The sequence below is a fragment of the Adiantum capillus-veneris genome, chromosome 7 (genome assembly GCF_014529385.1).
Source record: "Adiantum capillus-veneris isolate H3 chromosome 7, ASM1452938v2, whole genome shotgun sequence".
Taxonomy (NCBI): Eukaryota; Viridiplantae; Streptophyta; class Polypodiopsida; order Polypodiales; family Pteridaceae; genus Adiantum; species Adiantum capillus-veneris.
Genome location: NC_140937.1, coordinates 83,043,559 through 83,321,786, shown reverse-complemented (window position 1 = coordinate 83,321,786; position 278,228 = coordinate 83,043,559). Strand labels below are relative to the sequence as shown.

General features: G+C 44.7%; 2 protein-coding genes and 1 pseudogene across 8 annotated transcripts; 2 read left to right on the top strand and 1 right to left on the bottom strand.

The window, feature by feature from the left end:
- Window positions 1–51,927: 51,927 nt before the first annotated feature.
- Window positions 51,928–244,586, bottom strand: LOC147454132 (protein GFS12-like). Of its 7 annotated transcripts, none has more exons than XM_086516148.1 (18): window positions 244,381–244,519; window positions 243,392–243,524; window positions 222,267–222,292; window positions 222,131–222,193; window positions 219,758–222,016; window positions 219,346–219,673; window positions 193,594–193,809; window positions 193,418–193,490; window positions 193,145–193,350; window positions 143,312–143,374; window positions 142,921–143,237; window positions 142,718–142,829; window positions 141,560–142,069; window positions 114,162–114,475; window positions 113,847–114,087; window positions 113,692–113,765; window positions 113,116–113,251; window positions 51,928–52,360 (listed from the first exon to the last, which is right to left on the bottom strand). In XM_086516148.1, exons 3-18 carry the CDS (start codon window positions 222,272–222,274, stop codon window positions 52,208–52,210), a joined length of 5,073 nt encoding a protein of 1,690 aa, XP_086372274.1. In that variant the 5' UTR covers window positions 222,275–222,292; window positions 243,392–243,524; window positions 244,381–244,519; the 3' UTR covers window positions 51,928–52,207. The 7 variants fall into 7 exon arrangements, 4 of the variants coding, with proteins under 4 accessions (XP_086372274.1, XP_086372271.1, XP_086372272.1 ...); XR_015188596.1 differs by lacking the exon at window positions 243,392–243,524 and adding an exon at window positions 112,482–112,620 and having other exon boundaries at window positions 52,249–52,360; window positions 244,381–244,586; XM_086516145.1 differs by lacking the exon at window positions 243,392–243,524 and having other exon boundaries at window positions 244,381–244,586.
- On the top strand, window positions 232,699–234,912 carry LOC147454133 (uncharacterized; annotated as a pseudogene).
- Window positions 244,587–269,698: 25,112 nt separating the features above from the next.
- On the top strand, window positions 269,699–272,078 carry LOC147454131 (butanoate--CoA ligase AAE1-like). Its single transcript, XM_086516144.1, has 2 exons — window positions 269,699–270,000; window positions 270,376–272,078. The coding sequence occupies exons 1-2, from the start codon at window positions 269,803–269,805 to the stop codon at window positions 271,831–271,833; spliced, it is 1,656 nt and encodes a 551-aa protein (XP_086372270.1). The 5' UTR covers window positions 269,699–269,802; the 3' UTR covers window positions 271,834–272,078.
- The last annotated feature ends 6,150 nt before the right edge of the window (window positions 272,079–278,228 follow it).

Genomic DNA, 278,228 nt, shown 5'->3' with positions numbered 1-278,228 from the left:
CATGGCCCATGCCCAGTGGCGAGGAAACATCAATAACCATATGAGTCTTTGTAGTTAACTAGGTTGGCAGCCTCTATTGATCCTCCATTATCACTCCCTGCATATGGGAGTGTGCAACCAGCCATGAATTGGTAACCAGTCAAACATACCATGCAAAGTGCATTACCAGCAACCAGTCACCACATGGCACTCATGCTGCAAACCAAAAGGAGATCAACTAAAAAATAGTGTTGTATCTTGCCTTGCCAAACATCGATATTCAATGTCAAACAAGCATTGAGCGCAAGTTTGGGCTCGAAGTGCGGGAGATCCATGGAGTCAATGAGCGGGAGATCCTTGGCTTCCTCAAGGGATAGTGCCTCATACATTGGTGTATCTCCAACACCAAAGGAGGAGCCAATGATGTTTGACTCATTATTGTTAGACTCATCTTCCTTCATCGTGGACCCTTCTCCCACATTGAATCCTATGTCATCCACTCCTCTTTTTGGATATGTTTGTCTTCTTGATCATCTAAGCTTCTCTCCTCTTCAAGGATCTCCAAATAATGTTGCACTCCATCCCAAAACACTCCCCCATACCTCTACTCCTTCAAGCTCTACAAATCCCCTGCTTGGACTATGCAGATTTGAGTTCCTTGCCTAGCCATCTCAACAAGGTAACCAGATGCCTTATCAAGAAGATCCTACATTGCACCTAAAGAAGACAATGCAGTATTTGATCAACAAGAGTCAGTGATTTTGAAACCTAAGCAGCTTAAGCTAAACGCCACCATAAGCCAAGCTCTTGAAGATTCTACTTTTCTTTCTAAGGTGAAGAAGCAAATTGCTAAGGACTCACTTGCCCATAATTTTAGACAACAACTACAAGGAAAAGGTGTAATGAGAACTTTTAAGAAATTGATGGACTTATTTACTATAAGGGTCATCTCTATGTTCTGCCAGGACCAACATGCTTGGAGGTACTTCAACAAAGGCATGCCATTCCATCAACAGGGCATTTTGAGGTTAATAAGACAATTGAGCTTCTATCCCATGACTTTTGGTGGCCTCAAATGTGGAAGCTTGTCAAGGAGTATGTAGGCACTTCTGAAACTTGCAATAGATCAAAGGCCCCTCGTCGTCGACCTCACGGGTTACTCCATCCCTTGCCCATTCCAAGCAAGCCATGATCATCCATCTCCATGGATTTCATTGTAGAGCTACCCTTGTCACACGGATTTGACTCCATTTTAGTGGTCGTGGATCGGTTTACAAAGATGGCACTCTTCATTCCAACCACCCAAATCATCACCGGAGAAGGTACGGCCAAACTCTTTCTACAGCATATGCATCGTTATCACAGATTATTGGATGACATAGTTTTTTTATCAAGGCCCACAATTCATCTCTAGCTTCTAGAAAAGCTCATTGAAGCTACTCGGAGTACAAATCAACCTCTCCTCAGCCAATCACCCACAAAGTGATGGACAAACAGAGAGAGGGAATCAAGTTTTGGAATAGTATCTTCATTGTACAATCAATTATCACCAAGAGAATTGGATCGAGCTCCTATTGCTAGCAGAATTCTTCTACAATAACAATTTTCATGCCTCCATCCATCACACTCCATTCTTTTCTAATTACGATCAACATCCCAAAAAGAATATCCACACGCACCAACAGGTCAAGAATCTAGCTTCTATTAATCTTGCACAACAGTTGTCTGCAATTCACAAAGAACTTACAATTCATATTGTAACATTTAATGGTCTAGTAACTTGTGTGTAGTGGAAAATAGCATGAACATAGTGAGCATTTCATTAGGATAGCTTCCTAATGAGAATAACAAGAGTGCTTGGGTGGAGAGAGCAACAAAAATCATAACACCTAGTTAGATAGCATGAACAATACTTCAAAAGAGAGAGAAATTAAGCAATTGACAACATTTGAGGACCGGATTTGCATGGAGCCTGTCCCCTCTCCAAAAGGCTTTGTATTATGGTTTCTCCCATCAAGAGAGACATTTTACAATACAATTGTTTGTGTTCCTTCAAAAATAGCTAGTGCAATGAAGATGGAGACTTCATGCAGTAAGCAAAACACTTATCAAACACAAGATCAATTCCCTCACAGTCTCAGACCCAAGACCTCACACACCTTCGAAGATGGTGAGAGCTAGCAGGGTATGAGAGTAGATTGAGAGGAAGAAGGAGTATTCTTAGGAGAAAGATGTACATCTCCTCACATAATCACTCATATTAGCATAGCTTAGCTTAGTAATTAGCATGGTAGAGGAGATGAGCATGCATTGAAGCTTGGCTCTTGGTTGGATTTGCATCACAAAGCCAAGAGTTGGTGGTGTAGGCCTCCCTTCTCACAAGCTTGGAGTAGGTGGTAAGCGTTCCATTAAAGCTTGAGAAGGAGAGAGAGAGAGTCTTCTTGCTTCACACGTTGATTGTGTGAGTGTGTGAGTGAATAATGCCTTTCCAAAATCAGCCCCTTCTCTCTCTTGGTCGACCCCCCTTGCTAAATGCTCATGCTATAGTCCTATTGGACCTCCCCAGGCCTAGCCAATGGAAATTAAGCAGCATAAGTGATAGCCTGTTGACATGTGTCCCCCTTTCCCCTTTTGTGAGAGCTTTAAGTGATTAATGAATGCAACTAAACTCTCATTGGACCCCTTTGCCTCCTGGCCAATAGGAATCAGGCAAGCCATTGGCCTGCTAAATGCTCATTGGTTCCCTTGGGAGACTGTCCAATAGTCTTCTAGAGAGCTTAATTCTTATTGGTTCTTTTATTAAGTGTTTTTAAATTAATTAAACTAGATTACTCTAGCCTAATTCTCATTGTTCCACCTCCATGGCCATCCAATAGGATTTGAGTACACCTTGTGGGCATCTGGCCTAGGGAGCTGACATGTGTCCCTCTTTCCCCTTGTGTACAAATGAAGCTTGTGAGTGTGTGTGGGTGTTTCTCTCTCATCCCCTACTTCTTGGGCTCGCCCCCTCCTATGTAGGGCTTGACAAAGGCTTTTGGGGCACACAGAAAGCATCCAATTTCCCTAATGTTTGACCTTTGGACACAACCTTTGAATTTTGGAACCTTAGCATTTTGGAAGTCTTGATGGGTTGAACCTTAGGGTCTTTTAAGCCCATTGGTTCACATAGCTCTTTTGCAGATGGCCCCTCCTTTGGATCCCTATTTTTCCTCCTTTGGATCCTACTGTGGGCCGGTCTGCTAACTGAACCAATATTCTAGCTTTTTCTCCCCTGGCACTTCCCCATATTAAATGATCGGTTTAACATGAGAAAATCATTTAGGAGAATTAGATATTGATTATTATGACATTACCTCTCTCTTGAAATCATAGTCGTCCTCAACTATGGGGTAGAGAAGATAAAGCATATTCATTAGTCCTTTTTCCTAGCGGGTAGAGGATCCCTATGTTACCCTACGACATCGTTCCACAATGGATGACTAGTCCATTTGGCGCTTGAGAGCCCGAGGCTACCGCAAGCATGTTTGCACATTAGTCCTATCATCTTCCATAGTAGAGTGACAAGCTCTACTTGGTGTTCGGGAGACGTCGTCTCCGCAAACTTGATCTAAGCATGCATACTACTTCATTTTTGTGCACAATAAAGAAAAAGAGAGTCTTATAAGACAAAAACTATGTTCATTTTTAACATTTGTACATTTGCTTACATTAGGGAAGCATTGTAAGCATTGACAAGGTTTAGGTTATCCTTAAATTGTATGCCTTGCATCCATCTAGCATCTTCAAAAGGATAATTCTTAAACTTAATAAGATATCGTCGGATAGTCTTACCGCCTCTTAGTACCTTGTCTTCATGTCGGAGAATGGACTCGGGTTGCAGCACCTCTTCTTGGTCCTCAATCTCCGGTGGGTCTTCAGTAATAGGTTCTTGAGGTGGCTCTCCTTTCTAAGGCTTTAATAGGCTCACATGGAAAGCATTGTGTATGAGCCAGTGATTAGGAAACTTAAGTTGATAGGCCATCTCATTGATTGGCCTAAGAATCTGGAAGGGACCATAGTACCTTTTTGCTAACTTAGCATAGTACTTTTGGTGTCCCGTAGGATTCTTGCCTGTCGTGTGCCTTAATCAAGCTTTGGGAAATTTGAGTAAGACCCAATCATTTTCTTTAAAGGTTTGGGCTCTTCTGTGCTTGTCAGCAACAGCCTTTTGCCTTTGCTGTGAGATAGAGATAGCATCCTTAATCTTTTGAAAAGATTCTTGTAGGTCTCGGCTATACTCATCTGCAACGAAGATCTTCCCGTGTACCTTAAGTAGCCAGGGACTTTTTGATCTTCCCTCAATTACCTCAAAAGGTAATTTTCCCGTGGAAGTATGTACAGTGTTATTGTAGGCATACTCCACTAAGGGTAAGTACTTCTCCCATTGGGATCTTTGATCTACTTCCGTTACATAGGCTTTTAGTAGATCGAGGATTGTTAGGTTAGCTATTTCACTTTGGCCATCCGTTTGCGGGTGATAGGCCGAAGAGAAGTTTAGCCTTGTTCCTAAATTCTCAAAGAGCCCCTTCCAGAAATTACTGGTCATTCTAGGATCTCTATCTGACACTATGGACATTGGCAAGCCATGGTACTCTAAGATTTGTGAAATGAAGAGGGTTGCCATTTGATAGGCTTTGATAGTCTTTTTGACAGGTATAAAATGAGCTTGTTTACTGAACCTGTCTACTATCGTCCATATTCCCGTATTCCCATGGATAGACTTAGGCAATCCAAAGATTAAATCCATGGATATGCTCTCCCATGGTGAATTAGGGATTGGCAAAGGTTGAAGCAATCCAAGTTGCTTCCCTCTATCAAACTTTGTCTTTTGGCATACCACACATTTAGAAACATACTCTTGTATGCTTGTTTTCATGGTAGGCCAATAGAAATATGTTTCAATCCCCTTTAGGGTAGACTGAATACCTCCTGCATAAGGATGAGCATGAGATTCATACATTACTTTCTCACGTAGTGAGCTAGTAACGCATAGTCTATTGCCATAGAGAAGATAACCATCTTGTAAAGTAAATGGTTCCTCTTTCTTCCCTAGTGCAAGGGATGAAATCACATCTCTAAAATCAGGATCAATAGAATACTCATCTATCATAGAAGATAGATCATTATGAGTTGCTATGGAACCACATTCACTCTCGGCCGTCTTGAGAGTGCATCGGCTACTCGATTATGCTTGCCAGCAATGTGAGCAATATGAAAATGAAATTGCGAAAGGAAATTTTCCCACCTCATTTGTTTGTCGGAGAGCTTGGTCTACGTCATGAAGTACTTAAGACTTTGGTGATCCGTTCGCAGAATGAAAGGAGTCCCCAATAAATAGTGCTTCCATGAGTCTAAGGCATGTAGAACTGCAAGGAGTTCCTTTTCATATATGCCTAGAGCTTGCTCAACAGGGTCGAGCCTTCGACTTTCATAGCCTATGGCATGCCCTTCTTGAAGCAAAACAGCTCCAAGGCAATCACCACAAGCATCACATTGGACCTCAAATGGCTTTGAGAGATCCGGTAGTGTAATCACAGGTTGAGAGATAAGCTTTTCTTTAAGATTTTCGAAAGCATTGTTCTCCTTGGTAGACCATGTGTACCTAGCATTTTTCTTTGTTAGGTCATGTAATGGTCCTGCTATTAGTGAGAACTTTTGTATGAAGCGTCTATAGTATGCACACATACCTATAAAGCTTCTTAATTCATGAAGATTCCTTGGTTTGGGCCATCCTTTTATTACCTCTAACTTTGATGGATCCATTTGGATGCCTTCTTGAGAGATAATGTGACCTAAATACTGAATCTCTTGTAAGAAAAAGTTCACTTTTCTTTCGATTAACATAAAGTTTATTCTCTCTTAGAACTTGAAATATTACCTGGAGGTGTTGCTTGTGTTCATCAAATGAATTAGAATAGATGATGATATCATCAAAGAACACTCCAGCAAAGGTTTGGTGAGGCCTGAATAGCTTCTCCATCAAGCGGTTGAATGTGGCTGGTGCATTGGTCAAGCCAAAAGGCATGACAATGTATTCGTAAAGAGCAAATGTAGTGCGAAATGCGGTCTTTACAATGTCTTGATCAACTATCCTTATTTGATGATAGCCACTTTTTAGGTCAATCCTACTGAAGTAGGTAGACCCTTGTAGCTTATCAAATAGGTCTTCTACCCGTGGAACAGGAAACCTATTCTTGATAGTGATCTTATTTAGTGCTCTATAGTCGACACACATATGATATGTGCTGTCTTTCTTTTGCACTAGTAGCACTAGTGGCACAGGAGAACAAAATGGAGATGAGCTAGGCCTAACCATGCCCTTCTCAACTAACTCATGCACTTGCCGCATAATCTCCTCTTGTTGAGCTTGAGAAACTCTATAAGGAGGTTTGTTAGGTGGTGAACTTCCTGGAAGAAGTTTAATTGCATGGTCATCATTGCCTCGTTTAGGAGGTAGCTCACAAGGGATGTCGTCAATAAAGACATCTTGAAACCCCTTGAGAAAATTGGATAACTCTAATTCCTTATGATTGTGTATATTTTCTTTTGCTAAAACATTAGGTTCATTTTGAAAATCTTTAACAAAAATCATATACATGAAATAGAGCTCTTTATTGACTTGTTGAAAGCTTGTGTATGTACAATGGGTATAGTGTTACCCATTTCCTTAGCAGCTATATACATATCTTTTTCCCTGAACTTAAAGGAGATTCTTCTTTCAAGGGATTTAACGTTGGCAGCCATGCGATCAAACCATGGTGCCCCTAGGATTACATCCTCATGCTTGAGAGGAGAGATAAAGAAGTCCTCTTTGTCCACATAGCTTTGGACATGGAGCCTCAGTTTCCCGTTTAAGGGAGTGACTGAAGCTTCTTGCCCCTTGAAAGCACCGTCTGCGGGTAGGACATCTCCCATCTCGTAGGCTTGTATGCCTAGCTTGGTGGCCAACTCTATAGATATAAAATTGTGAGTAGAACCAGGGTCAAAGAGAATAAAAGCATCATGTTCTCTTACCTTTCCCCAAGCATGGCATAGAGGAGATCCTTTGTGGTGAGTTTCCTCCTCTTGGATTTCAACCAAGGTAGCTCTAGGAGGTTCATGGCGGGTGTTCTTTTGGGGACAAGCGCGGTACGAATGCCCTAGCTCGACGGTACTTGAAACAGCGGTTATCCTTGCGATAACGCTCAAGCTCTTTAGGAGAGAGTTTTATTTTGCCTTTATAAACTCCCTTCTCTTTAGTTTTGTTGGAGTTTCCCTTATGAGACTTTTGGACATTGTCCTTCCCCTTAGGCTCATTGGAACCCTTGTTTTCTGTGGGCTTAGAATTTCTTTTAGCCCCCGTTTGGAAATTGATTTGAGAGGCCACCATAGTATGGTGTATAACTGTCGATATGGTGCGTGGCCTTTGGGAGTTGACATACTCCACCATTTCTTCAGTTAAGTCCGCACAAAATTGCTGCTTTTGCTCTCCAAAATCCAACTTCTTGAAGACAGTGGCCTTGAGTTGTAAATCCCAAAACTTGTCTACATATTTGTGAATGGATTCGTAGGGAGAGAGCTTCAAGCTTCGCCATTCGGTGAGTACTTTGTCTTTGGCATCGGTGGCCAAAAAGTGCTTCATAATGGAAGCTCTTAAAGCTTTCCATGTTCGTGGAGCTTCACCATTGGCCCGTAGGCTAGACCACCATTGACTAGCGGACTTTTGAAAGTGCATAGCTACATGGCGTAGCTTAGAGGACTCCGTGAAGCCCTCATCTCCAAACGCCACATCGAATTATTGGATAAAGGCCAAGACATTCCCTAGCACCAAAAGTGCCATCATAGGTAAGGAAAGAAATGCTCTTCCCTCCCTCTTTGAATTTCTTGAGCTTGCACAACCTCTTCCACGTGGCATAGGATTTCCTATGGCCTCTTCTTTTTTATGGTTCAAAGGTTGCACCATCACTTTCTTCAGAAGATGGAGAAGAGGGTGACCTCTTTCTCACCTTTTTATTTCCTTGATCTTATTTGTCTTCACCATCACTTCATAAGAGGAAGAGGATGAATAAGATGGAGAAGAGGGTGTCCTCTTTCTCGCCTTTATCTTCTCTTGCTTTTTGTCATTCCTCTTTGAAGTATGGTGTGGAGAAGTATGTGATGGTCTTCTCCGGTTTGGAGGCGATGGAGAGCGTTTAGCCCGCCATCTTCGTAGAGCCATCTCTACGGAGGTGGCTCACTTCTTTCTCGTTCCTTCGGTGGAGGCTCTTGAATTCTCCTATGAGAAGGAGATGCATCATCAAGGAGAAAATTTCTGAGCCCTTCATAGGGATCCTCTTCTTCTTCCCGAATTGGAGAGAGACCTCTTTTGGAAGTCTCGCAAGGAGGCTTCCTAGGTGCTCTCTCATCATGGTGGGGAGCTTGGAGAATCCCATGAGCACGAAGCTACCGTTGTAGTTCACTTTGGAGGGATGGATTTCCCATGGTTTGTTGAAGCCTAGAAACAAGATAGTTAACAAGCATCATCATTAGTAGCTTGCTCATTAGCAAAATCAAAGTTATCAACATTAATTTCACCCTCTTTACTATTGTCAGCCATTCTAACAACTTTTAGGTGTAAACTTTTTAGGTGTACTTTGGCACTTCAAGCCCTAGTTGCTACTCCTCTTTACCCCTTTAGAAAAAGCACTCAAGCTACTGTACGCGTGGCTCGAATACCATTAATTGCAAGGAATAGAAGAGAGGGTCGTTCAACACCAAACAACACCGGATCCTGTCAAGCTTCTAATAGCTCAATAGTGGTTAAGTCGTAGGCAAGCCCCGTAGGACTCCACTATTAAGACCATAGCTCTCGACGGTGATGCCCCATTAACTGCACAAAGGCAGGCGCACTGCAAGGATGAAAAATCCCTATTCTACTTACTCACATGCAATTAATAGTACCAACCATTTATAGCTAGCTTGAAGACCTCCCTTCTTGATCAAGAAAAGTGAAACTTGTGCTCTAATACCAATGTAACATTTAATGGTCTAGTAACTTGTGTGTAGCGGAAAATAGCATGAACATAGTGAGCATTTCATTAGAATAGCTTCCTAATGAGAATAACAAGAGTGCTTGGGTGGAGAGAGCAACAAAAAGCATAACACCTAGTTAGATAGCATGAACAATACTTCAAAAAAGAGAGAAATTAAGCAATTGACAACAGTTGAGGACCGGATTTTCATGGAGCCGGTCCCCTCTCCAAAAGGCTTTGTATTATGGTTTCTTCCATCAAGAGAGACATTTTACAATACAATTCTTTGTGTTCCTTCAATACTAGCTAGTGCAATGAAGATGGAGACTTCATGCACTAAGCAAAACACTTATCAAACACAACATCAATTCCCTCATGGTCTCAGACCCAAGACCTCACACACCTTCGAAGATGGTGAGAGCTAGCGGGGTATGAGAGTAGATTGAGAGGAAGAAGGAGTATTCTTAGGAGAAAGATGTACATCTCCTCACATAATCACTCATATTAGCATAGATTAGCTTAGTAATTAGCATGGTAGAGGAGATGAGCATGCATTGAAGCTTGGCTCTTGGTTGGATTTGCACCAAAGCCAAGAGTTGTTGGTGTAGGCCTCCCTTCTCACAAGCTTGGAGTAGGTGGTAAGCTTTCCATTAAAGCTTGAGAAGGAGAGAGAGAGTCTTCTTGCTTCACACATTGATTGTGTGAGTGTGTGAGTGAATAATGCCTTTCAAAAATTAGCCCCCTCTCTCTCTTGGCCGACCCCCCTTGCTAAATGCTCATGCTATAGTCCTATTGGACCTCCCCAGGCCTAGCCAATGGAAATTAAGCAGCATAAGTGATAGCCTTCTAGCATGTGTCCCCCTTTCCCCTTTTGTGAGACCTTTAAGTAATTAATAAATGCAAATAGACTCTCATTGGACCCCTTTGCCTCCTGGCCAATAGGAATCAAGCAATCCATTGGGCTGCTGAATGCTCATTGGTCCCCTTGGGAGACTATCCAATAGTCGTCTAGAGAGCTTAATTCTTATTGGTTCTTTTATTAAGTGTTTTTAAATTAATTAAACTAAATTTACTCTAGCCTAATTCTTATTGGTCCACCTCCATGGCCATCCAATAGGATTTGAGTACACCTTGTGAGCATCTGGCCTAGGGAGCTGGGAGCTGACATGTGTCCCTCTTTCCCCTTGTATACAAATGAAGCTTGTGAGTGTGTGTGGGTGTTTCTCTCTCATCCCCTACTTCTTGGGCTCGCCCCCTCCTATATAGGGCTTGACAAAGGCTTTTGGGGCACACACAAAGCATCCAATTTCCCTAATGTTTGACCTTTGGACACAACCTTTGAATTTTGAAACCTTAGCATTTTGGAAGTCTTAATGGGTTGAACTTTAGGGTCTTTTAAGCCCATTGGTGCACATAGCTCTTTTGCAGATGGCTCCCCCTTTGGATCCCTATTTTCCCTCCTTTGGATCCCTACTGTGGCCGGTCTGCTAACTTAACCAATATTCTAGCTTTTTCTCCCCTGGCACTTCCCCATATTAAATGATCACTTTAACATGAGAAAATCATTTAGGAGAATTAGATATTGATTATTATGACACATATCAAAGAAACTCAATCCAAGTATAAGAAAAGTGGGGATAAAGTGTGGCTCCTTCGGCGTGATCTGCGTTCATCTTGCCCTTGTCAAAAGCTAGATTATCGAAGGCTTGGCCTGTTTAAGATTATCCGTCAAGTCAATCCAGTCACCTATCGACTCCAGTTGACCTCATCTATGAAAATCCATCCGGTCTTTCATATCTCAGTCCTAGAATCTTGTCACACGTCTAGCATCCCAAGAAGAGCCCTACAACCACCTCCTCTGGTTGAGATTCAAGGACATGACAAATATGAGGTCAAGAAAGTCCTAGATTCTCAAGTTTCACGTGGTAGGTTACAATACTTGGTGAATTGGAAAGGATATGATGTCAGAGAACGAACCTGGAACTAGAATGCAATCTTCAACATGCACCTCTCAAAGTCCAGAGTTCCATCACCAGCATCCATGGAAGCCCAAGTCAAGGAATACCAACCGCTCCTCCTGGAGCTCGTCGCTTGAGGACGGGGTAATGTCATGGATGCTTGAGAGTCGGTCTTCTCAAGTCTCCTACAAGAAAGCACTAGAAGCTTCTAGACCTTCTAGAAGAATGGTGTGGTAGATTCTAGAAGATTGAGAAAAGTGCTAGAAGGTTCTAAAAGATGGCTTGCATCATCACTTATGTCATTGCATACATCATCGCTTATGTCATCGCCCATATCATCACTTATGTCATCGCCTACATCATCGCCTATGTCATCGTCTGCATCATGACTAGAAGGCTCTAGAAGAACCCAGAAGGATCCAAAAGATTCTAGAAGGTTATAAAAGTATCATGAAGATTCTTGAAGTAGCTAGAACGACCAAGAGGGTTCTAGAAGATTCTAACCTCCTCAAGAGGAACCTAGAAAGTTCCAACCTCCTCAAGCACTAGTATAAATAGGGGTCTTGTGCTACAAGCCCCTCAGTCTTGCCAACACCAGTTGTGAAGCTCCTATGAGGAAAGCCCTCTTCTAGTTCTTGTCTTATGTTCAAGTCTTGTCCTTGCAATCAAGCCTTGTCTTGTACTCGGGTCATGTAATCCAAGTCTTGTATCAAGTTCTCTTAATAAAGTCTTTAGTCTTGTAATCCAAATTAAGTTTCTATATCAAGTATCAATTAGTCTTGTAATCTTTATAATCAAATCCCAAGCTCTTGTACATTGCAAGCACATCTTTCCTCGCTCCCTTCTAGCTCAAGACACGCTCATAACATAGTCCAAACGCAACTGCAAACAAGGAATCTTAGTGTCCCTTCTCCCAAAGAGGATTCTCCTATGAAGACTCATGAAGAGACTTCAGAAAGAGAAAATTCTATCGAGCAAAAGAAGCACTCATCTGCTACAAGAAGAGGAAGAAGCCCTCAACATGAGGCAAAGGGAGAGAAGAAATACAAAGACACAAGAGAGAAATCTCTTGTGAATGAAGAAGATAGTCCTGTGTCATCTGATGCAGACGTTTCTCTTACTCAGACAACAATTCTTCCAAGGCACACAAGAGGAGAGGCCATCAATGCTCTCATGCTATCTAGAACAGAGCATCTTTCCTAAGAAAGTTCAAGGAAGGAGGTAAAAGCATAAGCTTCCTCTCCTTCGATGGAACTTTGGGCAATGTGGTAGAGTTTTAAGCTTTATCCAACAATTTGATGTGGCCTTTGGGGATGAATTTTTTTTTTGAAGAAATCCAAACTCCGAGGTGTTGTCATGCATCTCCATAAATTGGCATGTCAATGGTGGGCAAGCCTATGCTCCAATGGAGAACTTCGAAGACTTGGAAAACATGCCAGGATGCTATCATGAAATAATTCTTATCCAGTGGGTTTTCCAACCAAGTGCTTACGTCATGGAAAATCCTAAAGGTTGATGATGGAGAGAACATGCAAAAATATGTGGATAAGTTTTGGGATCTACATCTCAAAGCTACGGTATACAAGTGCATTAACTTCTTAGAGCAAAAGTAGCAATTTTGTGATGGGCTCCCTTAAGATTGGAGAAACCATATCAATACACAAAGACCTTGAACCATTTTAGAAGTTATCCACCACGCAATGGTAGCGTCCAACATCAAATTCCAAGATTTTGGACAAGGTTTCAAAGCCAAATAATGGGAGAGACAAACCACAAGAGAAAGAGAAAAATTCAAATCAAAATGTTCTTACCAAAACTGGGAATCCTAAAGGCAAATTTTTCTACCAAGGTAATAATCAATTGAGAAGGAAGCCCCTAGAACTGCAATGGTATTTGTTCATGAAGTGGGCAAACTTCTACCTGAAAGCCCCTTATGTTATGCATGGGGAAAAGTGAGAGAACATGATTCTCTTATCCTCTTTGATTCTAGTTCCACACACAATGATATATATGTGGGAATAGCATTAAAGCTAGGGATACATGCTCATGAGATGGGACAAACACATGCTATTTAAAAACTCTTTGAAGGCCAAGAGACTCCAGTCACACCTTTCATTGGAAAGTTAAGGATTCATGTTCAAGGGTATGTGGAAAAAGAGGATTTTCTCATCTCTCCACTCAAGAATGAGGATGTGTCACCTTGGAGCACCATGGTTCGATCGTATGGCTACTTCCATCAAATTTCTAGAGGGATTGGTAGCGTTTCATCACAAGGGTAGAGACATCACTTTGCGAGTCAATGAGAAGGGGTGCACCATTCCTATTGTATCTCATGACTCCTTTGACAAATCAATAAAGAGTTCTATTTTTTCTTACATGATATTTGTTAAGGTTGTTCCTACAAATAATGTTGACTCTTCTAATGGTTTATAAAAGTGGAAAGTGATTTTCATTGATTTCTAAATGAACAAGCTGATCTTTTTATCGATGGCAACCCAGGAGAGTTACTTCTTAGAAGGGAGGATGATGACCATAGGATTGAGCTCATACTAGGAGCTCTCCTCCTAGCAAGCCTCCTTATTAAGTCTCACTAGCTCAACAAGACGAGATTATGCCACAATTTAATGAACTTGTGCAAAAAGGAATGGAAAGGATTGATGATTTTTTTGATAAGCTACAAGGATCTACTTACTTTAGTAGAATAGACCTTAAAGTGGCTATCATCAAATATAAATAAATATTCACAAGATAGCCTTCAAGACCACCTTTGGCTTGTACGAATATCTTTTCATGCCTTCTGGGTTGACAAATACCAACCACATTCAATTGAATGATGGAAATAAATTTTTCAGTACAAAGGGCTTACATTGGAGTCTTCTTTGATGATATCATAGTCTACTCTAAGTCCTTAAAAGAACATAGAGAGCATCTCAAAGCAATGTTTCAAGCATTGCAAGAGAATAAGTTATTCATTAATCACAAAAATAGTGAATTCTCCTTAGAGGAGATTCAATATTTAGGTTATATTATCTCAAATGATGGTATCCGTATGGATCCACAAAAGATTGAGGTGATAAATGAATGGCATGAACCAAGGAACCTACATGAGATACAAAGTTTTAATGGAATGTGCTCATACTATAGAAGGTTCATTGCAAAATTCTTGGCCATAGCATGACCATTACATGATTTGACTAAGAAGAACGTCAAGTATGTATGGACTAAAAAGGAGAGAAAAACCTTCACTAAGCTTAAATAGAGACTCATGTCTCAATTTGTCTTACTGCTAACAAACCTCTCAAAGCCATTTGAGGTCCATTGTGATGCAAGTGGTGATTGCCTTGGAGTGATACTACTTCAAGAAGGGCATGCCATAGCCCATCAAAGTCGTTGATTGCACTCTAATGAAATGATTCTTTGCGTCTATGAAAAAGAGCTTCTAGTTGTCTTACATGCTTTGAATACGTGGAAGCATTACTTACTTGGGATGCACTTCATTATTCGAACATATCACTAGAGTCTCGAGTACTTCATGGCACAAACAAGCTTTTGACAAACAAATGAAGTGGGAAAATTTCCTTTCGCAATTTCATTTTCACATTGCTCACATTCCTAGCAAGCACAATCAAGTAGCCCATGCACTCTCATGTAGACCTCAATGCAATGTTGTGTTGATAGCCTCTCACAATGATCTTACCTCTATTGTAGATGAGTATGCTCTTGAACCAAAATTTTGAGATGTTATGTCTTCCATAGCACTAGGGAAGACTCAAGAACCATACATGGTTCAAGATGGCTATCTTCTCTATGGCTCTTGTCTATGTGTTACTAAAAGTTTAAGAGATAAGGTCGTGAATTGCATGTCCCACCATATGTTGGTCATAGAGGGATTCAAGCAACAATGAATGCAATTAAGACATATTTCTTTTGGACTACAATGAAAAAGGACATACAAGAATATGTAACTTGATGCGTTACTTGCCAAAAGATCAAGTATGACCGTGGGAAGCAACCTAGTTTGCTCCAGCCACTCCCAATTCCTAATTCTACATGGGAGATTATTGCTATGGAAATTATCTTTGGCTTACCAAAGTCTATCCATGGGAATACAAGGATATAAATAATAGTAGACAAGTTTAGTTAGCAAGCTCAATTTATACATGTCAAAAAGACTACTAAGGCTCTACATATGACACAACTATTCATCGCAAATATTTAAGTATCATGGTTTGCCAACAAGTATTGTTTTTGATAGAGATCCGAAAATGACCAAACTTTTTTGGAAGTAACTCTTTGAGAATCTTGTAACAAAGGTCAATTTCTCTTCACCCTATCATCCTCAAATGGATGGGCAAATTGAAATTGTGAACTCCATTATGCTTGATCTACTCAAAGCCTATGTAATGGAAGTAGACCAATGTAACCAATGGGAGAAGTATCTACCTTTAGTGGAATATGCATACAACAATACTGTGAATTCTTCTATAGGTAAAGCACCTTTTGAGGTTATCAAAGGGAGGTCCAAAGTTCCCCCATTTAAAAAATGCATGGGAAGATATTCGTTGCTAATGAGTATAGTCATGACTTATGCGATGCTTTTGCTAAGATCAAAGAAGCTATCTCTATTGGAGAACAAAAGCACAAGGCTAGTGTTGACAAGCATAGAAGACTCTTCAATTCAAAGAGAATGACTATGTTGCCTTAAAGTTTCCCAAAGCTTTCTTAAGGCACACTATGGGCAAAAGTTGCTATGGGGGACTCACAGGTCATCAAAAGTACTATGCAAAATTAGCATGCATGTATTATGGACCATTTTAGATTCTATGGCCAACCAATGAAACGGCTTATCAACTTAAGCTACCCTCCCATTGGCCCATGATGTATTCCATGTAAGTCTACTAAAGGGCTACAAGGGTGATCTACCACAAGAGTTAGTAGCAGAAGCTCCTCCAAAAGGGGCTGAAAAGATATTACAACCCGAGCATATCATTGCCACAAAGACAAGGTGCTACACAATGGTAAGCTACTATGCATCTCATCAAATTAAAAAACTACCCTTTTGAAGATGCTAAATGGATGCAAGATCCACAATTGAAGGAATGTCACTTGTGTCTACCTACGATGAATCGCATGCAAAAGCCTAATGTTTTTACATCAATGTATTCAGTGAAAATGCAATGAAGAAAAACATGATTCTCACTTTTGAACTCTGTTTTCTCAAGTTCTTCAATAATGTTTAAATGTAATGTGTATGCATACCAAATGTTGCACACTCATGGCGGCAGAGTTTCTCCCAGGTACCGAGTAGACTTGTAATCTACTTCGGGAAGGTGTTAGGGCTAAAAGGGTAGCGGAAAATTTTCTCTTGAGTGCCAAGTAGATTGGTCATCTACTTTGGAACAATGTCAAATGCGCTACAAGTGGATCCTGAGCAGAAGGCCAAATGACCAAAGATACCTCTCTTGAATAGAAGCATAGTTGAGGACAACTTGATTTGAAGGGTGGGGTAATGTCACCAAATTTCATTTTTGTTTTTGTGTAGGGCTACGCTAGAGAGAGCAGAGAAAATTTTGTCTTCCTATTTCATGAAGCTCCATGCAATCCTTAGCCAAAAAGAAGCTCTCCATGCTCTTCTAAAGGCTCATCATCTTCTCTCTCTCTCTCTCTCTCTCTCTCTCTCTCTCTCTCTCTCTCTCCCAACAAGTCTCTATAGCTATGGCTGCTCAAGCTTATACATAATTAACTATGTAGGTTACTACTTCTTAATGCTTACATATATTCTTTCGAACCTGATTCTTACTTAATCCCTGTAGATCCTATCACCCGCGAGGTGTTTAGGGCCTTGGTGAAAAGTCTAATTGCAAACTTTGCCAAATTTTAGAGCTTTTATCTCTTCAACTTGTGCAGTTGAAAGTGTGATTAGCCAATTGTATTGATTAGAAGCCCTTCTGAAGAAGAAAAACCAATTTAATACAAAGTCCTTTCTAAGGGGGGGGTGGGCTCCAAAAAGTTCAACCCTCAATTGGTGCCAATTTCTTCTCTCTCTCTCTCTCTCTCTCTCTCTCTCTCTCTCTCTCTCTCTCTCTCTCTCTCTCTCTCTCTCGCAATTTTGGTACATGTGTGTGATGTGCGATTGAATCTAAGTTAATGCGTGCTATGCAATTGTCATGCTTGAATATGCTCAATGTTACACAATTGATTGATTTCTCTAGTCAATTTCCTTTGCACTTTAATTTCGATTCTCTGACACAATCACTTGTCGACAATGTCTACTGGCACTCGCAAGGGGATTTCTTCATTAACAAGATCTGCAAACATGGTGTAATCTGAATCCAAATCCCCAAAAGAATTTAATGCCAACACAAACACATCATTAACAACAACAAAAGCCATGATTATGGATGACTTGGGCTCATTGCAAGAGACGTTAACAAGCAAGGTAAAAAGTTGTGTGCACTAGCAATGGAAAATGGTAGACCACTTTGATGTCACTCTCTATTAGCAGGTTGTTGGTTGCTTGATTTATGTCTGCATTGAGGCTAGATGTTTAATAAGACAGTCTCACAGGTGAGAAAATTTATGCATAGCCCATGCTCTATGCATTGGAAGGTATTTAAGCGAATCTTGCTACTTGAGTATCACTATATAGCTTGGGTTGTTTTATCCCAAGGGGTGATCATAGCCACCAAATTTACGTGCTAATTCAATCATTGATTGGGTTGGTTGTCATGACACGCGTGTCCACTTGTGGTTTTTTTTTCATTCTTGGTAGCTCATGCATATCGTTGTTGAGCAAGGAGTAGTCGACAATGGTCGCTTATAATTGTGAGGCTGAGTTCAAGGAAGCCTTTGCAAGGGTTTTTCGGGTAGCCATGTTCCCTCTTCTAAAAATTGTAAGGATACAAGAACCTAGCAATTATTTATGTAATAATAAATACACCATAATAGACGACATTCACATCACCTAGTATTGGAGATTTCTATGCTATTACCTCATTATATCGAACAATAATGATAAGTAAAATAAATAGGGAAATAAAAATATGGGCTATAGATATAAATCACATGTATATTTGAAGGCAACAAATGATATTGTGGTGGTTATTAGTATAAAAGGCTCTAACCAAATAAAATAAAGAGAGCACAAAAGAATCCTTGCGTTTTTATATTGAAGCATTTCCAATATTTACAACTAAACTTGGAACTTTTACCAATTTTCTTCAGTGCAAGCTCAAATCTAGTCAGGATTTTGAATTTTTAGTCGATTAAAATTACTCTAAACCTCAATAATTTTGCAAACATTGCCCTCAACCCCTACACCCTCCTAGCCACCCTTGCTTGGAAAACCTAGATATAAAAAACATAAGGGGCAAATTGACTGTATTTAAAGGCTATAACATTAATTTTCCCAAAAAATTCAGGTTTTCTCAACTTCAAATTTAAAATTTAGAGGCAAATATCAAAATTTATATGTGATTTCACACTAAACCTAGGTTTATTTTGAGCACTATTTCACCCCTACCACACCTTAAAAACAAAAACCTATCAATCCCTTCTTAAAAATGTTGAGCTCCACCCTTAGCCTACCTATGCTTGAAAAAGGGAACACATTTAAAATTCTCACAATTTTTTTGGATAAACTTGGATGTCTTCTTTGGCAATTTGGATGTGTTCTTTGGCATTTACATGAAAATAGATAAAATTTTATTGGTTTTCTTCAAAGGAAGCTCGAAATCTAGTAGGAATTTTGTGATTGGCTATTAGTTTTTAAACAAAAAGAAGAAGAAACTAAACCCCATCATGACGGCAAATCACAAGCATCTATCGTTCAATCCCAAACAATTGTCATCGCGGGCAACTAGGCCCACTCATAGCTAAGACTCTATTCAAGAGGCTAGTTTCTAACTATAGATTTTTATTGAATATCTATTTACACTTACTAAGTTGTAGGAAACTTTCTCATTTAGGAAGTTTGCTTGTTATTGCTGCATAATTCTTACTTTATTGTATTTAGACCTTTTAACATGTGAAGGTTTCATTTAATTTTTTGTTTACATAAATATACATGTTTACTAAACAATTATGGGTAACAACCCTTAGGAAAGCATTAAATATTCTAAACTGTGAAACCTACAAACTTATTTGGCCACAAATCTAATTTTATTATCTAGGCTGAATCAAATAGCCCTTTGATGTGAATTGTTGAAATTGGCCTTGTTGCTTATTTAGATAGCTACAATTTATTGTTTTCTTGTTGATATCTTTATAATTTTTAGACTCACCCACGTTTATTCTTTTAACTCAACTTGTTGGAAGCTCACTTTATGTGTGGCTATTAGCATAAAACTAACCAAAAATATTATGAATGTGATCTTGTTTGTGCTCTTAAGATTATTTCATTCCAGATTCCAAGAATCAATTCTTAGCTCCTAGGATTCTAATTGAGAAGTCTTGGCATCTGAGTTGAGTTTCTCTCCTCAATTATAGCTCTCTCCACACTCACACACAAGTACTTTTTTAGATGGATGAGATCTTTCGGGTATATTTATCTAATAAGGCATTCCTATTTTTATGTTTCTTTACTTACATTGTCTTATGAGTTTGTGACACAAACCAACTCTTAAGACGTGGCTTTCACTCAAGTTGAATAGGATCACTACAGAGGTGATTTGTTATTAAGCTAAAAACCTAATCACATGAGCTAAGGTGATTTGGAATAGTTGGCAATAGTCTTGTAAGTATTTCATTCTCCAACCTACTCAAATTTGTGTCAAACAAGTAGTAAATGCATTATACCTTATGCCTTGCCTAGTCTATGGGTCACAAGTACATATATTTTTTATTTAGCCAGTATACAAATTTCATGATGGCGTTGATTCGCCAGTTTAAGCTACACCAATTTGTTTAGTGTAGATCTGTTGGTTTATGGAGCACCAATGTAGATTGACCACTTTAGATAGTAGATATGTTGGTTTAGGCAACATAAGTGTAGATTTGCTAGTTTAGACAGTACATCCAATTAGTGTTGATTTGTCGGTTAAGCAACACCGATCACAAAAACATACTAAAGTGACTAGCCACCACTGCTATAAGTGTGATTTTGTCGACCTCGGCATATAATGGAAATGTTTTGGAATATACTAATATGGAACTCAAATTGGTTTATGATAACGATGATGAAATTGGACTTGGTATTGATAGATATTAGATATTGAATGATGCATGTGACCAATGACATCCTGATACACCAGGATATGACACTATTCTAGTGGTAGGGACACTAGAAAATGCAATATGTGTATGACTAAAGGTACAAGGCAAATTCAATCGTTTAAGTTCGTTAAGATTTTGATTTTGATGTTTTTGACACGTCATTTTAACCAAATATTTTTGACAAGTATGACTTGAAAATTACTAATATAGCAACTAAGGACAATTGCTTCATTAATAGTGTTGGAATTAGGGTTGTATAGATGCGCACACAACTTGCAGAAGATGAAGAAGCTCAAGGCACACAACAAAGAGTGTATTGCTTAGTGCACAAATTGAAAGATAAGTTAGACCTAGAATGATGGACATACATACAATGCCCTAGGGAAAAAAACCTCCTAGTGATAGGCTCGACGGTCCTAAGTCTATTCACACACATCACTACCACATATGTGGTAACAAATTTCCCTTGGGAGTGACGCAATGAATGAGAGTTGGCATATCGTGTATAGGGAATTGCCATGCCCTAAGGACATGGTCAATCCAAAAAGGGAAGCAATCCCAAATATTTGCGGAAAGCTTAGAACTTCTCACAAGGCAATACCTTTTTGAATAGATTTGCAAGGTCGACACATAGGCCAAGTTGATGTCTTTTGCTGAGAGTCTCTCCCTAACATAGTGATAATGCACCTCAATGTGCTTTGTGCAAGCATGAAAATTTGAGTTTCTTGCAACTACTAGTGCGCTTTGACTATTAGTGTAGATAATGTTGGCATTGTCTTGTCCAACACCCAAATCAAGTATAAGGCATCTAAGCCGTACACACTCAATCATAGCTGTGAAGATTGCCCTGTAGTCCGCTTCTCAACTGGAAGCGGCCATAGTAAGTTGCTTCTTGCTCAACCAAGATATGGATGAATTGCTGAGCATGAAACAAAAACCACTTGTGGACACTCGTGTCATAACAACCAACCCAATCCGATCCAAAAAAGCATGAAAATTTAGCGAGAATGATCTTCCATCGAGATTAAACAACCAAAGGTTCTTTTAACATCGTGCCAATGCTTAGACCTTGGGCTATGCATATATATGTTGACCTATGAGACCACAAATTGAATATATGGCTTCGTATTGCGTACATAAATAAGGTATCCAATAGTAGTTTAATAAAGAATTATATCAACCAGATCTCCAACATCATCAGGAAGGCTCAATTTCAATTTTATTTCCAGTGGAATAGCAATAGTTTTGCAATCTTCAAGTCCAAACTTACATAGTAATATCTCTATGTATCTTGCTTGACACAAAGCAATACCTCCATTACACTGCTTGAATTGTATCGCCAAGTAATGATGCAAAAACCCCAAGTCTTTTATCAATTTAAAAGACTTGAAAGTAGCATTCAATTTAGCCTTGAATTCAACAATGTGCGTCTCATTTAGACTAATAATCAGCAAATCGTTTACATACAAAACAACAATGAGATACCATTCCCGTCACATTTGACATACAAAGTGCTTTTAGTTGGACTGTTACAAAAACCTTGTTTAACCGAATGAGTGTCAACTTTCTCATACCAAGAATGAGGAGACCGCTTCAACCCATACAAAGCTTTCTTGAATTTGAACACTTTTGTTTCTTGTTCTTTCTTGACAAAACCATGAAGTTGTGTTGGATATACGTCCTCAAATATATCATCATTCAAGAAAGCGACAACAATGTCTTATCGATGTACATCCCATCCAAAATGAGCTACTAATGCACATAAAAAATGAACAGTAGTCACACGACAAGTGGGGGCAAAAGTCTCTTTTCTATTGTGCATAACCTTTTGTAACAAATCTGGCCTTGTAGAAATCAATCTCACCATCTGGCTTACGTGTCAGCTTGTAAATGCACTTTTTTGAATTATGTGCTTCATAAAAAGAAAGAGGTTCTTCTTCATCACATAAACTAGAAACAACCAAAGCATAACAATATGGCACATGTGATGCATGTCAAGAACCTGAACGAGTATGAATAGGCATGGGTGCATCCAATTTAATGTCATGCAAAGTATGCACCGGCCATTTTGGCATACCCTAGCCTCTTCATTCTCAGCCCTTTCCACATCAAGTACATCTACATCAATGTTAGGCTGATCCACAATATTATAAAAAACCCCCATTGTGTCTCATTTGAACTTACATTGAAGTTTCCACCATTAAAAAGAGGCACTAAAGTGTCATAAATGTCCTATGAAGCTTACATCTTTGTCTTTGGTACATGATAACAAAGGTTGAACAAAATCTTCCACAAATACAACATCTCGTGAAACTAAGATATGTTTTTTTAATGAATGATATAACCTATAACCTTTTCTTTTAGGGCTGTAACCAGCAAAAATGTATTTGATAGCCTTATCATCCAATTTTCTGCGCTGCGTTTGTGGCACCAAAGCATAAGCTTAACAAAAATAAAATTTGCATGATATAGATGGCTTCTTATCATGCCATGATTCATAAAGAGTCATAGACTACAAGGCTTTGGTAGGACACCTGCTAAGTACATAAGTAGCACACATGATAGTCTCAAGCCAAAACGAAGTAGTAAAGCTTGACTCTTGATCATACATCATGACATCTCTATAAGAAATCTATTTTTTTCTTTCAACAACATCATTTTGTTGAGGTGTATATGGCCCTGTACATTGGTGTTTTATCCCACGACTAGCCAATGAGGATGGATTGGAGAGCCCACACACATAGAGCAAGCATGAAGAAGGAGATCAGACCGTGCATAGCAGAGAGGTACTCACACTACAATGTGCAGTCGCGAGTATGATTGTTATGAATGGATAAAGAATAGGTTGTACACATGGGCGGTTGGACACGGGCAACCAGGCACACTGGTCTTTAACCCAACAATCCAACAATCTCCCACTTAAAGGTAGTGTGCCTCTAAAGTGGCCAAAGTACTTCCTCCAACCTGGGAAAAATCTTATCACAATCATTTATGTGGTTTGTTACAAACTTATGCACCCTTTTAAATCCAATGTTTCATCTTTCTCACCTTTTTCACATCCTTTGATAGGCAAACAATCAATGAAAGGCATTGTGATTTGAGGAATAAGTTCTTATAAGACCTTGTTCATCGCATGTGAAACCACGTTGGTTGCTCCTTGAGGTAAGGTACACATCTTTACCAAGTCGAAAGGTGTCCTCATGGTTGCTAAGTCCTTGCTTTCAATAGTTAGTTGGAATTGATCACACCTTGAGTAGAGATCCTTCATTGAATACATGGCCTTTTCTGCAAATGCTTCTGTAAACTCATCCACAATTGGTCCTATACGCATATTCTTAATTGTGACCTTGTTTGTAGGTTGGATTTCTTGGATGAAGCGTAAAGCACCATTTTCTGTGGGACTGTGAACCACCTATTTGAATATGGAGCACAAGAAAGCTCCAGAATCCCCATTTTAATTTTCTCATTTAGCAATTCTACTAGCTTTGGTGAATGAGCCTTTGGAGCTGGAATAGGTCGTAGGTTCCAAGGTACATCAGGTATTGTGAAAATCACCATAGGAGCAACAACAAAAGGATAAACACATCCTATCTCATGTGGATCAAATGCAAAATCCTTACCATATTTTGAAAGCATTTCTTCAAAACACTTCTTCTCCTATTTTATTAGAAAATTTTCAAAGACAACCTACAACTCTCCGAAAGATTCCTTCTGAAGTTGTGCCCAATTATTTTAGGATTTCTTAAACTTGGTTGCAAAGAAGCATGTTCTATCTTGTCTCTGTTGTTCAGAGGTAAGGGTGAAACCACCGGTTTCACCTTCTTTGCAGAGCTTTTGTATTTATAGTTTCCACATGCACTTCGAGTCTAATCACTTTCTTTAGGTATTTCTCCTCTTCAAATGCTTCTATCACCTGATACATATTGTGAGAGCATACTTCCACAACCTCACTCCCATATTGCAAACTAGATCTCATTATTTTATCTAGTGCACCCATAGTGTCTACAAAAGAAACTTGCTCAAAGACACCAAAAACATTTTCATTGTGTTGAAGCAAACCATTTTTTGCTAATTCTTTTTGTACATTATGTACATATTTCCTCTCACATATCTTCAACATATTGATCCATGTTTTGTTACTTGTGAATTTGTAGAAAACACTATTCCTATTTTTGGATCAAATAAGAACCCTCCCTATTTTGTACCACTATAGTTTGTCACTCTCCCAAAACCCATCGTCTCTCTGTGGTCATGAAACTCTTTACTCAATTTTTGCAAAGGGTGCTCTTTGTTCGGAAATAGGACATAGCTAAGTAGATATTAGAGTAGTTTACTGAATGGAGAGAGATAATTTTCACACATGAGAGATTGTAGAGAGAGAGAGAGCACATGATATACGTGGCTCACCCAATGTGGGATACATCCACGGGAAAGCACCCACTCAATGGCTTTAGTACTTCAAACAAGAGTAGGTTACAAAGGGATCATACCCTTAATAGAGCTCCCGCCTGGTCTTGATACCAAATGAAATATCGCCTGCCCATGGGTCTATGAAAACAATATACAATTCACACCTTTCATCAATATAACACTTTCAATATACATTAGATTGTAGAAGCAATACATAGGGGAGGGAATTATCATGTCCAACCTAGCATGGAGTTTAAGCCATGGTCCATACTGTACCCAAAGGCACCTTGCGACTAGTGCTACCCATGAATGTATATGAATGAAGCATACTCAATAATGACCAAGAAGAAGGTGAACATATGTGTACATTGCGAGAGAGAGAGAGAGAGAGAGAGAGAGAGAGAGAGAGAGAGAGAGAGAGAGAGAGAGAGAGAATAGTGGAGGAAATAGAGTGCATAAATGGACAGAGAAGAATATTTAAGAGAACTTTCAATGCCTTAACTGAAATGAAACACGTAAACCATGAGTTTATGTTATAAAAAATGAGTACAACTGTTAACCCTCACGGACACCCTATCACCTTCAACGGACGCCTTATTATTTATTTGATTGAGTCATGGACTGGGCTTGTCGGTCCAATATGTGTGTAGGTGATCACCGATGAGAGGTGCACCACTTATCTTATTTTTACAGTAGTTTTGCAACGACTGACCACTGTGGGCGGCCATGTGTGAATGGGTCAAACTCTTATAAAAGGTCCATTTGACCTAAAAATCCTCATTCTTTGTGGTGCAAGCTAAGAGGTGCTCTTGCTCCATCTCCGTCTCTTTCTCCTTCGTGTGCTCACGAGTGTGTGTGTATGTGTATGCTTGAGAGAGAGAGAGAGAGAGAGAGAGAGAGAGAGAGAGAGAGAGAGAGAGAGAGAGAGAGAGAGAGAGAGAGAGAGAGAGAGAGAGAGAGAGAGAGAGAGAGAGAGAGAGAGCATTGCGGCGGCATCGGCGACGGTGAGGCGGTTGAGCGCGGCATCGGCATTGGCTCCTTCTTCTTTGCAGCACAGGATCCTTCACACAACTGAAGCAATGAGCGGTGAGTGACACACCATTGTTTGTTTGAGCTTGCTAGGGCTGTCTAGTTGTGTGCTTGCAGCCTTTTGAGGCATGCACACAGTGCACAGGCAAGTTCCTAACCTTCGACACGTGCATCAAAGCACACATTTTTTGGCGCCATTGCCGGGGACTGCCTTGCATTAAGCTTGAAGAGCACTCAATGCTACCTCTGGAAGCCTTTCTTCCATGTGTTTTCAGCTTTTGTCTGAGTTTGTGTAGATTTGCTAAGTGGTTGTAATGCGCAGGTTTAACAGGTTTGTTAGAATCTGTTAGTGTTGAAACGTGTAACTTTTTTGTTAGATTTGCTAAGATCTGTAATGTGCAGGTGTTAGTAGATTTGTTAGTTAGTGTAGTAGTGAGCAGTAGAGTAGACAGTGAGAAGGTTAGGTCTATTAGTTAGTGTAGACAATGAGCAGTAGAGTAGACAGTGGGAAGGTTGACTGTAATGTGAGTGTGTAGTGTACTGTGTTAGATAGTGTGTGAGCAGAGGCAATTAGTGTTAATCAGCTGTGTTAGTTACAAGGAGGTTAGACAGAGCCACATAGAGCTGCCGTGTGCGCGTGTGAGCTCGATGCCCACACCCAATATTATCCCTTGAAAAAAAGATTTTTTTAAATAAAAAAAAACTCAAAATATCTGAGACAAAAAAGAAAATTTGAAAACAAAAAGAAAATTAAAAATATCTTATCTTAAAAGGAATGATCAAGATCATTCCCCCGAGCCGGCGCCTGAGCTCGTGCCCCGGCTCAGGCCTCAGTCCTCAGTCTTATGATATACTATACACACTACTTTATATATAAAAAATAGGACCTCAAGTGAAGGGAGGGCATGTGGGACAAGTTCCTCAAGTCCTCCACCATCCCCTTCACACTCACCCTTTGGACTTACTAATTCTTGCCCTCTTCCCACCTAAGAAAATACTATTTTTAGGATTCCTAGGACTTTACCTAACCAAATCAGGGGCCGTAAAGCACGGCACACCCGTCTAACCAAGATGTTTGTTTTGAGCTATCACACGCCATATTCTATGGCTTGACTAGAAAAAAAGACCAAAAATAACAAAAAAAATTGTGAAACACTTTAAAAAACTAGGTGAGCGGCCTTCATGGGCACTCACCAACACTTCTAGTGTGTTGAGGTCACATGCACCTATGCTCTGGTCGTGTGCTAGAGGATGAGCACATAGAGAGTGTCTCCGTTTACGTGGGCACTCATTATTCCTCCATGTTAGGCTCTAGGCCCTCAGCGGGAACCCGAGGTAGTACCATTTAGGACCCACATATTACGTCTAGTGACTCTTCCTTTCACTACGATGTCATGGAAGGTTGCTCGATGCCTAATCCCGATAATTCAAGACAAGACATGCATGCCATGGGTCCACAGTCCGGGGCGAGCATGCTTAGCAACTTGAAGGAGACTTTTAGTAGAGCCACTCGCTCCGAACATGGAGCTAACAATGTGGGGAAGTAAATTCACCATTCGTGACTAACATAGACCCCATGATCCTGGAGAGTGTGGATGTGAATACTCCATTCACTTCACCCCCTGACTCTTCAGAGCTATTCCCCTCCGAGGTTATATTACCGGATGGTAGAAGCCTTGCCGAAGTGTGCAAGAGGTTGAACGATATATCATTGCGGCTAGGGAAAAGGAAATTGAGAGCCTACGCAAGGCAAAGCAACACAGAGAGCTTAAGGCAAAGGCCCCTCCTATGTCAACATCCATGCTAGTCGAGCAATCAAGTACTCCTAGATTAGCAATCACTAAGGGTCAACCCATAGAGAGCCACATTGCATCTAGTTCAAAGGACACCCCAAACACCTCAATCCTAGATGAGAAATGGGAGTAAGAACTACAAATGAAAACTCTAACCGACCTATACAGAGGTCGTACCTATCACGTGGGTTGGATAGATGTCCTACAATCCACAACGGGTGCTACTAGCATAGAGGATCAACAACAAAGAGTTTGTGATGTTATCCATAGGGTTATTGAGCTGGAGAGGCAGAACAAAGGGATCCACATGTCTTCAACGGGTCTCATGAGATTCTTGGATACAGGGAAGGATAAGAAACCAACCTTATCGCAAATAGAGACTCCCTCGGTAAGTCCGATGGATCCTCCATATGTTGTTTCTCCAGGGTCTCTGTACAATCTGAGCCCACAAGTGATAGCTTTACCTTTCCAAGTGTAGCTCATCTCTCTCTTGATGACACCACAGCTACCATGCCTACCCCAGTGATGGGCATGACAAAAAATACGCCATGGACCTCATTTATTAGTAAAGCACCACTACATGGTAGCCCAATTCTTGCAACAGTACCTACAAGTGTGTAGCAATCATATGCACCTATGGGTCCTCATGCTCATGTAGCTCCTACCCCTCCCATTGTTATACTCCACAACCACAACATCCAAGCTCCTATTTCAATGGGACCATACCGGTTAGCATTAGCATATCACATCCCACGTCTGCTATGCCTAGGGCCACACATATGAACTTTGGGCCACCACATGGCACAACACTGTACCAAACTTGGAACCCAAGGGCTTCTTATACACTAAGCCCAATGCCAACCCCATTCCACATGCAGTCTCGAGAGCGCCTGTCCCCACTATACCTACTCACTTAGGTGACTTGGCAACCTTTGCTCAAGCTATTGGTCGATCCATTGCTAAAAAAATGCATAACACACCGGATAGAGAGCCTAGAAGTAAGGCAGTGCAAATAGCCAAGCTCACACAAAAATTTAGTGGAGACGGGGATGTGAGAAAGCTATCGAAGTATTGAACAAATATGCGATTACCTAAGAGAACACAATGACCTGCATAAGAGTAATGCTTTAAGCCTAACTTTGAGTGGGAAGGCTGTGGATTGGTATAGAACCCTAAGGGCGGAAGAGAAAACGATTTCCCCTACTCTTAGGAGACTATTCTTGAAAGAGTACATATGAGAGGGAGTACTTTGGGTGTAGCATCTCAACTCCAGAAAGCCCAATGAGAGGAAGGAGAGTCGGTGAGGGATTTTATTAGTTGCTTGAAGCATTTGAATTCTCATTGTAATCCAAATGAGTGCTTCAATAATAACTAATTGCTTGATAGATTCATTAGGGGACTACGACATGAGGATATCTACAATGGTCTAGTCATTAGAGGTATCACCACTTGGGAAGCAGTCACCACCAATGCGATCCAATTGGAGGATAATTTAATGATATAAGGAGAAAGAGTGTTTGTTGAGCCTAAATCTACTAGCTCGCAAGCATCGGGGCATCAATCAATGACCCTAAAGCCTATTGCTAAGGAGCAAAGGATATCTGAGATGACTTTAGCAAATCTCACCAAGGCCATTCAAGAAAGTCTTAGAGACAATCGTGCTCTGCAAAACAATCATATGTATCCAAGAAGGGAGCAACAATGCCTGTGGGAGGTATGGTCATCAAGCTAAGGATTGCATAGTATTTAAACCAATAGAGACCAACCTTAGCATGGACGGATACACCTCGAGTGCCAGCATTGATGCCGGCTCCATCTCTTGAACAAACGTCACAACACATGGTTGTAGGGCCCAAAATGTTGTTCAAACAACACCCTTACCACCTCCAGTGCTAGGACCGCAACCACCACATCCGAGAATCACTTATGTGAATCAAGTGGGTTGTGAGTCATCTATTGCTTGTTTGGAAGGCTGTGAGGAAGATATAGATCCTAATATCGCCTATGGGATTGATGCACTCTAAGAAAGTCCACAATATTACATGGAGGACTATTGCGGACAAGTCAAATCTGTCTATCAAGGAGCTGCTCTTGCGGCAAGAGGCCAAAATATCAATTACACTGCCAAGAGACCACCTCTTCAATGCTATGAGTGTGGAGGTCCACATCATGTAGACAAATTTCCTATTAGATTACGAAAGAATGCCACATTGATGCAAACCAATCCAGCGAGCACATCTGCAATGCCGATACTCATGTGTAATCGATGTGGCTTAGATCATTTGATTGCCCAATGTCTTAATAATTCAAATGCGCCAAAGATAAAGCCATTGAATTTAATTGAGATTATTGAGGAGCCAACACAAAGCATGCCTGTGGTACCAATAAATGTACTCACACAATCGATGCTCCAAAACCAAAATTATATTTTTGAAGAAAGAGACACAACGTCAATTGCCCAATCCCAGAAGAAGAAGAAAACACAAAGGAAGAGATCGCAAAAAGCAACGAAGTCAAATCCTAGTTCAAAAACCAACATAGAGACTGGTGATGACCCTGTATATATGAATGACGCTGAAGAGGATTCCGAGTCAGTTGAAACCATGGAGACTAAAACGACCACTAAGAAATAAACAAACAAGGAATATCATCATGAGCCATAATGGCCAGGACCCAAGAAGAAGATAGGAACTTACCCAAACCCTACAGAGAAGATCGAGCGAGTCAAGCAATTAATATGTTTGGTAGAAGAGACCAAAAGGGATCTAGAGCCAGCACTTAGGCAGATCCAGATTACCGACACAGTGTTCCCTACACAAAAGCAATCCCACAAAGTCCATAGACCAGTAGCCATACCTAGTGTCTCCAAGAAGAAAGTGACTTTAAGTCACGGGAAACTGGATGTACTCCCTTCTTGTTGGAGAGAATGTTTACAGAGGGATTACTTGACCCTATCGAAAAAATGGAGATCCCATCTTCTTTACGTCAAGGGACTGAAACCCAAAAGGTGCCATTAAATATTGGATTTTATGGCTTCAAAAGTTAGAACCACCATCATGTCCAAACTATATGGAGACCCCGAGCTCCCAACCTAGTTGAGAACTCTGTTGTGGAAATACCTATTAACAAGTTGGGACAATACTTTGAAGGTGATGAATCCAATGCAACCATACCAATCGCTACCAAGGGATTAACTATGAAAGGAATCCTTGATGGTGGAGCTGGGATTAGCATTGTGACTAAAAATTGCTAGGAAACTATGGGAAGACCTCACCTTGGAACTACAAACATAGTGGTAAAGATGGCCAATCGGACAATTGTTAAAACTATTGGGATGCTAGAAGATCTCAAGATCAAGGTCTTTGGACACAAAATAAGGCATACCTTTATTGTTATGGATTTTTTCACGCACACTATGTCATCTAAGATGATCTTAGGACGTCCTTTCATGAGGGAAGCAAAAATGGTGCATGACTGGTCTAAAAACCATGTCTACTTGCAGTTCCAAGACTCTGTCATTCGAGTGGATCTTGTAACTAGTCGCACATCCTCTAGAAAACAGATTTATAATTGATCATATATTTGACACCGCAGTTCACTCGGCCCCATTGCAGTATTGTTACATGTGTAAAATAGACACTGATGTTGGGGAAGATTCTCCTTATGTGGATGTTCTACCTGAGATGATTTGAATCTGACAATGTGGATTGGGTCCACCTAGGAGAAACCATAGACACTTGTTGGGAAAATAGGGGGACGACCTGGGTAACACCTGAGGGGGATGAAATGCCACCACTCGTACCTTTAAATATGATAGAAGCAATGCATATATCTTCTGATGACCTACCAGATGAAGGCTTGACTGACATTGAGACCAATAGAGTCTCAAAAGACTATAACCTACACAATTCGAAGTCAGAATCATCAATTGAAATTGACTCCGAGGACAAAGAATCTGAGTTAAATCTTGGTGCAAATGTGGGAACAAACCATTCAAGGCCCAATGGTACCCTAGATAACAATCTATCCGGAAGAGAAGAAGACCGAGTAGCGATTCATCTAGTGACTCTTCACTGGAGATCGGCCCTAATAAAAAATTAGACAAGATGAGTAAGAGATATAAGAGGCAACAATATCGATCAAATGTGCGTGCTAGAATAAATGAAAAGAAATCTACCACCACAGAATGGCTTAATTATATAGGGCCATGTGATGCTCATCGATAGCTGGTAGATAACTGGGGTGAATACCTTCAAAGCGTTATGTGGTAGTCCACAACCCATTGACTTCGCACAGCTCGAGGCTACAAAGAAGAAAAAGTTGAGCCGTACCGTTAAGGAGACAACAAAATTAAGAGTTAGCTCAACAACAAAAGGAAGCGGAAGACAAATCATAGTCCACAGAGCAACAAGACCCCACAGACTTACACCCTGTACCTGATCATTTCAAATCCTACACCACAGAGGAACGTAAGGTGTGTATACAAAGGCCCAAAGAACACCTATTGATGGAAGCAATGGAGTCTATGATGGTCCTACGATAGTTAAGGAAATAGAGTTAGCAGACCCTGGTGAGGAGTCCAAACCTGTTTTCATTGCCCAATATCTGACAGAGACTGAGGAGTATGTACTTAAAGAACTTCTCAAGGAATTCAAGGATATATATTGCTTGGACATATCATGATATGAAGGGTGTTCCACCTTCCGTGGTGCAACACACAATTCCTATGAATAACATGGCTAAACCAGTCCAGCAACACCCCTACCCAATGAATCCTAAGTATGCAAAGATTGTTCAAGAAGAGATTGAAAAGCTTGTCAAATGCGGATTCATATACCCTATAGGGCACTCATAATGGGTGTCTCCAACAGTTATTGTGCTGAAAAAGAACGGGAATTCAGAGCGTGCATAGATCTCAAGAAGGTCAATGCTACCACTAGAAGAGATCATTACCCCTTGCCATATTCAGAACATGTGCTTGAAAGAGTTGCAGGGAAGGAATCTTATAGCTTTTTAGATGGGTACTCTGGATACAATCAAATCACAATTGCACACTAGAGGACCAAGATAAAACAACTTATTAATTGAATTTGGAGTATTTTCATTTTGTGTTATGGCTTTTGGCTTAACCAATGTCCCTGCACCTTCCAAAGATTAATAAACACTGCTTTTAGAGAATATTTGAGAGAGTTTTGTGAAGCTTTCTTAGATAATCTTTGTGGTTATTCCTCTTGGAAGGAACATCTATCATTTTTACGAAAAGTGTTTGAGAAGTGCAGATTGTATCACATCTCCTTAAATCCTTTTAAATGCCAATTTTGGGTTAAACATGGAGTCATTTTAGGGATATAGTGTCCAAAAATGGGATTTCACAGATGAGAACAAAATTAAAGCCATTTCCAATTTGCCACCACCTACAAACTATAAAGGAGGTCAAAGGTTCATGGGCCATGTTGGTTATTGTAGTCAGTTTATTTTAAACTTTGCCAAGATAGCTTATCCTTTGTACAAGCTTCTTATTGAGTTCCACTGGACTGTAGAGTGTGACCATGCTTATGAGTCATTAAAAAAGACCTTAACCAGTGCTCCCATTCTACAAGTGCCCGATTGGAATGTAATTTTTCATGTGCATATTGATGCATCGAACTTTGCTATTGGGTGTGTTCTAGCTCAGCGAGGAGAACATAAATTGGACTACCCCATTAGCTTTGCAAGTCGTCAATTAAATGATGTAGAGAGGAACTACACCACTATAGAGCGGGAAGGTTTAGCTATGATTTACGTAGTGAAGAAATTTTGCTACTACCTTCTTGCCAACAAGTTTGTTTTATATGTTGATCATTAAGCATTGTTGTATCTACTAAATAAACCTTGTTCCACGGGAAGAATTACACGATGGTTGTTAATTCTTCTTGAGTTTGATGTTATTGTTGTGATGAGACCCGATAAAAGACATGTCATGGAGGATCATTTGTCTCACAAGTGAAGCCCCTATTGGAATTGATGATGAATTGCTCGATACTTCCCTATTCCTAGTCGAGACCATGCCTGAATGGAGTGAGAAGATTGTGAACTTTTTAGTTAACGATTTTCCACCCAAAGAGCTTCGTAAGGATATAGCTCGAAAACTGTTAAAGGAATGTGAACCTTATTCTCTAATTGCAGGAACTCTCTACAAGCTAGGGAAGGATGATATTTTTAGACGTTGTGCTCGTATTTATACATACTGCAAGAAGCCCACATGGGTATAGTCGGAGGACATTTCTCAGGGGAGCTAACTACTAGAAAGGTGTTGCAATCAGGCTATTGGTGGCCTACCTTATTCACGAATGCATAACTTTTTGCAAAAGGGTGTGATGAATTCCAACGTTACAAGATCACACAACGAAAGGATAAGATGCCCTTACATCCTATTGAAGTGACTCAACCATTTGAAAAATGGGGTTTAGACTTTGTAGGCCCAATTAGTCCGGTAGCTCGTAACACTCTATCTCGATAACCATAAGAAGTGGCTATATTGCTGTTACCACCCTTTCTTTGAGCATCAATAAAAGCTTGTTCAACTACACGCTGTCTAGTCCTGTTTTTTCTGGAAAGTGACTCTTGCAACAACAATGTGCACAATGCATCACACTTGACAACTTCAGGATTTCCTTGGATCATAAGTCTCCAAGTACTAGCAAAAGTCTGGTAAGAGTCTGGCAAGGCATCAAGAACAATCTACACTAGGGAACTGTTTGAAATGACTTCACCTGCAGAAATAAGTTGCTCATTGATATCCTTGACACCAGCAAGGAAAGTGTCCATATCATCTTCCTCATGCATCATATTTGACTCCAGCTCTTTACGCAGCAATGCAATTTTTGCCTCATTGCAGCTTGCATAAAGACCAGCAAGAATATCCCAAGCCTGTTTGGCAGATTTTGTTGAACAAATGTGAGGAGTAACAATGCACTTCACAGACAATGCAATCAACACATAAGCCTACGCATCCTTTACATCCCAACGAGCTTGTTTTGTCGTAAGCAAAACAATCCTAACAACAGAAATCCTTGCAACAAGAGCTGCAACATCCTCAACATCGCCTACATCCTCAGAACCAGGACGTACATCAATGCCCTGCACAATATTCCAGACGCCCTTTGACACAAGAACATGTTGCATCATGTAAGCCCACATAAAGTAATTGTCCCCATCCAATATGTCCTCAACAACAAACATCTTGAACACCTTTGTGTTGTTGTCAGCCATGGTAAATGCTGCACCTGATGTGAAAACTGCCCGAAAAGAGGAGAAACTAAGTGGGAACAACATGTGCTATATAGCACAAACCGTAGAAGACTGTAAGGGACTTGTTATGCAGAAAACAACATTGACAAAAATTCTACACAAAATGACGAAATAGCCTGTGCAGTACTGCTTGTAGTGGAAACGGAGGCCAAAATGAGCCCGAATAAAAAATTTGAGCAGACAAAGCTCTATGAGCGTTCCCAAAATTTTTGCTGACCTATGAATGCTCGCCAAATCTCATTTAAATTAAAGAAAGTGAGCAGACGTGTGCTGAAGGTGCTGGAGACTAAGCCCGAGAGGAGCAACCTGCTCTGATACCAATTGTTGGAATTAGGGTTGCAAGAAAATACACACAGCTTGGAGAAGACGAAAGAAGCTCAAGGCACACAACAGAGAGTGTATTATTTAGTGTGCAATGGAAAGATAGATAACCCTAGAATGAATGGGCGTATATATAATGCATGGGGGAAAAAACCTCCTAAAGAGGGAAAAAATGCCCCGACGGTCCTAAGTGTGTTCACACACATCACTACCACATGTATATGGTAACATACAAGCTATAGAGTGTGAGCAATCAATAAGCGGTTGAGTTTGGGCATGAATCTCTTAAAGGCAATGAGGAGATACCATTGAGCCCCAAGGAAACAAGTCACAACAAACAATGAATGGAGTTGGAGCAAGGATCGAACATTGCTTAAGGATTTAGGAGAAAATACCTAACGTATTTAAAGGGTTCATTGGATCCAAGGATGCCCCATGTCTTATTGGCATGGCATTGAGTTGTGAATCTGGACCTCTGCATGGCTTCACATGAGAGACGAACACTTTCTATGTATACTTCTTTCACTCTTTGTGCCACCCACTGCCCATCTCTCCAGATACATCGTGCACGTTGAAGGAACATATATGCCAAGAATATCTCAAACCGCATCTTGGCCCCTCTACCCTTGCACAAACTCCTAGGTCATGTCGTCCTTCCCTTTGTTGCGATAGCATTCACAAACATACCTTCCTCTTCCTTCCTCTGTGAGAGCCCCATCTCACTAAATTGGCTCTCTCCTCTTCCTTTTCTCAAAGGGACTCACCTCACAAAAGTCCCTCCAACTTGCACACGCTTCTTGTGGCACATGTTGACTGGAGTGAGTGCTCTCAAGATGAGAGAGAGAGAGAGAGAGAGAGAGAGAGAGAGAGAGAGAGAGAGAGAGAAGGTGAACACTGATGGTGATACTGGGGGGGGGGGGGGGGGGGGGGGGTTGTGTTTGCTAGCATGCTAGCTCCTCTTAAGTATGCAACAACGAAAGGTACAACAAAAGAAAGTGAATATTTCATAGGAGCAAGAAAATTAAGGGATATTGAATGATGGGTTGGTGCATTTTGCCTTGCATGATGACGAGCAAAGTGTATGATGGCCCTTCCTCTCCGAAGGCCAATTAAGGGAATTTTTCTTCCCTAGGAAGGACAAGCAATTTCTAGGCATGATCTGATCCATGTACCTCATCTGAAATTTTGGCTGAAAATTGAACAATGAGTAGTCGAGACATATAGAAACGTTTTTCCCAAAGATACATTTGCAAAAAGAGTTGGAAAAAGTGACCAAAAGGGCCTAAATTAAAAGGTAGCCAAAAATCGCTAAAACAGACCTAGGATTTCACTTTTGAGTGACATTTTCTTGTCCAAATCCAAAAAGATTTGTGGGCATAGCTTAGCAATACCTTCATATGTAAGTGATTTACCTTTGGGGTCAAAAGCTCTCCAAATATGTCGCGATCCATGTACCTTTCCCAAAATTTTGAGCCAAAACCTAGCTGCATTAATCTACATGTTGTTTATAGCCTAATCCCAAAGTTTCATCTCATTTGGACATCAAAAGCAACGTCAAAATCCCAAAATTGTCCAAGTACTATGAGAAAGTGCAAAAATTGACCTGATTTTCAATCCAAAGTTCCAAAGTGAAAAAGTTTGATACCATAGCATCTAGTAATCATGTTGATCATAATGGTACTAAGAAAACTCAATTTGGCCTCCAAACATGGATCATGATCCATGTCCCATGTTGATAGCTTGACTTCAAAATTTTATAGACTGCAATGCATACTTAAGGAAACATGTCTCCACGTCCAATTTTGGGAAAAAATGAGCAAATTTGGGTCAAAGGGTATCAAAATAGAACATAGAGTCAAAATCGTAGATCAAGCCTAGGGTTGGACATTTGACCAATCAAAACAATTCCAAATTCAAAAAGATTTGAGATAAAGCTTGTAAACATAGAGTGTAACAAGGTCTCCAGATATCAAGTCCATTTGTGGTGGTAAATGGATCGTGATCCATGTCCCCCAACCTCAAAAATTGGTGAAAATTGGTACAGAGCCTATAGACGACCTTGTCTACCTACTGTTAGAATTGAAATTAAAATTTGAGAGGGGTCATGGATCGCGATCCACGTACCTCTTCATAGTGGGGTAATTGGCTTGATAAGCATGTAGATTTACTTGAGTACATCTTATATCTCAAGTTTGAGCTAAAATTATCCTCTAGAGGCCAAGATATAAGAAAAAGTTCCTGTGTCCTGGTCTTAACACTAGTTCTGTAATAATCGGACACTCAAATGTCCTGAGACACTAAAGTGTCCCGTTTTTCTAAAAACTTGTCATAATTATCTAGAAAAAAATTCATAGGTCACGTTCATATCTTAGGTCAGCTATGAAGTGAAGAACATAGCCAAATTTTACTTTTACCAAAATTCATACCAAATTAAGATTATAATGATAAGTTTTAAGATGAAAAAAGCATAGAAATTTAGTGCAGTTTTAACAAAGTTTTCATAAATTGAATATAACTTCTCATCAGAATAAGATGTTGCATAGATTTCAAGGCATATGGATAGAAAAAAACTTATTATAGCAAGAAATTGAGCTTCATAACCTAGTTATGGGACTAGATTTTTGTTATAATCAAAAGACCAAAATCTTGAAAATGCTGACAAAGAGGAAAAGTTTGGTCTTTCAAGGCCTCTTTCATTAACATGATGAGGTTATGGGACAAAACCTAAGGTCTATAATGTATCTATAGGTCAATACCCATCAACTAAGCATTTTTCAAGGGTTCAAACTCATAGGCATCTTGTAATTCAACCTCATTTAAAAAAGATTGTAGTGCGTAATTTCTTGCAAAAAAAACATTTGCTATGAAAAACTAATAAAAGTGTGTATATAAATATCCCAATTGTGTCCATATGAGGTATTTGTATACAAATAAGTGAGATGAACGAAAAAAATTAAAAGTGGACTTTATTTTAAGGCTTATCTTTGATAGATAAAAAATCATAATTACAACATGCACAGTTTTTTGGATATGCCATAAATCACCAAATGTGGCTTGCATAACCATTAAAAATTAACACCTTATGTAATGGAGTCATAGATCTAATATATATGCATCATAAGACATTGTAAATTTAGATGAACTAAATGTTTTTTGTGATCGCTAATTGATTTTGTGAACGTTGCATATTTGACCCACAGGACTTTCTATATTTAATTCTATTCACAAAGGATTTTTTTCTCAGATGACAATTGCAAAAATATCAAACACATATATAAGTAGTTACCACGGATTATTGCATGCACCCTACTCATTTTTTTCTTAGGTTAGAGTACGAGTTTTAATGAAACATTGAATGCTGTTTTGCGTAGGTTCTTTTCATGAGTGTAATTATTATTGAGGTTATGATCAAAAGTGAGGTATTATAATTTCTATGAGTACTTTGAATAAAATTTATAAGTTTGCAAAAGCATTTCTTGGGATATATTCTTAGATTTCATGTACCATTTTATTTAAATTCACAAAAAAGGACACTAAAGTGTCCTTTTTGGTACCAAACTAGTGTTAAAGACTATTTTGAGTAGTGTTTTAAGTGCAATTTACCAAAATTGCTCTAACTTTTGTTACAGAACTCCAAATCAAGTCAAGTAAAGCTAGGATAAAAGCTTGTAAGCAATAGGACACACCAACAATTTATATTTATTTTAGAGTCCAAATTAAATAGGTTTCTTAATTCCAAACTTTTAGGGTACCCAAAACCAGTTTCCATAGACCAAAGGGTCACAAAGACTTGACTTTTGAGAGACCTAACCAAGGACAAAAAGGGATAAGTTTCACCAAGCCAAGGTGGGCTTGTCTACATCCCTCCCCTTATCTATGAATACATACATACATAAATACATGTGTTATATATATATATATATGTCAATACTTAGGAAAGTGACTCAGATGGGGCACAAAGATTCTTCGAGGTTGTCAGTCTTGAAGAAGTGAACCTAACAAGCAAACACATCAACTCAATAAGCAAATCACCAACTCCCTAATCAACTGCCTATGTCCTTTCTTGCCACTTTGAGTCATCACGTCATTTGACAAAAAAAAAGACTCAAATAGCCACGAAACTTTAAGGGAAGCTATATTAGGTCTAAGGAGGCATGTGTACAAAGTTTGCTCATAATCCGATAAGGTACCAAAATCATGATCCATCATATACCAAGTCACAAAAAAATGCAACAAAACAACCCAAAGAGGTCGCCCTAAGGTCTAACAACACTCTTCGATGGTCAAAATGTCAAAAAATAGTGATTTAAGCACTCAAAATTGAAAACTAGGCTCACAAACACGAAGTCACAAACCACGACAGAACTTGAAATGCTTACACTTGCTTGAAAGAGCAAGAGAAGAGGAACACAATGCAAGTTTTGGAATCGAAATTGGATTAGCCAAGCATGATAAAAAATGATTACAAATCTGAACTGCTTGGTTGCTTGAGCGTATGTACATAGAGCTCTTTTCTTCTCCAAAAGATAAGCCTCTCTTTCATACTAACATTATTATCTTTTATACCTAGGGCATTGTAAATGGCCAGTGGCTAGCTCACATGGGCCTTTACGGATATCATGACAGAATTATACCTCAAAGAATAGATCTACTACTCGGAATCAAGATTTACATAGAGTATAGCTACAAAATAACAAAGTACAAATCTATTATAAATGCGATGTCCGGCTAGGTGGACGCCCGTATGCTGAAATGGTCAAACAACTTCAAACCTCTTTGCATTGATCAACAGTTGGGATTCCAAGCCCATTTTTTGCAATTTTTTGGGCCTTGGAGTCATAAGTTGGCTTTTGTTATGTTTTTTAATTTTTCCACTAAGAAGAAATCATGAGTTTGCATGCAAATATCCTCTATATCAAGATTATGTGGTCAGATCGAACTTTGGAGGTGGAATATGGATCGCGATCCAGGGATGGGACTCATGCACTTACTTCTAGATGCTATCCTAAGCCTATTGGTGCAGTCTAATACAAGTTTGGACTTGAAAAGTACAAGTTGGTCGCCTTTTAGTGTTTTGGACCGAGCTCTTGATTTTTTTGCACTAACTCTATTTTTTTGACTGCCTTTTGCCAATGATTGGATCACTTTCCACTTTCACTCTATTAGTAGTGTTGATTTTGATGATGTAGCTTCAAAGAGGATATTGAGTTGAGCCTTTGCTGCCAAATTTTTTCAAATTTGAGCCTTTGACCTTGTGATTTGTGAAAATAGTTGTTGAAATCTTGTAGGGAGTCTACATTGCCTAGAGGTCTGTGAAATGTACTCTTTGGCCTTATAGTTCACACTAGTTGTTTCTTCATCCGTTTCCCATTCTCTTTGATGGAGAATTGTTGCTGACTTTGAAAACGATAGCTACTCTTGGCAAAGCATGGATTAAACCTTAGATGTCCCAAAATAATATCAAAATTGTTGTCCAAAATCTGCTATGGCAAATGTGTGCTATTACTCTACTCCACAGGAATCGACTAATTCTTTCTCGAATACCTATGGGTTTTTCAATGTAGTCATTTTCCGATTGTAACTTCATGCAGGTCTATTTGAGGGCTGGTTTACCCCATTTTTTCTAAATTTCTTTTGCGGCTATGGCTATACTTGCTCCATTGTTTCTAAAATAGTTGTCTTTTTGATGTTATTATATTCTATCAGTATGGTGGTGTTTCCTTCTTCTCCTTTGCAATATTCATCCACTTTATTTATAAGCACTGGCTCAATGCTTGTTGGTTTCACACATTTTGTTTCCTTGGGTTCTGCTTGGATGGTTTTGAATGGAAAATGCATGCCCATTTTTCCAAGTTCTTTCCTAATTCGGCCCACACATGTGGTCTAATCTTTAGTAGTTTTGCTAGAGTTAATGTGCACTGGATAGGAGTTGACAACAGTTCTTATATGATATAAACTTCTTGAATCGATCATTCTCACCAACATCTTCCATTGTGAGGATACGACTCTCACTTCCAATTTGGTTTCATGCTCTCCCATATATGATGGTAGACCCTTCAATGAGTACGTTTTACTCTCTCCGAATGCTATAGATCCAACGTCATCATAAAGTGACTGGATATTGAGATTTAGATGCTCATGGTCCATATTGATCTTAGGGATGAGGGTGGATTGATAGGTCATGTTCCCCTCTTTTGCATTTCTTATCGCTTCCCATAATTCATTTTTCCATGGTTCTGGAATTTCTAGGATGGGTGCTATTTGGTGTGATTTAGCATCATAGGTGGTATTTGCAACTACGCGTTCATCAATTTGAGCTTTTGGTTCGATCTCTTATGTTTTGTGCATTGATCTTTTCTTTTGGTTCATTAGTCCAAAGTTGAGTTTCTATCTCCATGTTTTGGTTCTTTTTCTATTCCATTTGAGGCTTCTTTCCTTAGTCTTTTCCCTTGGCACCTCGAAGTCAACTCTTCGTCTTTTATGTTTATTTTGTTGTGAGGGCTGGGATGACGACATTGTTGCCTATGCAATTCCGATCAACTTTTTATGCATTTCCCACCTTTATTCCTCAACTTTTGCATATGGATAAATTATCCATCTTTGCTCTTGTGTTTGGTTGGGTTTTAGTTTCGTATCATAAGCCTCTAGGATAACATTTAATGGTTGAAGGACCTTGTCCATAAGCACTGATCCTCTTGAGTTGATTGGAGGACTTTGCTTTGTTGCATTATGGAAGCTTCTTTTTTCACATGTTGTTCAGTTACTCTCAAGCTTGAGAAATCTCTAATGTCCTGATTTCTTGTTCGCACTTTTGTTTGGATTTCAACTTGTTTCGTTTAACTTTCCAAGACTTATGTTGAGTTTTAATGGATTTTGCATCAATTTTTGTTGGGTTTAACACAATTTGTCTCTCTTCTTCACTCTTTTTATTCATAGTTTCTCAAGGGTGAGCTCTTATCACCATGTTGACAAGAGAAATTTCCTCAGCATTTGACCCACTTGACTTCTCTGTCAAATTTTTTTGGGCAATCTTGAGTGAGATGCATCATGGCACCCTCTGGACAAAATTCTAACATTATCATTGTTTCCCCTTTCTACGGACAATTTATAGGCCAACGATTACCTCCACACGCATAGCATGTTCCTTGTTGCTGAGATTGTTGCAATGGTGGTTGATTCATTAGAGGTGGATTATATGGCCACTCTTTGATGTAGTTACAATTGTTGTAACACTCATTTTTCTCATGGTTCGTCCACTTTTGTTCAATTGTGCACTGTCTTGGTTATTGTGACACATTTGCATCTAATGGTTGTGGTTGAGTGTATCTACAACACCTATGTTGTCGAAAGTGGTGGTTGTTGTCTTAGCAGAGGCTACGGTCTCTCAATCCCTAGCACAACAATTTTTGTCCAATTGAATATGTTGGTGGTATTGGTTGGTTCGTTGGTTGAGGATTGTATGGCCGCTCTCTCACCAAATATTGATTGTAACACTCATTGGTTTCATGATTGGTTCACTTTTGTTCAATGGCATGCCATTTTGGTTATTGTGCACATTTGGGACTATGGATTTTGGTTATGTGTAGCACTGAGCGGTAGCATGATTTCCTCCACAAATGTCACACTTCCTATTTCAAGTTTGTCTGAATTTTGTGCTTGTTTGAAGGTTCGGTTCATCGCTTGTTTGAAGGTTTAATTCATCCTTCCGACTATCTCTTCAACTAGTCATTCGACGTTGGCTAGTGGTTGGGCTATGTGTGAAGTACGTGCTTGCGGCGAAGGGGAAGAAGCAAGAGCACATATTTTGAGTGAAGCGCACAATGAGGATAACATTGCCTCACAACTCCTTATTCAATTGTATATTAAAGAATAAGGTTAATGTTAGATGATTGGTTAGTAATGGGTTAAGTTAGTTGGTTTGAACCTCAACAATCTCCCACGTGAAGGCTAACGTGGCCTATGTATATACATGATGTACAATCGTGAAGCATTAGTGGGTTCACCCTAATGCTAGGCTCTTCGTGAGAGCATCTGGATGGTTGTCATTTGTATGAACCTCGACTATCTCGATGCGCTTGCTAGCCAAGATGTCCAGTAACACATGATACCTGACCTCTATTTGTTTTGATTTGGAGAGAAACATAGCGTCCTTCGCTAACGCAATAGCGCTCTAACTATCACAATGCAACACTAGAGTATGACAAATGCCAAGGTCTCCCACTAGACGAGTTAACCATAAAGCTTCCTTGCTAGCACTAGAAACTACAATATACTCTGCCTCTGTGGTGGAAGGCGAAGTGCAATCCTGGAGACATGATCTCCATGACATGACTGCTCCAATGAATAAGAATACATAGCCAGACGTGGACCTTTGACTACCCACACAACCTGCATAGTCCGCATTTGTATAACCGTAGATGCGCTGAAGGGGATCGGGGAGCACCACATACGGAGAGTGAGAGAGAGAGAGAAGGAGAGACACACACGATGTGGGTGGGGAGACTCAAAGAGTGAGCAGCCCCCTATACACTTATGCTATGTATAAGGTATACAAGTCAGTGGGCGCCCAGACTCTGGGCGGCCGGGCAAGGCACAGACGCCTATACCCCAACAATCTCCCACTTAAAGGCGACTGTGCCTTTAAGCAAGGGAACCTAGTCTAAAGACTACAAAAGGCGAGAGAAAACCGCTCTCAACCGATGCCCACTGGCTGGCTGTGATCGTGTGCATCCGGCTGTCCTCCTCCCGTGTAAGTCCATACACCACCAGACGTACCGCACATGTACTGCAAGTATGTATGCAATACCTGCAGATCTCCCTCGGTCACTATGCCATCATCAGTCAACAAACGACTGACAACCCCAACTGCAAATGCTCCCACTGCAGCTGCGATATCCGGTCTCAAGATCAACATCTCATACATGAGACCACCGAATGCCGATGCAATGCTAGCGGGCCCTGCTAGCTCTACGGAGCATGCATCAACATATATATCCCTGGCAATAGGCATCTCTGACTGACAAGGCGTGTCAGCCACATGCATCTCCTTACTATCCACAAAAGACGCATCAACCTGTTGTGCAACCTCAGAGCAAACCAGCTGCTCTAGGTGTCTGCTGGAAGACATATCCTGCACAACTATATCCCCATGCTCACTGTCGAGCATAGAAAGGAATGACTGCATAATCGCTGACATCTCAGCCTCCTCTGCAATCATCCACTGCAAACATGACCACTCAATCTGCTGTGACTCACTAGAGCTCTCATGCTCTAACTCCGTATGCATAGACTCTTGCACAACGTCCTCCTGTCGTGACTCACTAGAGCAAGACCGCTCTACCTGTCTATCCTGCATAGAAGTATCTCGCACAACTGACTCTCTGCTTTGCTCAGTCACTAGCAAAGCATGCATGTTTGACTCTGTCACCTCTCTGTGTGACTGCTCAAGTCGTGCCCCAACTGTGTGCACAACGAGCTCACTACTCTGCACTCCATGCAAAGCATCCTGCAACCCATAAGCAAAAGAGACTCGCCTGCTCTCTCGCTCTCTACCTGGCTGTGTGATCACAGAGACAACAACGTCTCTCGCGTGATCCACATGCAATGGGTAACCTGTACCACTCTTGGCACCTCTCGCAATCACTAGCGAACCCAAATGCATCACAAAATCTCGCTCTCGTAGCAAAATCTGACATCCACAATCTCTAAGCTGACCAATCGAGATCAAACTCACTGTCAAATCTGGTACATAGCGCACATGTCGTAACAAGTAAGATGCACCACTCGGTAATGACAGTCTCACATCTCCTGCACCTGCTATCGCATGCACCGATCCATCGATCAAACGTACACTGCCAAGCATCCCGCTAGAATAGCTACAAAATCATGCACGATGCGGCGTGACATGAAACATAGCATCTGCATCTAGCAACCACTGCGAAGGGAGTGCAATATCCACATGTATAGCATCTCGTGCATAGCTCGAGGTAAAAGTGACATCCCCGTCACTAGTATACTCCGACACTACATGTGCCTCAACTGTCAAAGCAACTGAGTCCATGGCATCACTACATACATCTCTGAGACTGCCATGTCTTCTACGATGTCGCATACGACGAAAACAACGCCGTCTAACGTGTCGAGAATGACCACAATACCAACATGTCACTTGTCGGCGTGCTCGTGAATGTACATGTCTCACACGAGTCCGTGATGACTCAAATCTATCATACATATCATGTAATCTGCGCCAAAGTGCTCTCGAAGTAGTCTCATACATAACAAGAGCATATATAGATTGTGCAAGGTGCAAAGAGAGCGTAGATAGTGCCATCTCCTCTAGCTCCTGCCACTGATCGTCAGACATGTTTGAAGGTCTACCTGCATCACCACTCAATGGTCGATGCAACCCTCGCTGTGTCAATGCATCAAGCATACACTCTCTCCATGCTGCAAAGTCTGACCCATCAAACATGCACATTTCAGAGAGATCATAATCTGAGCGATCACCTGTCTCTGCCATGAGCACAATGTAGCAAACTAAAAAGCAAAACCACCTCACCAACAACACCTGGAAACTGTCTACAAATATGGCCAGAAACACAATGTAAAACCTGTGAGACACACTCCAAAATAGAGCTCCCGCAATGTCAATACAAGCCTCGCATGCTCTAGTATCACACTGCAATCTGTGAGCTAATCACCAAGCCCACACTGTGCGGTATCGATGCATACACACGCACAAATCTCCTACCTGCAAAGAACACTGCACGCAAATGTTGAGTGCAACCTGCAATCTCTACCTAGATCGCATAAATGATACACATAAAACTCCTGGGAAAATTTCGCCAGAGTTTCGACGCACAATGGCTATCAACACAAAATAACCATTGTCCTGCAAGCTCAATACAATGAGCAATCAATGCGCATCAAACTACACTCAACATACATGCATAAGCTCTGCAAAACTATGGCAAACAATGCTTGAGATCACAAGACTCTCCCACCCGAGAGCAAACCACTGTCTCAAGCAAAGAAAGATACACAACTCCTCACTCTTGCGAGAGTGGATACAAAAACACAAAACTGTGTACAAACTGACAAAACCTGTCAAAGTGAGAGTAAACACTCGATCACAAACTATGGCGAGAATCTGGGAAAAATCCGACAGAATTTTCCCTCAAAACTGAGCAAAAAACCAAGTACAATCTCTACCATAAACCATAACACTACTCAATGCCAATGAGTAGAAATGCCAAAATGACTCCACATTTTCACATACAATGGCAATCCGCACTCAACGTACATCAACGGAGTGACCGCGCATAAGCAAGCGCCAAAATATTTGCAATCCAAAAACTTGATCAATGCGAAAACAATGGTCTCAAGAGAGCTCACTGGCACTTGAAAGTGCTCGCCAAAATGCATGTATAATGGGCATCAACCATGCGCCATAACCATATACAAACCATCCGCAAAGACCATGAATCCAAGCACAAAATCACTGCCAAAGTATCCTGTGAAAACCAGTGAAAGAAGCTCCACCTGTGTGCTCCAAAAAACTGTGTCTCTCAAGAGACCGCCTCGGTGGTGTGTAAACGTCTCCGTACTTCGTTGCCCAAGTCTACCAAAAACCCTCAAACCACAAGCTTAACACAAGCTGCAATTACATCTTCAGCTCAGAATTTATGCACTCAACTTCAAGCATCTCCCGTGCTTCCAAAAGTGCATCAAACTCGCACATAATGCGACAACAGAAAATCTGGAATTTCTGTATACAGTCAGTCTGAGCTGAATATCAGCAAAACAGAGAGGAATTTGCAAAAAGTTTATTCTACAAAGTTGTAGACCACGTCGAAACGGATGGGCTACCCAGACAGAATTCTCAGATCTGCATTCTATAAGGAGAAAAACGAATCTGAAAATTGTGCTGCTGCGCACACAGTTTTAGGGCAGCACCTTCACTTACACACAATCTTCCACACTCCTTTCTGAGCTTCCACAAGAGCATACATCACTCTCAACTGAGCTCACAAGCTCCCATTGCATTCTCACAAAGCTTCCAAGCTTTCTTAATCTCTCTACCGTCGAGAACGAGCGAGCTATCGCCTCGAAGCTCTCAAAGCCGTCGTGCTCTCCGCTGTCACCATAGCTCTGATACCAATTGAAGGGGATCGGGGAGCACCACAGACGGAGAGTGAGAGAGAGAGAAGGAGAGACACACACGATGTGGGTGGGGAGACTCAAAGAGTGAGCAGCCCCCTATACACTTATGCTATATATAAGGTATACAAGTCAGTGGGCGCCCAGACTCTGGGCGGCCGGGCAAGGCACAGACGCCTATACCCCAACATGCGCCACTATTTCCAAAGCGTAAGAACTTGCTTGTTGTACCCTTAAGGTATCTCAGAATGTGCTTCATTGCTTCCTTGTGCTTCTTGCCAAGATTTTCAAAAATCTACTAACCACTCTCACTGCAAATGCAATGTTTGGTTTGGTGGCTACCATGACATACATAAGACTTGCCTACTGCAAAAACATATGGCACCTTTACCATTTTCGCTTTCTCAACATCAGATTTGGGAGCATTATTCTTGCTAAGTTTTGTATACGCTTGCATTGGGGTACTCAATGTAGCCTTCCCCCTCGGCATATTTAAATGCTGCAAGACCTTGTTGATATACGTTTTCTAAGATACCTCCAATATTCCACGTTTCCTTTCCTTCTTGATACACATCCCAAGAGAGTGACTTGCATCTCCCAAATCCTTCATAGCAAATTGTGTGCTAAGTGATTGCTTCAAGATGGCAATCTTGTCTTTAGAATTCCCGAAAATGAGCATATCAACGACACAGTATCAAGAAAATTAGTGAACCATCATTCAACTTTTGAGTATACAAACATTGATCTTCTTCGCTCCGTACGTAGCCTTGGGACTGCATGTACTTGTCAAATTTCTGGTACCACTGCCTTCAACCATGGATGCATATACTTGGGAGACGACTTTGGTTGGGACATAGTTGGTGAAGGAGATATACATCCAAGACTTTTTGATGGTTCTCTATTTTCTCCCAATAATTCAAGTCACATGCCAACTCTCACAAAAAGTTTTATATTTCCTAACTAGCTTGATGATTGTGACTATCGTACATGCTTTTGTAGTTACACATGGAAGATTTAGAAAGGATCTTTAGTCTTGGTAGGACGAGATAAATGTAGTATACTTTTTTACATGTTTTTGCAACTGAAGATCATGTTGTAAATATAAATGAGCAACCAAATACCTCTTTGTGGCATAGATGGTTGGGCCATTGAGCCAAAATGGAGTAAAAGCTCATCTTATTTGAGTTGTATCTACCTTTAATTTGTATTGTGTGAAAACTACATTTATGGTAAGCATGCTAGATCAACTATACTAGTTTGTTAAGGAAGAAAAACTTAAGAAGTTAGAACTAGTGTATTTGGATGTGTGTATACCTATCCCTACCAAATTAATAACTCGTATTGCTTAATTCATAGATGATGCAACTCATAGCATATCCATGAAAACATAAGGATGATACATTGTGTATCATTAATAACTGGAATTCACAATTTCAAAATGAGGAGAGTAAGAAGCTTAAGTGCTTGAGGACTACTAGTGGTGGAAAACATGTCTCCACCATGAGGACTAGTGGTGGAGAACATATCACTCATTAATTCCAACATTTTGAGCATATGAGAAAGCGCTTACTATTATTCATGCACCTACCCACAAAGGAATTGCTAATAAAATAATTGTATAATTCAACTAAAATTTTGCTGTATAATATCTCATACTAAGTTATTAGATGAGTTCTGGGCTAAAGCTATGAAATCATTGTTCATGCTTTTAATAGGTCACCAATGAAGAACGCTAATAGTGGTGTTCTAGAAGAATCATTGAGTGATTATAAACCTTCATATGATCATTTTAGATTCTTGGTTGTAAGGGCTTTGTGCATTTATCAAAGGAGCTTTGGAAAGGGCTTGAACCAATCCCCAACCAGTCACAATAGTGCCTTTTTCTTGGCTATGGAGAAGATGGCGAGATAAATTTTAATTTGGTATTCAGTGTCTTATAACATTATTTGTATTAATGTCACGTTCCATGAAAAGAAAATAGACAAAATCCCTCCCAAAGAGGTTGAAATGATTGAAGGTCACTTTCTAGGATATTGCGCAAGTTGCTCATGAGCAAAGCCAATAGGCTATTTATGCGCCACATGGTGAAGCGAGTTTGCACTTTTGACCGCGCACAATGTACTGACAATTCATTGATAGTGCTGAAATATGAGTGAGAGCCAATTTCTAATGAAAAATCTTTTACAGTGAGGTCAGCTAGAGTTCCTTAATGACTTGTGCCAAGCATAGGCTACACTATGCAAACTGAATACGCAGAGCCTTCCTACTATTATGAGGTTATGTTGCGAGATGACAAGGAGAGTGCTATGAAATCAGAGATGAATTCTTCACAAAAGAATCATGCTTAAGTCTATTGGAAGCAGAGTTAAGGTGGGAAGACAATAGAACCATTCATTAATAGAGAAAATAACTAAGCTTGCATAGAGTCATCGTGAAAGAGGTACATCCATTTACAGGCTAACTGCCTTAGAAAGTGGGAGCGATTGTACACTTGATTGGCACGGCTTCAACCATGGCTAGTATAGAAGTCCTAATCAATTCACAAGGTGACATACATGTCCTCCCCCTCAACAAAGGGAGAACAAAGGAAGAACAATGACAAAACTTCTTTACAAACAACAAGAGGTATGAAAAGCCATTCTACACATATACATACTTCATTGAAAATACCTAACAACTCCAACTCAAGGCATCTAACTAATATACTTAGAGATTGGCCCCTAAAACAATAGTAAATACAATGAAGTGGCTCCAACATAAGTGAGAGTGCTTGCGAAATATGTAAGTAAGAATCTCCCATGACATCTGAAGTAGTACCTGCTTCTTCTTCAATATGGTTTGCTTTGCTTTTGTCTTTGGATTGATTTATAGCTTTTCTTGTCTTTGTAGAAGCATCTATAAAGTGGATGATTTAGCTTGACAAAATGTGGACATGGCTTCACTTGAAAGCAATCTTTACTTTGATGGTTTGTTCTTCCACAACGTGTGCAACCTCTTTTTCTTTTAAATCTTGATGAAATGAGGAGCTTGGCTACTTTGGGACTAACCATTCCTTTTGTGAATCTTTTCTTCTTTTTCATGTAGAGAGTTGGCGACTTCTTCCAAGCTTGGGCTTGGATCTTTCTCCTTGAGCACAATGACTATCTTGTTATACTCTTGTGGAAACACATTGCATAGAATAGCAACCTCGCCTTCATTCTCAACTTGGCCTTGGTTGGAGAAAATCTCAGTGCATAGACTCTTAAGCTATTTATGAGGCTTGAAAGGTCTTCTCCATCTTCCATGTCGATTTTGTAGGGGTCCATCTTCAAAGAGACCTTTAAGTTCTTGCCTTTGGCTGCAAAACTCATCTCAATTATGATCCAAGCATCACATGCCGAAGAGGCCTCATCAAGAAAGTGCACAAAATTTTAGTGAAGACAGGTAACTAGGATGCCTAAAGCTTTCTTGTACTTGGCTTGGAATTGTGCTTAGTTGTCTTTGGTCTCTCGACTCCATCATCACTCCAAGCGTGGGATTTCTTGTGAACAAAGTTGTGTATCGGCTCTGAATGGTGTCATATGCTGAGTATCTGCAAACATAGTGCTCCTCATCCTCCACACCATTTCCACAAACTTTGCAAGTCTTCTAATCATGGTAGAGGGGGGCTGCCCAACTCCAGCTCTAGTTTGTGAGATGTCCATGTACTGTGGCCTCAAGATGAAGCCATTTTCCAAGATAGCGGAAGTGATTTATGCAATATAGCATCTATGGTAGAAGAGGCTGTTTGGAGGCGAATATATGGTGAGTGAGGTGCTCTATAACCAAACCATGTGTGTTGAACCATTGTCACTTGTGCATGCCATGATCTATTCTCTCTCTGCTAGTTGTCTGGATGTCTTGAGGCCCTTTTTATGAGAGTCTGTCTTGTGGTAGCTCCCTCACTCTCTAAATGAAGTACACTATTTGGACTAACACTTCTACTAGTAGAGGTAGTGTGGCCAGCTTTGCTATGACAATATGATGCGGAACTAAGGGTTGCTACAGCCTGATATCATCACGATCCGTAGGCTCTCGATCTCTGTCCATCAAAAGACTCTTAGTCCAAGTGCCCGAATTGTTGTTGCATACATCATGGCAAGAATGTATATAGTGTCAAAAAGCCACCCCCTTGTGCAAGGCTTGTGCAGGGCTCCTGGAAGTGTCAGTTGTGATAGCGTTGCTTTGGCATCGCCAATGGAGCCTACCTTCTAGTGAACCTATCTCTGGCCGCGCTCGCCATGGAGAAGCGGCCTATGGTGATTGTAAAAGTAATCCAAGGTATACATATGAGTCGACCACCTCCACTCGCCCTCCAGCTAATGTGAATAAGGGCTCTACTCGTGATCTGCCTGGATGTATGAAATATTAGAACCATGGTTTTCCCAAGGTTCAGTGTCAAGTCTCTTTGCATATGCAAAACTCATCCAAGGCATCTAGATGGAGCTGTAGCCCCTCCTATGACTCATGCCCATGAGGCACTTCTCACCCCATTGCTAGCATGGCAAGTACTACCAAGCTAAGGGCTATATCATACTTAAAAGGGAACCCATTTACGATCGGCATATTTAACTATGAAGTAATGATCCATGAACCGCCCACTGTTTGTCATGTAAGAGGAGAGATTTCTTTTACAACAAAAAAAAAAGTTCAAACTTTATATCTTCTACGTACATGTGAATGCCATGTTTTATAAGAAACATGTTAAAATGCGTGAGAACAATAGAAATAAACTACCTCATAATAAAAAGATGAAAGCATACATGTACAAAACCTGAAGCCGAAACCTTTTTTTCAACAAAGGAGCTGCAATTAATCATATTGTGGACTCCTTACAACATGCAATTCCCTCTTTCTGTGCTAGTCTCCAGCTCCTTGCCAAACTTGGATTATATATTATGATGATAATTCCTTGCATCCAACTTCCAAGTGAGACAAAAAAAAAACTTGTGCCCTTAATATTCTCATTGACAGATTGCAAAGCTGGGTTAAACAAGTTCATTTGTCATTTGCACACTCTAAGATGTCCATCATCAGTTCCAATAAGGAGAAACCTTGAAAAGGGAAGAACACTGGTTGCTGTGATATTTGACGAGCCTAAATTTGTCAAGTCAGAAGAGAAGAGCTTTTGGCACCTTACATTGTGTGACTGCTGGGCCTGCAAAGCCAGAAAATAATAGAATGAATCAAGTGCTCTGTAAACAGCTCAAAAGCTGACAAATAAATTGCTCACATTATCGTTTTGCTTACTTCAAATAAAAAAGGAAGGTGGGTTGAAGGGAAGCATACATTCAACAGTGCAGCCACAAAGATGTGAAGGTTCTTAACGTCTTTATTCTTTCCGAGTGACAGGTGATTCATGAGGGATTACAAACTTCACTTTGGCAGATGATATAGAATTAATTCGGAAGGTCATGGTCATGGCCAGGATGTTGATGGAACGGGGAAAGCGCTTTGAGAGATTCAAAATGACTCATATTGGGATAAGGAATGCAACTCTGTGTTGAGGGGGGATGGATATGGTTGGGACAGGCTGAGATTGTGCTTATAACAAGAGTTTTTTGTTGCTATTCTGACTACAAAATATCAGTCTCTCACTACAGGAGATGGGAGTGCCCATTGAACTGATTTGGGGATCATGGCTCTATACAGATCAGTGGTGGGACATGTACGCACTCGAGAGGGGATATCTGATTTAGTTCACTCCACTATTGGAGTGAAACAAGGTAGTCCATTGTCTCCTACTCTATTTGGTATGTATATAGATGAGGTTTCTGATTACGTTGACAGAGAGGGTGACAGAGGTGCCCAGCTGGCAGGGACATGGATTCCATTGTTGTTATATACTGATGATATTGTGCTGATCTCTGACTCACCGCAGGGTATGCAGCAACAGTTGGATGCATTACATAGCTTTGCGGAGGATAGTGGATTGTCTGTAAACCTTGGTAAAACCAAAGTTTTGGTGTTTAGCACCACACCGCAGTGGATCAGGAGATCAGTACCTACATTCACTTATGGTCAGGATACTGTGGAGTACACAGATGCATACACTTATCTTGGGGTAGTCTTCAATGGGCCAAAATTTTCTTTCAAGAGAGCAGCAGAATATGGAAAACTGTCGCTGGAAAATGGAGCCGCATGCACGCAAATTCGTGGCGAAGAAAATCTCTAGTAATGCAACAATCCCACAACAAATGACAAACATTCTCTTCTGCAATCGAGCAATTGACACAAGAAGAAGGGTGGATATGATGTGTCCTAAGAACAGTGCCCACCGGGAGCACACCAAGCAAACAATGCCAAAGAAACAACCCCTCCTTCAAAGGCAAATGGTTTTTCCACAAGGCAGACAAAAGCTTCTTCCACCAGATATCACACACACTTTTTTTTTAGTAATGTCAGATTGAAATACTAATGGGAAACCTCAAAACGAGGAATACCCATAGGAAATATTACAAGCGGTAAATCAGAAACGGTCAAAGTAGAGCTTGTAATGACTGAAGGGGAGCTCATCTAAGTCATAGGCCAACTGAAGAGGCTGACGAAGAAATGTTTTGAAGAAGGATAAATACTGCACTTGAATCTGCTGAAACGTGAGGAAATTATGTGCTCTCCACACTGTCCATAGCACCCAGAATTTAGCCCAGCCAAAAAAGTATGCATACGACCGAAGCAAAACGGAAGAACTCCAAAGAGCTAGAAAAAATCTACCAAAATGTATTCCAGGGAAACGCGTGCGAAGAGCTGTAGAGATGCAATGCACAAACTGTTGCGTACGAGAACGATACCACAATAAATGTGGAATATTCTCAACGCCTACACCACAACGAGCACATCGCAAGGAGGCAAATCTTCTGGAGCGCAGAAATTTGCCAGCTGGGAGCACCCCTCTCCACATAAATAACCGCTCCTTTAAAGATAGCTTTGCATGCCACACTTTCATGACTTTAGTTTGCCACCATGTAGCATCCTTATTCATATTCCAAACCTTGTTACAATGTTCTTGTATCCAGAAGGATGACTGCAAATGACAATACACCTTCTTTGCAGATATAGAGTGGAATGAAGAACCAACGTAATGCCAATCAAGGATTCAATCCTCTGCAAATGGGAGATATAAAATCAACCAGATCCTTAATGGTGTTCCACATGTGCCTGTAGTGCATCCCAAGTCCAAAATTAATGGTAGCTTGTTTGAATGAGAGCACCTCTCCATCCACGTCAAGCACATCTGATATCCTTCCGATACCTTTCTGGGAGAGAAAGTAATCTTGTCTAGGAGACCGCTGAACAAGAGTCTGATGAAAAACCCGACTCCAATGTAGACTCTCTAATCGAAGCGAATTGCCACTCACACCATCTCTACCATGCCACAGCAAGTCCTGTGTAACTATTTTCCAATTAGCCACAAGACTGGACGCAAGGGGGCATCCAGGTATTTTGGCTTCACATTTACCAAAGACCACATCCCAGTATGAAGGCTGCCAATGGCCAAAAGCTGGTGTAGAAACCGTAGTAAAACACAGAAATGCCATCATTTGTGTCCAGGGCTGTTTTTGCTCTATCACTACCAATAGCAAAGTGGCCTTCCTTGCTGTAACATGAGAACATTGAGACCACCACAACACTTGGGAGTACACAACTTATCCATCGCGAGCAATTGTAGGCCTTTTTTCTGAGAGCAAGTAGACCAAAAGTGCTCTAAAATCCGCCGATGCAACAACGTCAGGAAAAATTGCATATATGCCACCAACATAGACTCCACTATTTTGAGTCTTACATGCAACGGCCAAGTAGACAATTTCCAGTAGTGCAATTTAGACTGAAGTTTATTCTCAACCCAATCTAAGAACTTGGCATTGTTCACCGACCAAGCCAGTGGATATCCAAGGTGTCTCATAATCTGATCAAGCTTCACTATCTCACCTGGCCACAAAACAAAGTGCCAATCCATTTGATGCAACGGCAACAATTTAGATTTTCGAAAGTTTACATGTAAATCTGCACCCAATCCATAAACATGTAGAGCTTCCATGATACATCGAACATCCTCGAGTTGATTTCTAGGCCAAAACATGGAGTCATCGGCATACGCTTGCGCCAAAAAATGAGTACGAGACGGGGCCAGATGCTGTCAAGGAGTCCAAATACACTAACAGATGTGTAGCAATAGCAAAGAACATAGCACTATAAAGACATCCTTGTCTGACCGGTCGACCAAGATCCCATGATTGAGTCAGCTCACCGTCAAATATTCCGATAGATTGACTATGCTCATAAAGAAAATAGACCACATGACGTATTCTGGACCCAAAGCCCAATGCTGCCATTATTTGTGCAATGAAGTCCCAATGAACAGTGTCAAATGCTTTCTCTATATCAACCTGCATAACAAGTGCATCTTATCCTGTATATTTTACGTACTCAATTCCAATGAAAGCGTTGGTAATATTATCCATAATTTGTCAGCAAGGAATGAATGCATACTGAGCCGGATGTATACTAGAGAACAAGCAATTCTTCATACGTGTAGCTATCATTTTTCACAACAATTTGTAAATGACCGACATAAACGTAATGGGACGCCAATGCGAGAAGGATTCACACAGTGCTTGCTTGGGTAACAATTTCACTGGTCCTTTCCACGATTGCGGCAAAGATTGTGTAGTCCATGCATGATTTATCATGAAAAGTAGAGGTTACTTAAGGGACTCCCAAAAGCGAAGAAAAAACTCAACCGTAAGACCATCCCATCCAAGTGATTTCCAATGACCAAGATGTGACAAACTATTTGCAATTCGGCTTAAGTAAAGCTGGCCTCAAGAGTAGCTACATCACCTATTGTTAACATAGGATGCACTATGACAACAACAATTGTCTACCTTGCAAAATCTCACTTGAGGGAGCGTCAGGAGCGGCAAAAACCCGTTGAAAATGATTCACCATGAAATTTACCAACTGAAATTTATTGGCCGTTCATTGCCCAATATCGTCCTTAACCCTTAAAATAGTCACAGATTGCCACGAATGATGCAAATGTTTAAAGGACTCTTTTGACGAACAACCTTTATCCATGAAAGCATATTGTCTCGATCTAACCTTCCATTTTTCAAGTTTCCTCTTGTTATTATGCATCAATGAAGCTTTAGCCGCACATAACTCCTCTTGTTCTGAATCAGTAAGCGGTCTAGTATCTGCAAGACTTTCCAAGGCTTGACAAGTCACCTTATCTTCATGCAGTTTATCTCTTAGCTGATACATATACCACGAGCCATAATCCTTGATGACTGCGAGGATCCGCATGACAAAACGATACCAAGCCACATCCACATCAATAAACATATGAGAGACAAGAGGAGGTATTACCACTTCAATCAAACTTTGAAATGCTTTGTGTGAGAGAGATGCATTATTGATATGCAACAATCGCTTATAGGGAAGTGGGGAATCTGCAACCAAAGCCTCAAAATGGACCAAGAGCCAAAGAGGAAAATGATTAGATAAGGTAAAGGAACGATCAAAACTCATATCACATGCAAACATATCATATTGCGGAGTGCCCAACACATACCAACGATCCAATCGAGCCCTATATCCAGAGTGAGCATCATGAGTGAAAGTATATCCCCGCTCCGCAGAGTGGATAAAGGCCCACAAATGCAAAGCACCGGTATTACTGACCATAGCATCCCAAGAAGAACGCTCATCACTCAACATATGTGAATGACCAGATGTATTGTCCGTGTTTGCAGGTGCATTATTAAAATCTCCAAACCAAAAAGCATGTGAATGCCATGGATATTTGGCTAACTCTTGCCAAATGTTTCCCTGTTTCCCTGTACCAGACATTGAACAACCATCCAACGTCCCACCGGGTCATTCTCGGCTAAAACCGGCTGCGCGCGCGCACACACACACACACACACACACACACACACACACACACACATGTGTGTGTATGTTTGTATAACATTGCTTGGTTAATATTGATTTCCTACCATTGACAGGTATTTTTGAATCCTTTCAATGCTTGGGCTCATGGAGGGAGGCAAAGCTGCCCCGTTTGTAGCGTGGTACGGGACATAGGTGATCACACTCGTTCCCAGTGAAGTGAGATTCTCTTCGTCCGTAGTGGGAGCCGTTGGATGGGTGGACCGAACGGTCCCATGTAGGGTCTGGTGCTCTCATGATATCATCTTTGGTCTCAAGTTATGATGTACTTATTCTTTAAAGCATAACTCATGGCTCATGCTTGTTCTCATTTTAGTCAGGTCATTAAAATTTTCTCGTGCCCACCTGCGTACCCTATCCACCTTGCCCACCTCTTACATGGCTTACTAACGACCATGGCTACACACACACATACACACTTTTTTTTGTTGTAAAAAGCATCTTGATTAATTACAAGTGGGAAACCTCAAAGCGAGGAAAACCCACAAAATAAATCCGATACATAAAGAGGAACACCAATGTGTTCAAGAGTGAAACGGGATCAGAAACAAAGATAAGAAAGCTGATGAAGTTCACGAGATAAGTCCCCAGCATCCAGAGCAAATCGCAAGGATTGTCGAAGCGAGAACTTTAAGAAGGGAAAAGGATCTATATCAACTCGATCAAACATGCGGGTATTGCGTTGATGCCAAATGCTACAATAGACCCAATATCTGACCATGTGAAAAAAGGAGCAAAGGGTCGTGTCGCAGGTGTCAGAATCCCAAAAAGCCAGAACATCTTGCCAAACTTGTAGAAGTTGGCTTTGAGACCCGCAGCTAGACCATACAAGTCTAAGGCTTGCATAATTTCGTGCACATCATCCTGATTATTCCTTGGGCTAAACAAGGAGTCATTAGCATATGCCTGCCCAATAAAATCCTGGCCAAAAGGTAACTGCAATCCATGAAGACGGCCAATGGAAATCAAGTAATCCGGGTGTAAAAGCAAAGGGTGAGTGGCAACCCTGGCGTATAGAACATCCAAGAAACCAGGAATGAGTTATTTCTCTTGCAAGGATTCCCGAGGACGTGCTATGAGCATATAAAAAATATACAATACGTGCTATCTTAGGACCAAATCCAAGGCAGCTCATAACATCCGCAATGTAATCCCAAAGGACAGTGTCGAAGGCCTTATCAATGTTCACTTGCATCAGAAGCACATCCTGCTCAGTATATTTAGCAAATTCCATGCCCACCAAGACATTGCCCAATTATCCATAATTTGGCGACGAGGAATGAATCCTTATTGTGCTTGATGTAGACTTGTGAAAAGGTAATCCTTGATTCTGTGGACTATCACCTTGGCCAAAATCTTATAAATGACAAGCATGAGTGATAAGCCGCAAATCAGAAAAGTGCTCACAGAGTTTTCGCTTAGGGAGCAACACTAGAAGACCTTCTTTCCAAGACGCTAGCAAATTTTGCATATCCCATGTCGCATTAATCATGAAAAGTAAAGGTTCCTTAAGAGAATCCCCAAAAGAAACAAAAAATTCAGCTGTGATTCCATCCCAGCCAGGAGATCTCCCTCGACCAAGAGCAAGCAAGGCTGAATGCAACTCTTCCTCAAAGAATAATGCTTCAAGTTTATGAGCATCCTCTGGTGAAAGAATTGGATGCACGCGAGATAAGAGCAACTGCCGACCCGACGAACCTCAATAGATGCAGAAGGAGCAGCAGCAAAGATGTCGCTGTAATGAGAAACCATGGCATCAGCGAATTTTTCGTAGATGTCCAAGTGCCAGAAGGGAGCATAACCCGCTTTATACCTTGAGATTGTTGAGCATGATGCAAATGTTTAAAAAACTGTTTAGAAGCACAGCCTTTATCCATGAATGCCCATTTACGAGCACGAGTTTGCCATTTTTCAATTTTGCGTTGATCATTTTGACGTAAACACACACGCCTGACAAAGCGCATCATCTTCCGAGGCAGATAAGGGCCTTCTGTCTGCCAACTCTTGTAAATTTTGACAAACCAACTTTGCATTATAAACATCCTCACGTAGCTGGTGCATATAATGTCTGCCATAATCTTGAATAATATATTGGATACACATGACGAAACGATACCAAGCAATATCTGGATCATGATACATTTGATCATATAACAGAGGAATAACCTCAAGGACCATATCACGGATGCGATCATGAGTAAGACAAGCATTATTTATATGCAAAAGACGCTTCTGAGAAAGGGGCTGAACACATGGTGGCTGACCAAAATGTAAAGTCAAGATAATCGGGGCATGATCAAATAGCATCAGAGTATGATCTATTCGCATTTCACAAACAAAATCATCATACTGTTGCAAATTGAGTAAGTACCAGCGATCCAATCGTGCACGGTGAAAAGAATGCGCATTATGGCAAAAAGTCAATCCCGAAACATTGGGATGTAAACAAGTCCACATGTCTAGCATGTGCATAGAAATCGTAAGATTATCCCAGGCTTGCTTTTCAGCTTGTAGCATATGAGAATGACCAGAAGTGTTGTCAAGCATGTCTGGCGCATGATTAAAATCTCCACAAAGCATTGCATTCAAAGTTCATGAATAAGAGCTGATATCTCGCCATAATGTAGCCCTATGGCCAAACGCTGTGTGCGCATAAACACCACCCACTTCATAGACTTGGCCTTGTAGCATACATTGTACTACCATCCAACGGCTGTTGGGATCATTATAAGCAAGGATCGGCTGAAGTTCATGACAAACCAACATCAGAACACCTGAAAAACTTGTCAAACCAGCATAGGCTATCCAATAACCCGCAAAATAAGAGCACTGACCAGCAAATTCATGCTGATTGTGCTCTTGTAAAACCACCACATCTGCCTTACATGTATGTACAAAGTGCCAGATAAGCCGCCATTTATCTGGATTGCATAACCCATGCACATTATATGAGATGCATACTATATTGCTATTCATCCTATCACATATGTACATGAGAGAGCAAAGAAATTGGTAACTAAGTCGATGTGCCCATGGACACATCTTCATCCATTATGTAAAAAGGAGAATTTATTGGTTGACTTGACCCAGGAGAAGAATCAAAACCAAAGTCCTCACCTGAGCCTGTAATCACATCCTTGTACGAATGAACCACTTTATCCCATGCAGCTGTCATTACAAGGAAGTTTGCGTTGACCAATTATTTTGGGCGGAGGCACGTAATTCCAACAAGATGCCGGAGCTCTAGGTTTAACAGTCTTTTTAGCAACCACCCTTGCATCCATATTTGTGACCTTTTCTTTACCTTTCTCTTTTGACAATGAAGCATTAGTCGAAGCTTGCTTCCCCTTCGTTTTGTCCGTCGATAAAGGTGATGCACAAGTCACTGTCCCTACATTTTTGTGTTCAGGCAACGATTTTGCACGTGAAGAAGATTGAAGCGGCGGAACAGCCGAAGGAGGGGGTTGTAAGTTTGGCTCAAGGTATTCCGAGTACATATGCCCGAATTTACCACAGTGGAAGCAAGAATTAGCAAATTTACCCCATTTCAACTTGAAAGGTCGTTTGCCCACCAGTGGATCACCAGAATTCACATAAATACCAGAAGGCTTGGGGATATCTGTATCCCACAAGATGCAGAAACGATTTGTATTTGCATCCAACTTAGGGGGACAAATAACCTTCCCCAGCTGAGATGCTAACATCGGAAGAAAATGATGCCAGGTTCGAGGAAAATCCTCCACTTCAACCCACACGGACATTTATGACGAATCAAAATCTGATAATCCTTGGTGAGGGCCCAAGGCAGAACATGAGTCCTCTGGGTATTGAAATATAAAGGGGACATTTCAAGAAGTGCATCCCTGGCCTTTGTGTTGACCAAGAGGACTTCATAAAAACCACGTGCCCCAAAATAAACACCTTTGACTACTTCATGCTTGAGAAGGAAATCTACCCATTGTCCCACATCCTGAGTAGAAGGCATTTTACTAGAAAAGAAGAGGATTACTGCATTGAGAGCATACTGAGCTACCGGATCCATTAACCCCTGCACAGGAATCAGCACTTCTTTATCTGGAGTCTGACCATCCCAAGCTCTGCGAGCATATTCAAAATCCTCTCTCAAGCATTCTTTAATAATAGACAACTCCATCTCTTTCCGACGCTTGTAGGTGCACGTATCTTCCATGACGAAGGATGTCAGATTTACTACCATACTATCTTCTGATGATACTGGCCAACCCTGAATCGGCTCTGAAATTGCTGCTCACCAATCAGGAAATCTGAAGGGACTTCGTCTCTCTCTAGATGACACACACATGCACACACCTGTACCTACACACACACCTAGGGACACCAGAACACACACACAAAAGACGAGCAGGGAAAACCCTGAATGGAGACTGTACAGGCTGAAGGTTGAGCAAACGTTGGCAAGAAATTCGCAGAGGCTGAGGGCAGCAAACTGATCGCGCGCAGGCAGAGAGTACTCGCACAGAGACTGAGGGCTGGCTGAGAGCTAACCACACCTCGCTGTTTGGGGTGCAGGTTTGGGGACCTTCTGTAGGCCAGGATGGTTGGAGACGTATGGAGAGGCCCTTGATATCTATGATCTCTCGGCTGATTAGAGCCAAGGCGTCCGTACCACATGATATCATTCTAGCAGTTAGCTGCCCCCCCTATGGAGATTGAGGCGCTTACCAGATTAGTCTCCTTTGTACACAGCCTATGGGATACTACCAGAGACAGATATGCCAGGCTGGCCCTAGAGTCCTCCAGACAGCTAGCTCTACAGGGGGATACATCATGCTGGTATGCATAGATGACATCATGGTTGCAAACACATGGCTTCACCATGGACAGGCTGCCTCCTTTTCAGTACTCTCTACAGGCACCCTTGATGTCTTTGACACGGGTGGAGATTACTAGAGTCATTCGTCAGGATCTGATTCTTCTAGACACGAGGAGGACATGGATAGAGCCGGTACAGAAGTTGGGCACGAAGATGGCTTTCCATAGAGAGCATCTTCTCCACCTCACAGAGGATGGGTTTGTGATTCCACCTAGCTATATGGACACACATCTTTCTCATGGCTTGCATTGTGCCATTGGCCAGATATGGACATCCTCACATCAGCTCGAGATTGAGACTAGCAGATTCAGAGGGATACTAGCAGATAGCAGGATATGCCGCTTATGTCATCTAGAGCCAAAGACAGAGTTACATTACATATGTCATTGCATAGTGTACTATGAGATACGAGGCCATTTTCATTGTCTATTCAGAGAGGGTTTTGGGCCTCTATCTAGGGTCATGAGCTATGAGGATCAGAGATGTCTTGGACTGTTTCTACTTGAGTTACACAGGCACAAAGACACTTTACTGAGGAGAGCTGGAGAGAGACGGTCCCAGAGACAGATTATAGATTTCTTTACACTAGATATTGGACCCCCAGAGGAGCAGCCAGAGGAGCAGACACCATTGCAGAGCTCTGCCCGCACTCATACTACCGCTACTGGCATTCTCATAGACCGAGCATTGGAGCTAGGGAGATCTAGACGCCCGCGATTGAGGAGAGGAGCTACACAACATCGACGGAGACTACAACAGAGGATTCGAGCCATACTCTCTCGACGTCCAGAGTGCAGATGAGGATGGATCTCCACCATATCTTCCCCCCTTCTTTCATTGTACTACACATTGTATCTGGTTTTAGTTCTTTTTGATTCTGGACATGGTATCAGATTCACTATGTTGTAATGGCTTGGTCTCATAGGTCATTTTGGCCTTTTGAAAACGTTAATATATCATTTCATTTCATTTCTCTCTCACACACACGCGTGCGCGCACACACGCACACCTCTCGCACATTTTTTTTTTTTGTAAATCGATTTGATTAATTTACTAGTGGGAAACCTCAAAGCGAGGAAAACCCACTGAAAGAGTCATATACAAGGGGAAGAACACATAACTACTCAACTGTATAGAGTAGCTAAAAACATTCATAGGAAAGCTGATGTATCTCTGAGGTGATATCACCAACTTCCAAAGCAAACCGTAACGATTGCCTAAGAGAAAGCTTGAAGAGAGGGAATGGGTCTGCATGAGTACGATGAAACATGTAAGCATTACGCTGACTGCACAAAGTCAAGTAAGCCCTGTAACATTTAATGGTCTAGTAGCTTGTGTGCAGCGGAAAATAGCATGAACATAGTGAGCATTTCATTAGAATAGATTCCTAATGAGATTAACAAGAGTGCTTGGGTGGAGAAAGCAACAAAAAGCATAACACCTAGTTAGATAGCATGAACAATACTTCAAAAGAGAGAGAAATCAAGCAATTGACAACAGTTGAGGACCGGATTTGCATGGAGCCGGTCCCCCCTCCAAAAGGCTTTGTATTATGGTTTCTCCCGTCAAGAGAGACATGTTACAATACAATTTCTTGTGTTCCTTCAATACTAGCTAGTGCAATGAAGATGGAAACTTCATGCACTAAGCAAAACTTATCAAACACAACATCAATTCCCTCACTATCTCAAACCCAAGACCTCACACACCTTCAAAGATGGTAAGAGCTAGCGGGGTATGAGAGTAGATTGAGAGGAAGAAGGAGTATTCTTACGAGAAAGATGTACATCTCCTCACATAATCACTCATATTAGCATAGCTTAGCTTAGTAATTAGCATGGTAGAGGAGATGAGCATGCATTGAAGCTTGGCTCTTGGTTGGATTTGCATCACAAAGCCAAGAGTTGTTGGTGTAGGCCTCCCTTCTCACAAGCTTGGAGTAGGTGATAAGATTTCCATTAAAGCTTGAGAAGGAGAGAGAGTCTTCTTTACTTCACACATGAGCTAGTGTGAGTGTAGGTGATAATGCCTTTGAAAAATCAGCCCCCTCTCTCTCTTGGTCGACCCCTCTTGCTATTTGCTCTTGCTAGCATCCTATTGGACCTCCCCAGGCTTAGCCAATGATAATTAAGCAGCATAGGTGATAGCCTTCTGACATGTGTCCCCCTTTCCCCTTTTGTGAGAGCTTTAGGTAATTATTTAATTCAACTAAACTCTCATTGGACCCCTTTGCCTCCTGGCCAATAGGAATCAGGCAAGCCATTGGGCTGCTGAATGCTCATTGGCCCCCTTGCGAGACTGTCCAATAGTCTTCTAGAGAGCTTAATTCTTATTGGTTCTTTTATTAAGTGTTTTTAAATTAACTAAACTAGATTTACTCTAGCCTAATTCATTGGTCGACCTCCAAGGCCATCCAATAGGAATTGGGTACACCTTGTGGGCATATGGGCTAGGGAGCTGACATGTGTCCCTCATTCCCTTTGTGTAAAGGGAGCTTGTGTGTGTGTGTGTGAGTTTCTCTCTCATCCCCTACTTGCAAGGCTCGCCCCCTCCTATGTAGGGATTGAAAAAGACTTTTTGTGACACACACTAAGCATCCAATTTCCCTAGTGTTTGGCCTTTGGACACAACCTTTGAATTTTGGAACCTGAGCATTTTGGAAGTCTTAATGGGCTGAACCTTAGGGTCTTTTAAGCCCATTGTTGCACATTGCTCTTTTGTAGATGGCCCCCCCCTTTGGATCCCTATTTTCCCTCCTTTGGATCCCTACTGTGGCCCGGTCTGCTAGCTTAACCAATATTCTAGCTTTTTCTCCCCTAGCACTTCCCCATATTAAATGATCAGTTTAACATGAGAAAATCATTTAGGAAAATTAGATATTGATTATTATGACAAGCCCAGTATTTGACCCACATAAAGAAGACCGCAAAACGCTGCAGTGACGGTGAAAAAATGCCAAATGCCCAGAACCTTTTTGTGAAAGACAACCCCAGGAAAACAGAGCCGCATACAGGCCGGCACACGACGAAGGAAGTCACTAGTAACGCCGCAATCCCACAACAAGTGACAAATGTCCTCTTCTACAGTTGAGCAACGAACGCAAGAAGAAGGATGATATGACGCGTCCGAAGAAAAGTGCCGATCGGAAGCACTCCAAGCAAACAACGCCAAAGGAATAGGCGTTCTTTCAAAGGCAAATGGCTTTTCCACAAGGCAGATAGGCGCCAGATAGGCGCCTCCTCCACCAGAGATCAAATTTGTGCATGCGCCAAAGGGCATTACAATGACCATCAAGCCATGGTTGAGGTAGAAGAAGAGCGTAAATTCGACCTGCATAAATATCTCAAAAAGGCATTTCCCGAAGGGCCCAATCAAACATGCGGTCACCATCAAGCAAAGATGAAACAGGCAAAAAGCCGAGCAGCATACTCTGAAGCTCTCTCCAACATTGACGGTAATGCATGCCCAATCCAAAACGACGAGCAGCAAAGGGAAACTCAAAAGGGGATTCCTCCTCATCTACCACATCCTCAACCACACGAATACCACGTCTAGAGAGAAAGTAAGCCTGACGAGGGGAGTGGTCGACCAAAGTAAGAGAGAATGTCTGGCTCCAGTGGAGACTTTCCAAACGAATCGAATCACCTTCCTGCCGAGGATTCCACGATAAATGCATTGTAACCTCTTTCCAGGCAGATATAAAGTGGAAGCAAGAGGACATCCAAGAATGTGCCCTTCCATCTTGCAAAAAACCACCTCCCAGATAGAGGGTTGCCAATGACCAAAAGCAGAAGTAACAACATGCTGACCGAGGAATGCAAACATCAGAGTCCAAGGCTGAATCTGTTGCACAAGAGTAGGCAACAACATAGCTTTCCTCGCAAGAACATGCCCGCGCAAATCCAAGATATTAAGTCCACCAAGACGTTTCGGAGTGCAAAGCTTCTCCATCGACATCAAGAACAGAAGTAACAAAAGCAGAAGTAACAACATGCTGACCGAGGAATGCAAACATCAGAGTCCAAGGCTGAATTTGTTGCACAAGAGTAGGCAACAACATAGCTTTCCTCGCAAGAACATGCCGGCGCAAATCCAAGATATTAAGTCCACCAAGACGTTTCGGAGTGGAAAGCTTCTCCATCGACATCAAGCGTAAGCCTTTTTTCAGAGCATGAGTCCGCCACAAATGGGACATAATGTCCGACATAAGAGAATCAAGACAACGGTGAGGCCAGTGCATCAGTGGCAAAAAGAACTTGTCAACAAAATACTCTGAACAATTCGCAGATAAACATGCAAGGGCCAAGTAGATAACTTCCAGTAATGCAATTTAACAGTCAAACGTTGCATGACCCAATTGACTTTTTAAGAATGAGTAACATTCCATCCAATAGGATAACCCAAATGCCTAGTGATCGCATTTGACGACACAATCACTTTGACATTCGCCTGCTGATTACGCGGCATAAATAATGAATCATCAGCGTAAGCCTGGCCAATGAATGTACGGCCCGAAGGTAACCGCAGACCCTGAAGACGCTCAATAGAGGTCAAGTGATCAAGATAAGTCAACAGCGGGTGAGTAGCAATAGCATACAACAGAGCACTAAGGGGGCAGCCCTGCCTAACCGAACAACCAAGAGGCCAAGATTCAATTAATTCACCTTCCAAGATCCCCGAGACGTGCTACAGGCATACAAAAAATAAACCACATTGGCGAATTTAGGACCAAACCCTAGGCATCTCATCGTGGCGGCAATGAAATCCCACTGCACAGTGTCAAATGCCTTTTCAATGTCAACTTGCATAGCCAGCACATCCTGTTGAGTGTACTTAGCATGCTCCATGCCAATCATAACATTAGCCACATTATCCATAATCTGGCGACATGGAATGAAACCATATTGAGCCTGATGGAGTCCTGCAAGAAGTTGGTCCTTAATGCGATGCACCAACATCTTAGCCAGTACTTATAAACCAATGGGCTCAAAGTAATCGGGCGCCAATGAGAAAATCGCTCACAGAGCGCTTGCTTAGGCAGCAGTTTAAGTAAACCTTCTTTCCAAGATAGAGGCAAATCTTGTTTCTCCCACGCCGCATTTATCATGAAAAGTAGTGGATGTTGAAGAGCCTCCCAGAAGGAGAGGAAAAATTCCCCTATAAGCCCATCCCAGCTAGGAGAGTGCCAACGGCCCAAAGCAAGCAACGCACTATGCAATTCTGAAGCAGTGAACAGATCCTCAAGGCCACATGCATCTTGCGGAGATATGATCGGAGCAACAAAGGAAAGCATCAATTGACGCGCATGGAAAGCAGCTGAAGATGCCTGAGAGGGAGCAGCAAACACTTGTCTATAATGCAAAACCATGGCATCTGCAAGTTCTTGCTTTGAAGAAGTCCAAACACTTGAAGAAAGCATAACCCGCTTCATGGCCTGTGAGAGTCTCGAATGATGCAAACGCTTAAAGAATTGCTTCGAAGCATAGCCTTTATCCATGAAAGCCTGTTGACAGGCACGCGTCTGCCATTTAGCAAGCTTTCGCTCGTCATTACGCTGAATACACACAGAAGCTTCACATAACTCTGACATCTCAGAATTAGACAGAGGCCGCAAATCAGCCAACGCTTGCAGACGTTGACAAGTATGCTTCGCATCTTTGACATCCCCTCGAGTGCATTGCATGAAGTGCGTTCCATAGTCACACATAACACTTTGTACCCTCATGACAAAACGATACCAGGCAACATCAAGATCAAGATGCATATGAGCAAGCAGAGGGGGAATAACCTCCGAAATCATGTCACGAAAAACCTCATGTGTGAGATAAGCATTATTAACCATTAGCAGGCGTTTCCTAGGAAGAGCCCGATCACAACGAGTCTGCCCAAAACTCACATCCAACAAAACAGGGTAATAGTCCGATAGCTGCAAGGTGTAATCGATGTTGACCTCACATACAAACTCCTCATATTATTGCAAATTAAGCAGATACCATCTATCCAACCGTGCTTGATAAGAAGAGTGGGCAACATGCTGAAAAGAAAAACCAAAGGCATTTGGATGCAAATGCCGCCATAAATCAATCATTTGAATGGGAGCAAAAAGATTATCCCATTCTTGCTTTTTCGCAAACAACATATGTGAATTGCCAGTAGTACTATCGGCCATCTCAGGTGTATTATTAAAATCCCCGCAAAGGAATGCATTCGAGGTCCATGGGAGAGAAAAGACGTCTCGCCATAGAGCAGCCCTTTGTCCAGATGATGTATACGCATAAATGCCTCCAAATTCATACACCTGACCGTTCAACAAGCATTGAATCACCATCCAACGGCCGTGCGGATCATTAAACAAGAGAACTGGCTGAAGCTCATGCCGAACCAGCATCAATAAACCTTAGTAATCTGCAAACCAGCATAAGCAATCCAGTAACCTGCAAAATAAGAGCACTAACTAGCAAAGTCATGCTGGTTGTGTTCTAGCAAAACCACGATATCTGCCTTACATGTATGTACATAGTGCCAGGTCAATCGCCATTTATCAAGGTTACATAACCCATGCATATTATATGAAATGCATTTAATGCGACTATGCATTGAAAACCATATTTACAACGGCAAGAAAGACAGGATCGAGTAGAGATGCCCATATGGACATCTCCATCCGCCACATCCATGCCAGAACCCGTCCGCTGAGTCAAAGCAGGAAATTTGTCCATAGAAATTGCTTGAGGAGTGGAAGCCTCACCCAAAAGTACATCCTTATAAGAGTGCATCGCTTTTTCCCAAGCGTCAATCAACGTGCGATTGTCATTGCAAGGAAACTGCTTAAATGATACATTCCTGTTGGCGTTAACCAAAGGAACATAATTACGAGAGGAAGGTGGAGTACAAATTTTCATTGTCTTTTTAGGTACCACCCAGGAGCCAACATCACTTGATGCAACATTTTTGCCTTTCCCTGCATTTACATTCCCAACCTCCGTAGACGACAGATTTTTGCTTTTCCCTTTATCTGCATTGGAAGTCACCTTGATGGCAGGGACTCCATTCGATTTAGCTTCTCCAACAGATTTGCCTACAGGGGTAGGGGAAAAGGAAGTCACAACCGAAAGAGGGGGCTGTAAAACAGGTTCAGGACATTCAGATTGCATGTGACCGAATTTACCGCATCGAAAACAAGAGTTAGCAAATTTGCCCCATTTGAGTTTAAAAGGGCGCTTGCCCACCCAAGGATCCCCTAAATCCACCATAATTCCATCAAGGGTATGCTTATCCGTATCCCACAGAATGCAAAACCTGTTGGTGTTCGCATCCAATTTCGGAGGGCAAATCACCTTGCCAAGTTGAGCAGCCAACAAAGGAAGAAAATGCCTCCATGTGCGAGAAAAATCAACAATTTCCACCTACACAGGACATTTGTGACGAATAAGACTTTGATAGTCCTTTGTCAGTGCCCAAGGCAGAACATGAGTCATCTGCGTGCCAAAAAAGAGGGAAGACATCTCCAGCAGAAGGTTTCTAGCCTCAGTGTCTGCCAATAGTACCTCATAGAAACCCTGTGCACCAAAATAAACTCCTCGGACAGCCTGGCGTTTGAGAAGGAAATTAACCCACTGTCCGACATCCTGCGCAACAGGCATTTTGCCAGGGGAAAACAAAATGACCGCATTCATTGCATATTGCGCTACGGGATCCATAAGATCTTGTATGGGAATTCACACCTCAAGGGCAGGTGTCTGACCATTCCAGTCTTTACGGGCCTCTTTGAAGTCTTTATATAGACAGCTTTTGATTTCTGAAGCACTTTCCGAAACACTGTCCATGGCTTTACAACGCTTGAAGACACACGGGAACTCTAACATGCATCAACCAGAGCACAACCAAAAACTAAAGCAAATTTTTTTTTTTTTGTATTTTGTAATTAGCTATTTACAGAATCCTCAAAGATATATACATCCCCACAAAACGCATACATCTGCAAAATGAATGTGCCGGAAAAATTGTACTCTGTAAGCAGCTGTAGATTCTTGATAATGCTACTGCAGCCAGTCGTACCCACTGTAGAGAATCACACAAATTAACTGCACGCAGGCTGTTCTTTGTACAGAGTGTCTTCGCACAAAACTGTTGACAGTGCAGACTGTTCTTTGTACAGAGTGTCTTCGCACAAAACTGTTGACTGTGCAGGCTGTCAATGCACAGATGTGCAGAGTCGCGCAGAGACACAGAGCAACACACGCACGCGCGCACACACACACACACACACACGCTCTGAAGCAAACCAACAGCAGCAGACGGAACACGACAGGCAGGTGCTGATTGCTGCACGTAAGGGGACTGCTGTGGAAAGGAGCGCAAGGCGCGCGGAACACCCAGTTCGCAGAGGTAAAGCCGGCGCACACACACATACACACACACTCACACCCCCCCGCTGATGCAGGCTCAGAGAGCGCAGCAGCGCACAAGAGTACTTTACGACAGTGCAGAAGGTTTCATGCGCAGGCACACCAGCACGCACGCACACACTCACCTCAAAAACCCTCACACACACACACACACACACACACACACACACACTCACACACTCCTTAGGTAGATATAATATTAAAATCTCTCACACACACACACACACACACACACAGACAAGAGCATACATCTGACAACCCCTTCATGAGATCCATCAGCAGATGTCTTTCCCACACACTTTTTTTTGTAAATCAATTTGATTTAACTAACTGTGGGAAACCTCAAAGAGAGGAAAACCCACCAAAAAGATGTACAAGGAAAGGAACACAGGAGTGTTCGGCTGTGTAAAATATCTAAAAGCATTCATAAGAAAGCTCATGCATCTTTGACGTGATATCACCAACTTCCAAGGCAAACCGCAAAGACTGCCGAAGGGAAATCTCGAAGAAAGGTAGTGGATCCGTATGAATGTGATGGAACATATAGCCATTACGCTGTCGCCACAGGCTCCAGTATGCCCAAAACCTGACCCACATGAAGAAGGCTGCAAAGCACTGCAACGCCGGCGAGAAGATACCAAAAATCCAAAACCGCTTATGGAAGACCGTCGTGGGAAAACGTAGCCGTAGACAAGCAGAAACCCGATGAAGGAATTCTCGAGTGACACAGCAATCCCAGAAGAGGTGACAAACATCCTCGTCTTTCCCACACACCCACCCCCACCCCCACACATGCACAAATCAAACAAGTAGAAACAAGGACACTTGACAAGTTTTTCTAGCATGGGTTCACCGTTCCATGACGTGTAGTTTTGACAAAGACAAAAAGAAAACCACAAGGATTTGGAGCCCACCAGGCCTCTTTGAAGTCTTTATATAGACAGCTTTTGATTTCTGAAGCACTTTCCGAAACACTGTCCATGGCTTTACAACGCTTGGAGACACACGGGAACTCTAACATGCATCAACCAGAGCACAACCGAAAACTAAAGCAAAAAACTTTTTTGTATTTTGTAAATTAGCTATTTACAGAATCCTCAGAGATATATACATCCCCACAAAACGCATGCATCTGCAAAATGAATGTGCCGGAAAAATTGTACTCTGTAAGCAGCTGTAGATTCCTGATAATGCTACTGCAGCCAGTCATACCCACTGTAGAGAATCACACAAATTAACTGCACGCAGGCTGTTCTTTGTACAGAGTGTCTTCGCACAGAGATATATACATCCCCACAAAACGCATACATCTGCAAAATGAATGTGCCGGAAAAATTGTACTCTGTAAGCAGCTGTAGATTCCTGATAATGCTACTGCAGCCAGTCGTACCCACTGTAGAGAATCATACAAATTAACTGCACGCAGGCTGTTCTTTGTACAGAGTGTCTTCGCACAAAACTGTTGACTGTGCAGGCTGTCAGCGCACAGATGTGCAGAGTCGCGCAGAGACACAGAGCAACACGTGTGTGCGCGCACACACACACACACACACGCTCTGAAGCAAACCAACAGCAGCAGACGGAACACGACAGGCAGGTGCTGATTGCTGCGCGTAAGGGGACTGCTGTGGAAAGGAGCGCAGGGCGCGTGGAACACCCAGTTCGCAGAGGTAAAGTCGGCGCACACACACATACACACACACACTCACACACCCCCGCTGATGCAGGCTCAGAGAGCGCAGCAGCGCACAAGAGTACTTTACGACAGTGCAGAAGGTTTCATGCGCAGGCACACCAGCACACACACACACTCACCTCAAAAAACCCTCACCCACACACACACACACTCACACACTCCTTAGGTAGATATAATATTAAAATCTCTCTCATACACACACACACACACACACACACAGAGACAAGAGCATACATCTGACAACCCCTTCATGAGATCCATCAGCAGATGTCTTTCCCACACACACACACACACACACCCACCCCCACCCCCACACATGCACAAATCAAACAAGTAGAAACAAGGACACTTGACAAGTTTTTCTAGCATGGGTTCACCGTTCCATGACGTGTAGTTTTGACAAAGACAAAAGGAAAACCACAAGGATTTGGAGCCCACCAACCACCTCTTTGAATCCCCCAGTGAGCATACAATTGTAAACAAAGTCACTCAATTTCTCTCTCCATTCTTGTTTAATGGAAGCAATATTATTATTGGCATGAAATACTCTATGGAAACAAGCATTAGCGCTTGTTGATAGGCACTAAGCACCTTGCATTTGGCTCAAGCAAGTATTAGGCAAGACTTACGGAATTGCATTCACCACTAGCATGCTAGCAGCAGCATAATGCAAAAGCATCTTGCAAACATAAGGCTTCTTACTTCTTGCTTTTTTTATGTTTTCTTCAAACCAATCCCCTCCTTTTATAGGTGTTGGAGTGCTTAGTATGTATGCCTACACACACACACACTTTTTTTTTTTGTAAATCTGCTTTGATTAATTTAGAAGTGGGAAACCTCAAAGCGAGGAAAACCCACGAAAAGAAAGGGATACAAAAGACGGAGCACTATGAGGCTCCGAAGGCTAGAAACAGTCAAAGTAAATCCTGTAGGCATCAAGAGTGATGTCTCCAACTTCATAGGCAAAATGCAGCGCTTGACCAAGAGATAATTTGAAATAGGGAAAGGGGTCAACAAAAGTGCCCTGGAACATTAAGCAATTCCTATGATGCCAGATAGCCCACATAGTCCAAAATCTGACCTAGGTGAAGAAGACCGCAAACTGAGATTGTGGTGACCGAAGCACCCCAAAAAGCCAAAATCATCTGTGAAAAGAGCCGGAAGGAAAACGTAGTCAAAGAGCAATCGACACTTACCAAATGAAGGCTCTGGAGTGACAACAACACCATAGTAAGTGTGGTACAGTCTCCTCAGCTTCAAGGCATCTGGGGCAGCGGGAAGGCGCAATATGCCGAGCATGCAACACACTGCCAACAGGTAGAGCTCCCACCGAGCACTGCCACAAGAAAACACGTTCCTTCATAGGCAGATGACTCTGCCAAATGCGAGACAATGCGTATTGCCACCACAAGGATGACTCGGAAAGCGACCACAACTGATTACCCCGATGCACAATCCATACATCAGACTGAAGGATGGCATAGACCTGGCAGCTGAGATGCAGGCCAATCTGGTAGTAGCCAGATTCCAATCAGAGAAGCGAGAGTCCACATCCAGAGGAGGAATAGGTGAATGAGCAGCAAGCATCCTTTGAATCTCCCGCCAGAGAGGAGAATAGTGAAGGCCCAACCGAAAGCGGGAGACGGCATCAGCGAAAGAAAGAACATAGCCCGAGTCATCAACCACCTGATGCACCTGGCAGATTCCTTTTTGGGAAAGAAAATACGCTTGGCGAGGAGACCGTTGAACCAAAGTCGAAGCAAAAACCCTGCTCCAATGCAAACTCTCCAGGCGAAGAGAGTTTACCCCAGAGGATTGTCGACCATCCCAAGCCAAATGCGCAGTGACAACCTTCCAATCAACAATTAGAGAAGAAGTGAATGGACATCCAGGAATGTGGCCTTCAAGCTTCCCAAAAACAACATCCCAATAAGTCGGTTTCCAACGACCAAAAGAAGGGGTGACAATGTGCGCACACAAATGTGTGACCGTGAGAGCCCAAGGTTGCTGCTGCTCCACCAAAACTGGCAACAACATAGCTTTCCGAGCCAGAAGTTGACGGGTCAAGTCCAAAATATTCAACCCTCGTAGCCGCTTGGGAGAACACAGCTTGTCCAAAGATAGAAGCCGAAGGCCCTCTTGCTAGACGAGGTCCACCAAAAATGCTCTAAAATATTGGACATGAGGGATTGCAAGCGCAACCGAGGCCAGGATAACAAAGGCAAGTAAAACTGCACATAAGCCACAAGGATGCATTGGACAATCCTGAGACGCACATGAAGTGGCCACGTGGACAATTTCCAATAATTCAACTTGGAACGCAGACGTTGGATCACCCAATCCAGTTTCTGCATAGCCGATACATTCCAACCCAGTGGATAACCCAAATGGCGAACTAGAACATGTGGAGGAACAATCTCCCCAGGACACAATATCTTATGCCAGTCACACTCTTTCAGAGGCAATAGCTTGGATTTGCAAAAGTTAACTTTGAGACCTGCTGCCAATCCAAACAAGTGAAGAGTATGCATAATCTGCTGTACATCACATAGTTATTACGAGGCATAAAGAAAGAGTCATCCGCATAAGCCTGACCAGCAAACTGTCGACCAGAATAAAAGTCAGGCCATGTAGCCTACCAGTGGAGGTTAAGGAATCCAAATACATAAACAAGGGATAAGTAGCGATCGCATAAAGCAAAGCACTCAGAGGGCAGCCCTGCCTTACCGACCATCCCAAAATCCAAGATTCTGTGAGAAAACCATCCAGCAAGCCTGCAGAAGTACTGTATGCATACAAGAAAAACACGACACGGGATAGCCTAGGCCCAAAGCCCAAACGTCTCATGGTATCCGCAATGTAATCCCAAAGAACAATATCAAATGCCTTTTCAATGTCGATCTGCATGATTAAAACATCTTGTCGAGTATATTTTGCATACTCCATACCAATGATGACATTCGCGAGATTATCAGTAATTTGATGTCGCGGATAAAGCCGTATTGAGATTGATGCAAGCCTTCATACAGAAAGCACTTGAGTCGGTTAGCAAGCATTTTTGCCATTAACTTATATACCACAGGCATAAGCGTAATAGGCCGCCAATGTGAGAATTCTTCACACAATGCATGCTTCGGTATCAGCTTGAGCAAACCTTCTTTCCAAGAGAAGAGCAATTCCTGTTGTTCCTAGGCTGTATTCATCATGAGCAATAGAGGCACCTTCAAATAATCCCAGAAAGACAAGAAAAATTCCACAGAGAAACCATGCTAACCAGGAGCTCTCCATCGACCCAAATCAAGCAAGCTGGCATACCATTCCAACTCCGTGAAACAACTTCCAAATCTTGAGCCTGCCGCATCGAACGAATGGAAGTAACATGCGATAGAAACATGTGACGTGCTTGGCGAGCTTCTCTCGTGGGAGAAGAAGGGGCCTCAAAAATCTTGCCATAATGAGAGTGTAGGGCTAGTGCTAGCTCTCGGAAAGTAGAGATCCACTTTCCTGACGGTAATTTAATTCTCCGTATAGCTTGAGACTGCCTCGAGTGATGCAAATGCTGAAAGAATTGTTTAGAAGCACATCCTTTATCTGCAAAAGCCTGTTGACGAGCTCGAGTCTGCCATTTGGCCAATTTCCTCTCATCATTGTGCCTTAATATAGCACGGGTAGAAAACAACTCAGTCATTTGAGCGTGAGTAAGAGAAGTATGATTAGCCAAGTGCATTAATCGGCTACACGCATCCTTTGCCTTGTTAACCTGTTCCCTTAATTGTGGCAAATAATCTCTGCCATAAACCTGTATAACTGATTCAACACACATAACAAAACGGAACCAAGCTATGTCCATGTCAGCATACATCTGGAGAGCAAAGGCGGGATGATATTCACAATCATAGTGCGAAAAGGCTCATGCTTGAGATAAGCATTATTAATATGCAAAAGTCTCTTCTTGGGTAGGCGATCATTTACATCAAAAGAGCCAAAACGAAGTTTCAAGCATACAGGAAAATGATCTGAGAGACACATAGCATATTCAATCCTCATCTCGCGTACAAAGTCATCATACTGTTGCATGTGAAAAAGATACCAGTGATACAACTGACCGCAATACATAGATTGAGCATTGTGCTGAAAAGTGAATCCTGGATCAATTGGATGCAAAAAGAGCCACAAATCAAGCCCATTACAGGTCGACATAAATTGGTCCCATGATTGTCGTTCCATATGAAGCATGTGAGAATGGCAAGTAGTATTATCTGCAAGGTTTGGTGCATTATTAAAATCCTCGCAAAGAAAGGCATTGGAACGCCAATAATAAGAAGAGATAGCACTCCACAACCGTGCCCTATCTGCAGAAGCTGTGTATGTATATAATCCTCCAAATTCGAAAATTTCCCCATTAACAATACATTGGATGACCATCCATCTCCCGGCCGGGTCATTAAAAACCAAGGTCGGGAAGAGTTCATGTCCAACAAGCATAAGCACTCTAGAATGGCCAGCTGATCCTGTATAAGCTATCTAGTAGCCCGCAAAGTAAGAAGTTTGTCTTGCAAATTGATGTTGGTTATGCTCTTGAAGAACCACAATGTCTGCTTTACATGTATGTACATCGTGCCAGGTAAGCCGCTACTTGTCGTGATAACATAACCCACGCACATTATAGGAGATGCAATTCAAAGAACTATGCATTCTATATGGTATATACAGTGGACGAGGAAACAGGAAAAGAAAGGGTGGAGAAAACTCAAGTACCAATGCCCATCGACACATCCTCCCCAACTGTAGGTGCTTGAGAAGGTGGGTCAAGACTTGGACCTGGATAATTGAAAGTAAATGCACCTTGCGATGAAGAAGCTTCTCCGGTAACAACTTCCTTGTAAGAGCGAACCACCTTGTCCCAGGCTTCAGCCAAAGAAGTGTTGTCATTACAAGGAAGTTTTTTCTGAGCAACATTCTTCAAAGGAGGCACATAATTACGAGAAGATGCCGGAACACGAGCTGTAAGAGCTTTGGCGGGTTTCTTGGGCACTAGCCAAGTTTGAGAGGTCGAAACCTGTTCTTTTCCTTTGTCTTTAATATTTGGAGAAGCAGAAAGTGCAAACAATTGTACTTGTTTCCCCTTGCCTTTAATCGCCCCAGCTGTGGGGGAGGAGGGTGAAACTCCTTTAGTTTGAACCTCAGTACAAGATTTCAGAGGCGAGCAAGGTTGAGGAGCAGGGACGATTGAAGGAGGTGGTTGCAGATTTGGTTCCGGACATTCGGACTGCATATGACCAAATTTGCCACATCGGAAGCAGGAATTTGCAAACTTGCCTTATTTAAGCTTAAATGGGCGCTTTCCAACCACTATATCCCCGGAATCGATTGAAATACCTGTTGGAGTGGGGATATCCGTGTCCCACAGAATACAAAAACGGTTTGTGTTTGCGTCCAGCTTAGGAGGACAAATGACTTTACCTAGTTGAGCATCCAACAAAGGAAGAAAATGACGCCAAGTGCGAGGAAAATCGACCACCTCAACCCAGACGGGCACTTGTGACGAATGAGACTCTGATAGTCTTTGGTAAGAGCCCAGGGTAGCACATGAGTCATCTGCGTATTGAAGAAAAGAGGAGACATTTCCAGCAGAGCATCCCGAGCATCCATGTCAGCCAGCAAGACTTCGTAGAACCCTCGCGCGCCAAAGTAAACCCCTTGGACTGCTTGCCGTTTGAGTAGGAAATCAACCCATTGGCCTACATCCTGAGCCGTAGGGATTCTACCTGGGAAAAAAAGAATCACCGCGTTAAGTGCATATTGAGCAACAGGATCCATAAGCTCCTGTATAGGGATGCGCACTTCCATGACAGGAGCGGATCCTTCCCAGGCTTGACGTGCATCTTCGAAATCCTCATGCAAACATTCTTTGATAAGACTCAAAGTATCCGTCTCCGAAGTTTCCATGGCTTTCCGACGCTTATATATACACTGATCCGTTGAATCCATGTGAAGCTCACACACACACACACTTTTTTTTTTTGGGAGGTTTTGATATATGATTGCTGTAGACACAGACAGACACACACTCCGGCTAACTGTACAGAAACACTCACACCTCTCTCTCTCTCACACAAGACGATGGAAGGACCACGTGCAGGCGAAATCAAACTTCAAACCCCGGTGCGCTGTGAAGGGCTTGCACAGGGTAGATGTTGTGCAAAACAGAATCGCGCGACAAATGAGTGGTCGAAGGATTCACCACACACCCAAATCCTCCACAAGCGTACACACACACGCACACGACATAGACAGACCCACACACGCAGGCTGACAGAGTTGCTGTTGGTCTCTCTCACACTCACACTCACTACGCACACCCCACACACACACACACACTCACACCCACACACACAGAATGGGGAGCGAAAGCTGTACAAGAGTTGCCGAGGGCTCACAACGCTGGGGGCATTTGCAGCGTTTCTTCCTCTGCTACAGTCACAAGACAGCCGCAGCACAAGTCACACTGCTCGTGGGAAGGTGCACGTCATAGACCCATGAGTTGGGGCTGCCTGCAGGTGCTGAAGAGAGCGCGTTGAGCAGTTCGCTAGGGTTCACGTACCTTGATCTTCTGCAATGGCTGCGTGATGCCGTGTACTGTCCCCCTCAACACACACACACACACACACACACACACACAAATAAAATAACAAAAACGTACATGAAAATTTGTTTTTTCAAACCCATCTCAGCCTGGAGGAACACAACATTTCGTGGCTGGAGGGTCTAAGCACTCCAACACCTATAAAAGGAGGGGATTGCTTTGAAGAAGTTAGAATTCTAGCTCTGGCAGCCCTGAGACTATAAACCACGCTAGGCTGAGGCACCTCTAACTGCTTTTGTCGTTCGTCTCTTGACCCTCTGCTCCTCTATGTGCTGTCTCACTGCACTACGCTGCATGTCAAGCAAAGCAATGTCTAGGAAGCCCATAAAGAACACCCTCTGCCAAGTCTCTCCCTCCATGTATAGTTGGGGGAGAGAGAACGAGGAGGGAGAGACTTGGCCCTCCCTCACAAGGGAGGGGTGAAGGATGACTCTAATGGTAGGAGGTTTGCCGGCGGGGCCTTACCCACTTGAAAGCACACCAAGACTCCTCCCCATCTCTGAAAGATGTGGGTATAACTCTAGGAAGAGGCGAGGTAAACGCACTATAATGGTAAAACCCACATACAAACCAGGTGGCACCATGCCCTATCTCCGTCTATAAAGTAGGCAGAAAGCTCCACTCTAATCCAAAGGGCTCTGTGCTACGATCTCCTATGGGCTGGTCCGATGTCTGAAACTGAGCTCTCGAACAACCTCTCCCCATTGAAAATAGACCCACAGTGCTGATATGAGTCTTGCTCACAAATGCAGCCGTACCATAGTCTATAAGCGTCTAGTTGACAACCTATAGCAAACCAACTTACAAACCAAACAGCAAGCCTCCAATGAAGTCACCGAATCTGGATATTGAGAATAGCGTTTGAAGAGAATCTGATAGCGGCAGCAGAGCTACTGGACTCGATAAAGCTGCCAAAAAGACATAACATTGCAAGTTACTGGATGACCCTGGCCCTCCTATGCTCCACAATTGTCGCCAATTGAACACCTAAATCTTCTCAACAGAAGATCTTTGACAGACCCAAACACTCTATGTAACAATGTCAGTCTTTGTAAATAATTAATTTATTAGTTGTGTGCACATCAGAATAGAACTAGTAGTTCTAGGGCCTCAGGTGTGCTTAAATGCGGGTTAGAACACCTAAGGGTGACCCTATCAGAAAATACCCTGAAGCCTTAGTGATTGGGAAATTGGGCCTTCAAAAAGGGGTAGACAACAACCTCAAATTTTAAGCTCAGAAAAATTACGCGCGTTAGTGCGATCACAGGAATGAGATGGGGTCCTTAGAACAGTGATCCTAAGGCCTTCATTATTTTCATTAAGGCCTTAGGATAAGCAAGTTAAATTAGTTTTTAATATTTGTGCCCGCCCAAATGGCCGGACAAGTGTGAGCAAGTAATACAGGAGCAGTGCCAGTGCGGCATTGCGTTGGGAGCCTTTAATGTTCCCATGGGTAGAATTAATGTTAACTTTTGTGAGTTAGTTGCACATTTTCTTTTAAGTGACTTGTGAACTTTTAAAACTTAAAAGTTGAAGGGTTTTTAAGTTTTTAAGTAAGTGTGCCAAGTGGAACACTAGACCCATGCAAGCTCTCTCTCGCACCCTCCCTTATCTCCTAGCACCCCCTCCTCTTGCTCCTGTCTATTTAAGTGCAACACTCCTCCCTCTTGGGAGGTTGGTAGTGCTCCTAACTGTAGCCTGCTACAGTGTCACTTCACAGGACAGGCAGTTGGACAGTTAGCTACAGTTGGTCTGGTTCACACTGGACGGACCCTTTGGCTGGGAGTGACACGTGGCAGGGTACCTACGGTGGTCTAGTGGACGTCGTGGCCAGGTCACCACCACCACTCAGTTTGGAGATAGACTTAGCTGGCTGGACATTTATGGGCCGTTGGTGGCTCTTATGGTTGTACATATCAGTAGTCGTTTTGGGAGAGTTGGGGTTTTATCTTGCACGTAGTCGTCTAGAGAGTCTTACACAGAGCACTGCTTCTCCATCCCTGCACATCTGAGCCTCGACACCCCATTTGTACCTGTGAGTCCTAGGCTGGAGCGGAGTGTGCTGCCACGCCAGAGTCTGTACATGGTCCTTTGAGCTAGTCGAGTCCATATGTTCTGGTCTACTGCTGTGTCTCTGTTGTTATCCATTGTTTCTGTGTTTCATTCTGTTTGAGAGAGTTTCTATTTGTTGAGTGAGATTGTCTCGCACATTGCACTGAGTGACACCCACATTGTAGAGAGCACGACACATTATCCGCGCTACAGGTGCTCTCATTTTGGCGACCACGATGGGATCTCAACTGAAGTCTCACTCTGTTGAGTAGCTAGTTTCTTCGCTTCGCCTGTGCAGTCTAAGTCTCGCCTTGCTGGTCTGGTCCCCTCTCGCCCCGGTCCAACTTGCCCTCGTCTCTGGTCTAGACCCCCTCGACCCTGGTCTAGCTGGTCTAGTCACTTGTCTGGTCTAGACCCTGGTCTAGTCCTCCTCGTCCCTGGTCCAGCTGGTCTAGACACTCGTCTGGTCTAGTATGGTCTAGTAGAGTCTAGACCAGTCTTTAGCCAGTTCAAGGTTTTCTTGCCCAAAGCTTGGTTGGTTTGGAGGTCACTGTATGACACATACAAGGAGGTCAGTTGAGCGTCAAAGCCCACTACTGAGCCCTCTGAAGTACTATCACAGAAGACGACCTTTGACACCTTGTAGAAATCCTTCAACCTCATCACCTATACCTCCACATATCACATCACCCATTCCTTCATCAGGTTCCCCATCTTCCCGATCACCTTCTCCAGAAAAGCTCTCTCCTATTCTTCTACAACAAGCTATTGTGCAACAGACTCAGCAAGGAATCATGGAGCCACTAGCTAGTGTTTTGGCCAAGGTGAACATCAAGTTCCCTACATTCAAAGGGCTGTCTTCAGAAGATGCTGACGACCATGCAAGAAGATTTGTATCTCTCTCTAGGGGACGTGGGCTGAACAGAGAAGATGCTTACTTGGTACTATTTCCATCCACCCTGGATGGCCTAGCAGATAAATGGTACAGCCAATTTGCAGAGAACCATTTTGCAACTTGGGCAGCCTTAAGACAGTAGTTCTGTGCAGCTTTCAGGCCAGGTGACTACCAGGAGAAGGTGTTGGATGAGTTGGCCAACATGGTGCTCAAACCTGAGGAGACTTTTGCGGAGCTTATGACGAAAACTAAGTCGCTGGTGGCCAAGCTTCCCCAACAACCCGGTGAATTCATGGTTAAAAAGTGGGTGGAGAAGGCGCTTCCCAAAACTTCTCAGCAAAAACTCCGAGAGAGTCTCCGACCCGACGCCACTCTCGACGAGTTCATCGCAGCTGCTACTAGAATAGAGGGAGCTAGGAAGCTCTTCAACAACTCTCTTCAAATAGATACTCCCTCTGTGTTCTCGGAAGGTAGTCCTACTGATCCTTTAACTTCTTTACGTAGGGAACTGGAAGCCCTAAAGCTACAACGAGCTCTTCAAGAGGAGAGGTCCTTCTCTCTTAGACAAGAGAAGCCTACACATAATGAGGCATTGGAACACATTAAGCGCGAGTTAGAAGAGCTCAAGTGTCAGCAAGAGACTAAGGCTATGGTTTGGTGTAGCTCATGCCGCTCTCCAGGGCACCCACCACAGGAATGCCCCCTTCGGTTTTACTGCCACTTCTGTGAAAAAGCTGGACATGAGGATAAGGATTGTTACTACCTCAAGGGATTGCGTCAAATACAACAAAATCTTGGTGGTCCTCTCCAACAAGGGCTAGCACCTGCATCCAACATGGTCTCACCCTACGGCCATCAAAACCAGTTGCCTCCTCTGCTGACAACACCCCCTATGCAGCAAGGTATGCACAACAACTTTGCACCCCACAGTTTTTATCATACCACTCCCTCAGTTCCCCAAAGTTTCTACACCTCAGCCTCAAATTCCATGCAGCAACCACCTCGTCCCCCGTTTCGTCCTTCCAATCGGCCCATACTCTGCTACAGATGCGGAGAATATGGGCATTATCAGAGCAAGTGTCCTTTACCCGAGGGGTCCCCTCCTTGTCGTCATTGCCCTGATTCGAAGGATCACTACAGTAAAGATTGTCCCAAGCAAAGGGCATCCACGTCTTCAGGCTCGACTCAGAACCAGCCCGAATTCACCTTTCTGAAGATAAATTTGATTACTGTGAACACCGTGCCTCAACCTTCACCTGCTACTCATGTGGTTAAGCCTCTGCAAGTGGAGGAGTCTGCTGGTGTCCTTACTCGGGCACAAGTGGAGGAGCCTGCTGGTGTCCTTACTCGGGCACAAAGAGCAGCTCTTGGTCTCAATCTACCCACAGGTCCACCTCGCCAGTCTCTACTTCCTCACTCCGGTCTACCTGACCCAAAGGACAAGTCCTTCCCAATTGCTCAGAGCAAACCAACTTCCTTGTTATCTGACATTGATGGAGCCTTCTTCGAAGCAGTGGCTGACTTGGAACAGATTAAGGTCACAAAAGGAGCCCAGTTCGAAGGCGCCAAGCCCATAGCAGAAGCCATCTTGAAAAATACTTTTCAGCAGGTGTCACTATACGACATGCTAAGGCTTGATGCAACACTTAGAAGTGACACCCTGTTAGTCATTCAGTCTCTGTACCCGGGGGCTGGGCCTAGTGGCGGGCACCTCCCTGTACAGCCCTCAGAGTCCTATTTGATTTCCTATCCATCTACTCCCCTCACCGATTATAAAAGTCCTCACCTCACTGTATCTATTCTTGGGCACCAGCTATCCGGCGTCATCGTTGATGGAGGATCTGGAATCAATTTGATGCCCGAATTCACTATGATGGCCTTAGGTCTAAAGCCTACCCGACCTGCTCCTTTCACTCTTACATTGGCTGATCAGAGAACAGTCTACCCAGTGGGCATAGTCGACAAGGTGCCTCTGAAGGTACAAGATTTCACTTTTAACTTGGATTTTGTGGTAGTTAATCTTCCCCTGGTAGAGGGAGGTTATCCCTTGCTGATTGGTAGGCCATGGCTACGACATACGAAAGCACTTCACGACTGGGGAACCGACGCCATGTGGATACATACTCCTGGCTCTCCAATGCAACAAATTCGTCTCGAAGGAGGTATGGATCTGGTCGTTCAGCATAGCTCTTTGTCAGTAGAGTCCAACCCTGACTTGGAGCAGTCGGTCCCTCGCGATGGGTCAGATGAAGACTTACTGCAGTGGTTAGAAGCCACCTCTTCGATGCAATGCTATGTAGTCTCTCTTCAACCTTTGCCAACAGATTCACCCTATCCCCCTGATCCTACATCTGAAGCTACACCTGAGACCAAGAATCCCAGTCAGCCAAGTGAGCCAGAACCAAGTGGACCAGTCTCAAGTGAGTCAGAACCAAGTGGACCAGTCTCTGGTGCCCATCCTTCAGAGGGTCCCTTGATGGAAACCGTCGGCCTGGGTGAGCCTATAACCCACCATAGAAGGGGAAAAAAGTCTCCCTTGCAAGAATTGGCCAACACCCGAGCTCCCTCCTTAGCCTCTACTCCATCTGACTCTCCACCCATGCCGGAGCACTTTGAGGTATCTGAGGATTTACCATTTGCAGAGCTTCCATCAGGTTGGTTGCAGGAAGAGTATGCTGATTTCAACATTGATCAGACGCCAGCTCATAATGTCCAAAGGCTAACAGAGGCGGCACAATCTTCTCCACCTGACGCAGCCTCGACCATTGCACCGCCTGACCCCGTCGGAGAGGTCAACCTAGGAGGCCCTGACAGCCATCAGCCCATCTTATTAGCCACTTGGTTATGGGATCACCCCGCTCTACTCGACCTGGTAATCTCCTTCGTGCGCTCTTTCAAAGATGTGTTTGCCTGGTCTTACCACGATTTAGAAGGAAACCAAGCAGAGCTAGGAGTCCACACAATTCCTCTGGTTGAGGGGGCTAAGCCGGTCAAAGGACGTGCTTACAAACTGAATCCCAAGTATGCAGAAGCAGTCAAAATCGAGTTGGAAAAAATGCAAGAAGCAGGTATTATTGTACCAGTAGAGCACTCAGAATGGTTGTCTCCTATGGTTATTGCCCCAAAGAAGCAATCCAACAAAATTCGAGTTTGTGTCGACTATCGGGCTCTGAATAAGGTCACAATCCCGGATGGATTTTCGACACCTTTTACTGAGAGAGTCCTCGAAGATGTCGCTGGCCATGTACTGTATAGTTTTATGGACGGGTTCAGCGGCTACAATCAGTTAGAAATACATCCTGACGACCAAATCAAAACAGCTTTTGTGACTCCCTGGGAAAATCTAAAGGAGCATCTTGCTCAGCTCTCTGCAGTCTTCCTCAGGTGCAGAGAGGCACGTTTGAAGCTCAATCCGAACAAATGTCATTTTTTGGTCACAGAGGGCACACTGTTGGGCCATGTGGTGTCTGCTCAAGGTTTGGCACCGGACCCAGAGAAGATAGTGGCCATCTTGAAGTTACCTCCTCCCATAAATCCCAAAGGTGTTCAGAGCTTTGTGGGCCACACCGGCTATCATCGCAGGTTTATACGTATGTATGCACAGGTGGCTCAACCATTGACCCGGCTCACCAGTGCTGCTGTTCCCTTCCGGTGGTCAACACCTGAGGCCGAAGCATTTGCATACCTCAAAAAACGTCTCACTGAAGCGCCTATTCTAGTCGCCCCGGATTGGGCCCTACCTTTTCATGTGCATACAGATGCCAGTCTGCTGGCTGTGGGTGCTGTGCTGACTCACCCTAGCAAAGAGTTCAACTTGGATCGCCCTGTACATTATGCAAGTCGCCTGCTAACCAAAGCAGAGTGAAACTATAGCACCACAGAGAGGGAAGGATTGGCTATAGTGTATGCTCTACACAAATTTCGTCACTATTTGCTACGGGTCCACTTCACAGTTATCACTGATCACCATGCCTTGCGCTATCTGCTTAATAAGCCACAGGTTGCAGGTCGAGTATGGCGATGGCTCCTCCTATTCCAGGAGTTTGATTTTGAAGTGGTACTCCGTCCTGGTAAGCATCATGTAATGGCTGACCACCTCTCTCGCATTTACACAGGCGAAGAAGCTACTGGGATTGCGGATGACTTTCCAGATAGCAATCTTTTTAAAATAGATACAACACCGGAATGGTACGGCGAGGTCCTACATTTTCTATCTACTGGGTTGTACCCCGAGAGGGCATCCCCACTGCAAAAGAGGAGATTGCTGTTGAAGTCCATGCCTTTCACTCTGATCGGGGGCCAGCTCTACAAAGCGGGACCAGATGGTGTTCTGAAGCGTTGTGTCTCGCCTCATGAGGTGGAGCATATTCTGGAGGATGCCCACAATGGTCCCACTGGTGGCCATTACCCTGGTCACATCACTGCTCAGAAGATATTACAGAGTGGTCTGTGGTGGCCCTACATTTTTAAGGATGCAATAGCATATTCTAAGGTTTGTGATGTGTGCCAGAGATGTGGGCCGAAGCCGAGTAAGCAATCCAACCGTCCTTTGCAGGTCTCGATGGCGTGGCTACCTTTTGAGAGATGGGGTTTGGACTTTGTGGGACCAATATATCCCCCGGCTCAACCAGATAATCGCAAATATTTGCTAGTGGCTACAGACTATGCAACAAAGTGGGCAGAGGTACTAGCGACAGTAGATTGCACCGGCAATACAATGGCCAAATTTTTATATGAAAATATTTTATGCAGATTTGGATGTCCCTTAGAGATCACCAGTGATAGAGGCAGTCATTTTGTCAATGACATGATCTCAAATTTGCTGGCCAATTACAAGATTTTTCATCGCAAGTCGTGCTCTTATTACCCTAGAGCCAATGGACAGGCCGAGAGCACCAACAAGGTTCTGATCGCTCTACTGAGGAAAGCATGTCATCTCCATCCAGCATCGTGGGCTCAGGCTGTGCACGACACTCTTTGGGCATACCGCACATCTTTCAAAGCAACAACGAATCAAACGCCTTTTCAACTCGCTTTCGGTTTGGAAGCCATAGCTCCATTTGAGTTCAACTCCGGTTCCCCTAGGGTGGGCAGTCTGCGTGCAAGTCAGGGCATGGAATCTGCCTCTATCTCCCGTATCCCCTTATTGGATGAAAGCCGCCTTTTAGCTTCTCGTGCTCTGCAAGCGGAACAACTTCGTCGCAAAGCGTGGCATGATCGCCACCTCAGAAAGCCAAAAATAACGCAAGGCACATTGGTGCTACTCTATCAGGCAAAATATTTGAAAAAAGCAAAGAAGCTGCTTCCAGCTTGGCAAGGGCCCTTTAGAGTACAGGAGGTTTTGCCACAGGGGGCTGTCCAGTTAGTCACTTTGGAAGACGTCCCTTTGCCACTGGTAAATGGCTCCAGAATCAAGTGCTATTACTCCTTTGAGTAAAGGGTATGCAACTTTCCGCCATCTGTAGGTTCTATGGCCCATCTCTCTCCTCCCCTCGAGCTTTCCACCAGAATAGATGTTCTGTTACTGTCTCAGTTTTTGCTATGTTTGTAAGTTTCCGCCTTTCCTCTAAGATATCTTTTCTCCACTAAGTCCTCTTGGTAATTGGGTATTATAAGGAACTTCTGCAAGAGTCCCTCCTCCTCACTGGACGACTCCTATAATCAGTCCCTCTTCTAATTCCTCTAATGGTTTCTATCCTCAGTGTTATTTGCAGTTAAGTATTAAGATCCTTCCAAACTGCTTTCAGTCAAGCTTCTTGCGTGACTTTGTTCAGTCTTGTTCAATCTGACAACTGGAATCTGCTTGGGGACTAGTGGGGACTCTGCTTAGATGGCAATTGGGATAATGAGCAAGGTGTAATCAAGGACCTGGCTTGATGGGACTCCCAATGCCATACTGTCTATGGGAAGAATATACGCTTTACTGCAGGAACCTTAGTCTCCCAATGAGTCAAAATTACCCTCCCTTTTATCTTCTCGAAAATTGTAGCTGCTAAAAAAAAATAAAAAAAAATTAGCACTTTGTCCCTTCTATTTGCTTCTGCTATCACTTTGTACCGAGTACCGAGTGTGACCATCGGCCCTACCTTCTCCCACAGCCCCTCTCGCCCCTACCGTCTCCCGCACCCCCTCTCGCCCCTCCCCACCCCCTCTCGCCCCTACCCTCTCCCGCACCCCCTCTTGTCCCTATCCTCCCCTCTCGCCCCTACCCTCTCCCGCACCCCCTCTCGCCCCTACCCTCTCCCCTCTCGCCCCTCGCCCCTATCCTCCCCTCTCGCCCCTACCCTCTCCCGCACCCCCTCTTGTCCCTATCCTCCCCTCTCGCCCCTATCCCCCCCTCTCGCCCCTACCCTCTCCCCACCCCCTCTCGCCCCTACCCTCTCCCCTCTCGCCCCTCGCCCCTATCCTCCCCTCTCGCCCCTACCCTGTTCCGCACCCCCTCTCGCCCCTACCCTCTCGCACCCCCTCTCGCCTACCCTCTCATAGCAACCCTCGCCCCTAACCGTCCCCTCTCGCGCTAACCTCCCACTCTCGCCCCTACTCTCTCTCAGCACCCCTCTCGCCCTGCCCTCTACTTGCCCTACTGGTTCGAATTTGCTGCTCCAACACCTATAAAAGGAGGGGATTGCTTTGAAGAAGTTAGAATTCTAGCTCTGGCAGCCCTGAGACTATAAACCACCCTAGGCTGAGGCACCTCTAACTGCTTTTGTCGTTCGTCTCTTGTCCCTCTGCTCCTCTATGTGCTGTCTCACTGCACTACGCTGCATGTCAAGCAAAGCAATGTCTAGGAAGCCCATAAAGAACACCCTCTGCCAAGTCTCTCCCTCCATGTATAGTTGGGGGAGAGAGAACGAGGAGGGAGAGACTTGGCCCTCCCTCACAAGGGAGGGGTGAAGGATGACTCTAATGGTAAGAGGTTTGCCGGCGGGGCCTTACCCACTTGAAAGCACACAAAGACTCTTCCCCATCTCTGAAAGATGTGGGTATAACTCTAGGAAGAGGCGAGGTAAACGCACTATAATGGTAAAACCCACATACAAACCAGGTGGCACCATGCCCTATCTCCGTCTATAAAGTAGGCAGAAAGCTCCACTCTAATCCAAAGGGCTCTGTGCTACGATCTCCTATGGGCTGGTCCGATGTCTGAAACTGAGCTCTCGAACAACCTCTCCCCATTGAAAATAGACCCGAAGTGCTGATATGAGTCTTGCTCACAAATGCAGCCGTACCATAGTCTATAAGCGTCTAGTTGACAACCTATAGCAAACCAACTTACAAACCAAACAGCAAGCCTCCAATGAAGTCACCGAATCTGGATATTGAGAATAGCGTTTGAAGAGAATCTGATAGCGGCAGCAGAGCTACTGGACTCGATAAAGCTGCCAAAAAGACATAACATTGCAAGTTACTGGATGACCCTGGCCCTCCTATGCTCCACAATTGTCGCCAATTGAACACCTAAATCTTCTCAACAGAAGATCTTTGACAGACCCAAACACTCTATGTAACAATGTCAGTCTTTGTAAATAATTAATTTATTAGTTGTGTGCACATCAGAATAGAACTAGTAGTTCTAGGGCCTCAGGTGTGCTTAAATGCGGGTTAGAACACCTAAGGGTGACCCTATCAGAAAATACCCTGAAGCCTTAGTGATTGGGAAATTGGGCCTTCAAAAAGGGGTAGACAACAACCTCAAATTTTAAGCTCAGAAAAATTACGCGCGTTAGTGCGATCACAGGAATGAGATGGGGTCCTTAGAACAGTGATCCTAAGGCCTTCATTATTTTTATTAAGGCCTTAGGATAAGCAAGTTAAATTAGTTTTTAATATTTGTGCCCGCCCAAATGGCCGGACAAGTGTGAGCAAGTAATACAGGAGCAGTGCCAGTGCGGCATTGCGTTGGGAGCCTTTAATGTTCCCATGGGTAGAATTAATGTTAACTTTTGTGAGTTAGTTGCACATTTTCTTTTAAGTGACTTGTGAACTTTTAAAACTTAAAAGTTGAAGGGTTTTTAAGTTTTTAAGTAAGTGTGCCAAGTGGAACACTAGACCCATGCAAGCTCTCTCTCGCACCCTCCCTTATCTCCTAGCGCCCCCTCCTCTTGCTCCTGTCTATTTAAGTGCAACACTCCTCCCTCTTGGGAGGTTGGTAGTGCTCCTAACTGTAGCCTGCTACAGTGTCACTTCACAGGACAGGCAGTTGGACAGTTAGCTACAGTTGGTCTGGTTCACACTGGACAGACCCTTTGGCTGGGAGTGACACGTGGCAAGGTACCTACGGTGGTCTAGTGGACGTCGTGGCCAGGTCACCACCACCACTCAGTTTGGAGATAGACTTAGCTGGCTGGACATTTATGGGCCGTTGGTGGCTCTTATGGTTGTACATATCAGTAGTCGTTTTGGGAGAGTTGGGGTTTTATCTTGCACGTAGTCGTCTAGAGAGTCTTACACAGAGCACTGCTTCTCCATCCCTGCACATCTGAGCCTCGACACCCCATTTGTACCTGTGAGTCCTGGGCTGGAGCGGAGTGTTCTGCCACGCCAGAGTCTGTACATGGTCCTTTGAGCTAGTCGAGTCCATATGTTCTGGTCTACTGCTGTGTCTCTGTTGTTATCCATTGTTTTTGTGTTTCATTCTGTTTGAGAGAGTTTCTATTTGTTGAGTGAGAGTGTCTCGCACATTGCACTGAGTGACACCCACACTGTAGAGAGCACGACACATTATCCGCGCTACACTAACCCCCCCTATTGTGAGCATGCTCTACATGGAGCTCTCCATTAGAGCTTGAGAGAAGCCTCTTGTGACATATGTGGTGGCTCTGAGCTCCCATTGTCTAGAACAAGGACTTTCACATCGATAGCCACATTCTTGAGAAGTTTTGTCGCGAGAAGTTGCAACAATTACTCTGTTCCTAGAGCGTAGCGGCTGTAAGTTCTCTATTTTCATCCCCTAATCATATGATTTTCGGCGGAGCACTCACAGAATCTCAGTGTCCTCTGCTTATCCTACACATGCAAAGTTTGGTGCAATTCCATCACGAAAAAGGCCTCCGTTTCTGCATTGGAACGTGCGCATGTAAGAATTCTAGGTTATGTGCAGAAAATTACAGCAAATGTATGTGTGTGCGTTTTGCGTGCAGGAATGATTAGGTATGAAGGAGTCCAGTTAGCGTAAGATAGACTCTCTTCTTTGAGAGCTTCCGAGGAGGTTTGTGGAAGATACTCTCATTTAAGAGAGTTTCAAAAATCCCACAGAAGTGGGGAATATCCTCTTAGCAGTTAGAGAGTAGTTTTCTCTCTCTTAATCAGAAGCAGAAAAAGAATAAGAAAGAATTGAGCACGGGCACTTGCCCCGTTCCTGTGCTTGTAAAGATTCTCCAATAGTAATAAAGATATTCTCTTTATGGGGGGGGACTAGCCCATGTTCTGTCCCCAATGATGTGTCAAGCTTTTCTCTCACTTCCCAGTTCTCTTGAGTATATGAATTTCATTTAAAAGTTAGTTTATGCTTCTGTCTTTTGTGACAGTGGTAGCAGAGGAAGGTCATCTCTCTCTTTCTTAAGAGATTGACTCTTGGCAGATTGCAGAAATGGAAGGACATGAGATAGATTTCACTCTCCTCTCGTGGCAAGTGACAGAGTTGCAGAAAGCTCTCTCCCATCCAAAAGTTCAGAAGATTCTCTATACGCTTGAAAAAGGGAAGGAGAAAGTGCAGTTGGAGTTGGGAGAAATCCCTCAAAACTAAAAAACACAAGAACCTCAGAAAGATCCTCTAGTCGTAATCTTCCACACGCATGAAAGTCAAAAGAATGCTCAAGAACGTCATGAGCAGTCTAATCCAAAGATTCAAGAATAGAATCCTCCTGAATCTCCTCAGTTCTCTGCCATGAAGGATTTGAAGACACAGTCCCTCCAGAGGACATGTTTATTGAAGATCAGTAGCCGCAGGAGGTGCAGTCAAAGGAGAGGCCCTCTGTCAACAGGGAGTCTAAAGATAGAAAGGAGCATCACAAGAAGCACCACACAAGCAGAAGTTTTTCAAGGCAAGGGATAAGGATGTAAAATTTGATTCCTACAATGGACGGCGGGATAATGACAAAGCTTTAGCTTTCATCCGCCAGTGTTAAGTAGCATTTGCAGAAGGGGATTTTACAGAAAGGTCTAAGCTTCGCCATGTCAATATGTACCTGAAAGGCACAACCAATAGTTGGTGGCTGACTCTAATCTTGGAAAAATGCGAGCCTCAAGATTGGACTGCCTTCAAGAAGGAATTCTTTGCTCAATTCCTTCTTCTAGATTATGAGTAAGAAGTAAAGAAAGAATGGGATTGACTTTCTCAGTTAGAGAACAAAACTGTTCCACAATATGGAGATAGGTTTTTGGGACGTTCTCTTGAAAGTTACTCCATTCAAGAAGATTGAAGATTCAGAGAAGATGCGAAAGTTTGAAGGTGGGTTGCATAAAGGATTACAAAAGGCTATGAAGCTTGATCCATGAAGCAATTTACAAATACTTATGGAATCATCTCGCATAGCTGATGATATACACCAGAAAGGTACTCCTAGGAAGCTGGAACTTCTGCTATACACCAGAAAGGTACTCCCAGAACGCTAGAACAAAGCACTTATCTTGCTAAGCAGAAAACTCTCAACAATCAGCCCACTTCTACTTCTTCTCAAAAGAAGAAAAGAACTGCCTTAGATGCACAAGCAAAACCTAATCAGCCCAAGAGAGGGAAATACCTCTCCCCGATAGAATTGAGAATCTATATGAGTGAAGGGAGATGCTTCGAGTGTAGAGAAATTGGACACATGAAGGGTGATTGCCCCACTAAAACCTCACAGCCCCTTCTTCTAATGCAGAAACTAATGTACAGGGTAATACAACAAAGGATGGTAAAGAAAGATCTCTTCTAAAAGCATGGGGTAGCATTAACAACCAGCCGGCACTTATATTGTTTAATCCAGGCAGTACGGATAACTTCATCTGTATGAAGCTTGTTGAAGACCTCAATTTACAGCTCCAACTGCTTTGGTGTCTCCATTCAATCATCATATGCTTTTGAAGGACAAAACTCTAGTTCTATTCCTATCATAGGGAAGCTGAATTTAAAGATATACAACTACAAAGATCAAGAATTTTTCTTCTTAGCTTCACTTGAGGGATGTGATGTAATCTTGGGAATGCCTTGGCACTACAAGGAGCATCCTATGCTTGATTATGTACCTTGTCCTTTGATCATAAAGGAACGCATTATGTTGTAACTACTGATGCAGGTGATTGGCGTATTCTGTCACCAGGAGGTGTATTTTTCCTATTGCCTTCTTTAAATATGTACTGCATATTTTTCTTTATTTTATTTTTACTTCTTTTCCTCGAAACCCTTGAAAAGGTGCAAGTGGACATTGCATGGCCAGTGTGAAACGGCTGCGACCGCATAGGTTTTTCACATCGGGAGTCTAGGTCGGTCAGTCAGGGACTGGCCGAGCTAGTAATCACTGAATTCAGATGAGTATGGAAGCCTATGTGCGCCATAAGAGAATTTGGGCCACTCGGCAAGTCACTTGCAACTTTATAAATTGGTGGGAACTAGGGAATTAAACCAAAGGGACAAACTGAACACTTGGTAGTAGGAGGTGAACCTCCAAGTCAACACTCAGTCCATCCCAGCTTGGGGCGCCCAAAAGTGAGCGAGGAGGCTGATTTTATTCATCGTGCATTTACACAGTGTGTGTGAGTAGTGGGTGCAGATTCATTGGTTTAATGGAAAGCTTGCCTTCTCCTTTGTCTCATGTAGCACGATGATTCGCTCTCACGCATCTCTCTCCCCCCTTTGCACATATGGTAATGCCCCACTAGTTGGGCTTCTCAGTTGACTATGTACAGTTTTGGGGGTTTTATGCGCGTTTGGCAAGGCAAGAGCCTTTTGAACAGGAACCGGATTAGCTAATTGCTAATCCCCCACAGGTACGCACAATTCCATCGCGAAAGATTGCCAATTTGAAGAGCTTTCTCGCGTGCAAACTCGTCCAAATCATACGGGGACTGTCCCATTGCATACGGGAGCCTTGGGACACGCGAGGACATGTTCACTCCGCTAAAAACGATCCAAAACAGAGGATTACAGCCTGCTGTGTTTTTCTACAGGTTTGGGGTTTCGCACCTGAACTACAAGAGAACCCGCCTGCACCTGTCGCCTAAGAGCCTGACGCTCTTTTATCACTTGTAGGAGCCAACGGCTAGGGTGGATGATATCGCAGCTTGGCCATGGTGGAGTTGAGCGTGCATAGAAGGTGAAGGAGATGAGAGGGTGTAAAAAGCGAGAGAGACTTCGACAAGCTAAAAGAAAAAAAACAACGCTATGTGTGTTTTTTATTAAAAAACCTTTTACATATATAAAGGGCAAAGTTTCCATGCACACTTCACTTTTAACTGAGGTTACCTACATGCTACATACGAGCATGTTCCCACGAGCTAATAGGGCTTGAAAACCCAACAAAAACGTACTCCATAACAAGGAAAGCCAGACTCAACGATCTACGCTATAGAACCTAACCGTATGCTGCAGCTGTCACTGATCAACCGCATGCCCAACCACGGGATGTTGTCCTATCAGTAGGTACGATTCTCCAAGACAAGAAAAAGCTAGACTAAATAGTCAAATCTAGGATCATCCTCCATGAGAAGGGAAAGACAAACTATACAGTCTGAGCTGAGATTATCCTTCTTGGAAAGGGAAAGCAAGGCGAGTGTAGCAAGCTACAGTGTCACTTTCACAAGACACTCAATTAGTACAGTTGGTCTGGTGTGAACCGTCGGGTCTGGTTCACACTGGACGGACTCTCTTGGGCTGGGTTGGGACACGTGGCAAGATACGGACGGTGGTCTAGTGGACATCGTGGCCAGGTCACCACCACCACTCACTTTGGAGATTGGCTTAGGTGGCTGACATTTATGGGCCGTTGGGTCATTATCATCATCGGCTTCACAGGATGATCTGGTACGTAGTCGTCTAGAGAGTCTTACACAGAGCACCGCTTCACCATCCCTGCACATCTGAGCCTCGACACCCCCATTTGTACCTGTGAGTCCTGGGCTGGAGCTAAGTGTGCTGCCATGCCAGAGTCTGTACATGGTTCTTTGAGCTAATCGAGTCCACATGTTCTGGTCCACTGTTGTGTCTCTGTTGTTTTCCATTATTTCTGTGTTTCATTCTGTTTGAGAGAGTTTCATTTGTTTGAGTGAGATTGTCACGCACATTGCACTGAGGGGCACCCACACTGTAGAGAGCATGACACATTATCCGCGCTACAGCGAGCATTGTGAAGAGCTTCGTAGAAGAGCAATGGCTAGACCAATGAAGAGGTAAAGCAAGACAAAGCAGTCTTCTCTCTAAAGAGCCTCGGAAAATAGGGCCACGTGGCAAAACCAATTTGTCTGAGTCGTCCTGCATCTATCTCCGGCCTCCAATCCTTCGATGTCAGCCAAGGCATGATCCATGTGAAAAATGCCACGAAAATGTAGTTCGGTGTGGCTCTTTGCCTGCATGACATGAGAAAAAACCTCTACCCAGGTCGAGGGATCAATTTGTTGTGACATTAATGAGGGTGAGTGAAAACAACTCTAAAGGTTTAAATCCAATCGATCAATGTAGCGCGGATAGTGTGTCGTGCTCTCTACAGTGGGTGCTCCTTAGTGCAATGTGTGCGACAGTCTCAGTCAAAACAAGCTGAAAACAAAGGAACAAAAGATAACAAGTGATCACACAGAGACACAACAGCAGACCAGAACATAGGACTCGACTATCTCAAAGAACTGATACAGACTCTGGCGTGGCAGCACACTCAACTCCAGCCCAGAACTCACAGGTACAATGGGGGTGTTGAGGCTCAGATGTGCAGGGATGGTGTAGAGGTGCTGTGTGTATAGACTTGCTACCCAAAACGATGACGTTGGACCATACATCTAGAAGATGATGATCATGACCCAACAGCTACTCCTCATATGTACAACCATAAAGAGCCACCAACGGCTCATAAATGTCAGCCATCTAAATCTATCCCCAAACTCAGTGGTGGTGACCTGGCCACGCTGTCCACTAGACCACTGTCCGTATCCCTGCTACCATGAGTCACTACCTAGCCCAAAGAGTCCGTCCAGTGAACCAGCCTAGACCAAATGTACTAACTGTGTGTCCTGTGAAAGTGACAACATAGCCTGCTACAGGTTGCCCGCCACAAGACCGCTCACCGTCTCGGTGAGAGAAACAACTGAAACTGCTAATCGACCGCAAAAGAAACCACTACTGCACATCACTGTCATTATAAAAAACTGCCTTGCACTCACCTAGTGAAAGATTAGTCGCCACACCACCTGAAGCATCATTCTCTGAAGGTGGAGCCATCAAATCAATGGTGGGGCCTTGCTGTATGTGGGCTCTCCTGTCCGTAACTGGGCCACCTGGGAAGGGGCTGGGAAGGGGCCAGCCACCTGCTGCTGGGCAGAGGGTAGCACCTGTCCTGCAGTGTACTGAGGACGTCGAGTAACACAGCCATGGCAGTGTGCTCTAGCAATACCGTCGCAGCAAGGAACGTTCTGCATTTGAGGCAATGGTGACGACTCAAACCCTAGAGGATACTGTTGATTGTTACCGAACTGGAGTCTGTGGGCAGAGTCCCATAAATTGCTGAGAAGAACCCATTGCTGCATTCTGCACTGGTGTACCTGCTCCACTCCATCCATACCCCATATCCATCATCGTACGCTAGGTTGCCCTATTTTCATGTAAGAGCAGTTCTCTAAATCCTTGTACCTGAGCTTGAAGGTCATTAATCACTTGAGACTTTAACTTCAAGGCATGTTGGAGTGCGAAAATAGTAGCATCCCGATCAGCGATGACGCTCTCGCCGACTCGCAGAGATTCCTCCATAGCTGTGTAAGTAGCTGGTGTGTAGCTGCCAACCGCTCTGCTCCAAGCTCAATGGTGGCAATGGCTTGCCTGGACTCCTGCAATATATCCTCAGATAGGCAAAAAAGTGATGTCGAGTCTGACAGTGTGGAAGATCCTGTAACAGTGTCAGGCGGGAGAGGGCTAGCAAGTGGTACTGCTGGTGGCACTCAGATGGCAAGTGGCACTGCTCGTGGTGGATTGGGAGCATGCCTCTCTGGTGGAGTAGAGAAGGTTGGAGTATCTGCAGTAGGACTAGGCATAGGAGAAGAAGCAACTTCAACTGGGGCTCGGGAGCTAGTCACTGTGGTAGGAGTATAAATAGCATCAGTAGCGAGAGGAACACACACTGTAGAAGCCACAGCTGTGACATGCATAGTGTCATCTGCAGCACCTGAACTTACAATCCAACAAGTAATTGGAGTATGCGAAGAACGTCGAACAGGTTGCTTCACTCGAAGCTACTGGCTTTCAGACACTAGCAGTGATACTAAAGATTTTACTCTGTCCTTCACTACTTTCGCCCTCTTTGTCTTCGGTTTCCTAGGTAGATCCTTTGTCTCTTCAATAGCTTTCCCTTTTTCTACTGTGTCCTTTACTACTTTCGCCCTCTTTTTCTTCGGTTTCCCAGGTAGATCCTTTGTTTGTTCAATAACTTTCCCTTTTGCCTTAGAGCTTTTTCGCTGCATCTCTGCATCCACATCCATGGGGCTAACATGTTTGTTAATGACCCAGGGCAACATGGGAGCTACAAAGCATTGAAAGCTAGATTGCACAGATTGCACCTGAGCTCTAAATCTTTTTGCCCACGACTGTAAAGAGGTAAATAGGATTTGATGAAAACCACACGGGATGGTGTTGATGAGGCAATATAGGCCATCGCACTGAGAGAACGTAGTAGGCACGTCACATCTGCCCTTGCTTATTTTAGCAACTCTGACTAAGAAGTAGTACTTGAAAATGGCCCAGAGCTTTTTATTTCTTGCATAGTCAGCATGACTAGTACTAAGTAGCTCTTTGCATGCTTCAATGGTCGCATCTTTCGAAAGTTGTGAATAGGTTCTCGTAGCCGGTTTTACTGTAGGAAAGGTTGGGATTCCCAAAGCGTGACCAATGCGTGTAGCCGTTAGTGGGTGCCCTCTATATTTGGGAAAAAGCTTGAGAACTTCATGTACCATATCCATGGGAATAACAGTAGGCAGATCGGCCTCTGCTAATGCTGACAGACCTAGCGTATGTAGCTGATCTTTTGATAAAACTTCTTGAAGAGACGGATGAGGCTACTGTAGATGGAAGTTCAAAGTGAATTTGGTTTGAGTTTTGGAGGAAGGAGGCCGACGAATTTGATGGGTCAGCACCTGGGTGATGGCCTTCTTCTTTTTGTTTTTCACATCAGCTTCCTGTTCATCATCTTCCTGTTGGCTAGAAGACTTTGAGTCGAAGTCAGAGGCAGAGCCGGAGTCAGACGCTTTGTAACTCTTATCACTGTAATCAGTGGAGGACAGATCGGTGAGACCATGGCTGGAGGTTTCCACGTCTTCTTCCTTTGCAAAATTTCGGGATGTTTCAGTGGGCCTCTGTCGAGACAAGGCTTTCTTCCTAGCTTGTTTGCTTGTACCAGCGATCGTGTACTGTTCTTGGAAATTGCAAACCTGAAAAGCGTGAGTCGGAGATTGTTGAATAGGTCTGTCTGAAAAGCGTGTAGCTGCCTGAATCAGGTCAGTATAGAAGAGCAGGAGCAGCTTTCGGTGACATTGAAAGCTCACAGGGGCAGTGAGCTCCTCACAGATGTAGCGCTCAGGTCCGTGTGCAGGGTGAACCCTACTCCCAGATGTAGCGCTGCACTTGATTACGTAGGGAAGAAGACGGTGGCGATAGATTGCGGGAGGTGCGATAGCAGAGAGGGATGAGGGTATAGCGAGAGGTATTAGAGAGGGGACTATGTAAGGGCGAAGGAGGGGTGGTGAGGACGAGGGAGTTTTAGAGGGTAGGGGCGAGGGAATTAAGGGTAGGGGCGAGGGAAGTAGAGGGTAGGGGCAAGGGGGATTGGTGAGGGGCGAGGGGAGTAGAGGGTAGGGGCGAGGGGGGGTTTAGAGGGTAGGGGCGAGGGAAGTAGAGGATAGGGGTGAGGGGAGTTAGAGGGTAGGGGCGAGGGGGATTGGTGAGGGGCGAGGGGAGTAGAGGGTAGAGGCGAGGGAATTAAGGGTAGGGGCGAGGGGGGGTTTAGAGGGTAGGGACGAGGGAGGGTTTAGAGGGTAAGGGCGAGGGAGTTTTCGAGGGTAGGGCCGAGGGAATTAAGGGTAGGGGCGAGGGAGGTTTAGAGAGTAGGGGCGAGGGGAGTAGAGGGTGGGATTAGGGAGGGGTGGTGAGGGGTGAGGGGATAAGAGGGTAAGGGCGAGAGTAGATAGTAGGGCCGAGAGTTAGATAGGGGGGCGAGGGGCGGTTAGGGGGCAAAGGGGTATAGTTGCAGGAGAGAGAGAAAGGAGAAAGAGAGAGAAAAAGTTGTAAAGTGCCGCCAGCATTAAAAAATTTGCCTGCTTCCTTTAACTAGGATGTGGTCGATTAGAAAAGTTAGCAAACAGCTTCGAGCAAACTTACATGTAATTGTAAGAGAGAGGGGAAGAGCAATGAAAAGAGCATGGCAGCAGGAGTGAAGCGTGCTGAAAGAGTGTTACGAAAGAGATCGCACAAGAAAGGCAAGGAACTAGATGTGTGTGTGCGTGAGCTCACCAAAAGAGAGAGAGGGGAAGGGAGATATAGCAGAGCAGGTTTGAAGTGTTAGGAACAATACCAAAATTCAAGGATCTATCTTACGAGAGTTGAACCTCGGACATTCAACAAATCCATGAGGACAGAGAGGCAGTAGAAACAAACCGAGCAGTAACGCTGGTAGGACTCCAAAAATTCAATTCTATGAGAGGAGAGCAAAATTGATGCACACTGTCAAACAAGGAGAATTTTAAAGATAACACTGATTACAAGTGAGATGAGAACTGACATGAGGAAGACTTGAGAAGAGGGAAAATGGAAAGCAAGAGAGAGCTGAGGACGGGACAATCATAAGGTTGTTGGTGGGAGGGATAACATAACCAGATTTCTAAAGAGTCAGGGCAAGTGAGTGATAGCACTTAATTCTTGATCCATTTACTAGTGGCAAGGGAACCCCTGCCAGAGTGACTAACTAAACAGCCCCCTGTGGAAAAATCTCTTGTACCATGAATGGCCCTTGCCAGGCTGGAACCAACTTCTTAGCTTTTTTTAGATATTTAGCTTAATAGAGTAGCACCAGTGTTCCTTGCGTTATTTTCAGCTTTCTGAGATGGCGATCATGCCACGCTTTGCAACGAAGTTGATCGGCTTGCAGAGCATGTGAAGCTAACATCCTGCTTTCTTCTAACCCTGAGAGACGAGAGAGGTTTGCGGAAGCAATCCCCCCTGTGGCACGAACGCTTCCCACTCTTGCTGAACCTGAGTTGAACTCATATGGTGCAATTGCTTCTAGACCAAAAGCTAGTTGGAATGGGGTGTGGTTAGTGGTTGCCTTGAAGGAGGTGTGATAAGCCCAAACTGTGCCGAGGATAGCTTGAGCCCAAGAGGTTGGATGCAGGTGACAAGCTTTCCTGAGAAGCGCGGTTAGCACTTTGTTAGTGCTCTCAGCTTGCCCATTTGCTCTACAATAGTAAGAGCAAGATTTGCGATGAAAAATCTTGTAGTTCGTGAGGAGTGTTGAGATCAGATCGTTGACGAAATGACTACCACGATCACTAGTGATTTCGAGAGGGCACCCGTTCTGAAAAAAATATTTTCATACAAAAAGACAATGGCGGCTGTACATTCGATGGTAACCAGCACTTCGGCCCACTTTGTTGCATAATCCGTAGCTACTAGGAGATACTTACCATTGCCGGGTTGAGCAGGTCGAGTAATTGGACCAACAAAGTCCAAGCCCCATCGCTCAAAGGATAACCACGCCATAGATACCTGTAGAGGGCTATTGGATTGCTTGTTAGGCTTGGGCGCACATCGCTGGCAGACATCACAAATCTTGACATGAGCAATAGCATCCCTGAATAGATATGGCCACCATAAGCCTATTTGTAAGATTTTTTGCGCCGTGATGTGACCAGTGTAATGGCCACCTGTAGGACCACTGTGTGCATCTTTCAGAATGTGGTCTACTTCATGAGGGGAGATGCATCTGCGCAACACACCATCTGGCCCAGATTTGTAGAGTTGTCCGCCAATCAAAGAAGGGTCTAGACTTCAACAAGAGTCTTCTTTTTTGCAAGGGAGAAGCGTTCTCACGATATAGGCCAGTAGAGAGCAGATGTAACACATCTCCATATCATTCTGGGGTCGTGTCGACCTTAAAGAGATGACTATCTGGAAAGTCATCATCAACCCCAGTATCGGGAGTCACCTGTATGTATGCGAGAGAGATGGTCGGCCATGACGTGCCGCTTGCCTGGACTAAGAACTACTTCGAAATCGAATTCCTGGAATATTAGTAGCCACCTCCAGACTCTACCTGCAACTTGGGGTTTATTCAGAAGTAGAGTAGCGCATGATGATCCGTGATGATAGTGAAGTGAGCCCCTAACAAGTAATGACGAAACTTTTATAAAGAATACACCATAGCCAAACCTTCCCTTTCTGTGGTGCTATAGTAGCGCTCTGCTTTGGTGAGCAGGCGACTTGCATAGTGAACAGGGCGATCCAGGTTGTACTCCTTACTAGGCTGAGTCAGCACAGCACCCACAGCCAGTTGACTGGCATCAATATACACATTAAAAGGGAGAGACCAATCTGGAGCCACTAGAATAGGTGCTTCAGTGAGGCGTTTTTTGAGGTATGCAAATGCTTCAGCCTCAGGTTTTGACCAGTGGAAGGGTACAGTAGCACTAGTGAGTCGGGTCAATGGTTAAGCCACTTGTGCATACATTCGTATAAACCTGCGATGATAACCTGTGTGGCCTACAAAGCTCTAAACACCTTTCGGGTTGATGGGAGGTTGTAACTTCAAGATGGCCACAATCTTCTCTGGTCAAGCGCTAAACCTTTGGCAGACACCACATGGCCAAGAAGTGTGCCCTCAATGACCAAAAAATGACATTTGTTAGGATTGAGCTTTAGGCGTGCCTCTCTGCACCTGATGAAGACAACAGAGAGCTGAGCGAGGTGCTCCTCTAGATTTTCCACTGGGGTGGAACATTGAGCACCTGAGAAGGTTGAAAAATCGTCCATGAAGATGCGAAGATGATTCGTAAGTAAAGGACAGAATATGAGATATACTGCTCGATTGAAGGAAGGCGGAGCGTTTTTCAATCCAAACGACATTCTAGTGTAGATAAAAATACCCCAGGGAATCACGAAGGCCGTTTTAAGCTGATCACCTGGATGGATGCCCAACTGTTTGTATCCACTGAACCCATCCATGAAACTGTACAATACATGCCCTGCTACATCTTCTAGCCCCCGCTCAGTAAAAGGTGTGGAAAAACCATCTGGGATAGTTACCTTGTTCCGAGCGCGGTAATCTACGCACACACGGATTTTACTGGACTGCTTCTTAGGCGCTATCACCATGGGTGATAACCACTCACAGTGCTCCACAGGTACAATGATCCCTACCTCTTGTATTTTTTCGAGCTCTGACTTGAAGCCTCTGCATACTTTGGGTTGAGCTTGTAAGCTCGGTCTGTGACAGGCTTAGCCCCTTCAACCAGAGGGATAGTGTGGACACCCAATTCTGGTGAGATCCCTTCCAAATCCTTGTAGGACCAGGCAAAAACATCTTTAAAAGAGTGTATACAAGAAACTACTTGATCAAGTAATGCAGGATGCCCCCATAACCAGGCTGCTAAGAGGACGTGCTGAGGGTTGTCTGGGTCGCCCAGGTTGACTTCTTTGACCGGGTCAAGAGGTGTAACTGGGGAGGGTGCTTCGGAAGATGAAAAGTGAGCTGCCTCTTGGAGCTTCGAGACATCATGGGCTAGTGTTTGATCGATTGGAAACTCTACATACTCCTCTTGTAACCATCCTGGTGGAAGCTCCTCGAACGGTAAGTCTTCAGACACAGACATAGCAGAGTGCTTTGAGTGCCCCGGGAGATGTTAGAGGAAGAGGTAACATTGGCGAGCTCATGCAAAGGAGATTTCTTCCACCTTCGGTGATGTGTTATAGGTTCACCAAGGCCGACAGCCTCCATCAGAGGAACACTTGAATCATGGGCATCAGGGACGAACACACTTACTTCTTTGACTCGCACACTTTCTGCTGTAGGGCTTGGGACACTGGTGTCCGCGTGAGGAGCTAGGAGAGAGAGTGTGATAGGCACAGGTGAGGCTTGAATAGAGACCACATAGCACGGCATCGATGTGGTAGCTTCCAACCACTGCAGCAGTCTTCCTTAGACCCGTCAGGTTGGATGGGCTGCTCAAGGTCAGGGTTGGACTGTACTGACAATGAGCTGTGATGAACCACTGGATCCATACCTCCTTCAAGTCGAATTGGTTACATGGGGGAGCCAGGAGTATGTATCCACATGGCGTCGTTTCCCCAATCATGAAGTGCCTTAGTATGCCGCAACCAAGGTCTACTAATAAGCAAAGGAAATCCTCCCTCCACCTAGGGAAGACTGACCACCACAAAATCCAAGCTAAATGTGAAGTCTTGTACCTTCACAAGCACCTTATCTACTATGCCCACTGGATAGACTGTCCTCTGGTCCGCCAATGTAACAGTGAATGGAGCAGGGCGGGTAGGCTGTAGACCGAAAGCCAACATAGTAAATTCTGGCATCAGATTGATTCAAGATCCACATCCACTATGACGCCTGAGAAATGATGCCCAAGAATAGACATAGTGAGACGAGGACTTTTGTAGTCCGTGAGGGGAGCAGCTGGATAAGAAATCATGTAGGACTCCAAGGGCTGCACAGGTAGGTGCCTGCCACTAGGCCCTGCACCAGGATACAGAGACTGAATGATGAAAAGGGTGTCACTTTGAAAATTTGCATCAAGTCGAAGCACGTCATACAGTGACACTTGCTGAAAGGTGTTTTTCAAAATAGACTCTGTTATAGGCTTCTCTCTTTTGATCAGATCTTGCTTTGGTATCTTAAGCTTCTGCAAGTCCTCTACTGCTTCCATGAAAGCACCATCAATATCTGATAGAAGAGAGGTAGGTTGGCTCTTGGCACTACCTGCTGGTTTGTGAGCTACTAAGGGAGTTTGACTCATTTGTGTGACTGGAGACGAAAAAATTGGACCGCCAGGGAGGCTGAGACCAAGAGCAGCTCTTTGTGCCCCGTGTGAGCAAACCAACCGGCTCTTCCACTTGCTTAAACCCATCTCGAGAGGCAACTACAGGAGTGGAGGGCGGGGCCTGTGGAATGGTGCTTACTGTGTTGAGGTTAACCTTTGGGAATGTAAACTCTTGCTAGTTCTGGCTTGTGCTTGCAGATGTGGATGTAGGTTGTTTTGGACAGTCCTTACTATAGTGATCCTTAGCTTCAGGGCAGTGTCGGGCCTCGGCAAGGAGGGGACCCTTTTGGCAGCGGACATTTGCTCTGATAATGTCCATACTCCCCGCACCTGTAGCACAAAATTGGCCTATTGGAAGGCCGGGGTGGTCTCGGCCCTTGCTGCATGGGGCCGGATGCTGACGTGTAGAAGCTTTGGGGAACTGAAGAAGTACTAGCATGATAAAAGCTGGGGGATGCAAAGTTGTTGTGCATACCTTGCATAGGAGATGTTGTCAGCAGAGGTGGCATCGGGTTTTGATGGCCATAGGGTGAAACCATGTTGGATGTAGGTGCTATCCCTTGTTGGAGAGAAGGACCTAGACTTTGTTGTATTTGCCGCAATCTCTTGATATAGTAGCAATCCTTGTCTTCATGCCCAGACTTTTCCCAGAAGTGGCAATAAGCCCGAAGGGGATAGTCTTGTGGAGGATCTCTTGGAGAGCGACACGAGCTATACCATACCATAGCTTTAGTCTCTTGTTGAGACCAAATCTCTTCTAGCTCTCTCTTGATTTGATCCAAAGCCTCAAGATGTGGTGGTTTCTCCTGTCTAAGAGAGCTTGATTTCTCCTCTTGAAGAGCGCGTTGTAGTTTTAGGGCTTCAAGTTCCCTACGTAAAGAAGTCAATGGATCAGAGGACTTTCAAAAAACACAGAGGGGGTCTCTATGTGAGGGGAGTTGGTGAACAGCTTCCTAGCCCCCTCTATCCTAGTAGCAGCTGCGACAAACTCCTCCAGAGTGGCGTTGGGTCGAGACTCTCTCGGAGTTTTTGCTGAGAAGTTTTGGGAAGAGCCTTCTCCACCCACTTCTTAACCATAAATTCGCCGGGTTGCTAGGTAAGCTTGGCACAAAAGTTATAAGTTCTGCAAAAGTCTCCTCTGGCTGGAGCAACATGTTGGCCAACTCATCCAAAACCTTTTCCTGGTAGTCACCTGGCCCGAATGCTGCACAGAACTGTTGTCTTAGACCTTCCCAAGTTGCAAAACGGTTCTCTGCAAACTGACTGTACCATTTGTCTGCTAAGCCATCCAAGGTAGATGGAAAGAGTACCAAATAAGCAACTTCTCTATTAAGACCACGACCCCTAGAGAGAGATACAAATCTCCTTGCATGGTCGTCTGCATCTTCTGAAGAGAGTCCCTTGAAGGTAGGAAACTTGATGTTTACCTTGGCCAAAACACTGGCCAACGCCTCCATGGCCTCAGGGGCCCATTGCTCAATACCTTGCTATAACAAAATAGGAGAGAGCTTTACTGGGGAAGGTGACCTGGAAGATGTGGAACCGGATGGAGGGAATGGGTGATGTCGTATGTGGAGGTATGGGTGATGAGGTTGAGGGACTTCTACTAGGTACCAAGGGTCGTCTTCTGTTGTAGTACTTCAGAGGACTCAGTAGTGCGCTTTGACGCTCTAATGACCGCCTTGTATGTGTCACCACAAATCCAACCAAGCTTTGGGCAAGAAGACTTTCAATTGCTTTAACTGGCCGAAGACAGGTCTAGACTCTACTAGACTAGGCAAGTGACTAGACCCAGGACCAGGGACTAGACCAGGGACGAGAAAGGACTAGACCAGAGACGAGGGCTGGTTGGACCAAGGCAATAGAGGACCAAACCAGTTGGACCAAAGCGAGAGAGGACCAAACCAGCAGACTACACAGTGCAAGGCAAAGTAGGCGAAGCTAGGTAAAAACCAACTAGCTTCAAGATTTGTACCTCAACAGAGAGTAAAATCGTACCTCAACAGAGAGTGAGACTTTAGTTGAAGTCCCACCGTGATCGCCAAAAATGAGAGCACATGTAGCGCAGATAGTGTGTCGTGCTCTCTACAGTGGGTGCTCCTCAGTGCAATGTGCGTGACAGTCTCACTCAAAACAGACTAAAAACAAAGGAACAAAAGGTAACAATTGATCACACAGAGACACAACAGTAGACCAGAACATAGGACTCGATTATCTCAAAGAACCGATACAAACTCTGGCGTGGCAGCACACTCAGCTCCAACCCAGAACTCACAGGTACAATGGGGGTGTCGAGGCTCAGATGTGCATGGATGGTGTAGACGTGCTGTGCGTATAGACTTGCTACCCAAAACGACGACGCTGGACCATATATCTAGAAGATGATGATCATGACCCAACAACTACTACTCATATGTACAACCATAAAGAGCCACCAACAGCTCATAAATGTCAGCCATCTAAATCTATCCCCAAACTGAGTGGTGGTGACCTGGCCACGCTGTCCACTAGACCACCGTCCATATCCCTACAGCCACGTGTCACTGCCCAGCCCAGAGAGTCCGTCCAGTGTGAACCAGCCTAGACCAACTGTACTAAATGTGTGTCCTGTGAAAGTGACACTGTAGCCTGCTACAGGTTGCCCGCCACAAGACTGCTCACCGTCTCGGTGAGAGAAACAACTGAAACTGCTAATCGATCGCAAAAAAAACCACTATTGCACATCACAATCATTATAAAAAACTGCCTTGCAGTCACCCAAGTTAAAGATTAGTCGCCACACCACCTGAAGCATCATTCTCGGAAGGTGGAGCCATCAAATCAATGGTGGGGCCCTGCTGTATGTGGGCTCTCCTGTCCGTAACTCGGCCGCCTGGGAAGGGGTAGCCACCTGCTGCTAGGAAGAGGGTAGCACTTGTCCTGTAGTGTACTGAGGACGTCGAGTAACACAGCCATGGCGGTGTGCTCCAGCAATACCGTTGCAGCAAGCAACATTCTACATCTGAGACAATGGTGACGACTGAAACCCCTGAGGATACTGTTGATTGTAGTACTGAACTGGAGTCAGTGGGTAGAGTCCCATAAATTGCTGAGAAGGACCCGTTGCTGCATTCTGCACTGGTGTACCTGCTCCAGTCCATCCATACCCCATACCCATCATCGTACGCTTGGTTGCCCTATTTTCATGTAAGAGCAGTTCTCTAAATCCTTGTACCTGAACTTGAAGGTCATTAATCACTTGAGACTTTAACTTCAAGGCCTGTTGGAGTGCGAAAATAGTAGCATCCCGATCGGCGATGGCGCTGTTAGCGACTCGCAGAGATCCCTCCATAGCTCCGTAAGTAGCTGCGTGACTCTGGTGTGTAGCTACCAACCGCTCTGCTCCAAGCTCGATGGTGGCAATGGCTTGCCTGGACTCCTGCAGTATATCCTCAGATAGGCGAAAAAGTGATGTCGAGTCCGACACTGTGGAAGATCCTATAACAGTGTCAGGTGGGAGAGTCTGCAGCACCTGAACTTACCATCGAACAAGTATTGGCGTATGGGAAGAACGTCGAACAGGTTGTTTCACTCGAAGCTACTGGCTTTCAGACACTAGCAGTGATACTTAAGATTTTACTCTGTCCTTCACTACTTTCGCCCTCTTTTTCTTCGGTTTCCAGGTAGATCCTTTGTCTGTTCAATAGCTTTCCCTTTTGCCTTAGAGCTTTTACGCTGCATATCTGCATCCACATCCATGGGGCTAACATGTATGTTAATGACCCAGGCCAACATGGGAGCTACAAAGCATTGAAAGCTAGATTGCACAGATTGCACCTGAGCTCTGAATCTTTTTGCCCACGACTGTAAAGAGGTAAATAGAATTTGATGAAACCCCACGGGATGGTGTTGATGAGACAGTATAGGCCATTGCACTGAGAGAACCTAGTCGGAACGTCACATCTACCCTTGCTTACTTTAGTAGGTCTGACTAAGAAGTAGTACTTGAAAATGGCCCAAAGCTTTTTATTTCTTGCATAGTCAGCATGACTAGTACTAAGTAGGTCTTTGCATGCTTCAATGGTCGCATCTTTCGAAAGTTGTGAATAGGTTCTCATAGCCGGTTTTACTGCAGGAAAGATTGTCATTCCCAAAGCGTGACCAATGCGTGTAGCTGTCAGTGGGTGCCCTCTTACTTTGGGAAAAAGCTTTAAGAACCTCATGCGCCATATCCATGGGAATAATAGTAGGCAGATCGGCCTCTGCTAATGCTGACAGACCTAGCGTATGTAGCTAGTTTGATAGAGAACTACCAAGTATCAAATCAATAGTATGATCTTGATTCTTCACGTCTCTCAGGAGGTAGCTCTCCACGCAAATCCTCAAAGAAACAATCGGCTTGATCTTGCAAACATTCATGTCGTTCTTTCTCTAAGTCCAACAAATTGGACTTCTTATTTTCATCGAGTTCATCCAAGTGATCCAGTAAACAAAGAGACTTGCTTTAATTAATTTGGAAACAGCCGAAGCTGATACAAGTGGGACAGACTCCCTCTTTAATTATACGTCAAAAGTAATTTCTATGCCTTTATCATTCTTCAAAGTTGCCTTTCTTGCCTGATAGTCGACCATGACGCCATTCTTGTGGTATCAAGGGATCCCCGAAAGGACGTCACACCCCGCTAGAGGCATGATGTAAAAGTCCTTGAGTGATAAATACCCTTGGCAATGTAACTGAAGTTTGCCCATGGCAAGTGTAACCACAACATCTTTCCCTTGTACCGCTAGAACTACCTCCATTGGTGGTCCCATTTCGTTAGCCGTAATTCCAAGTTGAGCCGTCAAATCCGTTGAATGAAATTGACCTTGGCCCCTCCATCGAAGAAGATGTGGACTTCCTAATCTAGTACTGCACGCTCTATAGAGCTCGGTACTCTCATTTGTGTGTTTTTGGCTTGCCCCAAAAAAATCCGGTACCAATAGTGCCTTTGTCTTCCGTTTCTTTGCATACTCATCATCCACTTTGGATGTCTCTGGTTTGTCCTCTACCAACTCCTTTGATGCTTTCTTAGGGCATATCGCAAGAATGTGACCCTCTTCCCCACAACCGTAACACTTGCCCTCTTTGTAGTACTCAGCACGCTGCTCTACTGACAGTTTCAGGTCGATGGATTTCTTCTTCAGTTGCTTACCCCTCTTATTCCCATTGAACGTTTCTTGCCCTGTTTTAGTGAACATTGGCTTGTCCAAAGGGTAATGTGTCGGCATGCATATCAAAACCCTCTTTGGCATGACCCATGAGTCTTTGAATGGAGTCAAACTTCTTTTGTAGAAAAAATCACCATATCTCTTTAGGTAAGCCGCAACAAAACCGCTCAACTTGTTGCTTGAAGGTGATTTTCTTGAAAGAAGAGACCGGTAGCAAAGTATCCCAAAACCTCTGGCAATAAGTGTCTAAGGTGTCTTCTTTGGTCGTCCTCAGATGATTCCAAGTTGTAATGACATCCTCTTCATATTCTTCTGTAAGCCATGAGAAAGTGAAGACGTGTTTGAGTTCAACTACTTGGTAGGTGCTTCCCTGCATAACAGTAGGGTAGGCCATGTCTGGGCATTTCCCTTCAAATATGATGCCACCTTTCGTACCTTGGAGTGTTTTGAGTAACGGTCGGGAAGACGATGTCAAATTACTGAATGAAAGAGAGGGCTTTATGGGTATCCTTGAAGCCTAAAACGTATCAAAATTTAGGGCTTCCCCACCCTCCTTGAAGTCTTTGGTTTTCTTGCCCTTTTTCTCAAGATGGTCGTATTGGTTTGCACGGTACGAATGTCTTCTCTTCTTCCCGTGCATTGGCTCGTCTAAGTCAAAACTGTTAGTGGACGAAGTGTCCTCATCAAAACTGTCCGAATGCTTCCAAGAATTCTTGCAAGATCTCCTCTTCTTAGCTTTCTTGCAGCTCTTGTTCTTCTTGCTCTTTTGAGTCTTTCTCTGCTTCCGGTGCTTCCTACCCTCCTCGTTGGAGTTGAAGGAAGAGGAACTCTCCGAGCTGTTAGAAGACGACGATGATGAACTGAGATCATCCTCGAAGCGAACACGCTTCTTGGATTTAATGGTTGCCTCCAAAGTAGATTTCCGACCCAAATAGCTGGGGTAGTCTGCTGCTCGACTCTTCCTCTGAGAAGTCTTCTTAGTCTTCTTTAGTGTATTGACCCTATGCAGAACAACATTGTCAAATTCATCTTCCGAGTACACCTTCTGTTGGTCTACACCCATGAGAGGACACTTGGGGGTTAGAGTTTGAAAACCTAACCCCACACAAACTTGCACATTCTGGCTGAGAGGCCCAAAGGAAGTTAGGGTTAAAAACCTAACCCTGCTAACTTGCAAAACCCAGTGGAGGGGCCTAAACCCTTCAAATATAATGCAAGACCCAAAACTTGCATGGAGCATGACATGTGGCAGGCTGTAAGGCAGCCCCCGCATTTTCCGTTAACTACTGAAATGGCACTGTATAGATTTCCACAAATTACGGAATCAGCCCAAGGGGCGCCAGCTTTTGGTACTGAGCATAGCTTTTGGAGCACATCTTTTCATGTAACTCCTTATGGCCAAGGGCCTTAGTGTGCCAAGGGCTCTTGTCTTGGAAGATTAGCTTGCGAGCAACTGCAAGAGAGAGGACCCTCGGACATTGTACTCTTGTGAAGCAATAAGAAAGAAACACTGAGAAGGGGCACCAGTCTTTGGGGCCAGAGCGTCTGAGGACGGAACTCCGCAATTCCCTGTTGACTCTCCTCTTCTCTCTCCCCCTCTCTTTTCAAGTTCAGTTCAATTGTTTGCAGTTTTCTCACGTGTGTTGCAGTAGATCTTTGCCTTGGATGTTGAAGCCTATTACAATGATATTAGAGCCCAAACGATTCTTCTTCTACAAAGGATCCGATCCCTTTTCCCGCAGCACAAATGGATTCGGGCAGTGAATCCCGTAGGGAGGAAATTGTTGCACCTACCCACACAAGTGATGAAACCAATGCCAATTCTTTTGTGAGTCGACCTCCTTCAGAGGAATCGAGGGAAGAGCATGGCCCGCTCCCTTCAAGTGATTTTGATCGAATGGAGTTCCTGTGTCAACTATAGGTTGACACCTGTGCCAGATAGATGATAAAGTACTCCAAGGATCCACAGTACACAAAGTACGTGAAGAATCGTCCACTTGACGAGGTGCATTCTCGATGGCGACACCCATCCATTTGCATCTCAAGTCGTCCATGAACCAAAAGCCAAAGTCTATGTGAAGGTCTGTGAACGCATCCAAAAGTTGACGGTAGAACTGGCTGACATCAGAAGCACGCTACTAGAGGCTTTATAGTTTATTAAACAGAAGAGAAAAACAGAGGCTGAAGCCAAAGCAATGGACCTTGCAGCTATCCGAGACGACGAGGTTCCAGTTATCCAGGTGAACTATAAGCTGAGGAAGCAATGGCAACCATTGTTAGGAGTTATACTGGATGGTGGCACTAGTGTAAATATTCTGGGAGAATATCTCAGGCAAAAATTGGTAATCACTGAGTTAAAACCAACACCATTCACAGTCAGGATAGCTACCATAGAATGGTTTAGGCTATTGGGCTTGTCGAAAATATGTAGGTAGCTTCTTCACGTTTGGGCATGCCACGTTATCAGTTTGTGATAGTATAACCATAGAGTCGCACCTCTATGCCACCCTCATAAAAGAGTGCATAATCCAAGGTAGCACTCACATAGTGCAATGTGCATGTCACTGCATCCAAATGTGGCTTCCTGGAAAGCTCCATAAACTAACTCTCCAATCCAACTGTGTAACACAAATCTCATTGTCGAGTAGACCAAGCTACCCTACATGGTATAATTTTCAAGCACTTCATCCACATCAGCTTTCATCTTCAAATTCTGATATAAAGGCATAGCAAAAGGCTTACAATCAACCATACCATACTTTAACATATCTAATGCATATTGCTTTTGTGCAGCTCACCCAAATCTTTAATGTCAAACTCTTGCTTTGAGAGGGCCTTTACATGATTCACATCAACCTCCGTATTCACTTCCAACAATCAAACCATCCACATAAATGCAAACTATCACAACCTGTGTCATTCTCCTGCACATATTGTGAGTGATCTACATTAGCCATATAAAAGCCAATGGTAAACATATATGTTTCACTATTTTCATGCCAAGCTCTAGGCGCTTGCTTCCAATCCATAAGTGCTTTCTTCAGCTTCATACATATTTGGGATATCTGCCATTCTCATACCCTTGTGATTCATGCTTTTGCTTGCTAACCCAGCCCAGAAACTTTAAGTACTCACAAGCCTATAACTCCAAAACCTTGCGTAAATATGGTAGATTTCATCTTGAGTACATCTATCATAGAAATGGCACACTTTGTGAATGCACATTAGGATAAGCAATATAATTTCCCATTTCAACATAACTAGGACTCTTCAAAGTTTAAACCATTTTCTAGTCAGTTGATGTATGCCATACATTGCCACTGCATTAAGATACGTTTTCAAACATAGCATTCACCATATGCTCCAGAACAAACAACCTCTCTGTAGCAGCATAATTATTTTGCTGCCTTCTTTGTGGGCAGCCATGCTCAAAGTGATCTTGACTGCCTGTTCAGCATCCCTTGCTATTGTTGCTTGCATTTCCTAGGATAATTCCTGTGACCTCTCTACCTCCCCCTGCCCACAATGAAGATAAGATAAGGCCCCCAAAATACCCTCAGAGGGCAGAGATGGCATGCAACTAGAAAGAGTCAAAGAAATCTAAGGAGTCTGCAAAGATATCTCAGCAATGCTAAGGCAGAAAGGTAATGTCTTTGTCTGAGAGATGCCACAAGTAAAACGGTCCGTGGAGTTCTATGGAACATAATATTATTGCTGAACCTCCAAAAGGACCACAAGGCCCAATATTGAACTCAAGTAACGAGAATGGAAGCATCTGCCCGCCCCAAATAATACGAAAAAGCCAGAAAATTGATCCAAAACTCTGAGAGGGAAATTTTACATGCAAGCACTGAGTTTTCTGCTCTTTTTATTCTTCTTGTTCTAGTGTCTTGTGTTTAGTGAGGCTTCCTCGTACTCCACAGAGGAGACCCACTACACTCAAGACCACATTTCACTTGTTTCTGCTACATGAAGCCTTGCTTTCTTTTCAAGATAAAGAGAGGAAAGTACCTCTGATGAAGGGTGAGGTATAGCTGATATCCCAATCTTGTTTCCACCTGTGGAAAGCAAATTGTTGCCCCATATTTCAAAGCTTGACACTCCATAGCTGTGTCCGTGGAATGTTTGTAATTTGGCAGTAACGTTCCTGTACAACAACCAACAGCACCAATATATAGACAGCGATTAATTGTAAGTTATACAATCCAGCTTTGTTAGAAGAAAATACTTTTTTTTCTCCCCTTTGATCATCCAAAGAAAAATCATAGAACATCCCAGCCTCACTGCATGATCTCCTTATGGCATTTTATGCACACTCAGCTAAAGTGGAAACCTCAAACTCCACACACTTTCTGTTCCACTTTTTGTTTCCTTACACACAGCTACACCAGAATCCCCCCAAACTAATCCTAGCTCGAGAGGTTTTCTGCTTGTGTTTCAACTCTTTTTTTTCCTTTCATTCTTGATTTCTCACCTACATCCATTATCCATCTGAACATTGGAATAAGCGGAACACTTAATCTCAGCATAGTGAAAAAAACTGAATATGTATATCCACAAACCCAGGAGTATCGGAGGTACTCAAACCTTCGAAGATCCCATAAACATAAGGTTTTATCCAAAGAGCTTGACACCAAGTAGTGACCCTCAAATGCAGCAAGCTGCAGAAAAAAAATGAATCACAATTACACATCCTGGCAAGCTTGACGACTGTGATTGTGCGACTCAGATCAGAAATTCACCTTTGTGATAAAGCTTTCGTGAGCTCTCCAAGACGCCACAAAATTACCTAATCTCAGGTCCATGAGCCTACAAAGACCTGTCCCAAAACCCACAGCTATCCAAGGTGAGGATACAACGCATCCTCCATCCATAAATGACTGTTTTCCTGCAGAAGTGATAGCAGATACTAGGGAAGAACCAGATGAATCAAAATCACACCGCCAGATGTGAAGACTTTGTCCGGATGGCAAGTCAAAAAATCTGCATAAATGGATCAGTTTGTGCCAAAGTTCTGAGAATGTACCAAGTAAGACATAACAAGTCTTTCCTCTGACCTTAAATGGCCACTGCCAGTGCCAGCAGCAAGCCTTTGCTCTGCTTCCATGAGGTGAATGCAGGTGTATTGACTACCATGAAGTCCTGTGAATAACATCCCTCCTGGGGTAGCTGTTCCTGGGGTGACAGCAGCACCAATACTATGCATACCATTGTTTTCAATTAGAGCTGAGCTTGAAGATCGAGCAACAGTCTTGCTGGATTCAGAGAATACAGCAGCACATTTGCCCGTCTGAGCATCCCACAAATGAATACTTCCATCACATGACACTACTCTTTGTGTCCATGGCAGAATACAGACATCATTTACAACCTGCAGAATGAGCAAACTTTGTCTTATTCATATCTAAAGAAAAAATAGCATTGCACATAGCTTAAGAAGCACTAACTTATAAGTTTCTACTCCAAAAAAACAAGTCTTATTATAAAGGGTCCCCCAAGTGTTGATAAAATTGATTTATGTCTTCAGCTACTAGAGACTCTACTAAACAACTATTTTCCATCACAAGAACCCAAAACACTTATCAAAACATAGAGAACTGTGGCCTAGTACCATAGACACGCAGAATCATGCATGTGATAATTGACATAGAACTTAGCCCCGTGCATTGTACCATGGGACCCTAGTTTTTTGATACTCTAAGAGATTGTCCATAAGTCAAGTCAAGGAAAATATACTCAAATTAGTAAAATTTTCCAGAATGCCCCTCTATTTGGCAATTGTTTCCAAAACTACCCCAAAATATCCTTCAATTTTACCAGAGCTCACACTATACCCCTTGTCAATTTCAAAAACATTTTACTGACACTATTTTTTGGAAGTTTTCAAAAGGACGTTGGTGTTCCCTTGAGACAAGATGATAGTTGATAGTAATGTGGGCTTATGGGATGAAATAGTTCATTTTTAATGGCGCAAATGCCAACATTTCTGAGCTCATAGGTGAATATTTTGTCTAAGGCACTTCATGATAGATCTTTGTCATCAAACAGAATTAACTACGTGAATTCGAGGAATCTATCCAAAATTTTGAGAATTTTCAAAACTTCAGGGGTACATTGAAAAGCTTTACAAAATGCATGGGTATTTTGATATCTTCCCCTAGACTATATTAAATATCCCCAAAAATATCATTTTGAACCATGCGAGTAAGAGCTAAAATAGTGTTTCTCTCATGTAAGCCGTGTCTTTAAATACAAAAAAGAATCTAGATTAGAGTGAAAGTTTCCTAAACGTACAATCTAGGGATGATGTGTGGGAAAACTTGATGCCAAAAAATGCAGGCACCTTGCAAAGAATTTTTTTCAATGATGACTCATGAGAGCATGAGGAATCGTTGGGCAAGTTTCGTGGCACCTTGTGCTCTGAATGGTACTTATTCTCGGAGATAATTGACACAACCTCCATGCCATTAAAATTAAAATAATGCACTTTAGAGATAAGGACCATGACCCTTGCACAATTTGGTCTTGGATCTTAAAATCAATACTACAAGACGAGCCACCATCTCCGTAGAGAAAAAATTGGCCTTGGCTCCCATGTCGGAAAGGATTAAGGCCCCTTGATCTTGCAACTTGCCCTGCGCTCTGCAGAGCTTAGTACTCTCATCATTGTGGTCTTTGGGCATCCCCACGAAATCTGGGATAAGTCCTGCTTTCGTCTTTCCCTTCTTTGCCCGTCGCTCCTCTCTCTTTGGATGTTTCAGGTTTGTCTTCATGATTGCTCCTCCTACTTGGGACACATTGCCAAAATGTGCCCTATTTCGCACATCCATAACACTTTCCTTGCATTTAATATTCCGCCTTTTGCTCCGCAAACATTTGTGGAATTGTAAACTTTTTTTGAATCAGCTTTTTACCCTTCTTTCCCTTGGAAATCTCTGTATGAAGATTTGGATACATGTGTATCTGTCATGAATGTCAAGAATCCCGTCAACCTTGAGCCATCCAAAGCATGGTCTATGAGTTGCTTAATATCACAAGATTTTTGCTTTAGACAATATCTTTGAAGTTCTTTGGGTAGACCGCAACAATATCGCCTCTTTTTGTTCTCCTAGAGAGACCTTGAAGGAAGCTACAGGTAGAAAAGTATCCCAAAAGCTGTGACTCTAGATGGGCATCTCTGACCCTGATAACTCATGACTCTAGCCAACGGTCCAAATCCCTCTCTGAATAGACACTGAAAGCGGCCTCATATCTCATAGTATACCGCAAGGTGGTAAGGTATGTAAGGTATGTATTCGGTACGACCTATACGTAGTACCGAATGGATAGAGTTGTTAGATACGTAAAATTCGTAGGTTTTTTTTTTTTAAAGCCAAAAACCTATAATATGGTCTGTACTTGATAAAAAATTCATAAGTATCACTCCAAGGATGTTATTTCGCTATTCTACAAACCAAGGCAAAGCTTTCATACAAGTTTCTGATCTTGCTTGCCCTCCTATATTCACCACCGCAATGACATTCGTGTGTGCTCTACAGATGAAAGTTGTGTCGAAATGTCTGCAAAATTAGGCGTTGGGATAAGGTTAAAGAAGGACAAACCAAAATTTGCCGACGCAATGGGGTTTTTCAACCCCCCCCCCCCCCCCAATCAAACCACACCGCCTCCAAAAAAAAACCCCGTATCGTACAGACGTACCGTACGGATCCTACCTTGGTATACCGAACAACGACATATGTGATGTAACTAGTCTTTGGCTCTATATGACACAACTGGCAAATCTTGGCCTCTGCTAGTACTCTCCTAAATTTTCCAGTCTCAATCTCTAGCCGATGCGATGATGTGCGTATCTTACCAATAGCACATCATATCCCATGGGATAAATGAGTGTCCATATAGTCAGGTCTGATCACATACCCATCCTCTGTGAGCTCGAGAAGATGCTCTCTGTAGAAAGCCATCTTCGTGCCAAGCTCTCGTGTCGGCTCATGTCCTCCTGGTGTCTAGCTGAATCAAATCATGTCTGAAGAGGCGGGTAATCTCGGTCGTGAGGGGCAAGGAAGCGAGTACTGTAAAGGGGGTAGCCTGTCCATACTAAATCCACGTAGCTGAAGCCATGATGTCATTTGTGTATACCAACAAGATCTGTCTCCCTGTGAGGCAAGCTGTCGAGAAGACAGACAGCTCGAGAGACTCCAGGGCAGCTCCGACCGCATGAGGGAGCGCAGAGAGGCGGCACTACCATCCACCTGTGTGGCTTTTCCCTCCCCCCATTTCTTGATTTAGCCTCATTGTACATATGTTGTTTTTTCACTGGGAGAGTCTCCCCATCATGGTTGTTGTAGCCCTCCCTCGAAGAGGTGGTTGTAGCCCTATGGGCAGTTTCATTAACTAATAGAAGGATCTTTTTCTCAGAAAAAAAAAGAGTTGTCGAGAAGACTCCAAAGCTAGGGGAGCATAACTATCTTTGGAGAGATTCCAGATACTGTGTATAAAAGAGATGGATCTAGTAAGTGCCTCTATGACCAGCAGGGGAGCAACAAGCTCAACATTAATAATCTTGTGTGGTACAAAGGCCTTGGCCCTAATCAACCGATAAATCATAGAGACAAGAGGCCTCTCCATACATCTCCATCCATTGGTACTGCCAGCTCGTCTATGATGGTCTATTGATGGTCCCCATCTTTGCGCCCCCATAAAGCATAGTTGAAGTAACCAATGTGTCAAATAGCCACAGCTTTGTTCAAGGTTCCTAAAACTGAATCTGCGAGCACATCCTCTCCATGCTCCCCAAAGCTGCATATGCTCTCGTCACTCTGGTCTCTGTTGCTCTCCTCAAGGAGAACTTTGGACCACTAAAGAACACTCCTATGCATCTCTATACTCAACCATATGCTGACCATATGTGAAGGTAGGTGCAGATCGCCTGACCCACTGTGTTGTGGTGTTGAACACCATAACTTTGGTCTTGCCAAGGTTCACCGACAAGCCGCTATCACTAGCAAAAGTGAGTAATGCATCCAAGTGTTGCTACATCCCCTTTGGCGAATCTGAGATCAACACAATATCATCTGCATACAGTAGTAATGAGATCCAGGTCCCTGCTTAGTGCTAGTTGTGCTCCTCTGTCGTCTCCCCTCTCAATGTAATCTGAAACCACATCTACATGCAAACCAAACAATGTAGGGGAGAGTGGGCATCCCTATTTTACTCCAACAGTGGAGTGAATATCCTCAGATAACCCCTCAGAAGTATAAACTTGCCCCACGACTGTCCTGTATAAATCCATGGCTCCCCAAATGAGCTATGTGGGTACTCCCATCTCCTATAGTCTTTGCATCAGTCAAGCTCTGGGAATCATATCAAATGATTTGCGAAAATCTACAAAGGTACAGTAAATCCTCCTACCATGTGATTTGTTTTCCTCAGTGACAACTCTGAGTGTCAATATATGATCAAGAGTAGAAAAACCCCTCCTGAAACCTACCTGGATTGATGCCCGAATGCCTGTGCTCTCTCCCCATCTACTCAGTTGCTGCTCAAGAATGGATGCAACAACCTAGCTAGTGTGTGCCCAATCATGATAGTACGGTAATTCCTCGATATCATGCGGTCTCCTGCCTCGAAGATAGGCACAATAGTATACATGCTCCAAGTATCCGGAAAACCCTCACACATGGCTCGGTTGAACATTAGTGCAAAATGCTTTGCAAGCATATCTCTAGCATGTATGAAGTGCTTCGCCATCAATCCATCATGATTAGAGAGAGAGAGAGAGAGAGAGAGAGAGAGAGAGAGAGAGAGAGAGAGAGAGAGAGAGAGAAATGAAATGAAATGTTATATTAACGTCTTCAAAAGGCCAAAATGACCTATGAGACCAATCTGTTACAAAATAGTGAATCTAATAACATGTCTGGGTACAAAAAGACTAGAACAAAAATACTACTACTTGAATTCTCTGATGTAGTCTCCTTTGATGTTGTGTAGCTCCTCTCCTCAATCGTGGCCGTCTAGATCTCCGTACCTCCAGTGCTCGGTCGATGAGAGTGCCGGTAGTGGTCGAATAAGTGTGGGCCAAGCTCTACAGTGATGGCTGCTCCTCTGGCTGTCCCATATCTAGTGAAAAAAAATCTATAATTTGTCTATGGGACTGTCTCTCTCTATCTCTCCCCAGTAAAGTGTCTATATCTGTGTAACTCAAGTAGATAGCCCAAGACATCTCTGATCCTCATAACTCATGACAATAGAGAAAGGACTAAAACCCTCTCTGAATAGGCAGTGGAAACGGCCCTGTATCTCATAGTACACCGTGCAATGACATATGTAATGTAGCTCTGGCTCTGGCTCTTGCTCTAGCTGGCATGAGAGAGAGAGAGAGAGAGAGAGAGAGAGAGAGAGAGAGAGAGAGAGAGAGAGAGAGAAATGAAATGAAATGATATATTAATGTCTACAAAAGGCCAAATGACCTATGAGACCAAACTGATTACAATGGTGAGTCTAGTACCAAGTCTTGGTACAAACAAAGAGAACTACAAACTAGAAACTGAGATAGGAGTGCTATCGACTCCTATGGGTGGCTGGTAAGCTGAGCAATGGTATAATGCCACAAAGGTACAAAGTGGGGATAAGTGTCACCATGATACAATATAGCAGTAGCATGAAGCCTGTCTTGATCGACACTCTGGGTGTCGTGCTAGAATCATGTGGATCCTCTGCCGCAATCTCCGTCGGTGCTGCGTGGCTCCCCTCCTTGGTCGTGGTCGTCTCGATCTCCCCAACTCTATAGCTCGATCAATGAGAGTACCATTGGTGTGTGTATGGGTGGGAACCAAGCTCTGTGGTGGTGGTGGCCCCTCTACCTCTATGATACTCGGACTGAAGAAATCTGAGATGCGTCTCTGGGACTCTCTGTCTATGCCCTCTCAATAGAGAGTCTCTATGTCTCTGTATCTCAAGTAGAAATAATCCGAGACATCTCTGATCCTGATATTTCATGACTCTATCTAACGAGTTAAAACCATCCTTGCATAAATAGTGAAAGCGTCCCCGAATCTTATAGTAGACTGTGCAGTGATTATAAGGGGAAACTCTATCTCTGGCTCTGCATGGCATAACTGACATATCCTCTTGTCTACTGGTATGCCTCTGAATCTGCCTGTTTCAATCCCAAGCTGGTGCGAAGATGTGCGTATCTGGCCTATGGCACATCGTAACCCATGAGATACATGTGTGTCCATGTAGCTGGGCCATGTGACAAATCCATCTGTCGTGAGTTGGAGAAGATGCTCTTTAAAGAAAGCCTCTTCGTACCCAACCTGGCTGGGCCATAGCATAGTCCACTATGCTGGCACCATGCCGGTGTGGAAAGCAAGTAAAAGCTCCAGCTGTCGAAAATCTTTATAGGCCATTCAAAATGGCCAATCTATGTGCGGTTCCAATATCTATCAAGTATCTGCCATAATCAGTGTATTCTTCATCTTGTAATAGTTTGGATAGACAGACTCATCTCTTTAACGTCCAGCTCGCTAACCATCTCCTCGGAAGTATCATAAAATATTGTATGGTGGTGGGCAGCCCTAGCATTGAAATCCCCTAGTATGATAATGTCACCATCCTTGGAAAACTCCCATATGTCATTATCCAAAATAGCAAAGGGGGATTGTCCTCTAGGTGATGCATATACTGACGTACTCGGAGGAAAGTAACAAATAGCAATGTAGAGGTATTTGCACGTCTTTGCCCTGAGCCTCACCCACATGTACCTAGCATGTTCATCCTTGCGCGCTATATATATCAATGGCTGCAACTCCTCCCTGAATAGAACTGCCACTCCCTCTGAGCCCCGTCCTCAATTCTCCGATCTCGTCTCCTGTCTGCAGGCTGCTGTCTCCCATCTATATTTGCTCACCTGTGGCATGGATTGCTGTAGCAGGCTACAATGTCACTTTCACAGGACACACAGTTAGTACAAATGGTCTAGGCTGGTTCACACTGGACGAACTCTTTGGGTGGTGACACGTGGCAGCAAAGATACGAAGCTAGTGGACACCGTGGCCAAGTCACCACCATTCAGTTTGGAGATAGATTAGATGGCTGACATTTATGAGCCGTTGGTGGCTCTTTATGGTTGTACATATGAGGAGTAGCTGTTGGGTCATGAGCAGTGAGTCTATACACACAGCACGTCTTCACCATCCGTGCACATCTGAGCCTCGACACCCCCATTGTACATGTGAGTCCAGGGCTGGAGCTGAGTGTGCTGCCACGCCAGAGTCTGTATTGGTTCTTTGAGATAGTCGAGTCATATGTTCTGATCTGCTGTTGTGTCTCTGTGAGCTCAGTCGTTATCTATTAGTCGTTATCTATTGTTCCTTTGTTTTCAGTGTGTTTTGAGTGAGATTGTCACGAACATTGCACTGAGGAGCACCCACTCTAGAGAGCACGACACACTATCCGCGCTACACATGCTCTCATTTTGGCGACCACGATGGGATCATTTTGCTCTAACTTTTCTGATCGACCACATTTAGTTATGTTGGCGGCACGTTACAACTTTTTATCTCTTCCTTTCTCCTTTCTCTCTCTCGCCCACTTTACCCCTTTGCCACCTAACCGCCCATCACCCCCTATCTAACTCTCGGCCCTACTATCTACTCTCTATCTTACCCTCTTATCCTCTAGCCCTTCACCTCAACTCCCTAATCCCACCCTCTACTCCCCTCGCCCCTACCCACTAAAAACCCCCTCGCCCCTACCCTCTAAAAAACCCCCCCCCTCGCCCTACCCTCTAAAAACCCCCCTCGCCCCTACCCTCTAAACCCCCTCTCGCCCCTATCCACTAAACACCCCCCCCCCCCCCCCCCCCCCCCCCCCCTCGCCCCTACCCTCTAAAAACCCCCCTCACCCCTACCCACTAAAAACCCCCCCTCGCCCCTACCCACTAAAAACCTCGCCCCTACCCTCTAAAAAACCCCCTTGCCCCTACCCACTAAAAACTCCCTTGCCCCTACCTTCTAAAAACCCTCGCCCCACCCTCTTAGTCCCTCGCCCCTACCCAACAAGCAATTCCCTCGCCCCTACCCTCAAATTTTCTCGCCCCTTACAAATACACAACCCTGCGCTCTAATTCCCTCGCCACTCAACAAATCTCCCATCCGCTCCTACCCTTTCCCCTCACCCCCCTATCGAATACCCGTCACCCCTATCCTAACCCCACCCCACGCCCTCCTGCAGTCTATCCGTCTATCCCATCGCGTTGCAGGTTGCAGTGCATCCCAATCAAGTGCACAACTTTTCACGATTTTCAACCAGGTCGTATTTCATTAATCTCGACTCACGTTTTCAGTTTTGCACGTGTTTGAGGAACACAACAACGAGTTCAAGCAGAGGCCAAGAACAACTCACTATGGCGGGTACAAGCAAGAAGGCTAGGAAGTCTCACCAGAGACCCATTGATCTATAAGTTCTACAGAAGAAGAAGATGTGGAAACTTCCAGCCATGGCCTCACCGATTTGTCCTCCCCTGATCACAGTGATGAGAGTTACAAAGCGTCTGACTCCATCTCTGCCTTTGACTCTCACTCAGAGTCTTCTAGCCAACAAGAAGATGATGAACAAGAAGATGATGTGAAAAACAAAAAGAAGAAGGCCATCACGCAGGTGCTGAGCCATCAAATTCCTCGGCCTCCTTTCTCCAAAACTCAAACCAAATTCACTTTGAACTTCCATCTGCAGCAGCCTCGTCCGTTTGTTCGAGAAGTTTTATCAAAAGATCAGATACATACGCTAGGTCTGTCAGCATTCGCAGAGGCCGATCTGCCTTCTGATATTCCCGTGGATATGGTGCATGAGGTTCTCAAGCTTTTTCCCAGAGTAAGAGGGCACCCACTGACGGCTACACGCACAGGTCACGCTTTGGGGATGACAACCTTTCCTGCAGTAAAAAATCGGCTACGAGAACCTATTCACAACTCTCGAAACACGGGACCATTGAAGCATGCAAAGAGAGAGATACTTAGTACTAGTCATGCTAACTATTCAAGAAATAAAAAGCTCTAAGCCATTTTCAAGTACTACTTTTTGGTAAGAGCTGCTAACGTAAGCAAGGGTAGATGAGACGTGCCTACTATATATTATCGCATTGCGAAGGCCTATACTGCCTCATCCACACCATCCCGTGTGGCTTTCATCAAATTCTATTTACCTCTTTACAGTCGCGGGCAAAAAGATTCAGAGCTTAGGTGCAATCTGTGCAATCTAGCTTTCAATGCTTTGCAACTCCCATGTTGGCCCGGGTCATTAACATACATGTTAGTCCCATGGATGTGGATGCGGATATGCGACGTAAAAGCTCTAAGGCAAAAGGGAAAGATATTGAACACATAACGGATCTACCTGGGAAGCCTAAGAAAAAGAGGGCGAAGGTAGTGAAGGACACAGTAGAATCTTTAATATCACTGCCAGTTTCGGAAAGCGAGCAGCTTCGAGTGAAGCAACCTATTCGGCGTTCCTCGCATACTCCCGCTACTGGTTCGATGGTAAGTTCAGGCGTTGTAGATCACACTATGCATGTCACATATGTGGCTTCTACAGTGTGTGTTGCTCTCTCTACTCTTGCTATTTTTACTCCTACCACAGTGACTAGCTCCCCAGCCCCCGTTGGAGTTGCTTCTTCTCCTATGCCTAGTCCTGCTGCTGCAGCCACTCGAACCGTCTCCACTCCAACAGAGAGGCATGCTCTCAGTCCACCACGAGCAGTGCCACTTGGCACCACAATGCCACCAGCAGTACCACTTGCCAGCCCTCTCCCGCCTGACACTATTACAGGATCTTCCACAGTGTGAGACTCTACGTCACTTTTTCGCCTATCTGAGGATATATTGCAAGAGTCTAGGCAAGCCACTGCCACCATTGAGATTGGAGCAGAGCGGTTGGCAGCTACACACCAGCGTCATGCAGCTACTTACGCAGCTATAGAGGGATCTCTACGAGTCGCTGAGAGCGCCATCGCCCATCGGGATGCTACTACTTTCACACTCCAACAGGCCTTGAAGTTAAAGTCTCAAGTGATTAATGACCTTCAAGCGCAGGTACAAGGATTTAGAAACTGCTCTTACATGAAAATAGGGCAACCCAGCCTACCATGATGGGTATGGGGTATGGATGGACTGGAGCAGGTACACCAGTGCAGAATGCAGCAACAGGTCCTTCTCAGCAATTTATGGGACTCTACCAAGAGACTCCAGTTCAGTACTACAATCAACAGTATCCTCAAGGGTTTCAGGTGTCACCATTGCCGCAGACGCAGAACGTTCCTTGTTGCGACGGTATTGTTGGAGCACACCGCCATGGCTGTGTTACTCGACGTCCTCAGTACACTACAAAACAAGTGTTACCCTCTGCCAAGCAGCAGCAAGTGGCTGGCGTGTTCCCAAGCGACCCGGTTACCGGATAGGAGAGCCCACATACAGCAAGGCCCCACCATTAATTTGATGGCTCCACCTTTCGAGGCTGATGCTTCGGGTGGTATGGCGACTAATCTTTCCCTTGGGTGACTGCAAGGCAGTTTTTTATAATGACAGTGAGGTGCAGTAGTGTTCCTTTGCGGTCAATTAGCAGTTTCAGTTGTTTCTCTCACCGAGACAGTGAGCGGTCTTGTGGCGGGCAACCTGTAGTAGCAGGCTACAGTGTCACTTTCACAAGACACACAGTTAGTACAGTTGGTCTAGGCTGGTTCACACTGGACGAACTCTTTGGGCAGTGACACGTGGCAGCAGAGATATGGACTGGTCTAGTGGACATCGTGGCCAGGTCACCACCATTCAGTTTGGAGATAGATTAGATGGTTGACATTTATGAGCCGTTGGTGGCTCATTATGGTTGTACATACGAGGAGTAGCTATTGGGTCATGATCATCATCTTCTAGATTTATGGTCCAGCGTCGTCGTTTTGAGCAGTGACTCTATACACACAGCAGGTCTTCACCATTCCTGCACATCTGAGCCTCGACACCCCCATTGTACCTGTGAGTCCTAGGTTGGAGCTGAGTGTGTTGCCACGCCAGAGTCTGTATCGGTTCTTTGAGATAGTTGAGTCATATGTTCTGATCTGTTGTTGTGTCTCTATGAGCTCAGTCGTTATCTATTGTTCCTTTGTTTTCAGTCTGTTTTGAGTGAGATTGTTACGCACATTGCACTGAGGAGCACCCACTGTAGAGAGCATGACATGATGAGCGCGCGGCGGTGTGTGCAAGTGATAGAGCATGTGAAGATGCGTAGGCCTTGAGGCTTGAAGCGGAGGCACTGTGCTGCAGAAGGGAAGCGCTAGCAGAACGAAGAGGGAGAGAGAGGGCACGCTACTCGATAGATGGGGGAATAAGTGAGTGAGTTAAAAAACTCACATTCCCTTTATTAATATGTATAGGACCAATTTAAAGTTAGTGGCCAAGTTCAATGTGAACTTGGCCAAAGGTTAATAACCTTTAAAACTATACATAAAGGGGGCCATTTGGGCCTTTAACCCAACAACCTCCCACTTAAAGGCATAAATGGCGCCTTTAAGCTACGTGACTCCCACCATCTCTATGCATAGATGATGTTGTGCTTTGGATAACCACTTAGTGAGAGCACCTGCCGGATTTTGTGATGTATGGACCTTAACCAATGTAATAAGGCCATCCTCAAGCACTTCTCATATGAAGTGATACCGCACATCAATATGCTTTGTGCGTGCATGAAACATAGCATTCTTTGCTAGACATATGGCACTCTGGCTATCACAACCAAGCATAGGTGGCTTGGTAGGCAAACCAAACTCACTGCATAGGCGTGACAACCAAATGGCTTCTTTGGAAGCCTCAGTGGCTGAAATATATTCAGGTTCTGTCGTAGACCATGCAACAATCTGTTGCAATCTAGAACACCATGAAACAGCACCTCCCGTAAGAGTGAACACATAGCCACTTGTGGATTTCCGTGTATCCACATCACTAGCCATGTCAGAGTCACAAAATCCTTTCAACTCCAATGGTCCTTTACCATAGCAAAGGAATTTGTTTTTAGTCCCTTTCAAGTACCTCATAATGGACTTCACTACATCCCAATGCAACTTGCCTGGATTAGCCATAAACCGGCTCACAACTCCATTGCATGGGCTATGTCAGACCTAGTAGCAACCATAGCATACATAAGTGAACCACAAGCAGAAGCATAAGGCACACTTTGCATGTCATTGACTTCTTCCTTTGACTTAGGACAATCATCCTTGGAGATTTTGACATATGGCTGTAATGGCACACCAAGAGGCTTTGCCTCAGCCATGTTAAATCTGTCCAGCACCTTTCCAATGTACTTTTCTTGCGACAAATACAATAGGCGCTTGTCTCTTTGCCTTGTAACACGCACTCAAAGTATATGTTCAGCTGCCCCGAGGTCTTTCATTGAAAATGCAGATTTCAGTTGCCCTTGAAGAGCATCAACAATGCTTCTTTTCTTTGCAACTATCAACATATCATCAACATAGAGCACAAGAATGATAGGGCTGCCATCCTCATCACGTTTGGTATACAAACAATGGTCAGCATGGCTTCTTTTGTAACCATGTTTAAGCATGAAGCGATCAAACTTCTTGTACCACTGTCTACATGATTGTTTCAGCCCATACAAGCTTCTATTGAGCATACATACCAAATGTTCCTTGCCACGAATAACAAAACCCTCGGGTTGCTTCATGTAAAGCTCTTCTTCCACATCACCATGCAAGAAAGTGGTATGTACATCCATTTGGTCCATTTCCAAATCAAGAGCAGCCACTATGGCAAACAATACACGCAAAGTGGTCATCTTCACAACAGGAGAGAACAGTTCCTGAAAGTCTATACCCTTGGTTTGAACATATCCCTTTGCAACTAGCCTTGCCTTATACTTGGGTTTTGCATCAACTGTCTTGATTTTATACACCCATTTGTTAGGAATAGCCTTCCTTCCTTTGGGTAATTCCACCAAATCCCAGGTATGATTAGCATGCAAAGCTTTAATCTCTTCTGCATAGCAAGCTCCCACTTGCCACTGTGCTCACATTTCTTTGCCTCTTTATACGTAAGAGGCTCTTCCTCATCTGTCAACATAGTGTAATGCAAAGAGGGATCATATCTGCTCAAAGGCTGTCTTTGACGAGTAGACCGCCTCATCCAATGATCCACATTATCCGGCAATGGGTTTACATCAGGTGGCATGATAAAATCATCAACAATGGGCTGATGTACATCATTTTCAGCACCATTTTCAGCATTGTTTCGTGGCTGCAAATGCCCTTCAGCCTCAATTTGCTGCCCAACATCATCTGGCTCAAACACCACTGGATCATCTACATTTTCAGCCATATGTGGTGCATCCTGAGGGTAAAAAATAGGCCTAACAGGTGGCTGGTCATGCTGAAATTTGACCCTTTTATGGTCATGCTTTGAGGCACAATTGTTTTGAAGCAGCCTTGCCTCATTAAAAAAAACATCCCGGCTGCGTACAACCCTTTTGAGCTGAGGTAACCAAATCCTGTAACCCATTTCGCCTTCTTCACCATATCCCATGAAGAGGCCTTTAATGGACTTGGCATCTAGTTTACTCCTCAACTCAGGTCTAACATGCACAAAAGCCTCGCAACCAAAAATACGGAAGTGATCGTATGAAGCAGGCTTGCCAGACCAAACCTCTTCAGGGATGTCACCTTTCAAAGACATGTGAGAGGATCGATTGCATATATGGACTGCAGTTTTCAAAGCTTCTCGCCAAAATCCATGAGAGAGATTAGTTGTGGACAGCATGCATCTCACCCTCTCACAAAGTGTTCTATTGAATCTTTCAGCCACACCATTAAAAGAGGGGCTATATGGCACAGTAAGCTCCCTCTTAATGTCCAAATTTTCACAAAATTTCTTAAATTCAGCAGTTGTGAACTCCCCCCCATTGTCTGTACACAAGCATTTTAGCTTTCTACATGTTTGGGTGGTCACAAATGCATGAAATTTCTTAAACGCAGCAAAGGTTTCATCCTTAGATTTAAGCAAATAAACCCAAATTTTCCTAGAATGATCATCAACAAAGGAAACAAAATAGCATGCACCTCCCAGAGACTTAGTAGGCATGCTACATACATCAGAATGTACAAGATCAAGCACACAAGATTTACAAGAGACACCAGAGTAATAAGAACCCTTTACTTGCTTGCCATATTGACATTCATTACAAAAGTCAAGCTTTGTGCCTTTAGCATCAAGCTTGTTCAGAGTACAAAGCTTAGAAAGGCCCTTTTGGCTCATATGGCCAAGCCTCTTGTGCCACAACCCCATGTGAGAGTTAATTTTAGCCAATGCAATAAACGTACCCAACACGGCCTTACCATGCATGCAGGAAGGTGTCCCTTTCTTTGTGCCCTTTACAATCAGCCTTGAGCCTTTAGTCATTTTCTATGATCCTCTCTCAAACAAGATGCTGTAACCATGCATATCCATCTGACCAACAGAAAGCAGACTCTTCTTGATTCCCGGCACATATCTAACATCATGCAAAACAAGCTCATTTGTGCCATCTATGGAGAGATGCATAGTGCCAATACCCTCAATGGAATATGCATGATTGTTTCCAAGGTATACATGGCCACGCTTGCCTGCATCAAAAGTAGAGAAACACTCCTTGATAGGAGTCACATGAAATGAAGCACCGGAATCAACGATCCAAGTCTGGGATAATGCATCATTGACAGTCAACAAAGCATCAATAAGATCACTCTTGGTCATCTGCATGTCCTGTGAATGAACATTAAGAGAGGCATCAATGTCATAAGCATCATCATCTGACAAAGTGGCACACAAGATGTCCTCTACATCTGACAGCTCCTCAATCACAACACTAGAGGCCACATTGGCCTTCTCTTTGTCCTTTGAGCTATCCTGTGCATCTGTCTTGACTTCCTTCTTCTCTTTCTTTTTGTCTCCGCCATTCTTTTTCCGTTCTAACTCGGCTTTGTAGTACCTCCAATCGGGTTTCTTGTGACCTTTCCTGCCACACTGATAGCAAGTCACATCACCCTTGCCTTTGTTGGCATTTCCCCTTTCCTTACTCTTACTCTTACTCTTACTCCTTTGTGCATAGGCATTCTTCTTTTCTGTCCTGCCTCTAACCATGTTGGCAGAGCTGTCTCCCTCTCCTCTTGCTTTCCTCCTGATTTCCTCATTCAAGGTAGAACCCCTAACACCATCAAAGGTCAAATTGGGATTATTCGACAATGAAACCACCAATGTTTCCCATGACTCAGGTAAGGTCATAAGCAAAAAGATAGCTTTCAGCTTATCATCAAAAGGAGGCAAGCCTGAATCCTGTAACAACGACAAAGTACCTGTGAACAACGACAAGTGCTCTGCAGCGCTCTTGGACTCATCTAGTTGCATGCCAACAAGTTTTTGCATCAAATGCACTTGGTTGACAGGCGTTGTATTCTCATACATTTCCTTTAACTTCTCCCACACATCAAAAGCACTTGTGAGACCTTTCACATCAATGACTGTCTCATCGGTCATGGCCATTTTAATGTATGTAACTTCCTTCATGTTCACGCTAACCCATGCTTCATCCTTCATATTCTGTGGCTTTACCTGTTCAAGTGCCCCTTTACAATCCTTAAAAAATAGGATTCCCTAAATCTTGTCTTTCCAAAGGTCGAAGCCTGTTCCATCGAACCTCCTAATCTCGAAGAGATTCTTCACATTCGAAAAAGATGAGGCCATAGTTGCACGAATAAGAGGGCTAATACGCTGAATTTTTGGGCAAAATGCGCAAAAACCGGAGTATAGCCTCACAGAGGTGTGCGCTACAGCTCCAAATGGTCACAGGAGCAATTTGGGGCAAAATAGGTCGATTTGGGCACAAAAAAAAATTTCTGAAACTTATGCGCAGGAAATTTCAGCAAGAGAATTTGTGCTCCAAAACAAAAAATTTAGTTGTTTTTAGCCTCACAGAACATACATAAGGCTAATGCACAGCCTTTAGAAGTATGTATGAGCAAAAGCCCCAATTTGTAGCATCAAATTGCACGAAATTGAGCCACAAATGGTCATACATGGCCAAACTTTATCAAACGTGCGTAGATTGCATCAATTTGTACTTTCCCCAATGTAGTCGCATCATAAAAACACTTGCAAAAACCTGCGTAAATCTGAAATTTGTTGAAAACACCTGTTTTGGGACCTGTTTTCGGCAATTTCAGTGTTTTCGAGTAGCGGGGACTTAGCAAAGATGTTCCCACACCTTATTACATCATTTGCAAAACCTATATTTTGCTGTCATAACCTGTAATTTGCTGATTTTGACCTAATTTCAACCTGTTTTAGGTCAAGTTTGCTTGCCGGGAGCTCTCTAGTGTCCGGGGACGAGTCCTTTGGCAATGAAATTGCAAAATCTCGCGTGAAAGTTGACCTCCTTGGTTGAAAATCAACGTTTGTAGGTTTGGGAGCAAACCCTAATTGGGCTCTGATACCAGTTGATGAGCGCGCGGCGGTGTGTGCAAGTGATAGAGCACGCAAAGATGCGTAGGCCTTCAGGCTTGAAGCGGAGCCACTATGCTGCAGAAGGGAAGCGCTAGCAGAACGAAAAGAGAGAGAGAGAGAGAGAGAGAGAGAGAGAGAGAGAGAGAGGGAGGGCACGCTACTCGATAGATGGGGGAATAAGTGAGTGAGTTAAAAAACTCACATTCCCTTTATTAATATGTATAGGACCAATTTAAAGTTAGTGGGCAAGTTCAATGTGAACTTGGCCAAAGGTTAATAACCTTTAAAACTATACATAAAGGGGGCCATTTGGGCCTTTAACCCAACACGACATACTATCCGTGCTACAATTGTCAAGGGCTTGATGCGTCTCAGAGTAGAAAATGATGTCTCTCCCTGTGAAGCTATCCTCAAAGGCCCCTACATCAAGACAAAGTGACCCATTACAATTCTAAGTTGCCATCTTTAGTGTGGTCCCATAGGTCTCGCACTGTCATGCGGGGCATCGCTCCAATATCACCACCTTTCCATCCCTATAAAACGCAATCTTCCCCTTTTCCCTGGCTGCTCTAATTTCCGGCATTACTTCTTGCATATGAGCAATCTGCGAGAGGGTGAGGTCATCTCCAAGAAAGATGGCAATCTTCTTTAGAGTTGGTCTCTTCTTCAAGAAGTCCTTTGCTTCCATGGAGAGGAATTGGAGAATGAGTGGCCTTTCCTTCGAGGTTTCTCCATTGCTCCCACTTTTCTTAGGGCCCACTCTCCAGGCCCTCGTATGCGTCTGCTCGTTGACGCCCACCAGAGTCATGAGTTCTTTTACCTCTTCATCCACATTATCTTGGTCTCTGAGGCCACATATCCTTACGTGTCAAGTTGATGATGGTTAGTGTGGAGGTGGGGGTTATTTCTTTGCCTTTTCCTTTCTTGACAATCTCGATCCATTTTTTTGGGTTTTTCAGCTTTTTGTTAGGTCTTTGTGATGACATCTACCCACGAGGTCGTCATTTCTTTTTGTTACTCGCCACCTTAGAGAGAGAGAGAGAGAGAGAGAGAGAGAGAGAGAGAGAGAGAGAGAGAGAGAGAGAGATGAAATGAAACGTTGTATTAATGTCTTCTAAAGGCCAAAATGACCTATGAGACCAAAGAGTTACATCATGGTGAATCTGATACAAGGTCTGGATAAAAAGAAAGAAACTAACTAAATAGAAACACCAATGGAGCTATAAAAGGTGGGTATCAAGAACCTGAAGGGTACATATACAAAAGGTGGCTCTCTATCTCAGAGAACAAATACAAAATGGTGGATATGTGTATCGAAATTCGGAGATGGCTCGCATCGGTCAGTGCATGTTTGGGTTGATGTCCTCCATGATGAGAGTCTGCACGAGGCATCGCCCAACATGTCTCGCCAATACTAATCCTCTACTACAACCTCCTCCAACGATCGGAGCATCCCCTCATCTTGAGCCTCCTAGATCTCCCCAGCTCTGCTGCTCGATCACTCAACATACCTCTGCTAGTGATATGCCTTGTATCCCTCTTCTCTGGTTGCTCTCGTCTTTACTCAATCTCTGGATGGAAGAATACTGTGATTTATCTCTCGGTGTGTCCCCGGTATGTGAGTCTCTCTCTCTTAGTAACCCTGCTCGATGTCGTTAATCTCCAATAGATAGAGTCCAAGACATCTCTAATCCGCGTATCTCATAACTCTAGATAGAGGCCCCAAACCCGCTCTAGAGAGGGGGTGAAAGCCCCACGTATCTCATAGTATATTGTTTAGTGGCATGTATAGTCGAACTTTGTCTCTTGCTCTCGCTAACATACTCGGGACAACCTGGCCTTAGCTGAGCTGCCTCGCACGAGACCCATCGAGGTCCAAACGCACTAGCGAACAATTGCGGAAACAATAACTCCAAGAAGAACAAACAAGATGACTATCATACCAAACCCAAGGTTGCATAAGTCAACTCCACGTCCACCCCTCAGCACCTTCCTGTGTGTACGATGTACATACCCCCAGCCCACTCTCCCACTACGAGCTAGTAGCTATTGCCACTCCCCACAGCTATATTTATATCCCACTTTTACCATCTTGTGTTCGTTATTGGTTGTTATCTAGACATATGAACACCTTGACCTTCCGGTAACTTGTCAACTTTGTGACCTTCATGGCTTCATCAATAGGTCCTGTGAGTCTAAGCAACATTATGATTATGTATTACAGTATATTTCATGGCAGTGACTTTTCCTATACCTCATGAATTCCAAAGGTACAATTTCTCATGATTGCAACGAAACCCGTTTCTTCCACAAAGATCTTGGGGAAACATTTCCAGAGCTTGCATTTCTTTGAAGAACAAAATTTTTCACTTGTCTACATGCCAATTATCCTACTTCCAGTTTCACGTAAGTCATATGTTTTCTAGCACTTAATACACCCTATTCATGTCTGACATATTTTGCAATGTCATGATCATTTAGTGCCTATATGTTAGGTGCAGCAAAATGAATGTTTCCGCTTTGCTCAAGATGAGTGCTCCGAACTGTGCTCAAGGTTCCTTTTGTTCTTATGGAAGGGAGAGCCTTCCGTTCTTAATGAGAGAATGCTATGATCACAAACAAAGTGAATAGACACTGTGAATGCAAGTGTATGAGACTGAGAGATAGAAAGAGAAGAGAGATACGACACCAGAGACGTTGTAAAACCCTCCTCCGAAGGCCCCACTCTCGTCTGCGAGAGTGGTCTACTATTGATTGCACAAATTGGTACAAACGGTAAGCATGAGACTGATGCAAGTCTAGGCTATGTCGGCGATGACGACGGGGACAACGAGACCGACCTAAGGGCTGAAATCTGCAATCTTTTATCTGCTGTCAAAAACACTAATGGGCTGAAATCTGAGACTGCTTCTAATGCTGTCCAAAAACGCTAATGGCTGAATTCTGCTGCGGCGGAAAAACGCTGATTCGGCTTGTTGAAAAACGCTGATTTTCCTGCGGGTCTTTATGGCTGAAAACTGAGGTTTCTTGGGCTGAATCTGCTACTCTTTCAGGGCTGAAACCGATGGTCTTTCATTGCTGAAAATTGCTGCATGGCTGAGGGTTCATCTGCTGAAAACGCTAGGTCAGGATCTCCAAAAACGCTAGGTCAGGATCTGCTTGGCGATGAAGCTTTGTTGCAGAAAACGCTATGGACTAGGAGTGTGTGGGCGATGACCACCTTGATGAAAACGCTAGGGATGAAGCTAGGCGATGATGTCTTTGCTTGGAGGGGAGAACCGCCAAGGTCTTGCTTGAGAAGTTGCCTATTGAGCTTGGCTCCTGTTGCCTCTTCTCCCATTTAGTGCTAGTCTAGGTTTGCTTATATACAAACTTACTCAATTTGCCCTACCCTACCTACTTTCCAACAAAAGTCACTTAAAAATAATAAGTGAAAAATGTCAAAAATAGGTAAAATAGGCTAAATGCACTGGAAAATTTCCCTGAAGGATTCTGATGGATTCTTATGGGAATGCTTATGATCATGCTGTGTGCAACCAGAGGATATGCATCTACACTAAGTGACTGGGCATGCATCTACACTAAGTGACTGGGCATGCACGGTCTACGAATAGACTCACAAAAGAGCCAGATCACTTCTAAATCTAGATTGACTGGACTGACCGAACCCTTGTCGTGCTGTAGCTTGTCCACGGACACATAGGGTTGGATGTGTCACGTGACACTATATAAATATGTCAACATTTATGTTGAAGTTTCTACGCGACCTCTGAGATGGCGGTTCGGAGATGGACCAAAACCTCTCAAAACCTCTAAACCCCATATCGAAATTTCATGGCTACAATGCACCCACCTGAATCATATTTCCAACATATATACTTTGCTCCATTTAGTATTTAGTCACAAGTTTAGAGGCATGGTGTGTACGGTTGTTGACTCAAAACTCTCTAGTAGAGAACTGAAAAGTACCTCCACACATTTTTCAGCAGCAGCTCTACCTTCGAGATAGGTTGTTTTTTTTTCCTAGAAAAAGATCCTTCTATAAGTTAATGAAGACTGCCCATGGGGCTACAACCACCTCTGCAAGAGAGGGTTACAACAATCATGATGGGGAGACTCTCCCAAGCAAAAAACAACATATGTACAATGAGGCTAAATCAAGAGATGGGAGGAGGGAAGAGCCACACAGGTGGACGGTAGTGCCATCTGAGCACACCCTGGACCATGGTGAAGAAAGGCCCAGAACGCCAGAGACGCAGGAACGCCTCTCTGCGCTCCTGCGTGTGGTCAGAGCTTCCCTGGAGTCTCTCGAATTGTCCTCTGAGAGTATGGACCAACTCTAGCAAGAGATCCCAAACACTCTTTGCTGGTGGTACAAGGCGAGCCTCGAAGATGCGGAAGCAGGGGGCCCGCCAGATGAAGCAGAGTGTCAGGCCGCTAATGAGCTCCCAGCACTCCTCTCTCTCATTGCACCACTCTTGTGGAATAAGCTATGTAGTAGGCTGGAGAGTAGGTCGACCCCCCTGCATCACTATCATCCTGCTGGTGGAGCTCAAACTGAAGTGTCTGGCCCGTGAGAGTAGACCAAGGAACTGCTCCCCATGTGTATTGCCGAGCTGTGGAAGGAGCTGGCATCAGTCGAAGAACACGAAGCCACACCTACTGTGCAAAGGACAGTCCAGAGACAATGACGCTGACTCTCCATAGGATGGTCACAAGCTCCACATGCAGCCAAGAGACCACTATGTACAAGCCAACTCCCAATTGTAGCTCGGTGTGCAACCAGCCACTCGAACAAAGTGACTCGCCTCGGCTATCTGGAGTCCCACAACCTCTCCCAAAAAGCTGCCAAGAACTCAGTTGTGAGACCCTCCTCCTGCCAGTAAGGTGCTGCAGGAGGAAGAGCCTCCCTCTGCGCTGCCAGTATGTGACGTCCCAGTCGAACAATGTACTGAAAGAAAGGGACACCTAGATGGTCTGTTGAGGACAAAGGGTCCCTCCAAAGCCACTCTCCAAGATCCCACTGTACTCGTGCCAATGGGCAGCTCTCCCAAACCCATAGTCTCCAGTGGCCAGAGTCTCAAGAGTTGCTGGGTCAGGATCTATGACACAAGTCCTCCCACAGATGCCCACCACTCGGATCCTTTGAAAACAGCACTCTGCGCCCTGTGGAGCCTCTGCTGCAACTCTGTTTAAAGGTCCCTCACCCTGTAGCTCGAAAAACAGGGAGGGTATAGTCTCTGAGCAAGCCCGAACTGAGATGAGAACCTCCAGTCGCGTGAAGGCTCCCATCCATCTGGGCGCTGCTGACTCGAGAGGTGTGAGCCACTCAGCTGGTATTGCCTCTGCGATGTCCTGACACATGCTCTGCACCCCTCTCATGCCCTGTAGCTGAATGCCCTGAAGCTCCTCTGACAAGCCTGAAAACTGTAACCAGTCACCTAAAGAGCGTACTGGATCCTCTGCCATGGGACCCCAAGAAACATGAGGCCGACTACCAACCAAGTGGCCTCTCAGAGTGCTAACCATGGGGTTCCAAACAAGGGGCTGTCTCACGCGCTCCTCCATGCAAGTAGGCTGACGCTGCTCCAAACCTCGCCGCAGTTGCTCCCAAGACCGGAGCAGACTCACAGCGAAGTAGTCCTCCAGTCTCCTGCTCAAGCCAACTCTGCACATCTCTGTGAAAATCCATCGAGTCGAGGGTCGCCAGGGGCCTCCAACCTGAGGCACCCTAGCACTAAGCCGCCGAAGCAAGAACTCCTTCCAGGACTCCTCACCTGGAAGAAGTCCTCTGACGATGAACTTCTTAAGAAGGGCTCTGCTCTGATGTGCAAGGTCTATGATCCCCAACCCTCCCTGAGCACAAGGAAGAGTGATGACTTGCCATGCCACTTTGGCCTAGGCTATCTGAGTATCCCGCCCTGACTAAAGGATGTTCCTGATCAGCCTCTCTACCTAGCTAATACAAGAACTCGAGAAGACCCAACAAGAACTGATGTACCACATAGTAGCCAACAACACCTGGTTGGCCACTACAACTCTGTCTGCCAGAGAGAGTCGTGCGGAGCTCCAATGTAACAACTTCCTCCTAATAGACAGGAGGAGGGGAGCAATCTGCTGCTCGGGAGACAAGTCCAAACCAACCTGACAGCCCACGTACCGAACTGCAGTCCCTGGGGGAGTCCACCTGAAACCCTCACCAGGAATCCAATTGGGCGTAGGAGCACTACCAACGGAGAAAGCCACTGTCTTTCTCCAGTTGATCAGTGCGCCAGAAAGAAAGTCTCAAGAGCCTGCTCACACCTGTGTAGGTTGGCCTCCTGGCCATCCAAGTACAAGGCTGAGTCGTCTGCAAACTCAGCGTCCAGTAGCTCATCTCCCGAATAGGGAGCGCTAACCCACGTAAACCAACCTGCTGTGAAACCAAAAACCTGCTCATCACCTCGGCATAGAATAGAAAGAGGAAGGGGGCAAGAGGGCAGCCCTGTCTAACCGAACATGTGAGCACGAAACGATCACCTCTACCTCCTGACAACATCACCTGACTGTGTGCCCGTTTGTACAAAGCTGACACCCCTCTGATTCAGGCATCTGAGAAGCCCATCCTGCGTAGAGTGCCCTCCAAAAAGTCGCAATCAACTCTGTTGTAAGCCTTCTCAAAATCGAGAAGAAGAATACCAAATCCTCACCATAGAGCCGCGCGAGGGCAGAAGCCTCTCAAAAAGTAAAGATGTTGTCAAGGATACTACGCTCCTTGACAAAACCTGTCTGAGTCCCATGTATAATGCTCTCAAGAAGTGGTTGAATCCTCAAACTCAGAGCCTTGGCAAGAATTTTGTAGGCTTAGTTGAGGATGGTGATGAGGCCACTGCCGAATCTCATCCAAGGAGCCACCCTCCTTGGGAATGAGGTAAATCAGGCCCTCACTCATGCTGTCAGGCATCTATCCTGTGTGCAGAATGTACTGAAAAGCGCTACAGAGATCTGAGCCAAGCAAGTCCCAGTACTCCAAGGAAAAGCTGGGAGTCAAGCCATCCTCACGTGGACAGCTACCACGGGGGGAGTGCGCTAAGAGCCGTGTGCATCTCCTCTAGCTCAAGAGGCAGCTCAAGCCTCTTACGCATCTCCTCAGTCACAAGACAAGGCATCTGAGCCCACACCTGCTCTCTGCATGCATCCTGACGCTCTGATTAGGGCTCTACAGATAGTAAATCACGGTAAAAATCAGTAGCAATGGCACGCATGTCCTCTGGCTCTGAGGCAACTGACCCGTCGGGCCTCCTGACCTTGGCATGCGTATGCCGAAGTCCCACTGCCTCAAAGAAAGCGCCTCACCCTGTCACCCACCTGGGTCCACTGAGATGTTTGTCGATGGAAAGCAAACTCATGGCGCCTCTCCTCTGTGCTGATGAGCTCCTGGCGAGCCTGTTGTAACTGCTCCTCCAACCAAGGACTGTCTGGATGTTGGTCCTACATCCTCTGCAAGGAAGCAACGCCCCGTCGAAGACGCTGCTCCTCCTCCCTCGCTGCAGCCAGGCGAGCCGAAGACTCCTGAAGAAAGAGTCGACTAAGCTGAGCAAGTTCTGAGGCCACTCTATCAGCAGGAGAATCCTGCATCTCTAAGCTCTCTGTCCAAAGAGCCTCCACTCGCTCTCTAAGCACTCGCTCTCTAAGCACTCGCTCTCTAAGCGTTGAGTCCAGCAAGACCCTCTTTAGGATATGAAGCATCGTGCTCCCCCTCCTCTGTCTATCAGTCGCTGTAAGGAGCATGGTCCGAAAAGGAAGTCCCTGCCAGAATGCCAATTGTCGCACCCAAGTCACAGAAGTGGTCACTAGTGTAGAAGCGATCTATCCGAGATAGATTCACGCCTCACACTTTGTGGTCTAAACGAGAGAAGGCCAGGCTGTTTGGGGGCCTCGCAAAGCTGGAATGCTACCACACATTTGAAACCTGCAGAGTCTTACAAAACCTCTCCCAAGCTGCCAGCTCAACTCCATGCACAGTAGTATGGCTGCCACCAATCCTGTCAGAGGGTTCCTCCAACATGTTGAAGTCACCCCCTATGCACCATTGCTCTGCATGCGGCAGAGACTCAACAATCTGAGACCAAAACTCTGAACGTACACTCGCCACATTGGGCGCATAGATGTTCACGAAGCCCACGAGACAACCCTGAACTTGCATAGGGAGGAGGTGAGGGAGCAGGGGGAGAAGGGGGAGAGGGCGGGCAAGGGGGATCGGCAAAGGTGGGAGGGCGAGATGGAGAGGCAGAGGGAGGAGGAGGGGACGAGGCGGAAGAGGGGGGGAACTCGGGGGGGGGGGGGGGCTGTCAAAGGTGAGGCTGAGGTGGAGGCCAGAGCAGGGACCTTGTCCTGTCGTAGAGGGTCGAAATGGTTCCCCGAGGGAACCTACTGAGTACCACTCTGAGTGCCAGGCTGGCGCGGTGACCCCTGCCAACGTCGACCACGCACCTGCTACCAGCCCTCCTCCGCTTGAGCCCTAGGCTCGGAGGGTGGCTCTGCCTACGTACTCTGAGGCTCTGACTGCTGCTGCTAGCCAGCCCTTAAGGGCTGGGGTTGGGCCTGTGGAGTAGATCAGGGTCTCCTCCATGGACAAGCCTTCCCAAGATGGCCCATCTGTCGACAAATGAAACACTCATTCGGGAGGCCCGAATACTCCCACGCTCTGTCTGAACCAACCCCCAATCACCCGAGGAAGTAGTATGACCTTTGGAAGAGTGTAGGTGTCCCTAACCAGAACTCGTACTGAGGGAATGCCGGCCGCCTTGGCAACTACTGAGGCTGCCGTGCGAGGTGTCTCCAGGACAGTCCCAATCTCTCAGCCTATCCTGGACAAAAGTGGTAGGTACTCCCTCCTCAAACCAGGAAAGCAGACGGTGATGGGAAGGTCTACCTCCTCTACCAGAACATCCGAAGCTGGGTCAAAACCGTGTCTCTACTGTCGAAAGTGGGCTCGAACCGTTGGGTGGTCAGGGGGCTCATCGCGATGACCTTGGACGCCATCTCGGAGGTCTCAAACTCTATCTGATAGTAGCTGCGTCTGAGGAAGTGAACATCCAAGATCTTGCCCACCTCTGCAAGAAGGCGGGCCTGGAGAAGGTCATGCAGCTCTCCTCTGCTGGGTCTGGTACCGAGAATCTTGCAGATGACGAAAGTCACCTGCAAGCATTCCACCTCTGCGGCTAGGCTCGTTTGCTCTATCTGAGTGAGAGCAAGTCAAATGGTGGGGCTCAACGGGGTCAAGCGAGGGGACTTCGTCAGAGTTCCTCCGTGGCGGAGCTTAAGCCTCCATTTGTGTTTGCTGTTGTGGCGGAGACAGAGTGGATAGAGTAATTTCTCTGCAAAATACCCCGACTAGCACTACCAGAGCCAATCGAAAGAAACCTTCGGGAAGAGTAAGTTAGAGAACGAAAAGAAGGGGGGGGGGGGGGGGGGGGGGGGGGGGGGGTGGGGCGGGTTGAAAGCGATAGGGGGTGGGGGGGCAGCGCGTGGCGGGCAGAAAACTGCAGCAGGCAGCGGGGGCTGAGAGCGGGCACAGATGACACAGCTGGCGACAGGGAGGGGCAGCGCAAGGGGTAGGCGGGTGGCAACACGTGCAGAGCAGGGAGTGCTGGCAGCGCTAGGGGGGGCAACAGGTGCAGGTGAAGGGGAGCATGCGGCAGCAGCAGCGAGCGGGTTGGGTTCCAACGTAAGAGATTATGCTGAAAACTTCCTACCTTCGAGATAGTTAATTCCCCTCTCTAAGGAGAGGCCACTTCACAGTTCAGTTTTAGACATTAAATCAGACAATACAGGCTCTTCTTTGGATTTTGGCATAGCGTTTTCTGTGTACTAATGGAGACAGAGTATGGATCTTGAGTGACAGATAACAGTGAGGTTACCCTGACTAACCCAGAGTGTATGCCTCATCTATTAGAGATTGTGGAGTTGTACAGAGGAGCTTTCACTAGAAAGGGATGAAGAATAATTATGAAAGTGGGGGTGTGAACCATTGGACGGTGCCTCACCCTAAGCCAGAGCCGCTCTCTTCCTACCTCTCATAGAGGGGATACATTTCAGGGGGGTTTCTCCATTGTCTCTTGTGCCATTGTTTTGTCTGTGGGAGAGCATGACATAAGAAGCTGGAGGTACCCTTTGCTTGATCCCTCCCAACCATAGACAGCCGGAAAGATGACCAAGGGAGACGGGTTCTCGGGAATCTTCAGGTGCTTCAACAAAAACAAGATCAGATATGCAAAGAAAGAGAAGCAAAGAAAAGGAGGTAAAGATAACTGAGGCAGACAGAGGCTTCTTGGATCAGAAGTAGAGAAGCGAAGAAAAGGGGGTCAAGACAAATGAGGCAGACAGGAGCTCCTTGGATTCCACATCCATAGGCATAGGGATATCCCTTCTAGTGTCCTCTCTCCAAGTATACCCCTTATTTCAGCTACGGTACCGCCTATCTTTCCAGAGCCTCATGGACTTCCAAATGTTCACATCCCATCTTGCAGTAGTTATAGCAATAAAATTCCTCTAGCTGTGCTGATGACACAGTACGAGGAGAATTTTCCACCTCTTGGTATATCAAAAACTGGCAAAACAGTATATGTAACAGTGTGTCATACAAAAACACGAGGAGATTGAACTTAAACAGTGTGTCATAAAACACATTGAGGAGATTGAACTTGTGCAAACTTGACTGGAGAGTGTCATTTAGGAGAGTTGGCCAGGCAAGAAACTTCCATATAATGTGACATAATGGTGTATATAGTCTAGCATCTTACCTCTTTGGAAGCACTTTAAAAAGAAGAACAAAGAACATTTTAGATACACATCCTTGCAGCGATTTTTGGTAACTAGCATGAAATCTCCCTAGTGTACGAGCTTTTTATAGAAACAAAGAAACAGTCGTTACAAACCTCCTCGTGACCTGTATAGCCCATTATTGCCTTTGTTGTTGACAGCTGCCATTGTTTCACTAGACCTCTCATTTTTGTCCCTACCCCTGCTGTGAAAAAGGAGGATTCACCATCACCAAATGCAATTGCCTTTAAAGGTCCAGAATGAGCGCGCCATGCATAAGAGACAGTTGCTTTAACTGGCCAAGGCCGTTCATCTTTAGCTGCATTTAAGACTAAGCCAGGTCTACTTAAATAATCTGTACTATCCAAACAATCTTCACTGACCGGTAACCATGCCCATGATCCAGAGACACCATTGTGCCCAGTTTCAAAACCTGAACTCGGCTCATTGATATTCTCCCCCATTGTTGAACCTTTACTTTTATTAGCTGCAGGTTGTGGCAATGACCAGCCAATTTCATTAAACAGCAAACTGGTTGATGTAAATTCTGCTCTTGGTTTTGCAAATGACACATGGTCCTCTGCTGATTTATCTCCATCTCTCTGACATACTCCATTATTTTCCCACTGCACGTTCTCAAAATAGAAAAGATATATTAAGATGGATATCAATGACTTTTCTTTTTGCAAAACATCAGAAATTTAACTGACAAATTAGCTTTCGAATTTCCAACTTGAGTATTCATGTTTCTCTACTGCTTTGAATTCCTCGCAAACTTAACCTAAATTGATTTCAGAACTGAACAGATGCTATATTTTGATCAATAAAAATTATGAGTTCTTAATATGAAGGTAGAAAACGCCTTCCTTTGCAATGGATAACGGTCAAATTAAGCATTCAATTGGCAAATATAATAATATGACATAGTAAGAGAGTGCACATGTATTCAATCTCTTCAAATAGATTATTATAAGGTGTAGAGACAATGAAATTTTAAAGCATCACCAAAGAAACCTGTTTGCGTGAGTAAGAAAGGCTAACAAAGGCTGCTACTGTATCCGTATGACCACCACTGAGCATTTGGGGATGTCACTCTGTACATGACATTTTTAGTGTATTTTCCCTCCCTTCAAGATTTCTATCAGAAATAAATATTTACTTGCAAAAAAAGATGTCTGTGTGCGAGAACGTGCACACGCATACGCATGTGAAAATGTGTATACAATCCCAACTTTCTCAAGTGTTACGTAAGCAATAATAAGAGGATGACTGACCTTCCAACCATAAACTTTTAGCAAAATCTGTTCTGTGATGAGCCATGTTTTGAGTCGCCGCCGTAACCGTTCTATGCCAAGAAGAGAAGCAAGACCGGTGTAGAGGCTATGCCTGCATATCATATCAACGTTTTGCCACATTTTTTAGGAGCTTACAAAGTAGAAAAACTTCAAAGGTGAGTGCAAAATCAGAAACAACTTACAACAAGTCCAGCTGAGTTTTGGACTTAGCGAGAGAGTTGAAAGCATTCTTGCTGTCAGCATTTGAGAGCTCGCTCATATCCAGATCAGCGGATGATATAGTCTGATGGTGCGAGACAGACTCTAGGGTGGCACATGAGCTCAAAAAACCAGAATTTTCACCACAGTCTTTGCTTGCATCAAAGTTGTAACAGCAGGCAGCAACAAACAATGGCTGCAGACGTGGAACAATGTAGCCAGCAGCCGCATCTTCTCCAATCCGTTGACAGACTGACAACAAGGTATTTGCTGCATGCTGTAACAGGCCAGGGCCCAGAGACTATATGACACTGTAGAAACTTCAATTACTAACAGCTCCATCAAAAAATATGTCTAACAGCAGAGGCAAGAGACCTGTTGCAAGGAGGCATCAACTGCAGAGTCTAGCAGCACACTTTCAATGACATTGTGGGGTTCCTACAAGGCAATTGCAAATCAAACACAAAAAGATTCAGTTGCTCATCTATACAGGAGATTATTGCAGGCATAATAAAAAACCAATCTCTGTGAGAAAATTGCAAGAGACAATCCTGCAAGCATTTGTACAAAACAAAGATCTAATGTCCAGTGCAATCACACTTAATCATGGTGAAGTACTTGTCATCTACTCGAACAAGAAACAAGTACCTAGTCCTAGTATGAACCATTAAACATGATGACGTCTTTGTCAGCTACTTGAACCAGAAATAAGCACCTACTCCTAGCATGAACCGCAGAAGGATACACGCTACGAGGACCCAGAGCCAACCCATAAACTAGGAGAGTCTGAGGAACCTGCACCTTTTTTGCGTATCTTGCCGATGCAAACAAACTGTCACAGACACACACACACACACACACACATTATTTCTACTCACAGAGCCACCAGAGAAGATAAAAACTCTCTGTTAGGCATTCTCTTCTATTGCACATGAGAGAGAGAGAGAGAGAGAGAGAGAGAGAGAGAGAGAGAGAGAGAGAGAGAGAAATGAAATGAAATGAAATGTTATATTAACGTCTTCAAAAGGCCAAAGTGACCTATGAGACCAGAAAGTTACAATGTGGTGGATCTGATACAAAGTCAGAGTAACAAGATGACAAAATGACAAAATAAAATACTATGGAATCCTAGACTGCTAGGTGTGAATTAAGCAGCTAACTGGGATAGCTGAATCACATGAGATCTAGCATCGGTCCTTGGCGGATCTCATCAATCTCCTCCATGGTAAGTAGTCTGACTGAGTGTCGTGCATGCCTGGCCAGAGTGCTCCGAATCTTCTGACGTAGCCTCCGTCGATGTTGTGTAGTCCTCCACGGTCGTGGGCGCCTGGATTTCCCCAGTTCAGTCGCTCGGTCGATCAATGTGCCTCTGGTGTGAGACGAGGGGGAGCTCTGCTGTGGGAGTGGCTCTTGCGGCTGTCCCGTGTCTGTTCTGAAGAAGTCTGTGATCCGTCTTTGAGACTGGCTAGCCTTGCCACTCATCAGGCTGTCTGTGTGTCTGTGCAACTCGAGCAAGAACAAACCCGGGCATCTCTGATCCTCGTATCATAGTAACAGGGAATGGCCGTTTTCAGGTCTCCGTTCCCCGTTCCCATTCCAAGTTCCCGTTCCGTGTTTCAAACGTGAGTACCCGTAACAAGGAATGGCATTTTGTTCCGCGTTCCCCTTCCCCGTTCCCATTCCGGTTTCCCGTTCCTGGTAACTATGCCTCATATCCCATGACTCTTGAGAGTGGTCAAAAACCCTCTCTGAACAAGCAATGGAAGCGGCCTCGTATCTCGTAGTAGACGGGGCAGCGGCATGTATAATGAAACTTTGTCTCACGCTCCATGTCACACAAGGGGCATGTCCTGGCCTCTGCTGGTACTCCGCTGTATCTCCCAGTATCAATCCATAGCTGGTGAGAAGATGTGCGTAACTGGCCAATAGCACATCGTATCCCATGAGACAAGTGTGTGTCCATGTATCTGGGTCTCATCACAAAACCATCCTCCGTAAGCTGGAGAAGGTGGTCTCTGTAGAAAGCCATCTTCGTGCCCAATTCCTGTGCTGGCTGTATCCATGTCCTCCTGGTGTCTAGCTGGGTCAGGTCTTGGCGGATGAGCTTGGTGATCTCTGACTGTGTAAGAGTGAAAGATGGTGCATCCAATGAGTATTGGAATGGTGGCAGCCTGTCTATGCTGAACCCATGCGCCTGAAACCATGATGCCATCTCCCCATACCAGCATGTTGTATCTCCTTGCATGGCTAACTGTCGAGAGGACTCGAGTGCAATGCGAGCATATCTGTCTCTAGGAAGTTCCCATGTGCGGTTTATGAAGGAGACTGATCTGGTGAGCGCCTCAACTACTAGTGGGGGGGGGGGGGGGGGGGGGGGGGGGGGGTCGCTAGCTCTGCTCGGATAATGGCCCGTGGTACTGATGCCTTGGCTCTAATGAGCCGCGAGATCATAGAGACCAGAGGTTTCTCCATGTTCCCCCATCCATCTGTGCGACCCGGTCTCCCGTGGTGATCTAATGAAGGTCCCCATATCTCAGCTCCATAGAGCAATGCTGAAGCCACCAAAGTGTCAAAGAGCTAGAGCTTCGTCCGGGGTTCCTGAAACTGAACCTGCAAACACATCTTCTCCAATCTACCCAATGCTACGTGGGCTCTAGTCAGACTGGTTTCTGCTGCTCTTCTGAGTGAGAATGCAGGTCCGCTAAAAACCACTCCAAGGTAAGTGTAAGCATCTGTGTACTACACAGTCTCCTGGCCGTATGTGAATGTAGGTGCTAACCTCCTGATCCATTGTGGGATGGTATTAAACCTTTGTTTTACCAAGGTTGACAGACAAACCACTTTCGTGGGCAAACCTATGCAAAGCATCCAATTGACGTTGCATTCCCTCTGGGGATTCAGAGATCAACACTATATCATCGGCATATAACAAAAGTGGAATCCATGTCCCTGCCAACTGTGCACCTCTATCACCGTCGCTCTCAATGTAGGCAGAAACCTCATCCACATACATACCGAAAAGAGTAGGAGAGAGCGGGCAACCCTGCTTCACCCCAATAGTGGAGTGAACCAGTGTAGAAAGTCCCTCAGGGGTGCGTACATGCCCTACTACTGATCTGTACAATGCCATGATCCCCCAAATGAGCTTTGTGAGTACTCCCATTTCCTGTAATTTGCGCATCAATCTAGCTCTGGGTACTGTGTCAAAAGCTTTGTGGAAGTCCACAAAGCTACAATAGATCCGTCTCCCATGACATCTGCCCTCCTCGATGATGGCCCTGAGTGTCAGGATATGGTCAAGAGTAGAGAAGCCTCTCCTGAACCCTGCCTGCCCAGCTGCACGCATTCCATCTACTCAACTGTTGCTCAAGAATGGATGCATATAACCGTGCAAGTGTGTGTCCAATCATGATAGTGCGATAATTCCCAAGCTCCATGGGGTCTCCTGACTTGAAGATAGGTACAATCGCAGATAGGCTCCAAGTATCCGGTAGACCCTCACACATGGCACGATTAAACATAACTGCTAGAAGCTCTGATAGCAGGTCTTTGGCATGCATGAAATGCTCAACGACTAAGCCATCATGATCATATGCCCTTTCAGTCCTCATCTTGTCAATGGCTTTCTTCACCATCTCAGCGGTGAAAAAAGCACGTGTGTGTGGGCATGGATCAAGGGGGTTGGGAAGGGGCGATTGTCCAAGTACTGTGTACAAAGATGATGCGTACTGACCCCAAGTCTCTGTGGAGGAAATAGCGGGGGGGGGGGGGGGGGGGGGGGGGGGGGCGCTGCTCATGAAAGAGTCGCCACGCCTCACGCGAGTCCTAACTCAAGAATAGCTGGTATAGATCCTGCTCGAGTCGAGCCAAAAAAGCCCTCTTCTTCCGCCGCACCAGGCGTCGGAAGTCAATCTGTGACTGTCTGGGAGTGATGTCCCCCAAAAGCACCTCCCTCTAAAGTCTAGCTCTAGTCTTGCGGCACTCCTCATCGTACCAGTTGTTCTGAGGCATGCTCCCTGATCGGCGTCTCTGCTCACGCTGGGTGTGTGGGTATGCCTCTGCTGCTGCATCATGTAATGTCTGTGTCAGTATAGTAGTTAGCTCCTCCAGAGGTCGCCTCGGGTCGTCAGTGCATAGGCGTTTGTAGATCCCGTCCATGTATACAGAATCCGTCTCCTGTGTGAAGGTGTAGTGAGTAGGGGCTGCTACCCGTGGCCTGTGTGCTACACTGAACTGGAAGGAGATGGTCATCGACACCAGAGCATGATCCACTGCCACTCCGACCGGTCGGGGCCCAACTGTGAGATCCTAGATACTAGAGATGAGATTCGGCTGTGCCATGACATAGTCCACTGTGCTGGCTCCATGTCTGTGTGGGAAGCATGTAAAACCTCCCGCAAGCAGCAGGAAATCTCTGTAGGCAATTCAAGATGGCCAATCCATGTGCGGTGCCCATGTCTATCAGGTGTTGCCCATACTCAGTATATTCAACATCGTGTGATAGTCTGGATAGGCCCGTCTCTACAACATCTAGCTCTTTCAGCATCTCCTCTGAAGTATCATAAAACACTGTCTGATGATGGGCAATCCTAGCATTGAAGTCCCCTAGAATGATAATGTCACCATCTCTAGAGAACTCCCTTATGTCATCATCCAAAATAGAAAAAAGGGACTATCCTCCGGGTGATGCATAGACTGATGTACTCGGGGGAAAGTCGTAAATAGCAATGTAGAGAGAGAGAGAGAGAGAAAGAGAGAAATGAAATGAAATGAAATGTTATATTAACGTCTTCAAAAGGCCAAAGTGACCTATGAGACCAGAAAGTTACAATGTGGTGGATCTGATACAAAGTCAAAGTAACAAAAAATGACAAAATAAAATACTATGGAATCCTAAACCACTAGGTGTGAGCTAAGCAGCTATGTGGGATGGCTAAATCACAAAAGATCCAGCATCGGTCGCTAGCGGATCTCATCAATCTCCTCCATGGTCAATAGCCTGACCGGGCGTCGTGCATGTCGGGCAAAGGGATCCGAATACTTTGATGCAACCTCCGTCAATCTTGTGTAGTCCTCCGCAATCATGGGCGTCTGGATCTCCCTAGCTCGATCGCTCGGTCGATCAGTGTGCCTCCGGTGTGAGACGACGAGCTCTCCTGTGGTAGTAGCTCCTTCGGGTGCCCGGTGTCTGCTCTAAAGAAGTCTGTGATCCTTCTCTGAGACTGGCTAGCCTCTCTTCTCATCAAGCTCTCTCTGTGTCAGCGCAGCTCGAGCAAAAACAGACCCAAGCATCCCTGATCCTCGTACCACATGACTCTAGAGAGTGGTCCGAAACCCTCTCTCAACAAGCAGTGGAAGCGGCCACGTATCTCGTAGTAGACGGGGCAGTGGCATGTGTAGTGCAACTATGTCTCAGGCTCCATGTCACACAGGAGGCATGTCTTGGCCTCTGTTGGTACTCCACTATATCTCCCAGTCCCGATCCGCAGCTGGTGTGAAGATGTGCGTATATGGCCAATAGCACATAATATCCCATGCGACAAGTGGGTGTCCATTTATCTGGGCCTCGTCACAAAACCGTCCTCTGTAAGTTGGAGAACATGCTCTATTCTGTAGAAAGCCATCTTTGTGCCCAACTCCTGTGTTGGTTGTATCCATGTCCTCCTGGTGTCTAGCTGAGTCATGTCCTAGCGGATGAGCCTGGTGATCTCGGATTGTGTAAGAGTCAGAGAGGGTGCATCCAGTGATGCACTGGAAGGGGGGCAATCTGTCTATGCTGAACCCATGCGCCTGGAACCATGACGTCATCTCCCCATACCACCATGTTGTATCTCCCTGCATGGCTAACTGTCGAGAGGACTCAAGTGCAAGGCGGGCATATCTGTCTCCGGGATGTTCCCACATGCGGTGAACGAAGGAGATGGATCTGGTGAGCGCCTCCATTACTAGTGGGGGGGGCAGATAGCTCTACCCGGATAATGGCACGTGGCACCGAAGCCTTGGCTCTAATGAGCCACGAGATCATAGAGACTAGTGGCTTCTCCATGTCCCCCCATCCATTAGTGCGACCTGTCCTCCCGTGATGGTCCAATGAAGGTCCCCAAATCTCAGCTCCATAAAGTAATGCAAAAGCCACCAAAGTACCGAGGGTCCTGAAACTAAACATGTGAACACATCCTCTCCAATCTGCCCAATGTTGCATGGGCTCTGGTCAGTCTAGTCTCTACTGCTCTCCTCAATGAAAATGCTGGTCCACTGAAAACCACTCCAAGGTAAGTGTAAGCATCTGTATACTCCATCTCCTGGCCGTATGCAAATGTGGGCGCTGACCTCCTGACCCACTGTGGGGTGGTATTAAATACCATGACCTTGGTTTTACCAAGGTTGACAGACAGACCACTTTCATGGGCGAACCTATGCAAAGCATCCAAGTGACGCTGCATCCCCTCCGGAAAGTCGGAGATCAACACAATATCATCAGCATATAACAATAGTGGAATCCATGTCCCTGCCAGTTGGGCACCTCTATATATACCTTCATAAGTTCAGAATAGTCTGAACTCACGAATTATAAGAGGGAATAAAGGACTCATAAAACTATAAACGCAAGAGACACAAGAAAAGAAAAGAAAAACAAAAACAAACAAACAAACTAACTAAATCACTTTGTTTGCTACGAAACAAAACTAGATAAAACAAAACATTATTAAAAAGGCATGTGTAAAATAAGTTGACGCAACTTACTTGGCTTAAAACAAGTACTCAACTTTAAGTAAAAAAAGGATAAGACATCTTAAAAACTTAATCCTAGAAATCAACTTCACACAACAACTTCTAACGGAACACATTCTTAAGTCCTCAGGTAAGCTAAATACGAAATCGAAAAATGAATACTGCTACAAACCTACGAAGAGCAAAGAACCAAACTTGACAATATGTGATCTCAACTTCGCTGCTTGTCCAAACAGGAAGAATAAGATTATCACCTTTATCATGCATAGCTTGGACAACAGCTATGACATCCCTACTCACGTCGTCAGTGCCCAAGAGTAGGTGCAGGTTTATATAAAGGTCATTCATGCTTTGAACGTACTCTACAAAACCAACGAGCTGAGTTTCTATCACCCTCCGGAGGTGATGGGCATACTCAGCCATGATAAAGGCTAGCATTTGTCAAGCTATAGTAAAAATACTAGAAGCACTAAAGATCAAAACAACAACATAAGGTGTTATTAAGTCAAACAATAAGTGGGCTTTTTAGCTCCCCACTTCTATTGAATTTACTACTGATTATCTTGAACATTCCAAAGGAAGAAACATTAAAAATAAACTTACTACGATGCAAAAATGAACGAACGTTTTTCATCATTCTTTTGAATGAGTATCCTTTTTCAACTAGTAAAAAAATAAGATGGCAAGATTGAACAACAAAAGTAGATTTACTAGAACAAAGATGAGAAAATCTAAATAGTTGAGAGCAAATGACACTGTACTTAGCTAAAAGAGAGATGTTCGAAGAAATGTGAGGCATACGGATGATTTTTAGATTGGCATATTCTGGTTCAAGGCGCTTATCATAGATATCTACTTCTAATCCCAAGGGAGTCTGAAAAATCTTAAGGTCTAAAACGGCACAACAATCACTATTTGTGGTACAGTTAAGTTCACAAAACTCCTTGGGATAAATTCCTCCGCCTAAAGAACTCGAATTCAAGTACATAAAATCTTGAAAAGAAGGAACGTCAGGGACAAAAAGATCATCTACAAAGCGTCTTACATTGCATAACTTGTGCAAAAATATTGGGCAAGTGTTAGCAAGGACAAGACGCTCCATAAAATCAAACTCATAAGTAAAAAGATAGAAATTAGCAAGAAAAACAGCACAATTGGTGCCCATAGGGATACCAATTGTTTGCTTGAAAAGAGAGTCACCGATGGTTATATATAAATTGTCCAAAAGAAAATCTAACCAAGATATGATGTCAATGTTATCTACAATCCTAGTGAATCTCTTTCTTCCTTTGTCTACATCTACATTCTTATTTTTCACCCATAAGAAGGCAAAGTTCAAGGCTGACTTTTCTACTAGCAATGCCTTGTACCTATCCTTCTTAAGCTTGTATGCAAAAACTTTTGAAATAAGAGACTTGACTCTAAATTTAAGGTCCTCCAAATTTAGCTTCGTGTATAGCGTTGTAAAGTCAAAAGTTTGGAGACATAAAGGAGAAGATTTCTCTTTAAGGCTTCTTGAAGAGTTCAAAAACTTTAAAACAGGAATCACACCTACTGAATCATTTAAAATCCAACTTGAATCGGTAGGTACGTCTGCTTCCTTTAGCATATTTTTCCACAATTCATTTACGCTAGGTAAAATGGCTTTGAAACAATCACTAAGCCATTTGGAAACCTCGGTCAAAGAGGAGTTACAAGAAGCAGCTACAAATCTAGGCTTTATAGGGTTCTTGTGGAACTTCCAAACGGTATATAAAAAAGGTAATTTAGGCTGGCACTTGAAACCAAAAGACTTACAAAAGTCTTGATGTTTCAAGATGACCTCTTGCATTGAAAGATCACAATCATTGTAAGTCTGAGTGTTTACTTCACCTAAGAAGCATTCTAAATAGAACTTTTTGCACGTTACAACAAAGTTATTAGAGCACTTATCTACATAAGAGATTACAAAATAACGATGAAATTTCCTAAGAGCATCACGATCAAAAGAAGATAAGCTATTCCTTCCTGAAGAAACATTCCGAGAGCAGGATGCTAATTTCAAAGAAGCTTTCTTGAGGACTACAGACTTCCAATGGGTAAAAATACCTTGAACTCCTAAAGACTCCTCAAACTTTACTACGAAACTAGAAATTCCTTTTTCTATGGCTTTGAGAAGACAAGAGTCGTTTGAGGAAGGGAGCCTATATTTAGTACCTCTTGAGAAAAGGTCTTTCAAGGAATCCGAAGGAAGGATAGAACAATCGACAGTAACTACATGACCCAAAGCTTCATTTACGTAAGAAGAAAAGGCAGTTTTACTACAAGGGCAATCAATACTTGAGATCAGAGTTACCTGGGAACGGCATTTTAGGGCCTTGGAACGCCGGAACGGCGTTCCGACCGGCTGGAGGTTTCTGGAACGCGTCAGAACGGAACAGCGTTCCGGCTGAAAGCTGTCACCGGAACGGGACCACCGGAACGGACTGGAACGGGCCGGAACGGCCCCAACGGCAGTTTTTGAAATTTAAAAAAATGACTGTTGGGCAGCCAACGGCCATTTTCAGCAGTGAAAAAAGTATATAATGCCCCCCTCCTCCCCCATTCTTCACACACTCATCAAGCCTCAAGGCCCATTCTCCCTTGCTTGAGCCTTGCTCTCAACTCTCAAGCCAAGCTCATTCTCCCTAGCTTGCTCTCAACTCTCAAGCCATAGTGTGGCGCCGCGGCATGCCTCAAGGCTCAAGCTCTCAACCTCTCTCTCTCTTGGGCTAACTTCTAAGTTCTAACCCTCAACTTTCAAGGCTCAAGGCTCAAGCTCTCTTTCAAGCTCTCACGGAATCAAGCGGCAAGCCTCTCTCTCTCAAGCCCTCTCTCTCTCTCTCTCAAAGTTCAAGATCAAGCTCTCTCTTTCACGGATAATCCATCATCCATGGCCTCTTCTTCTCGTTCAACCCCCTCCGTTCATGCGGGCAACACTCAAAAGGCAAAGGAATGGTCGTGGTGGGATGAAGTGACCTCGGAGGGCACCTTGTCGGCGGCGGGAGGTTCTCGTGCATGGGGATGCAAGCTATGCTCTTACACGCGGAAAGGGGGGCATGACAAAGTGAGGGCACACTTTCTTCGAGTGCCGGGACACGAGGTGAAATTTTGTGCCAACGTAACCATCGAGAAGAGGAAGGAGCTCGAGGAAAAGGATCGGCAATTCAACCATAAAGCCAAGCCGGCACGCAAAGGTATTGATCCAAAGACCCTCATTTTCCCTTCTTCCTCTCTACCCGGTGTAGGTGTTGGTGCATCTTCAAAAGGTCCAATTCGTCGCCAAAAGACCCTTGCCACCTCTTGGGACCCAAAGAAGAAGGAAGAGGTGGATGCGGCCGTGGCCCGATTCTTCTATCACGACCATATCCCATTTGTCGCAGCGAGGTATGTTCATTGTTTTATGATTCATCAATCTTCTCTCTCATTTCTTCCGTTATCGTCGTTTCCACTTTTTTGATACTAACCTCTTCTATGTTTGATCGAAATAGGTCGGAGTATTGGAAAGTCATGGTGCAACGGATAGGAGAGTATGGCACCGGCTATGTGCCGCCATCTTCAGAGGCTCTCCGAACCACCTTGCTCAATCGAGAGAAGGCTATCGTGGAGCAAGCAACCCTCAACATTCAGCGTCTTTGGGCAAAACATGGCGTTTCCCTCATTGCTGACGGGTGGAGCGATACAAGGAAGAGATCTATCCATGGTCTCGTCGCATACTCCAGTGGAGAGATGTACTTTGTGCACTCTCATGATGCCACTGAGAGTGGCAAGTCCGTCGATGTCCTCTCTGCAGAGTGGATAGCGGCCATAGAAACCATCGGTGAGCAACACGTGGTGGCCTTTGTCACAGATGGGGAGGCATCAAACAGGGCAGCAGCAGCTATCATAGAGGGCCACTATCCGCATGTGACAGTGTGCTTTTGCATGGCACATTGCTTGAACAACCTTCTAAAAGACATCGGCAAGCTAGACTCGATTACTCCAGTCATTGCTGATGCAGTGAAGATGGTTACTTTCATCAACAATCACAACTTGGTTCGGAGTGAGTACCTAAAGAGGTAGGGCGGCAAAGTGCTTCTAAAGTATTCAGATACCCGCTTCGCATTCAACTTTCTTCTTGTACGCAAGCTGTCTGAATGTCGAAATGCGGTCCGACAGGTCTTCATCAGTGATGAGTTCACCACCTCCCCCTATGCAAAGACAGTTGCAGGGATTTTGTGCAAGGATAAGGCAGAGGATCTTGAGTTCTGGAAGGAGCTCAAGAGTCTAGATGCACAGGTAAAACCGGTGGTTCATTTGCTTCGAGTTCTGGATGGCATGGATCCTTGCATTGGCAAGATTTATGAGGCAATGGACCGCATGATTGAGCAACTTGCACAGCTTGAGCCGAACGCAGAGCGATATGAGGAGATCCATGCGCTTTGCAGCTCGAGGTGGAATTCATATGCCTCTCCTTTACACGGAGCAGCATACATGGTGGATCCAGAGTTCCAAGGTGCAAGGCAAGAGACAGATACGGAAGTCATGAACCAATTTACAGAGATCTTAAACAAGATGGTTCTAGACAGAGATGGGCGACGCATTGTCAGAGATCAGCTGAGACAGTACAGAGAGATGCGGGGGTCATTTGGCAGTCCACAATGCTCAAATTGATCGTAGGAAAATAGGTTCAGTGCTTTGGTGGGAGGACTATGGCTATGATGGCCATGAGCTTCAGAGATTGGCGATCCGTATTCTCAGCCAGTCAGTTAGTACCTCATGCTTGGAGCAATTGTGGAGTACCTTTAGCCACATTGCTTCCAAGAAGAGAAATCGGCTTGGAGTGGAGAAGGCTAATGATCTTGTCTTCGTCAGCGTAAATTTGAAAATGCTTTGCAAGAGTACAGACAAACAGACAGATCCTTTTACACAGTGGGAGATGGAGCAAGAGGCTTCTCAGGCGTGTGGAGATGCACATCCACCAACACCAGGTACTTCATCTGCGGTTGAGATCGAGCGGGACCTAGACCTCGATGCTGAGGAATGGGAGGATGTGCATGATTTACAGCCGGCTACTACGGATTGGGAGGCCTCTCAGGCTAGTGGCTCTTGAGTCTTGAGTCTTTGCCATTTATCCACCTTCTTGTATGGCTGCTTGAGCCTTGCCCTCTTTGCCATTTGTAGCTACTAGCATCTTTATGGTATTTGTAGCACCTTGGCCGTTGGCGGCCCTTGAGGCTTGTTACTATGTTAGCCATAATTAATTTCAAAGTGTTATCTCTAACTACTACTCTTGCAATTATTTGAGAGCATTGTGTATGTACTATGGGCATTGTGTTTGCTCATTGTTGTTCATCTGGCTATGTACTCTGGGCGCCTCACATCCCAATCAAGTCATAATAAGGTTAAATGGTCTTCGAATCGTGTTTTTTGTGGGTATTAGAGTCAAAGGACTCTAATACTACTTGTATTCAAACACATAACGCTAAAAAAAATAATATTTGGGTGTTTTTTTAGCCTGCCGTTCCGAGCCCATTCCCGTTCCCCCGTTCCGCAAGGAGGCCCGTCGCCGTTCCCGTTCCGCGTTCCGGGTAACTCTGCTTGAGATTGCTAGCCTTTCTTGCTTTTTAAGATTACGTCCTATGTCACTATAGTTGAAAGCGTTTTGTCCTAAAGTTTTCACATATTTGAAAGCTACGAGAGGATGGGTCCATACCTTTCTCACACAAGGAGGGAGAGCATCCAAAGCTTCTTAAGATCTCAAAATAGAGCTTAATCCAATCTTGTCCAAGTCAAGGGAGGTAAAAATAGTTATCAAAAAATCTTTCTTTCCAACCAAGGGATTTTTCAAACTAGGACATTTGGACTTCAGAAATTTGCCTAACAGTACTAGAAGTTGAGTACTATGAGACTCTCTTAGCTCCAAATCTTCATAAGAGTAGTTCTCAAGGGTATACAAGAGCTTAAATAGGATCCTTATATTATACCTTTCAAATAATTTATAAGAAAAAGAACCCAATTCCATGGCTCTAAATAGGTAAATCAATCTCCGTTTGAAATCTCTATAAGCAAAAATTCTATAGTTAGAAGGGTCGTCACTCTCCATTCTAGAGATTGAAGCCCTAGGGAGACCTTGTACTCTACTAGATAGTGTTGTGCAAGACAACTGGATTGATTTCAGGGATAGAAGGTGGATCTGAACGAGAACCTTTAGGAATCCAAGTTCTTTTAAACTGACTTGAAGGGAGAACTAACTCGTGTTTGGGATGCCTTCGCCAAAGCATAGGTTTCTTATGGTAAATTGTCTTATTTTTACGTAAAGAAGACTTTTCTTCCAAGTTGAAACCTTTAGGGAAAAAAGTATGCAAAGTTCTCATCCAAAACAGCTCTCGAGGCCACGCTGATTTATAGAACTCTTTAGAGTTTCTAAAATTACCCTCTATGTGCTCAATGGGAAAACAACAGAAAGACTCAAAGCCATGTTTTGCTATTGCCGCATACAAGGGTTTCAAAGCCATGTTTTGCTATTGCCCCACTACTGACCTGTATAATCCCATGACTCCCCAAATGAGCTCTGTGGGTACTCCCATCTCCTGTAATCTGCGCATCAATCTAGCTATGGGTAGTGTGTCAAATGCTTTGCGGAAGTCCACAAAGCTACAATAGATCCGTCTTCGATGTGATCTGCACTCGTCAATGATGGCTTTGAGTGTCAAGATATGGTGAAGAGTAGAAAAACCTCTCCTGAACCCTGCCTGCCCGGCTGCGCGTATCCTCTCTCTCTTTCTGCCCATCTGCTCAGCTGCTCCTCAAGAATGGATGCGTACAACCGTGCCAATGTGTGTCCGATCATGATAGTGCGATCATTCCCACGCTCCATAGGGTCTCCTGACTGGAAGATAGGTACAATAGTAGATAGGCTCCAAGTATCAGGCAAGCCCTCACATATGGCACGGTTAAACATTACTGCTAGAAGCTCTATTAGTAGATCTCTGGCATGCATGAAGTGCTCAGCCACTAAGCCATCATGATCATATGCTCTTCCAGTCCTCATCCTGTCAATGGCCTTCCTCACCATCTCAGCAGTGAAAAAAGCACACGTGTGGGGACATGGATTGGGGTGGTCGGGAAGGGGCGGCTGTCCAAGAATTGTGTATAGAGATGACGCGTACTGACCCCAAGCCTCTGTAGAGGTAATGGCAGGGGGAGGGGAGTGGTCATGAAAGAGTCGCCATGCCTCTCGTGAGTCCTGACTCAAGAATAGCTGGTATAGGTCTTGCTCTAGGCGAGCCAAAAATGCCCTCTTCTTCCACCCCACTAGGCGCCGGAAGTCAATCTGTGACTGTCTGAGAGTGATGTCCCCCAAAAGCACCTCCCTTTGAAGTCTAGCTCTAGTCTCGCTGCACTCCTCATCATACCAGTTGTTTTGGGGCATGCTCCCAGAACGGCGTCTCTGCTCAGGCTGGGTGTGTGGGTATGCCTCTGCTGCTGCATCATGTAATGTTTGTGTCAGTATAGTAGTCAGCTCCTCTAGAGGTTGCCCTGGCTCTTCTGTACACAGGCATCTGTAGATCCCATCTATGTATACACAGTCTGTCTCCCGCATGAAAGTGTAGCGGGTAGGTGTTGCTGCCTATGGCCTGTGTGCTACACTGAACTGGAAAGAGATGGTCAACGACACAAGAGCATGATCCACTGCCACACCAATAGGTCTGGGTCCAACACTGAGATCCTGAATACTAGAGATGAGACTTGGCTGTGCCATGACATAATCCAAGTGCTGGCTCCATGTCTGTGTGGAAACCATGTAAACCCCCCGCATCAGGAAATCTCTGTAGGCCATTCAAGATGACCAATCCATGTGTAGTCCCCATGTCTATCAAGTGTTCTCCATACTCAGTATGTTCCCCATCCTATGATAGTCTGGATAGGCCCATCTCTACATATCCAGCTCTCTCAACATCTCCTCTAAGGTATCATAAAAAACTGTCTGAGATGGGTAGTCCTAGCATTGAATTCCCCGTTAAATGATGATGTCACCATCTCTAGAGAACTCCCAGATATCATCATCCAAAATAGAATAGGGGGACTGTCCTGTGGGCGGTGCATCCACTGACGTACTCGGGGAAAAGTAGCAAATAGCAATGTAAAGATATCTGTCCGTCTCTGCTCTCAGTCTCACCTACATGTAGCTAGCTTACTCATCCCTGCGAACTATATGTATCAATGGTTGCAACTCCTCCCTGAATAACATTGCCACTCCTCCTGAGCCCCGCCCTCTGTGCTCTGATCGTGTCTCCTCTCTACAGGCGGTCTCCCATCTGTATCCACTAATGTGAAGCAGAGTTTGCCCAAGGGCCTGATGTGTCTCAGAGTAGAAGATGATCTCTCTCCCACTAAAACTTTTCTCAAAAGCACCTACATCAAGACGCATAGATCCATTACAATTCCAAGCAGCAACTCTGAGTGTGGTCCGATAGGTCTCACACCGTCATGTGGAGCGTGGCACCAATATCACCACTCTTCCATCTCGATAAAAAGCAATCTTACCTTTTTCCCTTGCCGCTCTAATCTCCTGCATATGAGCGATCTATGAGAGGGTAAGATCATCCCCAAGAAAGATGCCTCTTTTCTTCAAAGTTGGTATCTTCTTCAAAAAGTCCTTCGCTTCCATGGAGGCAAAACGAAGGATGAGTGCCCTTTCTTTTGAGGTTTCCCCCTTGCTCCCATTTTTCTTGTTGCCCACTCTCCATGCTCTTGAGTGCATCAGCTCATGAAACCCCATCAAAGCCATGAGTTCTTTTACCTCTTTGTCCACATTGTCTTTGTCTTTAAGGCCGCAAATTCTCACATGTAGAGAGCGCACACGCCTTCTTTGCTCCTCTTCTAGTGTCAGGTTAATTATGTTGGGTGTGGCTTTTCCCTTTCTTGGCAACCTCAATCCATTTCTCGGCCTCCTCGGCCTTCTGTTGAGTCTTTGTAATAACGTCCACCCAAGAGGTCGTCATTTCTTTGTGCTGCTCTTCCCCCTCTTTGATGGCTCACACTTACTTTTTGATCGTGTTCAACTCTTCTATTATTGAAGGCTACAGTTCTCCTTCTTCAAGTGTATTTCGTGATCGTGCCTCAGCGAGTTCCCTCTTGAGTGACGCAATGTCTTCGTCTTGGGCCGTCACACGATCTCCGAGTGCAATGATCTTACTTTCTTGGGCCAGAAAGCGATCTTCAAGCACATTTATTGTACCTAAAAGGTGGCAGTTAATCTTGTTCATGGTCTCGACCATTTCTTCTTTGCACTTTTGGACTGCGTCTTCTAGGGGGTCGGGCTTGTCATTCTACTTCCTCATGGTTGGTCGTTACTAACAGATGAGACGAGACGAAATGTTGAGGAGATCTACATGCACCCGGGCTTCCACATTATGCATACATGTTCCCGCATTAAGCATGCATGGCATATTCCATTTCTGCAACTTCCTACAATCTTCTAAAAATCTAGAATTTCTGAGTTTTGTTGTGTCTGAAATCTGCTATTTCCTCCTATTTTCTGAGAAACTGCAGAAATTGGAAATCTGCTATGATATTTGAAAGAAACTGCCTGCTGTACTTGGACACTTTTTTGACTGCTGTATTTGAATGACAACAGAATTTTAAACTTTGAAAAATCTGCAGCGGGGTGGGTGGGGGGTGCGTGACTGTAGGTTAGCTGGCTGGACGGGGGGGGGGGGGGAGGATGGTCTGACGGGGCGGCAGTTGGCGCGATAGTGTTGCAGCGTACCTGCAGGGGGTGGAATCAGCACGTTGAAAGAGGGGGGGGGGGGGGAGGATGGTCTGACGGGGCGGCAGTTGGCGCGATAGTGTTGCAGCGTACCTGCAGGGGGTGGAATCAGCACGTTGAAAGGGGGGGGGGGGCTGCGGCTAGGGAATGTCACGCTGCAGAAACCTGTAAAACGGGCGGGACCAGCACGCTGGCGCTGGGGCTGAGGAGTGATGCACGCTGGGACTGAATGCAGCTCGGGTAGCTTCAGCAGGTCACGCCAGCAGGCTGCAGTAGGTCATGCGAGCAAGTCACGCCAACAGGCTGCAGCAGGTCACGCCAGCAGAGAGAGATTGGAAGGGACGGAGGGAGAGAGAGAGAAAATGAAATGAAATGAAATGTTATATTAACGTCTTCAAAAGGCCAAAGTGACCTATGAGACCAGAAAGTTACAATGTGGTGGATCTGATACAAAGTCAGAGTCAGAGTAACAAGATGACAACAATGACAAAAATGAAATGACAAATGTCACAATAAAATACTATGGAATCCTAAAGTTTAAACTACTAGGTGTGAACAACAGCTAGCTGGGATAGCTAGATCACAAGAGATCCAGCATCGGTCGCTGACCGATCTCATCAATCTCCTCCATGGTCAATAGTATGACCGGGCGTCGTGCATGTCGAGCCAAAGTGATCCGAATCCTCTGATGCAGCCTCCGCCGATGCTGTGTAGTCCTCCGCAGTCGTGGGCATCTGGATCTTCCAAGCTCAGTCGCTCGGTCGATCACTGTGCCTCTGGTGTGAGACGACGAGCTCTGCTGTGGTAGTAACTCCTCCAGGTGTCCAGTGGCAGCTCTAAAGAAATCTGTGATCTGTCTCTGGGATTGGCTAGCCTCTCCTCTCATCAGGCTCTCTCTGTGTTTGCGTAGCTCGAGCAAAAAAAAACCCAAGCATCTCTGATCCTCGTACTGCATGACTCTGGAGAATGGTCCAAAGCCCTCTCTGAACAAGCAATGGAAGCGGCCTCGTATCTCGTAGTAGACGGGACAGTGGCATGTGTAGTGCAACTCTGTCTCAGGCTCGATGTCACACAAGGGGCATGTCCTAGCCTCTGCTGGTACTCTGCTGTATCTCCCAGTCTCAATCCGCAGCTGGTGTGAAGATGTACGTATCTGGCCGATAGCACATCGTATCCCATGAGACAGGTGGGTGTCCATGTATCTCGGCCTCGTCACAAAGCCATCAACCGTAAGCTGGAGGAGATGCTCTCTGTAGAAAGCCATCTTCGTGCCCAGCTCTTGTGCTGGCTCTATCTATGTCCTCCTGGTGTCTAGCTGAGTCAAGCCCTGGCGAATGAGCCTGGTGATCTCGGACTGTGTAAGAGTCAGAGAGGGTGCATCCAGTGAGTAATGGAAGGGAGGCAATCTGTCTATGCTGAACCCATGCGCCTGAAACCATGATGTCATCTCCCCATACCAGCATGCTGTATCTCCCTGCATGGCTAACTGTCGAGAGGACTCAAGTGCAAGGCGGGGATATCTGTCTCTAGGAAGTTCCCACATGCGGTGTATGAAGGAGACCGATCTGGTGAGCGCCTCAACCACTAGTGGGGGGGCAGCTAGCTCTGCTCGAACAATAGCACGTGGTACTGAGGCCTTGGCTCTAATGAGCCGCGAGATCATAGAGACCAGAGGCTTCTCCATGTCCCCCCATCCATCACTGCGGCCTATCCTCCCATGATGATCTAATGAAGGTCCCCAGATCTCAGCTCCATTAAGTAATGCAGAAGCCACCATAGGGTCAAAGAGCCAGAGCTTCGTCCTAGGCTCCTGAAACTGAACCTATGAACACATCCTTTCCAATCTACCCAATGCTGCATGGGCTCTGGTCAGTCTAGTCTCTGCTGCCCTCCTCAATGAAAATGTTGGCCCACTAAAAACCACTCCGAGGTAAGTGTACGCATCTATATACTCCACAGTCTCCTGGCTGTATGTGAATGCTGGTGCTGACCTCCTGATCCACTGTGGGGTGGTATTAAATACCATGACCTTGGTTTTACCAAGGTTGACGGACAAACCACTTTGTTGATGTTGTGTAGCCTCTCTCCTCAATCGTGGCCGTCTTGATCTCCGTAGCTCCAGTGCTGGGTTGATGAGAGTGCCGATAGTGGTCGAATGAGTGTGGGCCGAGCTCTACAATGATGGCTGCTCCTCTGGCTGTCCCATATCTAGTGAAAAGAAATCTGTAATCCGTCTCTAAGACTGTATCTCTCTAGCTCTCCTCAGTAAAGTGTCTCTATATCTGTGTAACTCAAGTAGATATAGCCCAAGACATCTCTGATCCTCATAACTGATGACCCTAGAGAAAGGACCGAAACCCTATGAATAAGCAGTGAAAACGACCCCGAATCTCATAGTACACTGTTCAATGACATATGTAATGTAGCTCTCTCTCTCTGGCTCTAGATGGCATAAGCGGCATATCCTGTTGTCTGTTGGTATCCCTCTGAATCTACCAGTCTCAATCTCCAGCTGATGTGAGGATGTGCGTATCTGACCAATGGCACACCGCAAAGTATGAGACATATGTGTATCCATGTAGCTGGGTCGAATCACAAACCCATCTCCTGTGAGGTGGAGAAGATGCTCTCTATAGAAAGCCATCGTCGTGCCCAACTCCTGTGGCAGCTCTATCCATGTCCTCCTGGTATCCGGCTGGATCAGGTTCTGACGAATGAGTCTAGTAATCTCCGCCCGTGTAAGAGACATCGAGGGTGTCTGAGGAGAGTACTGGAAAGGGGGCAGCCTGTCCATGGTGAAGCCATGCATCTGAAACCATGATGTCATTTGTGCATACCAGCATGAAATGTCCCCCTGAAGAGTAACTTCCTGGAAGACTCAAGGGCCAGTCTAGCATATCTGTCTCTAGTAGTAGCCCACAAGCTGTGCACAAAGCAGACTGATCTGGTAAGTGCCTCAATCTCCTAGGAGGGGCAGCTAGCTCTGCTCGAATGATAGCGTGGGGTACGGAGGCCTTGGCTCTGATCAATCGAGAGATCATAGATACCAAGGGCCTCTCCATACGTCTCCAACCATCTTGGCCTACAGAAGGTCCACATATCTGCACTGCGTACATCATAGTTGAGGCTACTAAAGTATCAAAGAGCCATAACTTTGTCCGAGGTTCCTGGAAGTGAACCTGCGAACACATCCTCTCCAAGCCTCCCAAGGCCCCACAAGCTCTAGTCAATCTAGTCTCTGCTGCTCTCCCCAAAGAAAACCTCGGCCCAGCGAAGACAACCCCCAAGGTAAGTGTATGCATCTGTATACTCTACAATCTCCTGACCATATGTGAAATTCGGTGCTGATCTCCTGATCCACTGTGGTGTGGTGTTAAACACCATAACCTTGGTTTTACCAAGGTTTATAGACAATCCACTATCCTCTGCAAAACTGTGTAATGCATCCAACTGTCGCTGCATGCCCTCTGGTGAGTCAGAGATCAACATAATATCATCAACATATAACAACAATGGGATCCACGTCCCTGCCAGCTGGGAACCTCTATCACTCTCTCTGTCAATGTAATCAGACACCATATCAACATACATACCAAATTGAGTAGGAGGCAATGGGCAACCCTGCTTCACCCCAATGGTGGAGTGAACTAAATCAGATATCCCCTCCGTGGTGCGTACATGTCCCATCGTTGATCTGTATAGAGCCATAATCCCCCAAATCAACAGTATGGGCACCCCCATCTCCTCCAATCTGCACATCAATCGAGCTCTTAATACCTTGTCAAATGCTTTGCGGAAATCCACAAAGCTACAACAAATCCGTCTTCGATGTGACCTGCCCTCCTCAATGATGGCTCTGAGTGTCAGAATATGATCAAGAGTGGAGAAACCCCTCCTAAAACCGGCCTGGCCCTTTGCTCGTACACCCTCACCCTCTGCCCAATTACTCAGTTGCTGCTCAAGAATGGATGCATACAACCGTGCCAATGTGTGCCCAACCATAATAGTGCGGTAATTCCCAGGCTCTATAGGATCACCTGCCTTGAAGATGGGCACAATAGTAGACAACCTCCAAGTCTCAGGTAATCCCTCACACATGGCACGATTGAACAACACTGCAAGAACCTCTACCAGCATATCTCTAGCATGTATAAAGTGCTCTGCTACTAGACCATCATGATCATATGCCCTATTGGTCCTCATCCTGTCAATGGCTCTCTTTACCATCTCAGTGGTAAAGAAGGTGCTCGTAGGTGGGCATGGCTCTGTAGGATCTGGAAGGGGAACCTGCCAAGGACCTGTATATAAAGATGTCGCATATTGACCCCACACATCAGGAGAAGTAATCATTGGGGGAGGGGAGTGCTCATGAAAGAATTGCCATGCCTCTCCTGAGTCTCTACTCAAGAACAGTTGATACAAGTCTCGCTCCATCTGGGCCAAATAAGCTCGTTTCTTCCGTCGCACAAGGTGCCGGGAAGCAATCCGAGACTGTCTGTAAGTAATGACAGTGAGCATAGTGAGTTCTTATTAGGTTTTAACAAAAGAATATGTGTACATACCTGGCGGCCCGCCCACTTACCTGGGCGACCACATTGGGCTTTATACCCCAACAACCTCCCACTTAAAGTCCAATGTGGTACTTTTAAGTGTGAGAGAAGCTACTATACAAGATAATATACAAGAGATGTAGAGAAGTAATGTACTACCCTACACCTAATTGCTTGCGAAAATGCGCAAAGCTCTCTGAGGGAAGTCCTTTTGTAAGTAGATCAGCAGGATTTTCTGTGGTGTGAACTTTGACAAGCTTAAGTTGCTTATCCTCGAGCATTTCCCTGATGAAATGATACTTCACATCCACATGCTTTGTCTTTGAGTGATAAACTGGATTGCGAGCCAATTGTATAGCACTTTGACTATCACAATATAACACAGGCATCTCTTCTTTGATTCACAAGTCTGCTACTAGTCGATTAAGCCAAATTGATTCTTTGCATGCCTCTGATGCTGCAACATATTCAGCCTCTGTAGTAGACTGAGTAACCCAATCTTGTAATCTAGAACGCCGTGATACTGCTCCACCAACCAATGTAAAGACATACCCTGACATAGACCTTCGGTTGTCTAAGTCACCTGCATAATCTGAGTCTGTAAAACCCTTTACACTTAGCTCTTGACTCCCATAGCATATACGCATACTCTTTGTAGCTTTCAGGTATCTCAATATTCCTTTCACTGCCTCCCAATGTTTCTTGCCTGGGTTTGACATGTATCGACTTACTACTCCCACTGCAAATGCAATGTCTGGGCGAGTAGCAATCATTGCATACATCAAACTACCCACTGCAGACGCATATGGAATCTTATCCATTTCAGCCTGTTCTTCCTCAGACACAGGACAATCCTGTTTGCTAAGTTTCACATATGGTGGCAATGGAACACTCAGTGCCTTTCCCTTCTCCATATTGAAACGTTGCAAAACCTTGTCAATATACTCTGTTTGAGATAACCAAATCAACTTCTTTGATCTGTCTCTCTCAATGCGCATACCAAGTATATGACTTGCCTCACCCATGTCTTTCATGTCAAACAATTTTGCCATCTTTGACTTCAAAGCTGAAATTTCTTCCAAGTGCTTGCCAGCAATCAACATGTCATCCACATACAAAATAAGGATCAGCCAACTGCCATCCTTAGCCTTCTTTGTATATAGACAATGATCGAACTCACTACGTTTGTAGCCTTGAGAAAGCATAAACTTGTGGAATTTATGGTACCATGCCCTCGGTGATTGTTTTAAGCCATAAAGACTCTTTAACAACTGGCATACCCAATCTTCCTTGCCTTTCTCAACAAACCCTTTTGGCTGCTGCATGTAAATTTCCACATCTAAATCACCATGCAAGAACGCTGTCTTGACATCCATTTGGTGCAACACCAAATTTAATATGGCAACCAATGCAAGAAAGCATCTCAATGTAGTCATCTTGACCACCGGAGAGAAGACTTCATCAAAGTCAATGCCTTGTTCTTGCTTAAAGCCCTTGGCAACAAGCCTTGCTTTGTACTTTGGCTGACTATCATGAGCGGTGATCTTATACCTGTAAACCCATTTACAAGGTAGAGCCTTTTTGCCCTGTGGTAATTTACCTAGCTTCCATGTCTTGTTTTTATGCAGAGCTGTCATCTCTGACTGCATGGCCAATTGCCAATTCCCGGAGTCCTTCATTTGCACTGCTTCTGAAGGCTCATTGCAATCAATCAACATGACATAGTTCATAGATGGAACAAACCTATCACGAGGTCGCGTAACACATCCAGATCTACGCACAATAGGTGGCTCAGGCTCAGCCACAACCTGTGGTTCCACTCTATCCTGTCCTTGCTCCTCTTGAGCCCTGACATTTTGTCTTGCACGTGCAGGTCCATCTTCTTGGAAGACAACTCTTCTAATCTCCTCAACCCTCTCTGGTTTAGAATGATATTTGGATTCATTAAAGTGAACATCATTGCTGCGGACAACCTTTCTGGATTCGGGATCCCAAAGTCTGTACCCCATCTCACCAGAATTACCATAGCCTAGAAAGATGCACTTTCTACTCTTTGGCTCAAGTTTGTTCCTAAATTCCTTTGGAACGTGAGTATATGCCTCACAGCCAAAGACTCTGAGATGCTTGTATGAGGGCATTTTGCCTGACCATACCATCTCTGGCACTGAATCCTTCTGCAAAACCTTGCTAGGAGATCTATTTACAAGATGAACAGCTGTTGATACAGCTTCAGCCCAAAACCCATTTGACAGCTGTGCATTAGACAACATACTTCTGACCTTCTCTTGTATGGTCCTATTCATCCTCTCAGCAACACCATTTTGAGGAGGATTGTAAGGAGCAGTAAGTTCACGTTTTATACCTTTTGACTCACAAAAGTCCTAAAAGGCCTTTGAAACATACTCTCCACCATTGTCAGTGCGTAAGCATTTAAGCTTCTTGCCACTCTGATTCTCCACAAGTGTCACAAACGTTTTGAAAACACTAAACGCTTCATCCTTGTGCTTGAGAAAGTAAACGCATACTTTCCTCGAGTAATCATCTATAAATGTCATAAAGTAAGAAGCTCCCCCTAGAGATAGGTTAGGCATAGGTCCACACAAATCACTATGAACAAGTGACAACTGTGTATCTCTTCTACTGCTTCTATGCTTATGTGGCTGCTGTGTTTGCTTACCATACAGACAATGTTCACAGAATTCAAAATCATTAAATGAAAAGCCAGGCAAATAACCAGAACGAGAGAAGATTTCCATTCCCTTCTTGGACATATGTCCTAACCGGCTATGCCACAAAGAAACATTCGGCTGCTCGGTTACATTGATTACATTTTTAGAGACATTTGATACATAAATCATGTAAAGTCCTCCAGACTTTACTCCATGTGCTACTGTCATAGAACCCTTGGATATCTTCCACATGTTCTGTCCAAAAGTGGTGACGTAGCCAGCATCATCAAGTAAACCTGTGCTGATCAATCTCTTTGTAATTGCGGGAACATGTCTCACATTCTTCAGCGTGAAAGAAGAGCCATTCTGAAACTTCAATTGAACATCTCCAACACCTAAGATCTCACATGTCTGCCCATTGCCTAGCCGAACATGATCTTTAGTGGTCACATAAGAAGTAAACCACTCCTTGTTTGGAGACACATGAAGTGATGCCCCTCAGTCTATAATCCAGTCACTCAGTGCATTTCCATCAGATGCTGTAAGAAGAGCTGAGTCCATTGTATTCTTCAAGAAGTAGATGTCTCCTAACACTAGACTGTCATCCTCTGCAACAGTGTTTGTCACATTTATTTCTTGAATCTTCACTGAGGACTTGTTCTTCTCACCATGGTCTTCAGCTTTCTCTTTGCCTTTTTCTGCTTTCCATTCTCTGCAGTCTCTTTTCATGTGACCCTTCTTGCCACAATGGTAGCATTCTATGTCACTCTTGCCTTTAGCATTGCGGGACTTGCTACGAGACTGATTCCTCTTTCCACCTTTGTACTTTTCTTTGGTCCTTCCCCTGACAACTAAGGCTGTTCCTTTGCCTTTGTCCATTGTCTTTCTATTGGTTTCTTCAGTAAGCAGACTTCCTTCTACACCTGCTATGTTCAAACCATCTGGAGGTGCAGAATTACTCAAAGTTGTGCGAAAAGTGTCCCAACTTTCCGGCAAAGTGATCAACAGGAACATAGCTCTAACAGGTTCATCAAACTTGACACCTTGAGCTGACAACTGACTATAGATTATGTTGAATTCATTCAGATGATTGGACATAGGTGTCCCTTCTTTCATCTTCAAGTCAACAAGCTTCTTAAGCCAGTATACCTGTGAAGCTGCACTCTGCTTCTCATAAAGATCACTCAGCTTTAACCATGCTTGATAAGCCGACATCTCGTCTGCTACATTGAAGTAAACGCTTTCTGCCAAAGTCAGCATAATGGTAGAAAGTGTCAATTCATCCATTTCGCTTCATTCATCTTCGTCCATATCTTCTGTTTTTATCCCCTTGAGCTTTATAGGTTTTATCTGCTTCTTTTGTACCAACACGTGCCAAATCTGCTTCTTCCACAATGGGAAATTGGTTTCATCCAGCTTCTTGATATTGTAAAGAGCAGTGTCCTGTGATCCAGCCATAGCTACGCTTCACAGTGGTTTACTTTCCTGGGAAAAATTCGGCAAAGTTTCCCCTGTAAACTGACCTCTGAACCAATATCAACCTGTCAAATGAACCAAGAAAGCTTCAGATTCTGCAGAAATTTTGGCAGAGTCTCCTTTGTAAAATGGCTCTGGTGTACTAAAAACAAACCAAAAAACAGCTCAAAAAACAGTCTCTCTGACACTGTAAGCTGCGGGTAAACCTGTCCTGCACCTGTACTGTCTCTCACTGTCCTGTCACTGTCCTATAAGCATAGACTGCGACAATGCCTCAACGGCAGTAAAGCAAAGATGCAATCCCAACTGTCTAACTCACAGTCAATACATCCTAGCTGCCTATCTAAGGGTGCTCGAGGGATCGCTCCAAGACCTGTATCAGCGAAAGGATCTCAACATTCGAGAATCCCCCAACTCAATAAAACCTCACTCGACCCTCAACAAAGGCTGCAATAAATCTGACAATACATAGACTTCCCACAAAGTCATACATCCACAAATTTCCCACTGTATGTTGTAACCGCTGCAGCGGTTGTTTGCTGCGTGACTCACAGCCAGCAAACCCTCAACAAACATACATCATCTCTGACAATACATCCCATGTGGAAGTACCTGCAATGTCAGGATGAAATCTGGAATATCAAGCAGCAAACACAAGCTACCTGATGAACTAGTGGATGTCGCCTACAGTCTGTGTGTAGATGCGCCCGTGTCGTATGTGACACGCCTCCAAGAACTGTGAGCCGTCCTTCGATGTGTAGACAGCCACAAATCAACACTCTGGGAGTGTCGATATCCTCAGCACCTGCAATCGTAGGCCGAAAACCCCAAATTTGCAGAGTCGGATCTGCATCCGTCGAGACCACGTAGTCGAAAATGGCCTGCGCAGACCTTTGTCGAAGCCGAACGGTGGCCGAGATGACCTCGGAATGAAATTCTTCGCCTGTCGAATTTCACTCCAATCTGAGCTGGTGACTCTAGCCTCCTGCAGTGCTGCCCCGAACCTCGATCTGAGCTCTGATACCAGTTGAAGGAGTACGAGCGGAAGTGCGACGCAAGAGAGAGTGCGAGAAGAAGAGCACGACGATATGGTGAACTCGCTCTACTGTAATGTGTAGAGCATAGTGAGTTCTTATTAGGTTTTAACAAAAGAATATGTGTACATACCTGGCGGCCCGCCCACTTACCTGGGCGACCACATTGGGCTTTATACCCCAACAACGGGTATGTGACCTGCCTCCTGATTTCTAGGCTGTACTATACTGAAGTGAAACGGACAATGTCAAAAGAGAGTGATCCACTGCTACACCCAATGGTCTGACTCCCACTATGAAATCTTGAATACAAGGAATAAAGCTCCGATGTGCCATAACATAGTCCACTGTACTGGCCCCGTGTCTATGTGGAAAGCATGTGAAACCAGCCGCTCCAGGAAATCGCTGTAAGCCATTAAGTATGGCTAACCCATGTGTGGTCGTCATCTCCGTGAGCATCTCCCATACTCCGTCTACTCTCTATCATGTGAGCATATGTCAAGCCCCAAGTCATCCACATCCAGCTCTCTAAGCATCTCATCTGAAGTGTCGTAGAAGCTTGTCTGAGAGTTGCCCGTTCGGGCATTGAAGTCTCCTAGGAGGATGATATCACCATCCCTAGAAAACTCCCCTAAATCATCATCTAGTATAGAGAAAGGCGACTGTCGTCTGGGTGCAGCATATACTAACGTACTAGGGGGAGGGAGGGAGGGGAAGTAACATATGGCAATGTATAGAAATCGGCATGTGTCAGCTCTCAGCCTCACCCACATGTATCTAGCATGATCATCTCTCCGTACAATATGTAGTAGTGGTTGTAACTCCTCCCTAAATAGCACTGCTACTCCTCCTGAACCTCTACTCCCATGCTGAAATCTCGCAACTGTCATGTGGGCTGTCTCCCATCTGTGTCCCACCACATGTGGCATAAGCTGTCCAGGGGCCTGATGAGTCTCTAAGAAGAAAACAATGTCCTTCTCTGAAACTATCCTCAAAGGCACCAACGTCCAACCTCATAGATCCATTGCAATTCCAAGTAGCCATATTCAGTAGGTCTCACACCGTCATGTAGAGTGCCGCTCTACAATCACCACCCAACCATCTCTGTAAAAGGCCGTCTTTCCCTTCTCCCTTGCCGCTATAATCCCTGGCATTACCTCTCTCATATGCGCAAGCTGTGAGAGAGTGAGATCATCACCAAGGAAAATACCCGTCTTCTTGAGAGTAGGCCTCTTTTTCAGGAATTTCTTTTCTCTTCCAAGGAGGGAAGCGTAGTATGAGAGCTCTCTCTTTTGAAGATTCTCCCAGGCCACCACTCTTCTTGCCCATTCTCCATGCCTTTGTGTGTGAAGGCTTGTCCATCCCCATCATGGATCTGAGGATTGTGACCTCTTTTTCTACATTGTTTATGTCCTTGAGGCCGGTTACCCTCACATGTAGAGCCCACATCCTCCTCCTTTGTTTCTCTTCCAAGGTCGTGTTAATAAGAGTGGGTGTACAAGGAGCTTCCTTACCTTTCCCTTTCTTGGTGACCTCAATCCATTTTTCGGCCTCTTCTACTTTCTTTTGTGTTGCAGAGATGACCACGGCCCATGACTTCTTCTCCTCATCTTCCTTGATAACCCGTATTTCTTCTCTCATGGTATTCAATTCTACCATCATGGATCGCGGAATTTCGCCTTCTTCGAGCCGCCCACTTTTTGCTACAAGAAGTTCACCTTGGAGAGTTCGGATTGTGGCTTCTTGTGAAGCCGCTTGCTCTTCGACGCGAGAAATCCTTTCGCATAGGTTCTTCTTCTCCTCTATCCATTCCTCCATCTTTTGAAAAGGTTGCCTCCATCTCTTTCTTCCACTCCTTCACTTCAACTTCAAGTGTTGATATCTACTTGTTGGTAATGGAGAACTTCATGTTGAGAGGGAGGCAGGCTATAGCCACTGAAGAGGCCATGTGAAAGAGGGTCAATGGGTAGCCCAATGGAGGGAGACCATGAGAGAGAGAAAGACCAAAACAACCAAAAAAATACAAGAAACTCTTAAAAATAGCAAGAAACGCTTATGAAACCCTTAAAAACAGAGAAAATCAGCTTCGAAACTTTTAAAAAATGTAAAACACATATTTGAAACCCTAAAAAACAGTGACGAAACCCTAAAAACGACAAAAAACAGTTTCAAAATCCTAAAAAACAGCAAGAAACAGTGATGATACCCGGAAAAACAACAAAAAAACAGATTCAAAACCCTAAAAACAGCAAAAAAACAATGACGAAACCCTTAAAACAGTAAAAACGAGGTGACGAAACCCTAAAAACAGTGAGAGAGAGTCCAAACCCATGGGGGGGAGAGAGAGAGAGAGAAACGTTATGGAATGAAATTTATATTAATGTCTTCAAAAGGCCAAAATGACCTATGAGACCAAAAGGTTACATGTGGTGAATCTAATACCGGGTCTAGGTACAAAAAGTACAAAGAAGTGAAAAGAAAAATAGTGGGTAGGGGTGGGGTGAAAGCTGATACAAAGGGAATACAAAGGCGTGAGCTGGAGAGAGAGAGAGACAGAGAGAGAGAGAGAGAGAGAGAGAGAGAGAGAGAGAGAGAGATGAAATGGAACAATATATTAACGTCTACAAAAGGCCAAAGTGACCTATTAGACCAAAAAAGTTAAAAGTGGTCAATCTAGTACAATGTCTGAGTACAAGTAAAAATTGGTTTTTGGGGGGGGGGAAGGGGGGGGGGGGGGGGGGGGGGGGGGGTCAGAGGAAATCCCTAATCGGTCGGTGGCGAATCTCGTAAATATCCTCCATAGTCAATACTCTAACTGGGCGCCTCGCATGTCGAGCTATGGGTGGTCCGAATCCTCTGCTGCAGTCTCCTCTGGTGCTATGAAGCCCCCCGTGATCGTAGTCGTCTCGATCTCCCTAGCTCAATCGCTCGATCGATCAACGTACCTCTGGTGTGGGTGTTATCCGAAGCCGAGCTCTGTTGTAGTAAGCACTCCTATGGGTACTCATTGTCTGGTGTAAAGAAATCTGTGATCTGACTCTGAGACTAGCTCTCCCCTGATGTCCTCAGCAAGCTCTCCCTGTGTTTGTGCAGCTCGAGTAAAAACACGCCTAGGCATCTCTGGTCTGGGTATCTCATGACTCTAAAAAGTAGTCTGAAACCCTCTCTGAACAAGAAAGCGGCCACGAATCTCATAGTGCACAGGGCAGCGACATATGTAGTGCAGCTCTGTCTCTAGCTCAATATGACATCAATGACATATCCTAGCCTCTAATGGTACTCCTAGAAATCTACCAGTCTCGATCTGAGGCTGATGCGAGGATGTGTGTATGTGGCCAATAGCACACCGTATGCAATGAGATAAGTGTGTATCCATGTATCCAAGCCTCGTCACAAATCCGTCCTCCGTGAGTTGGAGAAGATGCTCTCTATAGAAAGCCATCTTCGTGCCCAACTCCTGTATCAATTGTATCCATGTGCTCCTGGTATCAAGCTGAATGAGATCCTTACGTATGAGTCTAGTGATCTTTGTCCGTGTGATAGATAGGGAAGGTGCATCCAAGGAGTATTGGAACGGGGGCAATCTGTCCATGCTGAACCCATGTAACTGAAACCATGATGTTGTCTGCCCATACCAACATGATGTATCACCCTCCAGTGCTAGTTGTCTGGAGGACTCAAGGCATATCTGTATCTGGGGAGGTCCCATAAACTATGCATAAAAGATACTGATCTGGTAAGTGCCTCGACCACGAGGGGGGCAACAGCTAGCTCCGCTCGAATAATGTCATGTGGCACTGAAGCCTTATAGCCCGAATCATCCGAAATCATAGAGACTAGAGGCCTCTCCATACATCTCCATCCATCAGTGCTACCAGATCTACCATGGTGATCCACCGAGGGTGGGTCCCCATATTTGAACTCCATAAAGCATAGCTAAAGCCACAGCTTTGTTCGAGATTCCTGAAATTGAACCTGCGAACACATCCTCTCCACTCTCCCTAATGTTGCGTAAGCTCTAGTCAGTCTCCTCTCTGCCGCTCTCCTCAAGAAGCATATTGGGCCACTAAAGACCACCCCACGATAGGTATATGCATTTGTATACTCCACAGTCTCTCGACCATACATAAAGGTGGGAGCTGACCTGCTAACCCACTCTGTCGTGGTGTTAAACACCAGTACCTTGGTCTTGACTCTTACCAAGGTTCGTTGACATTCCACTATCCTAGGCAAACACCTGTAATGCATCCAAATACACAAGAAGGGAACTCCCGAGAAGATGGAGCAAAATAGCTATCATGCCAAGCAGAAGGCTCTCCATGAACAACCTACTTACCACTTCTTCTTCTCAAAAGAAGAAAAGAACCGCCTCAGATGTCGAAGAAAAGCCAAATCAACCCAAGAAAGGAGAGTACCTCTCTCCTGCAGAGTTTGAGAAACTATATCAATGAAGGAAGATGCTTCAAGTGTGGAAAAGTTTGACACATGAAGGGTGATTTCCCCACTAAAACCTCACAACCCCCTTCTTCTAATGTAGTAACAGATGTGCACGGAAATACAACAAAGGATGGTAAAAAAAGAGCTCTTCTCAAAGCATGAGACAGCATCAACAACCAATGGGCTTTGATCCAGGCAATATAGACAACTTCATCTATATGAAGCTTGCCAAAGATCTTAATTTACAGCCCAACCGCTTTATAGTTTCCATTCAAGCATCATTTGCTTTCGAAGGGCAAAACTCAAGTTCTACTCCTATCATAGGGAAGCTGAATTTAAAGGTCGATAATTACAAAGATCAAGAATCTTTCTTACTAGCCTCACTTGAAGGATGTGATGTAATCTTGGGAATGCCTTAGCAAATACAAGATGCATCCCATCCCTGATTATGTTCAGAAAACCATGTCCTTTGATCATAAAGGAAAGCAATATATTGTAATTGCGGATGCAGGTGATTGGCGAATTCCCATTGCCAACCCCATTGCACTAAAGAAAATAATGAAAAATTGTGTTTCAACGTACTTGATTTTTGAGAGAGAGAGAGAGATGTGTCTTCTTCACAACTTTCTTCCTCTTCAAAGCAAAAAAGAATTAAGTTATTAGAAAGTTTTGAAGTTATTAAGTTTTGCAGATGAACTTCCAAATGAACTTCCACCTTCTTAAAATGAGGATCATACGATTGATTTGATCCCGGGGAGTTCTCCTCCAAATCAGCCCCCTTATAGAGTCAGTTTAATGCAGTAAGAACAGATCCTCAAACAGGTCAATGAACTTTTGGAGAAGGGTTTGATAAGGCCTAGTACTTCTCCATATTATTCACTTGTTCTCCTAGTACAGAAAAAGGATGACACATTCCGTATGTGCATAGATTATAGATCTTTAAACAAGATCACAATCAAGAATCAATTCCCAATCCCCTTGGATTGATGACATTCTTGATAAGTTGCAGGGAGCAAGTGTCTTCAGTCCTATAGACTTGAAGAGCAGATATCATCAAATCTGCATTGCTCCTCGGGATGTGCATAAGACTTCATTTAGAAAAACCTTTGGGTTGTACGAATTCTTGGTGATGCCTTTTGGACTCACTAATGCACCAGCAACATTCAACAGAATGATGGATAGAATCTTCCATTCATACAGAAGATTTCTAAGAGTCTTCTTCGATGATGTCTTAATCTTCTCAAAGACGGAAGAAGAACATTGCAAACATCTTGTTTGAAGAAAAACCTTTGGGTTGTACGAATTCTTGGTGATGCCTTTTGGACTCACTAATGCACCAGCAACATTCAACAGAATGATGGATAGAATTCCATTCATATAGAAGATTTCTAAGAGTCTTCTTAGATGACGTCTTAATCTTCTCAAAGACGGAAGAAGAACATTGCAAACATCTTGTTTGAAGAATTACGCAAACACAAATTATTTGTGAATGCTAAGAAGAGTGAGTTCTTTTTAAAAGAAATTCACAATACATGACATACGATGTTAACTGGGTCTCTCTTCCTATTATCGGCGTTTCATCCGATCTTTTGGTGCCATAGCCGGCCCTCTCCATGATTTGATGAAGAAGCGGATTCCATTTCATTGGGGATTTGGACAAAACCAAGCTTTTAAAAAACTTAAGTATCTACTCAGTCATGGACCTATCCTCACCGTCCCCGATCTTCGCAAACCTTTTGAAGTGTACTGCGATGCATCAAGAGATTGTGTAGGAGCAGTTTTGAATCGAGAGGGTCGTGCCATAGCTTATGAAAGCCGGCGCCTTAGAGATGCAAAATTGCATGCTTCCATATATGAGAAAGAGTTAATGGCAGTAATTCATGCTCTTTCCATTTGAAAACATTATCTTTTAGGAGTTGATTTTATAATTAAAATAGATCATCAAAGTCTTCGCTACTTTCTCACACAGAGAAAGTTATCAAAAGCAAATGAGATGGGCGAACTTTCTTTCAATGTTTCATTTCCAGATTTTACACACTTCTAGAACAAAGAATGCAGTGACAAATGCCCTCTCCAGACGTCCAAAGATCAATGCGTTGACAACTCTTTATCGTGAGGAACTAGAATCTCTTAGTGAGATGTATCCTCAAGATCCAGACTTTGCTACAATCTGGCAGATCTTCAAGCTGGTCATTCAAGGTCACCTTACTCTATTAGAGATAACACACTCTATCATCAACAAGCTATATGCATAGCTTGGTCCCTACGACAGTAGGTGATGGATGAAGCACATAATTCTCCCTATGCAGGCCATCGAGAGATTCTTGCTACTACTACTACTCTGGAAAGGTTCTTCTTTTGGCCAACACTCTGGACGGACATTGAAAAATATATTCGTGAGTGTTTAGTATGAAATATGACCGACATAAAGTTTATGGCAAGCTTCAGTCACTCCCTGTGCCTGACACGCCATGGGACAGCATTGCCATGGATTTTATTACAGACCTTCCTAAATCCAAGAATAGAAATGATGCAATCTGGACTATTATAGACAGATTTAGTAAGCAAGCGCATTTCCTTCCAGTTAAGAAAACGATCAAAGTTGATCATATGGCTAGAATCTTTCCAGCTCAGATTTTTAAACATCATGGACTGCTAAAAACTATTGTCAGTGATAGAGATCCTCGCATGACTAGTTTGTTTTGGCAAGCACTACTCGAAAATTTGGGAGCTAAGCTTGATTTTTCATCACCTTATCATCCTCAAACAGATGGTCAAAGCGAAATCGCTAATGCCATTGTTCTAGACCTTCTCAAGTGCTATGTTTTGGAAAGACAATCCGAATGAGACCGATACTTACCATTAGTTGAGTTTGCGTATAATAATACCATACATTCCTCAACTGGTAAAGCTCCCTTTGAAATTATCTATGGGAAGCCACTTTTACTTCCTATTTTGGTCACCAAAGAAAACATCTTTGTTGCGGACGAATTTGTACGCGACAAGCGATTCTTCATACTCAAGAGCAGCAAAAGAGAAAAGCAAACAAGCACATAAGGAATCTCAATCTTGACAAAGGACAATATGTCCTGCTTAAATTTGAGAAAGCTCGATTGAAAAAGCGAGTCGGAAAAGCGAAAGTTGTTAAACTTTTCCATAGATTTTACGGCCCTTTCAAAATCATAAATAAAGTCAATGAAGTGACTTTTAGATTGGATATGCCTTCTTATTGACGCATCCATAATGCTTTCATGTAAGTCTCCTCCGACCATATGTTGGTTCTGCTCCGGTGGCTCCAGTTGAAGAAGATCCTCTAGAAGTCGAAGAGACTAAGGAAATCCTTCAACCAGAACAGATAATACACCACTCAAAAAGACGGTTGAAGTTCGGGGGACTACATCGAAATTATTTAGTCAAAGTTTAAGAATTACACCCCTTTAGATGCAAAGTGGATGACTGAGTCAGATCTCAAGGATTACCCACACATCTTACAATAATTAAATTATTTACAAGAAAAAATAATTAATTAGTTGTGTGCACATTAGAATAGCAGTTCTAGGACCTCAAGTGCGCCTAAATGCGAGCCAGAGCACCTTAGAAGGACCCTAGCAAAAAATACCTTGAAGTCCTAGTGATTGGGAAATCGGGTCTTCAATAAGGGAAAAACAATAGCCTCAGAATTTCAGGCTCAAAAATTACACACGCCAATGCGAGCACAGGAATGAGATGGGGTCCTTAGAACAGTGATCCTAGGGCCGGAATTATTTTTAATAAGGCACTAGAATAAGCTAATTAAATTAAATTTAATTATTTGTGCCCACACCAAATGGCCGGACAAGTGCGAACAGGTGGCGCAGGAGCAATGCCGGTACGGCATTGTGCTGGGGAGCAGCTGACGTTCTCGTAAGTAGCATTCATGTGTTCAATTGTGAGTTAATTGCACATTTCATTAATGGCCTAGAGAGAGAGAGAGAGAGAGAGAGAGAGAGAGAGAGAGAGAGAGAGATGAATTAACGTCTTCAAAAGGCCAAAGTGACCTATGAGATCACAAAGTTAGAATGTGGTGGATCTGATACAAAGTCTGATTAACAAAATAAAATACTATAGAATTCTAAGCTGCTAGATGTGAGCTAAGCAGCTAGCTGGGCTTGTGTAGGATATGAGTAGGGGGTAGGGGGTGAAGTGAATGGGAGGAGGGACTACGATAACACAGTGTGGGTGTATCCTCAAAAAGAGCGAAATCCCAGGAGATCCAGCATCGGTGGACGATCGCTTGCGAATCTCATCAATCTCCTCCATGGTTAGTAGTCTGACCGAGCGTCGTGCACGTTGGACCAAAGTGATATGAATCCTCTGATGCAACCTCCGTCGATGTTGTGTAATCCTCCGCAGTCGTGGGCGTCTGGATCTCCCTAGCTCGGTCGCTCGGTGCATCAACGTGCCTCTGGTGCGAGGCGAATGTGGACTCCAATGTTAGTAGCTCCTCCGGATAAATGTCTACTCTAAAGAAGTCTATGATCTTCCTCTCCATGTTGAAGTAAGCCAATCAGTCTCTTTCTTTCTCCACGCTAGTGAGCCTCTCTCTCTCTCTCTCTCTCTCTCTCTCTCTCTCTCTCTCTCTCTCTTATGGGGAGATGACATCATGGTTTGAGGGACATGGGTTCAACATGGACAGATTGTCCCCTTTCCTGGATGCACCCTCTTTGACGCTTACACAGTCCGAGATCACCAGGCTTATCTGCCACGACCTGGCTCATCTTGATACCAGGAGGACTTGGATACAACCGGCACAGGAACTGGGCACGAAGATGGCTTTTTATAGAGAGCATCTTCTCCAGCTCACTGAGGATGGTTTTGTGACGAGGCCCAGGTATATGGACACCCACTTATCTCATGGGATACAATGCGCTATTGGCCAGATATGCACATCTTCACTCCAGCTTCGGATTGAGATTGGTAGATACATCGGAGTACGACCAGATGCCAAGACATGCCCTCTGTGTCACATGGAGCCTGAGACAGAGTTGCACTACACATGCACCATTGCCCAGTCTACTATGAGATACGAGGCCGCTTCCATTGCCTATTTAGAGAGGGCTTTGAACCACTCTCTAGAGTAATGGGGTACGAGGATCAGAGATGCCTGGGATTGTTTTTGCTCAAGTTGCACGGACACAGAGAGAGCGTGATGAGAGGACCTGGAGTTCTAGAGAGAGAATCCATTCGCGAGTCCAACAAGGGGTTTTCCAAATGCCCACAATATCAAATCTCTATGGTACTTGCTTCTCAGATTTCGATTAATTTTTTGCCCTTTTAAATTGGGCTTGGCCGAGTTTTAAAAGTGGGCCTTATTAAATGTGAAACTTGTATAAGAGTTTACAAAGAGCTAAAAAACTCTCAGAGACTCATATTTTTGAGTTGTTTGCTCCTCTCTCAAACCTCCTCTCCCCATTTGCTAGCACCACACTCCCACCATCACTTGCACACCTCCAGACACTCCCATTGACACAGAGAGCCTTTCAAAGATTAACTTGTTGCCAAGGAAGAGTGCAAAAAGGGTCTGTTTCCATCGAATTTTATCATGGATTCCTCCAGCTCAGGTACACAACTTGTAGACACCCCAAGTAACACCCAAATTCCGTTGACACATGCTCTATACACATGGATTAGAAGTGCTTTCCATAGCTCGATCAACGCATAACTGCTCTTGAAAATACAAATGTTCAGGCGAACATTCATGTGTGTTGTCTCAAAGGAGCCACACAAGGATTTAACGCTTGTGTGGTCCCTCTTGAAAATACAGCTCAATCGACGACTGTGCGCGTTTCTAAGAACGACATCCATCTTCAACAATTGCAGACGCAAATTGCTACCTTTGGGCATTTACAGAGTGGCCTCACTACGACAATTCCGTGCAAGACTGCTAATTTCTCAGGGGAAGAGAAAGAAATGTACGAAGTTGGCTGTAAATAATTGGCTTCATCATTAGACTACATATTTTGATCTCCGTGGAGAGCATGATAAACGGAGGATTCAGACGATTCCTCTACATTTACTCAGTAAAGCGCTTCCTTGGTGGCAAGATATGACGGAAAAGCCTACAATGTGGGCTGATTTTTGCATTAAATTCAAGAAGGATTTTGCAAAAAATGGATCCTTTGAAGGCCTTTGACAAACATACTATGGCTTTCAAGGAGGCACTCACCTTTTGTAAGGTGGACTCTACGGATGATGTGCACATGTGTCTACTGGGTCTACATGAAGATTATCGTTGGACCTTGATCAACCGGCTGATGTCAAAGATGTTGTGGCAAAGGCCAAAACATTCCATTTGATAAATGTAGTGAATTATGAGAGATCATCAATCCAGCGAAAGTACTTCGAGGAAACAATCCCAATTCCAGCAAAAGTCCAAGTCGCAGCCGAGACCACCTCTCAACACCATCTCTCGGAGTGCCCAAGAGAAGAAGAAAGCCACGAATGCTGTCATTGTTGATGCAGTGAAGAAGGGAGTTTGCTTTGGTTGTGGCCAAGTGGGCCATCAAATCTGCCCCAAAAAGAAGACCAAGAAACCACAAGAACACCCTTCGGTTCATATTCACAAGATCGCAGGTAACTCTGATTTTATTCAAGTTGAAATCCATCACTTAGTACTAATTGTACGTTTAGCAACAAAGTGTTTGATAGCCGCGATCTTCTTCGTTTTCCCGGAAAGATGAATGGTCACGATGTGACCATACTACATGATAATGGAAGCTCACATAATTTTCTAGATGGAAAATTGGTATAGAAACTGCCTACAAACGCGGGACAGTGACCATGAGTATCAAGTGAAGATGGCTCGTGGCAAAGATATCGATGTATGGAATTAAATGGTTTCTAACTTAACACTCGAGCTAGCTGATTCCAAAGAGAACTTCCACATCATGCACCCGGATAGAGCAAATGTTATCTTAGGGATTCCATGGTTTTTTATAAACAAGATACATTGTATATAGACTCTATACATCACTCCCTTGTTTTCGTTAAACAGGACATGCCTCTTGTGTCTGTTTCGCTTTGTAATCAGGTATCTGTAAATAATGGGTTTGCAATACCAATTGTCATTGCTATGGAAATATTCAAAGATACAAGTCTTCTGATGTAGACTTTTACTAGTGGATACTATCTACATGATTTGGTTCGTTTGTGCTCGGCACTTGTGTCACTGAATTTCATAAAAATGTTTTGTGCTCCTCAATTGAACTTCGAGATTCTAACGAGTCCACCATCATCCAAGAAATCGTGACTGATTTCAAGGATGTCTTTCTTGATGATCTACCTCCTGGCTTGCCTCCTTCAAGATGAGTAGATCATGCCATGAAGTGGCGGCATGCAATCACCCATTTCCGAAACAACTCTACCGGTTTAATAAAACCAAAGAAAACGAGATTCAGCGACAGCCAAAGGATTATTTCGACAAGGGGCTTGTTCGATCGAGTAAATCTCCGTCGGCAGCCCCTGTGTCACTTTCTTGAAAGAAAGATAACACTATGCATTTCTGCATGGATTACAACGGATTGAATAAACTCATTGTTAGAAATAAATATCCGCTCTCGCGTATGGATAATTTAATAGATCTACTCCATGGAGCATTGCAATATACTTTACGAAGATAGAACTGTGATCAGGCTATCATCAAATACGAATCAAACGAGATGTTCTAAAACGGGTTTCCATACATGCTATGGTTATTATGAGTTTTTGGTCTTACCTTTTGGTTTGACCAATGCTCTTGCGACGTTTCAACAGATGATGAATGATCTGTTGAGACCGTTTCTTGGCAGCTTCATCGTTGCATTTACATCTTGATTTACAGCCGGAGTCTATCCGGACATCTTGCGCATATACGCGCTGTTCTCGAAGTACTGAGAGCTAAGAAGCTTTACGCTAAAGCCTCTTAAGTGTGAATTCTTCAAGAAAGAGCTTCTTTATCTTGGTCATACTATTACTCATGATGGAATTCACGTTGATCCTGATAAGCTGGACAAAGTACGAAATTGGCCCATTCTGAAGAATGTATGCCAAGTTTAGTCTATCTTAGGCTTTACTAGATTTTTTCGCAAATTTATCAAGGATTGCTCTAAAGTTGCTGCTCCGTTTACAAAACTTTTAAAAAGACGAATCTTCGAGACCTCATCGTAAAGGTAACCCTCCAATTGTCTAGAATGAGCGTCTGGATGAAAGCTTTAAGACATTAAAACACGCACGAATGTTGCATATTGTGGATCCTAGCAATCCATTGGTTGTTGAAACAGATGCTAGTGATTATGCGCCTTGTGCAGCGCTTTATCAAGATGGACGTCCCATTGCTTTTAAAAGCAAGAAGCTTTCTAACGTTGAAATGCGTTATCGAACATATGAGAAAGAGCTTTATGTGGTAGTTCACGCTTTGAGGAAGTGGAGGTATTATTTGTACGGCTCTACCTTTGTTGCATAGGGAGATCACCTCTCTTTGCGCTGTGTCTGTGATCAGAGTGATCTCAAAGGCAAGAGAGCCAGATGGGTTGAGCAAGAGTTTGACTTTGAGATTCGCTACAGGAAAGGATCCAGCAATCGAGTTATTGATGCACTCAATCGAATTCCTGAGGTTAATGCTTTGTCCATGGCTAAAATCGACAGATTTCTAACTCTCTTCAAGGGCTTTGTCATTCTGACAGCCATTTTGGCAAGATCTAGAATGAGGTCGAAGTAGGGCATGACTCGTATACAGGCTTGGGTGATTCGAAGAGCCAAGTGAGTCATGCTGAAGAGATGAGACAAAGACAATATTCCATTAAAGCTGGACGATTATTTAGAAATGGGAAAGTCTGTGTTAGAAATCGATGACAAAGGATTTTGTTTGAATGCTATGATGTTCCCAGTGTTGGACACCCAAGCATCCAAAGAACTTTAGCATTGGCGCTCCTACATAGAGAGCTATGTGAAGAGATGCACTTAAGGTCAAAAAGGCAGAACGCCTTAAGAGAAGTTGGCCTGCTACATACGTTGGAAATCCCTATTGCCAAGTGGCAGAGTATTTCTATGGATTTCATTGATGGTTTGTCATATACTAGTCGTGGCAACATGCTTGAAAGACTCACAAAAATGGCAAAGTTGATACCCGCAAAGTCAACAATAAAAAGCCATGAGTTGGCAGATTTATTCCTCGATCAGCTTTACAAGCTAAATGGTTTGCCAGAGGATATCGTTATGACCGAGATACCAAGTTCATTGGATGATTTTGGTGAGATGTGTACCTTCATACGACGTTGAGTATGTCGTCCTTTCATATCCTGAGTCCGATGGACAAACTGAAAGGATGAATTAGATGTTGGAACACATGTTGAGGGCTAGGCAATCTGATTAGGAAAGGTATCTTCAACAATTAGAGTTTGCCTATAATAATAGCAAACATTCCGCTACTACATTTAGCCCATTCATGCTAATGTGTGTATTTGAGCATCATTCATGCTGATGTGTGGATTTGAGCGTAAAATTCCCGTATTGCTATTGGCTTAGAGAAAGTCAAAGATCGCAAAGCTTGGGATTTCTTGTATGATATGCAAGAAATGCTCGAATTGGCTAATGATCAAAGGAGATCCCCAAGGACTCTTAATGTGGTCTATCTGAAGATACCCAAAGATTCCAAAACCATGCGAATTAAAAAGCATTATAAGCTTTTAGCTAGCTTTTGTGGTCCATTCTTGATCACAATAAAAATTGGTCCAATTGCCTATAAATTTGCTCTTCCTTCTGATGTTAGCGTACATCTAGTGTTTCATGTATGCCGCCTTCAAGGAAAACTAGGTGAAACTGACGCTTATGTGCCTATCGAGGAACATGTTTGGGAAGATAACCAAACTAAGTTGTAGCCGGGCTACAGTGTCACTTTCACAGGACACAGTTAGTACAGTTGGTCCAGGCTGGTTCACACTGGACGGACCCTCTGGACCCTCTGGCCTAGGAGTGACACGTGGCAGGGTACCGACGGTGGTCTAGTGGACCTCGTGGCCAGGTCACCACATGGCTGACATTTATGAGCCGTTGGTGGCTCTTTATGGTGGTACATAGGAGTGGTAGCGGTTGGTCATCGGATTATCTTCTTCACCTTTGGTCCAGCATCGTGCGAGAGAGCAGAGAGTCTTACACAGAGCACTTCCGAGCCTCGACACCCCATTTTTGTACCTGTGAGTCCTGGGCTGGAGCTGAGTGTGCTGCCACGCCAGAGTCTGTACATGGTCCTTTGAGCTAGTCGAGTCCATATGTTCTGGTCTACTGCTGTGTCTCTGTTGTTATCCATTGTTTCTGTGTTTCATTCTGTTTGAGAGAGTTTCTATTTGTTGAGTGAGATTGTCTCGCACATTGCACTGAGTGACACCCACACTGTAGAGAGCACGACACATTATCCGCGCTACACGTGCTCTCATTTTGGCGATCACGGTGGGACCTCAACTGAAGTCTCACTCTGTTGAGTAGCTGGTTTCTTCGCTTCGCCTGTGCAGCCTGTTGGTCGCTTCGCCTGTGCAGCCTGTTGGTCTGGTCCAGTTTCACCCTTGATAGCTTAATCTAGCTGGTCTAGTCTCTCACCTTGCTGGCCTGGTCCCCTCTCGCCCTGGTCCAACTTGCCTCGTCTCTGGTCTAGACCCCTCGACCCTGGTCTAGTCCTCCTCGTCCCTCGTCCCTGGTCCAGCTAGTCTAGTCACTCGTCTGGTCTAGTAGAGTCTAGACCAGACTTCAGCCAGTTCAAGGTTCTCTTGCCCAAAGCTTGGTTGGACTGGAGGTCACTGCATGACACATACAAGGAGGTCAGTTGAGCGTCAAAGCCCACTACCGAGCCCTCTGAAGTACTATCACAGAAGACGACCTTTGACACCTTCTAGAAATCCTTCAACCTCATCACCTATACCTCCACATATCACATCACCCATTCCTTCATCAGGTTCCCCATCTTCGCGATCACCTTCTCCAGAAAAGCTCTCTCCTATTCTTCTACAACAAGCTATTGTGCAACAGACTCAGCAAGGAATCATGGAGCCACTAGCTAGTGTTTTGGCCAAGGTGAACATCAAGTTCCCTACATTCAAAGGGCTGTCTTCAGAAGATGCTGACGACCATGCAAGGAGATTTGTATCTCTCTGTAGGGGACGTGGGCTGAACAGAGAAGATGCTTACTTGGTACTATTTCCATCCACCCTGGATGGCCTAGCAGATAAATGGTACAGCCAATTTGCAAAGACCCATTTTGCAACTTGGGCAGCCTTAAGACAGCAGTTCTGTGAAGCTTTCAGGCCGGGTGACTACCAGGAGAAGGTGTTGGATGAGTTGGCCAACATGGTGCTCAAACCTGAGGAGACTTTTGCGGAGCTTATGACGAAAACTAAGTCGCTGGTGGCCAAGCTTCCCCAACAACCCGGTGAATTCATGGTTAAAAAGTGGGTGGAGAAGGCGCTTCCCAAAACTTCTCAGCAAAAACTCCGAGAGAGTCTCCGACCCGACGCCACTCTCGACGAGTTCATCGCAGCTGCTACTAGAATAGAGGGAGCTAGGAAGCTCTTCAACAACTCTCCTCAAATAGATACTCCCTCTGTGTTCTCGGAAGGTAGTCCTACTGATCCTTTAACTTCTTTACGCAGGGAATTGGAAGCCCTAAAGTTACAGCGAGCTCTTCAAGAGGAGAGGTCCTTCTCTCTTAGACAAGAGAAGCCTCCAAATCATGAGGCATTGGAACAGATTAAGCGCGAGCTAGAAGAGCTCAAGTGTCAGCAAGAGACTAAGGCTACGGTTTGGTGTAGCTCATGCCGCTCTCCAGGGCACCCTCCGCAGGAATGCCCCCTTGGGGTTTACTGCCACTTCTGTGAAAAATCTGGACATGAGGACAAGGATTGTTACTACCTAAAGGGATTGCACAAAATACAGCAAAGTCTTGGTCCTTCTCTCCAACAAGGGTTAGCACCATCATCCAACATGGTTTCCCACTACGGCCATCCCAACTACATGCCACCTTTGTGCAATACCCCTGTTGTCCAAGGTATGTCAAGTACTTTCCCGACTCAAAGTTTTTATAATGCTAATGCCACCTCAACCCCTCAGAGCTTCTACACTTCAGCCTCCAACTCCATGCAACAACCACCTCGTCCCCCGTTTCGTCCTTCCAATCGGCCCATACTCTGCTACAAATGCGGAGAGTATGGGCATTATCAGAGCAAATGCCCTCTGCCAGAAGGCTCTTCTCCGTGCCAACTTTGCCCTGAGGCTCAGGATCACTACACTAAGGATTGTCCAAAACAACGCGCCGCTACCTCTGCGAGCCCAAGTCAGAGCCAACCTGAATTCACCTTTCCCAAGATCAATTTGATAGCAGTTAGTACCAACCCCAAGCCACCCCTTTCTGCCCATATGATTGCCTCTCAAGACAAGTTGCAGCTGGTAGAGGAGCGAGCTGGTGTCCTCACACGAGCTCAGAGGGCAGCCCTCGGCCTCAATCTTCCAGTAGGTACAGCCCTTTCCTCCCCAATGCCTACACCTCCTCCAGCAGCTGACATGCCATTCCCTAGTGCTAAGAAAGGATCTTTTACTATGCTCTCCGATATTGATGGGGCTTTCTTAGAAGCAGTTGCTAACTTAAAAAAGATCAAAGTACCAGAGGAACAACAACAGGTAGAAAAAGAGAAGCATACAGCAGAGACAGTCTTGAAGAACACTTTCCAACAAGTGTCCCTCTATGACATGCTTCGACTAGATGCGAGTTTCAGAAGTGACACCCTTGCAGTTATTCAGTCACTTTACCATGGAGCAGGTCCTAGTGGCGGGCACCTCCCAGTGCGACAGTCAGAGTCCTATATGATATCCAATCCTGCTGCTCCACTCACTGATTATAGAAGCCCTCGCCTAACAGTGTCCGTTTTAGGTCGGCAATTCTCAGGAGTGATAGTGGATGGTGGATCTGGCATCAACCTGATGCCCGAGTTCACTATGCTAGCTCTACGTCTACAGCCTACTCGCCCTGCTCCCTTCACAATTACATTGGCCGACCAGCGGACAGTCTACCCAGTGGGCATAGTGGATAATGTGCCTCTGCAGGTACAAGACTTTACTTTTAACTTGGATTTTGTTGTGGTTCGTCTTCCCCGGGTTGAGGGCGGATTTCCTTTGCTCATTGGAAGACCATGGCTGCGACACACTAAAGCACTTCATGATTGGGGAAACGACGCAATGTGGATACATGATTCTGGATCCTCGATGCAACCCATTCTCTTAGAAGGTGGTATGGATCCTGTGGTGCAGCAAGTTTCTTTGTCAATGGAAACCAACCCTGCACAGGAACAGCCTACTACACCTGAAGGGGCAGACGAAGATCTACTGGAGTGGTTGGAGGCTACCAAATCTATGCCTTGTTATGGAGTCTCTATTCACTCTTTGCCTGAAAAAACACCCTCTTCAAATGATTCCACAGTAGCTAAATCTAATGTGCCACCTGAGCCTATGAAGCAGCATAGAAGCAGTAAGAAATCTACTCTACAGGAGTTCACCCCCCCTCAAACATCAATCCCTTTGGTGTTTGCTTCTCCGACCAGAACAAATCTCTTCTCTGTGTCTAGCAACAACCCTTTACAGAGCCAGTCCTGCAAGATGAATTCCAAGATCGTGATGGCTGTCTCGCTCATGATAGTTGTGTGCTCTTTATTTGCACCTATCTACCCCTATCCCCTCAATCCTATACACAATCAGAATGCCCACATCCCCTACCCACCCCCTCATCCCTCTCGCCCCTACCTACTCTCTCCCACACGCCCCTACCCTCCCCTCTCGTCCCTACCCACCCTCTCCCTCCCCCTCTCGCCCCTACCTACTCTCTCCCACTCGCCCCTACCCACCCTCTCCCTCCCCCTCTCGCCCCTACCTACCCTCTCCCACTCGCCCCTACCCACCCCCTCTCGCCCCTACCTACTCTCTCCCACTCGCCCCTACCCTCCCTCTCTTGCCCCTACCCACCCTCTCCCATACTCCTACCCACCCTCTCCCTCCCCCTCTCGCCCCTACCCACCCTCTCCCTTCCCCTCTTGCCCCTACCTACCCTCTCCCACTCGCCCCTACCCACCCTCTCCCTCCCCCTCTCGCCCCTACCCTCCCCCTCTCGCCCATACCCTCTTCCACTCACCCCTACCCTCCCCCTCACCCCCTCTCGCCCCTACCCCCTCCCCCTCACCCCTCTCGCCCCTACCCTCCCCCTACCCACCCTCTCGCCCCTACCCACCCCACTCGCCCTACCCTCCCCCTCTCGCCCCTACCCAGTTCCCCTCGCCCATACCCCCTCACTTCCCCTCTCACCACTACCCACCCCTCACTCCCACTAAACCCTATCTAGCCCTCTCAAGTTCAGCTTTCATTCTGTCATCATCATGGAGCTTAACCCTATTTGCGGTGTTACTCGGGTTTATGGTCATCCCTCTTTTCGAGAAGAGTGTTGTTGCAAAAAGAGTGGCAAGGGTCATCTGCAACTACAAGCATGGCCCAGGCTTTACAATCCTACATACTGGGTTCCTGCCTAGTTAGAGGCTTAAGGCGATTGCAAGCAGTGCAGTGTTTTTAACTCCACTTTTGAAGTCTGTAAGGTCATGGGCCTAACACCTGCTTCAGAAAGATGTACGGATGCAGTACCTAGTGGTTTTCCTTCTAGTGGTTTTCCTTCACAGTTTTTTCAGTATTCCTCACCGAGACGGTGAGCGGTCTTGTGGCGGGCAACCTGTAGCCGGGCTACAGTGTCACTTTCACAGGACACAGTTAGTACAGTTGGTCCAGGCTAGTTCACACTGGACGGACCCTCTGGACCCTCTGGCCTAGGAGTGACACGTGGCAAGGTACCGGCGGTGGTCTAGTGGACCTCGTGGCCAGGTCACCACATGGCTGACATTTATGAGCCGTTGGTGGCTCTTTATGGTGGTACATAGGAGTGGTAGCGGTTGGTCATCGGATTATCTTCTTCACCTTTGGTCCAGCATCATGCGAGAGAGCAGAGAGTCTTACACAGAGCACTTCCGAGCCTCGACACCCCATTTTTGTATCTGTGAGTCCTGGGCTGGAGCTGAGTGTGCTGCCACGCCAGAGTCTGTACATGGTTCTTTGAGCTAGTCGAGTCCATATGTTCTGGTCCACTGCTGTGTCTCTGTTGTTATCCATTGTTTCTGTGTTTCATTCTGTTTGAGAGAGTTTCTATTTGTTGAGTGAGATTGTCTCGCACATTGCACTGAGTGACACCCACACTGTAGAGAGCACGACACATTATCCGCGCTACATAAGTATATTCCTGGAGAACCAGAGGCCGTTTTAGGTCACTGTACCCGTCATTCGTGCCGATGTGCTTATGGTGGTGAGTATTTAATTAGATGGAAGGGTCAATCTAAAAAGTTTGCTACTTGGGAATCGGTTAGAGCTTTGAAAGCTCAGAATCCCCACTTCATTGATGAGGACATCAACAGTTCTTAAGGGGGGAAGTATGTTATGTCCCAATCACAAGAGAGGGGATCTACTCCATGACACCGTCAGGATGGGTGTCTAGTGTCTGGGCGGATGTAGTGTGAACCCGACCAGTATGGTCGGTCACTCTGATAAAACGAGGCCAAGGCCTCATTTGCAGTTACCACTAGCAATGTCAGTGGTTAGCCTGCGAGGCTAGAAGTGCGCAAGGTCACCTTGAGGAGGTGAGGACGAGTGGTATGGGACGCCCGGTACAACCTCGGACGTTTGCCCCCAGCGAGGGGATGCTGTCGGCTGGTGGCTATGGTCGAGTGGTTCGTCCGCAAGGTGAGGTATAGAGGAGTGCAGGATGAACCATTGTGGTGGGGAGTAATGCCACCGAATGTGACCTCTGACAAAACTAAAAAACATCTGGTAGTGAGCCCATCATCTGAGAAAAACAAGCATGTGCTCCTCAGCTGCCCTCGAGGAATCCACTGCTAAATCCCATTGGCTACGTAGAGTGTGGATAATATCCACCCAAATGTTTGCAAGGATGTCCACAGTAGAGGACGGTGCAGCACTGAGAATGTGACAGCAAATAGCTCACCAGACGTTCCACAACGTAATGGCAACTAGCATGCAAAACACCTCATCTCGACACTGAGGAGCCTCATGTTGCACATCCCCTCTAGGTATCATGCTCAAGGTACCCATGAGATACCTTGAGACTGTCAGCATAAAAACTAGATCCATTACAACACCCTAAAAAAAATGATTGCAAGGACAATGCATCAACCACGAGACTGTTCCCCACGTAAGAAAGACAACTAGACCCCTACTCTGGAAAGAAGTACTGCAAGAGCTCTCCAAACAAGGGATGATGTGAAGCAACCCCAAAGGCACTCGCTGGGAGTCTCCACAATCCCACCAGTACACCGTACATATATAGGATCGAAGCCCAACTCACCAGACCAAGAGCCAACTGGAAGACCATGATGAGTAAACAGCCAATGGAAGTAAGGAATCCTCTGTGCCACTCTCAAAGTCCACAACACAAACTGAAACTGATATATAAGAGCATGTGATAAACTTGCGTAACCACTCTCTCAATCGTTTGGGCAACCAAGACTTCTTACTCACAAGTAATGTGCAACCTATCCTGACAAAATACTCTAAAAAAGTGACTAGAGCATGTCTCTGTACATCCGACGGCCACTGCCACCAACCAAGATCCCAATATAGTTGAGATAAAGGACGAATCTCCTAAATCCAAAGCCTCCAAGAGGCAACCTTCTCTACAAAGAGATGAGGATCCAAGCATCGCTTTCTGCCACAACAACCCACTACTCTAATCAGCTGCCAAGCAAGGCTAGGAAGAACAGGCCCTTTCTCATTATTCCTACTCTCTAGCAATAATGAACGTAAAAAACTGATACTTGACAAGAAGGGTTGTGCCAGACCCATCAAAGTACCCAACCTTGATACTATGGAAGCGTCCTCTCCTAACATGCTCCCACAAGTCCTGAATGGTAGACTCAAATCTCAAGAATCCTGGGCCAAATTCCTCTGCGGATAGCATACCTCTCTGCCAAGATATATGCCAGCAACAATCTATCACGGCACCAAGTGCTCATTGAACTCGCTGGACCAGCATCCCAAATAGCCCGATTAATGTTTAATCGCTGCCCTAGCTAATGAAATCGGTCTCCAAACACTGAATGGATAGGGATGTTGACCAAAGAATTCCGTACGAGAGGCTGTCACTTAAACTCCTCTCTTTGGAGCTCCAAAACTGTAGCAATGAGCGCATGAAAGGAGACAAATGATCTTGATGCAAAGGCGCATCCGTAACCGTATCCCTGCATTTTATGTGTGCATGTCTCTAACACCATGGGTGGGAGTGACGGTAGCCAAGGTAGACTGAAGTAACATCTTCCAAGGTTCATTGCCTGGGAAAAATCCCCTTGAAATCAGCTTGGTAAGAAGTGCACTGCTCTGCAACTCAGGATCAATGATACCCAAACCACCCTCTGGAGAATCACTGTAGACCGTTAAACACTAGCCCGAGTGTCACAAGTGCCATCATATCCCCCAAAAAGGAAGTTCCGAATCAAGTGCCTCAGCTGCGCCATAGTGCTTTCATGTAGCGTCCAGCATGATGCAATGTACCAAGCAGAGGCCAACAACACTTGATTAGTCACCAATGCTCAACCAGCCATAGAAAGATGCTACGAGGACCAAAAGCAAAGCTTCCTACGCATCGACTGCATAGCAGGTGAAAACTGTTGCTCCCAAGTCACATCCATACCCACCTGAAACCCCAAGTATCTACAAGACTGACCAGGTCTCAACCAAGTAAAGCCATCCACTGTACCCCAGATCGGCATATCATCAGTCCCCACAAGAATGCCAAAAGACTTGTGCCAAATTCCAATTGATGCGTGTACCACTAGCCAAACAATATACATCCAAGGAAGGACAAATTGCATCTATAACACCCATGGCTTGGCGTAAAACAATAGAGTTTCATCAACATACTCCTGATCTACTAAATTTAGCTCATCCTCAACAGGCATGAGTAGACCTCTAATACCTGGCCTTTGTGCTCTGAAGAAATCCGATCGTCTCCGCCACAAACAAAAACGAGTAAGGTGCCATTGGGCAGCCCTTCCCGACGGAACGAGAGAGCTCAAACCAACAAATCCTGCAATGGTCACTGCAATAGAAGCTGATATGAGCAGTGCCGAGACTCCTCTAATCCACGCAGCTGGAAAACCCAGGGAACGATCGAGCCCACCTAATACCTAATGAAAGCACAAAAAATTGTCCAAAATACACCGATCCTGAACAAAACCTGCCCGAGATCCTGCTAAAAAGGACACAGTCTAGCACTATCAATTTCGCCAATATCTTATAAACCAAAGAGAGGAATGTGATGGGCCACCATTGCCTTAAATGAGAGGTGCCCCCTCCCTTCAGTATAAGAGATATGAAGCCGGAACACATCAACTGCAGCATAAAACCCGTATCAAATATATCCTGGCAACCTCTCAATAGCCACAACTGTACTACATCCCAATAAGTCGTCTCTAGTAAGAAGATCATCACATGGACAACAAGAGGAATGAGCCAAACTATGCATTGCATCTTGCAAATCATCCAAGGAAAAAGGAGCCATCAACTAAAGGCACATGGCAGTAGTCACTCGCCTCATCGTGAAGTGCCAGACCTGATCTCTAGCCTGTTATACCTCTTGAGTGACTGTCTCTGTCGTGAACAAGTGCTCATAGAAACCCAAAGCAAAAGCTAGCAGCTAATCCGGCTCTGTATGCAATACCCCTGCAAAATCCCTGATTGCATGCATTGTAGACCCTCCTAGTCTCTCTCTGTGCATAGCAAAGAAATCCTTGTTCATCATGTCCCCTCTCGAGATCCAATGGGACGCCGAAGCATGAGAGTAAAACTCGGACCTCATGTCCTGGAGCCGGCGTAGCTCCTCTAAAATCTATGTATGTCTACCTGCAATAGACGATGCGTTGCATAGAGCAGAGGGGAGCACGTAAAGCACACTCTCTCTGCTGAATCTCTCTACGAATAAAACATGCTGTCTCCTTCACAAGCGACTGGACTCAATGATGCAAGAGGCTAACAGCTGTGCAGGTGAAGCGGTAGATGGTACCTCCTTTGACCAAAGCTGTTGTAACTGCTGACGTAGATCCTGCTCTAAAAGAACTCGCTTTGGGATCTGAGCACCTCTTCTCAGCGCCGAAGGAACCCAAAAGAGATGTAAAGTGAAACATGGAAATGATTTGACAATACAGAACCGGCCCAAATAGAGGTGGCACCACCCCTTGAGGCTGTCCATGCACCAACATAAAATCTATCCAGATGCTCCAGCAGAGTTGGACGTCTAGTTCATATAGATCATATTGGCTAGGGCTGCCAGATGAAGAACTGCACATAGCCTTGCATTCCGTAGCTTGTGCTGTTATGCTTTCACGTACACCTAGGCCCACACTAGTGGTACAGCTAGTAAATAAAAAATATAACAACAAAGATACCTGGACAAGTGCAAAATATACGTCTGTCGAAGGAAGAAAGGGAAGCAGCCGATCAAGAAGGGCAATTGCATCTTTCACTACCAGCATGTGCCAGCTCCTTGCTGGCCCAGTTTTTTCCTTTGGCATAGCTGAGAGGCAAACATGAATCATTGCTCGTAAAGTTGGAAGCAGGTGCTTCACAACCAGACATTCCCCCAGCCGATTTCCTGTACCCAAAAACACAACTTACTTAGCCAAAGCTATCACAACTGAGTAAAAGAACTTGTAGCTTACCAATTTCAACTATGGTGTCAATGGCACATATTGCAATATCCCGGCCAAATTGTTGCAATAAAGGTCCTATTGTCTGTACCTCAAGGGAAAGGAGGGAAAAAACATTAAAGCAATTTTCAGCGAAAAGAAGGAACAATAAGACATGAACTCCCAAGAATTTTCAATTCATCTTGCACCTGGAAATATGTTATGGGGACTCCAAGCTCTTCACAGGTTTCAATTATTAATGTAGAAGCAGCGGCCACAATTTCAGCATCCGTGGACTGCTGTAAAGCAAATAGAACCACGGGATGCACGAGCTGAAGGTACGAGCTTTTTCCAATACACTTATATATCTTCTTAATGAATGACACATGGAGCAGAGCAATCTTCAAGTCATTGTTCCTGTCACACTAAAAATCCATAACAAGAACCAAAGTCAAGGACTAAAAAAAAAATCCAAAAGAGAAAATCTTTCTATTAAAATCACCTCAAGGGCACAGAACCAAAGTCAAGGACTAAAAATTAATTTTGTATACCTTAGAAATTCCGCTCATAGGCCATTCTAGCCTTCAAACAAAGGGAGAAAGAGCTTGCACACGTAGAGAGAGAGAATCAGCAAGATCAACCGCCACCTTTTAGGTACTATTAACGAACTCGACGCACGAGTGGCAGTACAGGAAAGCACGATACACACACTCGAGGATCGTGTGAAGGCCCAAGATGAGGAAATCGTACTACTCAAGAAAGAGCTTGCAGAGGTGCGTCGCAGAATGTCCTTGAAGAAGGAGAGCTTGACACGATTAAGGAACAAGTGCGAGCCATCAAAGAAGGTGGGGAGCAACAAAAAGAAATGACGACCTCGTGGGTAGATGTCATCACAAACACCCAACAAAAAGTAGAAACGGCCGAAAAATGGATCGAGATTGTCAAGAAACGGAAAGGCAAGGAAATAACCCCCACTCCCACGCCAACCATCATCAACTTGACAACAGAAGAGGAGCAAAGGAGACATGTGCGGGCCTTACACGCAAGGATATGTGGCCTCAAAGACCAAGATAATGTGGTAATGTGGATGAAGAGGTGAAAGAACTCATGACTCTGGTGGGCGTCAACGAGCAGACGCATACGAGGGCCTGGAGAGTGGGCCCTAAGAAAAGTGGGAGCAATGGAGAAACCTCGAAGTAAAGGCCACTTATTCTCCGCTTCCCTTCCATGGAAGCAAAGGACTTCTTGAAGAAGAGACCGACTCTAAAGAAGACTGCCATCTTTCTTGGAGATGACCTCACCCTCTCGCACATTGCTCATATGCAAGAAGTAATGCCGGAAATTAGAGCAGAAAGGGAAAAGGGAAAGATTGCGTTTTACAAGGATGGAAAGGTGGTGATATTGGAGAGACGCCCCGCATGACAGTGCGAGACCTATGGGACCACACTAAAGATAGCAACCTAGAATTGTAATGGGTCACTCCGTCTTAATATAGGGGCCTTTGAGGATAGCTTCACAGGGAGAGACATCATTTTCTACTCTGAGACGCATCAAGCCCCTGGGCAATCCATGCCACAGGTGAGCAGATATAGATGGGAGAGCTTGCAGACAGGAGACCAGATCAGAGAATTGAGGATGGGGCTCAGGGGGAGTGGCAGTTCTATTCATGGAGGAGTTGCAGCCATTGATATATATAGCGCGCAAAGATGAACAGGCTAGGTACATGTGGGTGGGGCTCAGGGCAGAGACGGGCAAATACCTCTACATTGCTTTCTGTTACTTTCCTCCGAGTACGTCAGTATATGCATCACCTAGAGGACAATCCCCCTTTGCTATTTTGGATAATGACATATGGGAGTTTTCCAAGGATGGTGACATTATCATACTAGGGGATTTAAATGCTATGACTGCCCACCACCATACAATATTTTATGATACTTCCGAGGAGATGCTTAGGGAGCTGGACGTTACAGAGATAGGTCTATCCAGACTATCACAAGATGAGGAATACACTGAGTATGGCAGATACTTGATAGATATGGGAACCACACATAGATTGGCCATTTTGAATGGCCTACAAAGATTTTCGACAGCTTGAGCTTTTACTTGCTTTCCACACCAACATGGTGCCAGCACAATGGACTATGTTATGGCCCAGCCAAGTCTCATGGGAGTCAGCGAGCAAACGCATACAAGGGCTTGGAGAGTGGGCTCTAAGAAAAGTGGGAGCAACGGAGAAACCTCGTCATTCTCCGCTTCCCCTCCATGGAAGCGAAGAAAGACTTCTTGAAGAAGAGACCGACTCTAAAGAAGACTGGCATCTTTCTTGAAGATGACCTCACCCTCTCATAGATTGCTCATATGCAAGAAGTAATGCCGGAAATAAGAGCAGCAAGGGAAAAGGGGAAGATTGCTTTCTACAGGGATGGAAAGGTGGTGATATTGGAGCAACGCCCCGAATGACGGTGCGAGACCTATGGGACCACACTAAAGATGGCAACCTGGAATTGTAATGGGTGACTCCGTCTTGATATAGGGGCCTTTGAGGATAGCTTCACAGGGAGAGACATCATTTTCTACTCTGAGACGCATCAAGCACCTGGACAATCCATGCCACAGGTGAGCGGATATAGATCGGAGCATCGAGGACGAGGCTCAGGGGGAATGGCAGTTCTATTCAGGGAGGAACTGCAGCCACTGATATATATAGCACGCAAGGATGAACAGGCTAGGTACATGTGGGTGAGGCTCAGGGCAGAGACGGGCAGATACCTCTACAATACTATTTGTTACTTTCCTCCTAGTACGTCAGTATATGCATCACCTAGAGGACAATCCCCCTTTGCTATTTTGGATAATGACATATGGGAGTTTTCCAAGGATGGTGACATTATCATACTAGGGGATTTCAATGCTAGGACTGCCCACCACCAGACAATATTTTATGATACTTCCGAAGAGATGCTTAGGGAGCTGGACGTCACAAAGATGGGTCTATCCAAACTATCACAAGATGAGGAATACACTGAATATGGCAGATACTTGATAGATATGGGAACCACACACAGATTGGCCATTGTGGATGGCCTACAAAGATTTTCGACAGCTTGAGGTTTTACTTGCTTTCCACACCGACATGGTGCCAACACAGTGGATTATGTTGTGGCCCAGCCAAGTCTCATTCCATTCTTTTAGGATTTCATGGTGGGCACTAGGCCACTTGGAGTAGCAGTTGATCATGCTATCATGTCTTTCACCCTGACCTTCCAGTTCAGCACAGCTCCATTAGGAGAGGTTCCCACACACACTCGGTATACCTTCATGAGGGAGACGGATTCTGTGTGTATGGATGAGATATACAGACAGCTATGCACCCAGTAGTCGAGACGGCCACTAGATGACCTCACTCAGATACTGACAAAGACGCTCCATGATGGAGCATCAGAGGCATATCCCCACAGCCAGCCCACATGGAGACGATCTAGGAGCCTGCCCTAGAACAGTTGGTATGATCAGGAGTGCAGAGAGACGAGGATCAAATTACAGAGGGAAGTGCTCATGGGTATTACCACACATGGACAGTCACAAATAATCTTTTGCCGCCTAGTGCGACGAAAGAAAAGGGCTTATCTATCTTAGCTAGAGCAGGATCTGTATCAGCTATTTATAAGTCAGGACTCGGGTGAAGCATGGAGGCTATCCCACGAGCATTCACCACCGCCAGCGGTCACCTACACTGAGACATGGGGGGAATATGCCACATCTCTCTACACAGCATCAGGGCAACCACCTCTGCCGGACCCACTAGAGACATGCCCGGAGACATGTTCTTTCTTTACTGCCGAGAGGGTAAGGAAAGCCATTGACAGGGTGAAGACAAGGAGAGCACATGATCATGATGGTCTGGTAGCAAATAACTTCATCCATGCCAGAGATATGCTTGTAGAGCTCCTGGCTATGATGTTTAATCGAGCCATGTATGAAGGTTTCTCGGAGACTTGAAGTTTGTCTACAATTGTGCCTATTTTCAAGTCGGGAGATCCCATGATTCCCGCAAATTATCGCACCATCATGGTTGGTCACACATTAGCTAGGTTGTATGCATCCGTCCTTGAGCAGGAGCTGAGTAGATGGGCAAAGCGAGAGGGCATAAGAGCACCAGGGCAAGCAGGTTTCAAGAGAGGTTTCTCCACTCTTGACCAGATTCTGACACTCAGGGCTATTATTGAGGAGGGTAGACACCATGGCAAGAGGATCTATTGTAGCTCTGCATACATTTGCTTGTGACTGTGGATTGTCTGTCAATCTAGGGAAAACCAAGGTTATGGTGTTCAACACCACACCACAGTGGGTCAGGAGGTCGGCACCCACATTTATGTATAGCCAGGAGACTATGGAGTACACAGATGCATATACCTATCTTGGGGTAGTCTTCGGTGGACTCGTGTATTCACTAAGGAGAGTATCAGAGACTAGACTGACGAGAGCATATGCAGCTTTGGGCGGATTGGAGAAGATGTGTTCGCTCGCAGGCTCAGTTTCAGGAACTGCGAACAAAGCTTTGGCTTTTTGACACTCTGATGACTCCAGCTATGATCTATGGAGTTCAGGTATGGGGACCCTCAGTAGACCACCATGGGAGATCTTGCAACACAGATGGATGGAGATGTATGGAGAGGCCTTTGGTCTCTATGATCGCTCGGATGATTCGGGCTAAGGCCTCAGTACCACATGAGATTATCCGAGCCGAGCTAGCCCCCCCCCCCCCCCCCCCCCCCCGTGTTGGAGGCATTGACGAGATCAGTATCCTTTATGCACGGTGTATGGGATCTCCCAGGGACAGATACGCTCGGCTTGCCCTGGAGTCATCTCGATAACTAGCTCTACAAGGCGATACAGCATGTTGGTATGGACAGATGACAGCATGGTTTCAGTCAGCACGGTGTATGGGATCTCCCAGGGACGGATACGCTCGGCTTGCCCTGGAGTCATCTCGATAACTAGCTCTACAAGGCGATACAGCATGTTGGTATGGACAGATGACAGCATGGTTTCAGTCACATGGTCTCAACATGGATAGATTACCTCCGCTTCTATACTCCCTTGATGCACCCTCCCTATCTCTCACACGGACAGAGATCCCCAGACTCATGCAGCTAAATTCCAGGAGCACATGGATACAGCCGACACAGGAGTTGGGCACGAAGATGGCCTTCTACAGAGAGCATCTTCTCCAACTCACGGAGGACGGCTTTGTGACTAGGCCTGCATACATGGATACACACTTATCTCATGGGATAAGATGCGCTATTGGACAGATACGCAGATCCTCACATCAGCTCCAGATCGAGACTGGCCGATTTTGAGGGGTGCCGATAGGAGCCAGGATATGGCACCTATGTATCTTAGAGCCAGAGACAGAGTTGCACTACACGTCACTACCCGGCATACTATGAGATACGCGGCCTGTACAGAGAAGGGTTCGGACCTTTTTCTAAAGTCATGAGATACAAGGATCAGAGGTGTCTCGGATTGTTCCTACTAGAGCTACGCAAACTTAGGGAGAGCTTGCTGAGGACATCAGAGGAAAGACAGTCTCAGAGACGAATCACAGATTTCTTTACACTAGCCAAAGGAGAGCTAACGGAACAATCATTACAGAAGATCTCAGAGCCTACTCATACTAGAGGTACACTGCTTGACCGAGCCATTGAGCTTGGCAGATCCAGACGTCCTCGACCTCGGGGGGTCTCCCACTACCGACGAAGGCTGCAATAGACGATACACATCACTCGAGCTCGACATGCAAGACGCCCAACCAGAGTACTGACCATGGAGGAGGTCGATGAGATCCGATAGAGACAGATGAAAGATTTCATCTGAACCCACAAATCCCCCCCCCCCTTATTTCCTTTCTCCTTAGTGTTTTAGTGTTAATTCTTTGTAACTTTGTAATTTCCGTACTCAGACATGGTATCAGATTCACCAATTGTAACTTTTTCATCTCATAGGTCATTTTGGCCTTTTAAAGACGTTAATATAACATTTCATCTCTCTCTCTCTCTCTCTCTCTCTCTCTCTCTGTCTCTCTCTCTCTCTCTCTCTCTCTCTCTCTCTCTCTCTCTACGCTTTCCCTCCTTGAAAGAGAAGAAGGAATTCTTGAGGACGAGGCCTACTCTCAAGAAGATAGGTATTTTCCTCGGCGATGCCCTTACTCTCTCATAGCTCGCACATATAAGAGAGGTAATGCCAGAGATTATAGCGGCAAGGGAGAAGGGAAAGATAGCCTTCTACAAAGATGGTCGAGTGGTGATTGTAGAGCGGCGCGTTGCATGACGGTGCGAGATGTGAGGTGCAACGGAACGTGAATGTTGAACTTTGCTCAAGATGAGTGCTCCGAACTGTGCTCAAGGGTTCCTTTTACTTACGGAAGGGAGAGCCTTCCGTTCAAACAAAGTGAATGGACACTGTGAGTGAAGGTGTTGAGACTAAGAGATAGAGAAGAGAATACGACACCAAAGACGTTGTAAAACCCTCCTCCAAGGGCCCCACTCTCTATGGCGAGAGCTGTCTACATATGATTGCACAAATCTCTACAATGCTTTGGACTTGCCGACGATGTCGACAACAATGAGGACGACGACGAGACGCGCTGAAATCTGAAAATGCTAAGGGCTGAAATCTGCAAATCTTTATCTACTGAATTCTGACTCTATGTCGATGACGATGGCGATGGCGACGATGTGACGACGACGCACTGAAAACGCAGATGCTGAAATCTGCGTTTTCCGGGCTGAAACTGTAAACTTCGATGGATCCCACCGTGCGGCGAGGAACTGCTGCGGGAAGGTGAGATCTGCGAGGTTCGGGGGTTGTTCTGCGATGTCTGACTGCTGAAAACTGAAAACGCTGGTCTTCTTGTTGGTCCTATCGCAATGAATCTGCAAAACGCTAAGGTTGCTACCTGATCCAAAAACACTAGGCTGAATTCTATCTTCTGCTGCTTCCAGTTGTCTTGCAATGCAAAATGCTAGGCTGATCTGCTGTTCTATTGTCGCCGGGAATCTGCAAGTGCAAAAACGCCAAGGCTGGTCTGTGCATGCAAAAACGCTAGGGTCTCTTGCTGATGCAGAAAACGCTAGGCCTGTTGGGGGTCCTGCTGAGAAGGTGCCTGTTAAACTGAGTTCCTACTGCCTCTTCTGCCAGAAAGTGCTAACTTTGGTTTGCTTATATATTAACTTAGCAAAATTGCCCTACCTACTTTCCAACGAAAGTCACTTACAAATAATAAGTGAAAAATGTCAAAAATAGGAAAAATAGGTCTATGCACTGTAAAAATGCTCTTGATGGGATCTGACTGGAATCTGATGGTCATGCTGTAGCTTGTCCACGGACACATAGGGTTGGATGTGTCACGTGACACGAGACCTATGGGACCACACTGAAGATTGCTACTTGGAATTGTAATGGGTCGATGAGGTTGGACATTGGTGCATTTGAGGACAGTTTCAAAGACAGGAACATTGTATTCTTCTCAGAGACTCTCCAGGCCCCTGGACAGGTGATGCCACATGTGGTGGGATATAGATGGGAGACAACCCATAGGACAGCTACGAGATATGAGCATGGGAGTAGAGGTTCAGGAGGAGTTGCAGTGCTATTTAGAGAGGAGCTACATCCACTACTACATATTGTACGGAGAGATGAGCATGCTAGATACATGTGGGTGAGACTGAGAGCTGATACACGTCGATTTCTATACATTGCCATATGTTACTTTCCTCCCAGTACGTCAGTATATGCTGCATCCAGAGGGTATTCGCCTTTCTCTATACTAGACGATGACATATGGGGGTTTTTTAGGGATGGTGATATCATTCTCCTAGGGGACTTCAATGCCCGAACGTACAACTCTCAGACAGTCTTCTACGACACTTCAAATGAGATGCTTAGAGAGCTGGACGTGGGTGAGTTGGGGCTTGACGCATGCTCACATGACAAAGAGCAGATGGAGTATGGGAGATACCTCATGGAGATGACGACTACACATGGGTTAGCCATACTTAATGGCTTACAACGATTTCCTGGAGCAGCCGGTTTCACATGTTTTTTACACAGACATGGGGCCAATACAATGGAATATGTTATGACACAGCCGAGCTTTGTCCCTTGCATTCAGGATTTCACAGTGAGGCAGGCCAGTGGGCGTAGCAATGGATCATGCTCTCTTGACACTGTCCATTTAATTTGAGTATAGTACAGCCCAGACATCAGGAGGTAGGTCACACACCCGTTATACATTTACACCAGAGACTGATTCCGTTTATACAGAGGAGATATGGCACGGTGCTGCATCAATGGCATACCCACACACTCAGCCAGGTAAGGAAACAGCATTCAGCGAGCATGCCCCAGAATGGTTGGTATGATGAGGAATGCAGAGAGATGAGAGCCCACCTTCAGAGGGTTCTTCTTTTAGGAGTCATCACTTACAGACAGTCTCGGATTGCTTCCCAGCGCCTTGTGCGACAGAAGAAGCAAGCTTACCTGGCTCAGATGGAACGAGACTTATATCAGATGTTCTTGAGTAGGGACTCGGGAGAATCATGGTGACTCTTTCATGAGCACTCCCCTCCCCCAGGGATTACTTCACCTGATGTGTGGGGCCAATATGAGACATCACTATATACGATTCCTGAACAGGAACCCATTCCAGACCCTACAGAGCCATGCCCAACTACGAGCACCTTCTTTACCACTGGGATGGTACAGAGGGCCATTGACAAGATGAGGACCGGGAGGGCATATGACCATGACGGTCTAGTAGCGGAGCACTTTATACATGCTAGGGATATGTTGATGGAGGTTCTTGCAGTGTTGTTCAATCGTGCCATGTGTGAGGGGTTACTTGAGATTTGGAGGTTGTCTACTATTGTGTCTATCTTCAAGGCAGGTGATCCTACAGAGCCTGGGAACTACCGCACTATTATGGTTGGACACACATTGGCATGGTTGTATGCATCCATTTTTTAGCAGCACTTGAGTAATTGGGAAGAGGGTTAGGGTGTACGAGCAAAGGGTCGGGCCGGTTTCAGGAGGGGTTTCTCCACTCTTGATCATATTCTGACACTCAGAGCCATCATTGAGGAGGGCAGGTCACATGGAAGACGGATTTATTGTAGCTTTGTGGATTTCCGCAAAGCATTTGACATGGTATCGAGAGCTCGATCGATGCGCACACTACAGGAGATGGGGGTTGAAACGGGCGCAAATCCAGTAGCAGCATGCAGGCAATCTGATTGGGAAAGGTATCTTCCACAATTAGAGTTTGCCTGTAATAGTAGCAAGCATTCTGCTACTGGATTTAGCCCGTTCATGCTGATGTATGGATTTGAGCCTAAATCACGAGTCCTTGGCGTTCCTTGATTTAGGCTCAAATCCATACATCAGCATGAACGGACTAAATCCAGTAGCAAAATGCTTGCTACTATTATAGGCAAACTCTAACTGTGGAAGATACCTTTCCCAATCAGATTGCCCTGTGAGAGACATAAGCTCTCAACATGTCTTCTAACGTCTGATTGATCCTCTCCGTTTGTCCGTCGGACTCAGGATGGTCAGAAGACGACATACTCAACTTCGTCTGAAGATGAGCAAACACATCTTGCCAAAATCGGCCAGTGAACTTAGTATCTCGATCACTGACGATATCCTCTGGCAGACCATACAGCTTATAAAGCTGATCGACAAATAAAACCGCCAACTCATGGCTTTTTACTGTCGTCTTCGTTGGTATAAACTCCGCCATTTTTGTGAGTCTATCGACCACAACCCAAATAGCGTCATTGCCCCGACTAGTATTTGGCAAACCAACGATAAAGTCCATGGAAATACTTTGCGACTTGGCATATGGGATTTCCAATGGATGTAGCAGGCTAGCTTTCCTAAGGCGCTCAGCCTTATTGACCTGACATTGAGCGCATCTCTTCACATAGCTCTCTATGTTAGAGCGCATTCTTGGCCAATAAAAATATCACTTGACCAAAGCCAAAGTTCTTTGGATACCTGGGTGCCCAGCGCTAGGAACATCGTGGCATTCGCACAAAATCCTTTGTCGAACCTCATCCATTTCCGACACGCAGACTTTACCGTTTCTGAACAATAGTCCACCTCTAATGGAATATTGTCGTTGTCTCGTCTCTCCAGCATGACTCACTTGGATCTTCGGATCACCCAAGCCTGTACGCGAGTCATGCCCTGCTTCGACCTCATTCCATATCTTGCCAAAATGGCCATCAGAACGACATAGCTCTCGGAGAGAGAGATAGAAATCCGTCGAGATTTCAGCCATAGACAAGGCATTGACCCAGGAATCCTGCTGAGAGCATCGGCAACTCGATTGCTGGATCCTTTTCTATAACGGATCTCAAAGTCAAACTCTTGTATAAGCTCAACCCATCTAGCCTTCCGGCCTCTGAGATCACCCTGATCACAGATATTAGCGCAAGGAGTGATGATCTCTCCATGCAACAAACGTAGAGCCATACAAGTAGTGTCGCCATTTCCTCAAGGCGTGGACTTCGGCGTAAAGCTCCTTCTCATACGTTGGATAACGCATCTCAGCGTCAAAAAGTTCCTTACTTTCAAACGTAACAGGACGTCCATCCTGGTATAATGCCGTAGCAATAGCATAATTGCTAGCATCCGTTTCAACCACAAACGGTTTGCTAGGATCCACAATGTGCAATATTGGCGCAGTAGTCACCGAGTGCTTTAGTGTCCGAAAGCTCTCGTCGAGACACTCATTCCACACAACAGGGGGATTGCCCTTACGGTGAGGACCCGAAGTCTTCGGCCCTATCACCCCTCCTTTTAAAAGTTGCGTAAGCGGAGCAGCAACTTTAGAGTAATCCTTGATAAATTTGCGAAAGAATCCTGTAAAGCCTAAATGACTTTACTTGGTGTACATTCTTCAAAATGGGCCAATTTCGCACTTTATCTAACTTTTCAGGGTCGGCACGAATTCCATCGCAAGTAATGATGTGACCCAAGTATAGAAGCTCTTTCTTGAAGAATTCACGCTTAGAAGCCTTAGCATAAAGCTTCTCAATTCACAATACTTTGAGAACAACCCGTATATGCGCTAAGTGCTCAGACAAACTTCGGCTGTAGATCAAGATATCATCGAGAAATACAACAACGAAGTTGCCTAAAAATGGTCTTAGCAGATCATTCATCATCTGTCTGCTGAAACGTAGCTAGAGCATTGGTCAAACCAAAAGACAATACCAAGAACTCGTAGAGACCATAACGCGTATGGAAGCCTGTCTTAGGAATATCTTCCAGTTTGATCTGTAACTAGTGATAGCCTGATCGCAGGTCTATCTTCGTAAAATACAATGCTCCGTGGAGCCGATCTATTAGATCGTCCATGCGCGGGAGCGGATACTTGTTCTTGACAGTGAGTTTGTTCAACCCCTTGTAATCGACGCAGAAGCGCATAGTGTTATCCTTCTTTCGAGAAAGTAACACTGGCACTCCCCATGGAGGTTTACTTGGCCGAACAAAACCTCTGGCGAGATAATCTTCGAGCTGTCGTTGAACCTCGTCCTTCTCGGTTTTACTAAACCGATAGGGTTGCTTTGAGAAGGGCTGACTACCAGCCACCAACTCAATGCCATGATCTACTCCTCTCGAAGGCGACAAGCCAGGAGGTAGATCATCAGGAAAAACATCCTTGAAATCAGTCATGATTTCTCGCATAAGGTTGGATTCGTCGGAATCCCCAAGTTCAACAGAGAAACATGAAACATTTTACAAAATTCAGTGACAGAAGTACCAAGCACTAATGAATCAAACCAAGCAGATGGTACACATTGATAAAAGTTAACATCACAAGACTTTGTTTCTTTATACATTTCCAGAGCAGTAACAACTGGTATTGCAAAACCATTATTTACAGACTTCTGATTACAAAGCGACACAGATACATGAGGCATGTCCTGCTTAACAAAAACAAGAGAGTGATGTACATAGTCTATATACAATTAGTCTTGTTTATCATAAAACCATGGAATTCCTAAAATAACATCTTCTCTGTCCAGGCGCATGATGTGAAAATCCAAGTTCTCTTTGTAATCAGCCAGCTCGAGCGACAAATCTGGAACAATCCGATTTTATACATCCGTATCCTCGCCATGAGCCATCTTCACGCAATACTCATGGTCACTGTCTCGCATCCGCACGCTCAGTTTCCGCACCAATTTTGCATCCACAAAATTGTGTGAGCTTCCATTATCAAGGAGTACAGTCACGTCGTGACCATTGATCTTCCCAGGGAACCGGAGAAGATCGTGCTTACCAAACACTTTGGTGCTAAAAGTACAATTAGTGCATGAACTGTGCACTAAATGATGGATTTCAACTTGAATGACATCAGAGTTACCTGAGATCTCGTGAATTTGACCCGAAAGACGATCTTGCGGTTTTTGTGCCTTCTTCTTCTTAGGACAATCCTTGATTTGGTGACCTGTCTGGCCACACCCGAAGCAAGCCCCTTCTTCACTACATCAGCAACTGAAGCATTTTTGGCTTTCTTCTTCTCCTGAGAAGATCTCGGCGTTGATTTGGACTTATGCTGGAATCGGGGTCGCTTTCTCGAAGCGCCCTCACCGGATTGATGGTCTACAGTTCTTTTCTTCTCATAATTCGCTCCATTTATCAAATGGAACGTCCTGGCCTTTGCCAGTGCATCCTCGACGTCAGTCGAGGCTTTGTCCTTGATTAAGGCCCAACGGTAATCCTCATGCAATCCCAGCAGGTACATGTGCACAACGTGCATAGAATCCACCTTGCAGAAGGTGAGCGCCTCTTTGAAAGCTGTCGTATACTTATTAAAAGATAGAGCTTTCATCGAAAGACTCTGAAGTTGCAATCCCAGCAGGTACATGTGCACAACATGCATAGAATCCACCTTGCAGAAGGTGAGCGCCTCTTTGAAAGCTGTCGTATACTTATTAAAAGATAGAGCTTTCATCGAAAGACTCTGAAGTTTGGCGTAAGCTTTCAAAGGATCCATTTTGGCGAAATCCCTCTTGAATTTCACACAGAAATCAGTCCACGTCGTAGGCTTCTCTGTCATGTCGCGCCACCAGGTAAGCGCCTTACTGCGCAAATAGAGAGGAATCGTCCGAATCCTCCATTCATCATGCTCCACATGTAGATCAAAATACGTGGTCCATTGATGCAGCCAGTTATTTACAGTCAATTGCGTACATTCCTTCTCTTCCCTTGAGAAATTTGTAGTTTTTGTATGAAATCGTGGCAGTTGGACCACCCTGTGAACACCCAAAAGCAGCAATCCGCGTCCGCAATTGCTGGAGATGGGTTTCGCCCTCGAAAATACGCGCAGTCATCGACTGAGCCGTATTTTCCAGAGCGATAAGTCGGGAGCTAAGCCCTTGGACAACCCCTTCGAGAGACGCCAAGCGAATGTTCGTTTGAACGTTCGGGTTTTCCAGTGCGGTAACACGTTGGTCGAAGCTCTAGAAAGTACTTGTAATCCATGTGTAGAGAGCATGCATGAATGGAATTTGAACATTACCTGCCGCGTCGTCACGCTGCACATCCGAGCTAGAGGAATCCATGGCGAACTCCGTGAAAATTGAAGTTTTCACGCGAAACTCGAACCTTTCTGCACTTTTCGATCGCGAAAAGTCGAACTCCGAAGAGTGCTACGCGTCGGCATACACGTCCGGAGGCAAGCGAGTGATGGCGGGAGCACAGGAGTGCGAGCGGTTGAGAGAGGGAAGGCTCGGAAGAAAAGCAAAGAGCTTGAAAAATGAATTCTCTGCAAAAGAAACTCACTCTCTGTAAGTGAGTTAATAACTGCAGGTTTCATACTTGTTTTAAAAAAATCTCAAAGTGTCGAGGCCACTTAAAATAATTAAAGTGGTCACTTGATTTAAATAAACCAAGGCAAAGTGATAGCATAAAAGAAAACTCCGGCGCAGGCTAAAAGCATCGAGCGCTCTCCCTGCCGTATGGATGCCGTGTGGAGGCAGAAAAGGATAGCAGGCGCGTGTGTTTGGGCTTGCGCATGCCCGTGCTATACACGCGATAAGTGTTCAATTCAGCACCCACGCTGCAAGGAGAAGATCCACGCTGGCAAATCACCCTGCGCAAGGATTCTCTCTCTCTCTCTCTCTCTCTCTCTCTCTCTCTCTCTCTCTCTCTCTCTCTCTCTCTCTCTCTCTCTTTATGCTTCGCACAGAGATTACAGAGAGGTGTTTTTTTTAATTAACAAAAACTATTGTATGCTGAATTTAATCTAAAATCAGCAAGTTAATGTTAAATACACTGATTTTCATCGAAAACCAGTAAATTCAGTAAAAATCCTTTGATTTTCAGCACTTCCACCTGCTAGACTGCTGAAATTTATAAAAAATCAGCAAGCAACACATTAAATTTCACCTCCACACAGGCTTATGAGAAGAAGATAATCGGTTAAACAGTTAATTCATCAAAAATTGCATGAAAGGGTAATTATCCGACACAGTCCTTCATGCAACCAAGCCGGCTCTGATACCATGAAACAAACGAAGGGAGTGGATCTTCCGGCTACACGGATCGCCTACAGACACACATCGCACGAATCACCCGACCATAGCCATCATCCAGCAGCTCCCCCGTGCTGGGGCCAACGTCCAAGGACGTAGGCGATCCCCTCTCCCAAGAGCGGGACATAACGGTATTTGATTTTGTTCACTCTACTATTGGGGTGAAACAAGGCTGCCCATTGTCTCCTATTCTATTTGGTATGTATGTTGATGAGGTGTCTGATTACATTGACAGAGAGGGTGACAGAGGTGCCCACCTGGCAGGGACGTGGATCCCATTTTTGTTATATGCTGATGATATTGTGTTGATATCTGACTCACCAGAGGGTATACAACGACATTTGGATGCACTACACAGTTTTGCAAAGGATAGTGGATTGTGTGTAAACCTTGTGCAAGTGTATGAAACTGAGAGATAAAGAGAGAAGAGAGATACGACACCAGAGACGTTGTAAAACCCTCCTCCGAAGGCCCCACTCTCGTCGACGAGAGTGGTCTACTTATGATTGCACAAATTGGTACAAACGGTATGCATGAGACTAATGCAAGTCTAGGCTATGTTGACGACGACGACGGGGATGACGAGGCCGACACTAGGGCTGAAATCTGCAATCTTTTATCTGCTGTCCAAAAACGCTATGGGCTGAAATCTGTGACTAGTCCAAAAACGCTGATTTTGGGGCTGTTTTCGGTGGGTCTTTGACGCTGAAAATCTGCAGGTTTAGGGCTGAAAACTGAGGATCTTCAAGGCTGAAAACTGAGGTCTTTCTGGGGCTGAATCTGCTACTTCTTCATGGGCTGAATCTGCTACCTTTCGGGGCTGATCTTGATGGTCTTTTCGGGCTGCAAATCACTACATGTGCCGGATCTGCAAGGCTGAGGCTGAAACCAAAAACGCTGGCTGTTGTAAACCAAAAACGCTAGGGATGTTGTAAACCAAAATTGCTAGGGATGCTGGTCTTTCCAAAAACGCTAGCTTCTCTGTGACTTCCGGCGATGAAAGACGATGTTGATGCAAGCGCTAGGGACTAAGGATGGCTGGTGATGTTCCTTGTTGAAAAACGTTGTTGAAAAACGCTAGGCAATGGGGAATCTGCTGCTTGGAGGGAACCACCGAGGCTTGGTCTTGCTGAGAAGTGGCCTGCTGAGCTTGGCTCTTGTTGCCTCTTCTGCCATTTAGTGCTAACTTTGGTTTGCTTATATATTTTCTTACCCAAATTGCCCTACTTACTTTTGTTGGAAAGTCACTTAAATTAATAAGTGAAAAATGTCAAAAATAGGGAAAATAGGCTAAAATCACTGGAAAATTCCCCTAACTGATTCTGATGGATTCTGATGGGAATGCTTATGAGCATGCTGTGTGCAACCAGAGGATATGCATCTACACTAAGTGACTGGGCATGCACGGTCTACGAATAGACTCACAAAAGTGCCAGATCACTTCTAAATCTAGACTAACTGGACTGACTGAACCCTGATCATGTTGTAGCTTGTCCACGGACACATAGGGTGATGATATTGTGTTGATATCTGACTCACCAGAGGGTATACAACGACATTTGGATGCACTACACAGTTTTGCAAAGGATAGTGGATTGTGTGTAAACCTTGTGCAAGTGTATGAAACTGAGAGATAAAGAGAGAAGAGAGATACGACACCAGAGACGTTGTAAAACCCTCTGGTGAGTCAGATATCAACACAATATCATCACCCTATGTGTCCGTGGACAAGCTACAACATGATCAGGGTTCAGTCAGTCCAGTTAGTCTAGATTTAGAAGTGATCTGGCACTTTTGTGAGTCTATTCGTAGACCGTGCATGCCCAGTCACTTAGTGTAGATGCATATCCTCTGGTTGCACACAGCATGCTCATAAGCATTCCCATCAGAATCCATCAGAATCAGTTAGGGGAATTTTCCAGTGATTTTAGCCTATTTTTGTTATATGCTGATGATATTGTGTTGATATCTGACTCACCAGAGGGTATACAACGACATTTGGATGCACTACACAGTTTTGCAAAGGATAGTGGATTGTGTGTAAACCTTGTGCAAGTGTATGAAACTGAGAGATAAAGAGAGAAGAGAGATACGACACCAGAGACGTTGTAAAACCCTCCTCCGAAGGCCCCACTCTCGTCGACGAGAGTGGTCTACTTATGATTGCACAAATTGGTACAAACGGTATGCATGAGACTAATGCAAGTCTAGGCTATGTTGACGACGACGACGGGGATGACGAGGCCGACACTAGGGCTGAAATCTGCAATCTTTTATCTGCTGTCCAAAAACGCTATGGGCTGAAATCTGTGACTAGTCCAAAAACGCTGATTTTGGGGCTGTTTTCGGTGGGTCTTTGACGCTGAAAATCTGCAGGTTTAGGGCTGAAAACTGAGGATCTTCAAGGCTGAAAACTGAGGTCTTTCTGGGGCTGAATCTGCTACTTCTTCATGGGCTGAATCTGCTACCTTTCGGGGCTGATCTTGATGGTCTTTTCGGGCTGCAAATCACTACATGTGCCGGATCTGCAAGGCTGAGGCTGAAACCAAAAACGCTGGCTGTTGTAAACCAAAAACGCTAGGGATGTTGTAAACCAAAATTGCTAGGGATGCTGGTCTTTCCAAAAACGCTAGCTTCTCTGTGACTTCCGGCGATGAAAGACGATGTTGATGCAAGCGCTAGGGACTAAGGATGGCTGGTGATGTTCCTTGTTGAAAAACGTTGTTGAAAAACGCTAGGCAATGGGGAATCTGCTGCTTGGAGGGAACCACCGAGGCTTGGTCTTGCTGAGAAGTGGCCTGCTGAGCTTGGCTCTTGTTGCCTCTTCTGCCATTTAGTGCTAACTTTGGTTTGCTTATATATTTTCTTACCCAAATTGCCCTACTTACTTTTGTTGGAAAGTCACTTAAATTAATAAGTGAAAAATGTCAAAAATAGGGAAAATAGGCTAAAATCACTGGAAAATTCCCCTAACTGATTCTGATGGATTCTGATGGGAATGCTTATGAGCATGCTGTGTGCAACCAGAGGATATGCATCTACACTAAGTGACTGGGCATGCACGGTCTACGAATAGACTCACAAAAGTGCCAGATCACTTCTAAATCTAGACTAACTGGACTGACTGAACCCTGATCATGTTGTAGCTTGTCCACGGACACATAGGGTAGGATGTGTCACGTGACAGAAGAGGGCTTTCTATAAAGAGCATCTTCTCCAACTCACAGGGGATGGGTTTATGATTCGGCCCAGCTATATGGATGCACATCTATCTCATGGGTTACAGTGTGCCACTGGTGAAATACGGACATCTTCCCACCAGCTTGAGATTGAGACTGGTAGATTCAGAGGGATACAGTAGCCAGCAGGATATGCCATCTATGCCATACAGAGCCAGAGACGAAGATGCAAGGTTGTAAGGTACGTAGTATTCGGTACGTGTTCGGTACGTACTGTACGTTGTACCGTATGGATTGGGCCATAAGGTACGTAAAATTCGTAGTATATTTTTTAAAAGCTAAAAATACAAAGAATTTCAAATTTATATACAACCTATCTAGTTTAAAAACACTGCACAATACTTAAACATAGCCACAACTTTCAAAAAACACTTAAAATCGCCCCACAAGTTAAGTAACCGCTAGATAACTCTGCAACACAATTAACGCACACTTCAAAGTTGAATACAAAACTTACAATCTTTCGCGAGGTCAGGACTCTAGAGTGCCTCCCTGCAGACTCCAAACACAAAGAGAGGGAGGGAGGGAGGGAGGGAGAAAGAACCTTATCGGTGGCGGCAAATCCTTCCTTGGTCTCTGTGCAAAGACTCTGTTCTACTCTCTGATTCTTTGTTGTGATAATAACCAGTATAGGATAGGTGGACTTATTAAAGGGCTCGCCCACCTAATCCGACCATGGGGAATAGGCACTGTTGGCGATTTTTTTTTTTCCAGAGGTTTTTTTCTTTTTTTTTTTGGGGGGGGGGGGGGGGGGGGGGGGGGGGGGGGGGGCGTACGGAATCGTACGGATACCGTACGGACGTACCGTACGGTACGAAACCATACCGTACGTACGTACGGAAACAGCCTTGCGAAGATGCATTATATATGTCAGTGCATAGTGTACTACAATATACGGGGTCAGTTCCACTGTCTATTCAGAGACAACTTCGGACCCTTCGCCAAAGTCATGAGCTATCAGGACCAGAGATGCCTTGGATTGTATTTACTTGAGCTACACACACACACACAATTTAGTGAGGCGATCTGGAGAGAGACAACCCTAGAGACAGATTACCGATTTCTTCACAGCAGACACTAGACAGATAGAAGAGCAACCACCACTGCAAAGCTCAGTTCATACTCACACCCACAGCACTCGCATTGTCCGAGCATTGGAGCTAGGGAGATCGAGACGCCCGCGAGTAAGGACAGGTGCTTCACAGCATCTACGAAAACTGCAGCAGAGGATTCCAGCCATACTATCTCGACATCCAGAGTACAGATGAGGATAGACTCGTGACCCATTATCTCACCCTCTTGTACTGGGCACCCATTCTATCAATGATCACACATACCCCAGACTCTTCCAGCTAGTTGCACTCCTAATTTCATTTCATTTTAGCATCTCTTTTTTGTACCCAGAGAGAGTATCAGATTCACCAATTTGTAATAGTCTCATAGGTCATTTTGGCCTATCTATCTATCTCTCTCTCTGTCTATCTATCTGTCTCTCTCTCTGTCTATCTACCTGTCTCTCTCTATCTACCTGTCTCTCTCTCTGTCTATCTACTTGTCTCTCTCTCTCTACCTGTCTCCCTGCCTCCCTACCTGCCTGCCTGCCTACCTACCTACCTACCTATCTACCTATCTACCTACCTACCTACCTACCTATCTATCTCTTCTTTTGATGTTAAACTCTCATCAAATATCTCTCTCGATGGGACATGTACACACCCCAAAGGGGATATGTCACAAATTGGTGACGTGGCAAGCCCTCAGGGAAATGCACCGACAGGCTGACATGGCACTGTACAGACAGCGGCAGAGCGCGCTAACATTCTGATGTGGCAGTGTATGGAATTCCCAGATTTTTGCTGACAGGGTAAAGAAATTGCGCTGGCTGAATTTGGCTGCTTTTGGGCAGTTGCTTTTGAGCTTGAGTTAATTGATTTTGGGGCTCTGCTTATGGGCATCCCTTGTAAGAATAATTAAGTCCTTAGGGACTCACTACTCAAAGCATCTGGACGCAGAGTCTGAAAGTGAGTACCCGTGGGCTCTCTTGTACTTTGCACACAGATTAATATAAAAATAAATACCGAAAGGGGCGCAAGTCTTTAGGGCCAATAACTCTTGGCATGAAACTACGTCGAGCCGTGTCGTCTTTTGTGAACTGTTTTAAAGTGAATCTCTGTTGTGTCACGGTAGAATCTTGACTTGGGGCGTCCAAGTTTGTTACAGAGGTATCAGAGCCGCTACTACCTCCCCATTCTGTATTCGACTGAATACGTCGAAAAATCCGAATCTGTGGCATACTGATACACCATGTCCTCAAAGCTTCTATGATGAATCGCAGAATTAGCCAAGACTAACGATTTCCGAGACAAAGCATCTGAGACCACCGCATCTGCTTTTCCGAAAGCTGCTTCTGTGACAAGTAGAGTAAACTCTGATGATCAGTGAAGGCTATGAAATCAGCTCCAAGTAGATAAATGTCGCCACTAAGTAAGAGCATGGATCACTACCAAAAGCTCTTTCTCATAAATCTGTGCTATCAATTTTGGCCTTGAAAACAATCGGCTTTCATAGGCAATCACATGGCCTTCTTGCATTAAGACCGCTCCTAGACAACGACCACAAGCATCACTATATACTTCAAATGACTTTTGCAAATCCGGCAAAGTCAACACTGGTCCAGTAGTCAATTTCTCTTTCAGTGTCTGAAAGGCAGTCACCTCTGTGGGTCCCCACGAGAAAGGGACTCCTTTCAGTGTCAGAATGTGCAAAGTGGAAGCTACCTCTGCAAACTTTCGAATGAACCGCCAATAGTAAGAACGCAAGCCCAAGAAGCTTCTAACTTCATAAATATTCTTCACATGGGTCCAATCACGTATCGTGTCAATCTTGGCCGCGTCCATCTGTACTCCTGCTACTGAGACGATGTGTCCCAGAAAGTGCATCTCCTGTAAGAAAATTTACTCTTCTTGGCATTGATTACTAACTTGTGATCTCGCAATGCCTGAAAGACCTGTAGCAGGTGGTGTCTATGTTATGCCTCATCCTTGGAGAAGACTATAATGTCATCAAAGAAAGTGCCAACAAAAGATCTGTACTCTCTGAAAATCCTATCCATCATTCGGTTGAAAGTGGCTGGAGCATTCGTAAGGCCAAAAGGCATCACCAAAATTTCGTATAAACCCAAGCTTGTCCGAAAGGCTATCTTGTAGACATCTCCCGAAGTGATTAGCATCTGATGATATCAGCTTTTCAAATCAATCCTGCTGAAACAAGAGGATCCCTGAAGTCGGTCAAGAATATCATCGATCCTTGGAATCAGAAATCTGTTTTTGATAGTGCTCTGTAATCAATGCACATTCTCCAAGATCCGCCTTTCTTTAATACTAACGACACCGGAGAGTAGTAGGATGAAGTACTCGGCTGGATAAGACCCTTTTCCAGAAGGTCTTTCACTTGGTTCATGATCTCTTCATTCTGGGCTCGGCTAACACGGTAAGGTGGCCAGTTCGGTGGTGTGCTTCCAGGAATCAGATCAATGGTGTGATCCTTAGGACGAGATGGGGGTAACTCGCTTGGCAGGCCCTTAGAGAAACAACCAGCATGTGTGTGGAGGAAATCTTGGCGTTCTTTGTCAAGGTCAAACATGTTCGTTCTGTGTATATCATTCAACTCTTTCAAGTAGATCGAGTAAACAAAGAGACTGGATTTCATAAATTTAGAAATGGTCGAAGCCAATACAATAGGGACGGACTCGCACTTCAGTTTTACATCAAGTACAATTTTTCGGCCCTTTTCATTCGTCAAGGTTGCTTTCTTTGCCCGATAGACACAGAGTGGGCATGATGGCATTTGGATTGTTATCGACAGATTTAGCAAGCAAGCTCACTTCATTCCAGTGAAGATAACAGTCAAGCCGGATCATTTAGCGAGACTGTTCATTGCACAGATTTTCAGACTACATGACATGCCTGAGACAATAGTCTCCGACAGAAATCCCCGATTCACGAGTTTGTTTTGGAAGGCTATTTGAGAGAACATTGACACATGTTGCAGTTCTCATCATCATTCCACCCGCAAACAGATGGGCAATCTGAGATTGCAAATTCACTCATTCTGGATTTATTGAAGTCTTATATTTCTGATTAGAAGACTCAATGGGAAAAACTTTTGGCCTTGGTGGAATTTGCCTACGATAACACAATCCACTCTTCGACAAGGAAGGTGCCATTTGAAATCATTGAAGGTGCTCCGAAGGTTCCACCCTTCCTTAGCACGAAAGATACGATTTTGAAGCCGACCAGTACACGAGGGACTTGGACACTGCTTTTGCCAAGGTCCGGGAGGCTTTAGCGAAATCTCAGGAAAGACACAAGAAGGCAGCAGATCGACACCGTCGCGATTTGAAATTATAAAAAGACGATTGGGTGCTCTTACGTTTTGAGAAGGCACGCCTGAGAAAGAAAAAGGGAAAGGAGCGGCTTTTTCCAAAGCTTAGCATGAGGTATTATGGTCCTTTCCAGATAAAAGAAAAGATAAAAGATGTCTCCTTTAGACTCAAGTTGCCCGATACTTGGAAGATTCACAATGCATTCCATGTGAGTCTATGGAAGCCTTTTAAAGGCGATGTGGCCCGATGATGGGGAGCCTGATGAGCAACCCAAAGTGGAGGAAAGCGAGGAGATACTCATTCCAGAACAGATTTTGGCACACGAGGACAGAAAGATAAAAGGTAAAACGATTAGGCGGTTCTTGGTTAAGTTCAAGAACTGTCATGCATTGGATACAAAGAAGATGGAGGAGGAGGACCTAGCAGATGCCAGATACTCCTCAAAGTTTGAAACTTTACCTTGAAGCATTCGGTTTAGCATAATCTGCTCCGATAGAACCCCGACTTCAGCGAGGGTGAATCTAGTGCAGGGGTTTGCACAAGAGGGGAGTCACTCCACTCCATTGTCAACGGATTACCCTGATCATGAATAAAGTCACTGATGTCCCCTTTGAGTTTCAGGGATACTAAAGGGCTGAGTAGTATTCTACTCTATGACTTTATAACAGGAATTCCCGAAAATAAAAATGATTGATCTGTACTTAACTTGTTTGAGTCCAGGAACTGAAAGACGAAATGACTGCAGCATTTCGGTCTCAAAAAACTCTATAAACATGATTGCAATAAGGATTAGTTAATCCGGCATCCGTGAGGTCCAGAAGGGATCTAGATGTGATTACTAAATACGTTGCCGATGATCATGGTCTGAGATTTGGAATGAATTTGTATGTGATTTGTCATGTGATGTCCTATGATGTGACTATCGTTTTGTACAAGTGTTAGATGTGTCGTGTCTAGTGTGAGGATACTAACAGTGAGTGTCTACTAAGACACTTTACGGCCTCCGTCTATTTTGCAAGCGTAATCGAGGGCGATTACAATTCTTTCAAGAGGGGGGTACGTCACAAACTGTTGACGTTGCAGGCCCCCGAGAAATGTGCCGACAAGCTCACGTAGCATTGTATGGACGGCCCTTGAACGCGATGACATGCTGACGTGGCAGCATACGGAATTCCGTGATTTCTACTGACAGCGTACAGAAATTGTGCTGGCTGATTTTGGCTGCTTTTGGGCAGTTGTGATCCCTGGTACATAAAGTGCATCAACAAGTATGAAAGGACTGCTATTCGCAACAATTAGCACAATCTTTCTAACTCCCTTGACCGGGCAAAAGGCATTGTTGGCACAAGTGACTGTATTCCCATGAGGGATAGCCTCGAGAGAGGTAGACTAGTCACTATGCGAAGTAATGTGCTTTGTAGCACCGCTATCAAAGTACCAAACATCTGACTCTGTAGCAACTCACATACATGCATCCGGGACAGAAGGATTACAAGTCCACTCTACACTCAATGCCCATTCTACATCTATATCAATATCACAATCTCCATTTTTTAAAGATTCTGCAATGGCTACCCTGGTAGTAGACCCAACCTCTTTCTTCTTGGCATCTTTTGCTTTCAACTTAGAACATTGCTTTATCAAGTCATCATTAGCCTTGCAATAATGGCAACACCTCTTCTTCTTGCCTTTATCGCTATAAATTCCTAGACGAATTGCTGTCAGTAGAAGCAGTAGACACAAGTAATCCTCTACTTATAGAAGAACCACAAGAAGTTACTACATTGTTGTTACCACCTCCTCTTTGAGCAACAACAAAAGCCTGTTCAACTGCACGTTGTTTAACACTATTCTTTCTTGAAAGTGACACCTATAATAGCAATGTACATAATGCATCAAACGTCACAGGTTGGGGGTTTCCTTGGGTCATAAGTCTCCAAGTACTAGCAAAAGTCTGGTAGGAGTCTGGCAACACATCGAGAACAGTTTGTATAAGGTAAACTGTGAAAAATAACTTCACCAGTACAAATGAGTTGCTCATTCGTATCCTTGATGCCAACAAGAAAAGTGTCCATGTCATCTTCCTCTTGCAGGATCTTCAGCTCCAGCTCTTTACGTAGCAATGCAATTTTTGCCTCCTTGTGACTTGCATAAAGACCAACCAGAGTATCCCAAGCCTGTTTTGCTGGTTTTGCTAAACAAATGTGAGGAGTAATAGTGTGCTTAACAACTCTAGAAGCAACAGATCTGCTAGAACCTGCAACATCCTCAACAAAGCCTATATCCACAAAAGGTGGACGTACATCAGTGCCTTGCACAACATTCCAGACACCAAGTTTTCCCGAAACATTAGTCGAGCTGTTGACGCTCGCCACAGCTCCGAAAAATCGGGAGAACGTGAGCCAAGGGATGCTTGCAACAATACCATGAGAACGTGACTTGCTCTAATACGAATTGTTGGAAATAGCAAGGACACACACACCTTGGAGAAGATGATGAAGCTCAAGGCACACAACAGAGAGTGTATTGCTTGGTGCGCAAATAGAAAGATAAGATAGCCCCAGAGTGATGGACGTATATACATGCACAGGGGAAAAAAACACACAACTGGTTGTCTTCTTTGGCCCTTCGAATGTGCCAGAGGAGAGTCCCTCGATGCTGAAAATTCAGCAATTAGTCTTTGATCACTCACCTTCTCCCAATCAATTCAACAACATTTCACTATCGTGTGTGTGTGTAGAGCTTCTACACCCCTCAATTCTTCACAAGAGCATTAGAGAGCGCGTAAGCGTGCTCTCTCTCTCTCTCTTCGCCAAAGAGCTTAGAATGAGACGGAACAGCTTCTTTAGATAGAGATAAGCTCTCTATGGCTGAAAATAGAAAGGTGTGTTGTATCCCCGTCCAGAAACAGAAAGGATGGCCTCCATGCAGCTCTCCTCTGTGAAAATAGTAAAAAGGTGTTGTAACTTGCGTTCTAGTGAAAATCTGAAGTTTTACTTTTAGTGAAACTTGTTGAGCTATTCACAATGAGCAGATTTGTCGCCACGTCATCGCCCGACCTGAAAAAAAAAACTATGGGGGTTTTTGACCGTTCTAATTCCAATTCCAATGTCCGTGAAGCTCAATAAGGAGACAATAGCTATCTACCACAGGATGCTTTCCCAATCACCCTTTCTCCCCGTACTTGCACTATTGGCTCTGTCAAGGGTAGTAGGTTCACTTTGAATCCCTGGGGCGATCGACAACGTGGACATTTTGTTTGACGTCTAATCTCCTCAAGAAAGCCAAGAATAAACACAACAATGAATGGTGATATGAATGACATTTATACTATTGAAAATACTAATTATAATCTGCGAGGAAATTATATTAAAAAAGGTCAAAAAATTACATCGACGGGTGGACTAACCATCCAAGGGAGGCCAAGGGGACCTTAGCAAAAGATGCAGAGACTCTCAAATGCATGGGCAGCTAGCAAGCAGTCATGTGATCAAAGCAGCTAGCAGACAAGGCGGTAAAGAGTACAAAACTTGACAAATACTTCTAAAGACAAAGTTGACCTTCTGAGACCACTGTTAATCAATCAAAACTAGCCATTGCTGAAGTTCCTGTTTTGGTAATCTATAAAGTTAATTTCAGCTTCTTAATTGGACCTAAGTTTTCTTTAGTTTCCCCACACTCCGTATCCATAGAGACATCCATATGCTCAAAAAGTTATACCTGCAAGAAGTGCTGTATCACAGGAATGAGTAGCGTTTTTGCATCATGTGGCTTCAATGACAGTAATGCTGCATTCAGAAAAGCAATACATTCTTGAACAGGAATGTTTTCACTGGGTAGCACCAGGGATGAGAGTCCAAAACAGATGCATTTTTTGGCAGCTACAGAGCCCATGAGTATGAAAGCACCATGGCTTGCTAATCTTGCTACAACCTCAAGTCTGCTTTTTTGGTCATCCATGAGGTACAGCAAGGAAACAAAACTATGAACTGTTCGAACTGTGGGAGGAAAAAAGGGTGATTCCAGTAAGCGGGCAGCACAAATCCTTCTGCAACAATGCTTTTCAATGCAAGTATAAGCAAGGGAGTGAATCAAAAAAGCCTCTTTTAAGAATCAAAAAGGCAAAACATACCGTACTGGATTTATATCAATCATCAGTCTTACAAGGGACTGAACATGAGCAGGCAGCTGCTGTAGCACAGTAGGCTCCAATCCACGCTCTTCAAACTCTCCCATCGAGATTGGGTCAAAAAGTGGCCTCCCTAGATAAAGCTCTGCAATGATGCAACCAATTGCAAAAATATCACAACCAGCTCCTTCAACTGATGTGCTATTCTGTGTTGCTGTATTTTGCCATAGCAGAAAATCTTGATAAGTCCCTTCACCACTAATCTTTACATCCAAAGCTCCTAACAACTCAGCAACACTTGTTTCTTTAGCTTCTATGAAGTTGTGCTTGCATGATGTTGGCATGTCTTGAAGATACATTTCAAAACTTACATCTGATATTCTTGATGTATACTTGTCTTGGACTTTTTCCATCATATTACGCTTATCTGAAGCATACACTGGTGACAAGTGTCTCAAATGCTGACAAAATGAAGCTATCTCTTCCATAATCTCTAAACTATGGAGTGGGCAATATTTTTTTACCATTTGTACAGATGCCTTTGTTTTGCAATCAAAATTCTTCTTGAAGGCTCCATCAGTAGAAACACTTTCATCGTGCTTTCTATAGTTACTAATAGGTGTGTTATAAGGCATTGCCTTCTGCCGCTTTGGATGAGGCAATGTGAAAAGTTGGCGCCGACCTTGCGATCGTGGTAACTTTGGACTTGTAGATACCAAAGTGACATTTTTAGCACCTATAGCAGCTTCACCTGACAGCTTATAACCAAATGTAAGATCAATCCAATGATGTAAATAATCAGACACATGGTGTCCTTCTAATGCTTCTCTGTGTATCAAAATAAATTCTTCAGCATCCTTGGCCCAGTATGGTATGGCCAAATCGCTCATTCCTGAATGAGCTGAAAAAAAAATGGAAGGATCACTATAAAACTCCGGAATGCATTCATCAGGAGTCCATTGATACAAACGCTGCAAGGAAGCAGGATACTCATTTGGCTCATATACAGAACGAACAGTTTTCCTTAAGATAGAAAGTGGAAGCCTGCGAGCTTTATATATGCAGACGGCTAAGTCAGACAGGCACTCATCTGAGACATGGTGTGGTATCTCTGCCATGGCATATGTGAAATCTAGCTGCTCATCTCCTTTTGCTAGACGCCACTTGCTTTTTGTAAGGTCCCGCCATCCATGGTCTGACAATTTTTCTGGTTTCACACTGAAATCAATGACCCATGGCATTACTGTGTGGAACTTGCAATCCCCCCATCTACGCCCTGCAAGCTTGTTTAAAATAAGAAGATAATCGTAATTGCTCAACTCTCCTTTGCACCAAAGCCTCACAGCAGATTGTAAATCATCCGAAAATGTCTGTGGTTTAGGTTTCTTTGCACTTAAATCTCCGTCGGGACCAGCTTTTAGAGAGCTGCATAAGTCTACAGTTCCTTTTGTTGAGTTTTCAAAAGCATTAACATGAAAACCAGTAATCCAACACCACATTTGGTCTGTCAACAAAATGTTCGAGGGCTTCAAATCACCATGGATAATACCTGAATTGTGTAGATAGGCTATAGCAGACAGCAGCTGGTAAACAAGAAACCGCTTGTTCCAATCATCATCTAGAGCCTGTGGGCTAAAGTGCAAGATATTTTCCAATGTGAATGGTGCTGCAGGATAGAAGAGAAATAATCCATCCTTGCTCTTAAAGGCTCCTAAGACTGGAACTATATTTGGATGACTAGCCTTTCCTTTGCTTCTTTGAAGCAAAAAAGCAAGATTGTCCTGAGTATCTCCAGATTTGTTAAAACATATTTGGTCTTTTTCACAACTTTCCTGCTCATGAGAGTATGCAGAAGTAAAATTCGTTCTCGTTATCCAGGATGCATTTAGCATATTAATGACTGCATCAAATGAAGTTTCCACGAGAGATGCATCACAGAAAGATAGAAGAAATAGAACTTCAGTTGTTAAGTTTTGGCCTTGGTTGCAAGTACATGCCCTGTTTCCTTCACACACACTCTGTTCAATACACTGCTTATCTCGTCCCAAAATTATCTGTGTTTTACAAGGTCCATGTTCGGTATTCGAGGAAATTTTAAAAGTAGCTGTAGGTCCATGAATGTTCTCTTGCAATTTTCTTGATTCCTGTTCAGACGAAACATCTTCCCCTGCAGCAGGTTCTGTTCGTGGGTTTACATTTATGCGATCCTTGCTGCTGTCGCCCTCCACGATTTTGGTTGTCAAGTCTTCGCTGTCGCAGATTCTTAAACACAGAAATTACTTCAAAAAAGTTTAATGGAAGACAATTTCTATTGCACCTAAGCAGCAAGCTAGCAAAGAAAACACGAATGCACCCTTCAATAACGAGATTGTGTACCTCTTGGAACAGGCACTGCCACTTTTTACAATCTGAATAACAAGCTGTATATCACTTTCCTGCCTGAAACACACCAGGAAATAAGGCTTCAAGCATCCATGATCTTTCAACACTGTCTTCTACACCTTACACGTACCATCCCATCACTGTCTTTGAATCAACCTGTAGACAAACATTCTTAACAATGATATATTGGCAACATTCATGTGTAATCAGTTGAAGGTGTAGTTTTTCTCCGTGCCACACCAAACAGGGTTGGAAGGTAACAAATAGCTTTTTTACTTCTTAGCTATGATTTCACAAAACAAATACCTGTCCACTTACTATTGAATGCACAAAAGCCATCATTTTGTTTGACCCACTACAAGAACTCTTTCTACTGAGAATAACCCCAACCACATAGACACATGGTAATTTACAAAAGATCATTACAACAGAATCTGATAGACCAAAAGGTGTCAGTGTCAGATGCAATGGAATTGAAAGACTCAGTAGAATCAACCAATCACACGATCACAATCCTTTTTCTTAATCTTGCTTAATAATGAGACTTTGTGTTAATGATGACGTAATCAAGGGCGACTACCCTTCTTTCAAGAGGGGGGTTAGGTCCCTAATGTGATGGCGCGGCAAGCTGGACACTTAAAGGCTGCTGGACAATAACCGGGCGGGCCAAACTGATGTGGCAACTCTTCCCGCCTTGCTGACGTGTACATGCCTCCGCAATTCGCATCGCAATTTGCGGACTGCTGTACGGAAAAAAATGGGGGATGCTTTTGAGGCCAGCTTTTGGAGCCCTGTTTTCAGCAGTTTGCAGTGCTTTTGAGGGCGCCTAGTTTAGGGGCCCCTTGTACATATAAAAGAGTGTCCAAGGGGTGAGCTCAATAAAGAAAGAAGTACCGCAAGGGGCACCACCCTTTGGGGATCCAAGATTCCATCATCCGAAATCTGCAAGGTGAGCTTCTTGAAGCCAAAAGTGGGCGACTTGAAGAAGGGAAATTTCAGCCTTCCATGATGGAGGAGCTGAACACAATCAAAGAACAACTGAGGTCATCAAGGAGGAGGAGGAAAAGAAGTCATCTTGGGTCGAGGTTATCACCAAGTGACACGTGCGCACTTCACTTGCGCTACGTGGACATGCTTCTGCTACAGTCTAGCATGAGTTTTAGCTTAGGACCTAGCCTAGCACCTTGGTGAGCCTCTAGCAGGACGTGCATGTCCAGGCCGGTCATAGTTGCATACCCTCTCTTGCACAAGACAGCATTTCAGCATGTAGGTAATTTGCTGCGTGTGAACCACCTCTTAGCATACTATTTTTAACAGTCATTTTTCAGCCTTATTATTAATTGGTCGTGGGGGCATCAATGTGCCTGGTCGACCCAGCCTGGGCCTCCTATATAAGGAGCCTTTGGGCGCTAGCACTTGGCAAAGGAGGAAGCAGGAGCAGAAAGCCAAAAGCCTCAGCGTTTGCAGCGCCAGATCGTCCAGCGTTTAGCCTCCTCTCCATCAGTGTTTTCAGCCCTTGAAGACCAGTGTTTTCAGCCGGCATGATTAGCGTTTTCAGTCAAGAAGCGCTAGCAGATTTCACCCTAGCCTCGTCGTGGTTGCAGATCCCTTGCCATCGACCTCGCTAGCAGATTCCAGCATTCAGCCGTAGCGTCGTCGTCGTCGTCGTCGTCATCGACATCGACATCGACACAGTACCCCAGCACCTAGTACCCCTTGTGCCTTGGCTCGGCATAAGGATCCACAGAACCCATCAAGAACCTCGTCATCGTCGTCGACATAGACCTATCAATACCTCGTCATCGACATAGACCCATCAGTACCTCGTCGTCGATATCATTGTCGTCGACATAGAACCCCGCAATACCTCAATACCCGCAGTACCCTTCAGTACCCCGCAGTACCTCAATGCCTGCAGTACCCCTCAGTACCAACACCCACTAGTATCTAGTTCTTTTGTACCCAGACATGCTATTAGATTCACCATTTTGTAACAGATTGGTCTCATAGGTCATTTTGGCCTTTTGAAGACGTTAATATAACATTTCATTCTCTCTCTCTCTCTCTCTCTCTCTCTCTCTCTCTCTCTCTCTCTCTCTCTCTCTCTCTCTCTCTTCGCGCTGCTGCTGCTGTATTGGCGTGCTGCTGCTGTTCCCTAGTTCGCGCTGCTGCTGTTGCCTGGTTCACGCTGCAACGCTGATCCTGGCTCGTCATGCTGCTGCCCACGCCATCGCTGAGACACCCCCCCCCCCCCCAATCTTGCCCACAGGCCTCGCAGGCCCTGCTGCCCCACGCTGGTCTGCTCTTGTGAGAGCGCGCCCCGCCCCCAAGCCTGTCCCGCCCCACCCTCACCCCCCACTCCCCCCCCCTTGTTGCGCCAGCCACATAGCCAGCCCACCCCGCCCCCCAGCCCTGTCACGCCAGCACATCTGAAGAGGATTTTTGATTTTTCGTTTTTTAAGTTTTCAGTTTTTCAGAATCTTTTCACCTGCAGAAGTTCAGCCCGGCAAGAACCAGAAAACTCAGACCTAGACCTGCAGGAATCAGGGGGAGAAAATCCAGGAAAACAGCAAGCAAATTACTGATTGCAGAAAGAATTTGAAATTGCAAAATTTGGCAAAAATGGGCAGAATTCTGAAATTGCAGAAGTCTTGATATCTTTCTGTAATTTTCTGTAGTATGTATGCACATATGAGGGTGTCCATGTACGCATAACTGAGGATGTCCATATATGCATAACTGAGGACAGCTACGTATGCGTAATCAGAGGACAACTCTATATACATAACTCGAATACAAATGGAGCTCATGAGCGCTTCACCAGCTTGCAAGCCCCATACAAAGGCAACCTTCATGCGTACAAACAAGCGGATAACACAAATGGAAAGAGAGATGAAAGAATGGAAAGCACATACGGCAGGATGGTGGAAAGAGAAGGCCAACCTTCTTCAAATATTCCTCAACGAGGGCATGCAATGGAAGAAGGAGAAAGAAGACCTGCAAGCAGAGCTACAAGCACTTAAGGCGGATTCACAAGCACTCAAAGAAGGGGTCTCAGCCCTCAAGCGGGAGCTGAGTGATAGAGCAAGCGGTGACCTAGAGGAAGGGGAATTGCAGCCCTCGGTGATAGAGGAAATCAAGGTCATCAAGGAGCAGGTACGGATGATCAAAGAGGAGGAGAAACAGAATGTGGTAAAGACGTCTCCGTGGATGGATGTGATCACGAAGACACAGAAGAAGGCAGATGAGGCCGAGAAATTGATAGAAGTCGCTAAGAAAGGGAAAGGGAAAGAAACCACATCTGTCCCCACTCCTATAATCATCAACATGACTCTAGAAGAAGAGCAGCGAAGGAAAACTAGAGCTTTGCATATAAGAGTAACCGGTCTAAAGGACCGAGATGATGTGGAAGGGGAAGTCGCAGAACTTCTTCGCATGATGGGTAGTGAGGCTACTCATACAAAGGCATGGAGGGTAGGGAAGAAGACACAAGGAAATGGGGAGACTTCAAAAGAGAGAGCTTTAATCATCCGTTTCCCATCCATGGAGGCAAAGAAGGACTTCTTGAAAAGGCGTCCTACACTAAAAAAAACGGGCATATTCCTCGGAGATGACCTCGCTCTCACACAGCTTGCGCACATGAGAGAGGTAATGCCAGAGATTCAAGCGGCAAGGGAGAAGGGAAAGACGGCCTTCTACAGAGATAGTCGGGTGGTGATTGTAGAGCGGCGCTCCACATGACGGTGCGAGACCTATGGGACCACACTCAAAGTTGCCACCTGGAATTGTAATGGATCTATGTGCCTTGATGTGGGTGCTTTTGAGGATAGTTTTACGGGAAGAGACATCATCTTCTACTCTGAGACACATCAAGCCCCTAGGTAGTCTATGCCTCACATTAGTGGATATAGATGGGAGAGCCTGTAGACAGGAGACATGATCAGAGCACAGAGGACGGGGCTCAGGAGGAGTGGCAGTGTTATTCAGGGAGGAGTTGCAGCCACTGATACATATAGCCCGCAGGGATAAGCAAGCTAGGTACATGTGGGTGAGACTGAGAGCAGAGGCAAGCAGATATCTTTACATTGCTATTTGCTACTTTCCTTCAAGTACGTCAGTTTATGCACCACCCAGAGGAGAGTCCCCCTTTTCTATTTTGGATGATGACATATGGGAGTTCTCTAGAGATGATGACATCATCATTCTAGGGGATTTCAATGCTAGGACTGCCTATCATCAGACAGTATTTTATGATACTTCACAGGAGATGCCGAGAGAGCTGGATATGGCAGAGACGGGCCTATCCAGACTATCACAAGATGGGGAACACACTGAGTATGGACGACACTTGATAGACATGGGGACTGCACACTGATTGGCCATCTTGAATGGCTTACAGAAATTTCCCGCTGCGGGGAGTTTTACATGCTTTCCACACAGACATAGAGCCAGCACAGTGGATTATGTCATGGCACAGCCGAGCCTCATCTCTAGTATCCAGGATCTCACGGTTGGACCCAGACCTGTTGGTGTGGCAGTGGATCATGCTCTTGTGTCGTTGACCATCTCTTTTCAGTTTAGTGTAGCACACAGGCCACGGGCAGCAGCCCCTACTCGCTACACCTTCACGCACAAGACGGACTCTGTATACATAGATGGGATCTACGGACGCCTGTGCACAGAGGAGCCAGGGCGACCTCTGGAGGAGCTTACTACTATACTGACACAGACACTGCATGATGCAGCAATAGAGGCATACCCACATACCCAACTTGAGCAGAGACGTTGTTCGGGGAGCATGCCCAAGAACAGTTGGTATGATGAGGAATGCCGGGACACTACAGCTAGACTTCAGAGGGAGGTGCTTTTGGGGGACGTCACTCACAGACAGTCACAGATTGACTTCCGACGCCTGCTGCGGCAGAAGAAGAGGGCATTTTTGGCTCGCATAAAGCAGGATCTATACCATCTATTCTTGAGTCAGGACTCACGTGAGGCATGGCGGCTCTTTCATGAGCACTCCCCCCCCACCCTGCCATCACTTCTATAGAAGCCTGGGGCTAGTACGCATCATCTCTCTACGCAGTTCCTGAGCAGCCCCCCCCCCTTCCCGACCCCCCCCATCCATGCCCACACACATGTACTTTTTTCACCGCTGATATGGTGAGGAAGGCCATTGACAAGATGAGGACTGGGAGAGCATATGGTCATGATGACTTAGTCGCTGAGCATTTCACGCATGCAAGAGATCTACTAGCAGAGCTTCTAGCAGTTATGTTTAACCGTGCCATGTGTGAGGGATTGCCTGATACTTGGAGCCTATCTACTATTGTACCTATCTTCAAGTCGGGAGACCCTATGGAGCCTGGGAATTATCGCACTATCATCATTGGTCACACATTGGCACGGTTGTACGCATCTATTCTTGAGCAGCAGCTGAGTAGATGGGCAGACTCCAAAGAGGGAGGGGATACGTGCAGCCGGGTAGGCAGGGTTCAAAAGGGGTTTTTCTACTCTTGACCATATCTTGGCACTCAGAGCCATCATTGAGGAGGGCACGTCGCATGGGAGACGGATCTATTGTAGCTTTGTGGATTTTCGCAAAGCATTTGACACAGTACCCAGAGCTAGATTGATGCGCAGATTACAGCAGATGGGAGTACCCACAGAGCTCATTTGGGGGGTCATGGCATTATACAGGTCAGTAGTGGGGCATGTACGCACCTCAGAGGGTCTATCCACACCGGTTCACTCAACTATTGGGGTGAAGCAGGGTTGCCCCCTCTCCCCTACTCTATTTGGTATACATGTGGATGAGGTTTCTGACTACATTGAGAGGGATTAGAGGTGCACAGCTGGCAGGGACATGGATTCCACTATTGTTATATGCTGATGATATTGTGTTGATCTCCGACTCTCCGGAGGGGATGCAACGTCACTTGGATGCTTTGCATAGGTTTGCCCAGGAAAGTGGTTTGTCCGTCAACCTTGGTAAAACCAAGGTCATGGTATTTAATACCACCCCACAGTGGATCAGGAGGTCAGTGCCCGCATTCACATACGGCCAGGAGACAGTGGAATATACAGATGCCTACACTTACCTTGGAGTGGTTTTTAGTGGGCCAGCATTTTCATTGAGGAGGGCAACAGAGACTAGATTGACTAGAGCCCATGCAGCATTGGGTAGATTGGAAAGGATGTGTTCACAGGTTCAGTTTCAGGAGCCTCGGACGAAGCTCTGGATCTTTGACACTTTGGTGGCTTCTGCATGGCTTTATGGAGCTGAGATTTGGGGACCTTCATTGGATCATCACGGGAGGACAGGCCGCACTGATGGATGGGGGGACATGGAGAAGCCTCGGGTCTCTATGATCTCACAGCTCATTAGAGCTAAGGCTTCAGTACCATGTGCTATTGTCCGGGCAGAGCTAGCTGCCCCCCCACTAGTGGTTGAGGCGCTCACCACATCTATCTCCTTCATACACCGCATGTGGGAACTTCCCAGAGATAGATATGCCCGCCTTGCACTTGAGTCCTCTCGACAGTTAGCCATGCAGGGAGATACAGCATGCCGGTATGGGGAGATGACATCATGGTTCCAGGCGCATGGGTTCAACATAGACAGATTACCTCCCTTCCACTACTCACTGGATGCACCCTCTCTGACTCTTACACAGTTCGAGATCACCAGGCTCATCCGCCAGGACCTGACTCGGCTAGACACCAGGAGGACATGGATACAGCCAACACAGGAGTTGGGCATGAAGATGGCTTTCTACAAAGAGCATCTTCTCCAGCTTAAGGAGACGGTTTTGTGACGAGGTCCAGATACATGGACACCCACTTGTCTCATGGGATACGATGTGCTATTGGCCAGATACGCACATCTTCACACCAGCTGTGGATCGAGACTGGGAGATACAGAGGAGTACCAGCAGAGGCCAGGATATGCCCCCTGTGCGACACTGAGCCTGAGACAGAGTTGCACTACACATGCCACTGCCCCGTCTACTACGAGATACGAGGCCGCTTCCATTGCTTGTTCAGAGAGGGCTTTGGACCACTCTCCAGAGTCATGCGGTACGAGGATCACAGATGCCTGGGTCTGTTTTTGCTCGAGCTGCGCAGACACAGAGAGAGCTTGATGAGAGGAGAGGCTAGCCAGTCTCAGAGACAGATCACAGACTTCTTCAGAGCTGCCACTGGACACCCGGAGGAGCTACTACCACAGTAGAGCTCGTCGCCTCACACCAGAGGCACACTGATCGACCGAGCGATCGAGCTGGGGAGATCCAGACACCCACGACTGCGGAGGACTACACAGCATCGACAGAGGTTGCATCAGAGGATTCGGATCACTTTGGCCCGACACGCACGACGCCCGGTCAGAGTACTGACCATGGAGGAGATTGATGAGATCCGCCAACGCCCGATGCTGGATCTCTTGTGATCTAGCTATCCCAGCTAGCTGCTTAGTTCACACCTAGCAGTTTAAGATTCCATAGTATTTTATTTTGTCATTTTGTCATCTTCTTACTTTGACTTTGTATCAGATCCACCACATTGTAACGTTCTGGTCTCATAGGTCACATGGCCTTTTGAAGACGTTAATATAACATTTCATCTCTCTCTCTCTCTCTCTCTCTCTCTCTCTCTCTCTCTCTCTCTCTCTCTCTCTCTCTCTCTCTCTCTCTCTCTCTCTCTCTCTCTCTCTCTCTCTCTCTCTCTCTCTCTCTCTCTGCAGGTACCCTCGCGCTGCCCTGCAGCTGCCCTATAGCCTCGCGATGTGCTGCATAGCAATCCCGCCATCGCCATCGCGCTGTCCTGCAACCTCACGTTGCCCTGCAGCCACGCGCCTCTCCCTCGCTGCCTCGTGCTGACCTGCAATCCCACCCCCCCTACACAACCCCCCCCCCCCCAGGTACAGCAATCAGCAGAATCATCAGGCAGGCAGTTTTTTTCCTGTGCAGAAACCAGAGAACAGAAATTTCAAATTTCAGAATTCAGAAATTTTAAAAAAATAATAAAAATACAGAGCCAAGCACACAGGACATGTCAATGGCAAAAATTGAAGACCTCACGAAGATCGAAGACAAGCTACACGTCGCCATCAAAGAAAATAAAAAGATGACGGATTCGACACTCACATCCGTCATCAAACGCCTATGCAAACTCGAGAAGGACGGAGAAGCCTACATCACAGAACGCGAAGCATGGGAGAAAGAGAAGGAAGAATGGGAGATAGAGAGGGTGAAAGAACAAGACGAATGACTCAAGGATAAGGAGGCAATGCGGGAGCAAATCGAGCTTCTCAAAGCCTCGATCGCATCCCTCACCCCCGAGGACGGGGAGCTCAAGGAAGATGCAAAGGAAGCCCTCAAGGTAGAATTAACCCAAGCCTTGACCGCGAGCATGGAGACCAAGCTAGAAGCTCTCATTGTGCACACCACTCTTGAGAAAGAGAAGATGAGACAAGCCCGGTGTCTCAATGTGCGCATCACCGGCATGGTGGAAAAAGAAGGCTCTACTCCGGAGACCAATGGGAAGACACTATGCAAGAAGCTTGGCTACAAGGAAGAGGAGACCCTCCGGTTCATCAAATCTTGGAGAGCGGGAAGGGACCCCACGAGGAAGAGAGCTCTCATTTTACACTTCCCCTCCGAAGAGGTACGATCCACCTTCCTTTGCAAGAGGGTGATCTTGAGAGGGCTTGAAGGCCCCCCCATCTACCTTGATGACGACCTCACGCCTATGCAAGTAGCTCATCGCCGGACATGTATGCCGCGAGTACACCAAGCTTGCAAAGAGGGGAAGAAGGCTTCATACAGAGACGGCCGAGTCATCATTGATGGCAAGGCCATCCCATAGGGATTCGCGGCCTATGAGACACCAGAGGAGATACATCTTGCAGTCTGGAACTGCAATGGAGATCTATGGACACATCCAGAGAGGCTTGAGGAGGTGAGTCGAGACAGAGATATCATTCTCTTGACAAAGACACATGAGAGCCCCGACAGGAGCCTACCTCGGGTTCATGGATTCCATTGGGAGTCTACACACAGAGATTGTACACGCCAGCACACTACGAGAGGATCAGGAGTAGCAGCCATACTCTTCAGAGATGGGCTTCAGAACAGGATACAGATTGTCGCACGTGATCCACACGCCAGATATCTTTGGATCCGGCTACAGCTCTCCAGGAGAGGACCATCTACATAGCTTTATGCTACTTCGCCCCTCATGGCTCGAGATTTGCTATGATAGATCGAGAGGAGGACTCACCATACACATGCCTCTCAGAGGGGAACATGGAGTACTCCACACTAGGGGAAGTCTTCCTTATGGGAGACTTCAACGCCAGGACAGGCAGTGATCAATGCGAGGCTTTTGACATAGAGGACCCACAGCTACTACCCGCCATACAGGAGGAGACCACAGCACGAGTTTCAGCCGATACTACACATACACTCTACGGCCCCCACCTACTCAGACTAGGCTCTCGACACCGTCTCGTTATTTATAACGGGATGGCTCAGTGGCCTGCTTCAGGAGGATTGACATGCACACCATTTTCAGTCACAGTTGGAGGGGGGAGTACAGTAGACTACATCATGGGATCCAGAGAGGCCACCCACACACTCAGCTCCTTCACATTCCCACCCATAAATACCCATTGGGGCCGACCACACATATCTCGCACTCTCCCTCAAGGGAGACACCCCCACACATACACCCGCCACACGCACACCACACACCACCATCCATTTCATACACGAGCTAGCTCCCATATATTCGGCCCACGTCGAGAACGATCTTCTTTTGCTTCACCCTGACACCCCCCTACCCTTACTCACCTCACACATCACATCCATTCTATGCCACAGAACCGCTGGTATGATGATGAGTGCAGGGCTCTCTATCGTCGACTACGAGCTCAACGAGTACTTGGAGAGATCACTGAGAGAGAGGCCAAGAGACAGATGAAGACCCTCACACGCCAGAAGCAGCGAGCCTTTGAGGAGGCACATGAGCTTGAGCTATACCGCCTATTCATGAGCATGGATAGTGCTGCACCATGGCGTACTCTACGAGAGCCATGACCGACCACTCCTATTGGAGATCCACAGACATGGCATGACTATGCTGAGAGATTATACGAGGTACCTGGGCAGCCTCCCATCCCATCGCCACCCGAGCCTCGCCCTACTAGCTCCACTTCCTTCACAGCAGGGATGATACAGAGGGCCATAGGCCGACTACAGCATGGCCGCTCGGCCAACCACACAGGATTGCAGAGTGAGCATCTGATATACACAACTTCCACTATAGCCCCTTTGATTGCACATGTTTTCAATCGGGCGATGGGGGAGGGATTCCCAGAGGAGTGGACCAGGCACAGTGCACACTACTGTGCCTCTCCACAAATCTGGCGACACCCTGGACCCAGGGAACTACAGGACCATCATGATTGGCCACCCCATGGGCCAAGCTATACGGGGCAGTACTTGAGGCAGAGCTCAGTTCATATGCAAAGATTGAGGGTCTACGAGCACGCGGCCAGCCAGGTTTCCGACGGGCCTTCTCCACTATTGATCACATCTTCATTCTGCGCTGCCTCATTGATGGGGCAAAGGTGCGGAAGAAGAGATTATATCGCTGCTTTGTGAATTTCTGTAAAGATTTTGATACATCATACAGTGCCACGAGAGAGGCTCTTCCGACGCCTCCAAAGCTTGGGGATACCATCAGATATGATTTGGGCCGTCTATGCACTCTATGAGCAGGTGACTGGGAGGGTACGCTATTTAGGAGGTTTGTCTTAGGCTATTGCTAGCACCATTGGTGTTAAGCAGGGCTGCCCACTCTCCCCCACCCTATTCGGACTCTACATCGATGAGATTGAGGACTACATTCTACGAGCTGGAGGAGAGGGTTCAGACCTCGCATAGTACACCTGTACACATTTTATTATATGCTGATGACATTGTATTGATTTTAGAGTCACCCGAGGGATTACAGCACCACTTGGCTGCCTTGGATGAGTTTTGTACACACAGGGGTTTGACAGTAAACCTTGGCAAGACCAAGGTCATGATCTTCCACACCTCTCCCATGGTGAGAGCTACAGCAGTATCCACAGCCGCCGCCGGGCAGATAGAGGTCGTCACTTCATATGTCTACCTTGGAGTCACATTCACGAGTTTGCCTAGTCTTTTCTCCATGAGACGGGCAGCTACAGACAGACTGACACGGGGTACGCAGCGTTGGCCATGTTAGAGCGGCGATGTCACCAGGCACACTTTCAAGAGCCCCGTACGAAGGGTGGCTATTTGACACATTAGTCACACCAGCTATGATGTACGCAGCAACAGTTTGGGCCCCAGGCCTCACAGACACCCAGTGGAGTGCGGTCGAGAGGCCCCAAGTACGTATGATCTCGCGATTCTTTCGCGGGAAACCGACCATTTCACATGAAATTATCAGAGCAGCCCTAGCGGCACCTCCCATGATAGTAGAGGCATTGTTCCAGACTATCTCCTTCATTCAGAGGATGAGAGAGCTCCCAGCAGACAGACTCACACGCAGAGAATTTGAGGCAGCTATACAGATCTCAGAGACATGGTATGACAGAGCTTGGTACACTCAGGTTAGAGCATGGTTTGACAGACAGGGTCTAGACATGGATAGACTACCACCCTTTCAGTATGACCCAGATTCACCCCACATCCGCCTCTCACGTAGTGAGAGGAACACTGTGCTCAGACGGGATCTATGGCAGCTCTACACCAGTCGGACATGGCTCACACCCGACCTGGCATCTAGACGGTCACATTACCGAGATCAGTTCTTGGACATACTAGCAGGCGGGTTCATTTAGCGACCACGATATATGGATACTTACATGCCTCACAGCTCGAGAGTAGCTATTGGCCAGCTGAGGGTTTCCTCACATCGACTAGAGATTGAGACTGGCAGAGCATCAGACACCCCTAGAGAGGAGCGGATATGCCGGGTATGCAGAGTAGAGCTAGAGGATGAGGAGCACTTTGTATGCAGATGCAGAGCATATGATGACATCAGAGGCAGATATGAGGGTTTATTCACAGGGCAGCCTACCCTGCGAGAGATCATGGACTCCAGAGATCAGCGCCAGCTGGGGCGATTCTTACTAGAGATACAGAGCCACAGAGAGGCCTTACTTGAGCCCACGACAGCTCAGACAGGAGAGCGACAGACCCAGCTCACTGACTTCTTCGTCTCACGACATCTACCAACCCCCCCACCACCCGACACACACAGAGGGGTGACTCTTCAGCAGGCTGAGACCTCCAGAGCTAGGAGACAGCCCGCGCTACAGGTTGCCGGGCCCCCAGACTTCATCGACGCCAGATTGCGGAGATTCAGACCCGTGATCGCCGAGCCACTGAGGAGAGACGAGCCCAGATGATGGCCGACCCCACTGCAGCCATCCAAGCAGCCCTGGCTCCACCTCCACCCATGTACCACATCTTACACCCACCCTTTAGCACAAGATGGAGCTAGTTTAGTCAACCACCCAGATGCATATCATGTGTGTACTACCCTCTTGCATATAGGCTACCATAGTGATAGTGCTCCACACACTCACACTCTCATCATGGAGATTTGTATCAGCTTTCTCAGTCAGTCAATCAATTTTTTCAGCACTTTTGTCTTTCCGATTGACGGAAGACACACCCATGTACATTGATTTGTCTCATAGGCCGATTTCGGCCTTCTAATAGACGTAAAATCTCTCTCTCTCTCTCTCTCTCTCTCTCTCTCTCTCTCTCTCTCTCTCTCTCTCTCTCTCTCTCTCTCTCTCTCTCTTGCGGTCATGGGACAATGGAGTGTACAGATGCTTACACCTACCTTCGGGTGGTCATGCGGCCATGAGATGGTGGAGTTACAGATGCTTACACCTACCTTGGGGTGGTCTTTAGTGGACCAGCATTTTCATTGAGGAGTGCAACAGACACTAGACTGACCAGAGCACATGCAGCATTGGGTGGATTGGAGAGGATGTGTTCACAGATTCAGTTTCAGGAGCCTCGGACGAAGCTCTGGCTTTTTGACACTTTGGTGGCTTACGCATTGCTCTATGGAGTTCAGATATGGAGGCCTTCATTGGATCATCACGAGAGTTCGGGTCGCACTGATGGATGGGGAGACATGGAGACACCTCTAGTCTCTATGATCTCGCGGCTTATTAGAGGCAAGGCTTCAGTACCACATGACATTATTCGAGCAGAGCTAGCTGCCCCCCCAATAGTGCTTGAGGCGCTTACCAAATCAGTCTCCTTTATACGCCACTTGTGGGACCTCCCTAGAGACAGATATGCCCACCTAGCACTTGAGTCCTCTCGATACTTAGCTTTGCAGGGAGACACAACATGCTGGTATGGGGAGATGACATCATGGTTTCAGGTACATAGGTTCAGCATGGACAGATTGTCCCCCTTCCTGTACTCATTAAATGCACCCTCTCGGACTCTGACACAATTAGAGATCACCAGGCTCATTCGGCAGGACCTGACTCACCTAGATACTAGGAGGACTTGGATACAGCCGGCACAGGAGTTGGACACGAAGATAGCTTCCTATAGAGAGAACCTTCTCCAGCTTACTGAGGATGGTTTTGTGACGAGGCCCAAATACATGGACACCCACTTATCTCATAGGATACGATGTGCTATCGGTACGCACATCTTCACACCAACTTCGAATCGAGACTGGTGGATACAGCGGAGTACCACCAGAGGCCAGGACATGTCTCCTATCTCACATGGAGCCTGAGACAGAGTTGCACTACACATGCCACTGCCCAGTTTACTATGAGATACGAGGCCGCTTTCACTGCCTGTTTAGAGAGGGCTTTGGACCACTCTCTAGAGTGGATATGAGGACGAGAGATGTCTAGGTCTGTTTTTGCTCGAGCTGCTCAGACACAGAGAGCGCCTGATGAGAGGAGAGGCTCAACGATGAAAGGATGTCAACAATGTTGAAAAAGAGGTCACGAGCCTCATGTCCATAGTGGGGATGGAGAAGCTTTTACACACAAAGGCATGGAGGGTAGGCAAGAGGAGCAAAGACCAGGGAGAGTCCTGAAAGCACAGAGCACTCATACTACGTTGTCCTCGGCAACATCCTTGGTTAGAAAACCGGGGAAACGATTCCTCAACAATCTAATTGACTCCCAAGTGGCTTGGGATTTAGGACGATGCTTCCACTTGATCAAATAATCAGGGTACGAAGACTTGCGAGATTTGTGGACCCTTTGATCGAGAACCGATTCGGGTTCAAGTGGAATGTAACGGGTCGTGTCTTTTAAGTTCAGGATTTATTCAAGAGGAATTACTAAGCCATCTTGCCCTAGCCGTTCCTTTAAACGGTTTACATGGAACACGGGATGCATAGCAATGCCTTGAGCATGGACCCCAATTCAGATCCTTTAGAAATCGTTGGGTACATTAAGCTACACCCAAATGCCCTCTTGGAGTTCGCAGGGTTGCCGATGCTGATTAGCGTAAAGAGCGGCACGATCTTGTGCCGTCTTAATGCTCTCTTTTGCGATCTAAATCATTTCTTGGATATCATAAAAGAAATCGGCTACGGATCGCATATTGATCCCCTTGAATCCGCTGGCCATTGGTGGTTTCGGCCCATAACCGTGCATAAGCATAAACAAAGTGCTTTGTATTGTTATAAGCAAACTCAATCTCTGACAGTTAGCATTCCCAATCAGATGGACATTGAGAGACATATGGTCGTAGCATGTCCTCCATAGTTTGATTTGTGCGTTCGGTCTCTTTCAGGATGATCTGAGGCAAGATGCACAGAAGCGTCTCCAATTTCTCGAAGACCGTTTGCCAAACATTGCCTATGAATTTTGGATCACAATAACTGACAATTTCATTGGACGAACCATATAGTTTGTATAAATGTTCCACAAAGAGTTGAGCTAATTCATGGCTCTTTACGGTGGAACGTGTACGAATAAATCCGGCCATCTTCGTAAGTCGATCAACGACGACCCAACTGGCATCGTTACCACGGTTGGTTCGGGGTAATCCAACTACAAAGTCCATAGAAATGCTTGTTCATTTACTATCAAGAATTTGCAAAGGATGTAGCAACCCAACGCGCTTTTGACGTTCAGCTTTGTTGAGCTGGCATTGCGCGCATTCTATTCGGGCCGGTAGACTTTTGCTTTCACGTGAATCTTCTTTTGAAAAACTTTACTTGAACTTCACGACACAGAGAAAGTTTACGAATAAACCTGTGACTAGAATTAACACTTCAAACCAAGGTGGTTCACAACGTACTATACAAGGTGGTAAGGTACGTAAGGTACGATACGTATTCGGTATGACCTGTACATAGTACCGAATGGATAGAGTTGTTAGGTACGTAAAATTCGTAGGTTTCTTTTTTTAAAGCCAAAAACCTACAATATGGTCTGTACTTGTAAAAAAATTCATAAGTATCACTCTAAGGATGTTAGTTCACTATTCTACAAACCAAGGCAAAGCTTTCATACAAGTTCCTGATCTTGCTTGCCCTCATATATTCACCACATTCGTGTGTGCTCTACAGATGAAAGTTGTGTCAGGCATTACGCGACTACATCCGGAGTCACCCGGAGCTTAGCTTAAATGGTAGTGCAGTTGCTCTTCTACACTCCTGATCAATTGGATTGCTACCTTCAGAATTGCTTACACTCACCCTCGATAACCTTACAATAGACTCATCCCCCAACCTGGGCAGTAGGCCACTCCCAGCTCATTCACATTGAGAGCCACACCGAGATGCGGTTTGGTGGCGTTGGCACGGATTCTGATTTGGTTGACACTGGAGGATTGGAGGCAAGAGATACAAGCAAGACGGCGCAAACATCTTGGTCAGGCCACTTCACTTCACAGCGCAGACTGCTCAGTCTGGCTTCCCTACTCATACAAGATGATTACGGTGCAGACAGCTTGGTCTGACCACACCTCTTCTCAGAGGCCCTTCACAGCGCAAACTGTTGAGTCTAGCTTTCCCCTCATCTTGAATTACCCTACCTACTGACAGGACACCATCCGATGGTGGTCCGTGCAGTCTATCGGTGACTGCTGCAGCTTACAATAGCTTCTACAGTGCAGACTATCTAGTCTGGCTTTCCTTGATTCGGAGGGAGTTTATGGCGCAGATTACTACATCTGGCCTTCCTAGAGTTTTACACAACTTAGCCATCTGGCCACACTTGGTTGCAGGTTCATGCATTGACAGGCTTCCCATCATCCTCATGACGGTTCCCAGGCTTCTCCATTTTTTCCAAACGGGTTGACTACAGACACCACAGATCCTATTGGGCAGGACACTTGCAGGTCTATTGGCACTTCTTTTACGACAAGGAGTTGTTTTCGCACTCAGTTCGGGACCTTCACGTAGTATCTTTACCTTGTATTGGCGAAGTATAACAGTGTACTACAGTGCTAGTGACGGCACCATACCACGGAGATTTCTTGGCGGTCGGGACACCCTAGACTGCTGCTACACTCATGGAATATTGTCCTTCAGTGGACATCGCAGCAGACATCTTCATCATCTGCCTCACATCTTCGGCTTCATGCGGTTTGTTCAGCTTCAAGTGCTGAGAGGGGGTGTTAGACTTACACCACTCTGCTGCTTCACAGGTCTAGGGCATACATGTACGGCTAGTATGTCTCCGGGCTGGCCACCCATAGCCTAGGTTCCTCCTGGTCCGGCCACCCGAATTTGGGGCCGGCCGCCCACTTTTGTCCGGACGCCCACATAATATTTCCATATATCATTTCTGTTGGGTCGTGGGTATTTTTTTCAACCTTGCCCTACCTCCCCTTGGGCACCTATTTATAGGGTCAGGGGGGTACCCACTTCCACATATCTCATCTCACAGAGATCACACATCTGATGTACTAACAGGGTCTTCTGCTCATGGTAGTCATGGGGGGCGATCATCGGGCGTTTGAGTTCTCTCTCTCTCTCTCTCTCTCTCTCTCTCTCTCTCTCTCTCTCTCTCTCTCTCTCTCTCTCTCTCTCTCTCTCTCTCTCTTCAGACGCGCACTCACAGCTCCGCATTCCGAGCCAAAGGTGCTGATGCAGAAAGAGCTTTGATTTCTCAAGGAGGTAACAAGAAAGGTAAAAGTACGAAGAAGAAGAAGAACAAGGACATTGAATGTTACCACTGCCACAAGAAAGGGCACAGAGAATCATAATGCAGAAAGAAGAAGCGAGACGAGGCCAACAAGGAGAAACAGACAGCCTCGACTGCAGTTGTAGCCTCTCACAAGACTGCGAGGACTGCTCTTGTCGCGACGGACCACGTTCTTGCTACATCGCAATCCCACCACTCACATGACTCCCCAACAGTCATGGTTTAGCTCTCTCAGGGAGACTCGTGGGCAGACAGTCACTATAGGTAACAACCATGAGATTCCAGTATCTGGCACAGGCCAGATTACCCTCTTTCGTTCTACCTCAGACCCGAAGTTCAGTTCAGTGGAGGCGCTTTACGTTCCGAACATGGCCTTCAACCTCCTCTCTGTGTCGAGTTTGGACTCTCAAGGAGCTGACATACACTTTGGGAGTGGCATCACCATTTCTGATTCTACAACAGGTACTATCCTTGCACACGGTGAGCGCGATGGTTCCCTATACCGCCTCACTACTCTTCTTTCTAGGACCAAGGAGTATTCTTCTCTATGGCATGCACGATTTGGACATCTATGCTATCAACAGCTTCAGCAAAGCTGCTAGGACCTCTATGGTGGAGGGTTTACCAGCGATACGCTCCTCATCAAGCGTATGTGAGGCTTGCCAAATGGGCAAGCAACGTAGGGTTGCCTTTCCGTAGGAGGCATCCAGTAAAGCTTAGGCACCACTTGCACTGGTTCACATTGATCTATGTGGCCCAATGAGCACTCCTTCATTTTCTGGCTCACAGTTTTTGCTTGTGCTTGTGGATGATTTCAGCAGGTGCACTTGGGCTTCGTTCCTAAAGCATAAGTCGGAGGCTTTCAGTTTCATTCAAAATTGGAAGACGATGGTTGAAAAGGAGAAGGACTTGCACGTCAAATGTATTCGCTCAGACAAAGGGGGTGAGTTCACCTCGAAGGACTTTGCACAATGGTGTAAGTCAGAGGGCATCCAGCACCAGCTGACTACTCCTTACACTCCTTCCCAGAACGGAGTTGTTGAGCGGAAGAATCGGACTATCATGGAGATGGCTCGTGCGATGCTTGTGCATGCTTCTTTGCCCCGGGTTTACTGGGCAGAGACGCGCAACACGGCGTTTACATACAGAACCGTTCTCCCACCCATGCTTTGCAGGTCATGACTCCTTATCAGGCTTACAACGGGCGCAAGCCCTCGGTCTCACACTTTAGAGTTTTTGGGTGTCCAGCCTGAGAAGCGACAGAAGTTAGACTTCAAGGCCAGAAGCTCATCTTCTTGGGCTATTCACGAGAGTCTGATGGATACCGGCTTTATGAACCCGACGCCAAGACCACCACAGATAGCCGTGATGTGACTTTCATGGAGCTATTCAGCACACCTGCAGATGGGGCAGCATCCAAGCCTGTACCTTCCCTACCTCCTCCTCGTCCAGCTCCTACACCTGATCCTACCCTTGTTCCTGTTCCTGTTCCTGTTCCTGTTCCTGTACCCTCTACACCGCAGCCAATTACTTCACCCAATCATGCCATGTCAGATTCCGATTCTGATGTGGATGATGGTTCTCCTTCGGTGGAGGCAGTCCCACCCCGCAAGGAGAAGTTAGTTCCTGGTTGTCTTTACGGTTTCTTCCTCTGGAGTCACGAAGTTACCAGACTCGCCAAACCCTCGACAGCCTCAACGTTTTGCACGCCTAAAGGACAAGCAAGTTTATGATGGCGCAAATTCATGAACTCTGCACTCATGTCTCAGATTCACGCTTCACCAATTGAGCCTTCCTCGGTGAAGGAGGCACTCCAACATGATTGTTGGACGCGTGCCATACAGACAAAGATGGACGCTATCGAGCAGAATAAAACCTAGACTTTGGTTCCCAGGCCCAACAAGCGGAAGGTGGTTTCTATGAAATGGATTTTCAAGACAAAGTACAAGGCCAATGGTTCCCTCGACAAACACAAGGCGACACTTGTTGCTCAGGTTTCACACAGCAACCAGGCGTGGACTTTGATGAGACCTTTGCTCCCACCACTCGCATTACTACCATACGCATAGTGTTTGCTCTCACAGCCATCTTTGGTTGGCCTATCTTCCAGATGGATGTCAAAAGTGCGTTTCTGAATGGAGATTTAAATAAAGAAGTTTATGTGGAGCAACCTCCTAGGCAAGGAGGATTGGGTCTATCAGTTGTGGAAAGCTTGTATTGACCGAAGCAGGTTGGACGACAGTGGTACCTCACACTTGACCAATTTCTCGTGAAGTTGGGGTTACGGCGTACCTCATCAGATTCCAACTGTTATGTTGTCTCTGATGGCTCTTTGGTTGCAATAGTGATTGCCTATGTGGACGATCTCATTTTCACAAGCTCTTGGACCAACAGAATCAAGTCGATCATGAAAGCTATGGAGACACATTTCGAGATGACTGATCTTGGGCTTCTTCACTATTTTCTTGGACTCGAGATTTTTCAAATACCATACGGCATCTTCTTTTCTCAGCGGAAGTATGCGAAGGCTATCCTGGAGAGATTCCACATGACAGGTTGCAGACCGATTGGTACTCCTCTTGAGCCCGGAGAGAACATATTGCTTCATGATCCTTCCCCATTGATTGACTTGGAGCAGTACAAGAATGTTGGCTGCCTCGTATGGCTGACTTATTCCCGACCAGACATCTGTTACACAGTTTTTGTCTTCAGTTCCTTCAACACCCGGCCTTGTCAGCGACATTGGCAGTGTGTCCAACGTACTTTGCGGTACATCATCGGCACCTTGGACCATGGTGTGTTCTATGGTCGCTCCAAGGGTTGCACCTTGCTTGGTTGGTGCCATTCAGATTGGGCAGGAAATCCAAATACTCAACGCTCTACTACAAAAGTAGTTTTCACACTCGGCTCAGGACCCATTTCATGGAGCAGTAAGCGGCAACCCACCATTGTGCTATCTTCCACAGAGGCGGAGTATAGAGCAGCTTGCTATGCTGCTTGTGAGACCATATGGCTACGAAGATTACCGGGAGAGCTATGTTTTTCCAAGACTGCTACGATTCGTCTTTTGTGCGACAATCAAAGTTGCATTGCTATTGCCAAGAACCCTATCTTTCACGCTCGAACAAAGCACATTGAGGTGTAGTACCACTATGTTTGGGAGCGGGTTTTGGCTGGAGATCTTCATTTGGAGTATGTTTCTACTGCGGACAATGCAGTAGACATCTTCACGAAGATTGTACCTCAGCGGACTTTGGCTTCTTATCTTCGACTCCTCTGTGTTGTCTCAGCATCCGGTGATGAGAGGGAATGTTAGAGTTTCACCACCGTTCCTTCGCCATTTTGTATGGCTAGAGATTGTCCCAGGTTGGCCACCCATCGCACATCATGTAGATTGCATGGGCACGTGTCCGGCCGGTCATTTTCTGAGCCTGGCTGGGTGCACACATTTTTAGCCATTTTTGGGCTTTTATGTTTTTTGCACCAGTTGTACATTTTGCCCTACCTCAACCTAAGATTCTATAAATAGAATGCTTAGGGTCTTGTAGTCATTCAGATTGAGATTGAGTATTGAGAGCATCATTTGCAAAGCACTTGTGTTCTCTCTCTCTCTCTCTCTCTCTCTCTCTCTCTCTCTCTCTCTCTCTCTCTCTCTCTCTCTCTCTCTCTCTCTCTCTCTCTCTCCAACATTTTCGGCGCACGTGGCTCCACTCTTTCCACTGCTCACTCTCACAGTTTATAGTACGTGGGTGATTAGGCTTACTTGCCCTAATCACAACTCTCGACACATGCCATGTCATTTATAAATTTGACGACAGTGTATCTATTACATCAACTGGCTACAGGAGATATACTCTACAACCCTCTCTTGCTGCCTAGAGAAGCCAGCTGTTGTATCCCACTAACGCGTTCGATGTCGAGGAAGAAGTAGCCCTAAAGACAATGTTGATACAGCAAAATTGAGAGAGAGGTAGAATCAAGCAATCACACAAAGCACAATCCTTTGTTCATAACCTTGTGTTAGTGAATGAGACTTGGAGCTCCACTTCGAGACATACTTGCCCCAAAACCCTGGTTTATATTGATCTTCAGAGAGTACAACCGCCGGAAGGAGCACTCTCTCCAATCTCCACCTGCTAGACTGAGAGGAGCATCCTCCAAGGCATCCTGATTCCTTTTCAAGGCCCCTGGCTGAAATACATCTGATGCAAAAAGTTAGAAGAAGAAGAAGAAAAATTTAACTCGTAGGAACGTTCCCAAGAGACCTCTTGAATGAATCGAGGAGGATTCTTCATGAGAGAGGGGTGAAGAATGAATCGCAAAGTGAGGGCATATATACCATTGAACATTTCCACCCTTATTCAATAAATGCCCCAAATTACTGCCAATCTCTAAAATATGCGGCTGGAATTTTGATAGAAGGCCTGGAAATCTTGCAGGTATCTAATTTACAAGAGAGTAGATTGCAGGACAGACTTGGAGGAGAATAAAACCACTTTAGAAAGCTTCTGAGTGCAAAGAGCTTAGAAAAGAGCCTTTCATAAAGCCTTCAATAGTACTGCCAATCTCCTATGAGATGGAAAATGGTCAGCCTTGATGGGACTATGCACCTCCATTGTGCCTCTCATCTGAGTCCACTTCCTTCGGACCCATTGACTATGACACCTTGGCGTGTTGTGTCTTAGTAGAATCTGACTTCACTTGATAATGATTAAAAGAAACTTTGCATGTGACTTTGGCGGGTCTGCAGCATACTTAGCAACTCCTTTTAGTGTCCTTGTCACGTTCTGGGAGAGTATTGGTAAAGTGGTGGTTTTGCAGGCTGGTAGGAGGCTTAACTGACTAGAAACTGCATTTTCCAACTGTTTTCTAGCCTAAAGACATCGCCTTAAAGCTCTCAAACACGTAAAATGACAGCATGCAACCAAAAGTTCACAGGCACATAATTTGGTGCGTGTGTTGTTGGGCGGGTGGGTGTGTGTGTGTGTGGGGGGGGGGGGGGGGGGGGGGGGGGGGGGGGGGGGGGGGGGGGGGTGTTTAAGTAAACCTGGCATTTGGCGTGGGTACCCCGTGGATAGGGGGGAGAGAAGAGGCCGTGCAGTACGAGCAGCCGATCGGAGAAGGCCCGGCGCACGCAATCCTCCAGCTCGCCCAGTGACATAACCTGCCCCATCGCGCTGGCATATCACCTCGCTCGCTCGGTGGACTCGGGAGTTCGGGAGTGAGCTCGCCACTCTTGAAAGAGTGTGGTGAACAAGTAAGGAAAAATTAAATTGGCCTTACATAGTGCAATACTGACATACTAGTTGTTATATAAAATAAAAAAAATCAATAGGTGGGAATATTCCCTCCTATTGCGTCCCCCCTACTTGCCTTTCCCCGCTTCCGTGTTCCATAACTTTTTTGCCGCCAGGCCCCCCCTCCTTTCCTTGGGCCTCTTTTGCAACTCTGCCACACAGAGAGAGGAGAAGAAGAAGAAGCAGCCTCAATAGGACACACTAGAGAGAGGAGAAGAAGAAGAAGAAGTAGCCTCAGCTGCGCATGAGAGAGAGAGAGAGAGAGAAGAAGAAGAAGACACAGAAGCCTTCGCTGTAGAGAGAGAGGCCTCGATGTGTGGTGGAAGAGAGATCCGCGCGAGAGAGAGAGAGAGAGAGAGACGCCTTCTATTTCCAGTGTGTGAGAGAGAGAAATGCTAAAAACAGAGATGGTGACCATACGAGAGAATTTTATAAGATTCTCAACAACATTCAATTTTCAAAAGACATTTGACTCACATTCGACTAATCATTATTTTCTCACTCACATCAAAAAATCATCATCATTTTTTACTTCGCTCTACAAAAATTTAACCTCTCCACATAGCCTTCCCTTTGGAAATTCATAAAAGAGAAAGAAAGAGATTTCTATTTGAACTGCAAAAATATTAGTGAAGGCATGAGGCCAAAAGCAATGCATGCACTTCATTTGTGATTTAGTCATTTACATCAAATGTAGCCAAGCGAGGAATTTTCATATTGCCAACATCTTATGCTATCGGCATCATATTCTAGGCCAAGAATGTTTCACACCACTAAATTGGGATCTCATGATTCATATGAGATTTTGCATTCTATGTTCTTTTACATTTGTCTGTGTCTTCAAGGATAATGACATGTTGTAATGAGGCTAGATGAATGGGGTAAGTAGCAACAGTAATGAGGCTAGACCTTCCAACCAAAGCAATGCCAAGCACAATGTTTTTTTTCCTAAGAGCCCCTAACTAGTTATCTTATCATGAGTTTATTGGCCAATGTAGACTTCTTACATAAGCCCACATGCCTTCAAGATGCACACGAAGGTAATACTACTTAAATTTGTGCACAATAAAAAGAGAGCTAGTCTTACAAGACAAAAACATTGTCCATTTAAAAAAAACATTTACATTTGCTTGCTCTAGTGTAGCATTGTAAACTCAATAAGATACCGTTGGATAATCTTACCATGTCTTAGTACCTTGTCTTCATGTCGAAGGATGGATATGGGTTGGAGCACCTCTTCTTGATCCTCGATCTTGGGCGGGTCCTCAATTATCGGTTCTCTTGGTGGCTCTCCTTTGTAAGGCTTTCTTTTGAAAAGATTTTTGTAGGTCTCGGCTATACTCATTATCAACGAAGATATTTCCATGTTCCTTAAGTAGCAAGGGACATTTAGGTCTTTCCTCGATGATTTTGAAGGGTGCCTTCCCTGTAGTAGTATGGACAGTGTTATTGTACGCATACTCTACAAGAGGTAGGCACGCGTTGCTACTTTGGTGACATAGGTCTTGAATAGATCTAGAATCGTAAGGTTAGCTATCTCATTTTGGCCATCCATTTGTGGGTGATAGGTCGAAGAGAAATTTAGCCTTGTACCTAGATTCTCAAAGAGACCTTTTCAAAAATTATCGGTCATTCGAGGATCTCTATTGGACACTATGGATGTTTGGCAAGCCATGGTGTTTGAAAATCTATGATATGAAGAGGGTTTCCATTTGATGTGCCTTAATAATCTTTTTGACATGTATAAAATATGCTTGTTTGCTAAACCTGTCGACTATTGTCCATATTCCTGTATTCCCATGGATAGACTTGGGTAATCCAAAGATAAAATCCATGGATATACTCTCACATGGTGAATTAGGAATTGGCAATGGCTGGAGTAATCTAGATTTCTTCCCTCTATCATACTTGGTCTTTTGGCACACCACGCATTATGAAACATACTCTTGTATGTCTAATCGTCTCTACTCCTTGAGGAGATGGGATTCATACATTACTTTCTAGCGAAGGGAGTTAGTAACACTTAGCCTATTGCCATGGAGAAGATAACCATCCTACAAGGTGAACGGTTCTTCTTTATTCCCTAAGGCAAGGGCTGACATTATATCCTTGAAATCAGGGTCAATAGAATACTCATCTATCATAGAAGATATATCATTGTGAGTTGCTATAGACACTCCACTTACTTTTGGTCGTCGTGATAGTGCATCGGCCACTTGATTGTGCTTGCCATCAATATGAGAAATATGAAAATTAAATTGCGAAAGAAAATTTGCCCACCTCATTTGTTTTTTGGAAAGCTTGGTTTGTGTCGTGAAGTACTTAAGACTTTGGTGATCCGTTCGTAGGATGAATGGAGTCCCCAGAAGATAATGCTTCCATGTGTCAAGGGCATGTAGAACAGCTAGTAGCTCCTTTTTGTATATGCCAAACACTCGCTCATTGAAATTGAGTCTTCCACTTTTGTATGCTATGGCATGCCCTTCTTGAAGCAAAACTACTCCAAGGAAATCTCCACCAGCATCAAATAGGACGTCAAATGGTTTTGAGAGATCCGACAGTGTAAGCACGGGTTGAAAGATAAGCTTGTCTTTGAGCTTGTCAAAATCATTTTGCTCTTTTGCAGTCCATGTATACTTAACGCTCTTCTTTGTTAAGTCATGTAATGGTCCTGCTATTTGTAAGAATTTTTCTATGAAGCGTCTATAGTATGCACACATACCAATAAAGTGTCATAGCTCATGTAGATTCCTTGGGTTAGGCCATCCTTTTATTACCTCTAACTTGGTTGGATCCATACGGATACCATCTTGAGAGATAATGTGACCTAAGTATTGAATCTCTTGAAGGAAAAATTCACTCTTCTTTTGATGATCAGACGCATCATAGAACAATGCATCGATCTCTGGCTCAACTGAAGTCACCTCAACTGATGACTGACAAAGCTGTGCATTCCCAGAGATACCACTGTTTGTGTGAACGTCACCACAAGACAAATGCACAACTTGCTCTCCATGCAGCACATCCGCAAAAGAGACACGCCTCGTCTCTCGCTCCAAACATGGCTGCAAATACACAGAGACTACACTGCCTCGTGTGTCAGAAATATGCAAAGGGTATACCAGACCACTCCTAGCACCTCTGCCTATCACCAGTGATCCCCTATCCATCTGAAATGACTGCTCTCCAAGCAGTACACAATGTCCACCACTCTGCAACTGACGCACTGAAATGAGACTCTGCATGAGTCCTGGTACATAACGTACATCTCGTAGCGTAAGCAATGCACCGCTAGGCAAGGACATGCATACATCTCCAGCACCCTCTATGTCATATGTTGAACCATCAGCAAACTGCACACAACCATGTCTCCCACTAGAGAAAGAGCAAAACAAATCACGGCGTGGCGTCACGTGAAAAACTGCATGCTCGTCTAGTAGAAAACGCGTAGACAATGTGCTATCCCAAGACACAAAGTAGTTTGAAGGCAAGCTAGACTCAAAAGTGACATGCCCATCACATGCATACTCTCTAGCATCTGTCCTCATAGTAGCACCATGCATCTGCCTCTTCCGTTGCCTCATACGCCTGAAGCAACGACGCCTAATATGCCCATCATGGCCGCAGTGCCAACATGTCAGCCGCGATCGTGAACGGGAACCACCTCTAACCTAAAGCGTCTCCATGCCAAAACTATGGCAAACAATGCTCGAGATCACAAGACTCTTCCACCCAAGAGTAAACCACTGTCTCAAGCAAAGAAGGATACACAACTCCTCACTCTTGCGAGAGTGGATACAAAAACACAAAACTGTGTCCAAACTAACAAAACCTGTCAAAGTGAGAGTAAACACTCGATCACAACTTATGGCGAGAATCTGGGAAAAATCCAGCAAAGTTTCCCTTGAAAACTGAGCAAAAACTCAAGTACAATCTCTACCATAAACCATAACACTACTCAAGGCCAATGAGTAGAAATGCCAAAATGGCTCCACATTTTCACATACAATGGCAATCTGCACTCAACGTACATCAACGGAGTGATCGCGCATAAGCAAGCTCCAAAAGAGTTGCAATCCGGAAACTTGATCAATGCGAAAACAATACTCTCAAGTGAGCTTACCAGCACTTGAAAGTGCTCTATGCCATAATTCACGCTTTACAAAAGTGGCGACACTATTTATATGGTGTCGAGTTTGAAGTAGTTTTTGACCATGAGAGTATCAAATGGTTTACTACTCAAACAGACTTGAAGGGCCGTAAAGCTAGATGGGCAGAAATCCTTCAAGATTATGATTGTAAGCTACGATATCGCAAGGGGCGATATAATGTAGTAGCGGATGCACTAAGTCGGATGCCTCATATTAATTCACTTGCTTTCACGGAACTAAAGAGTGGATTTTTGGAGTCATTACAAGTGTGCAAAAGATCACTCATATGCTAAAGTATGGAGTGCAGTTTTAAAAAGGGATCCCTCACACTCATATGTCTCTGAACAGCCAGATCAACATATCTTTGCACGCGCAGATAGAAACTCCAACACACAGAGCTCCACCCCTACTCAGGAAGAGCTTAAGCGATGGAAGAATTTTTCCATTGATGATGACTACTTACTCCACAAAGGTAGAGTATGTGTGTCAAAGGACTCAAACACTAGGCGCCAAATCTCATTTGAGTGTCACGATAGTCCAAGTGCTGGTCATCCAGGTATCCGTAAGACGTATGCCTTAGTTCGACGGTAATTTTATTAGCCGGGCTTACATCATCGAGCTTACATCATGATGTTCAAGAGTACGTACTAAACTGCCAACAATGCCAAGTTAATAAGGCAGAGCGCCTCAAGGTAGGTGGCCTTTTATCCTTTAGAGATTCCACAAGGTAAGTAGGAGAGTATCTCTATGGATTTTGTAGTAGGACTACCTACTACAATCGTGGCCATGATGCTATTTGGGTAATTGTAGACCGTCTCACAAAGATAAGTCGATTCATTCCCACTAAGACTACGGTTAAGACACCGGAATTAGCATGGCTATTTGTAGAGCATATATATAGACTCTATGGTCTTCCACCTAGTATCATTAGTGACAGAGATTGAAAGTTCGATAATCACTTCTGGAGAGTTGTGTTCCAAAAGTTGGAAACTAAACTTAATCTAAGTATGATTGATCATCCTGAAACGGATGGTCAAACAGAAAGAGTTAATCAAGTGCTAGAGGATATGCTACGAGCATACGTTAACAAGAAGCAACCCAATTGGGAAGACTACTTACCTATATTGGAATTTGCTTATAATAGTTCAAAGCATGTGACTACATGGTTTAGTCCATTTATGCTTTTGTATGGATTTCAACCTAGATCATCCGTTACGGTGGGGTTGGCTAAGGACAAGATACAACAAGCAAAGGATTTTCTCCAAGACCATTTTGACATGCTTCGAGTTGCTCGACAGAATGTTAAGCAAGCTCAAGATATAAGAAGTACGCAGATGAGCATCGATGTCTTGCTACTTTCGAATAAGGAGACAAGGTTTTCCTCAAAGTTCCGGAGCATTCAGAAAGTTTGAAGACGGGAAAAGTTGCTAAACTTTCACCACGCTATTGTGGACCGTTTACCATTCTCAAACGTATAGGTCAAGTGGCCTATAAGTTAGCTCTTCTAGAGCACTCACGAGTTCATCCTGTTTTCCATGTTAGCCGTTTACGAAAACAGCTAGGACAGAATTATAATGTCATTGACACAGGTGTGTTGGTTGTCCTTATCGAACGGCCAAGCATTCCTCATGAGCTCGAAAAGATTTTGGATTCTCATGAGCTTCGCACCAGACATCATGTCAGACAACAGGTGTTGGTAAAATGGCTAGATAGACCTGACGAAGGTTCTACATGGGAGAATGTCTCTGCACTTAAGAAACGTCTTCCTACGTTCGTTTTCGAGGACGAAAACGATTCTCCAAGGGGGGGGTAATGTAAGGACATGGGTCCTATGGGCAAGGCCACCGGCACGGCCGAACAGTGTGTACGCTAGGGGGAGGCTATAAGATAGCACGGTTGGGTGGAGACTAGCACACGCATTACTAGCGCCCTGTCATTCCCTTATTTCCTTGGACCTCTTCCCTTAGCATATTTGACCTTCGAGGACAATAATAAAATCTATCTATCTATCTTTCTTTCTTTTCACAAAGACATCCATAGTTGACCACGAAGAGAGAGCATATGAGCAAGAGAATACTTTCAATACAATGAAAAAACATGATAACAATGGCCTCAACAGACAAGTGGATGGGGGTAAGGCAATGGTGGAAACATCTGTAATGGGATGCTATATGGTTGTTGGTATGGGATAAAATCTCCATATCCATGCAAAAAAGGAAGAGGGGGAGCACCCATCGTCGGAGGCGGGAAGGGACATCTAACCATGCGGTGCTGAGATGCGAGTGTAGGATCCAATGGAACACCCGACTGGCATGGTGGATGTGGAGTGTGTGGGACTCATGGCAAGATTTCTAGTAGGAAAAACATGTGGTGGATTGGTGGATGGATGCATAGTTGTAGATCCCAATGGTGGCTACATTGTTGTGGAGCAAAAAACCTCGCCAATATGAGATTGTAATCCGAAAAGAGGGTAGTGCATGATGGGAGCAATGAATTTTTGGAAGCACCTCTCTTCCATTTCTACGTTAATGCAATGACATTCCAAGCATGATGTGCAACAAAGCTTGAATAACCATATAAAGAGATTCTTGTTTGCTAGGGGGATTTTGGTTTCCTTAAGTGCTTCCTCACCTTCATATGAAATTTCTAGCAATCAACACTTCTCACATCTCAATATTTCAACGATTAGACAAACGGATGTTACATAAGGCACACAATGTAACGAATTGCAAAAACTTACTCCTTGTTGGATATACGTGCTTGTGCAATCACTGGTAAGGTGAACATGTTCCCCTTTTTATTCTAACCTGCGTAAGAAATTGCTTTGCAAAAGAATTCTTTACCATTGTTAGGGTTGGGGATCTGTGCAAGCTCGTAACCTCACTTTATATAAAGAGGGTTTTGGTATCCTTGAGTGCATTGCCATAATTTTTTGGAGTAATCATCTGGGGGCCAATAAGTACTCAATGAATCTTTCTTTGGAAATGAGCTAACCTTTGCATTGTATGTCGCATCAAACTTCGACTACCAATGTACAAACAATACAATTTTAATGCTTTTGATCGCAAAATCCGTCAACAATTTAAAAAAATGGCATATCTTCATCTATCTTGTGAGGTCATTCACTTACCTTGAAAACCAATTGAGACAATAGAACCATTGAAATCTTGAGCCACTTTGATTTGTTAGTGACCTTCAGTGCTTTCTTAGTCCATTTGCAATCATCACCATTGAATTTTGAACTAAGTGATCGTGGATCAGCCAAGCCCACCTTCTGCATCATGAAAATATCGTGCCCAGGGGTGCACAAAGGCCACTCTATTCATAGAAAAAATCCCTTAATCAAGCACAATACTTACAAAAATAACTTTCATTAGGGTCAATTCAATAAATAAAAACACTTACTTGTTGATAGTTTGTAGTACCGTTAGAAACTCGGCTTCTTCATTCTCTTCAAATTTTGACACATGTGCACTCAACTTTAGGCATGAGTTCCTTCACCACTTGTTATTGCTTGGTCCATTCATTCCAGGCATGGAGACGGTGGTTGCCATCCCAAACTACAAACATCCTTTGGGCCATGTGGCTCAATTCAGGGATGGTCTCTAGCTATACATCCAACTCATAAGAGAGTTGCACGTCCCAAGCATCTGCGGATTGACAATCAAAAGGTGTGGGCTCCTATCAAAAGGTATGAATTTTGCCATAGTTGGTTGATACAACCTATCACGGACAGATGAAACCAAACCCTCAATGTGGTCGGTATGTGCAGATTGTAGGATTTTGCAAGAGCCGACACAAGGGGATAGGGGGAAGGAGGCGCTAGAATGTCGTAGTGTGATCATCACCCACGTGGATGAAATATGGATATCTACTATGCGACTAAAAGTATGACTTACATTCTTTGCATCAGTGCAAAAAGGTTGGTTAGAACTACATTCTCCAGTGCTGGTGGAAGTCACGTGCTCACCAGTATTTAATGGGCCTTAATATTGGAGATATAGTGGACTTTGCTCTCACATATTGCTAGAGATGTTACTGGATTTTGCGTTAGTTGAATCTATTTGGCACTATCATTCCCTTGGACTTTCATTCTTGCATGAGTCCAAGGTGCCATAGCCAATGGTGTAGCGCACGTACACGAGTGCGCGCGCGTGCACACACACACACACACACACACACACACACACACGAGAGAGAGAGAGAGAGAGAGAGAGAGAGAGAGAGAGAGAGAGAGAGAGAGAGAGAGAGAGAGAGAGAGAGAGAGAGAGAGAGAGAGATCCTGCAATCAAAGATGACATCCCACAGAGGAAGCTCGCCAAAGACTTGTTGCACCATGACAGGTGCACCACACTTGACATACATACCGACAAACATGTTCCCAAAGTATGTGTTCTTTTCAAGTAACCCGAATATCAGCATGAATCCTTGTGTAGCCTTTATTGTTACTTTCTTGGCGATTCTAAGAGAGAACCCCAAGTATGTGGATAGAGGCCCTCACTTTGCATCCACTGAAAACAACCTAGAGCTTTCTGTCCCTACTCCTATTGTGTGTATCCCGAAATCAATTCACGTCGTTCCGAGTAGTAATCTCCTCAAGCACTTTTTGTGCTTTCTGAAGTGCACCACATATGGCATACATATCAACCAAGCCAGTGCCAAGCACGACATTTCTTTTCAAGGGCATCTTGCATAGAGCCACATAAGTTCAAGATGCACGTCTAGGTGATAGGGTCTGGAGAAAGGCCCTCGCTTTGCACCTACTGCAAAAAATTCAAAGCTTCTTGGCTTGCTCATGTTGTGCGTATCGTGCAATGAGTGCATTCCAAGAGATGACGTTCTGGACAAGAAGCTCCTCAAGCACTTTTTGGGCTTTTTAAAGCACACCATATTCGGCATACATATCGACCAAAGGCAATGCCAAGCATGACATCAGCCTCTGCCTAGAGCCGCATGCCTTCAAGATGCATGCTTACATCTAAAGAGAGGCCCTCACTTTGCATATGCTAAAAACAAACTAGAGCTTTTTTGCCCTGCCCCTGTGGGACAAATCTTGCAATTAGTGCATTCCAAGAGTCCAAGAAGCTCCTCAAGCACTTTTTGTGCTTTTTGAAGCACACCACATTCGGCATACATATCGACCAAGGCAGTGCCAAGCATGACATTAGCCTCTGACTAGAGCCGCATTCTTTCAAGATGCATGCTTACATCTAGAGAGAGGCTCTCACTTTCCATCTGCTAAAAACAAACTAGAGCTTTTTGGCCCTACCCTCGTGGGACAAATCCTACAATTAGGACAACCCCTGACGAGCCGCATGCCTTCAAGATGCATGCTTACATCTAGAGAGAGGCCCTCACTTTGCATCTGCTAAAAAAAAACTAGAGCTTTTTGGCCCTACCCCTGTGGGACAAATCCTACAATTAGTGGATTCCAAGAGTCCACACTCCAGATAAGAATCTCCTCGAGCACTTTTGTGCTCTGTAAAGTGCACCGTGTCAAAAAAGGCATTGCCAAGCACGAAATCTTTTTTCAATAGCCCTGACTAAAGCCACATGCCTTCAAAATAAATGTGATTGCATCTGGAGAGAGGCCCTTGCTTCACGTCTGCTGAAAACAGTTCAAGAGTTTCCTGGACCTCCCCTATTGGGCATATCCTGCAATCAGAGATGACATCCTGCACAAGAAGCTTGTCAAAGACTTGTTGCACCACGATAGGTGCACCGCACTTGACATACATACTAACCAACATGTTCCCCAAGTATGCATTCTTTTCAAGTAACCCACTATCGCGAATTTCAGCATGAATCCTTGTGTAGCCTTTATTGATGCTTTCTTTGTAGTGTTGAGAGAGAACGCAAGTATGCGTTCTTTTCAAGTAACCCACTATCATGATTATCAGCATGAATCCTACTGCCTTCATACAAATCCTTCTTCTTAGCATAGTCTTGAAGTGAGCTCACAAAAGAAATATTATTCTCTTGCTCTCCATGTTTGCTTGTGTAGCCTTCATTGTTGCTTTCCTGACGGTGTTATCGAAGCTAGAGGTTGGAGGGTTTATGGGCATGCAGAGAATTGGGGGAGAGGAAGCGGGTAGAGGAGTGGATTTGGGAGAGGGTTCTCATAGCAGAGACTCAGAGGCATCTTCACCTTCAATAGGATAGTCATGAAGAATTTAGCTCCAATTTTGCTTGCATTTATTCAATGTTTTTTTTCTGCCATCACAAATACACACTTTATCGGATTGAGGCTTAACGTGTCTCCCGACATCTTTGGAAACAAAGTCGTAAATGATACAAATGTTTTTCCTTTTCTCCAAAGAAAGAGAATCATCTAGAAAAATTCTCATAAAATCTGTAAGATATGGACGAAAAATCTCGTGCATGTCTCTCTCAAAAGTGTTCGGTGCATTCCGCAATCCAAATCACATGATGGTGCATGCAAAAACTCCCCAAGTCGTAATGAAGACAGTCTTTGGTTGATCCTCAACAACAGCCATCTAGACTTGATTATAGCCATTGTACCCATCAAAAAAGAGTACATTTCCTAACCAACAGCATCATCTAATGTAGAATCCAAAAAAGGCAATGGAAAGGGGTTGGTATAGTTGCGGCATTGAGTTTGCAATAATCCACATAGATGCGTAGTTTCTTGTTCTTCTTGGGAACAACCACAATTGGAGAAATCCATTCAAGATTCTCAATTGGAACAATAAAACCTACTTTCAACAGCCGATCGAGCTCCTCCTTTACTTGTTTTGCATAATTTTGATTCATTCGATACCGGGCTTGCTTCATCGGCACCACATCCTTCTTCATACTAATAGTATGTTGATAAAATCTTGGATCCAATCCTTTTTAGTGTTGCCCCGACGTCGAACTATAATCAAGGGAGCTTGATCATCTGTTAAGGGTGCCAGCTCTTGCATGTGCAATTTTGTGAGTTGCAGGGCTTGCTTGTGATGCCAATAACTGGTCCTTAAAGGCGGGTACCAGTCGAAGCATATCGCCCAACTTCATGTGAATGGGTAATTGGATAATAGCTTCCCAAATACTTGTTTGGGCTAACTCCTTAACAGGGTCATTCCTCAATATCGTCTAAGTCGGTCGCTCCTCAGGGGCTTCATAGACTGTTCTCGCATCCCATCTATCCTTCCAGATTGGTAGTGAAAAAGCCATTGTCGGGTTCTAATGTTGGGACAAAACTCGTTTTTCTAGAACAAGAATGTCTACTAAAATATGTATGTCGTGGCTTCAGTGATTCGTGAGCATCCAAACCACTCATCAAATCCTGCTCCTGAATGACATGTGACATTAATATCGGTTCTTTTTGTGCCCATCAAACCGTATTTTCAACACACTAATCTGATCTGGGAGCATTGGCAACAGTTTTTCCTTTCCTTAATCGGGTAATCAATTGCACTTTTGGATCGGGAAGTTGTAGCCTTGTGTCCGTTTCATCATCTGTGGATGACATAATTTTGATCAACACCATATTGGTGCTAGGTGTTTTCCCTTTCTCAACTTTCTTTCAATCCTACTCCGTTGCATCCGCACATTCACTATGCCAATGGCCATCCTCCAAACAGAATGAACAAGGCCGTGGTCTAGAAGAGAAGTTGGATCTACCTCCTCCTATGCCATAGCTTCCCTAACGATATCCTCCTCGTCCGTTGGAATAGAATGGATTTGCCATGATTGGCGATACCTCTTACTTCTGTGCCGGTTGCGGAACAATCACCACATTTGCCGCTTGACTTTGCTTGGCGCTCTGCTGAGATGGTCAATTTGCCATATCCTGGGATTATACCAGCATTAGCTGTTATTATGATTTTTTTCTGACAGATGTCACACCAAAGTTGATTCAACGCACAATCGCTCGCATCATGCCCTTCATTCCGACACTTGGTACAATGCAACTGCAAGGTGTTAGCTTCTAATGTTTTCTCCTTTCTTGCCACCGCCGCTATAGCCTTCTTCTTGGCTTCGTTGGTCTTGGTCGATCGCCCAGGAGGATCATCATCCTCATCCAAGCTTTCATCCTGATCAGAGTCACTATCCGTATCGTCGTCCGAGTCATTGTCGGCTAACTATTTCCTTGTCTTCTCAATCCAAGAAACTCCACGGGATCGTTCTGACATCACTTTCTCCAAAGACACCACTTCCAAATCAATGGTTGCTAAAGCGGTGCGAAGGCTCTTTTGCAATCCCTAAACAAATTAAGTATTCAACATCATCATCGGCTGGTTTGGCTGCCTCCACTCGCCGAAGCATGCAAAACTTAGCCGTATACGTCTCCACATCAGCTCTTTTCTACTTGCACAGTCGCAAGAGTTCCAACATCTGCGGGGTGGTCTTATTAGTTCAGAATCTTTTTAGAAAAATCACCGCAATCTTTGCAAATGTTTTGAAGTAATCCGCTGGATACTCTGCCAGCCATTTAGAAGACTTACCGCTCAAGGTAGTTTCAAAGACAATTAATGAGCATAGCAAGAGTTCTTGGATGGAGAGAGCAACAAAAGCATAACACCTAGTTAGATAGGCATGAACAATACTTCAAAAAGAGAGAGAAATTAAGCTATTGACAACAGTTGAGGACCGGATTTACATGGAGCCGGTCCCCCCTCCAAAAGCCTTTGTATTATAGGTTTCCCCCATCAAGGGAGACATTTTACAATACAATACTTTGTCTTCCTTCAATAACTTGCTGGTACAATGAAGATGGAAGCTTCAAGCACCAAGCTCACACTTATAAAACACAACATCAATTGCCTCACGGTCTCAGACCCAAGACCTTACACACCTTCGAACATGGTGAGAGCTAGCGGGGTATGAGAGTAGATCGAGAGGAAGAAGGAGTATTCTTACAAGAAAGAAGTATGTCTCCTCACACAATCACTCATAATAGCTTAGCATAGCTTAGTAATTAGCATGGTAGAGGAGATGAGCATGCATTGGAGCTTGGCTCTTGGTTGGATTTGCTTCACAAAGCCAAGAGTTGTTGGTGTAGGCCTCCCTTCGCACAAGCTTGGAGTAGATGATGAGCTTTCCATTAAGGCTTGAGAGGGAGATAGTCTTCTTTACACCACACTTGAGATTGTGTGAGTGTGTGTGAGATAATGCCTTGCCAAAATCAGCCCCCCCTCTCTCTTGCTGGACCCCTCTTGCTTTGTACTCATGCTGGCATCCCATTGGACCCTGCAAAGCTTAGCCAATGATAATTACGAAGCATAAGTGATAGCCTTGTGACATGTGTCCCCCTTGCCCCTTTTGTGAGAGCTTTATGTATTTAATTAATGCAATTAAACTCTCATTGGACCCCTTAGTCATTTGGCCAATAGAAATCAGGCAAGCCATTGGGCTGTTGAATGCTCATTGGACCCCTTGGGAGACTGTCCAATAGTCTTCTAGAGAGCTTAATTTCTATTGGTTCTTTTATCAAGTGTTTTTAAATGAATTAAACTAAATGTACTCTAGCCTAATTCTCATTGGTCCACCTCTATGGCCATCCAATGGGATTTGAATGCACCTTGGGGGCAACTGGGCTAGGGACTTGACATGTGCCCACTATGCCCTTTGTGTAAAGGGAGCTTGCTAGAGTGTGCGTGTGTTTCTCTCTCATCCCCTACTAAAAGGGCTCGGCCCCTCCAAGATAGGGATGTGGGAAGAATTTTGAGTCTTCCCACAAGCATCCAATTTACCTAGAGTTTGACCATTGAACATAACCTTTTAATTTTGGAACGTTAACATGCTGGAAGTCTTAATGGGCTGAACCTTAGGGTCTTTGAAGCCCATTGTTGCACATTGCTCTTTTGCAGATGGCCCCCCCTTTGGATCCCTACTATGAAAATCATTTAGGAGGATTAGATATTAGTTATTATGACATTACCTTTCTCTTGAAATCATAGTCGTCCTCGACTATGGGGTAGAGAAGATAAAGCCTAGTCATTAGTCCTTTTTCTAGCAGGTAGAGGATCCCTATCTTACCTACAACATCGTTCCAGAATGGATGACCAATCCATTTGGCGCTTGAGAGCCTAAGTTGCCGCAAGCATGTCTGCGCATTCGTCCTATCAATCTTCCATAGTAGAGTGACAAGCTCTACTTGGTGTTTGGAAGACGTCGTCTCCCCAAACTTGATCCTAAGCATGCATACTTCTTAACATTTGTGCACAATAAAGAAAAAGAGAGTCTTATAAGACAAAAACTTTGTTTATTTTAAACATTTGTACATTTGCTTACTCTAGGGAAGCATTGTAAGCATTGACAAAGTTTAGGTAATCCTTTAATTGTATGACTTGCATCCATCTAGCATCTTCAAAGGATAGTTCTTAAACTTAATAAGATACCGTCGGATAATCTTACCACCTCTCATTACCTTGTCTTCATGTTGGAGAATGGACTTGGGTTGCAACACCTCTTCTTGGTCCTCGATCTCCGGTGGGTCTTCAATAATTGGTTCTTGAGGTGGCTCTCCTTTGTAAGGCTTTAGTAGGCTCACATGGAAAGCATTATATATGAGCCAATGACTGGGAAACTTGAGTTGATAGGCCATTTCATTCATTGGTCTAAGAATATGGAAGGGACCATAGTACCTTTTTGCTAATTTAGCATAGTACTTTTGGTGTCCCATAGGATTCCTGCCCGTTGTGTGCCTTAATCGAGCCTTGGGAAATGTAAGCAAGACCAATCATTTTCTTTAAAGGCTTGGGCTCTTCTGTGCTTATCAACAAAAGCCTTTTGCCTTTGCTATGAGATAGAGATAGCATCCTTAATCTTTTGGAAAGATTCTTGTAAGTATCGGTTATACTCATCTGCAACAAAGATCTTCCCATGTACCTTAAGTAGTAGGGACTTTTGGATCTTCCCTCAATTACCTCGAAAGGTGCTTTTCCCGTAGAGGTACGTACATTATTATTGCAAGCATACTCCACTAAGGGTAAGTACTTCTCCCATTGGGACCTTTGATCTACTTTCATTACGTAGGCTTTTAGTAGATCAAGGACTGTTAGGTTAGCTATTTCACTTTGGCCATCCGTTTGCGGGTGATAGGCCAAAGATAAGTTTAGTCTTGTCCCTAAATTCTCAAAGAGACCCTTTTAGAAATTACTGGTCATTCTAGGATCTCTATCCGACACTATGGACATTGGCAAGTCATGGTAATTGAAGATTTGTGATATGAAGAGGGTTGCCATTTGATGGGCTTTGATAGTCTTTTTGACAGGTATGAAATGAGCTTGTTTGCTGAACCTGTCTACTATGGTCCGTATTCCCGTATTCCCATGGATAGACTAAGGCAATCTAAAGATAAAATCCATGGATATGCTCTCCCATGGTGAATTAGGGATTGGCAAAGATTGAAGCAATCCATGTTGCTTCCCTCTATCAAACTTTGTCTTTTGGCATACCACACATTTAGAAACATACTCTTGCATGTTTGCTTTCATGGCAGGCCAATAGAAATATGTTTCAATCTCTTTTAGGGTAGACTGAATTCCTCTATGTCCCGCATAAGGAGGAGCATGAGATTCATACATTACTTTCTCACGTAGTGAGTTAGTAACACATAGTCTATTGCCATAGAGAAGATAACCATCTTGTAAGGTAAATGGTTCATCTTTCTCCCCTAGTGCAAGGGCTGAAATCACATCTCTAAAATCAAAATCAATAGCGTACTCATCTATCATAGAGGATAGATCATTGTGAGTTGCTATGGAAACCGCATTCACTTTCGGCTGTCTTGAGAGTGCATCGGCTACTTGATTATGCTTGCCAGCAATGTGAGCAATATGAAAATGAAATTGCAAAAGGAAATTTGCCCACCTCATTTGTTTGTCGGAGAGCTTGGTCTACGTCATGCAGTACTTAAGACTTTGGTGATCCGTCCGCAGAATGAAAGGAGTCCCCAATAAATAGTGCTTCCACGAGTCTAAGGCATGTAGAACTGTGAGGAGTTCCTTTTCATATATGCCCAGAGCTTGATCAATAGGGTCAAGCCTTCGACTTTCATATATTATGGCGTGCCCTTCTTGGAGCAAAACAGCTCCAAGACAATCACCACAAGCGACACATTGGACCTCAAATGGCTTTGAGAGATCTGACAGTGTAAGCACACGTTGAGAGATAAGCTTTTCTTTAAGCTTTTCAAAAGCATTGTTCTCCTTGGCAGACCATGTATACCTAACATTTTTCTTTGTTAGGTCATGTAATGGTCCCGCAATTTGTGAGAACTTTTCTATGAAGCGTCTATAGTATGCACACATACCTATAAAGCTTCTTAGTGCATGTAGATTCCTTGGATTAGGCCATCCTTTTATTACCTCTAGCATTGATGGATCCATTTGGATGCCATCTTGAGAGATAATGTGACCTAAATACTGAATCTCTTGTAAGAAAAAGTCACTTTTTTATCGATTAATATAAAGTTTATTCTCTCGTAAGACTTGAAATATTACATGGAGGTGTTGCTTGTGTTCGTCTAGTGAATTAGAGTAGATGAGTATATCATCAAAGAACACTCTAGTAAAGGTTCGATGAGGCCTAAATAGCGTCTCCATCAAGCAGTTAAATGTGGCTAGTGCATTGGTCAAGCCAAAAGGCATGACAATGTATTCATGAAGGCCAAACGTAGTGCGAAATGCGGTCTTTACAATGTCTTGATCAACTATCCTTATTTGATGGTAGCCACTTTTTAGGTCAATCCTACTGAAGTAGGTGGACCTTGTAGCTTATCAAATAGGTCTTCTACCCGTGGAACGAGAAACCTATTCTTGATAGTGATCCTATTTAGTGCTCTATAGTCGACACCCATACGCTATGTGCCGTCTTTCTTTTGCACTAATAACACGGGTGAACAAAATGGAGATAAGCTAGGCCTAACCATGCCCTTCTCAACTAACTCATGCACTTGCTGCATAATCTCCTCTCGTTGAGCTTGAGAAACTCTATAAGGAGGTTTATTAGGCGGTGAACTTCATGGAGGAAGTTCAATTGCATGATCATCATTGCCTCATTTAGGAGGTAGTTCACAAGGGATGTTGTCAATAAAAACATCTTGAAATCCCTTGAGAAAATTGGATAACTCTAATTCCTTGTGATTGTTTATATTTTCTTTTGCTAAAGCATTAGGTTCATTTTGAGAATCTTTAACAAAAATCATGTACACAGAAATAGAGCTATTTATTGACTTATTGAAAGCTTGCGTATGTACAATGGGTATGGTGTCACTCAACTCCTTAGCATCTATATACATATCTTTTTTCCTAAACCTAAAGTAAATTTGCCTTTCAGGGAATTTAACATTGATAGCCATGCTATCAAACCGTGGTGCCCCAAGGATTACATCCTCATGGTTGAGAGGAGAGATAAAGAAGTCCTCTTTGTACACATAACTTTGGACATGGAGCCTCAATTTCCCAATTAAGGGAGTGACTGAAGCTTCTTGCCCCTTGAAAGCACCATCGACGAGTAGGACATCTCCCATCTCATAGGCTTGGATGCCTAGCTTGGTGGCCAACTATGTGGATATGAAATTGTGAGTAGAACCAGGGTCAAAGAGAATAAAAGCACCATGTTCTCTTACCTTTCCCCAATCATGACATAGAGGAGATCCTTTGTGGTGAGCATCCTCTTCTTGGATTTCGACCAAGGTAGCTCTAGGAGGCTCATTTTGTGTATTCTTGTGGGGACAAGCACGATAGGCATGCCCTTGCTCCCCGCACTTGAAACAATGGTTATCTTTACGATAACGCTCAAGCTCTTCAGGAGAGAGTTTATTTTTACCTTTATAAACTCCCTTCTCCTTAGCTTTGTTGTTGTTGGTGTTGCCTTTAGCAGACTTTTGGACAACGTCCTTCCCCTTAGGCTCATTATTACGGTCCTTGTTCTCCGTGGGCTTAAGATTTCTCTTAGCCCCTTGTTGGAAATTGATTCATGAAGCCACCATGGTATAGTGTATGACTGTAGATATGGTGCGTGGCCTTTGGGAGTTCACATACTCCGCCATATCTTCAGTGAGACCCGCACAAAATTGTTGTTTTTGCTCTCCAAAATCCATCTTTTTGAAGATAGTGGCTTTGAGATGTAAGTCCCAAAACATGTCTACATATTTGTGGATAGATTTGTAGGGAGAGAGCTTCCAGCTTTGCCATTCGGTGAGTACTTTGTCTTTGGCATCGGTAGCCAAAAGCTGCTTCGTGATGGAAGCTCTTAAAGCTTTCCATGTTTGGGGAGCTTCATCGTTTGCTCGTAGGCTAGACCACCATTATCTTGCGGACTTTTGAAAATGCATAGCTACATGGCATAGCTTAGAGGACTCCGTGAAGCCCTCATCTCCAAATGCCGCATTGAATTGTTGAATGAAGGCTAAGACTTTGTCCGTAGCACCAAAGGTGCCATCGTAGGTAAGGAAATAGATGTTGTTTCCTCCCTCTTTGAGCTTTTTGAGCTTGGACGACCTCTTCCATGCCGCATAGGATTTCCTATGCCTCTTCTTTTTGGTGGTTCGAAAGTTACACCGTCACTTTCTTCAGAGGAGGAAGAATTTGAGGAGGATGGAGAAGAGGGTGACCTCTTTCTCACCCTTTTCTTCCCTTGTTCCTCCTTGTATGCACCATCACTTTCTTCATAAGAGGAAGAGGATAAACAAGATGGAGAAGAGGGTGATCTCTTTATCGCCTTTTTCTTCTCTTGTTTTCTCTTGTCCCTCTTTGAATTATGGTGTGGATAAGTGTGCGGTGGTCTTCTGCATTTAAGGGGTGTTGGAGAGCGTTTTTCCCGCCGTCTTTGTGGAGCCATCTCTATCAAGGTGGCAGGAGACTCACTTATTTCTTGCTCTTTTGGTGGGGGCTCTACCATTGAAACTTGAGTTCTCCTTTGGGAAGGAGATGTGTCGCCAAGTAGTAGATTTTTGAGCCCTTCGTACGGATCCTCTTCTTCTTCCCTTATCGGAGAGAGGCCTCTTTTGGAAGTCTCACAAGGAGGCTTCCTAGGTACTTTCTCTTCTTGGTGGGGAGTTTGGAAAATCCCATGAGCACGTAGCTGCCATTGCACTTCACTTTGGAGGGATGGATTGACCATGGATTGTTGAAGCCTAGAAACAAGGTAGTTAACAAGCATAGAGGCATCATTAATAGCCTGTTTAAAGCTATCAACATTAATTTCACTCTCTTTACTATTGTCAGCCATTCTAACAACTTTTAGGTGTAAAACTTTTTAGGTGTACTTTGGCACTTCAAGACCTAGTTGCTACTCCTCTTAACCCCTTTAGAAAAGCACTCAAGCTCCTGTACTACCCGTGGCTCGAATATCATTAATTGCAAGGAATAGAAGAGAGGGTCTTTCAACAACAAAACAGTACTGGCTCCTGTCAAGCTTCTAATAGCTCAATAGTGGTTAAACCGTAGGCAAGCCCCGTAGGACTCCACTATTAAGACCATAGCTCTCGACGGTGATGCCCCGTTATTTGCACGAAGCAGGCGCACTGCAAGACTGAAAAATCCTTATTCTACTTACTCAATTGCAATTAATAATACCAACCATTTGTAGTTAGCTTGAGGACCTCTCTTCTTGAGCAAGAAAAGAGAAACCTTGTGCTCTGATACCAATGTAACATTAAATGGTCTAGTAACTTGTGTGTAGCGGAAAATAACATAGACATAGTGAGAATTTCATTAGAATAGATTCCTAATGAGCATAGCAAGAGTGCTTGGATGGAGAGAGCAACAAAAGAATAACACTATAGGCATGAACAATATCTCAAAAAGAGAGAGAAATTAAGCTATTGTCAACAATTGAGGACCGGATTTACATGGAGCCGGTCCCCCCTCCAAAAGGCTTTGTATTATAGGTTTCTCCCATCAAAGGAGACATTTTACAATACAATACTTTGTGTTCCTTCAATAACTTGCTGGTGCAATGAAGATGGAAGCTTCAAGCACCAAGCTTACACTTATAAAACACAACATCAATTGCCTCACGGTCTCAAACCCAAGACCTCACACACCTTCGAAGATGGTGAGAGCTAGCGGGGTATGAGAGTAGATCGAGAGGAAGAAGGAGTATTCTTACGAGAAAGAAGTATGTCTCCTCACATAATCACTCATAATAGCTTAGCATAGCTTAGTAATTAGCATGGTAGAGGAGATGAGTATGCATTGGAGGTTGGCTCTTGTTTGGATTTGCATCACAAAGCCAAGAGTTGTTGGTGTAGGCCTCCCTTCTCACAAGCTTGGAGTAGATAATGAGTTTTCCATTAAAGCTTGAGAAGGAGATAGTCTTCTTTACTTCACACATGAGATTGTGTGAGTGTGTGTGTGATAATGCCTTCCCAAAATCAGCCCCCCCTCTCTCTCTTGGTGGACCCCTCTTGCTTTTTACTCATGTTGACATCCCATTGGACCCTGCAAAGCTTAGCCAATGATAATTAAGAAGCATAAGTGATAGCCTTGTGACATGTGTCCCCCTTTCCCCTTTTGTGAGAGCTTTAGGTATTTAATTAATGCAATTAAACTCTCATTGGACCCCTTAGTCTTCTGGCCAATAGGAATCAGGCAAGCGATTGGGCTGCTGAAATGCTCATTGGACCCCTTGGGAGACTGTCCAATAGTCTTCTAGAGAGCTTAATTTCTATTGGTTATTTTATCAAGTGTTTTTAAATGAATTAAACTAAATGTACTCTAGCCTAATTCTCATTGGTCCACCTCTATGGCCATCCAATAGGATTTGAATGCACCTTGGGGGCAATTGGGCTACGGAGCTGACATGTGTCCATTATGCCCTTTGTGTAAAGGGAGCTTGCTAGAGTGTGTGTGTTTCTCTCTCATCCCCTACTAAAAGGGCTCGCCCTCTCCAAGATAGGGATGTGGGAAGACTTTTGAGTCTTCCCACAAGCATCCAATTGACCTAGACTTTGACCATTGAACCGTTTGGAACCTTAGCATTTTGGAAGTCTGAATGGGCTGAACCTTAGGGTCTTTGAAGCCCATTGTTTCACATTGCTCTTTTCCAGATGCCCCCCCCCTTTGGATCCCTATTTTCCCTCCTTTGGATCCCTACTGTGATCGGACTGCCAACTTAACCAATATTTTAGCTTTTTCTCCCCTGGTACTTCCGCATACTAAATGACTAGTTTAACATGAGAAAATCAAAAGGAGGATTAGATATTAGTTATTATGACAGGGAGTCTCGTGGAGTGTTGCAATAACCCGTTGTGAAAGCCCCAACAAGAATTCAGCAAGCCGGCTACTTCCCTTGCTCTCCTTCTTTGCCTTGACCTCCTCCGCCTCTTTACCTTGACACAAGACAAAAGCATATTGATAAGAATAAACAACAAGTACATCAAAGCTAGGACAACCTACCAAAAAACAATCTTGAAATTACAAATCCACCTGCACCAGAGTCAAGAAGTAGATGAAAACAAATTGTGCAAGAAGCTACATGCTAGCGCAACATCATGTGATTTCAATATACTTTGACCTTGTACTTCTTTAACATACACGGTAAGTTGAATACATCAGTATACTTTGAGTAGCACGTAACATGTGAAGCTGGTAGCCAGCTTGATAGAGAAACGAGAAGACATAACTGAAGCAGATGTTCTTCAACGGTAGAAGAATGCTCAAAAGAGACATCCCGAATGTTTCAAGTCTAATCCCTCAATGAGCATGTGAACAGGAAAAAAGGCCTGCTAAGATTAGGCATTCGCATTGCAGGCTTCTCCATCGGTAACATATCCCTATAGACCTATGAGACTTGTAGGAACCTCTCCTACCACGCTTGCTGAGGATCTTTCTAATTTAAGAAGCATGTGTGCGTGTATAGAAGATGAAGAACCGCTATGCTTCAACCAATAGAAAAACAACAAAAATAACATACTAGTAGCCCTAGAATGAAAAACCTGAAGAGGCCACCCCTCCCACCCCTCCACCAGAGAAGCTTGGGCGCTAGTTGCCCTTGCAGTTTAATGGGGTATTTTCTTGCATACCCCCTGATCGTACCCCATATACCTTCCCAATATTATAAAAATTGAATATCTAGAAGATTCCCTTCCCCCTCTCTCTCTCTCTTTGCAACCCTGGTCGCCTGCACGACATCCTCTACTGAGTCTACTTTCATCTTGCCGAAGTCTACAAAGGAGAAAAGCCTCATGCATGGAGCATGCATGCGTTGTACTTGCATGCTGTTGCATCAGAACACCCATATAGTGAACGCAAGTTACCTTGGTTTCCTTGTTTGCAGAAGCAAAGAGAGATCAAATGCAATAATCTTTTTCATCAACTTTGGCTATATCCGACATCAACGAGACCCTATCATCAGTCATCTCTTTGCCATGCCCTACTCTACAACCCATTATCATTGCCGTCCCATATCTGCACTACCTATAATTGAGAGAGAGAGAGAGAGAGAGAGAGAGAGAGAGAGAGAGAGAGAGAGAGAGAGAGGAGAGAGAGAGGGGTATTAATTACCCTATTTTTCCACACGACTGGAGAGAAAAAGAGAATCCTCTATGAATCATGCTCCTACCTCCCCACTTATTAGAAACGTAAAGGGTACTAAAGGCCCACATTCAATGTACACGGAATAAATGAGTGCCCACTATCTTATTTCAACCAATCACATTTTTTGCCTATCAAAAAATGTTTGAAAATACAACTCATTTTTTTCTATTTTATTCAGCAAAAAGAGAAAGCATCTCTATAGCCTTTGCCCTTTGGGCACGCCAAAAAGAAAAAAATAGAACATAACTTCCAAAAATTGGAAGGGTGCTTCATTGTACATGGGCTGAAATTCTCTGGCATTTACCCTAACTTTCTGTTGAAAGGCAGTGCCAACAAAGTAGTAATGTATGATGTGCGTGCCGTATCTATACTAAGTATAATGGGGGAAGGGATTTCGGCTCCTCCCCTCGGCCATATGGCAATAGCTGCTTGCTCAGGCCCCCTCCCGACAATGTTACCTGAATTGCTCACGCTGAGAGAGAGAGAGAGAGAGAGAGAGAGAGAGAGAGAGAGAGAGAGAGAGAGAGAGAGAGAGAGAGAGAGAGAGAGAGAGAGAGAGAGAGAGAGAGAGAGAGAGAGAGAGAGAGAGAGAGAGAGAGGAGACTGCGCAAGAGAGAGGCGGGTTGTTACCCGAAGGAGAAAGGGTAAACGATTCCCAAGGTGGGTGTGAAGATGGCAATGGTGCCGTACAATCGTCGCATGCAAGGCTGTCATCCACTCACTCTCCTTTTCGTAAAGTTCAATGCAGCAACCTTTTACTGCAGGAAGTGGGAAATTGGAACACCGTAGGGAGTGTCCTAAGATGGCTTAGTGCTGCAAAAACTGAGAGAGAATTCACCAACGAATTGGCATGAAACATGGCTGACGAGTCTGACCGACATGGGACCACCGGCCAGTGGCAACTGCCTCGCAACTCGCAACTTGCAAGTGATACGGAGAGAAGAATGATCAGAGTAGACCTCCCGCCTTGATATTTGCGCGAGTAGTGACATTGCTACTGCTTGGCGTTGGTACTGTGCTGCTGATGCGTGCATGGAGTCTAGAGGTCTACGTTCAAATTGGAAGGTGTGGGTGGACCAGACTCGCAGTTATGTATTTTTGCCATTTTTGTGGAACGACCTTTCAATTTTGACCAAGCACTGCCACTAATTGTTGGCATCAACAACCATTGACATACTTACTACTACGGGGAAAAACCATTTTTCCAAACATACAAAATTCCTTTCCTTGAATATGCAAAGAGAAAATTTTAAAAAATTAGGCTAGTTTTTTCGGGCTTTTACACTATTTTTCTCTATTTTGAGGCAGAATTTCTCCTTTTCCCCTTGCCCTCAACCGGCATTTTTGAAATCAAAACGGACACGATATTAAGCTGAGACACATTTTTCCCAAAAACTTAGTACTACCCTTCCCTACTGTAGGACTCAGTACTAGAAAAATACATTTTTTCTAGCTGGCAAAAACGAAGGCAAACTTGAAATTCTCCTAGGTTTTAGGTCAAAATTTGAAGCTTTTGTCAATAATTACACTAAAACTTGTGTAAATTTTTTGATTTTCTTAAATGCAATCTCAAAATCTAACCAGACAACACAATTACAGTCGGTTAAAATACACAGCACGACAAAATAGCAAAAAAACTAAATTCATTTTTTTTGTAAATGCTTATCAAAGAATATAAGAAGGCAATATGTTCGGTGAAAAGTGTAAGGGTGCATTTAGACTGTTGCACCACTCTCTCTCCTCTCTCCTCTCTCTTCCTCTTATCTATAACTGTAGAGAGAGTGCCCTTTACACTTGTCGAAAACAGATGAAGGCTAAAGTCCAAAATGGAGAGAAGCTCCAGCCTCCAGGAAGGGGAGAGAGAGAGAGAGAGAGAGAGAGAGAGAGAGAGAGAGAGAGAGAGAGAGAGAGAGATGGAGAGCGCACATGGGACGTTCAGTCGTGCGTCCGATGGCAGAGTGAACGCATCTTATCGGTCGTCACATTGCGCACATGAGCTGCTTCGGCCATCGATTGTTGCGAGCTGACGTACTGATGACGTATATGGTGCAGAGCAACCAGCACAACCAGCGAGCTCCACGTAAAGCTGTTGCAGCTTTTGCAGACCTGCAAGTGCTTCAGGTTAGCTCCTGCCATGCGAACGCAACAAATTGCTGCTGAATGGGATGAGGGGGGGGGGGGGGGGGGGGGGCTCCATTGCGGCCAGAGCGGTGGCTAGCCGTTTCTCTATGCGCAGGGGCGTGGTGGGTCTTGCTGTGCTGGAATGCCCTTTATTACCGGATGTCCTTCGTGAACGTCGCATGTGCGCACCATAAGAGAGAGAGAGTCTACCGAAGCCGGCCAGCCGGCCATACTAGTTGATAAGGACTACATACTACATAGTGATAAAGAGTTCCCAAAGATCATAATATAGACAAACAAATGATTGATGGGCTGGTCGAAAGCAAGTGAATGTCTCTCCTTTGTCGCAGGTTAGAAGAGCTGCTGTCACCTGTCTTACCGCGCACCTTTGTGGGAGCGTGCAGACATGGGAACGCAAGAGAAGTGTGAAGCAAATCACCCTGCGCTTTCCCCTCTCATCTTCCTGGAACGCGCTGCAAAGTCTTGTGGGGATCACACTTCCGTAATCTACGGCCACCTGCGCTTCACTTGGCTCCAGACCTTTTCTCGCTGTCGGCGTCTTGCTTCTGCCCTCCTCTACCTCAACATCCATGCAGGCGATGTGGTAAGTACATCCTCTATGTTTTCTCCTAGTACACTCTCCATTGTTGGCAGATGCTTTGTAACTTTCAGGGTTGCTGATGTTCTGCGATCGGATCCTTCTTGTTTTCTGTAGTCATTTTCCGAAGAGAAATTTTGGAATACCACAAGAATTTGGTTGGGGTGTCTGGAATCATGGGTTTTCTATCCTTTTGGTGTTTATACTTGGTCAGAAAGTTTTGTGCTCTGTGTGTGCGCCTGCAACCGTGACCGTTTTGCTGCTGTTGGTGAACTAGCAAATTTGTAGTATGGATGGTGTGCGTATGCTTGATCTAAGTTTGAGTGTGTATGCACATATCTTTCTTCTGAACATGAAGTTGAATATTTGCTGAAAAATTAGGTATCTTCTGTGGCTCCGAACATCCCTGCCATGTATGAGATGCATTTTGGAGTGCCGATGGCAGGTGCAGTTCTCAACACTTTGAACATTCGACTGAACGCACAAACCATGGCCAGCCTTTTGAAACACTCAGGCTCAAAGCTTGTATTTGCGGACTATCAGTATTTGCCTCTTGTGCATGAGGCCATATCAAGATTGTCTTCAGAGGTTTCTAAGCTACCAATGGTTATTGTCATCAAGGATCAATTGGGTCAAGATGAGTGCACAAGCTATGCAGAGCTTGATTATGAGACTCTGTTGGAAAGGGGTAACCCATTTTTCCCATTTTACATTCCTTCGGATGAATGGGAAACAATCAGCCTCAATTACACATCGGGTACTACCTCACAGCCAAAAGGGGTGCTCTACCATCACAGAGGTGCTTACATGAATTCATTGATGCATATCATGATGTGGAGAATGAAGGACTTTCCAGTATTTCTTTGGACCGTGCCCATGTTCCATTGCAATGGGTGGTGCTTTACATGGGCTGTGGCTGCGCAGGGCGGTACTAATGTATGCCTTAGAAATGTGACTGCCAAAAATGTTTTTGACTTTATTGTGAGACATAAGGTTGAATATCTTTGTGGTGCTCCGGTGTTGTTGAACATGCTTGCATCTGCGCCTGCAAGTGAAGTGAAGCCATTACCTTCTCCAGTGCATGTTCTTACAGGAGGCGCCCCGCCCCCTCCTCCTATCCTCTCACGCATGGAAGAACTTGGATTTGATATAACACATGCATATGGTCTCACAGAAACGTATGGCTGTGCGCTATATTGCAAGTGGAAGCAGGAGTGGAACAATCTACTGCACGAGAAGAGGTCAGCATTTAAAGCTCGCCAAGGTATTGCTACCCTTGCAGTTACAGAAGCAGAGGTAATGGACTCCTCGACTATGAGTAGGGTTCCGCAAGATGGGAAAACAATTGGAGAGGTGATGGTCAGAGGATATGCAGTTATGAAAGGGTATTTGAATAATGAAAAGGCGACTAGAGATGCTTTTAGAGGGGGATGGTTTCATACTGGAGACCTAGGTGTGATGCACCCAGATGGTTACATTCAACTCAAAGATAGATCCAAGGATATTATCATTTCTGGTGGAGAGAACATAAGCAGCATAGAGATAGAGGCAGTTTTGTATAGTCATCCACAGGTACTCGAGGCTGCAGTTGTAGCCCGGCCGGATGAACATTGGGGTGAGACCCCATGCGCATTTATACATTTGACAAGAGAGGTGTCACCGGAGAGTATCATTGCTTACTGTCGAGAGCGCCTTCCTCATTTTATGGCTCCTCGCAGCGTGGTTTTTGGGGAGTTGCCCAAGACTGCCACTGGGAAGATTCAAAAATACGTCTTGCGTGAACGTGCAAAAGCATTGGGTGCTTCGCCACGGGCTGCAAAAGGCAAAAGCAGGTTATGAGGAAGCAGATTACTTGGATTGTGGGGCATCATCATCAATGGGCAACTCTAGTCACTTCATTGCTGTGAGTCTCATCTTTGTATTTCTTAGCAATATGCACTTATTTTTTACTCCTCTTAATTTGATTTCTTGGTAGTACTCACGTTTGCCCTTGTACAAATTTTTTGCAACAATTCAGAAAGACAATTGAGCATGGGGCCCATTGTCCCAAGCTAAGCATTTTATCAGATGTCTTTCTAAATTAATCGTCTTCATATTGCAAGTCAAAAATCTACTTGAAATAAGATGCCATTTGTGTGTATAGTCGGTATTTATTTTTCCTTGTGGAGAAGTCTTTTGTGCAGAGTGTACAGATTGGAAGCAGTTAAGTCAGGTGTAGTTTTGTGAGAGCACGATCCTTTTGGGAAGTTTCACCCAGAAAAAGTAATCAAGAGGGTGGGTGTCAGACAAGGCGTCTTCTTGCAGATGATGGTGCTGTCTTTCAATTGGAGGAAGAGAAACAAGAGAGAGTTCACACACACACACACACACACACACACACACACACACACACACACACACAGAGAAGGGGAAAGAAGTTTTTAACGTAGGTGTTGAAAGGTAGTGTTAATAAAGAGGTTGCTGGGAATTCCAAGATCATGTACTATGTATGCTCGCGTGCAAATCTGTTTCTCTCTTTTAACGGTTAAGTTCAAAGCTTCTTGCCTTGGTGATAAGCATTTATGCAGGACACCATGGAAGGTGTGTTGGAGCTGTGAAGAAGGTTAATGTGTACATCCAAGGCTTGTGGGTAAATGGAATGATCGATTCACACTTGGTTCAGCATGCCCAAAGTGTGGGTGAGAGGAAAGGCAAGGAGAAGACATGAGGAAAGATAAGGAGGTGAATTACTTCATTTGAGCCGCACAATGCTTTACTATAATCCAGCAGCTGCTGAGTACCCTAGAATCTTAGAGTAGTTGTGAACAAAAGGAGGTAGCCTTTAAGGTCGTGCCCATTCTGCAATAAGATTAGAGTGGAGTTAGTTTAACATTTGAGCTCATCATAATGCTTGAAGGTAGACCGCAACCCATGTTGGTGGAAATGCATTCGTCTCAGGTAATTCGCTGCAAATGTTGGAGTGTTTTGGCCTTAAATGGAATGTATCGGTGGGAAAAGTATCATTTTCTGAGTTAGAACACTTTTTATTTGTGTTGTGAAAAGACTAAGCATATGGTATTGATGGGACCCTCCCTAATTTATTGCAAACAGCGTTTTCAGATATCCCTATCATAGTTTTTTCATACGGTTGCCATATGGCAAACGCATACAGGCATGGAAGTATGGCGAAAATAAGCTTGAGACCCCCACAAAATTTTATATGTCAATTACAAGATAGGACCAAAAACATGCTACTTATGACAATTATACTATTGCAAAGGTCAAGGAGGGGGAAGTCCATTTTGGCCATACGTCTGTTGCAATTTTGTGTGTAGAATTGAGTGGGCATGCCCGACATCTCAGCATGTGGAATGTCAGCGGACACCAAGAGCCTGCACACCAATCGTTGCCTGGCAGGTCAGTGTCCTTAATGGCTCATGCTGCTGCCAACTCAGCACTCAGAATCCATGAAATCCATTGCAGCCGATAAGTCAGCATGCGGAACGGTAAATCCTGGAATTTTGGCCCCCTTGCTCCATGACACTTGACGGTGGGGAATGGTCCGCCAGTGACCATTCCCAGAATCTATACTCCCAAGCTGGCTCCCTGCCTCCGCCGGTCACTAGCCTTGGTCGCATAGATTCTTGGGAATGGTACTGGCGGAACATTACATACCCTTTCATTGCTGTACAAATATCGATAGCCACTGCTTTAAAATCTCGCATATGCCAATGGCTATCATTGGGAAAAATTAGACAATTTCTCAATTCACCATATAAATGATGCACAAAAAGTTTGTTTGATCATATGGCATGCATGTTGTACGCCAAATTCTGCCGTAAGTTTACCATATGACTGGGAAAAAAAACTATGTACTAAAAGAGCTCAAAAAAGTAGTCATAATTACATTCATGATTATGATTAGGTCAAAGTTTTCATTCTCACATCTTCTTCGTGATTCAGGTGACCGATAGGTATTCCTCGTGAGCCTAGTCAATTATCATTTGCAAAAGAAAGTAGTGTCACCTTGGACATGGTTTTCACATGGTTGAAGTGAAGTGGGTCACTTTATAAAGGGCAATGACATTTTGCGAGTGCTTCCAATGATGTGGCACGCAAAAGCACCCTTTAAACTAGAGTGTTTTGTAAGTTGCATTTGAGAGTAAGCGAAACAAGGACTTAGAAGAGAAAAGCTTGAGAGAGAGAGAGAGAGAGAGAGAGAGAGAGAGAGAGAGAGCTCGTGCTTTGTTTTCCACAAATCCTATTACCTTAAGTTGACATGGTCTTGTGTTTACAACGCCGTGATCTTCATGTTTCAATTTTGATTTGTCGAAATATATCCTCCAATCGAAGCAACGTTCTTCTAATCTCACATCGTTATGTGTATTTCAAGACCCAAATGGTATACTTTCCATTAGATCCTCTCCTCCTTTAAAGTCCTGCTCTACCAAAGACATCCACCATAGAATTATAGTGCTCTAGGTAGGTTCTAAGTTATGGTCTTGTCGCATGATTGCAAGCCGAGAATGCTTGGCAATGCTTTGGTTGATATGTATGCCAAATGTGGTACTATCACAAAAGCATGAAAAGTTCTTGATGGGCATCCTCTTCGAAATGTCATCACCTACATCGTGGAAGTAGCAAGATATGCCCAATATGACTATAGCAAGGGTATCAGAATTCATGATGTGATTGCTAGTCAGGGGCTATTAGGGGCTATTGTTGGGAGTACTATGTCATGCTTGGTGGTGGTTTGATCAATATGTATGCTAAATGTGGTGTCCCCACAATAGCGTTAAAACTTATTGAAGGGCATCCTCTCTGGGATGTTGTCTCTTATAGTGGGAGAAGAGTATGAGATGCCCAACATCGTCGATGCAAGGAAGCTCCAGGTTGTTTTCATTGGATGCAAAGTGAGGTTTCTCGCTAAATGAAGTCTCTTGGAGTGCTCTTATAAGAGGATATCCCCAAGAAGGGGAGGCCGAGGATGCTCTGAACTATTTATGTTCGGATGCAATAATGAGGGCAACTCCCCTACTGCAATCTTCTTTCTTAGTGTGCTCATTGCATGGATTGTTGCTCAAAGGTTCTTGGAAACATGTTGTGCTTGCCAATTCTTTGACTCATATGTATGTTGTGGTGCCCTTTTAGGAAACGTAATGCTTGGCACTGCCTTGCTATTTCCAACAGATGCAAAGCGAGGGCATGTCTCTAGATGCAATCACCTATGCTTTCGTCTTGATGTCCGGATGTCGTCTCTTCAAGTGCATTGATTAGGGGATATGCCCAACAGGGACAGGGCCAGGAAGCTCTGGTTGGCTATTTTTAGGATCCGAACGAGGACATTTCTCATGATGTAATCACCTATGCTTGCATCTTGAAAGCATGTGGCACTACGTAGGAGCAATGATCAAGTATGTGAGATGTGGTGTTTTTGAGAAAGCACCAAAAAGTGCTTGAGGACCTTTCTGTCCGGAATGTCATCCCTTGGAACGAACTGATTGCGGGATATGCTTAACACAGCAAACCTCTGGGCTGTTTTCAGCAAATGTAAAGCAATTTGGAAGACACTGAGATGGGAAAAAGAACTCACGATGACATTGTTACTCAGGGGCTGTTGAAAACAAAATGTTATGCTTGCACTACCTCGGTCGACATGTACACCAAATGTGGCAGGGCCAGGAAGCCCTAGGCTGTTTTCAGCCAATGCGAAGCGAGGGCATCTCTTCAGATGCAATCACCTATGCTTTCGTCTTGAAAGGTAGGTGGCACTACACAAGACGCTGATATGGGCAACAAAATTCATGATGATATTGTTAGTCAAGGGTTGCTAGAAACAATCCAAGCCTCCGTGGCCCTTCAATGCCAAGATTCCTGACGAGTTTCATATCCGGAATGTTCTCTTGGAACGCATTGATTACAAGACATTCCCAACAAGCGCAGGGCCAGGAAGCTTTGCTTGCATCGTCAAGGTCGAGAGTCGCGGGGCAGCTGATCTGTATCGTTCATCTACACGTCATTCTGGCCCGAAATTTTTGTTTTTGCAGCCGTCTGATGCACAAGACATCAGCACACGGAATCCAAGCTGTGAGCCTCCAATGGGGCGACAACAGGTCAGCACTCGGAATGTTGTGAGGTGTTGACACCTCAGCTTGCATAACAATAATCATGCAGCCAATCAATGGCGTAGTAAACTAGCCACCAACTCTGAGTGAGCTCTGAGCGACTGTGCAACTATGTGACTCACCACGCTATAATCATTGGCCCCCCTCCTCTCGACTATTGACGGCCGGGAATGGTCGCCTACTGACCATTCCTGTAATCAGGGCTCCCGGCCTCCGCCGGTCGCCCATGATTAACGGGAATGGTCAGTAGGCGACCATTCCCTACACCTTGAAGGCATGTGGCACTATGGAGGACTCGAATATGGACAACCATGATATTGTTACACAAGGGTTGTTAAAACAGAACGTCGTGCTTGGCACTGCCTTGATCGACATGTATGCCAGATGTCGTGTGCTTCAGAAAGCACAAAAATTGCTTGAGAAGTTTTATGTCCGGAATGTCATCCCTTGGAACAGACTAGTCCCACCACTTTTCAATTTTTCAAATTGAAAAACTTGAGCATTGTTTCAGATTCCACTTGAATTCATCCCACGATGTGGGTGCTCTATTTACGCGATATGCTCAATAAGGGCAAGGCCAGAAAGCTCTAGGCTGTTTTCAGTGGATGCTAAGCGAGGGCATTTCTCCAGTCGCAATCACACCTGCATCTCGAAGGCATGTGGCACTATGTAGAATGCCAATATGGAAAACATAATTCATGATGATATTGTTAGTCAAGGGCTGTTCAAACAAAACATCGTTGCCTTGGCATCTCTCCAAATGCAATCACCTACACTTGCACCTTGAAGCCATGTGGCATTACACAAGACACTGATATGGGCAAAAGAATTCACGATGATATTTTTTAGTCAAGGGCTGTTGAATAAAGAAGTCGTGCTTGTATGCTTTTTGACGGTGCTACGCAACATGGAGGAGGCTCGTGCAATATTTGATAGGCTACCTTACAAAGATCATGTGTCAGGCAGTGCCTTGAGTGCCGGTAATTCACACAATACATAGGGTGAGGAGGCTCTTCAGCTGTTTGAAGGGATGGTGTAGAGAGAAATAGAGCCAAATAGGGTTACATTCGTTTCTCTAATAAAGGCTTGTACTAGCATTGTTGCTTTTTTAAACATGGAGAATCGATTCATGCACAGGTAATATTGACAAGGTGCATGAATATGATTTCCATATAGGAAGCATACTTACAAATATGTACGCACGTTGCAGGAGTTCTGAAGATGCTCACATGCTATTGCAGCGATTGCCAGTAAGAAATGTTGTTACTTGGAGTGCAATAATCGTTGGTTGTCTCTACAAAGCAACTTCTCCTTGGCTTTTGGTTATTTCACAGTATGCTAGATTCAGGGCTCTAGCCAAATGATGTGATTTTCATTAGTCATTTTTGTCTATGGCCCTGAAAATGTCTCGAAACGTACTATAGGCACCTTCCGTTCCGATCGAGGGGGGGAGTATATGTCTTATGAATTTAATGCATTTTTGGTTAGTCATGGGATAAAACACCAATGTACAATGTCCTATATGCCTCAGCAAAATGGTGTTGCTTGAGAGGAAAAATAGGTCACTTACATAAATGGCACGTTGTATGGTCAAAAGTCAAGCTTTGCCACATTCGTTTTGGCTTGAGGCCCTCATGTGTGCCACTTATGTACTTAACAGGTGTCCTACAAAAGCTTTGCAGTCTATGACTCCATATGAAGCATGGCATGATAGAAAGCCTTCTATTGAGCACATGCGTGTTTTTGGCTGTATGGCATATGCTTTGGTGCCACAAATGTAGTGCAAGAAATTGGATGATAAGGCATCCTTGGCCATCTGCATCATGGAATCGTTAACTAGCTCCGCAAGATTAGCTAAGTTGGCAATTGATGGCTGCCAACTTCTTTTCCATTTGATTCGTGATAAACGTGTGGTTGTCATGCAATCCATCACTTTCCTCAACTTGCACATCATCCATGGCGAGCATTCTCAAAATCAAATCGATGACTAGCCAAAAGTGGTTGATCCGACAACATCTTGTTGTTCTTACAATGTGGAATTCTTTATAGAATTTAACACTTTCAAAATTTAATTCTTTGAATTTGACTTACTTATGGATCTTTGAAGGCCTCTTGAAGGCAATTTCCATA

Coding starts and splice junctions, on each gene's coding strand:
- LOC147454132 (XM_086516145.1), bottom strand. CDS start 244,506: ATGGGGCAGGTTATGTCACTGGGCGAGCTGGAGGATTGCGTGCGCCGG. Junction 142,070..142,717: donor TAAAAGTTTATGGTTGGAAG/GTCAGTCATCCT, acceptor GAGAACGTGCAG/TGGGAAAATAATGGAGTATG. Junction 114,088..114,161: donor ACTGGCAGTGGCCATTTAAG/GTCAGAGGAAAG, acceptor CCATTTATGCAG/ATTTTTTGACTTGCCATCCG.
- LOC147454131 (XM_086516144.1), top strand. CDS start 269,803: ATGGGAACGCAAGAGAAGTGTGAAGCAAATCACCCTGCGCTTTCCCCT. Junction 270,001..270,375: donor ACATCCATGCAGGCGATGTG/GTAAGTACATCC, acceptor CTGAAAAATTAG/GTATCTTCTGTGGCTCCGAA.